The 232,320-nt window shown below is 43.4% G+C and overlaps 2 protein-coding genes across 2 annotated transcripts; one reads left to right on the top strand and one right to left on the bottom strand.

Moving 5' to 3' along the window:
- The first annotated feature begins 33,743 nt into the window (after positions 1-33,743).
- Positions 33,744-205,622, top strand: PCLO (piccolo presynaptic cytomatrix protein). Its single transcript, XM_056845841.1, has 26 exons — positions 33,744-33,946; positions 48,778-49,921; positions 58,190-59,476; positions 120,413-121,699; positions 126,081-131,085; positions 131,487-133,498; positions 144,656-146,864; positions 158,100-158,236; positions 165,833-165,914; positions 167,889-168,011; positions 171,505-171,613; positions 174,110-174,177; positions 176,715-176,926; positions 179,765-179,818; positions 182,846-182,976; positions 183,970-183,996; positions 186,577-186,670; positions 187,871-187,942; positions 188,685-188,865; positions 189,133-189,327; positions 190,507-190,689; positions 195,769-195,916; positions 198,556-198,623; positions 199,861-199,995; positions 203,172-203,317; positions 205,357-205,622. Exons 1-26 carry the CDS (start codon positions 33,744-33,746, stop codon positions 205,495-205,497), a joined length of 15,453 nt encoding a protein of 5,150 aa, XP_056701819.1. The 3' UTR covers positions 205,498-205,622.
- A 12,581-nt stretch (positions 205,623-218,203) lies between these two features.
- Positions 218,204-219,259, bottom strand: A4GALT (alpha 1,4-galactosyltransferase (P blood group)). Its single transcript, XM_056847453.1, has one exon. It carries the CDS (start codon positions 219,257-219,259, stop codon positions 218,204-218,206), a length of 1,056 nt encoding a protein of 351 aa, XP_056703431.1.
- Between the last annotated feature and the right edge of the window lie 13,061 nt (positions 219,260-232,320).

Raw genomic sequence — 232,320 nt, 5'->3', positions numbered from 1 at the left:
CTCTTAAATATGCCCTGCGGCCTGCTTTCATTTAAGGAAAGCCTGTCCGCCTTCATGTTTCCCACATTCAGTCCAGCCAGGAATAGGCTTGTGTTGTACATTTGAGTGTGTTGTGAGGATATGTCACAAATGCCGAAGCACTGGCAGTCAGAGCAGCCACATGCTGTATAGTTTCTTTTGTCTTTCACATCTTGTTTTTTTCATATGGCATGTCCTGTGTGGACTTTTCAAATTCATGTGGAAAATGAGAGCGCTCATAGCAAAAATGTTGACGGATCATAGATCCATGTTAAAAGTAAAGAGAAAGCAAAACTCATCTACTGTAACGCAGCAAAAGTTAATCATGATTACATCTTGCTGAAAGCCAACAGTAGAAAAGAGCAAGAGTCCAGTAGTACCTTAAAGACCAACAAAATTTCTGGCAGGGTGTGATCTTTCATGAGTCACAGCTCACTTCTTCAGATACAGCTAGAATCTGAGTCCACTAGCTTTAAGGAGAGAGGAGTGAATTCAGACACCCAATTGCAATAGCAGGTAAATGTCGTTAGCAGGCGTGATTGGACTAGGTGTGATATGCAGATAGGTAGTAGGCATGGAGCGATTGCTGAATTTCAATTAATAATGAAGCTCAAGACATTGCATTCTCCTGGATTGAATAGAGACCTAAGATTCCTGTATTACTACCAATGCTGATTTCTCCATGCCTACCTTTTTACTACCCCTCTGCATATCACACTTAATGCAATTATGCTTGCTCATGTAATTTACCTGCTATTAAAATTTATATACTAATACCACTGGGTGTCTGAATTCACTCCTCACTACTTAAGGATAGATGGACTCACATTCTAACTGTATCTGAAGAAGTGAGCTGTGACTCACGAAAGCTTATACCCTGCCAGAAATTTTTATTAGTCTTTAAGGTGCTACTGGACTCTTGCTCTTTTCTACTGCTAGTGACAGACTAACACGGCTACCCATCCTAAAAGCCAACTGTAGAGCAATTCCTCTTTGCCCACCAAAAGTATTTTGGAAGCTGCCATTTTTATAGAAATGATATCCAAATTAAGGGGATGGACCAGTTCTTTGCCTCATCATTCTCCCTCCATCTTATGGCACTTCTTCACACAGAGAATTCTCCTGCCACTGAACCCCTCTGTCCCATGTTAATTTGCCTTCTGTGAGGGCCACATGTGTCTGTTCATGTGCATAGAACAAACTGTTCTTCAGAAATGTAGTACAAATATATCCCATGATGTATTTCCGTAATACCACAGTAACAAACAGATTGCCATCCCTCCTTTATTACAACCATCCATGCAATGAAGTGCAGAAAACATTCTGCATATTTCTGCCTTTGACTTACTGTTACCATTCAGCCCACTATGCCTCTTATTACAAGTCGGGTGCATGCAGATGCATCCTTTTTTCTCTTAAGAGGTTGGAAAAGGGATTCAAGGAAACCATTTGTGCAGCATCTGTAATCTGGATGCCCTCTTGTGGCAAAGGAAGAGTATTTCCTTCTGCTCTGTACAGTCTTTCAAACTTCAGCAAATAAGAGGGTAGGGCTGCACAAAGTTACACAGTGTTGTTCCATGTTCATTTTTGTGAGCACTGAAAAATTACAGGATTTTTCAGCACTCATTGCAAAATTGCACTCCTGTGGTTTGAATATGTCCTCAGTGCCATATTCTTTTTCCTTCTTTGTCTTCCCTGCTCTGGGCTGCATTTGCCCTGGCTATTGTTTAATCTGACATAATCCTTTTCCCCAAGATAGTTCAAGTTCCAGTGCAAAAGAGCGCCTGTATGCAGAGGAGCATTTAAGCGTAACTTGGTTACAACTTTCGGCGTATCTTCAAGGCAGCTGTTAAGTAATAAACTACAGGTAAAGTAACAGCCTTATCTTTACCAGACAACAAATAAATTAAATGGTGATCATGAGAACAAGTTGTGTTATTGTTAATGGTCTGCAGACCCTCTGCTTATTTGGGGGAGTATGGAAGCCTCCCCCTAAAGAACCGCCTACCTACCCAGACCCCGACATGCAAACCCCCAGCCCCTGAGTCCCGATGCTTTCATTGACACGCACACAGTCAGGGTTGGAATAGACTATGGCCACAACTTTATTGATTACAGCATTAGGCATTGGCATGGCATGGGGGTGGGAACCAAACTATCAGCTGACCCACCCACCAGCTGATGTACCTACTACTACCCAGCCTGCCTGCTGGGTATAGCCTGGGATGGCAGTATGCTGGATCCACATGGACAGAAGCCTGCAGTGTGGTCCCCTGCCCTCTGGTGAAAGGCCACCCCCACAGCCCCTGAGGTGGGCATGTTACAATCCTGGCCTCCCCCAAAACCCCTTACTGGGGTCCCTAGAGTGGGAAAGGGGGGCATTCAGGCTGGCTTTTTCTCCAAACTGGATCCGGCCCTATGCCAAAACTGCCAACCACAGAGTTGTGACAAATTATAAACATAACTACAACAAACTGTGCAATTACAATTAAGTCTAGCAAATAGAGGGTGGGTGGGACAACGAGGAGCAAACTGAGCCAGGAGCTGAGCAAGCCCTATTTAAGTACTTGGCCAGTGGACCTGAGTGGAAAACTCAGGTCCGAGCTTGCCAGTTGGGGAAGGCTTCACCTGCAAATGGGCCCTAATGGGCCCGTTTGAATTTTGGAGGTGTGTTTGGGTGGCGCGCAGCAAGGCAGGGCGCATCCCGGCGACTTCCTGTTGCTGCCCGTCCGCCATTACATGCGGCACCTTGTAAGCACCGCAGGGGACTGCCGTTGCTCTGCTCGGTCCCGGCCCAGAAACCCAGAAGACCTCCCCAGGCCAGCACCAGCCTCCCCCAGTGCGGGACCGCAATCCGGGCTCAACGGTAAGTCAGAGCCTGTGGACCAGTAAGTCAGAGCACAAGTGGACAGCACGGTCAAAACTGATTTTTTTTTCATTCATCTGCCAAACCAGCCTGTGAGAGGGGCTGTCATTTGATGGGGGTGGGGGGCGCGTAGATGGATGGGAAAGGATAAGTGTGACTCTCCCAGAAGAACAGAGATTCAAACCAGAGTCTCCAGGGTCTCTTTCTAACGTTGGGTTAGATTTTTTTGCTTGGAGTGGGACTTGATACATTAGCATTAAAGAGGCCTTGTTTTGACAAGCCTGCCAAGTCTAGCACCCAACTAGTTCTGGTGTTGTTCCCTCTGGCTGGATCAACATCTGCAGAACTTTAGCACAGAGCTATTTAGCACAGAGGATGGTGAATACTGTAAGGAAGTGCCATGCTTACTCCTTCAAAAGGAAGAGACTATCATGAGACCCAGTGACTGGCAGTCTTCATGGAGCAAGGCCTGCATGGTGAGTTGGCCTGTAAGGAGTCCTAACAAGATAATATGCATTTCTGTTACTTCAGTAGAAGGGAGGTCAGTGTAGATGTCAATGTCCTGTCTAAAACCTGCTTCTCTTTGTATTGACTAATTAAATGTGACTTGAACTGTCAGATATCTCCAAGTGGTGTGTGTGGATCATTGTGGAACCTCGAGATGGCTGTGCTGTTGTGGTGATGGGTCAAATGAGTTCTTGCAGAGATCATTTCCACTGGCCTGCGCCCCAAATATTTAATGCTCCTAAAACAATACATCAAGAACTGGATTTGGTCTCAGTAACTCCCCAAGTAACACACATCATAAAGCAAAAGGCTTTATAGAAGAAATTCATGAAAAGGTATTAAAAACAAGGCACATAGTTCATTGGCAGTATGAATGCACAATGAACTGACTATCATACTTACTTAGGTCCTATGATGGCATATTTGGTTCTTAGAGCAGAGAGTTCCAGAGCATAATACAAATATCTTCTTGGCAGCAAAGATGGGTATGGAGGAAAAGGTAAAGTGTAAGGATTCTTCTCTCTAACACAGACTATATAGGAAAAAGTGGGTTGTAACCTCCTGACCTCTTCAACAAGTCACTGGACAGTATCCACGGAAAGTTCTAGTGTGAGGGTGAATTCCCCCTACATACTAAATAAGCTGAACTTTGTGAGATAATTAACAGGCCCGAGTAGATTACTTTGATGAGTAACTACCAGTAAGGGGGTTAGCTAACACCTGCAGAGAGTCAGACAACATTAAAACTTAGCTGGAACTAGCTGGAAAATTCCTTTGAGATGGCTTCTCTCTTGACATTCTTCCAACACTATCACATAAATGTTAAACAGCATAAGGGACAAGATGGAACTTGTGGGATCCCATAACATAAAATTCTTCAGGAAGATGCCAACAAACTAGGAATGGAACCACCAGAGTGCAGTGTTTCCAGTCAGCTGGTCCAGAAGGACGCCATTGTCGATGTTATCAAAAACTGCCTGGAAGGCCAGGAGACTCAATGGGATTGCACTCAACCTGTCTTCAATGTGCCCAAGGCAGTCTTTGTCCCCAAGCCAGGTCTGAAGTAGGATTGAAATGGGTCTTGGTAAGCAGTGTCATCCAAATTCTATCTGTTACATTTTTATCCCAACCTTCCACCAAGGAGTTCATGACAACCTACAACCCTGTACCAGTAGGTTAGGCTGAGCGACTAAATAGCCCATGGTCACCCAGCAATCTTCATGGCTGAGCAGAGATTTCAACCGGGCTCCTAGTTCTAGTCTGACACGCTAAGCACTACATTGTGCAGATCTTCAGCGTCCACCATCTTCTCAAGCACTTTGGCCATGGGGGCTTTTTATTAATTCATCTGTGCAATTTTTAATCAGATTTTTAAAATAGTAAAAATTGGAAAACCTTCCTTCTCCTCAGGGGGCAGAAAAGCTAGTCTATGGATGGAGAAAGTTCTATACTTTTAAGGGAGTCCACTCAAGTTAATTGAATTGAAATGTTATAGGAAACATGCCAAATGATGCTCAAGTGTCTTCAGCACCAAAATTTAACTTTGAAGTTACTTTCAATGAAAAAAGATGGGGTGAATGTTTTTTTTAAAGGGTTCTTTCTCCTTTAAAATGTAGAATTTATTCTCTATTAGCATTTTATATGTAGGCACTGCCTTTCATTATGCAAAATTCTGGATCTGAAGAAGATGCTAATTTGTTCTATGACTACAGGAAGGAAATATTCTTACAGTTAATTATAGAGGAAAGTCCCATAAATGTCACATTATTTTCTATTTTACTAAAAATAGTCCTTAGGAGACAGCTAAAATGAACAAGTTTTCTTATTTAAGGGCTATTCCATTTTTATAGGATGGATATCCATGACCTGAGCATTTGTCTCATTAAGAAAAATGCTTGCCCTGAGAGTCTTCAGTCCTGGTTATAGGGCAAGCAGCAGAGTTCAAATATGCAATAATCTTTTTCAGTTCTGGCCTGGAAAGAGGGAAGGGGATTAGGGTTAGCCTGATGTGTGAAAGAGAAGCTCCAAGCGGTGGTTGTGTGTTAGGGCTGTACGTATTGATAAACCTGATCCAAAAAACACCCCAAATAAACCCAACAAAGGCCTTTTCAGCTTCTTTTGGGTTTAATTTAACCCAAATATTAAAACTGGGAATAAAGCCAAAGCCAGATAGCTGATCACCAAATCAGCCAAATAGGCTTTTTTGGGGGGGGGGGCCTTCGGCTTTCCCCAGCCTTTCCCTGTGGGATTTTTTTTTTTTTTGATGGGCTCTAGGGGAGGCATTTTTTGGAGATAGAGTTCCCAAGTTTTCAGGGTAGCATCTAGGGGCTTTCCTTGCATGAACCCCAAAGTTTGGTTAAGATTGGGTCAAGGGGTCCAATTTTATGGGGTCCCAAAGGGGTTGCCCCCCTCCATAGAAAAGCATGGTAAGAGAATTTATTGGGTAGCAATAGCTTTTACAGCCCATTGCAAGCATTCATGTGAAACGGAATGTTCCCATGATTCTTTGGTGAGGAAGCCACCATTACAGACTATGAAAAGTAAGTACTTTTAAAATTCAGAAGTGGTTTGCCATTGCCTACCTCATGTAGCAAACATGGACTTCCTTAGTGGTACCCCATCCAAGTACTAACCAAGGCTGTTTCTGCTTAGCTTCCAAGATTTGATGAGACAGGGCTAGCCTGGGTCGTCACAACTTCAAAAAAGGCACCTGTTGCCAGTTATCTGATTTGGACTGTATGTACATAAAGGTTGGCTCAGGGTGACTTTGAGTGTTGTCTTTTTGATTCTGAATAACAATTTTGGTAACAATTATTTATATTACCTAGCACAGATGTAGATATAGAAATATATTTCCAGTTGCTTGTAATTGTTTGATTCTGTAAGTCAAAGATTCATCTTTTTGAAATGTGTCACAGAATGCATTCCAGCTTAAAAAAAAAAAAACTCCCTTGAATGCTAGTGGACTATTTTTTTTTCCAAAACCACAATCATTTTTTTTCCTCTGAAAAGAAAGAAACAGATATTTCTGCCACAAGTCTCAAGGCCCAAAAAGTTGCTTTTGAAAGATGGACTGTCAGGCAAGAGGTACTTTTCTATGTCTGTAGTGTAGCAAGATATTTGCAATTTCTGATTTTGTTTCCATTCAAACTGTTGTTAGCTTTTAGATTGCAAAAACACAAAGGGTTAAACTGTATCACCAGTGGGCAGGACAGAAGGAAGTGTGTTTCTCCATTTTCAGCTGATTGGCGTTTATAAATAGTCAGAGCTTATTTTTCTCCATTCTTCAGAAACGAAGAAATCTGCTTGTGGACTAATGAAAATATTACGACAGGCAAGTTTATAATGCATCAGAATAAGAAGCTGTTTGCTGTTGAATTGGTGCATGCAGCAGCAGTTCCATAAAGATTTCACAGCTATTCCAATCCACACATCACCTTCAGGAGGAATATCACAGGGTGTCGCCTTAGCTGATTCAAATGCCCTGTTGAAACTACAGACTCCACAGGCATGCTTCTGTTGGAAGTGAAGGACTTCGCGCTGTCTCTTAACCTCAGACTCCAGAGGGGGACAAAACTAGTGAGTCAGAGAGACATAGGGGACAAGACACTGGGGCATCCTTTCTCTACTGCTCTGACCTATCCCTTTGATATGTAGATTGCTACTCTTAGGGAAACATCTTTCCTTCCTGTTTCTTCCCCACCTCCTCACATACACTGGCACTCTTCTCCAACTTGCCACCATGAGGGAAGGACGCATGTCCTGGATCTCCCTCCGTCCTAGTTAGTTAGAATAGATAGGCAACTATACTTTATCCTATCCAGAAATGGATTTCCTACAATAAATGAAGTATATTAGTTAAATAGACAAAAGGCTCCTAACAATTTTGTTCCTGGCACACACAGAGGTTTGGATGGGCTTCTCTGGGCACAACAGCCTTTGTGCACTCTGCTAATTTAACAGGGATTTGGGCATAACAAAGCCCTCACAATCCAACATCATCCTGGAGCTGCGATACAATCAATAACTATGGTTTGTTTCAGCCATGTAAGGTGAAATCAGGGTTGCCAACTGTTGGAAGGAAAAGGGCAGGGATCGCCTATGGGTGGGGCCCATCCTGAGACCCATCCGCGAGAAGCAGAGCCAGAAGGCTCAAGGGTCAGGGCTGAGGCGTAAAAGGGTAGTGCCAACAAAGAATGCCTTGTTCCTCTACAGTGCACATCTATGCAATCTGCTGAAAAATCCCATAAAATGATACACCCACACATGAAAACAAGCCACACTGATAAGCCTAGCAATGTATGGATTCCAGTTCTGCCATAAGCACAAAGCAAGAGACGAAAGAGTGTAGCAGGTCAAATCACTGTAGCTTCTGTATCTAGTAACTGGGCTGTTTGTCAATACTCTGTGGCTATTCAGCAGAGGGGATATACTTTTTAAAAAATAGACTGTTCATAAAATGCATTGCAGAGTGCTGCCAACATCCACCAATCACAGAAGAAAATGCTGAAGATGCTCCTCTGAAAGGCAGTGATGGAAGCCACCAACCATTACGGGCTGACATGGCCGCAACCCCTGCTGTCTGCGCATTTGTTCCACCAGATGTCTGCAGAGTATTGCCAACAGCCAACAGCCAGCTTAACGAGAATGTCACACACTTTGCTCCTCACATAGGGCATTTGGGGTCTATGAGCACGGAGCTGCCATCTAGCCTGGATCTCTCTTTTTCCCAAGAATTTGCTGGCTCTTTTTCTAGCTAAGCCAGTCATTGTCACTAGCAGTGACTTCCCATGATTTGAGCACTCATGTTTGATGCTGTTGCAGTATGACCCACGTTGGTCTGTTGGAAACGTGAGAGGCATGCAGCTGAATCTTATGAAATGAAGTTTATTGACAAGGTAACTTGATTATGTATATAATAGCCCTCTGAGTGGGAGCATTTTATGATTGCTTATTTGAAGCTTGAAAATTTGCTGATGTACTTTAACTGGGATATGCAAGGTTGGTATGGTATCATTATGTGCAATGATTGATATCTTTGTTGAATTGTTGTTAGTTAGGAGTATACATTGTCTTTAATATGTAGGATTAAATCTGAGGAAAACAACATCGAAACAGGAACAGAGCCTGCAATTCATCTTATCCTAAAGAAGGATTACAGATTTAATTGGTTACTGCCCGATGGTTCTCTTTCACTGAAAGGATTGTGAATATTTTTGCATCTGATAAGTCATTGCTGAAGAGGAGGACTTTTGAATTCTGGTGGACTGTAATATATGTACATCTTTGTTCACCATACATAATATATCTTAATAAACTGCTGTACTGATGTGAATAGCTTTTGATCTATTGCCCTGCAGCCATGTACTCTGTACAATCCTGTGGGGGGTCACAGCAGCCCTGAAGTCCTGAACAAGGCCTGAGGTAACTAACCTTCACATGGACATTGAGGTCCCTCAAGGCAATCACTTGAGGGGTCTCCAACAAAAGGCTGCAGGCAATCTCAGCCAGTTCAGATAGGGTCCTTGCTGTCCTTGGAACACAACAAGGCCAATTTTATTGGGAATCTGCAGAAAGAGAATGATGCGTCCCCCCTCCTCCGCCCCTTCTCCTGTTTTGGATGGATGCTGGACTGCATACCCAGCAGGGGTTCACTGAGACAAATGCATATAATCTGAATCAACCAGACCGGTTTCATTCATGCACGCTAAATCTATCTTATCCTTCACTAAGATGTCATACAGGAGACAAATCTTTTTCCTAAGTTATCTGGTGTGCACAGCAAAAAAAGATCAAAGTGGAGTGTTAACTGAGAACCCTCAGAGTTAAATCATTTGCTTCAAATAAGACAAAAATGTTGGCATTTATAGCTGTGACTTAGCTACCACACTGTTGTGCCTCCACATTCTGCGGCATTGCCCACCTCATGTGGTACAGACAGCAATGAGGTATTCATCCTTGAAACAGCAAAATAGCAGCAACGGTATGGTGATGGGTAAGTCCTTAGCTCACAGGTTTATAAGGCTGGTGACTCTTTCTTGAAAGAGGTAGAGAAAAAACAATTAGTTGTCTTTGTTATTATCTATTGGTCTGCCCAACTATTGTTATTCTCCAATGTTCTTATCCACTCAGGTGTTGGGAGCTACTTTCTGCGACCCAGTCTCCTTTTCTCCTTGCCACACAAAAGAATATCTTCCATCTTTACTCCTTTATTACTAGCTCTGCTTCAACACCTTCAAACATTGGACATTACCCAGCAGAAGCATCTTCATTTCCTCAGAACAAGCATACAACAAAGATGTTAAAAAATCCCATATCCTACAACTCTATCCACACTTGAATACAAGGGTTGTGTGTGTGTGTACAGTACTGTCAAGTCACAGGCGATTTATGGCGACCCCTTAGGGCTTTCAAGGCAAGAGACTTGCAGAGGTGGTTTGCCAGTGCCTTCCTCTGCATAGCAACCCTAGCGTTCCTTGGTGGTCTCCTATCCAAATACTTACCAGGGCTGACCAATAACAAGATGTAGTCTGATAACAGTCTGGCAATCAGAAATGAAACAGTGGTCAACTACTAATGCACCAGTGCAGCTTCCCAAGCAAGATCAAGAAAGTTGGAATCCAGATTTGGAGAAATTTGTTGGGGAGAACTGAATAAACATCCCTGCTTCTAATCTGCATTGACTGAGAAAGCACCTTCCAGGCTCAATAGCAAACACCCTTATGAGTCAAGTGCTCACCTAAAATCTGCCTTAGGTCATCTTGCTATAGTTCCCAATATTTTACTAAGTGCAGTACAATGGCCAAGTTTGCACTAACACAGGTAGTGAAGAGCTCCAAAAGGATCTCTGCAAACTGGGTACATGGGCAACAGCATAGCAAATGAGGTTCAGCAAAAGGGCAAAAGGAGGAACTTTTGGATGCCTACTAGTAGGGAATGTGCAGGAAAGAGCTCTTGGGTTCATGTGTTGACTCAGTGTTGACTCAGTGTGATGGCACCCGTGAGTAAGACAAATTCTACACTAGGATAATTGGGAATGGGATTGAAAACAGGACAGTTAGTATCATAATGCCAGACTCACTGGGATCAGATTCCAAGTAGACCTGCTTTGGCTGTAGTGGTGCAAGGGAGGAGAAGAGAAACCGTGGCAGCTGATACCTCTTGGGGCTGGTATAGGGTTGCCAGGTCCCCCCTTTCCACCAGTGGGAGGTTTTTGGGGTGGAGCTTGAAGAGGGCAGGGTTTGGGGAGGGGAGGGACTTCAATGCCATAGAGTCCAATTGCCAAAGCAGCCATTTTCTCCAGGTGATCTGATCTCTATCGGCTGGAGATCAGTTGTAATAGCAAGAGATCTCCAGCTACTACCTGGAGGTTGGCAACTCGAGGCTGGTAGGGCAGAGGGCACGGCAGTCAATGGTAGGTGGAGTACAGCCAGCTAATCCTGGCTTTCTCCCTATCCTCCTCTCTTGCAACGATATATATATTTTTAAAAGACATTTAAGAATTGAAGTACAATTCCGTAACACTTAACTCTGTAGGTCTCAACCAAATGCAACCTTTCTCTTGTTACTCTCTTCACAGCAACATCAGGAATACCCAATGCAGGAAAGAAATCCTGCCGCAGGGAAATTCCTGGAAATTTGATATTGGCGCCTGGGGAGGGACCTCAGGAGAGGTTTTGCCTCCAAAACAGCCATTTTCTCCAGGAGAACTAACTGATGTCTGTAGTATGGAGATTATTTGTAATTCTGGGAAATCTCCAGCTCCTACCTGGAGGTTGAGAACCATAGCCCCTCCCTTTCCTGGAACCTGCTACTGAACATGCTCTATAACACTAAGGTTTATAAGACAGAGAAGGATATTATCACTGCAGGTCTCAGTTTGATCCAGAACTCAAGAAGCTTGAGAACTCATTTTCTTACTGTTAGTCTCTTGCCATGAAAACCCCAACAAGGGGTCGCCATAAGTCGGCTGCGACTTGACGGCACTCTACACACACACACACACAAACAAACACAAGGAAGTATTTTGGCCACAGAGAAGTTCAAGGCATTCTCTCACCACTGGGCTCTTAACTACATACAACCAGCCCAAACCAGAGTTACTCTTGCTTTCAGGAGTTAATTTTTTTCAGAAGCTCTGGTAACAAAATAATTGCAGGTGCAGAGTGCCAGGGGGTGTAGTGAATAAGAGTGGCAGACTCTAATCTGGTGAACTGGGTTTGTTTCCCCACACCTCCACATGAAACCTGCTGGGTGACCTTGAGCCAGTCAGAGTTTTCTCCGAACTCTCTCAGCCTCACCTACCTCACAAGGTGCCTGTTGGGAGGGGAAGGAATTGTGACTGTAAGTCATTTTGAGACTCCTTAAGGTAGAGAAAAGCAGGGTATAAAAACAAACTCTTCTTCAGATTTTAACCTCTAATGGTGCAAACCTATGCGAGATTAATTGGATGCAAGTCCTTTTATATCCAATAAGATTCATTTTCAAATAAATGAGAACAAGATCGTAGCCTGAAGTAGTTTTGATTTTATTTGATTAATAATTTCTACATCTAAAACACATCACAATTATACAACATCACAGTTATTAAAATATTTCTAAACATTAAAATTTAATTATATATTATTCCTAATTAATCTTATTAATCAAAAAGGGTCATTTACATTATCAAATGTGCATGTAATTTGATCTATATAGGAAAGACATCAAGGTCCCTTAAATATAGGATCAGGGAACATCGCTCCCGTATATGGAATCAGAAGTTAGAGGCGCCCATGGTCTTACATTTCATTACATAAAGACACATATTTACAGTTTTTTGCCATATGGCAATTACATAATGATGTCTATACTGATGTAGAGAAGGTGCTCTGCCAGCAGGAGGCACGATTTATCCATATGTTCAACTCGGTTCACCCTTTTGGATTAAACTCTTCCCTAGACCTTACCTGTTTTTTATAATTTGGAATAGATCATGAGTTATTGCTGTATCTGAAATAAAAGATATAAACATTAGCTGTATTGCACAAGAACACTAGGATTGCATAAATTATTAGGAGAGTTATATAGCAAGAGTGATAAGTTTTTCAGAATATTTACCTGATATTGAAAAAACTGAATGTAAGCACCTGGTACTTACTCTGTCATCCTTATAATAAGGTTTATGCTTGTTAGCAGTCATAGGTCTTCCCTAGCCCTTACCTGTTTTTATAATTTGGAATAGATCATGAGTTATTGCTGTATCTGAAATAAAAGATATCAAACATTAGCTGTATTGCACAAGAACACTAGGATTGTATAAATATTTAGGAGCCTTATATAGTAAGAGTGATAAGTTTTTCAGAATACTTACCTGATATTGTAAAAACTGAATGTAAGCACCTGGTACTTACTCTGTGATCCCTATAATAAGGTATATGCTTGTTAGCAGTCATAGGCGCCTAGAAGACTGACAGATTTGGATGTTTGAACCACAAAATGGTGGTCGGGTAAGATTAATAAGGAATTATAATATAAAATTAAATTTTAATGTTTAGAAATATTTTCATAACTGTGATGTTGTATAATTGTGATGTTGTGTTTTAGATGTAGAAATTATTAATCTGATGAGCAATCACCAACGAAACAAAGCTTAAACCGGTGGCTTGTCATATTGTTGATATAACTTCTGGCTGTGATTTTTACCACGGTGCTTGCTGCACACGGATGACAATACAGCCTTGAGAGAGAAAGAGATATTATTGGTCAGCCGACACCAGCTGACTACGGTGGAGCCCAATTCTTATACAACACAGAGAATCGCAGCAGGTGTTTGTGTTGCTGTAGAGACTTGTGTGACTCTGATGAACAGTAATTCGATCCTGTCTCTTTATAGTAAGCTTTTGATAAGCTTTTGTTAGTTGTAATATTATAAGGTTACTTTGTTTACAATGATGATTCTGTGAACTGGAAGTACTTGTCTATGTGAGCATAAGAAAAATAATTTATAAAAATAACAAAAGGAATTTTTGTGGCTGCGTGTTGAAATACTGTGTGATTACAGGAGATTTAGCCAGCTATTATATGCAACACGCCCTTGCTTAATAGCCTCCAGGTACTAGCTGGAAATCTTCTGCTATTACAACTGATCTTCAGCCAATAGAAATCAGTTCACCTGGGGGAAATAGCTGCTTTGGCAATTGGATTCTATGGCACTGCATTCCCTCCCCTCCCCTCGCCCTGCCCTCCTCAGGCTCCACCCCAAAAATCTCCCACCAGTGGCGAAGAGGGACCTGGCAAACCTAACCAGCAAGTACGTCCAGTTGCCTAGGCTCACACCTCCAGCAGTAAGCAAAACATTTGCAGCTCCAAAGAAAGGCACTAGAGGCAGAGAGGGGGTGGTTGTAGGGGGAACGGGGAAGTGAGAAAGAGCCTCTCTTGTAATCCAGATACCCTGTTTTATCTCTCCATTGGACTGGAAAGCATGAGAATAAAGTGAGGCTCTTTATTCTCATGCTTATTCTCATGGTACCCCTACCTACCAACCCCCCAGGCAGTCCAGTTTTCAAAAAGGCATTTTAGTGGCTCTTCAGCTACTTCTGTAGCCCAAAGCTTCCCTCTTCCCCCACCCCTTCATCTATCTCATCCTTCAAGTATAGCTTTTCCTGGACTTTCATTTTGCTCCCTTACTTGTTCCCTGCCTGACTTGCCTGAATTGTTCAGATCGTCCTCCTTCCTGAGCTTACATCCCATCCTGGTCCAACTGTGTCACCTACAGTGTGGATCACCTTTCTGCAAAAAAATTATGTGTCTTGGGTCTTTAAGATTCTCAGGATGAAGCAAAGACACTGCAGCATCTCTTGTGCAGAGACCTGGACATATATCCAGGACATTCATATCTCAGGAACCGCCTTGGGCAGGAATACAAACTCTCAGCTAGAAAGCAGACTTTAAAAATACTGGTTATTGAAGGGTTTTCCACTTTCTGAGCTACTCTGCTTTGCTGGGGTGGGATGGGAGGGCAGTCAGTGTTTCATAGAGTTGCCAACCTCCAGCCAGTTGGTGGCTGGTTGGAGATCTTCTGCTATTACAACTGATCTCCAGCTGATAAAAATCAGTTCACCTGGAGAAAATGGCCGTTTGGGCAATTAGACTCTATGGCATTAAAGTCCCTCCCCTCCTCAAACCCCGCCCTCCTCAGGCTGAGCCCCCAAAATCTACAGGTATTTCCCAACCCAGAGCTGGCAACCCTAACGTTTCAGAGGTCTGTGATTTATCCAACTAGTCTGGTAGTTTGTTTTTTGTCTTTTAACAGAATTAGAAGCTCAAAGCAATGTATATTAACTTTCTAAAATATGCTTTTTGTTCTTCCTTTTCATATTCAAAGATGTTGCAGTCCTCATCTGCATAAAGGATGTCTGTGTCAACATTTTGCAGGCATAAAAAGGTGCCTTCAGTCTGTGCCAGATGCTTCATTGAGTCATCGTTCAGGATGGGAAAATGCTGAACATCTTCATCTTCCTGATGGAAGCAACTTTTCTTACAGAGGTACTTCCATGTTAGGCTCCGCCGCTGATCAGAGAGCCTCAATATGTGGCACAGGCTGTGGGTGGCCAAGGAACTTTGCTGTCAAGGGCGGATTCCTTTCCAGTGCCTGGCTCCATCTGTATCAGGGGTGCTTATTGGCCTCAGCAGTCAGAGAGATGAACAGAAGCAGGACGGGATTATGACTCCTCTTACAGGTCATTTATGCATGGGCGTTTTACCTGAGGTCCGTTGCTCTCTGGACCCACACTTTCCCGTTGGGAATCTATGCACCAGCTGTCTCCAAGCTCAAATCAAGTCCCGCCCCTTTCAATGCTGCTTTGTAATTGGCTTACTTCACAGTGCTCACTGTGAGAGAAAATCCCCCCCCAAAAAACCAATTGCCACATAAAAAAGCATTTTAAGAACAACAACGAAACAAAAAACAACAAAAACGGGAGCAATCTGAAAGGAGGGGGGGGAGATTGATAGATTGTTTATTTACGGCCCTTGGCCAGACAAAACAAAATGGAGGGTTGGGGGAGAAATCCAAGCCTCTGTTTTAAAAAAATTCTTCTGCTCAGAAAGAACTCCAAGGAAGCAGAAAGTATTTGAATCCCCGCCCCTGGAACATGCTTTGTAATTGGCTGTGAGTGAAACCAAGCTTGCATGTCCCGCGCTTTGCCTTCTGCATGGGGATTTCATCCGGGTTTTGCTCAGGGGAGAGGGGAAACAGGAGGTTAACAGAGGAGTGGGAAGACCCGGACATTGCGAGGGCCGGGCACAAGGTCATCTCTAATGGATGGTAAACTCATGCATAATTCCAAGGAACAACTGATTCAGACTGGGGGCAAATGTGAGTGAAAGTGCCCAGGCATCCACCACAGTCTGTAACCCCTCATCTATAATGTCCTGGAATTGAAATGAAAAGGCCATATAATTGGGACCTCTGTTTTCTGACAAGGAGAAAGTGAGGCAACATCATTTCTTGGATCAAACAGTCTTGCTCAAGGGAAGAGGACTGGTTTTTCTCCTGTCCTTGTGAGTTTTAGGCCTGAATATTTAGCCATTTAACTGGTTCTGTGTGCAAAATGGAGCCTTTAAAGTATGCAGGCAATCTTGCTCTGTGCTGTTGAAATCCTCCTCACTACCAGCACTGACATCTAAAATGGATCCCCTCTATATGTCTGTTTCTGAGAATTATCAATGACATGGCTTCACCAAAGTAATAAATGGATATAACATAACCACCAGGAGCCTCCTCAGCCCATGAAATGTTAATTTCTTTTAATAGCTGAAATAGATGTTACACTAGTTGGTAAAGGGACCCAAATGACATGGCTGTGCTTACAAAGTTTTAAAATAGACATACCTAAAGTTAAACATATGGGAGGAACAATTGTACAATATTGCCAAGAAGCTAAAATCCATGAAGTTAAGGGGAGGGAATCTGACTGGAATTAAAGATAACATTGCAATCCTAAGCAGGTCCATGGAAGTCAGTAGGCTTAGAAGGGTATGATTCTTTTTTTGGATTGCACTAAATATAGCTGGGTTCCGTTAGCTTTCTGACTTTTACTTTCTCATCAAGTTTAGATCACTGAATGGTTACATTACACGAAACCCCCATTCAGTTCCTTAAAACGTTTGAAATATGTAAATACAAGCAGAAACCCATGAGAAACTCACAGGAAAATTCCCCCACAGCTCACTGCTTAGGGCTCTGGCTTCTAGCATCCCCAGCCACCTTTATGTTCCCATTTCTTTCATTGCTGCTTTGCTGTTCTACCTATCTACCCCCCACCCTTGCTACTCAGTTTAGCCCTCCACCCTCACTGCTCTCCCTACCTGTCTCCCAACCTTAGCACAACACTCACCCCCCCCACTTGGGTTGCCAGTCCCCTCTTTGCCACTGGCAGCAGGTTTTTGGGGTGGAGACTGAGGAGGGTGGGGTTTGGGGAGGGACTTCAAAGTCATAGAGTCCAATTGCCAAAGCAGCCATTTTTTCCAGGTGAACTGATCGCTATCAGCTAGAGATCAGTGGTAATAGCAGGAGATCTCCAGCTACTACCTGGAGGTTGGCAACCCTACCCCCACCCTCACTGGTCTCCCTCTCCCTACCTCCACCCTCCACCCTTGACACTTTACTCAGCACCCAGTATTCTGATGAAAGCAAAAGAGAAGGCTGATCGAGATCCCTTCCTTTTTTATCACCCCTGAACATTGCTAGCACAGGGGCCTCTGAGGCTTCCTCCCCCCAACCATGTATGACAGCCCAGTGTGGCTCCTGGCCATTCCCACCAGGCTGGTACGGGCTTCGTCTCCCCCCTCTGCAGCTCCAGGCCTCTACGGCCAGGATGCCAAGGCCCCCCTTTAGTCATCTTCTTCTTCCTCGCTGTCGCTGCCTGACAGAGGAGGAGGTAGGCTGCATTCTCTGTGTTTGTGCAGACAACAAAATTTTATTTGGGAGGGGGATTTAAACCCCCCCCCCAAAAGGTTTTCAGACTTTCAAAAATTTCTGCAAACCTAGAAGGTCTGTTTTCTCTCAGCGTGGGCCTGATCTGCGGTAGATCAGCCCTCGCTTGGCTATTAGCTATATAGATGCTGTAGTATAAAATATCGGTTATGAGGTAGAAAACTCCCACACTTTGGCATGCCTCAGTCATGACCTTTAGAGGCAAGCCGCTCTTTCTCAGCCCTCAGGTTGCTGTATGGAGGCATCACTGACTTACCTTGCAGGGCTGTTGAGAAGAACACTGAGAAAAGGTGTGTGAAGTACTTTGAATACTTTAAAACTTTACATAAAATCTCCTGTTGCTCTTATGTAGATGGATGCTTCCCGTGCAGCGATGTTATAGTGGAGAATTTAGGAACTGCTCGTAATACTCACCCTGCATGTTTTTGAGCTTGCTGTAATAAATTACTTCTCTTGGCCTCAGTTGCCTTCAGCTTTGTACTAAAAGAAAGAGACACTTTTAAAATTTATTTTGCAATTCACTTAAAGGCAACATTTGATTTTTCTTTGTCAACAAATCTACTTTGTCTAGCCAAGCTTTAAAAAGCCAGCTGGAAAAGCTTTCCTGGATTTCAGATGAAAGAATAAATCAATACTCTTGGTATAATTTAACTAAGTGACTATTTCACTTTAGGCTAAAGCTTTTTCTGTTGTTGTTAGTAGCAGTGTTAGAGTCTGCAGTGCTGCAGAAGCATTCTGAGAGAAGAACCTTTGCTGAAGGGAAGCCTCTTTAATTGTGGACATAGAACAAATGGATGGGACTAGCTGTGAGGTCAGCAGTCCCTCCTCACTTCTGCTGTGAACTTGCACATTAACTGATTCGGAGAGGCTTTGCTTCCTATGGTGTGCAGAAAATGTACTCGGCAGACTATGTTAACAGGGTGGTTTGCCATTGCCTTCCCTGTCATCTCCACTTTACCCTCAGCAAGCTGGGAACTCATTGTACTGACCTCAGAAGGTTTAAGTCAATCTTAAACCGGCTTTCTGAAAATGACTTCCATCGGGATCGAACTCAGGTTGAGAGCAAATTTTGACGGCAGTACTGCCATTTACCACTCGCCACGGGGCTCCACCATTCATCAACTTTGTGCCATTACCTTGTCACTAGTCCAAGATGCAGATCTTCCTGATTTTCACCAAGGAGCAATTGACCATGAATTCAAAGATCACATCTATGTCCACAAATTTCATTATAAAAAACACAGATCCAGTGCTTTGTGCAGAATCATGGTTCAATAAAGATGGATACTTGTGAATGGTGGATACCAGGCATCCATCCTAACAAAGCCACATGATTCTTATCCTACAAAATGTGCTATCATATAATACACCATCTATCAATTTGCACAGATTCCACTACAAAAGATGGCACTAACGCTTGGTGTATCGCCCTTCCAAAAGAACATAAATGCTTATATGGATCCTAGCAGTGACTTCAAATCCTCCAGTGACTACTCCAAAACCTCAGTTTGATCAAGGCTCATGTTTGCTTGATATTTACACAGTAAATATCATGGATTGGGATTTAATTGCAGAATTCATCAAACCACTGTCTCATTACTCCAGTGTGGTGCAGAGCCATAGAGTTCATGGAGTGTCACGATATATAGAGATATCTCAAGGCCATCATTTAATCAGCAAACGCATCTGTGCTTGTTTACATTACAGAAATCGTGCACCAATACATCGTGTCTCTGCCCTGGTACAGTCTAAGTTCAGGATAAAGATGTTCATGGGTTATCATTCTTTTCTGCTGATGTCCCCAAGTCATTATATGCATACTGATCACATTCATGCCTATAGAATATACCATAAAATATTGCATATAGAACCATGTGATACCTTTTGTGATCCTGGGAGGTTCAGTATTCTACAGCGAATTCCACATTAGTATCCTTTTGCACTGCTGAAATAGTCCTCTTCCGCAGTCATCTCAGGTCAGAAATAAATGGTGGTTGCCGCTGGTTTTTCATTTAGTTTTGTCCCTCATCTATCAATGTCCATTCCCTCAGGCAAGAGCTGACAAAATATTTACCTTTAAGAAATCTTATGCATTAAGAGTTCTCCTTGTCCCTGCCATTGTCTCTTCAGTTTCCTCCTTCCCATTGCCTTTATTAGTTATCTTCTGTTAACTCACCTGGCCATGACTTTCCTGAATTTACCTGTTCCATGAAGGGGCGTCTGTAGCTTCTATTTTTGGACACAGCAGTTGTTCTTATTTCTTTTTTAGTTTCATCATTAATTGTGATTGAAGAAAAAATGAGTGAACAGTTTCTTGGATGGAAAATGGCAACTGAAAAAAACATGAATTCAAGTTGAGAGCATTCGCGGATGACCTCCTGTTAATTTTGGAGAATCCAACACAGTCAATGAACATACTTCGGGAGACTTTGGACGATTTTGGGAAAATATCAGGCTTTAAAGTGAATCAAGAAAAAACAAAGATAATATTTAAAAATTTACCGGAAATACAGCAACAGGAATTTATATCATATACTGGTTGGGAGAAAGCCAACAAAGTTAAATACCTGGGAATCTGGATTACTGCAAAGAATAAAGATCTGATAATTAACAATTACCTCAAGTTATGGGGTAAGATTAAAACTGATATGATTATATGGTCAAATAAAAAATTGTCATTAATGGGACGTATTTCAACGATTCAAATGAATGTTCTACCAAGGATGCTCTTTTTATTCCAAAATTTGCCAATAATATCACATACTAAATACTTTGATACCTGGAGGAAAGACATTTCAAATTTCATCTGGCAAGGGAAAAAACCAAGGACTGCTTATAAATATTTAGTGGATCTAAAAACTAGAGGAGGTTTAGCACTACCTAACCTTCAACTTTACGCTGAAGCGGTAGCTTTAGTATGGATAAAAGACTGGATGGACTTGTCAAATACACGTTTGCTAGACTTGGAAGGTTATAATAACTTAAGCGGATGGCATGGCTACTTGTGGTATGATAAAATTAAATTACAAGCAACATTCCGTAATCATATAATCAGGTCCTCTTTATTCCGTATTTGGATGAGATATAAACATATTTTGGAACCAGAAACACCAATGTGGATATCGCCTCAAGAAATGTTAACATTGCGCCCACTTAGACCAGACAAATTTATCACCTATCAAGATTTAATTAAATGGGATGGAAAGAAATGCTCACTAAAAGACTTTCAACTTCTTAAGGACGATTTACAATGGCTTCAATACTATCAAATTAAATCAGTTTTTGTACAAGATGTCAAAAAAGGATTTTCTAAAGAAAAATCTTCTTTTCAAAGGATTCTATTAGATAATAATACAAAACTGATTTCTAAAATGTATAATCTCCTTTTAACATTATATTGTGAGCAGGACACGATCAAACCAACTATGATCGATTGGGCTCAAAATGTGGGACATGATATTGCCTTAAATAAATGGGAACGACTATGGTCTAAAGATCTAAAAGGAATAAAAGCACAGTCAGTGCGAGAAAACATTTATAAAATGATGTATAGATGGTATTTAACACCTAAGAAGATTGCAAAGATTTACAAAACAATGTCCCCTATCTGTTGGAAATGTAACAAAGAAATTGGTTCCTTTTATCATATGTGGTGGACCTGTGATAAAGCTAAAGACTTTTGGGACATGATCTACAATGAATTGAGACTAATATTACAAAAAAATATACCCAAAACACCAGAAATGATGTTACTGAGTATGATTCCAGACGACTTATTAACACAAAGAACCTTCTTGATTTATGCCACAACAGCTGCGAGACTGCTTTATGCAGCGAAATGGAAAGGGATCGAAACTCCCGAGAAAAAAGACTGGATTGTTAAAATGTTTGAAGTGGCAGAAATGGCAAAACTCACAGCTATTTTAAATGAAGAAAGTGAGGCTCGGTTTTTGGGGGAATGGGAGGCGTGGATGCATTATTGTGAATATGAGTTAAAATTGGGAAAAATGGAAGAATATTTTCTAATCTGATCCAGAGGATTTCTTTGTCTTTTTTATAATGAATAAGTATAATTATATTTACTAACAGATTATGGTTTTCTTTTTGTTAAATGATATTGATAGAGCATCAAGATTAGATTAACTACGACGGGATGAATTTTTTATTAAGAGGCAGATGGAGGTGAGGGGGAAGTCACAGATTTTCCATTTTCTTTTTTTATTACTATATGTTATGGAATTATAACAACTTTAAGTTAGAATTGAAATTTTATATTGTTATAGATGTTGTTTATTGCAATGGAAAATTTATAGTATAAAACCTAATAAAATTTATACAAAAAAAAAAAGAAAATGGCAACTGAAGCTTCCCCACAACAGTAGGAAACAAGGCTTGGCTAATGAAAGGCAAATTCAGGGCTTGGCTAATGAAAGGCAAATTCAGGAAAACTAGAGCCACAAGGGTGACCAAGAAATAACTGACTAAGCCAAGAAGCAGTGTGAGGCAACAAGGAGCGTGCAAAGGGTCACAGTAGCATTTTGCTAGTCCAGACAACAGTTGCTGTTAAAGCCCCCAAATGTACTCCAAAAGTTATGGTACAATACAACATGTTAGAATAGTCTATTTAAGTTATTAAAAGGAGGGTCCTCTTAAGTTATTAGACAGTATAATGAGTGAGGAATCCCACATCTTGGTTTAAAGCAGGATGACAGAAACTGTTTAGTTTCTTAATGATTTCTAATACAGATGTGGTGGAAATGGTGATGGGGCGGAGGACTCCTTGAAGAGTTACTGCACTAGGCAGCAGAAGTGGAAGGTGACACTGTCAGAGAATCGTTTGTAGACAACAGCAGTGCCACTTCAGCTAACCCTGGTTAGTACTGCGCAGAAGAAGGCAATGGTAAACCACTTCTGATTATCTCATACCTCAAAAATCCTATGATGAGACAATCCGAAACAAAAAACATATATTGCTAGAAGACAGGACCCCCAGGTCTGATAGCACACAATCAGCTACAGGGAAAGAACATTATGCAACTGGATTAAAGTAGAAAAAACATTTGACCCTGGTCAGTATTTGGAAGGGAGACTACCAAGGAAGACCAGGGTCGCGATGTGGAGGCAGGAATGGGCAAACCACCTCTGAATGTCTCTTGCCTTGGAAACCCCATGGGGTCGCCATAAATCACCTATGAGTTGATGGAGAGGCAGGAGATCAAATCAAGCCTGAACTCTTTCTGAAAGCTAAAATGACCAAACTGAAGCTATCATACTTCGGTCACATTATGAGAAGACAAGGCTCACTGAAAAAGACAGTATTCGCTTCTTTGTTGGCCAAAAAGTGGGATACAGGTTTTGGTGGTGATGGAAAGTGCCGCCAAGTCACAGCTGACTTATGGCGACCCCATAGGGTTTTCAAGAAAAGAGGCATTCAGTGATGGTTTGCCATTGTCTGCCTCCATTATTATTGTTGTTGTTGTTTCAATTTACTACCCTGCTCTCCCTGGCCAAGACCGGACTCAGAGCTCCATGTGGGTTGAGAGAGGTTTTTATGATCAGGTAAATAAATATAAAAAAAATTGATAGTCATGACATAACCTACGATTGATAACAGTAGCAGTGCTTAAATATATATATATATATATATATATATATATATATATATATATATATATATATATATATATATATATATATATATATATATATACATACATATGTGTGTGTGTGTGTATTCTTAATATGTTTCAGCAAAAGTGGAGATTTTACTATTTTTCCAATTATTTATTACGTGGGACCTGCCACATTCCTGATCCTAAGTATCCTGTTTAAAAATCACAGGTTATAAAGATGTGGCTGAAATTACAGGGGCTCTTATGGAACAAGGAATATTTTTCATAATTGTTTGAGTGCATCATATTTGTCATTCCCCCCCGCAATCTCTGTGTTTATTAGCGATCTCCAATGCTGCATATATACTCAGTCTGAAAAGCTAAAAGAGATGAAGGGATTAAAGAGACAGATATATCACAGACTAGCCTCTTTGCTAAGCACATTCATAGGAAGGGGGGCAGTTCTTGCTTCATGTGCTACAGCCAGCAACAGTCCACCCGGAAAACCACCCCTCTGTGAGGATTGAGCCCATTTTAAGGTATGCAGTTTTGTGTGATTAATCCCAAATGTTCGTGTTGACCTTTTCCTGAGAAAGTGCTCGAATCAATGTTAGGAGGGTTTTGAGTAAGGTGTCATTCATATTAATGTTTGTGAACCTGACCATCCTGGGAAAAGTGCCAGTTGGTATATTCAGTTAAATGGTCCTGAGTCAGAAATACAAGCAAAGAGTAGGTGTGTATGTCCTAAAGAATGTAATGCTTGACATTTTTTTCATCATACTCTGCAAGTGTGTGTCACACGTATTATGGAAGTCATTTAATGGTGCAAGCATAAACTTATGTAATGCACCTCCCTTTCCGCATAGATGTCCCTGAATCACATTGGTTGTAACAGGTCACATTATTAAGCTGATGTGTAAGAAGAGTGAGTAGTTTTTTTTTGGGGGGGGGGGTTAAGTATTGTTTAAATATTTCCCAGAGGAATACAGATTTGTAGTATCTTAATAGGGTAAAGTGATTTATAAAGAAGTTGATGAGGTTGCCAATTTTTTTTCTAGTTAGGCTACTTTTCCTTCAAAAACTGTGCCAAACCAGTTCTTGAAACAGTGCTTTTTCAAAGATTCATAGCTGCTTTTAAACTGGATGGGACAGGTATTTTCAGTCCTCCTGGATTAATCAATCTTTCATAAACCAACCTTCTGACCTTCTGTTGTTGCTGTTAGTTCCTCTCCTGGCCTCCATGATCATCACCGATACGCTAATAGTCCCCTCGCAATAGTTCCCTTCGGTCCTAGCACCAGGGCCATCTCTGGTAGGAGCTGGGCTCCTTCAAGCTGGTTGACTCCTCAGTTGGTTCCATCAAGGTTGCGACCTGACAGGTGACTTCCCCAGCATCGGGGCTTCCAGGCACAATCTGTCTGTGGTCCCCTGAGATAAGTGCAGGGGCAGAAGTGTCACCCCGGACAGTGTATTTGATTCCTTTTGTCCTGACCATCTAGACAAAACCAAACCATAAGCCATGTAGATTTTAGTAGATTTGGTCCTAAAGCAAGGTATTATGTAAATTGTGGGTTGCATCTAGAAATTAATTTTTGAACCTCCCTGGAGGGTAGGAGAACCCATTGTGGTCTATCTGGTTCGTGACAGTGAGGCAATTTGCCCTATGAAACACAGGTTACTATAGGAAGAAACCCATTGTGGTCTTTTGTATATGGCAGTGAGGCTTTTTGCCCTATATTTATAAGAAGAATAACTGAAGAAGCTTTGTTCATGCGAAACGACCACCAAACTAGAGGTGTCATCTTGTTGCTGTTGAAGAACTTTCTGCTATTTTTGTATTATGTTATTAGTTAGGTGATTTAACCTAGCATTTGAGATACAGGAATTATTCATTTTTTAGGATGCTGTACCTTTTCTTCATTTACCTTGGACTGTTACCAATCCACACAGTTTTCACTGGTGGTATTTTTGTGTTTGTACATAGGTACTACTTTTGTATCCATGTTCATGTTGCATTGTGTTGAAAAATTGCAGAAATCAACATCAGTAAATTGACTTTCCATTGTGAGCCCTCGTGATGTTATTATTGTTAAAGTACCTAGAAGTTGGCAAACCTAGTCACTGTGGCCCTCAGAAATACCATCCTTTGAAATACTTCTGTTCCCTGCTGCACACTAGCTGCCTCTCCCCAAGCCCCCTGCTCCCAGAGGCCCCTCTGCACTGTTCCCCCTTACTACATATCATTTCCTATAGATAAATATCCCAAACAGGTAGCAGATTTGAGAACATTTGTCATCCGGCTGGAAGGAGGAAAACAGCAACCGTATGAATAAGGTGGTGCCTCATTAATACAATTACCCATGCAGTGAGCACCAGCTATTTATATCTGTTCTGTGCAGCTTGCGGGTGGCGGGGGGGGGGGAGTTGTGCTTTTGATTGTGAAGTTAAGGCTATTGTTGATATGCAAACCCATTCCCTTTTGGCAGGCACACAGGGTGTGAAAACCTCAGCCATATCAGCCAGGCTTAGGGTTGCCAACTCCAGGTTGGGAAATTCCTGGAGATTGGGGGGGGGGGGCTGGAAAGGGCAGGATTTGGGCAGGGGAGGGACCAAAGCGAGGTAAAATGGCATACAGTCCACCTTCCAAAGAAGCCATTTTATCCAAGGGAACTCATCTTTACCATTCAGAGATCAGTTGTAATTCCAGAAGATTTCCAGGCCCCACCAGGGTGTTGGCAACCATAGCCAGGCTGTGCATTTGGCAAGAGCCCCCCCCCCAAATCCAAGGTTCCTTTCCCTACTAGGGTATATGTTTCAGCGGTGGGGGGATGCCCTGAGGAGCAGCATTTGGGAAGGCAATGAGGACACACACATTAGGAAAGCCAAAGGGGGGGGGACACTCAACGGAACACTCACAGTAAGGCAGACCTTTCCCCAGCACCCCCGAATACCTCACTGAGGAGAAGCACTCCATTGAGTGATTGGGGGGGTGTCCCAATCTCATGAACAAGCTGATCAGCAGGACCAGAAGGCACACGATGTGCACTGCAGGCTGTTCCTCTGATTGGGCACACAAGGAAAAGAGAGCAAGGTGGAGCCAGTGCAAGGGAGTGTCTATGGAGGGGCAGGGCCTCAGGGAGGGGCAGGTTAGACCTCACCTAGAGTACTGTGTTCAGTTTTGGGCACCGCAATTTAAGAAAGACGTAGACAAGCTGGAACGTGTCCAGAGGAGGGCAACAAAGATGGTGAGGGGTCTGGAGACCAAGTCCTATGAGGAAAGGTTGAACGAGCTGGGTATGTTTAGCCTGAACAGGAGAAGACTGAGAGGTGATATGATATGATAACCATCTTCAAGTACTTGAAGGGCTGACTTATAGAGGATGGTGCCGAGTTGTTTTCTGTTGCCCCAGAAGGTCAGATCAGAACCAATGGGTTGAAATTAAATCAAAAGAGTTTCCATCTAGACATTAGGAAGTATTTTCTAACAGAGCAGTTCCTCAGTGGAACAGGCTTCCTCGGGAGGTGATGAGCTCTCCTTCCTTGGAGGTTTTTAAGAAGAGGCTAGATGGTCATCTGTCAGCAATGCTGGTTCTATGACCTTAGGAAGTTCATGAGAGGGAGGGCATCTTGGCATGTGGGGGAGGTAGTTGTGAATTTCTTTCATTGTGCAGGGGGTTGGACTAGATGACCCTGGTTATCCCTTCCAACTCTATGATTCTAGGTGGTGTGTGGGGTTCAGCAGCATTTCCAGGGGTGGCATTTCTGGGGGATGCTGATATTTCTCTTTTAAGGCTTTTCCACGCTAGGTGTTTGCTCCAGCTTGGCTTCTTAACTGCATCAGTTTTTCCACTCCCTTGCACATAGAGTTGCCACCTCCAGGTTGGGAGTTTGTAGGTGGGGTTTGGGGAGGGGAGGGGACTTCAATGCCATAGAGTCCAGTAGCCAAAGCAGCCATTTTTTCCAGGTGAACTGATCTCTATCGGCTGGAGGTCAGTTGTAATAGCAGGAGCTCTCCAGCCACCACCTGGAGGCTGGCAACCCCCTTACATATAGTATCGTTTGTGGTCACTCCCCTCCCATTTGGGGAAGGTGTGGGGTTTTTGTTGTTGTTTTAGTTCAGAGCAGTAACCGGCAAAGAATACCATGTGTAAGGGAAGGGAAAAATGATGTCTTTATGAATCCAAGTTGGAACAGAAACCTGGTGCAGAAAAGGCCTGGCCATTCAAGGGTTGCCGACCTCCGGGTGGGGCTGGGAAATCTCCCAGAACTACAACTGATCACCAGATATCAGCTCCCTCGAAAATGGCTGCATTTGAAGGCAAACTGTATGCCATTATACTCCGTTGAGGTCCCTCCCTTCCCCCAAACCCCACCTTCCCCAGGGTCCACCCCCCCAAATTTCAGGAATTTCCCAACCTAGTGTTGGCAATCCTAACATTTTATGTTCTTAATCCTGTGCCTTTAGCCACGGAATGACAGATTTAAATTCAATACATGTAAGGAAATGACGCAGTGACAGGAAAATCCCCCCCATCAGCCTGGCTCTCTGCCAAGTGTTAGAAGCACAAGATCCTTGCCAAACAAACCTGGGCCACAGAGAACTCAGGGTTGCCATGGTAGTTGATTGGGATGACAACCATTTCTATTTTCCAGCAGGACTTTTGTTCCTTTACCAGCTGCATTATGACAAGCAGAGATGTGGCAAGTGAATAGGGGTGCCAACCTCCAGGTGGGGCCTGGATATCTCCTGCTATTACACATGATCTCCAGGCTACAGGGATCCATTCCCCTGGAGAAAATGGCTGCTTTGGAGGGTGGGCCCCATGGCATTGTACCCAGCTGGGGTCCCTCCCTTCCCCAAACCCTTACCTCCCCAGGTTCCACCCCCAAAATTGCCAGGTATTCCCCAACCCAGAGCTGGCAACCCTACAAGTGAAGCATTTCCTAACACTTATCTGCACACACTTTATTGGCTTGGCCTCTAAAAGACATAGGAGTTGTTCCAGGAAAACACAGACAGCAGCTTCTTTGAAGAGAGGAGGTAGGGGAAATTCTGGACCAATGAGAAAAGCAGAACTTCTCAGCTTGCTCACTAATTCTGTCTGAATCGGGCTTGCTCGTTGTGTAACTCACTAAGCCAAATGCAGCAATGTGGTGTAGTGGTCAGAGCTGTGAACTAGGACCTTGGAGACCCAGGTTCAAACTCTCCACAATCAACGTGAAGCTTGCTGGGTGACCTTGGGCCAGTCACCTCATCAACTTATCTCACAAGGTTGGTGTGAGTATGAAATGAGGAAGGAGAATCATGCATGTCACTGAGGGCTTCTTGGAGGAAGAGCGGAATATAAATGTACTATATAGATAGATCCAAAATATATTTATATAGATAGATCTATATGGATCGGTTCGTGGCAATTTGGTATTGGAGACACTTGACAAAACTCTTTTGCCAGTGGTCTGAGACTAAAAAACTGTCAAGCAGTTGGCATGGTTGGTGGGGTACTACTACCTCGGTGTATAACCCTGGTCTAATAATAAGTATGACAGTTGGAGGCTATTTAAGGCATGTGTTTGAGAAAGTGAGAAAGCTTTTTCCAGGTTGCCTTGAGATGGATTGCAGTCTGAAGCTATGTGATAAGTTCAAGAATTTAAGGGGTTCATTCTCTCCAGTATATGGTAGAATATATTTAAGACTTTGCTTTGCTTTGATACTTGCATCTAGAAGTTTTATCATTGTAGTTTTCATAAGAAGTTGACATCTGCACATGTTTTCTATCCAACTCTTTGGCTTATCAGTTCAATATTTTAGCCCTATTAGTTAAATCATAAAAATATTTAAAAGCCCGAAAGTGCAGAGTCCAAAAACACCCTCTGAAATAATAACCGCTTTTAACATTGTGTTTTATTATATAGTAGAAGATGGCAAATTCTAGATGGTGCACTATTGATAAGAAATCTACATTACATGATTCATGTCATGCATAAGGCTGTTTCTGCTTAAGTCTCTGGTTACTAAGTAATAAAATTATGGTAAACAACATGGATCAATTGTTCTTTCAGCACAAGATGGCCAGTAAAATTGTGAGCCCTGGAAAATTAATGGCAGGGTTGTCTTTGGGATTAGTGAGATGGGGTTTTTGTTGGCAGAGTAATTAACAACAAAAATGGTGCACAATCTGATTAAAGTGTAGATAAAGTTTATTAAGGAACTACTTTTTTGCTATCAAGTCACAGCTGACTCATAGCAATCCCATAGGGTTTTCAAGGCAAGAGATGTTCGGAGGTGGTTTGCCATTGCCTCCCACCGCATCACCCTGGCCTTCCTAGGAGGTCTCCCATCCAAATACTTACTAGAGTCAGGGCTGAGAGTGTGTGACTGTTCCAAGGTCACCCAGCAAGCTTCCATGGCTTGAGTGGGGATTTGAACTTGGGTTTCCCAGGTCCTAGTCCAACACCTTAACCACTACACCATGCTGGCTCTATCATTCTTAATAGTAATGAGTAGAGAGACAAAGATAGTCTCCTTACTACATAACTAGCTGAAGAAGAAGAGTGGGTTTTTATATGCCGACTTATTCTACCATTTAAGGAAGAATCAAACCAGCTTACAATCACCTTCCCTCCCCCTCCCCACAACAGACACCCTGTGAGGTAGGTGGGGCTGAGAGAGCCCTAAGAGCTGTGACTAGCCCAAGATTTCCCAGCTGGCTTCACGAGTAGGAGAGGGGAAACAAATCCAGCGTCCGCTGCTCATGCGGAGGAGCGGAGAATCAACCCGGTTCTCCAGATCAGAGTAAACCACTCCAAACCACTGCTCTTAACCACTACACCATGCTGGCTCTGAGACAGAGAAGAGAGCATGAGAGAGATTACTCCAGATTTCAGCTCTCTTCTCCATGAGCTCAAATTAAGGTGCTGGTTCTTACTTTTTAAAGCCCTTCACAAGCAGAACTTCTCACAAGCACCTATCTGAAGGACAACCCCTTTCTTTATGAACCTCAGAGCTCATTGTGTTACTGTCATTTGCTTGAAAAACAGCCACTCCAGCCCCATCCCTTTGAAAACATTCCCCATAGGAAACAACAGGCCTGGAAAAAATGCAAAAAAAGAGCATTTTACAATATAGCTTGGCCTTTTTTTATTGAAAATGCTTGAAAGTTTAAACTGTGGCTCTCAATTCACGAACTGGATACCGACTATTTATACAAAACAGCATGCAAAGATTTTAAATACATGGAGTGTTAACTGATGGGTTTCAAATTGAAAATGGAACACGCCAAGGATGTCCATTATCACTACTTTTATTAATTCTTGCACTTGAAGTGCAGGCTACTAAGATCAGACAAGACCCGAGAATTGTAAAGTATATCTTACGTAAAATCTTCTTTTCTTTCTTTTATTGGAAAAAATATTAAAATATATTTTAAAAAGGAATTCCACCACCACCCCCACCCAAAAAAAACACAGATCCCAACCTTCTGAATTTTTTTTCAAGTGCACATCTTTATTGACTGGCCCAAGGTCACCTGGCAAACTTTCATGGCAGATTGGGGATTTGAACCTGGGTCTTCCAGATCCTGGTCTGATATTCTAACCACTACACCACACTGGCTCTCAGCTTTCTCTTCTCCCCTCCCCCAGCAGCTTCTCCCTGGGAAGTCTGGCTCAGTTTCAAAAGCTGTGTGGTAGCAAGTTGTTCAGGTGAGTTTTGTGGTTTCCACTGTCAGACCTGGCCAAGTTGCACAAGGTGTGTAGAGGCTGCCATTGAGTCCAGGCAAGTCATGTGGCATTGATTTGTCCGGCAGCCACTGTTGCACCTAGGTGAATTGCACGAATTATAAAGTAGCAGTTTGCCTGATTGTTACTGCTGAGCCTGCCTTGATGAGAACTCCATCCAGGGCAAGAGGGATCAGGGGTTGTCTGGGAGATCAAAATAGCCCTGAAAAGGGCCCTTCCCCTTGCCTTTTACTGATAGGAACCAAAGTTTGAAGGGTGGCAAAATTGTTGTGGTTTCATAGCAACTCTCATAATGGATACTGAGATCTCAGAGTGTATCCATTTCTTAACAGGACTTGCACTCCTTGTATTATGGGGAGAGGTTAATCCTCCCCCCCAATTTTATTTTATTTGTATTTCATATTTTTAAGCAAACCTGGGTCTTTTTTTTGGGGGGGGGAGTTGTAGAAAGATCAGTCTTGTCTGTTAATAGCTCCACTCTCTGGATATAACTATCCAGAGATGGTTCAGTGTTGAGAATTAGATATATTGATGATGGTGAGATAGGGTTGCCAGGTGCCCTCCCCAGCCACAGGCAGGATAGGGGGGTAAGGCTGCCAGATCCAGATTGGGAAACTCTTGGAGATCTAAGCCTGGAGCCTGGGGAGGACAGGGACCTCAGTGGGGTACAACGCCATAGAGTCTACCCTCCAGAGCCTCAGTTTTCTCAAGGGGAAATGATCTCTGTAATCTGGAGATGAGGTATCCTTTTGGGGGATTCCCAGGCCCCTCCTGGAGGTTGACATCCCTGTGATGAGAAGCAATACACAGATTGTGAGGAGTTCCAAAATGATCTTTCCAAATGGCTGAGTGGGCAACAATACGGCATATGAAGTTCAGTACTCAAGAGATCTGGAGGTCATGGTGGACAGATTGCTGAAAATATCAACATAATGTACATCAGTGGTGAAAAAAACCATGCTGGATATTATTAAGAAAGGGATTGAAAATAAAACTGCCAGTATCAGTATATGGCTACATTTTGAATATTGTGTACAGTTTTGGTTGCTGTATCTCAAAAATGATACCTTAACACTGGGGAAAGTGCATAGAATGATGAAAGAGTTGGCCTACCCAGCTAAGCAGAAATTCTAAGGAGAATGGGGCTTTTCAGTTTAGATTATTGGGGAGGAGGGCGAGCATAATAGAGGTTTATAAAATTATGCATGGGTGGAGAAAGTAGATAGAAAATACTAGAACATGCAGGCAGCATTAAAGTTGATTGCAGTAGACAGAACACTCAAAGCAAAGTTCTGTTTAACTCAAAAAGTAATTAACTAGTGGAATTCACTGCCATAGGTTGTGGTGATGACGGCTAGCCTAATTGGCTTTAACAGTGGATGAGACAGACTCATGGAGGAGAGGGCCATCAGTGGCTATCATCCACAACAACTAAATGGAATCCCCATGCTCAGAGGCAGTATCCCTCCAAATACCAGTACTAGGGGCAACAGGGAGGGTATGAAATGGCATGCTGGACTAAATGTACCATTAGTCTGATCTCACACAGCTGTCACGGTGTTTTCTTGAGAAAGGACTGAGAAGAAGGAAGTAGCTAGCAGCAAAAGTATCTAATTGATATTTAACACCAAGACTCTTGAGGAGGGGGTTGTTCAGAGATGAAAAGCAGCAAATGCATTAGAAATTATATATTACGCCAATTTGTCTGCCTTCATGAGAATGCATAGAGTTAAGGGGCCAAAATGACAAGGTGATGCCATATTGTGTATGGTTGTGAGTTGTTCTCATCACCGTTAATCTCATTTAATGAGGACATGCTAGACTGCCCGTTGCAGGTCAAATGAGGTTCTGGTTTTGCTATTTCTATGGCCTTTTTAATCTCTCATTGCAATTCGATTGTTTTGAATTTCTTGTACGTTACGTTGTAAGCTGGCCTTAGGGGGCCTTTGAGGTGAGAAGCTGGATAGAAATGCGTAATGTTTACATCTCACCAACCCTATCTTCAGTATGCGTTTCAAAAGTACAAGGGGGGATGTATGTATGACCTTGGGCAAGTCACAGCTCTGTTAGAGCTCTCTCAGCCCCACCTACCTCACAAGGTGTCTGTTGTGGGGAGGGGAAGGGGGAAGGTGATTGTAAGCCGGTTTGAGTTTCCCTTAAGTGGTAGAGAAAGTTGGCATATAAAAACCAACTCTTCTTCTTCCTCTTCTTCTATCTTCTTCTGTGTGCATGTGTGTGTTGTGTGTTTATACCACTGGTTCCCAAACAGGGGCCCGTGGACCCCCAGGGGTCCGCGAGAACTAAATTAAGGTCCGCAAAACAAAGTTATAAACCCATAATAAATTAATATTTTCAATTAAAAGTTCTCTATTATAAAAAATATATATTCAAATATTATTCTAAGCTTAATGTTTAACTAACAGTTATGATTAAAGTTTATTTTCAAATTCTCTGAATTTTTATTTTGAACCTTGGGGTCCCTGCACCGAACAAAAAAGTTCTAGTGGTCCCTGGTCAAAAAAAGGTTGGGAACCACTGGTTTATACACACCTGCCACACACTCACGCACAGAGCCTGATAAGTAATAATTTGTTATGGCTGTCCTGGGCTGCCATCGACACGTTTAGCCCATAAAAGGGACCGAGGTTAGGGGGGGTGTGGGGGGGGGCTATGCCTCGTGACCCCCGAGTCTCTCCTGCAGTGTGTGATGCGGGCCCTTTAAATGCCGGCCTGCCGGGCGGGGAGGGGGAGCCGCTCCGACTGCAGGGGGAGGCGAGGCGAGGCGCGGCGCTCGCTCGCTCGCCTCCTGCACGGCGGAGCATGCGCTCTGCGGCTCAGGCGGGGGAGAGCGGAGGTGGAGCGCGCGCCGGGCCCTTTTCTGCTCCTCCGGCAGCGCGCGGGGGGGGGGAGGGGAGGCCGCCCACCTCAGCCGCCAGGAGACGCCGCCGCCGCCGCCGGTGCGAGACCCGAGGGTGGCCGAGGAGGCGGGAGCAGCGTGCCTCCCCGGGGCCGCCCGCAGGGAGCCATGGGCAACGAGGCGAGCCTGGAGGGCGAGGGGGCCGGCGGGGCGCCAGGGCCGGCCTCCGTCCCGGCCGACGTGCAGGAGGACCTGAGCCGGCTCAGCGAGGAGGAGCGGAAGCAGATCGCCGCCGTCATGTCCAGGGCGCAGCAGGGGGGCCCCGGCGCGGAGCCGCCCCCCATGCCAAGGCACGCTCTGGCGGCGGGCGGGCGGGTGGGTGGGTGGCCGGGGAGGGGGGTGTCTCGGGCTCGGCAGGCGCGCGCGGCCCGGCCGCGGAGGGTCCGGCTGGGCGAGGCGTGAGACCCAGGGACCCCCCTCTCCCCCGCCCTCCCCGGCCCAGAAGGTGCCTCCGCTGGTCCCTGGAGCAAAAATGGAAGCCCAGGAGGCTCCCGCCGGGCAGCCGCTCCTCTTCGAGGCCCCAGGCCCCGGGCGTGTCCGGCGCCTTCCCGGGCGCGTGTGAGCGGGGCTGCGGCCAAAGGCTCGCCCGGGCGACGGAGCGGGTTGGCGAGCCGGCCTGCTTGTGTAGAGCCCTGTCCAGGGTGCTGAAATGGCCCTTGAGCGGGTTGGCGAGCCGGCCTGCTTGTGTAGAGCCCTGTCCAGGGTGCTGAAATGGCCCTTGAGCGGGTTGGCGAGCCGGCCTGCTTGTGTAGAGCCCTGTCCAGGGTGCTGAAATGGCCCTTGAGCGGGTTGGCGAGCCCTGTCCAGGGTGCTGAAATGGCCCTTGAGCGGGTTGGCGAGCCGGCCTGCTTGCATAGAGCCCTGTCCAGGGTGCTGAAATGGCTCTGGAGCGCTGCAGGGGTTTCCCCGCCGTGGGTTGCAGCGCTGCCCTCGGGAAGGCAGCCTGGGGGCGAGCGAGGGTCCTTTTCGCGGTGGCCAGACGACAAGGATTCAACGGGGGCGGATCGCCGCCCCCTCCTGTCTAGGGCCCAGCCCCCGCTTCCCGCGCGGAGCCGGGCGTTTTATTCTGCCCATGCTCTCCTGACCTGCCCTAGATAAATGTCAATTACATGTATGCCGTGCAAGACTTATGTAAGCAAATTCAAGGAGGGGGGTGGGGAGGATATGACATCTTGACATGAATATAGCAGCACACAATTGCAGCCAGATTAATAGCACCCGTCCTGTCGGAATGAAAAAAAGTGGGGCTCACTTCTTTATCTATGACTGTGCAGAGATGCTGTTGCTTGTGGCACACATGATAATTGTACTCTATCCCAACATGGTATGTGGTCACATGGATTTTGGAGGAAAAGCATCAACCACCCTCCCCTTTCCCAGGGATGACCAGCAATTCTAGGATAAACTGTACTGTTTTGTGTGGCTGCTGCAGACACAGATTGAGTAATGGCCACAAGTGATGCATTCTCTCCTCCAGTTTCCTAAGCCCCTCTCTTGGGGGGGGGTAGTGTTTCAGAGATCATACATGTTAGAGGTTTGTTGCATTCATGTTGGGGGACCCCCCATTTACATGTACAAGGGTCCCCGTGTGAACTTGGCTCAGCCTGAAGCTGCTTGTGATCTGGTTCAGTCAGTGGGACCTTGAACAAGCAGCTGCTATTGGAGATTAGGGTAATAAAGCTCAACAAGTTCCTGTTTCCCTGTATGGAGCTCCCTACATACATTCTTGCTATTTATACAGTTGTCAAGCTGTTAGCGCTATTGGTTAGGCTAGGGTTTCAGAACCATTAAGATGGAAATTGCTCCACAGAAGAAGTTTTCTGCATACGTCTTGTAGCATATTAATAATTCACAATTTAAAATATAGATGGTTTTTTTAAAAGAACCCACAGAAGTCCATAACTAGCTGCTCCATCAATATAAAATAACCTCTCACTTGTTCTGTACACTGATACCTTTTTATCAGTCAGTAAGATTTTTTTAAGGAGCCGTGTCTGTTTTAATGAATTGTCTGTATACCCAAGGGGGGGAGAGGTGTCTGTTTCTTCCTCCTGCCAAAAATTTTGAAAAAGCTTTTAAATAGATTGCTAGAATACATTACAATTTCACATGTATATTACTTTAAAATGACATGAATATTTCCATCTCTCTTCCAATATTTAATTTCCCCAATTCCTGAGCAGTGGTAGTTTAATAATTCTTGTAGCTTAATAATAACCTGTTTGTTGTGTCATTCATTATATGAAATTGTATTGACTGCTCTTTAGACTTGTATTTGGCTGCCTTCTAGTGAAAAAAGTCCCTGGCAGGTGGATGTAACATCTGTGTGTTGAACTGCCCCAACAAAGCACAGAGTAACTAGTATCTGGTTTTGATTATGCATTCCTTGTGTTGGATACCAGAGACCGTTTTGGCTCTTGTTGGTTTACCATCTGGGTGCCCTGGCTGAACTGGTGAGGTGATCTTGGGCTTAATGCTGGAAACCTCTAGGATGGTGACTCTGGGAAACTTCATCATTCAGGCAGAAATTATTTCCCATGCTGCGCTTATGGCTTTCTGGTTGCTCCACAGGGTTGTGTTGGGCTCAAAACATGTGAGAAGGCATACACTGAATTTGTCATTTTTCAACAGTCACTTGGCTGGTGATCTGCTTAAGGTGATAAAGGTTGTAAAACTTGGTGCCATCCTGGAATGAAGACTCTTTACCAGGTTGCTCCTCGGTGCTCTCTTCCCCAATCCCATAGAACTTCATTACTGTGGTTTAGGTGTGGCGTAGGGAAAATAAAGTGGGCAGTTAGGGAAACATCTTGAGAGTTGTTGATGAGATTTTTAGACATCATAAATGACTGTGCAGTTGATCACAGAGGTGACTAGAGTGGTAGTGACCCTGAACTTGGTCCCGAGTGGGGCCTGAGACTTGATATGAGATGCAGATGTTGTTCCATCCTTTGGGAATAGTGACTACAATGCTATGATGTTCAGCAGTTATGTCAATGGAAAGTTACCCTCAAAGTCCAAAGCAATCACTTTTGATTTCAATATAGGGAACTTCACCAAAATGAGAGCACTAGTCAGAAGGACACTGCAAGGAAGCATGGAGTGAATCAAATCCTTCCAGTGTGTTTGGAAGATATTTAAAACCATGTTACTTAAAGCCCAGAGAGAATGCATTTCACAGGTTGGGAAAGTCCAAAGTTTACCAGCATGGTTAGCAAACTAAGTCTCATTTGTGTACTTTCAGGGGGGAGGAGTGGAAGGGTTGCCAATATGAGGTGAATAGAAAGGAGTACAGAGTCTGGAAAAACAAATGTTAGAATTAAAGAATCATGGAGTTGAAATGGACCATACAGGCCATCTAGTCCAACCCCCTGCTCAATGTAGGATCAGCCTAGAGCATCCCTGAGAAGTGTTGATCCAGCGCTGCTTGAAGACTGTCAAAGAGGAGGAGCTCACCACCTCCCTAGGCAGCTGATTTCACTGCTGAACTACTCATACTGTAAAACATTTCTTCCCAATGCCAAGCTGGTACCTTTCGTCCCTTAATTTATACCCATTATTGGGAGTCCTATCTTCTGCAAGTTGACAATAAGGCAAGCAAAAAGAAGACCAAGTCCAGATGGCATACATTAAAGAATGCAAATGTGACACTGATCTTCTAACTGATGCATGTTGTGTGTGTGTGTGTGTGTGTGTGTGTTAAGTGCCGTCAAGTCGCTTCCGACTCATGGCGACCCTATGAATGAAAGTCCTCCAAAATGTCCTATCTTTGACAGCCTTGTTCAGATCTTGCAAATTGAAGGCTGTGGCTTCCTTTATTGAGTTAATCCATCTCTTGTTGGGTCTTGTCACTAAAACTGACCTGTGTACTGCAGGACTGGAAAGTAGCAAAAGTTAGTCAGATTTTTGAAAACATGTCCAGAGTAGATCCAGGAAATTACAGACCAGTTGACCTAAAGTCTGTTCCAGGTAAATTATTAGAAACTGTTCTGTTAAAGACAGAATTATTAAATGCATTGAGGAACAAAGCATACTAAGGAGAAATCAGCATGGTTTCTGCAAAGGGAAGTCCTGCCTCATCAACCCTTTGGAGTTGCTTGAGAAAGTGAACAAGTATTTAGATAATGATGACCCAGCGGTATTGTATACTTGGACTTCCAAAAGGCTTTTGCCAATGTGACTCACCAAAGACTCACCAATGACTCAGCAGTCATGGGTAGGTATCAGAAGTTAGGAATAAATGGACAGTTCTTGCAGTGTATTTTACTTAGTTGGAATACTTATATATTGCCTTAGACTGAGAGTATGAAACAATGTATGGAATTAAGCAATAATCCCACAGGGATACTGAAAATGATGCTCTGTAACTGGTTCATAGATTGCTTGGAGCTGGTGGAGCAGCAGTGTAGTGGACAGGTTTGCAGAGAATACCCAATTCACCGCTGTATAGCAGTGGTGAAAAATGCTACAGATTATTAAAAATATAGATTGAAAATAAAACAGCCAATGTTGTAATGATTTGGTATAGGTCTGTTGGCTGGCCTCATTTATACAATTGTGTACCTTGATGGGCAGCAGATTCAGGACATGCAAAAGAAACCACTTCTTTGGTCAGTGAGTGAATACTGTTGGCAGAGTGATTAATGCGACAGAGGTGCAGAAACTGATTAAAGCGTAGATAAAGCTTTACTAAGCAACTAACATACTTGATAGTAAAAAGAAGAGACAGAGATAGGTTCCTAGCTGCATCACTAGTTGAGAGAGAGAGAGAGAGAGAGAGAGAGAGAATGAATGAATGAATGAATGAATGAATGAATGAATATCTATGAAACTTCTGAGAAGAAGCAGGATGTTGCCCTAAGAGTAGCAATCTGGAGATAGACAAGGAATGACATTAAACAGGAGAGAAGGTGCTGACCTTACTGTCTTACCTAACTGTCCTCTTTCTGCCTTCTGCAAGGTCGTCTTCCCTTATTCTTTGTACACCAGACATTGCCTAGTCCAACAATTACATTGTGGAATTCACTGCCGGTGGATATAATGATGGCCATGAGTTTTAAGGGTGAATTAATGGAGAAGAGGTCCTTTAGTTGCTACTAGCCATGGTGACTGTAGAGAACCTCCATATCCAGATGTGATAAACCTGTGAATATCAGAGCTGGCTGGCAACATCAAGGGAAGGCATCTGCCTCCACGCTCTGTTTGTTGGCCCTCCAGGGCAAGTGTTCGGCCACTGTGTGAAAGAGGACGCTGGGCTACATGGACCCTCACTGCACTGATCCAACAGGGTTCTTATGTTGGTGGAAAACACACTGTGAAGTAGACAGAACATGCCACAGAGTGCAGTTGTTGGTTTGTGGAGTGGCAGTGATGGCAGTGAAGGGCCTTCTTCTTTGCCTCCATTTACATCTGCAGCATTTCAAGCAGACCAGTTGTTGAATGTAGTCCCTTGGCTAGGAACATGTAGAAGCAAGTCCCTGTCAGAGGGTGGTTCAGCTCAGTGCTGTAATGCTTTTCCCAACAGCTGTGGCAGTCCATTCCACACTACAGGGGCAGGAAGTTAAACTTTATTTGAGGATGAAGCCCCTCTGATTCAGTCCAACCTGGATGCCACTTCTGATGCTAGAGGCATCAGCAGCATCCACTTGTTAGAGTTTTATATGTGTTGTTTCAGATTGTCTCTTCTGATCTGCGTGGGCAGGATTCTCGGGGTATTTCCTCCATCTTCAGGTAAGATCTTTGCCCTTCCTGGCTGATATCATGCCAATAAGAGCTAAAGGTTGTTACCAAAACTATTGGTGGAAGCTGTGGGCTCCCAGGTTCAGTTCACGGTGCTGGTTTTACCTTTAAACTTCTTCATGATCTTGGGCCTCCACATCCAAAGGATTGTCTTCCTACATCAACTCCTACATCAGCTGCTCGCCTTATAGCAGTTCCTTCTTTCAGTTTTCCCAGCACAATTGTCATTGCTGTGCCTGTGTACATTTCCTAGCAATTTTCATCTGTTGACTCAGAGTTATGGAATGGATTGCTGGAGATGATGTGAAAAGCACCCCAATTGCTGGCTTGCTGTAAAGGCTGCGAGACTGTTTCTCTTAGGGAGATAGTTTTGAACTGAGATGTTGCTGCTCACTGGAAGTGACCAATACGATCTGCTTTCATTGGAGAGTTTTGTGTTGAGATCTGTTCTGTGTTGTTCCAGTTTTTCATATAATTGTGGAAGTCACTTTAATTGCTGATCATTCTTGTGTCTGAATCTATTTGCCCTCACCATGCGGCCAACTTTGGGAATAGTCTCTGATGTTTAACACCCTTTCCCTTCAGTAGAAAATCATGTTGAAATCTTCCAGTCTTTTTGAATACAAAAAAATATCCTCATGTGGGAGGAGTACACTGTCTCCCCTTTGTGCATCTATCTGTCTATATGTGCACTTGCTTTAAAAGTGGGTGCTTTGGTGGTTTTCCTGGCACTGGTCGACCCACATAGGGCTGCTGCCCTTTGTTAAAGATGGGATGCTTGTTGGTCCTCTGTTCTCCCAGCGTGGTTAAGAGTGGTGGTTTGGAGTGGTGAACTCTAATCTGGAGAAGCAGGTTTGATTCCCCACTCCTCCATATGAGCACTGGATGCTAATCTGGTGAAGTGTGTTAGTTTCCCCACTCTTACACATGAAGCCAGCTGGGCGACCTTGGGCTAGTCACAGCTCTCTTAGATCTCTCTCAGCCCCACCTATCTTACTGGGTGTCTATTGTGGGGAAGGGGAGGTGATTTTAAGCTGGTTTAATTCTTCCTTAAGTGGTAGAAAAAGTCAGCATATAAAAACCAACTCCTCTTCCTCCTTCTTCTCCCCCCCCCCACCTTCAGGCTGGCAACAAAATCAAAGCCACATCAGTTGAATTCAGTTACTTTTTGCTCTGTCTCCTGCTGGAAAAAATCTCAAGCCATATTTCATCATTTAAAGCCAAGATTCTTCCACTGCAGCCATGGCCAGAATTGCACTTTCCTGTCGTCTCCAAGGCCAGGTGTAAAGAACAGAAGATAATGCTGAAGGGCCCATGAGCGGACAGTAAGGCAGGCTGTTTAAAATGTACCTCCTCCTGCAGGCCATTTAAGGTCTTTCTCTTTCACCCCAGGTGGTCAGCAAAGGGAATTGGCACTTAGATGCAGGCGCGCTTCTTGGCAGATACCTTTTCCATGTCAAAACAGCCCTGAACAGTAGCAACATAACTGAAATCTCTCTCAATTGACCTGGGGCATGTACAAACCAGAGTGCAGATTGAATTTTGATGTTAATTCAAAAAGCTTTCAAATGTCCTCACACGTAGAGGCCATAACATTATAAAGAAAGTGATAACCTCTGGAGAACAAGCAAATTAAAAATAAAATAAAGAGAGCTGCCTTGAGCTGTAATCCTAACCATACTTGCCAGGAGCAAAGATGTTGACATTTCTATGTGAACATGCTTCAAGTGGTGTTTTACCGGTTCCACAAGAGGATATCTGCCAGTGTCTCTTGTAGCTAGAACAACACAGTGTCTTATGGCATCTGGAAGATGAATAAACTTATGGTGGCATAAACTTTGCAAGCACATCTATTAAAGACTCTAGCAGTGGCCACAAGTTTATAACCATATTTGTAATATTTCACTCAGCACCTTCAGACTGGTATGCAGAATAGTTCAAGAAATGCAATTCTTCAGTCATTGGCTTTTTTAAAAAAACACAGCCTCAATAACATACTTCATACATTTGCAAGAGGCTTTTGGGATTTTCTAGTAATTCATGTGATACAGGAGTACAGGGACATTCTGATCCTTTAAGCAATCTGGAGCAACGTCCCTTCTTAAATCGTGTTTTTTATTTCTTAGTAATACCTGATTCATCAGTCACCTTATTTGTTAAACTGACTTTCCTTAAAGTTGGGGTATGTGTTAGAGGTCATCTAGTGCAACCCCCCCCCCCCGCTTCATTTTAAGAAATCCAAAGCCAGAGCATCCCTCCCAGATGGCCCTTCAACACCTAGGGTTGCCAACAGGCCTAGAGAAAAATATGCTGTCCCCTTGATAGAGGCTTAATGGGATGTGATTGATGCCTGTGCCATGAAAAGCTTCAGTTGCCCATTTCTACACTTTTCCCCCCTCCAGGCAGTTGGCAGCCCTATCAGGACCTGCTTGTGCACCTTAATTAATTTCTGCAGGGCTGCCTGAGAATGAAATGACCCACTGGGTACAAAGATTTCGTATCCCCCTCCTATGCTTGTCTTCTCAGGGGAGGTGAGTCCACGTCTTTTGGGATTAGTCAAGGGATGATTATGCTGACCTGGCCATCTGACCTGGCCATCTGCTGATCCCCATTCTGTTTGGTTCCAGTGGTACTTAAGGTGTGTCCCCCAGCTTTGATTTGAGAGGGTGGCTCTGCTCTCAGGCACCAAACCTAGTATCTGTAAGTGGAGCTCTGCAGGGGATTTATTCCATTGAACAAGCAGGGAGTGGTTTGGGTTGTGTCATCTGCAAAGCTGGCTTTCTGCTGTGTGCCTGAGAGTTTTGGAGGAGAGGGGAAAGGATGTTTAGCTTTTCCAGGGGTGCATATTGCCTATAAGCTACTGTGCCAAACCCTGAATGGAGGAAGGTGTCATTGTTCCATGGATGCCACATTACCCTGACTTCTGACTGAAGTTTAACATAGCAGCATGCACTCCCCTGGTAGTACAGTGTTTTTTGCTGTCAAAAGAAGAATGGTGCAAGCAGGGGCTTACCTGATGTCACTTCTGGCAAGAGTTAGCCAGTTTCCTTGGCTTATAAGAAATCACTGATGAGAATCTTCCACAGTATGCATGGGATGCCATGGTTTGACTAGAATAATTTAGTTGCAAAATGATACTTGGTCCTTGGAGATCTAAAGTAAGTAAAGTTAAGGTCCCCTGTGCAAGCACCGGGTCATTCCTGACCCATGGGGTGACGTCACATCTTGACGTTTACTAGGCAGACTTTGTTTACAGGGTGGTTTGCCAGTGCCTTCCCCAGTCATCTTCCCTTTACCCCCAGCAAGCTGAGTACTCATTTTACTGACCTTGGAAGGATGGAGGGTTAATTCAACCTTGAGTCGGCTACCTGAAACCGACTTCCATTGGGATCGATCTCAGGTCATGAGCAGAGCTTGGACTGCAGTACTGCAGCTTACCACTCTGCACCACGGGGTTCCTTCCTTGGAGATCTACAGATTCCTAATATCAACCTAATTTGGAGATCTTGGTGTTTATTATGAAAAATATAAGCATTATTAATAACAACAGGTACCACTGTATGGGTGTGTGCTTTCAGAATTGCTACCTGGTATTACCTGGATTTGTCTCTCTCAAGCAACTTAAATGAGTTTGGTATAGTGATACAATACACTTACTGTGATCCTGTACATGCTTACTCAGAAGTAAGTCCCATTGTGCTCAGTGGAGCTTAATCCCAGGTCACTATATATAAGATAAGGCTACTCCTTAGTAAGACTGAATGTGCATTAAACAGCCATTTGTATCCAGGTTGTTCAAAAAAATTATTCCATTTTCTTGCTCTGAGTCAACGAAATCTGTAGTAACTTGATAGAGGTAGTATTTCTGTATTTCTACCAAACTCAGCAGTTTATGTGGACTAGTGTTATGTAGGAACCAGGATATAAAACTGAGAACCAAAAGATTAGTAATTATATCTATAGCTAGTTTTACGTGCAGACATAAGTAGGAAAGTGTTTTCATAATTATGAAATGTGGGACTTGGGACTTTGTGAGACCAGCTGAGAACTCCCTGGGGCTTTTCTGTCTTGCAATATGTCCTAAAAAGTTCTTTTACTAGTGAAGAGATTGCCTGTGGAGCTGGTTTTATGAATCAGTAGGTAAGCTAACAATTTAAACCCCATTTTGCAGGGTGGGAAGAGGCAGGCTGGTCTCAGAGGCCTTTGCGCAGAGAGAAGCCTTGCCAGAAATGTACAAATTCGAGCCAATTAGTAACCCAGCCCAGTTTGCAATACCATTTTTAATTTATCAGAAATGTTTGAAGTAATTTTTTTCTAGTAAGATTGGGTGGCAACTCTATTAATAAGCCCAGTTCCTAACAGAATGCTGTTTCACCCACTAGGCAAATAAATATTGAAGTAAATACCGTAATAGTTCAAAACAAGGTTGGCACCTACGAGAAATTGGAGGAGGGGCGACCCTTTGAAAATCCCAGAAAAATCTTCCTTTCCAGGGTTTTGTGAGCTTTTGGGGGCCTGAATAGGCTGACTTCTCCCCCTCCTTCTGTTTTGTTTTGTTTTTTTAACTGACACTCAGCTCCTCGAAACGTTTGGTGATCCTGAGCCTATTTAATCCTTGGAGATAGATGACGATGGGTAGCCATGTTAGTCTGTCTGTAGCAGTGGAAAAGAGCAAGAGTCCAGTAGCACCTTAAAGACTAACAAAAGCTCATACCCTGCCAGAAATGCTGTTAGTCTTTAAGTTGCTACTGGACTCTTGCTCTTTTCTAATATTTAATGCTTGTTAGGTGTGGGGTTTGTTTTTTTGGTCTAAAACGCACGGTCACTTAGCACAGTTCCAGCCCAGTTCCATCCCCGTTCCACCCAGGATCAAATGAACCCACATTACCTGGAATGAGCAGGGACTAAACTATGTGCAAATGGATCCATGTAAACAAAAAATGCGGGTTCCTGTTGAGTAAGCCCTCCCTCCCCAGCTCCTGGTGATTGGTCCTTTCGAATTGACTAATGGAGGCTTCCCCCCCCACTTGTAATTTTAAAAGCATTTTAAGAACTAAAAAAACAAAAAAACGGAGCTACCTGAAAGAAGGGGGGGAATCCAAGCCTCGTTTTGTTTTAAAAAAGACTTTCTTTTTCTCAGAAAAAGCTCCCAAGTAGCAGCAGGCAGCAAGCATTTGAATTCCTGCATCTTCACAAACTGCCTCGTGATTGGCTGTGAGTGATGCCAATCATCTGTGTTTCCCCTATTTCTGTTTCTGTGGGTGAAAACGCATGGTCACTTTAGCCTCCTTTATTCCCTGTTTCAGCCAGGATTCAGCCAGGATCAAAAGCATGCGTTTTCGCTGAACTTGGGTTCGATCCTGGCTGAATCCTGGCTGAAACAGGGAATAAAGGAGGCTAAAGCGCCCGTGCGTTTTCGCCCTGTTTCTCCCAGAAAAGGAATGGGAAAAGGCGAGTTCATTTCGCTTCGATACAGGGCTGAAAGAAGAGTAAATAAGGTACCGTCCGTTTGCGAAGATTTGATCCTGGGTGAAACTGGGAGGGAACTGGGCTAGAACAGGGCTGGAACTGGGCTAACTGACCATGCGTTTTAGACCTTTGTTTTTGTTTTTCCTTTTTGGTTAATTTACAAGGGGATATTATTCTGCAAACAGAAGCCCGCTGAAGTGCATAGAAACCCATTACCTTATTTATTTTAGGTTTTTATCCTACCCTCCCTCCAGGGAGCTCAGGTCAGCATACATGCTGCTGTTCCCTATGATTGCCACCCTCCAGGTAGGGCCTGGAGATCTCCCAGCATTATAATTGATCTCCAGATAAGGGAGATCGATTCCCATGGAGAAAATGGCTGCTTCAGAGGATGGCCTCTATGCCATTACACCCTGCTGAGGTCCCTCCCCTCCACAAACTCCATCCTCCACAGGATCCACCCCTAAATCTCCAGGAATTTCCCAACTGGGAGTTGGCAATCCAGGTCTCCCACATCCTAGTCCATCACTTTGAACACTACCCTACCCTACTGGATCTAGTGACCTTCATTATTAGGTTTCTGTCAGATCATCATAACTGTCTTGCTGAATCATTTTGATGCCCTTCTGGGTCAGCCTTTTGATTCCAACAGAAGTATCCAGGCAGGAATGAGACAGCAATAGGGATACTCCATGTAGCTATCATGGTGGACAGCATAGACTTAAGAGTTTATCTAATCCTTCTAAAAAAAAACAGTTAAACTAATGGCAATCATCATACATTGTGATAATGAGTTCTGTAAATTAATGATGAATTGTGTGAAAAGAAGTATTTCATTTTGCCTATTTTAATCCTATTTCCAGTTAACTCTGAATTCTGATGTTACAGAGGTATTAATACAGATATTAAATGGGCCCCTCAAGCACTTCTGCTCTGTCATGGGAATGTGGAATTTTCTGGCCCATGTCCCAAGTAACTAGACATCAGTGAGTTCACCTTTGCCACCAGCAGAAGCAAGTAAAGATATATGGTTTTTAGTTACTCTGTTAGCTAGAGGACGTCATATGAATAGTTTTCTAAAACCCTTATTTTAAGTGTTAGATCCTAGCTCATTTAATAAGCAGCTGGTCAGCATTTGGGATAACAATTGCAGCTCTTGTCAGATCCCAGATTTTAACAATGGGTTTTTTTGGAGAGGCAGGATAAAACATCCTAAATAATTTTTTTTAATGATTGAAGTTTGGTTTCTTCCCCCTTTAAGAGTAAAAGACATGCAGCATATTTGCTAAGAGCTGAGTGTTACAAGGAGGAGCTGTGACTCAGTGATTTGCATGTGCAGAAGGTCTCTGGAAGCATCTCCAGTACGAGGGCCTTTAGTGACAGGTGTTGGGACCAGGGTGATGACTTATTTAGGATTGCTGCCTTAATACTTGCGAAGAACAACCGTGCACAAGAGCAAATGTATTCTGCTTGGTCTAAGATGTGGAGGCCATAGTTGCAAGGGGTTGCCATGTAAGGAAATAGGGGACTCTCCGTTGTGTGCATGGAACAAGAAAATGGAGAGGCCCCTGCTGACAAGTTACTCCCTGCAGTAGATGAAGTTCTCTATGTAGAGTTGCCAGGTTCCTCTTTGCCATTGGCGGGAGGTTTTTGGGGTGGAGCCGGAGGAGGGCAGGGTTTGGGGAGAGGAGGGACTTCAGTGCCATAGAGTCCAATTGCCAAAGTGGCCATTTTCTCCAGGTGAACAGATCTCTATTGGCTGGAGATCAGTTGTAATAGTAGGAGATCTTGGCGGCTACTACCTGGAGGCTGGCAACCCTATCTCTATCTCTCAACCCTATCAGCCCCTTCTTAGTGTATGTGGAGCATGTGTTTTGCTAAATCTAGACATACATAAATAACTTTGAAGCTCCCCACTGGCAATCCACCATCATAAGGAACACACTGCCTAAAAATATTAAAACGTGTACAAACATTTGGTGACATGCATTTGTTTAAAGCATTTATATCCTGCCTGTCTCCCAAAGGACACAAAGTTGGGTTATATATATAGTAGGTGGGTTATTTATAACAAATTTTAAACCTACTAGCCATGCCAAAATTAAAACATACTGCAAATACAGATGACGGTCTCTGTGACCAAGCTGGTTGATATAACTACATGAAGAAAGCCATTTGGAACAATATTGTATGTCCCACTCTTTACACAGGCATAGCAGTTCATTTCTAATGTAACTCTTAGTCAAAAATTATTGAACGGTTGTTTTTTTATTTTTAGAGTGGGGGATTTGCAGTAGGTTAAAAGTAATTTTTTGAAAGTAATTTGCCAATGGGAATAAGATGAGTTTATGGACTGGTAGCTGTTGCTGTAGATGATTGAGAACTTCAGCATAAGCACAGTGGAAGTACTGAGGATCATTGTGCCCTCTGGAAGAAAAAAGTACATTGCCTTTCAGCAACAGTGCAGTGGTACTCCAGTAAACAGAGGAAAATTTCCTTCTGGCTTCTTTCCAAGAAGGTCGCGGCTGTTATAACGCTGTATTTCTGCTATACCTTGAGGCAGTTTAAATGTCTTTCAATCTCTGTTTGAGTCTGTGCTAGTTCATGATGAGGATTTTTTTATTAGTGTTTGACCTGTGATGATAGATGCTTCTGTCATAGACATCCATGGCTTTGGGGGCTCTTTTATACACAGTTGAGTTTCAAATGCTCTTCTTTTTTCTTCTCTTTTTTTTGTAATTGTTTTATTTTTCTTATAAGGGTACAGAAAGAAAATTAGGGAAAGGAGGGGGAAATGATAATAGCATTTGATATCTGTGTCCTAGTGGTTTAGAACATTACATAGATGCATCCTACATCTGCCCCAAGAAGACATTACTTTATCAGTATTAGGAGCCCCGTGGCACAGAGTTTTAAGCTGCAGTACTGCAGTCAAAAGCTCTGCTCACGACCTGAGTTCAATCTCGACTGAAGTTGGTTTCAGGTAGTCGGCTCAAGGTTGACTCAGCCTTCCATCCTTCCGAGGTCGGTGAAATGAGTACCCAGCTTGCTGGGGGTAAAGGGAGGGAGGGAGGGAGCACGGAGGGAGGGAGCATGGGCAGGAGTGTGGTGGCCCCGCCTCACTGCCTCTGTGATACCACTGAGTTGTCGGCATGGTGCAAATGCATGGAGGAAGCGTCCACACATACGTTTTCTCCCCATGATCAGTGATGCTGCGGTCCGAATGTTGTTGATGATCATGGGGATGGAGCATAGACATGGATCCTTCCTCCATACGTTCATGCCGTACTAGGGTTGCCAGCTTCCTCTTCGCCATTGGTGGGAGGTTTTTTGGGTGGAGCCTGAGGAGGGCAAGGTATGGGGAGGGGAAGGGGAAGGACTTCAATGTCATAGTGTCCAATTGCCAAAGCAGCCATTTTCTCCAGATGATCTCTATCGGCTGGAGATCAGTTGTAATAGCAGGAGATCACCAGCTGGTACCTGGAGGTTGGCAACCCTATGCCATACAGATAGGGTTGCCAGGTCCGGGTTGGGAAATTCCTGGAGATTTTTGAGGCGGAGCCTGAGGAGGGCGAGGTTTGGGGAGAGAAGGGACTTCAGTGCCATAGAGTCCAATTGCCAAAGTGGCCATTTTCTCCAGGTGAACTGATCTCTATTGGCTGGAGATCAGTTGTAATAGTGAGAGATCTCCACCTACTACCCAGAGGTTAGCAACCCTACATACAGATGACTTGGTGATCATTGGGCTTGTGCCTAATCTCTAGGTGATAAAGTGGTGTCTGTACAGGGCTCAGATCTTAAGAACTGCCAGGAATGTTCCAATATTCACCCCATTCTTGATGCCTATCACAATATATCTGTATGAATGAATTTATTTTTACAGCATTAGCCAGAACAGATGTATCTGTGTGGCTAACTTATCTCTTTCTCTTGGCAGGCATCCTCCCCTTGATAGCAGCCAGCAGCCAAGACAGGCCAGCAAACCTCCGGACCCCAGACCGGCCACTCTGAGCAAAAGCAGAACTGTTGACACGCTGAAAACAGAGCAGCGGGTGCCTGGGAGGAGCCCATCGGCCACGAGCCTGCGACAGTCTCAATCGAGGACTGATTTCAAAGAGGACCCAAAGCCAAGTATGATGCCCAGCTTCCTCTCGGATGCCAACCCGTTTGGCGCCGTCACTTCAGTTGTAAACAAATTCAACCCGTTTGATTTGATATCTGACTCCGATCCAGCCCAGGAAGGAGCCTCCAAAGCCCAGAAGCCTGTTCAGAAGGAGCAGGGGAGGCCTGAGCAGCAAAAGGGACCCCCCAAGCTACCCACTCAACAGTCTCCAAAGCTAACAGGTCCAACCCAAGGAGCAGCCCCACAGAAAATTGGACTTTCCAAACAGCAGCAGCCCCCTGGAGTGTCTAAGCAAGCGCAGCCCCGAGGTCCTGGCCAACCGGCAGGCCCTCAAGCAGAGGAAACCAAACAGCCACAAGGGTCACCAAAAACTCAGCCGCAGCGGCTAGAACCCACAAAACCTGCACAGCAGCAGAGCCCTGCAAAGCCTTCCATGCAACTAGCAGGGGCTGCAAAAGCATCCCCCCAGCGACTTGACGCTGCGCAACCATCTTCCCAGGCCCCCGCTCCCACTAAGCCAGGAGCTCAGCAAGGCATGCCTCCAGGCAAACTGCTATCTCAGCAGCCCGCAGGGCCTGCCAAAGCCGCCCCTCAAGCGGCAGGACCCGGTCAGCCATCATCCCAACCTCCGGGAGGTCTCGCAAAGCTCCCTCCCCAGCTGGCCAGCCCTGCGAAACCCCCATCGGAGCAGCCAGGCAGGCCGCAGCCACAAAGTGCTCTAAAACCCTCCAGGATGCAGCCGGGGCCTGGGAAAGCCATCCAGCAGCCCCCGGCGGCTCTGTCTCAGCAGGCCTCCCCACCTGCAGGACTGGCCCCGAAGAAAATTTTATGCCCTCTCTGCAGTACCACTGAGCTGTTGTTGCACCCTCCGGACAAGGCCAATTGCAGCACTTGCACTCAGTGTCAGACGGTGGTCTGCAGCCGGTGTGGCTTCAATCCTAATCCGCACATGACGGAGGTAAGTAACCTCTCCTTATGAATCAGGGCCCCAACATTGAGAATGAAAGATTGAACGTTTACGTTTCTGTTGGGGAAGAAATGAGACTGCTTGGTGTATGTCAGATGTCCACTTAGCTGGGCTCGCTGCACTGGGCTGAGCTGCGCCTAGGCTTGCCAACCTCCAGGTAGTCACCTCAAAAAGAAGAACCTAGGTTGTTAGAATGATAGTGTTATAGCAAACACAACCTATTATAATCTTAATCAAGTTTCAGTATCAAAGTTGCATGTTCTGTGGTTACTGCCCTCCTGGACGAACCTGAAGTCCCTCCCCTCCCCAAACTCCACCCTCCTCAGGCTCCACCCCAAAACCTCCCACCTGTGGTGAAGAGGGACCTGGCAACCTTAGCTGTGCTCCCCCTGGTGTTAGACTAAGAGAGCTTCTGAGAATGTGGTGAAGGTTTCACAGCAGATGCTCCAGAGTCCCTTTGCAAAAATACGCACAGGGAAAGGGAGCCCTGAGAGTAGGCAGTCTGAGAAACAGTGGATAGAGGTGTTCTGAGTAGTGAGGCAGAGATTCCAGGCTTCCAGACCAAAGTACATTTGATTGTATTCAAACGCTGATGCTCAGGGCTAGGGGGGAAATACAGTTTTTGACTGAGGTGCCGGAAGGCAGTACAAACCTTCTAGTTTGGATAGCTGTTTCTTGGGAGAGGGGCTGTGGCTCCGTGGTAGAGCATCTGCTTTGCATGCAGAAGGTCCCATGTTCAGTTCCTGGTATCTCCAGCTAGAGGGCTCAGGCATGAGATGATGCAAAGACCCTGAGACCCTGAAAGCTGCTGCCAACATGAGTAGGCAGTAACGACTTTGACAGACCAGTGATCTGATTCTGTATTAAGCAGCTTCATGTGTATTCATGTGTTTATGAGAGCCTTTGTAGCTGAGAGCAGGTTTGGGTCTTTTGGGGGTGGGGGGGTAAGTATTACAAATCTCAACCTTTCCCAGCTTGACATGATAATTTTAAAAACTTGGGTTTTTGGCACCCTGTATGCTTTAAAAGGTAATGTATACGCAGAATCCACAGGTCCGCCAAACTGCACTGCCAGCAAATGCTGCTGAGCCTTGAGAGCCAGAATACCTTCAATCTTTATTATTAAAGTCAAAGACCAGCATATATACAAATTACAATTGTTGTAAAAAGCAAAAAAAAAAAAAACCTGCGTGAAATAAAAAACTTAAAAACCCCGATTGAATAAATAAGCAAAGTTTAACTATATAGCTGTCATAAGTGAATTATGCGAACCTCAGCTACAGTACTGTGTATGCAAAACCATTAATCCCCCTTCTTACTTATGAGTGTGTTTCTCTTTTTAAATGGCTAAAAAGCAGAATTTTGCCATTGCATGGGATAGGGCAGCCTGCCTGTCCTCAAGGCAATAGTTTGACCATGGCTAACTCCGTACACCCCAGAAAAAAAAGTTCAGATGCTTAAAATGAGAGCCCAGCCGGGACACAGGCAGTCCTGTTAGTGGGGCACCTTTTAGCAGCGGCGTTTCCAGTCCATCAGAGCAGCAGCATCAGTTCTTGATCAGAGGCAGTAAGTTGCAGCCCCCAACTTTCAGTAACTGGTTAGCAGCATCTCTTGCAATAAAGTCAGGCAAAACCAATGAAAGTTTGTGGCACCCCACGGGAAGAGTAAAGATTGCAGGTGTTGTTAAAGAAGTTCTTTTTTAAAAAAAATACAGCACCTGTCACAAGATTTTTTTTCTTGGTCTTGTGCTAGGCTTAAATCAATGTTTTGAAGTCAGTCCTCCCTTTCCTTTTTCCTCTCCACATTATTCCATCTGATCTGCACTGGTGGCAGCCGTTGTTGCAGTTCAACTGGGCAAAACAGCTTCTGTTTCCCCTGTTTTAGTATCAATGGCTTGCATGAAGAGTGCAGAGAGCCAGCATGGTATAGTAGTTAAGAGCGGTGGTTTGGAGCAGTGGACTCTGATATGGAGAACCGGGTTTGGTTCCCTACTCCTCCACATGAGCGGTAGAGGCTAATCTGGTGAACTGGATTTGTTTCCCCACTCCTACGCACGAAGCCAGCTGGGTGACCTTGAGCTAGTCACAGCTCTCTCTCTGCCCCACCTACCTCACTGGGTGTCTGTTGTGGGGAGGGGAAGGGAAGGTGATTGAAAGCCGGTTTGATTCTTCCTTAAGTGGTGGAGAAAGTCAGCATATAAAAACCAACTCTTTTTCTTCTTTCTGCTTTATCTATAACAGACTAAAATGGGTACCCTTTGAAATTATTTCAAAGAACGATTAACAGTTGCAATTTCCACCATGTTCTGAACTAAATACTATACGCTTAAGTCCATGGAGCTAGAAGTCCTGGAATAACAAACAAGAATGTGAGGTAAAACAAAACAAACTGGGTGGGAAACAAAGTATTTGCAAAATGTACCCAAAAATCTGTTCAAAGAGCCAGGTACAGAGAAGAGTCATGTTCCCTCCAATCCTCTGAGAATCCCAGATTTGGAGAAAATTATGAACTGTTAAAAATAATTGGGTTTACAAAGCAAAAACAGACCCAACCCTTAAGCATTGTCTTTGATTACAACCTCATGAGGTCTTGACTACCTTTAGCAGTAGTAGTAGTAGTAGTAGTAGTAGTAGTAGTTGTTGTTCTTGTTGTTGTTATTGTTATTGTTGTTGTTGTATGGCACACCCTGTAGTCTTTCAGCCATTAGTAATGTTCTGTAAATGAGATGAATGGCCTGACCATCTGGGCCTACCCACAAGCCACCCTGCTGTTCACATCATACACTGGGATTCTGGCTCCATTGGTAGGGAAGTGCCAGCACTGTGTCCACGTGGCACTGCACCACTATCGCCCACCTACTCAGGCTTGCTGGGTCATGACTGATGCACAGGACTTCTATTTTTATATATTTATAGAGGCTGTCAAGTGAGCAGAGGGGACATGAGCCCAAAGTGTCGGAGAGGGCCACTCTGTTGGCACATGCATGGCGTTGGCAGCTTTGTGTTTCTTGACTGAGGTGTGTCCTTAGTCTACTGAGCATGGGTGCAGGTTGCAGCATGGGGCTGGTGAGGCAGCCAGGTATGCAGGTGAACTGTGCCATGTGTAGCTCTGTCTCTCTTCATCCCTCAACGGTTTGGGATTTGTGTCACCCATAGGCAGACTTGCTAAGCAAGGCTTGCATGGTAATAAGGTTATTTCCTTGTTTGTACCCAGAATGCAGTCATCAGGCTTACTTTCTGCTTCTTCTCTCTTCTTCCTGCTAGCCATGTAGTTAAGCCACCTCTCTCTCCCCCTCCCTCCCCCTTCCTCTCTCTATCTCTCCCTCCCTCTCTCACACACACTCATTCTCTCTCTAACCAGTAATGTTAGTTCCTAAAAATAAACTACATTGTTTTCTTTAATTGGCTCAGCTTTTCTGCACACTAAATAGGCATTTTGCCGACATGTTGTTTGTGTAAATCCAGAGATAATGAAGAATCAGTCTTGGTATAGCCGGGCTGGACAGCTGTGGAAGCATTGTGGTGGGAGACGTGTACCAAGGCTGTGCCACTTCAGAGAGCAGGGAGATGCATATCACAACTACTAGTTGTTAGGGAGAATGAGATTTAGAAGTCTAAACCAGCATAGCTTCTTTATGAGCCTTTAGACTATTCTCACTTGCAGTAGGGGAAAATGTTGAACCTGATGTGTGATGCTTCTCATTGGAACTTGGAGGCAAGAACATTTTTCAAATGCCTGTCTTGAAGCAGGAATAGATTGTGTCTTGTGGACATAGGATTTTGAGCTCAGCTACCGTGAGCACCAGCAGGCCTTGGCCTTCTTGAGTTTTCCTTCCTTCCTTCAGCTTCCCCCTTCTGCGATCTCCGTTTCTCCCTCCTTCTTGGTGGGAGGGTCAAAAATGCTGACCATTTCTTTCCACCAGCCTTGCTATGGTGGCAGGGGACATGCCTCCCCTGAGGTGACAGAGAGCCAATACAGCAAGCCCAAGGCATCAGAAGAGGTTGCCTCCTGGCTGGACAAAGAACTTCTGCATTATAGTCATAGTAATAGCTTAGTATAACTATTAAAATGTTGATTTACAACTACCTAGAATCCTTATTCCCTGACCTGGATGGCCCAGGCTAGCCTGATCTCGCCAGATCTCGGACGCTAAGCAGGGTCAGCCCTGGTTAGTATTTGGATGGGAGACCACCAAGGAAGTCCAAGGTTGCTGTGCTGAGGAAGGCACTGGCAAACCACCTCTGTTAGTCTCTTGCCATGAAAACCCCAAAAGGGGTCGCCATAAGTCGGCTGCGACTTGACGGCACTTTACACACACACAGAATCCTTATTCTGCCCAGAAGAGAGCCAGATTGTAGGGGTTCAAATTTCCACTCTGCTATGGAAACTTACCAGGTGACCATGAGCTAGTCACATACTCTTAACCTAACCTACCTCACAGGGTTGTTGTGAGGATAAAATAGAGGAAAGGAGAATGATGTTAAGCCTCTTTGGGTCTCCAGTGGGGAGAAAAGTGGCATATAATGAAGTAAATAACAAATGAAATATTTGATATTAATAGGGTTGGCAGGTCCCTCTTCTCCACCGGCAGGAGGTTTTGGGGCAGAGTCTGAAGAGGGCTGGGTTTGTAGGGGGAAGGGACTTCAATGCCATAGAGTCCAATTGCCAAAGTGGCCTTTTTCTCCAGGTGAACTGGTGAACTCCATCGGCTGGAGATCAGTTGTAATAACAGGAGATCTCCAGCTAGTACCTGGAGGTTGGCAACACTAGATATTAACAATTACACCAGTTCTATTTCTGTTTTAGATTTTATCATAGCCACTGCTTTGGGAGATGCAGTGCATGCATTTCAAAAGAATCCTCTGCTGAGACCCCCTGCATGGCCTTGAAACTCCAATTTTCCGCCTTCTAATTACCTGCAATTTACTCAGTTCTGAAATTAATATTCACCAATAAAATGTACGGCCTATCTCATTTGGCTGTAACCCAACCCCACAGCTCCCACTAAGAAACCAGTCTTGCCTCTGGATAATTCTGGGCACATGGACAATAGCTAATTGTGTTCCTCACTATTCTTGCATACGTACAGAGAATAAAGCAAACAGGAAGCTCCCTTTCAAAGCTGAAGTGCAATTTGTGTTGAAATGCTATGGAATTTATCACCTTGTCTTAAATGACATTTTAAAATGTTAGCGTAGTTAAAAATTTAAATACCCTTGATTTACATTTTTTAAATCAGATTTAATTTTCGAAACAATAAATTGTTGTTGTTTTAAATAATTTCATTATGCAGTTTATGACCATAGATACTTCATAATATTCTGCTAGAACTTGCCTATTCAATAAAAAAATGTAGAAGCATAAATTCAAGAACTGCAATTGCAAACTGTGCAGATCTCGAAATGGCTTTTTATCTAATTCCATTTAATTTTAAAACATCCGGGAGGTATGAAAGAAAACAGTGACCACATAACTACCCTGTTAAGACATTATTTAATTTTGAGAGGAATACAAGGACTCATTCAAAGTATTCCATTTTTGACTTTTGGCGAGAAACACAATTTTCTCTCTGTCTCTAGACAAGCATCTTGCTCCAGAAGGGAATGCAATGCATGTACTAAAATGAACGCTGCAGTTTCAAAAGCACTTGATTACATACATATGCAAGAAGCAATCTGAATTGCATATTATTCCCTGCATAAATTTATATGTGCTGTCAAGTAGACATCTGTCAAACTTTCATGTGGAGGTTCCTAGTTCTCCTTGACTGCATAGTCTAGCTCTCCTTTTCACCTACTCTCAGGCTGGTATATTAGGATGTAGCAGACATTCCTTTACAGTCAGGCTTTCTCTGAGGTGGGAGAAGCCTATAAAAACATCATGCAGGCTTTGAGGGGGGGGTTGTAGATCAAGATGGAGAATCTGATTCTATTTGTGGATGGAAAGATTCTCCAGGTTGTAGCCCTAGGCAGTGGTTCTCCCCCTCTGTATTTATGTACATTAGGGGGTCTGCACCCACTGGCCTCACCTAGGCCCCTGCCAACTTTTACCCCCATCCTGTGTGTCCTAGATCTGTCTGTGTAATCAACATAAGAACATAAGAAAAACCATGCTGGATCAGACCAAGGCCCATCAGGTCCAGCAGTCTGTTCACACAGCGGCCAACCAGGTGCCTCCAGGAAGCCCACAAACAAGACAACTGCAGCAGCATTCTCCTGCCTGTGTTCCACAGCACCTAATATATTTAGCATGCTCCTCTGTTCCTGGAGAGAATAGGTATGCAGCATGACTAGAATCCATTTTAACTAGTACATATGAATACCCCTTTCCTCCATGAACATGTCCACTCCCCTCTTAAAGCCTTCCAAGTTGGCAGCCATCACCACATCCTGGGGCAGGGAGTTCCACTGTTTAACTATGTGTTGTGTGAAGAATCTACCCTCTTTTCTAGCAGGAACCTTGCCTCCCAGGGAGGACCATCCTTTCGCATGCACTGGCGAAATAGTAGCCATGGCAATGGTCATAAACCTGCCCTGGGGTTGTGTTTGAATACTTGTAAGCGTGTTCTTCTTTGGTGCCATTACCCCCAAACTAAATCCAGCCTCCTATAGTTACCAGTGACTTGGGGAACACTAGTAAAGGCTGCCTCTGAACATGTACAAAGGGTAGAGTCTCCCAGTTACTTCATCCCTTCTCTTGTGAGTGCATAAGTATGTGAGTGAGGGTCAGGCATGTGGGGAGGGATTAAAAACACAGTATGCTCTCTTAAACAGGAAATACTTTATTAACTGGAAGTTATCAAAATAGAGCATGAAACAAGGGAAATGACTATTGTATCTACAAGCTACAGAAAATCTAAGAAAAGTTGTTTTCCTTTTTGACACATTCTCAGTTCACAGTCCCCTAAATGAATCTGTTAGTGCATTGTATTGGATGTTCAACAAGTGAGGAGATAACCAAGAGAGTGGGAATTCATTGTAAACTCACACAAAAATAAGTAAACACTGGGCGACCAGTGAATGCCCCAATTCATCTGGGATTGCCAACATTCACTCAGTGTTGAGCATTCATTATAAGATAACTCTGTGGCATGTATTCAGTCAAACATCTTTTTTTTCCCTCTGACCATTAACAGGTCAAACACCTGTTATCACCAGGTGATAATGAAGGCTTCTGATAACTTTAAATCGTATTTCTCATAGACAAGGACACCTGTTGTGACATAAACAACACTCCACTACTTGACATTTGAATCAAAGGATCCAGTCTGATTGGATCCCAAATAAAATAAAAAGTTAATCATACATTTAAATATCTAACAATCAGATCCCATATCATACAGTACAAAGAAATCTGCCAAAATATTGTGTACAGTTCAAAATGTATAAATCATCAGTCCCCAATAAATGGAACACCAAACTAGAATAGGCACATGTGGGGGCGGGGAGTTGAGTCATCCAGGAAAACTTATAGTTGCATTGCTACCACTTGATCTATAAATTCTCCTAGAAAAAGGTAGATTTGAATCTGGTCTCCAACTGGCCATGGTCTTCTCATTTGAAGATGGCTTCTTGGACAAAGGATGGGTTACTTCCTCCCTTAACAAGTCCCCTCAGACAAAGAAGTCTTGATAATTTTTGTTAGAAGCTCCCTCACTTTCTCCTCCATTGCAAGCTTTTATTAGCTGGGAAGGAGAAGGATATTAAATGGGTTTAGGATTGAGGTGTAAAGAAAAGCATCAATGTAGGAAGAACTGGTGGCAGTATTTTTTTAATTGTATAAACTAAAGTAGTAGCGGCTTAGATTCTAAGCTAGAGCTGAGAAGTTATTCTCTTACCTGTATCAACCTTGCTGTGTTTGATGTAGACTGAATCAGATAAGTGGCTGAATCAGATAATCAAATGTAATAACACATACATACTACTACTGAAGAAGTTTTGGGACATTTGGACCACTTCAGAACAACTGTTCACACTTCCAGTTTGTTTTCAGTCTTTAAATGATTGTTAGCACAAACCATTTTTAAATTGTGGTTATCCAATAAACAGATCAGCTAATGTGAAACAGTACGACAATATTGCTTATGTTGCCCCCTACACCCAATAGTAGTAATCATCTTGTTAAAGTAGTGCACTTGTAAACGAAAGGTGGGTTTGATCAAGTTGTCCATTTCCTTTTAGGGACATGTCATGCTGGTATTTTCAGCATTCATTATTTAATACTTTCTAGCTAATTAAACTTCTGTTGTTGTTCATTCAGATTAAAGAATGGCTCTGCTTAAACTGCCAGATGCAAAGAGCGTTAGGTGGTGACTTAGCTCCGGCTCATGGCCCTGGACCACAGCCCTCCTCGCCCAAGCCCAAGACTCCCACCCCACCCTCAGCAACCAAACCACCTTTCCAGCCACAGAAGCCCAGCCTGACTAAGTCATCAGAACCCCCAAAGCCACCAACTCAATTGAAAACTCCGGCAGCTGACGTTCAACCTGTGGAATCCCCACCTAAACCCAGCCCGGTCAAACCGCCGTTGACAGAAGATAAACAGAAGCAATCAAGAATGCAAAAACCCACAGGTGGTGCTGTGCCTACACCGGTAGCTCCAGAGACCAAGCAAGATGCCCCCGGTCCCAAAGCAACATCATCCCAGCCGCAAGCCACGATTCCTCAGAGATCAGAGACTGCCAAGCCATCTCAACATACGGCCCCCGCAGATTTCAAAATCCCACCGCAAGTGTCTCAGCCGAAGCCTGACCCCAAAGCTGTATCTCAGCCTGGGCCCAGCACGGATGTTAAAGCTCAAAAGCCAGCTGAGATAGTGGAAACAAAAGGAAGTTCTAAGAAAACGCCACCACATGTGAACCCTCAGCCAGAGGCCCAGCAGCCTCCCAAAGGGCAGCAGACCCCTGCTGGTCAAAAGCCTGCTCTGTCTCAGCCGCAAGCTCCTCCCCAGCAGCCACAGATGATGCCAGAGCCATCTCGGCATTTCAGTCTTAATGTGGGAGGCGTCACCGATGCCCCGAAGCCACAATCGACAACCCCTCAAGAAACAGTGACTGGGAAGCTCTTTGGATTCGGGGCTTCCTTTTTTAGCCAGGCTTCCAATTTGATCTCCACAGGGGGGCAGCCGGGGGCTCAGTCACCAGGTGCTCCCTCTGGGCCCCCGTCAAAGCAGCCTCCTCCTCCAGCCCAGCCGGCTTCCCAGAAAGATGCCCCTCGGGCCCAACCATCTCCCAAAGTGAATCCCACGAAACGAAACATCAGGCCTTCTGTGCCAGGTAAGCCGGAGCAACCCAAAATGGAAGGTCCCCCCGCTGACAAAGAAGGCGAAGGGGAGAAGAAGGCTTTGCCTGGCAAAGACACCAGACCCCAAACTGCTAAAGCAAAGCCAAGTGGGGAGGAGACGTCACTGCCAGCAGCTGCTTGTCCGCTTTGTAAAACTGCACTCAACGTGGGCTCTAAGGATCCTTCCAATTACCAGCAATGCACGGAATGCAAGAATGTTGTCTGCAATCTCTGTGGATTTAACCCCACGCCTCACATCACGGAGGTAGGCAAAGCTTTATTAATACTTCTGGGAAGTGTCAACAATGGACACTGCCAATTTTAGGTATAAGAGGGCCGAACTAGATGTTGTGGTAGCCATGGGTCCAACCGGTGGGTACTGGCACCATTTTAAGGTTGAAGTTGACCATTTAAAAATGCTGGTAGGGCCCACAGTGCGGTGGGACCAGGTGATGCCCCCCCACGTGTCTTTTCAAGTGCTGAAACATTGTTTCCTGTGGGTATTGTTCCATTAAGAAAAGAAACAATTTAGTAAGAAAGAAGGACGGTTAATAACCTTTTATATAAAGTAAAATCATGTGCTGAAGTGAAGGTTTACATAATTTTTCTACAGTAGACTCAGGTGCGCTGTATACCGTATTTTTTGCTCCATAGGACACACCTTTCCATAAGACGCACCTAGTTTTTAGAGGAGGAAAACAAGAAAAAATCTTGTTTTCCTCCTCTAAAAACTTGTCTTATGGAGCGAATGCCAACTGGGCGCGTGCGCGTCGGGACAGCGCGAGCCGGCGTTCCCCGCCCCGAAGGCCAGATGGGAGGCGGGCGGAGCCGCACAGAGCGAGCCGGCACACGCGCCCAGCCGGCTCTGTGCGGCCCCACCCGCCTCCCAGCTGGCTGTCGGGGCGGGGAACGCCGGCTCGCGCCGTCCCGACGCGCACGCTCCCAGCCTGCATTCGCTCCATAAGACGCACGGACATTTCCCCTCACTTTTGAGGAGGAAAAAAGTGTGTCTTATGGAGCGAAAAATATGGTAGGTCTCTTATATTTAACTAGATACATGTTTGATTACGAATGTACATAATTTTTACTATTGTGGTTTATGTAATTTTTTTAGCGTGGATTATTGATTGTATTTTATATACCGTAAGCGTCGGTTTAAGACTGTATTTTACACATGTGCTGGTCTATTACTGTAACAACAATGAACTAATCCTGTGGGTACTGTAAGGTCTAGTTTGGCTCAGAATTTGCCAAATTATTGTGTTACTTTTTGTTCCCTTTGTAAGGCTTGGCTCTAATTAGCTTTTGGTTCCTTTGAAGAATTGCATCTATGAGCTTCTCAGTTTCTTATAAAGCTAGAAGTTACTGTAGCTATGTAAAGTCTTGAAGGATACAAAGACAGAGCAGGGAGAGTGAACACTGGGGGCACAGTGAACAGCAGTAATTTGTGATGTGGGCATGTCTGCTAATCTAGTATGGCAGGTATGTTTGCTCTCCTGTCACTTATTACAAGACAAGATGATGGATGTTTTTGGTGTTTATTTCTTAGTTACAGCATGACATCTTTCCATAGAGAGTGTTCTGCTCAACCAGAGGACATGTAGAAGAGCTCGATCTCTTTCTTCTTTTTAGAATTTTGTGTTTGGGGAATGTTGCCATAGCAAATAAAATGTTGCCTTGTAAAATGAATTTCTCTGTTTTTACTATGGAACATCTTCGGGTTTTTATGCATTCTCAGTTTCTTCACATCTAACTTCCTGTTTCTTCAAGGGGTGTGTGTGTTCAGTTCTGCGTGCATTTTGCTCCCTTTGATGGTCGATTCGACATCACATAGCTTTAAACGAAGAATTTCTCCCTGCAGTTAAATCAGCAGCTTTTTGCGCCTGATAAAAATTGGTGCTATATCGAATTGACCACTAGAGAGAGCAAAACAAGTCCAGCACTGGTGGGGGGGGGGGCAAAAAATGAGAAGTTAGATGCAAAGAAACTGAGAATGTGTAAAAGCCCTTCCTTGATCTGATGCAAAATGGGTGTCCATCAGGAATATTCTGTTAATGTGGAAACAATGAAAGGGAAACAATGAACATATCAAGGTTTTTTCTGCATGCACAAATAGGTGGCGGGCTACGTGCAGGAAAATGTATACGCTTCCTGCCACTGCAACTTTCTCCCCTGCTTGTAGCCAGAGGGATCCTTCCAAATAGAAACCCAGGGCAAGATTCTGAGTGGATGTAAAATCAATGAGGCTCTGTGAGGTGATGCTTATTTACCCAACAGCTGGGTGCCCAATGTTTGAAACCTTTCTTAGAGAAGTTGAAGTGGGTTTGTTTGCTTAAGCCAGAGAGCTGATAAGTACATTTATCTAAATGGAAGCTTATCTGAAGGATAATGAATTGCTGATTACTGAATAAATGATACGATGCAAATGCCTGTAGGGCCATGTGGGATGGATTAGCATGGATGTTCGCAAAAGTTCTCCCCCACCCCCCATTTACTTGTCAAGGAGGAGTTTTGTTTACCAACCCATGTAATGAACCTTCCGGTTGCTTGCCTAGTTCTGTTTTTAGCACCCAAAATAAAAAAAACATGGCAGCTGCAGGAGGAGGGAGCTGGAGTGACCATTTTGTACAGAATTCTTTGTCTCAGTGTGTGTCTTTCCGGGGACATAAATGAGGATTAGTCACGAGTCATTACAATTTAATTAATTTCACGTTGGGTTGGAAAGCTGGGGCTCCCTGCTAGGAAGATCAGGAACTAGAGTGAGCAAAGCAAACCAGTTACTGTTCCCACCCCCACCAAAAATCTTTTTTTTAAAAGCAGCAAAAGGAAAGAACATTAATTATTTTTATTTTTTGTTGTTCAAGCTGTATAGGAAATGGTGGTGGGAAACCTGGATATTTCATCCCTTAAAAATAAATATACACAATTTGAAGAAACATATATGTTCAGTGTGTGGCTTCAAGGGGTTGGTTCTCAGTGATGTAATCTGAAGATCCGAATTTGAAATCTGTTGTCTTTAATTCTACACCGCCTGACTCCTGATATGGTTTCTTTACATATGAGGTTTACTTGTGGGTGACAATGTCCAGATCCTATACATTTTGGACTAGCAGGAAAGCAAGTGTGACTTACAGACTGGTTTGAGTTGCAGCCCATTTCATTTTAATATTTAAGCATTGGCTGTGACACTTGTCACACACAGAATGACTGGCTGTTGCAGTCATTTTGGGAGCCATAATTGCCCAAGATGACTTCTGTCATCATTTGTTTTGGTTGTTTACTTACGTTAAGCCCCGGCACAGTAGGCAGCTGGGGAAATAATGCATCTAAGGATCGATTCTTGTTGCATCAAGGCATAGGAAGTCTGCCAAACTGAACTAGAATGGCAAATATAATCAGTAGACAAAATCCTCCCCACACTCCTCGTCTTGCCCCCCATGCTCACTCTTTTGAGTGGAGGGGTGAATGATGGTATGCGATGCAGCAATATCGCTTTTGGGTCAGGACCTGCAAGTGATGTCACTACATTGATTGACTTCCTAGAAAATCCTACAGCATCGCTTGATGTGGTAATATCATTTCTGGTTCCAAAACTCCTGCCTATATCAGGGACAGGTTTGGCAACTCTAGTCTTGGTATTCGGTTTGCTGATTCAAAGCCCCCACTCTGGAGTCTAGCTCCTTGACTTCCCCCTCAGAAGGTGTGCAGGGCAATCTCACTCTGGAGTTGGAAAAGGTGTAAGATCTGTTAAACATGCTTGGGATCATTCTGCATGTCCAGCGGATTTGAGGACACCTCCCCCACCAAAAAAACAGAACCTTAATTCAGGGTTACCTGCAGAGACAGCTGGAGCCACTCCCTCCTATAATCAGTGTTTGCAAGGAAGAATGCCACCTGCTGCTTGTGGTACAAGAAAGAGTGGGTGGCTGTAACATTTCTGGAAATTTTGACATTATGGATAAAAACCTGCCTGCTGGGCACCATACATTTGTGTCACTCTGATGCCCCTTTTTTTCTGGGATCATTTTAGTCCATCCTGTGGGCTGATCTAGTTCAGCATCTGGGGTACCTCTCCTATGTTCCTATATCCAGTCCATCCTCATACACAAGCAAAAAATCCCAGCTTGACACTTGACCAGCAAGGTCTGTGAACCAGTTCAAGGCAGTAGAGTGAATCAGGACAATTAAGTATTGGTCACAGACTGTGACAAATGCTAATGGCGAGCATTTATTTCTGCTATAAAAACAGTATGGTATAAACTTGCTTAAGTGAGGGGAGAGAACCATGGTGGAGGGATTCTAATTTGGAGAGCTGGGTTCGATTCCCCACCCCTCCACATGACTCCTGCTGGGTGACCTTGGGCCAGTCACAGTTCTCTCAGAACTCTTTCAGCCTATGTAGAGGCAGGCAATGGTATACCACCTCTGAATGTCTCTTCCCTTGAAACCCTACGGGGTTGCCATAAGTCAGCTATGACTTGATGGCGCGCGCACGCGCGCATACACACGCACACACACAGAGAGAAAGACATTGTCCATGGAAATTTTCAGAAGATTTTCTTTTACTAATATGGCACATAGCCAGTCATATACAGAAGAACAGAATCGTCAACAGTTGTCTAAAATCCCCAAGAAATTAAAACCAGAAATTCCAAATATAAAAGTATAAAATACATAAATACAAGTATAAAAAGTATAAAATACATAAAATCCTAAGAGGGCGCTATTATGTACATAGGTAGTAAGACGTCATCCCAGCGATTTGCTTCTAATTTTGGATGTGGCAGTACAAAATTTGGTGATGTCAATGGTAATCCTTAAATTTTCATCCAAGAGCAGCTTCCTTGCCCTCCCTGCCTCCCAAGTTGTCAGAGAGCCTGTTAGTCCATGGCCAAATAAATTTGCCACAGATTTCTTCATAGTAAGGGCAGCAGATGAGAATATGCTACATGGTTTCTACTTCCCCTGTACCTCACCAGCATAATCACTCTGAGATGGGGATTTCACTGTCCATGGAGTTAAGGAGAGAAATCATGGCTCTCTTCTCCCTCATTGGATTATCACAAACATCTTGTGAGATAGGTCAGAATGAAAGAGATGGCAACTAGCTCAAGGTCACCCAGGAAAGTTGTCTAGGAATGGTGCTGTTTGTGGTCTGAAGTTAAATATCCAATTCCTGGTTCTACAAGTTAGGTGAGGTCTTTTTTGAAACTCAGCTTCCCGCCTAGCAAAAGATCTATCATAACCAGTTCCAGAAGAGTAACTGTGTTAAGTCTCTGGCAGCAGAAACTGCAAGGGCACTTATGTGTCAATTGCCTTTGTGTCTTTCTCACACACACCCCTTGAGTATAGAAAATGGCTTTTTGCAAGGTTATGGCAAAAGGCAAGCCCAGCGCAGTGGAAACAGGAACAGCAACCAGTCAAAAGAGGAATATGGCCAACAATGGGTGTGATCTGGTGATGGACTGCTCAAGCCAAGGAGATGCAAAGCCAGGAACTAGCTTTGGCAGCAAACCCTGATACTATCTCAGCCCCATCTCTTTTGCAATGGCATGTTCACAGGACCCAATAGTATCAGCCATATCAGCACAGACTCATTCTCCAGCACATAAGCTGTCATGTGCTAGTAATGGCCTTCTGCCATTTACGTGTGCTCTAGTGAACACATGAACCTGTCTTATACTGATCAGACCCTAGGTCCATCAAAGTCAGTATTGTCTACCCAGACCGGCAGCAGCTCTCCAGGGTCTCAGGGTCTTTCACATCACCTACTGGCCTACTCTGTTTAACTGGAGATGGTAGGGATTGAACCTGGGACCTTCTGCCTGCCAAGCAGATACTCTACCACTGAGCCACAGCTGCCTCTGCATCAACATTCAGTCAGTCGTTGTTCTTTGTCTTTGGAAGACAGTGATATTTTCCTGACTGGTCTTGATTCACCTTGCATCACTTGACCAGCTTGTGTGTGATCACGAGCTAAACGTTTGCAAATCTGTGGTGTGGAGGCAGAAAGAACAGCTTCTGTGCTCAGCTGTGATCGATGCAAATGGCTCTGATTCTAAAAGAAGAATGCCTTGTGGGTAGTAAAGGCACATGGCAGGATGACGACACAATGCTCAACTGGGAATGAGCTTGTTTCTTTTTCTTTGCTTGGCTGTCAAATAGCCCCAGGGTCTTAAATGTGGAATTCATTTCATTGTTAGAAGAGCAATGCTCTCTCCCCTTCCCTGAACTCTGGGAATTTTCTGGGCAGCACTGCAGCACACAAGGGAGGCCATTGTAGGACGTTATTCCAATATTTGTTTTAATTTTCCAGTTAACAAGTATGGCATAGGTGGAGGCAAGAGGTATACCTGCAGGGCAACAGGTCTGCTACCCATATCAGATCCACAGAGAGGGAGAAAGCCCTGTTCCCCCAAGATGCTTCACTTCTGTCAACTCACAAATCTGTCTCTCTGCTCCTCCCTCTTCCAGATGATTATTTTCCCACACTGACATGTACCTGCCCACCTCCCCTCAGCTGCCATACTTTTTACTAGAGTCTTCCTCAGAGACCTCTGAATCTACATTTGCATCCCCCTCCTCTGATAGATATGGAAAGCAGCAAGATTGCCAGTCCTAATGCCTAAGCCAAGGGTCCCCAACCTTGGGGAGGGGAGGGGACTTCAATGCCATAGAGTCCAATTGCCAAAGTGGCCATTTTCTCCAGGTGAACTGATCTCTATCAGCTGGAGATCAGTTGTAATAGCAGAAGATCTCCAGCTATTACTTGGTGGTTGGCAACCCTACTAGTGTAATGTGGAATTGGTCTTTTGTAAGAAAGAAGGGGAAGAGATTTTTTTTCCCCTGGTTCCAAGAGGGAGGTGTGTCATTGGTACTAAGAGTGGCATAAATATGAGAGGAATGGAACATTGTTAGGCTTAGAATGGCAGGGAGGGGCAGTGCTGTAAAGCATGGAAGGCTTGGACAGTTGTGTTAGGTGGGTTCCACATGGCAATCATTCTCCATGTAGCTCTCACTGTGGAGGCATCTAGAGCGCCAATGGGGCATCCGCGCAACAATTTCTTCCCCGTTACTTTCCTTGCCATAGCCCTGTAGCCACCATTTCCCCCTCCCCCCAACCAGAGGGCTTTTTCAACATTTTGAAAATTGCTAGCACAAAATGCTATGACAATCTAATGTCACAATCTAACCGCTGTTCTGAATTCTGCTTCCATTTTTCCCCAAAAAGTAATTCTTTATCCCTTTTCAGTGTGAAGACGTAACATGTACACCTTTCCTCTTATATTTACGTATCAAACAGGGCCAGGTGCTTTAAAAAAACTGAAAAGATGAGAATGAAAGGAGTTGGTGGCAAAAGATCTCTATATTACAACACTATAGTGATCAAGAAGAAGAGTTGGTTTTTTATATGCTGACTTTCTCTTCCACTTTAGGAAGAATCAAACTGGCTTAAAATCACCTTCCTTCCTCTCAAAAAAAAAAAGAGTGAAGGGAAAAGAGCAGCTAGTGCTAGTCTGTGCATGTACATACTACACACACACAGTGCTGCAACAGGAAGAAGAAGAAGAGGAGGAGGAGCTGGCTTTTATATGCCGAATTTCTCTACCACTTAAGGGAGACTCAAACTGGCTTACAATCACCTTCCCTTTCCTCCCCACAACAGACACCCTGTGAGGTAGGCGGGACTGGGAGAGTGTGACTAGCCCAAGGTCACCTTGCTGGCTTCATGTGTAGGAGTGGGGAAACAAATCCGGTTCTCCAGATTAGCATCCACCACTCATGTGGAGGAGTGGGGAATCAAACCCAGTTCTCCAGATCAGAGTCCACGCACCAAACCACCGCTCTTAACCACTACACCACACTGACTCTCAAGCAATTTCCATTTTTAAAAAAAGTTCCCCCACCCCCCAAAAGCTATTGGATGATATGGAAAATAGCAGCCGTGAAGGAAGGGCTGAGACACGGATGTGAGACGACCTTCCTGTCCATACAGTGTGCAGAGATGTTCGAATGTCGTCTTTCCAATAAGATTGCATCAAACCAGGTTCAGGAAAAGTCAGAACAAAGCAGGGTTAAAATCTGGAATATGGACAAATGTATGATGACATTGTGTGGATGCTTCCCCTCCACCACCACCCCAAAAAACTGCTCCAGTTCGGGTGTCAAACCAGTGAAAAACTTCCCAAGTGGAAGAAACTCTAGTTAGTTACTTGCTACCAATTTTTGTAATCAGAAGTACTGTGTTAGCAAAAAAATAATAAAGCATAGCGTGTGAAGCTTTCTGGCCTGAGGCATGTAGAAGAAAGCCCTTGATCTTAAGAGAAGGTGGGAGTATCTAGCGGTTCTTGTTTTGGAATCCCCTTGGAATGGGAAGAATTTCAGTGCAAATTGTGTTCCCTCTCTTTTCGATCCAGACTTGGACAGCTCTCTTTTTTTCTAGGGCATGGGAATTTAGGATTGGTTCAGGGGCTGCTCAGCTCCCTTGTGGGCAAAAGGGTGTGCGAATCGTCAAAGTTCATTGCAGTTCCATGGAAATATGCCCCCATATTGTGGAAGGCTGGGGGATGCCATGAAGCTTTTGGGCCTGCTTTGGTAAGCCTTTAGTTGTATGCATTAGCTCAAGTTCCTTCAGAAAGCCAATATTCTCCCCTAGAAATTACGTGTGTGTAAAGTGCCGTCAAGTCGCCGCTGACTTATGTCGACCCCTTTTGGGGTTTTCATGGCAAGAGACTAACAGAGGTGGTTTGCCAGTGCCTTCCTCAGCACAGCAACCCTGGTATTCCTTGGTGGTCTCCCATCCAAATACTAACCAGGGCTGACCCTGCTTAGCTTCTGAGATCTGACGAGATCAGGCTAGCCTGGGCCATCCAGGTCAGGGCCTAGAAATTATACTCTGAGCAAAATGTAATTGAACTTGATCTTGTTATTTGCCAATCATTTGACGTGATATTTTTGTGATGCGTTATTATCAGACCCATCGAACTTATTAAATGGTTTTGAGAGAGATGAATGGCTTATCCTTGATATACTAAAACCTTCAGCTTTCCTTGCTGCCCTTTTAATTTTCTGCCAAAGGACAGTCATAAAGTTGCTTGTCAGCTTCTTTTTTGGGGTTTTTTTTTCCCTTGGGAACAAGAACCTGCCCATTCTATAAGAAATGTAAGATCTGAGCACCACTTGGCAGGCAGCTAAGTTAACTTGACAATAATAGCCACATCATTTCCACTTGGAAGAACAGTGCAGCAAGGCCATTCCATCTGTTCAAAGATCCCTCCACTCTACCAGTAATGCAAAACTGAGCCATACGAAGAAGTGCCTTCATTGAGTCATACCACAAAATCTTACTGCAGCAGATGGGAAGGCAAGCCAAACATTTAGTTTGGTTTATATTCTAAATGGTCTGGACTTAGTACATGAAACAAGCTTCTCACAGTGACTGGCAGTGCCCTCCTAAGACTGCTTTCCTGGGAGTAAGCTCCATAGACTTACATAGGATTCTGAATAGATCTACTTAGGATTGCTTCCTGGGTGTTTCAAAAATAAAAATCCTATGGCACTTGAAAAATTTTTATTGTCACAAGCACTTTTGTGGGTCCATGTGGGAGATATTTCTATATAAAGCTATGAAGGGGGGTGGGGAGTTGTAAACTGCAGGGTCCAAAGCTCATGAAATGCAGAAAGTACAGGGTCAGATGCAATTCAGATGTAACCAAGATAAAGCAGAAACCATTCATAGTAGCAGCAATAGGATTGCCAACCTCCAGGTACTAGCTAAAGATCTCCTGCTATTACAACTGATCTCCAGCCAACAGAGATTAGTTCCCTTGGAGAAAATGGCCGCTTTGGACTCTATGGCATTGAAGTCCCTCCCCACCTTCCTCAGGCTCCACCCCCCCCAAATATCCCGCCAGTGGCAAAGAGGGACCTGGCAACCCTAAGCAGCAATTGGTGACAACGTAGTCTCTCTAGCGTTGCTAAACCGGTTAACACCTGTAATGAGAGAGCCAGAGTAGTGTAGAGGTGGTAGTTGCAGTGGACTCTTAATCTGGAGAATTGGGTTTGATTCCCCACTCCTCCACTTGAAGCCTGCTGGGTGACCTTGGGCCAGTCACAGTTCTGTCAGCCCCACCTACCTCACAAGGTGCCTGTTGTGGGGAGAAGGAGGGGATGCAATTGTAAGCCACTTTGAGAATCCTCTCGGAGAGAGTATCAGTCTTCTTGATAAAGACTATTGCGGCAGTTCAAGCACAAGAAAAGGAACTGCAGGGATGGTTGCAAAAGGAAGCGGTAGCAAAATTGTTGCCTGGATACAATCGCAGCATCCTTCCTTCTTGTCAATGTTGGCAAATTCAGTTCAGTTCCAGAGAACTGGTATGAAATTCCAAGTGTGTTGGATCCAAGTTCCAGTTGTGCCTTATTTGCTCCAACCATGTGTGTTTGGTGTCCATTCATTATTTTTCTGACAGGTGTCTGTTCTGAGACATCCGTTATACAGTGGGGTATTCTTCACGGTGGATTTTGCTTCGGTTTCGAATCGGAGCAAATAATAAACTGATTTAAATAGCTTTTTCATGGCAGTGCAGATTCACCCCCCATCCCAATTTTTCACGGGAGAAACAGCGCACTTCTCTGCACTGCTTGCGTCTGCTGCCGCTCATGACTCACCGCTCCAAATCCGCCTAATCCCGCCCACTCTTCCCATGATCCTGTGTGTGTGTGTGTTGGGGGGGGGGCATCCCGAGAGCAGCAAATCCAAGCCAAAACTCCCGTCACCCTTCTGAAGAGGGGCAGCCAGTCTGCTCTGGGTCTCCCTCCAGCCAGTGTGATCCTATGTGTGTGTGTGTGTGGGACCATGAGAGCTGTAAATCCAAGCCAAAACTCCCGTCACCCTTCTGAAGAGAGGCAGTCAGTCTGCTCTGGGTCTCCCTCCAGCCGGTGCGATCCTATGTGTGTGTGTGTTGGGGAGGGGCATCCTGAGAGCGGCAAATCCAAGCCAAAACCCCCATCACCCTTCTGAAGAGGGGCAGCCAGTCTGCTTTGGGTCTCCCTCCTGCCGGTGCGATGCTGTTAGAGTGGCAACTCCCCCAGCCAATCACCGTTCTTGGGGGAGGAGAAAGGAGACGTCCCGGGGAGCGAAGCAAACATTTCTTCATGGGCATCTGATCAACAAAATGCTCTTTTACTGGAAAGTACGGCTCAGAAGTGGTTTGGATTGCCTCTCTTTTAAACCGGCTTATTTTGCTCAGTGGGGGAAAACACGGCTCTGCAGTGAATAACCAAAAATTGCCTCCGACGCAAAACAGCGTCGAAACAGCAGCAAATATCCATGAAGAATACCCCAGTGTGTGTGTGTGTGTGTGTTAAAAGTGTTAAAAAGGACAGAGAGTGCAAGGCTTGCTAAATATTTCATGGACTGCAAGTGATACTCTTTTGGGTTTTAAATAACTAATTGCTTCTTTTATTTTAAAACAACCTCACACTACGAGATGTTTACAAGTGTAGTAAATTACCTGTCAGTGTCAAAACACACAGAGAAAAAGTTTTATTTTACTAGTTTACTACATGTTTATCCTGTGCATCCTCCAATGACAATATAAATGGTTCTGCCCTCCTTTATTTTATCCTCCCAACAACCCTGTGAGGTAGGCTGGTCTGAAAGAGAATGACTGCCTAAGATTACCTAGTGAGTTTCATGGAGAGCAGGGATTTGAGCCCAGGTCTCCCCAGGCCTAGTCTAAAACACTTAACAGCTACGCTGCGCCAGCTGTAGTTTGTTCGGTATTACATAAATAACTGGATATGACAGGGGGGAAATTAACAAGCAGCAGAAATGCCCACTCGCCTTCCCTCTGTGTGTGTGTGTGTCAGTGACAAGTTTCTCTCCTGTTCGCTAATTTATTTAACTACTAGTATATATGGTGGCATGTATATTGGGTTTTGTATATTTTATAGAAGGGAGGACTGGAAAAATGTTATAAATATATTGGATTGGATCAAAAAAAAAGAGTGAAGGGAAAAGAGCAGCTAGTGCTAGTCTGTGCATGTACATACTACACACACACAGTGCTGCAACAGGAAGAAGAGGAGGAGGAGGAGCTGGCTTTTATATGCCGAATTTCTCTACCACTTAAGGGAGACTCAAACTGGCTTACAATCACCTTCCCTTTCCTCCCCACAACAGACACCCTGTGAGGTAGGCGGGACTGGGAGAGTGTGACTGGCCCAAGGTCACCCAGCTGGGCTTCGTTTGTAGGAGTGGGGAAACAAATCCAGTTCACCAGATTAGCATCTGCCGCTCATGTGGAGGAGTGGGGAATCAAACCCGGTTCTCCAGATCAGAGTCCACCGCACCAAACCACCACTCTTAACCACTATACCAACTGGCTCTCTAAAGCCATTCTCCTGCTTCCACATATACAGGAGCTTGTTCAAAATCTTGCACAAGCAAAAAAATAATAATTTTTGAACTGAGTTTTACTTTTTTCACACCATACTCAACTAGTACAAGATGGGGGGCAGCATGGGACCATTCTCATGCTTGAGAGCAAAGGAAATTCTGAGAAATTTAAACACATGCCTGTATTTTCTTTTTGATATGAATAGGACATGGAAGTGCTTCACTCTGACTGCGTCTAAAAGATCTCCTCCTTTAGATGGCACTTCCTGGGTATTCCCTGATTCAGGCAGCCCTCCTGACATCAACCAGAGCCTGTGCTTTCTCCATTGTAGCTCCCACCCTTAAAAATACTCTCCCAGTTTTCACAGCTGCTTTTGCTCATATGTCACAATTGCATATGCCAATTGGAAGTGTAAATTCTATATCAGAGCTTTTTGACTCAGTAGGTGTATTTCGTTATTTATTTTTTAATTATTTATTTATTTATTTATTTATTTATTAATACCCCACTTTTCTCCATGATGGAGACCCAAAGTGCCTTACAACTTTGCCCCTTATCAAATTGATGCTCACAACAAACCTGTGAAGCAGATTAGGCTGAGACAGAGAGACTGGCCCAAGGTCACCCAGCAAGTTACAAATGAAATAAATAGATGTGTTTCAACAGTATCATGTTGCAACCAGTCAGTAAACCAGATGTTGTGAAGGGTGTGTGTCAGCAACTGAGAGACTTGCTACGTTTGCCGTGCATTTCTGAGGGAAATGCCTGCACCGGGCTTAGGAGGCAACGCAGTGGCGCTGCCAACTACACCAAGAAGGTTTTGGCCCTGCCGAAACCTCCGCCCGGTGCCAAAAATCTGAGATACGCCACCTAAAAGGTGGCATATCTCAACAACAAAAAAGGGGGCGTTCCAAGCTGTAACGGTGGCCCCACCCACAGGCCGGCGCTGTGATGCCCCGGGAATGCCTCCCAGGATGCCAGGACGTTCCGGGAGTGCCCCCCAGGATGACAATGTGGTCTTTGCTGGCGTCCGGATGCCGGCAGAAGGTTCTGTCAGTGTCCTGGCCTGGTGCTGCTGCGGCAGCGGCTGGCAACCGGCGTCTGGGCCTTCATGCCAACGTTGAGGCCACAAACGCCAGCGTATGCTGCCCAGATGCCGGCGCTGCTCAGGAATGCGCGGTTAAATGGCCACTTTGTCCTTTCAGTTTAGACTAGGTAAAGTGGACTCAAGTTGATGGGACAGATTTTCAGATGCCACAGTGGTTGGGGAAATTCAGGAAAATGTATTAGGTCAGCACATGCTCACTGAGCCACAGATCTACACAGAATACTTGGGAAAGTGTGCCCCCCCCAAGGAAATGTCACCACAAATTGAGAAACGAATGTAATCCATGTTTAATTGTCTTTATAAATGTGGGCCCCCCCCATTAAGTAGATGTGGTGATGGAAAGTGCCGTCAAGTCCCATCTGATTTATGGCTACCCTGTAGGGTTTTCAAGGTAAGAGATGTTTGGAGGTGGTTTGCCATTGCCTGCATCTGCATAGCCTGAGAGAGTTCTGAGAGAACTGTGACTGGCCCAAGATCACCCAGCAGGCTTCATGTGGAAGAGTGAGGAATCGAACCTGGTTTCTCCAGATTAGAGTCCACCACTCTTTTTTTTTTATATAAATTTTATTGGGTTTTATGATAGAAATTTTCCATTGCATTAGACAACATCTATAACAATATCGAATTTCAATTCTAACCTAAAGTTGTTATAATTCCATATCATATAATAAAAAAGAGAAAAGAAAAAAGAAAAAAAAGAAATGGAAAATTTTTTGACTTCCCCATCACCTCTATCTGCCTCTTAATAAAAAGTTTTTCCCGTCATAGGTAATCTAATCTTGATAAAATATCAATACCATATATAAAAAACCATAATCTGTTAGTAAATATAATTATGCTTATTCAATATAAAAAAAAAATCAAAAATAATCCTCTGGATCAGATTAGAAAATATTCTTCCATTCTTCCCAATTTTAACTCATATTCACAATAATGCATCCACGCCCCCCATTCCCCCAAAAACCGAACGTCATTTTCTTCATTTAGAATAGCTGTGAGTTTTGCCATTTCTGCCACTTCAAACATTTTAACAATCCAGTCTTTTTTCTCTGGAGTTTCTAGCCCTTTCCATTTCGCTGCATAAAGCAGTCTCGCAGCTGTTGTGGCATATATCAAAAAGGTTCTTTGTGTTGCTAAGTCGTCTGGAATCATACTCAATAACATCATTTCTGGTGTTTTGGATATATTCTTTTGTAGTATTAATCTCAATTCGTTATAAATCATGTCCCAGAAGTCTTTGGCTTTGTCACAGGTCCACCACATGTGATAAAAGGAACCAATTTCTTTGTTACATTTCCAACAAGTAGGGGACATTGTTTTATAAATCTTTGCAATTTTCTTGGGTGTTAAATACCATCTATACATCATTTTATAGATGTTTTCTCGCACTGACTGTGCTTTTATTCCTTTTAAATCTTTAGACCATAATCTTTCCCATTTATTTAAAACAATATCATGTCCCACATTTTGAGCCCAATCGATCATAGTTGGTTTAATCGTGTCCTGCTCACAGTATATTGTTAAAAGGAGATTATACATTTTAGAAATCAGCTTTGTATTATTGTCTAGTAGAATCCTTTGAAAAGGAGATTTTTCTTTAGAGAAACCTTTTTTTGCATCTTGTACAAAAACTGATTTGATTTGGTAATATTGAAGCCATTGTAAATCATCCTTAAGCAGTTGAAAGTCTTTTAGTGAGCATTTCTTTCCTTCCCAATTAGTTAGATCTTGATAAGTAATAAATTTGTCTGGTCTAAGTGGGCGCAAAGTTAGCATTTCTTGGGGCGATATCCACATCGGTGTTTCTGGTTCCAAAATGTGTTTATATCTCATCCAAATACGAAGTAGAGAGGACCTGATTATATGATTACGGAATGTTGCTTGTAATTTAATTTTATCATACCACAAATAACCATGCCATCCACTTAAGTTATTATAACCTTCCAAGTCTAGCAAACGTACATTTGACAAATTCATCCAGTCTTTTAGCCATACTAAAGCTACCGCTTCAGCATAGAGTTGAAAGTTAGGCAGTGCTAAACCTCCTCTAGTTTTTAGATCCACCAAGTATTTATAAGCAGTCCTTGGTTTTTTTCCTTGCCAGATGAAGTTTGAAATGTCTTTCCTCCAAGTTTCAAAATATTTTGTTTGTGATATTATTGGTAAATTTTGGAATAAGAAGAGCATCCTCGGTAAGACATTCATTTGGATCGTTGAGATACGTCCCATTAATGACAATTTTTTGTTTGACCATATAATCATATCAGTTTTAATCTTACCCCATAACTTGAGGTAGTTGTTGGTTAACAGATCTTTATTCTTTGCAGTGATCCAAATTCCCAGGTATTTAACTTTGTTAGCTTTCTCCCAGCCAGTATATGATATAAATTCCTGTTGTTGTATTTCCGATAAATTTTTAAATATTATCTTTGTTTTTTCTTGATTCACTTTAAAGCCTGATACTTTTCCAAAATCATCCAAAGTCTCCTGAAGTATATTCATTGACTGTGTTGGGTTTTCCAAAATTAGCAGTAGGTCATCCGCGAATGCTCTCAGCTTAAATTCATGTTTTTTAATTCTTAGCCCGCGGATGTCCTCCATACTTCTTAGTTTCACACATAGCGGTTCCAACACCAACAAAAATAAAAGTGGAGACAAGGGACATCCCTGTCTAGTCCCTTTCGTGATTTGGCAGTTATCTGACATTGATTCATTAACCAAAATTTTAGCTTGTTGGGAGGTATAAATAGCCGATATACCTTTCTGAAAACGATCTCCAAAATTCAATTTATCCAAAATCCGTTTCAAAAAGTTCCAAGAGACCATATCAAAGGCTTTTTCTGCATCCAAAAATACAAAAGCCGCAGTTTGTTGAATATTATGGTCATAATATTCCAGTGAATCTAGTAAAATTCTTACATTGTCTTTTATTTGCCTTCCTGGTATAAAACCTGCTTGGTCCTCATGTATAAGATCCTTAATAAATTGCTTTATCCTACATGCCAAAACCGAAGCAAAAATTTTGTAATCCACATTTAAGAGCGATATAGGTCTGTAATTAGATGTTTTTTCTGGATCTCTTCCTTCTTTGGGTATCAGTGATATAAATGCGTGTGACCAAGTCTCCGGGGATGTTCCCTCGTCCAAAATTGCATTGTAAAGTGAACCAAAAAATCCAACTAAATTGTCACTAAAAGTTCTATAAAATAGTGCAGTAATTCCATCTGGTCCAGGTGTTTTATCCGTTTTCTGTCTCAGTATTGCTTCTTGTATTTCTTCCCTTGTTACTGGAGCTTCAATACATTCTCTCTGGGTCATTGACAAAGCTTTCATCTGTATTGAGTTTAGAAATTTGTCTATTTTCTGTTTTGGAGTATTTTCTTTCTGATATAACTTAGAGTAAAATGAAACAAATTCTTTCTGAATTTCTGAAGTTGAATAAACTGGTCCTTTAGCAGTTTGGATTTTTGTTATAATCTTCTTTTGAAATGAGTCCTTCAGTTGTGTTGCTAAAAATTTTCCTGGTTTATTTGCATATTCAAAATACTTTTGTTTAGCAAGTTTCAGATTTTTATTCATTTCCTCCATTATTACCAAATTTAATTGGTGTTTAGATGCAGAAATCTGTATTTGAATTTCTCTTCTCTCCTCTTCCTGTGTTACCATTACCAATTTCTGCTCCAAATTTTGTAAATTCCAAAGTATGTTGTTTGTAAATTGCAATTGAGTCTTCTTCCAGGCCGAGTGTTTCTGTATCATAAAACCTCTCAGAACAGCTTTGAATGCGTCCCAAACTGTATTTAAAGAAGTTTCCCCATTAAGGTTAATTTCAAAAAAGTCTTTCATTAAAACCTGTAATTCCTTTTGTATCTTGTTGTCTTTTAAAAGTTTATCGTTCATTCGCCATCTAAATGCTTGTTTATTGTTCCAATCAAAGGTAACAGGATTGTGATCAGAAAAAGTTCTAGGTAAAATATGAATTTTACGTAGTTGCGTGAAAATTGATTTACTGGCCCATATCATATCGATTCTGGAGTGTGAATCGTGTCTTGCTGAATAAAAGGTGTATTCTTTAGCTGTTGTATTCATTGTTCTCCAAATGTCTTGTAATTCTAATTCTGAAGCCATGGCAAAGAAAGTTTTAGGCAAGCATCCATCATTGATATCTTTTGCTTTTGATTTTTTGTCCAGAGATGGGAGAATAATTCCATTGAAGTCGCCCATCAGTAAAATTTGGTCTTGTGCGTACTGGGTTATCAGGTCATGTAATTTTTCATAGAAGGATTTTTTCCCTTCATTGGGTGCATAGATTCCAACCACTATTGTCCTTTGTCCCAATATTTTAGTTCTGATAATTACAATTCTTCCTTCATTGTCTTTATATACTAGTTCTGGACAGAGACTGGGGTGGGCATAGATTACCACTCCCTTTGTTTTAGTTTTAGCAGAAGCAATAAATGCTTGTCCAAGCATCTGTTTCTCCAAGTATTTTTTATGCTTTGAAGCTATATGGGTTTCTTGTAGGCAAATTAGGGAGTATTTATATTTCTGTAGATATTTGAAGATTCTGGCCCTTTTAGTTTTCTCATTCAGTCCATTTACATTCCAAGAAATTGCTTTTGCCATAATGTAGTATTTTTTAGCAAAATAAAAAGTCTATAGTTTAGTACCACCTTCTGCACCCTGTACTTCTTCTTCTTCCTCTTCTTCTTCCTCCTTCTCTCCAGGTAATTCTTTAAGGTCCATTTTATATTTTCTCAAAAATTTCCCCACATCTGCTTGGGATAGAATTGTCGTTTTCACTTCCTTATAGGTGAAAGCCAAACCTTGTGGCATAATCCAACGATATTTGATGCCATTAGCTTTCAGTATAGACACAAAATCTTTGTAGTTATTCCTCTGTGAAAGTAGATGCCTTGGAATATCCTTCAATAGTATAAGAGAGGAGTCTCCTGCTGACACTGGATTTTCATAATGAATCTTCATAATCTTGTCTTTAACTCTGGTGTCATAGAACACTATCATCAAATCTCTTGGCTTAGATCTTCTCATTCTAGCAGGTAGTGGTATCCTGTATATTCTATTAATGGCTTGTTTTAATTCTTGTTCATCTATCTGAAATAAGTAGGCCAAATTTGGTATTGCAGATTCTTTATTATCTCCCATCATATCTGGAAAATTGCGTATACGAAGGTTGGTCTCTTTCACTCTCATCTCCATCATTGCCATTTGATTTTTTGCCGCCATCTGATCCGCTTGTATTGTTTCAATCTGTTTTTCTTGGCTTGTTAATTTTTTCTTTGTGTCCTTGTGCTCATCCATCACTTTCTTAATTGATACATCCATCGCTTGCATATCTGTCTTCATAACAGTCATTTGAGTTTTTACTTCTTTCAAGTCTCCAGTGACCACATCCAACTTCTGATTAATAGCTTGGGATGCTTGACCAAGATTTGTCATCATAGAAGTCAACTGTGCCATCTGTGCAGACATCTGTTCAAACTGTTTATTTGTTGCCTCAGTTTGTTTAGTTAGCATATCCTGTAACTTTTTTTCCATGGTCGAGGTTTGTAAAGAGTCCCTTAATTTAGTATAGGCAGGGCTATGTAGTGAGCCAGAGCGGGGTCGAGACATTTACATTCAAAAAAAGCTGGTAAAATACATGTCCACCGACAGGGCCTTTAAGGTGCTGGTTAAAAGATGATAGTTCAAAGATCAGCCTAGTAATTTTTTCGGGTTGAAAAGAGTCGAAATTGGCTTTAAAATTGCATTTTAAAGTTTTAAAATACCAGTGAGTTTTTTCGGTCGCTCTAGATCGGATTAATCAGGAAGTAAACAGGAAGTTACTAGTGCTGCAGACCTTCTATCGCCTCTTCTCGATGGTTATTCCTTCAGGAATGATTTGAAAGTAACTCGAGTGCGACGGATATTCAGTCCCGCGGCTACTTCCTGTTGTTTTAGTTCCAATGATAGAGAGGGTGTTATAGAGAGTCTTCCGTTCCAGGCACTCCCTTACTGCAAACGTGGCAGGAATTCGCCGGAAAATCAGGAAGAGAAATCACCCTCCCCTTCCTTCGGACCTCTCATTGGTGATAATTCTTGTCAGTCTAAAAGGTATCCTTCCGACTCTTTGTTATGGTTTAGGCTGATCGATCCGATAAGGCTCCTGTCGCTAATCCCGATGACTAACTCAGATCAAACTTTTTCAGTTCGGATTATGGAGGGGTGGGGGTCCCAGAAATATTCTTATCAGCCTCCCGTCTGTTCAAATTTCTAGTAAGTAGACGAAGAGTTCTTTTGTACTCACTTGGGTGTCAAGAGGTGAGGTTCTTTTCTTTATGTAGTCCTTATGTTGGTATTAAGGCGGTGGAGGGTAGAGCTTGCTGCCAAAGTTGCGTTTTGGCGATGTCCTTCCCTAGTGCCCTCGCAGGACCGGCGTCTAGGACTCCGAGGGGCTTAAAAAAGCCCCCTCAGAGTACCTAGGAGGTCAAACCGCGTTTGCGGGCTGCAGGGAGTTCCTGCTTTCCAACCCACTTGCAAGGGTCGGATTGGGGTATCTATGTACCCCCAAAAACAACGCAAACTTGGATTTCTCCCAGGACAACCTGGGGAAATGGAGTGCTCTCTCCAACGGCACCACCGGAAGTCCTAGAGTCCACCACTCTTAACCACTATGCCACGCTGGCTCTCAGTAAGCAGCCTCATTACATTTTTTCTAGTCTCATTGGATTATTTTTGATAGGTCTTCTCCAAATAAGTGATGTGCTTCTAATCCCATTATAGTTGAGGATGAAGTCTAGCCTCTCTCATCTCCCCACCAGTCTCTGTGTCCCTTCTAGTGCCAGTTAACATATGAGCTGACCATTTCATTGTCTGGGGCCAGGAAGGCATTAGCATTTTCAAAGTTTTGATAGTTGTTATTTGTCAAGGTTTGGGAGCAACTGACTTTCCCCTTCTTGCCTATCTTCAGCTAAGGCAGAGAGAAAGATAACTTTTAAAACTCATTGTAGGCCATTAACGCATGGCTAGGATGTATAGAGGTTTGTTATTCATTTGTCCCAAACTTTTCTGTCCCACATTCAAAAAAATTGAATCCGTGGTGAAGGCGGCAGTGAGTAGAGAGCCTGCCGAGGAGGGGCAAAGAAGGGGCGCTGGGCTGAAATGCAAAGCCAGGCTCTGGGATGGGGGGCCGGCTGGCAGCTGGCTACGGGTAGGCGAGCCCTGGCTCAGAGGCAGGGGCGACCAGGGTGGCTGCAGTCGCTGCGGTTCTCCATGAAACACCGCCTCTTGCTTGGGAGAACTACTCTCGGCAGAAACGGGGCTCAGATATATCATTCCAGCTGGATGGACCTTTGGGGGGAAGATCAGAAGGCAGGTAGCCAAGGAGAGAATCAGGCACAGAGAGAGGAAGGGGAAACGGGGGCAAAGGGGCACCCCCCTGGAACAGACTGGGAGGAAAGAAGTTTCCCCCGGAAGGAGGGGAAATCGACCCACACATTGAAACGCACAGCAAGCCCTCATGATTTTAGCGAATCTTTGTTTTAAATCAGGACAAAACTGGATTTGGAAAACCAGGTAAAGTTTCGCAACGGGAGTGGGTTGGTCCCGCAGGAGGGAGATACAATGCGTTTTGACTAGCTAAATTCGTGGGAGAATCACAGAACAAAACAGCCATGCATTTTCGACCGTGGAGGATTTATGGAGCCCAGACTCCAAACAAAATGTGTTTCTTCACAGAAGGAAAGACTAGTGTTTCTTTCATGTCGACCTAGTTGGGCAGACAGATGAAGCGGCAAACAGAAGTATACTGTGGAATGAAATACTTAGGACTTCCTTCTGAAATAGTCCTTTAATTAAGGGCAGATAGAATACCTGCAGAGCTGTTAAGATGATAGTTAAGGATGTTGTGCTGGAGTTTTTAAAAAGCCAGTCCCTCCCTTGCATTATAAGAAAGAGCCAAATGCAAAGAAGGGAGAAATAAAGCATGCTAGAGAAAGTTCACCTGGTATGGTAGAGAAAATGGAAAGCCTTTGGTCTTCTGCAAAATTATTCATTTTTTTAGTTGTGTGTGTTCTTCAGAACAAAGTTTTGTCTCCAGATCCCTCATTGGGCTAATGAAGGAATTAACAAAAGTATAATCATTCTATTAGTTCTGCTTGGATGTTCAGCTATTCATGTAATGAGACGTGTGCCTTGTAATAGTACAGACACCAAGCTTGTTAGGCAGCTGGGATGCTTGAGGGGTGGGCAGGAGAAATATCTGGGCAAACCTAGCTTGCCCATTGTGGCTGTCGTATTCTGCAGCAAAAAAAAAAAAATAGAGAACTCAAATCAGTGTGTGAAATCCATCCTTCTTCCTCCACTTGGAAAGCAATTTGGCTCTAGAGCATTCAGCAAGATGCTGCAGCATGACAACAGGACCGTGACTAGTAAACTGTGGCTAAGCACACTTCCCTGGAAGTAAGCCTCACAGAATAACATGAGGCTCGCTGTTGTGTCTGTCAGGGTCCAGACTCTCATCCTTGCACCCCTTTCTTTTAGCCACTCTGTCTCTTGAGCAACTATTTTGTCTCCCTCCCTCATCCTTGTATGATACAGACACTCTTGACTTGGTGATGAAAAAATTTCTTCACTCTATCTGTGATTATCCCTTTTTTGCCTCAGTGTTCTGTTGTCCCTTCCCTTTCCTCTTCCAACCTCTCAGTCCATGATATGCTCTACCTTTCCTTCAGCCTCCATGTCTTTAGGCTCCCTGGCCTTTAGCTTCTCTGTTTCCTGTTACCACTTTTGAGTATTCAGCCTGCTGCTATTAGCAACTGTCCTGCCAGTAGGGTTGCCAGATCCCTGTCCGCCATCTGCGGGAGGTGTGCGTATGTTTGTGCTTCGTAATTTCTGCCTAGGTTTCTGTAATGCCTCTTCTTTTCTAATGCTTGGATTACCCGGGGGCCAAGGATGGCCCACCTTTCACCTCTTGTAATGGGCTGCAGTTTTTAGAAAGGTTCCCTATTCTCTATTCATATCACACACACTCCCAGCCCACTAGCCTGGAGCTTTCTGCCCTGTGTCAACACTCTGGTCAAGGAGAGCAGTCCGGCTTCCACTCCGCATGGCTGTTTCCTCCATCATTTTCTTCACGTTTGAACACATGAAGCTTCCTTATACCGAAGCAGACCCTTGGTCCATCAAAGTCAGTATTGTCTACTCAGACCTGCAGCGGCTCTCCAGGGTCTCAGGCAGAGGTCTTTCCCATCACCTACTTGCCTAGTCCCTTTTAACTGGATATGCTGGGGATTGAACCTGGGACCTTCTGCATGCCAAGTAGAGGCTCTACCATTGAGCCACAGCCCCTCCCCATGTCATTCACATCCTGAGACGCTGGGCACCACATACAAGTATGAGCTTTGAGCCATATTTTAAGGCACATAAACTGACTATTTTGACATAAAGCCACACGGAATAAAAGGCTTTTATATATATATGTTTACCTTGTACAACATTTGTGTATGTGTCAGGATCTATATTGTGAAATTGTGTATGTACGGTATGACCACTGAGGAAGGCCTGTAAAAGGCCGAAACGCGTCTGGTTAGATCTTGGTCATTTTATATACTAACATCAACCGTTAATGTGTTGATAATATTTGTAATTATGTTTGTGCTTTTTAGGAAGCCTATATTTTAGGCCCTATGTTTTTAAATACAAATGTGCACAATATATAATTAAAAAAAGATTTATTGGTTGTTTTATTAGATAGTTTAGCTCAACCCCTTTGGTTTCCCCCTCCATCCAGATCCACCATGTTATGGCCCCAAGTAGGACTTTTCTTGAACCTGCTGGCTGCCTGCTCAACCCCCCCCCCCCCCGCCACACTCACATCCCTGTTCTCCTGTCTATTGCCCTGTTCACATGTTGCAGGGAACACACATAGAAGTTGTTTGTACCTACATACATTTGTTTGTAGGAAAGAACAATGCATGTTTCCTTTACAAAGCAAACCGGGGACCAATACCTGGATAAATGTAGGGGTTTCGATCACGTGTTCAACTGTACATACAATTAACTGTAGCCTGAGAATTACTCAATGCATGTGTAAAGAACAATCAGGTGCATACTATACACAGATTGTACATGCATTCGCTTTAACTTGTGAACAGGGCTATACGCTCTCTTGGGTCAAACAGTTGCTCCTCTCAGTCACACTTCAAGGGTTTCAGCTGCTTAATAAGAGTATTCAACAGACACTGGCTGAGGAAACTTCCCAGCCTCCCTAACTGCTTTCAGATGTTCATTTCAAATATTGAGCTGTCTCATCCTGAAATACATTTCTGGAACCAGTATTTCCGGACTCTGCAAGCAACGCTACTGGAGTCAAAGATATCTGGGGGGGAAATTAACAATATTCAGTGAGCGGATGAGATGTGTATTATATGCCACCTTTATTTCAGTTGCATGGTAAAATGTCTTTAAATTTTAGCTGTCCTCGTGTGTTGCTAATGAGATATTCGAATTATTCCTGCCTTTTTATGAGTAGGTTTTTATGTGTCACAGCTGTTATCGATTAGGGCTAACTCCCATTTGTCTGCAATAAAAAGGACAGGATGCTTTGGCGTTGGTGAAATCCAAATGATAGTGACTGAATTAAAACTCCTTCTGTTTCCTCACAATAATTTCTCAGTTGTAATTACAGATAAAAACAATAGCAGCTATTTTGGTATCGCTGTGCCATCAATCTGTGAAATGATCTTTAGAACAAATGAACTCTGGTACATTTTGCATTGTGTACATTCTCTGGAATAGGCCCTCTGAAGTGACTGTGTCTAAGGTAAAATTGCCAGGCCTGGCCCAGTCTGTCAACCCATCAGTGGTTCACGGGGGGGGGGGGGGGGGCGGGTGTGCCCATTAGTGATGACACACCTCTCTAGGAATCACTGGAAACTTTATGGTAAAACCATAAAGCGTGGGGGGGTGTTTTTGTAATTCCTAGAGAGGACTGACATCACTTTCGGGTTTTCTCAGAAGTGTTGTCACACAGATAGCAATTCCCCCCATTCTCCTATCAGATGCTGTACTGCCGGCAGGCAAGACCTTCCAAAGGGCAGGTGTCCCACCCCCAGCAGGCATATGCCAACCCTAGTTTAAGGATTTTCCCTACAATGGTGAGCCTGCATTTGGACTTCTGACTGCAAGGTTTTGACACAAGGATTAGGGGAGGGGCTGTAGCTCAGTGGTAGAGCATCTGCTTGGCATACAGAAAGTCCCAGGTTCAATCCCCGGTATCTCCAGTTAAAGGGACTAGGCAGGTACGTGATGTGAAAGACTTCTGCCTGAGACCCTGGAGAGCCGCTGCCAGTCTGAGTAGACAATACTGACTTTGATGGACCGAGGGTCTGATTCAGTATAAGGCAGCTTCATGTGTGACACTGCTAAATTTTGTGCTGCTGCATCCAAAATTAGGTGCGAATTTCTGGGATGACCTGTCTTCCTACCTGTGCACATAGTGGTATCCTCTTAGGATTTTATGTATTTTATACTTTTTATACTTGTATTTATGTATTTTATACTTTTATATTTGGAATTTCTGATTTTAATATCGATGGGATTTTAGACAACTGTTCTATTCCTCTCTAAATGACTGGCTGGCTATGTGCGTATTAATAAATGACTGACTGACTCCAAGGTTGGGGGTTCTCAAAGCTGTGATCAATCATCACATCCACAACACAAAAGCATTAAGGAGAAATAACAAGTAATAAAGCACACCTCTGGCCATATAGGGGATATTTTCTCCAACTACAACCTCATGTGTTAGAATTAAGAAGCAGGGCTTCACTGCTCCTCTTAGAAGGGAAGTGACCTGGAGAAGGGGTTTGCATTTAGGTTGCCATGCAGAGGAAAGGGGCTTGGGACTGATGAAAAATGTGTGTGCCTGTGGTGGTGAGGGTGGCTTTGGAATTGATGGGGGGGGGGAAATATTGCTCCCTGGCATTTTGTCTCTAAAAGTAGAATCATAGAGTTGGAAGGGATCATACAGGCCATCTAGTCCAACCCCCTGCTTAATGCAGGATTAGCCTAGAGCAGGGGTGTCTTACTCAATTGTTATAAGGACTGGATATGACGTAAATGTCACTTGGTCAGGCTGGGCCATGCCTCGCCAGCCTGGATCGAGAGTGGGGTGGTAGTGGCTGCCTCGGCTGGATTTCTGCATGTGTTTTGGTGCCTATAGGGTTCACTTTGGATTTTCTGAGTTTTTTTCTGTTTTTTTGGGGGGAGCACTTTTACCTCAATCTTTTTTCAAACCAATATGGGGTTGCCTTTGGTCCATGTCTGTAATGTTTCTGTTGGGTTTTTTGTTCCACCTATTGACACCCACCGATGCCTTCACTCCACCTCTGCCCCAATTTCATTTTCTTTGTTTATAATTTTCAAAGCCATATCAATAGGGAGATATAATAATGGGGCCACACCTTGTTTGAGACCACTCCTCCTAGAGAGAATGGGACCACTCCTCCTAGAGAGCCAGCATGGTGTAGTAGTTAAGAGTGGTGGTTTGGAGTGGTGGACTCAGATCTGGAGAACCAGGCTTGATTCCCCACTCCTCCACATGAGCAACGGATGCTAATCTGGTGAACTGGATTTGTTTCCCCACCGCTACATATGAAGCCAGCTGGGTAACCTTGGGCTAATCACAGCGCTCTTAGAGCTCTCTCAGCCCCACCCACCTCACAGGGTGTCTGTTGTGGGGAGGGGAAGGGAAGGGGATTGTAAGACGGTTTGAGTCTCCCTTAAGTGGTAGAGAAAGTCGGCATATGAAAACCAACTCCTCCTCCTCCTCCTCCTCTTCTTCTTGCTGTTGAATGTCACCACATCCATTTTCCCACCCAAGGAAGGATATATTTTCCAAATAAGAAGTCCTAAATGCTCTCTTGCAATTGGAGGCGACTGTTTCATCTTATTTAAACATTCAACGGTTATATCAACATAAGAGGACACGGCCTTCAAAACCACCTTCCCACCCTAGCAATAGAACGTTCTTCTTTAGATCAGATAGAAAATGATTCTATTCAGTGGACATGATTTTTACTAAAAGTGCCATCCCATAACCCAATGGTTTTAAAAATGTTTTTAATATCAATATAATGCCATGAATGCATGGAACTATGGAGGGTTGAACGCAGCCAAGGGACTGTTTTATTAATTAATACTACTTAGAATTTAGTGTTGTCTAATGGCAATTCTCACACATGTGCTAGTTTGTTTTTGGAAGCTTTCTATCATTTTCTGTTTTTCTGTGGAGGAAAATGGCAATTCTTGCACATGTGCATAGCTCATTTTGCCACAGAAAATTGCCTCGTGAGAGCCCTTCAGCCAATCAGGTGTGAACTTAACTATCCAACACAAACATTTCTCATGGTGGGTGGCAATTTTGAACATTGTAGAAAAATCTTTTCCATGGCACCAAGAAGTGCCATTTCTCAGTTTTACTTTTACAACTGGAGATTCTCCGGTCTCAAAATGACTACTGGAAGAAATCAACAAAGCTTGTGAACCATTTTTTAAAAATCACACCATACGTATGGAACAACAATACCCAAGTCAATTCCGGTGCTGGGTGATAGACTGCTAAGAAAATCCATAACTGGTCAAGCATGCAGAAAAGCCTTGTGTGACCGAAGGAAAGCAGCAGCAGCTATTTTGAGAGTGGCCGTGCGCCTCCTGCAGCTGCCATTTTGTGGCTGCACCCACCACTCTCTGTCAGACTCCCAAAGGTGTCTGCAGTCTTAAAAAGCTTAGGGACCCAAGCTGTAAAATACCTCAGGTTTCTGGTGGGTTTTTAATGTGCTTGCTTTTATCGTAAACCACATTGAACAATGAGGAAAACTGGTAAAAGAAATATAATAAATAAATACTATAGAAAGACAACAGAAATATAACAAATAAAAACTGCATGATGTGATTTTCTAGCAACATGTAGCCACTCTGTTGTTCATTTGGTATCTAGGAGACCTGGTAGTGGATTGAAATAGTGTATGAAGTATTCTTTTACAATTGTGTAACCCCAATCAAAACTTCTTAAATTTTATCTTCTTGGAGTAAGAGGACATAAACCAATGAAGTCAAAATCATGGGTTCCATGGGTAAGGTGGGGGGAGAAATTAAAGTTAAGAAGTTACTTTCCTGAGGTTTAAAACTGTAATCTAGTTGACATCTTTCTGCCTCTGAAATTCATGAGGAACATTGTTCTGACAGTGCTCTCACCATCATCCACTGTTGTGTCATTTCTAAATGCGGGTGAACGGTTTAGGATCACTTTATGAAAAAGTGTGGACTCCTTCAATCTACTGTTCTGTTCAGGGTTTTATAATTTCAGAAATGTGTTGTCCATGATTATCTTTTACTGCCCCATGACTATACTGGCCAGACAAGTGACGTTAAAAGCAGATGCCCTGCTTATCTATGCCCATAGCCAGAAATGAAAGGGTAAGACTGGTGGGTAGAATTGGCTGGTCCCAACCATTGCAAATCCTGCAACTCATTAGGCAGGGTGATCTCACGGGTGGAGAGTCTAGTGATGTCAGAGGGTGGGCCATGGTGATGACTCTAAATATTAGTTTTCAGTGGTTAGCACTTCCATACACTATTACATGTTGTACTGTGCAGTATTTGGGAATGCATGCCATCACAAGCACGTGGCTTTGAAAAGATGGACTGTTTACCACCCTAAAGAATTTTTTTTTTAATAAAGAAACTTGGACTAACTACATGTTAACTGTCGTTGAGCTGTTAGTTCCACGTCATTGCCTGCCATCTCCTGGTTACATGTTGAGCCCTACATTGATAAACAAGATGAAGAGTTGGTTTTTATACTGTGCTTTTCTCTACCTTTAAGGAGTCTCAAAGACCTACAAGCGCCTTCCCTTCTCCTCCCCAAAACAGGCACCTTGTGAGGTAGGGTGGGGTTGAGAGAGTTCTGAGAGAACTTTGACTGGTCCCAGGTTCATGTGGAGAAGTGGGGAATCAAATCCAGTTCTCCATATTAGAGTCCACCTCTCTTAACCACTATGCCACATTTATTTCTTGTGATACTTTGATTATGTGGGCTGTCTGTCCTACAAGAAGGCCAAGGCCTCAGACCTCACAATGAGGGGGTATATCATAAATAAACTCACCCTCTTTGAATCTGGGATTATTAAACAACTAAAAGAGCAGGTTTGAACACCTGAACCACTCAGTACCAAATAAGAATTACTTCACTGCAGAAGGCTAAAAATGCTAAGGGACATAATATCCAGGCAGTGTAAAGCCCGCTCACTACAGAAAAACAGGATATTTGGAAGGCTCTAAATAAATCTGTGCCAAGAATAACCAGTTTTCTGAATGCCAAGACTGCAAACAACTCTGCACGTGTGTTTCATATTGTCTGTTTCATATTGTCTGTCCATCCATATCCTGCCAAATAATTGCTAAGACCACCCTACTGTGCACAAACATCCAGAAGTCCCTTCATCCCTCTCTCTTCCTATCTCTCTCGCTTTCAGTCTTATCCATTAAACCAGTGATTCTCAACCTTTTTCCGACCGTGGCCCCCTTCCGACCTTGTTTCCTTCCTGTGGCCCCCCTGTCTTAGTAGAAAGGTAGCTATTTAAATGTTTTGTTTGTAAATAGCCAAGGAACAAAGAAGCATAAACAGCCACACAAAATGCACACATGCAGTTCTTATTGGGAAACTGAAATTTACAACAACAAAAAATACCCCACAAAAAGGGAATACAACACGCTAATAAACAACAATGTTCACGTACAAGGGAGAACAAAGCCTCTACCACTGTTTTCTATTTTCTTAACTTCTCTGTTTTCTGTTTTCTTTTCTGTTTTCTTTTCTCGGTCACTTCTCTGTTTTCTTCACTTCTCACTTCCCTCTGTGGCCCCCTAGTCTTGTGCCGTGGCCCCCCATTTACGCAATTTTCACCTGTGGCTCCCTTGGAATATCCTGGGGCCCCCCGGAGGGCCATATGGCCCCAGGTTGAGAACCACTGCATTAAACCACTGATTTAAGACCACCTCACTGATTACAAGTCTAAGTCTGCACATAAATGGTTCTAGCTTTCAGTATATATTCAGCAAATACATATCTCATACAGGTGAACTCATCAAGGAGCCGACTCCGTTTTCCAGTATGATACCGCAAGATGTTCAAGGCTGTGTTCAGAGCTTCAGTGTTATCCTTTTACTTTTTAAAATTTTGGGCTTATTACATTTAGGAGTTTTGTTTATTTCCTGCTGTTTCATTTAAATTTGCTCAAGTTCTTATCTTTGCTTTCTAGTTTTCTAGTTTTATTGGCAGTGTTGGCTCTTTCTTCTCTTTTTTCTTCAGCTGCTACCTCTCCATCTCCCATGCTTAATTATGTAAGGGCGGGTGAGACGTATAAAGAGTTAGCTGACTGCTTTTTTTCCTTTTATTTTAGTTTAGTTTCTCTCTCTTTAGAGGACTTAACAGACTGTTTGAGTACATGTGAGATCATCTGATACGGCAAAATAAGAAGGCCAATCACAACCCTTAAAAAGCACTTCATCTAGTCTTTTTCTGTGATGGTTCCAATAAAGGCAGTTCTAAGAAACAGGTGTGTAATCTCTTAATCAACATTCAAATTCAGCAAGAAAAAGGAAGTGATATCATTGCAATGTAACACAATTGTTATTCTTTAAGGGGCCACAATATTCTGTTTTACTTCTTTCCACAGGCCTTCACTTTCCCTTCCAACTACCCCTGGTTTGTAGAAAATGTTCTTGCTCTGCCTGGCCTAATTGGGTGGACTTTTTGTCCTGCTCCTTGAGGTGCTGGTTCAGTGTTAGATATATGATGCTCTTATAACAGTAGTACCCTTTTCAAATGGGAGTTCTAGTAGTGTCAGTCCATGAGTCAAACACAGGAGTTTGTTTTGTGAAGGAGTAAGCTGAGTGTTGAGCCATGCTTGAATATGCTTGTAGGGGGATGTGGGAGTTTGTGTGTGTGTATCTCTTAGCTTGTGTACTTTAATTAAACTAGGTTGTCAGCTATGAATTCAAATGCTGAGTCAGACGCATAAGATTTCACTTTATTATTTTATTTGATATTTAACTCCTTGTGACATTGTATACAGAGAGAAGATATACTGTGAAGTTGGAAAGGTACCACCAAATCTAAGAAGGAACCAGCATGACAAATGAGCAAAGTCCAGGAAGCCACAAAAGACATGAAGCCTTCCTTTTAACAGTGAAATTTTTGGCCAGGTTACGTAAACAAGAATCATAGAGCTGGAAGGGCCCTTACAAGCCATTTCATCCAACCTCCTGCTCGAGGCAGGCAGTCTAAAGCTAGAGTATCCCCAACAGATAGGGTCATAGCTGGGGATGGGGAGGAGGGCAGCTGCCATCCCTATGGCATGCACAGAGGGCTGCAGAACTGTGTCTCCTACAGGAGGAGCGGGCCAGGTAGGAGAGGCAGTTCTGCCGCCCCCTCTGCATGCTACAGGGGTGGCGGCTGCCCTCCTTGCCCTCCCTAGTTATGGCCCTGCCAACAGATGGCTGCCCAACCTCTGCTCGAAGATGTCCAGCAAAGGAGTGCCCCTTCTCCTAGGTGTTTTGTTCCATTGTCCTGCTGCTATCATCATTAGGGAGTTTCTCCCCTCCTGTAAATTAAAGCAGTGAATTTACCTGCCTGTAAACCGAAGTCCATGAGGTGCTGTCTTGCTCCCTGGGGCAACAGAGAACAATTTTTTGTCCTCACCTATGTGATAAGTCTTTGGTGAGTTATCATCCCAATTCCCCACTACCACCACACCACTCTCCAAAGCTAAACATTTCCTTCAGTCTTTCCTCATTGGTCCCCAACCATCATCACTGAATTCCTTGGAGCCCATTCCAGTTTGTCTCCATCCTCTGTAAAGTGAGTCACCCAGAACTGGATGCAGTACTCCAGATGAGGTCTGGTTGGGTCAGAGAGTAACTATTACTTCTCATGACTCAATAAGCGTACTTATATTCATGAGTCTAAAATTACACTTACCTTTTTTGGGGGAGCCGCATCACACAGCCGGCTGAGGTTCTGCTGACTGCATCCCGGGAATGCCAGTCCCTACCTAAGTCTGTGCATTTTATTCTGTTTGCCTAAATGCAGAATTTCAATCACTCTTGGATTTCATTGTTCATTTCAGCCCAGATTTCCAGTCTGTCAAGATCTTTTGGATTGTATTTCTGTTTCTAAAGTCTTAGCTATCCCTCCTAGTTTTGTGCCCTCTGCAGCTTTAATAAGGATTCCTTCACTGATAAAAGTGCTAAAGGCCACTTATGCATGGCTGTTTCCTCCCGGTCACCCCACCGACTACTTGGGGCTTTGCCTTGATTATGCTTGCATTTTCTGACCGTAAGAGGTTGCCTTGCTCTCCCTGCATGTGTCCATGTGTTTTCCCCATGATTTCTGGATGCTCATTAAACACAGATCCAGAAGACGCTGGCAAAACATGAGGAAATGCACAGGGAGAGTGAAGCAACCTCTGATGAGCAAAGCAAAGTCCCGAAATAGTCAGTGGGGTGACTGCAAGGAAACAGGCATGCATAAGTGGCCAAAGGAACCAGGCCCAGGACAAAATCCTGCAACACCCCTCTCACAAGCTCCCTCCAGATTGATGAAGAAACATTTATAAGCCCTCTTTGCTTGTGTTTCTTGAACCAGCATAAACCAGCATATCGTCTAGCCTATACTTATCCAGTTTGCTAGCCAGGTTATCATGGGAAACTTCGTTAAATGCTTTGCTGAAATAAAGTTATATTATATCTGCACTGTTTGCACAACCTGCTACACTAGTAACATGGTCCAAAAAGAAAGAAAGAAAAGAAAGATAAGTCTGGCAGGATCAACCACCTTGATTCAATTTAATGTATGCTGTCATGTGCCAGAAGCACCCTTCTACTATTTGCATTGGACAAACAGGTCAGTCTCTGTGTGAGAGAATTACCGAACACAAATCTGTCATAAGAAATTGCAGCATTCAGAAACCAGGAGCCACAGTATGATGGCTCCTGGGACTATTGTTTCCTCTTTTTTTTCCTGGCCTTTCTTTTTGCACCTTGGAGGAGTTTAGAGTTGCATCTGTCAGTTTCAAGCTTCTTTGTCAGTTTCATGATGTGTTGTTTTTTTCTTTGCAAGCCTTGCTTTGTGTTTCATAAATTGTTACTCTCTCAGTGTTTGGATTTATTCTTCTCTGTCTGCATGCACATTAGTCCTCCTGTTGAGTTTGCACTGACAGACTGACACTGGGTTCTACTGGGCATTCTGTACATTGCCATTTCTTCTTCTGGGATTGCAATGCCCCCCTTCAGTTTCCAATCCAAGGGTTCTCTGGTTTGACATTACTTTTGTTGAGCTTGCACTGACAGACTGGCACTGGGTTCTGCAGGGCATTCTGTACATTGCCATTCCTTCTTCTGGGCTTGCAAAATCCCCCCACCATGAGTTTCCACTGCACAGATTCCCTAGTTTGACATAGGTTTTGTTGGGCTTGCATCGCCACAGTGACACAAAGGTTCTGCTGGGCATTTGTACATTGTCACTGGTTCTTCTGGGCTTGCAAAAGTGCCCCCTACCTTGAGTTTGCACTGCAGGTATACTTTAGTTTCATTTTGGTTCTGTTTGGCTTGGCACATTGGATTGTGATTCTTCTGGGATTACCAGGTTCTGAAATGGTTCTGTTGGGCTTGTTGTGTTGGTTCTTCCATGGGAGACATTTGACCAGTGATGCTACTTGCAGGCATGGTTTTTGCTTGGGTGCAGCTTGGAGTTTGTTTGTTTGTCGTTGTTTTTTTCATTTTATTTCCCCCATAGGAAATGATGGAGGATGGAGGGAGGCACTCTATTCAGGGGCCCATAGAATTAACCCCTTGACCCAATCTTCTTGACATTTGGGGGTGATTTAAAGGACAGGCACCAGCACAGATGCTGCAATTTTGGTGCCTGTGCCTTTACATTTTTCTGCAAACCTGGGGCATTTTTTAGGTTTGTAAAAAGATCTGTCTTGCCCATTCACCGCTCCAGTCTCTGGATTTTAAGTATCCTAAGATTTGTCTGACTTTACTATTAGAATATAGTATATAGACAAGTAGGGCCATGCAAGAAACTTGTGGAGAGGGTTCATCCCTTCGCCCCTTTGCTTCCTTCCCTCTTCCCCCTTCTCTAACAATCTTCCCCCTCATTCTCAACCTCTCCCCTTCTGTCAATCTTCATCTCTTTTGCCCCAATCTCTTCTTTGGCAATCTACCCCTCCCCTTCTCTGTCAACCTACCCCTCTCTCCCTTTGGCCCCAGCTCTTCTCCATCAATTTACCCCTCCCCTTCTCTGCCAACCTCCCCTCCTTTTTCTTCCCCTCCACTTATCTGTGAAACTTATGGGGAGGGTTTTTTTTTTTGCAAGCTTGGCCACCCACCATCCTTTTGCAAGGATCTGAAACCCCAGCCCATTTGTCCCTTCAGTTTAGAAGGGAGGTTCAAGTTAAGGGTAGAATCCCTCCCAATAAATTCTTCTCTGCATGGGGGGAGGGGGCGGGAGAGCAGGCAATGGCTGCAGGTGGTGGGTGCTGTGATAGTAAGGGGGAAACTACCCTCCCTGCCTTGCAAGCTGCTGCAGCAGGAGCTCATGGGGTAGTGGAGCCCTGCACCTGGCATGCTAAGCAAACTGTCTGCTGCTACTGTGCTAAGGCTGCCTGGTTGAGGCACTGGGCAGCCCAAGTGGGTAAGAATGCCCCATGAGGCCTCCATGTCCAAAGTGGCAGTGTGCTAGCCTGAAGACAGGCTACTTCACAAGGCTGGTCAGTGCAGGAGGCATATGCCTGCCTGGAGTTTTGCGGCAGGGCAGCTCCCGCTTCTCCCCTATCCATGCAAATTGCTGCCCCTGTGCCAGTCAGTGAGCCATGACTCCTCTACCCAGCTATCTGCTCTCTAGGCTTCCTTCAGCTTTGCCGCCTCTGTGACTGAGCCAGAGGTGCCTTCCCCCCACCGACAGGGCTCCGGTGCTGCAAAGTTCCACTGTAGGCTGGTAGCTGACAGAGAAGGCTCTTCTCACCTAGGGTTGCCAACCTCCAGGTACTAGCTAGAGATCTCCCGCTATTTCAACTGATCTCCCGCCAATAGAAATCAGTTCACCTGGAGAAAATGGCCTCTTTGGCAATTGGACTCTATAGCATTGAAGTCTCTCCCCAAACCCTGCCCTCCTTAGGCTCCGCCCCAAAAACTTCCCACCAGTGGCAAAGAGGGACCTGGTAACCCTATTCTCACCCCGCACCTCCACAGCCACTGCCTCAGTCATCCCCGCAACAAATATTCCTATCAGCTCCCTAGCCGACAGTGCTTCTACCATCCCCCCCCCCAGCTGAAGCAGTGGCTCTCCGTCCTCCAACATCTGCTGCATGCAGTGAGGAGGGTGGATGCTGCCCCCCCCCCCATAGCCTCGCTCTCGGTGACTTGCCCAGAGCTGCTCTGGGTGGCCCACCAAGGCATTCCTCCCGTTGGGATCCTCAGAATTGGAGGGGGGTTAAAAAAAAACCATGTAAGGATGTCAGTAGATTGATGGAGTAGATTGATTGATGTCAGTAGATTGATTGTTAAGAATGTCAGTAGATTGATGGAGAAGTGTCCCCCTAGTTTGCAGAAACATCTGTACTGGGTGGTCCCGATCTATGGACTTAGATAGCCACAGCTTGGGGGCACACTTGGGAGATATAGATATATATATTGTGTGTGTATATAGTGTGTGTGTGTATGTATGTATGTGTGTGTATATATGTGTATATATATATATATAGTAGAAAAGGGCAAGAGTCCAGTAGCACCTTAAAGACTAACAAAAATATTTTCTGGTAGGGTATGAGCTTTCGTGAGCCACAGCTCACTTCTTCACTGAAGTGTGTGTGTGTGTATATATAAATGTGCTCCTTCCTCAGTGTTTCAGAATTGCAGTCATAGGCCAGCAGAACAAACATACATAATGAGCAATGTATTTGTCTAATAAGCAAAATAAGTTGCCCAGAATATGGCAGCCCTTGCAGTACCAAAGCTGCTAAGGTGCTGCTGCGTGAGACAAAGTCCTCCCCACTCCTCACTAAATAAACCTTGTTGGTGACAGGTGCACCCTTATTCTGCAATATAGTAACATCCTGAGGGCAGACTGTTCAGTGTGGGGCAGAGGGGGCAGCAGGGGCAGGGTGTAGCAGGTGGCTCCAACCTGGCCCTTCCTCACATACATTCTCTCCCCAGAAGCCTGCTGTAGTTTCTGAGTATGGGCTAGGCTCTCTCTTTATCTCCTGCTAAGGCAGTGTTTTCCATACTATGCACCTTTGACCTTTGCTTGTTAGAAATATTGCTGACAGGTGCAAACAGTGTAGCTACAGACAGCAGAAATGCAAAGCACAGCTTTTGAATACTTTTACAGCATCCAGCTATTTTCAACTAAGTCATTCCTATATTTGTGTCTCTACCTCCCTTCCTTTTATATAGCTGGCTTGTGACTACATAGACTTCTTACATGTACTGCTGCTGTAGTGTAATCTGACTGCATTTATTTAAAATAGCTTACAGAAAACTTAGGCCTAGGGCAAGTAACAGCAGTAAGACCAGTGCATCATGAAAGCGTAAAAACTGTAATTTAGGTAGTCAGCAAATAACATAGTTAAATTGTGGAACTCCCTGCCCCAGGATGTGGTGATGGCTGCCAACTTGGAAGGCTTTAAGAGGGGAGTGGACATGTTCATGGAGGATAGGATTATCTATGGCTACTGGTCAAAATGAATACTAGTCATGATGCATACCTATTCTCTCCAGGATCAGAGGAGCATGCCTATTATGTAGGGTGCTGTGAAAAACAGGCAGGATGGTGCTGCTGCAGTCGTCTTGTTTGTGGGCTTCCTAGAGGCACCTGGTTGGCCACTGTGTGTGAGCAGACTGCTGGACTTGATGGACCTTGGTCAGATCCAGCATGGATTTTCTTATGTTCTTCACCAATTTAATAACTTGAAGTTCTTTTTATAGGGAAAAAGTGAAACATCTGAAGTGAAATACAAAAATGTGTGTGTTCCTTGCAGGGTGTGATTGATAGTATACAAAATTTTATTTCAGTGCATTCCCCCATAGCATTAATGAGAGTCAGGTTATCAAATCACAGTTTCTTAGCATAGAACTTGAATACTTTGTGGAGACTTTCTATTTTTAGCATTGCCAGGCTTCTTGCAGTGCTTCAACATCTCACCTGTACACAGCACTTCAAACTAATAGGGGTGTTTGTATAGGTGAAAAAATCCATTTTGAATCCATTTCTGCATAAACTGACATGAGGAACAATAGCACGGCCTTAAAAATTAAAATGTCATTGGACATGTGCTCTCAAAGTCATTACGTTTTGTGAACCATGTCATACTTGAAAGCCAAACGACTGTCGATTCGTGACAGATTTCTTGTCAGAAGCCAGAGAGAGTAAATAACTATTAGCTAAGTTCTTTGGCAAGAGAGGGAGCAAATAATGTGCAGACAATTTTCTCTCACCAGGGGACATGTAGAGCCACTTGCTTTCTTCCAAAGAAGCAGGAAGAAGAGGGCTGCAACTTAGTTTACCAGGACCTCTCCAGGGTCAGAGTTGTTCTGATCACTTCCCCCTTCTCAAGCGAGTCCCATTTGTGAGGAGAGGGAGCACTAGCCAGTCCTAGTTCAGCTCTTGCTACTCCTAGGGAATGCTTTAGAGGCTCTGAGGTTAGGATTGCCAACCTCCAGGTAATAGCTGGAGATCTCCTGCTATTACAAATGATCTCCAGCCGATAGAGATCAGTTCACCTGAAGAAAATGGCCGTTCTGGCAAATGGAGTTTATGGCACTGAAGTCCCTCCCCTTACCAAACCCCACCTTCCTCAAGCTCTGCCCCCAAAACCTTCCGCCGATGGGACCTGGCAACCCTATCTGAGGGACCTGGCAACCCTATCTGAGGGAGAGTCTCCTCTTAAGGCTCATCTACACTCAGTCCAACAAGTGACATCTACAGAGATGCTTGCCTGTGAATGCTTCTGCTCAGTTCGTGCCTGGGCCTGGAAAAGCTGGTGATGTTAAAAGGACCTCTGGGTTGGGCATAATTGTGTCCATGCATATCTGCTCAAGAGATATTTACCAATATATCTAATTCTCAATGTGGCCAAATCTGTGACTACTTAAATCTGGAGACTGGGAGCCATGAACAGACAAGACGATCTTTCTACAAAGCTGAGAAATGCCCCAGGTTTGCATAAAAATCTGATTTGAGGGTGTGGTAGCTCTGCCCAGACACCTTCCAGAGCTTGCCCCCATTGAGGAGTGGGAGTGGCTGATGCTGTGGCAAGTCACATGTGCCCATTAAGAGCTCTTGCAATCTCTGGGGGTTCTTGAAGCACTTAATGGGCCTGTACAGCTTGCCCCATGGTCTTTAAAGGTGTCTGGGAAACCAAGCAGAAAGGAACGTTCCTCCTGACAGGCAGCAAGGATGGTGAGGGAAAGTGAGGCGGCTGGGCAGAGAGTAGGGTTGCCAGGTCCCTCCTGGCAACCAGTGGGAGCTCCGCAGGGGCAGGGCTGGGGCAGCAATGAGCATCCCTGGCGCAATGACATCTTTGACGCGGAAGCGCCGGATCGCGCCAGGGATGCTCTAGCACTCTCCCCCCACAACTCTTATGATTTCAATTGAGTTTTGCGGGGGGGGGTGCTAGAGCATCCCCTGCATGATCCAGCACTTCAGTGTCAATGTGGAAGTGATGTCATCGCACGGGGAATGCTCATTGCATCCCCCTTCTGCTGGGCCTGCTTTCACCCACAGCTGAGGGGTGGCGAGCAGTCTGGTGAATTGGTGCCCACCATAACCAGGAAGCTGGGAACCCTAGCAGAGGGGGTGTGGCAGGGGCACTGATCAGGAAGGGGCAGCATGAGGTAGCAGGAGCTAGCAGGAGGGGTGGGGCCTCAGGCAGCTTCTGTATTTGAACTGCTCCTGTCGGTGTGTCTAGGGTTTGATCATCCCAGTGGCCCTTCAACCATCTGTGAAAAGTCTGTTGCTGCCATCCTGCTGAAAACAATTGGCTGCCTGATTCTGAGATGACTGGGGGGAAATCGTATTAATGAGCATATAAAGAGAGAAGTTAAAAATCCTTTCTGATGAAGAGTGATTTCAAATATATTCCTAAACTATCCCCTAGTGCATGCACGTGTGTGAAATGTGCCTGTTGCATTACCTGTTTAGATTCCGAAGCTCTAAGGAACATCATTAGCTTAATTGGCCTGCTCATTATTGTGCCGTGTTAAGATCACACGCATTTAAATTTTCTTATGCTGCATTTTTAGTCATTTTCTTAAAGTTGAATAAAATTTTATTTTTACTCTGTTAATTAGACAACCTCTGAGAGCATCTTTGAAGTCAAAACATACAACTGAAGTGGCTGCAAGGCAATATTATTTTTAAGACATTTTATTCTCTTTAGCCCTGACCTGGTTGGCCCAGGCTAGCCTGATCTCGTCAGATCTCAGAAGCTAAGCAGGGTCAGCCCTGGTTAGTATTTGGATGGGAGACCACCAAGGACTACCAGGGTTGCTGTGCAGAGGAAGGCACTGGCAAACCACCTCTGTTAGTCTCTTGCCTTGAAACCCCCCCCCCCCCAAAAAAAGGGGTCGCCATAAGTCGGCTGCGACTTGACAGCACTTTACACACACATTCTCTTTAGAGAATGCCTCTTACGGATCATGTTGTCTAAATTTGGTTTGGTATCCTACATACAAAGGGTCTGATGTGGAATTAGAAGAGCCATTAAAGTCATTATCTCAACATCACAGGACTGGAATGAACTTTGAATTTCATCCAAAGAAGCTGGTCAGAAGGACAGTATTTACTGCAGTTATAACTCTCTCTTCTGAATGTGCTTTTCCTGTAGATGCGCCACAATACTTGCTGAGAACATTTCCATTTTCAGATACATTGACAGAAAACATAGATGTTTCTCTGTATGAACTTAGAATCATAGAGTTGGAAGGGACCACCCCCTGCACAATACAGGAAATTCACAACTACCTCCCCACCCCAACACACCCCAGTGACCCCTACTCCATGACCAGAAGATTGCAAAAAAAAAAACCCTCCAGAATCCCTGGCCAATCTGGCCTGGAGGAAACTTGCTTCCTGACCCCAAAGTGGCAATCAGAACTAGCGTGGGCAATGGGCATGCAAGAAAGGGCCGCGAGAGCCAAACACTGACGCAAACCTCCTGTCGTCCCTCTCATGATCTGCCTAAGGTCACAGAATCAGCATTGCTGGCAGATGGCCATTGAGCCTCTGCTTAAAAACCTCCAAAGAAGAAAAACTCTATTTGATACACACTTGTTCTGATGCATCAGCCCCACACGAGACCTTTGTATTGCTTAATTCCAATTGGAAATAATGCTCTTTTTAGGGAGGAGGGTTAGAATGAAAGAGGGGACAATTACCTTTGTTTCACTTTTCTTGTTCCACCTTTGAAGGTCTTGTTGACTGACGAGCATATGTGCTACCCTGTGCTCCTTGGGGAACAGTAGAATAAAAATGTGATACATTGAAAGATAGTTTTTGTTTTGTTTTTTGAAAAAACAGTTTCAAACGTTGATTGGTAAAACTCAATAAAAACAAGGTTTTGAAAAAAAAATGGGTGTAGAAAACTGGGTGGGAATCAGTAAAACAGACTGCATATTATCCTTCATTTCACATCTGTGTTACCCAGATCAGTTCCTGTGTCCAGCCGGCCACATTCGAGTGTCCCCTTGCATGCGTACAGTCAGAGCACAAAACACTGGGGCAAAATTGGAATTGTCCAGTCTATTATCTACACAACTCCCAGATGCATGTGGTAAATCTTAGAGACTAGAAAAGAAGCCAGGAAGACAAATAATAATTTCATTACCCTAACATGATACAGATTAGAAACAAAGAGATCAGAAGGAAAATCAAGGAAATGAGCAATAACATAACAACACCAATGGAAAATTACCCATGGTGTTATTTATTATGCTATTTGGTTTATTATGTTGTTTTTAGTCATACAAAGTGGTATATTTATTGTGTTACTTTTAGGTTAAAATACCCAATTAATAACAAACTGTGTTCCTCTCCCTTGGCTAGTCCAGAGCAGTCCAACCCAGAGAAAGGAGACAGGTAATATATTTGCCCAGGATGGGACCAAAAGGTGTGGTGGGGAACATGGGATGGAGCTTCAATAAGAATGGAAGTATTCCTTGACCAGGTGGCTTTGGGGAGAGATTGGCTCGCTGGAGGGCAAACTGATCCTGAACAACAGAAAGAGAAGTGAAAGGTACCCAGAGGAAAAATAAAAACAATGTAGGTTAAAAAAGGAAACTGAAGCAAAATGTGAGAGAACAAATCATGCTCCATTTGTCTTAAAGATTTGAAGATCCAGGTTTGCAGTGTTGCAATAGTGGAAAATGGCTGGATGACACAATCTACAAAGTTTTTGTGGCACTATATGTCATTCTTATCAACCTGATTTTACCTGTGCTTCACTGGTGATGCCTAGCTGTTGGTCAGATTGGGAAACTTGAGGTGCTCATTGGTGGATTTAGGGCTGCACTCTGATTGGTGCAAGTGAGAGCCTCAAGACCCCATTGGTGCAGTGGTCAGGATCCAGGCTGTAAGTGGCTAACTGGCCTAACCTATCAGGGGAAGGATACCTGAGTATTTATAACACCACCTCGAGCAGGTGTTAAGTTTTCATTTAATGGTTTGATGGTACTCAGGAGATGAGCCAACTTCCATTTCTGGCAGATAATTGCTCTGAATGGAATTGTATTTGCAAGTGAGATACAAAAGAGCCTTTGGTTGTTTTATATTGCAGACCTAGGTCATTGTGGGTGAGCCAAAAGGTGTGAAGGACTCATAGGACAATCTGAGGAGCCTGTGATGATGCCTTCCTGCTACCTTTGAGGTGTCAAACGGCATTTCCTGCTGTTTTTCTGTTTTTCCACTCCGTATTTATGATCCTTGAGATGTAAAACAAAAGGATGTTTTTCTCTTCACCTATGTTATCCATTGACCAGAAGTTGTTGGAGTCTGTCTTTTTCTGCATTTCTGCCAACTCTTCAGGTCAAAAGTTCCCAAGTTGGGGTGCTGCCAGAGTCTGTTTGAAAGAAAGATTTTTTCTGTGGTGCTTTCCCCCACTGCTGGAATAAGGGTGCAGGCTGTATTATCACTGGCTTTCCTTCACTATGGTAAAAATATCCCAGTGCAGCAAGTGGTTTCCTTGTGGTTCCAAGTGTGAGAAATGGGCCTGATGAGCTTTCATGAAGTCCATGGAGGGAGCCATACACTAACTTAGCCCACTTCCCCATCCCAACTTCCATGTATTCACTAGAATTTGCCTGTGCATGCACACTCCTACTTGTGCAGTCTGTTTCTAAGTTCAATTCAAGGTACTGGTTACGATGTTTAAAACCCTTGATGATCTTGAACACACACATTTGAAGGATCTTCTCCTTCCATATGTCCCTGTGCACCAACTACAGTCATCAGGCAGCCATCTCCTGGCTGTCCAATCAATTTAGGGTGGCCCATCTGGCATCAACTGGAGCTCAGGGCTTTTCCATTATGGTTCTGGATCTGTGGAATGGGCTGTCTGGAGGGGGTCCCCTCCCTGGAAATCTTCAAGAAGGGCTGCAAGGCCGGCTTGTTTGCCACGGTTTTTGAGGGGTGTTAAACAGCAGTCATCTTTTAAGGGGAGAGATTTGGGGTTTGCTATTTTTGTTTTGTTTTCACTGAAAAATTTTTAAACTATAATTGTAGGCCACCTTGAATAGGGTTGCCAACCTCCAGGTAATAGCTGGAGATCTCCTGCTATTACAACTAATCTCCAGCTGATAGAGATCAGTTCAGAAAATGGCCGCTTTGACAATTGGACTCTGTGGCATTGAAGTCCCTTTCCTCCCTAAACCCCGCCCTCCTCAGGCTCCGCCCTGAAAACCTCCCGTCAGTGGTGAAGAGGGACCTGGTAATCCTAACCTTGAACCATGAGTAGGGTTGCCAGGTGCCTGCTGGTGGCGGGCAAACCCCCGGCAAAGTGCCCCTCTGCCCGCCAACCAGCTGAGGGTTGGCGGGCAGTCATGCACACGCAGAGCCCGTGCGCCAGCCGGGAATCTTCCCTCTCCCTCCCCGGGGTGCGCCCGCTTCAAGCACGCGCACCAGCTGGGAATCTTCCCTCGCATTCCCCAAGGCGCGTGGGGCACCTGCTTCAAGCGCTCACACCAGCCAGGAATCTTCTCTCGCCCTCCCCGGGGCGCTCGTGGCGCCCGCTTCAGGCTCGCACGCCAGCCAGGAACCTTCCCTCGCCCTCCCTAGGGCAAGCGGCAGCCCCACACGCCAGCCACCTCTGAGTGGTCTCCTCACGAGGCGGCACTTCCGGTTTACAACTGGAAGTGCCGCATCGGCACGCAGGCGCACACATGCACAACTCAAAAGAAACCTCCTGCCGAAGGTGAGTGGGGACCTGGCAACCCTAACCATGAGGGAAGGCAGGATATAAATGTTTTAATTAATTAATTAATTAAAATTAAAGTATAGGTCATGTGCATAGGAGGCTACACATAGAGGCACTGCACATGGGACATTTCAACATGTGTTGATGGTGGTTGGGACCAGCCTAGGAGGCCCTGATTTTCCCTCTCCTTGACATACACATATTCATTTCCTCAAAGAAAAAATGCCTGACCAGACCTCAAGTTGCCATCTTTCCAGTAAATATTATGGTCTGTTTTGTGTGATGGTGGTGGGTCTTTTTCCTTCCCTTTCTGTGTTAAAACAGCAAAATGTATGTCTTAATTGCAAGTGTCCTATTACAGGAACATAATGCTGTTCAACAATGTTCAAATGTGGTTCTGAAGCCGGAATTAACAGGGCTCTTCATGCTTCATTAACTGACCAATACTGGTCATATGACCGTAATAAATGAAATGAATCATTAACTGACCAAGGAAAATTCAGCTGTAATGAAGCAGAATGTGTGGATGGCCAGTGAAGGATTCTCAAGGAATACGAACAAGCTTTACTGCGATAGCCAATATTTGCATTATGCATTTGATTAAATCTGTATTCAAATCTGAGGGTGGGATCAATCTCTCAGAATGTGTATTTATGTGAAGAATTTCACATGCCTTGCTTGATTATATGTGAATATGGTAGAAGAGGGAAATGGCAAGTCAGTGTGCTGTGTGTGGGAGAGGGATCCAGTAAAGAAAAGTAAGTTGGGGGTTAGAGAGAAGGCACTTTTTGAGTGGGTAACTAGTTGACTAGGAAAAGTTGAAGGCAGCAGGAAAAGAGGAAGACCCAGCAAGAGATGGATTGACGCTATAAAGGAAGCCATAGCCCTCAGTTTGCAAGACCTGAGCAAGGCTGTTAAGGATAGGACACTTTGGAGGACATTGATTCATAGGGTCACCATGAGTCAGAAACGACTTGACGGCGCTTAACCCACACACAACTAGTTGACTGTGTGAGTTATCTAGTGTGTGTGTATGTGTAAAGTGCCTTCAAGTCACAGCCGACTTATGACGACCCCTTTTGGGGTTTTCATGGCAGGAGACTAACAGAGGTGGTTTGCCAGTGCCTTCCTCAGCACAGCAACCCTGGTATTCCTTGGTGGTCTCCCATCCAAATACTAACCAGGGCTGACCCTGCTTAGCTTCTGAGATCTGATGAGATCAGGCTAGCCTGGGCCATCCAGGTCAGGGCGAGTTATCTAGTAGACCTCTGGCTATTGGAAGGCCTATTCTCCAAACCATTTGATTAGAATTTATCACTTTGCAAACAAAAGTATTGACGGAGGGTATTCAGGACAGAAGCAAGAAAGTACTTCATTACAGAATGAACAGTTAACTTGCAGGATTCACTGTGAACAGATGTGGTAACAGCCACTGGCTTGGATGGCCTGACAAGGAGATCAGACACATTTATGGTTATTAGCCATGAAAGTTTCATGGAGGATCCATGCTCACAGGCAGGTTGCCTTTGAATACCAGAGGCTGCAGGTAAACTCCAGGGAAAGGCCTTCATGCCCTGGTTGTAGGCTGTCCAGGAGCTTCTGGCTGGCCAGTATTGTATACCAAATGCTAGGTATAGGTATACCCTTGGTCTGGATCCAGCAAGGCTCTTTTTATTATTCTGAAGTGAGAAGATTCCTCTGCTCTAAAACAGAGGGGGTTACCGCACTTTGTATTCCCAGCGATGTATTAAGAGTTTGAAAATGTTATAAAAAACATTGCTTTAAAAGGGTTTTTGGATACCACGGTTAATAAATGGTTGGAAGACGTCTTCACAGCTAAAGGGGATAAACAAAGTGCAAACAGTATTTTTTATAACGTTTTCAAACTCTTAATACATCGGTGGGAATACATAGAAAGTGTGAACAGTATTTTTTATAACATTTTCAAACTCTTAATACATTGCTGGGAATACAAATGCGGTAACCCCCAAAGAGAGGAAGGCATTGGCAAACCACCTCTGTTAGTCTCTTGCCATGAAAACCCCAAAAGGGGTCGCCGTAAGCCGGCTGCAACTTGGCGGCACTTTACACACCCACACAACCCTCAAAGAATAGAAGTCATGATCAGCAACATCCAGATTGTGGCTTGGGAGAACATGCTGATGAATGCTGACTCACTTTACTGTTTCCCAATTCTTCCTGATGCCCATTCTCAGGTGCTTGCATGATGGTGGCAATGGCCCTAGGAGCAGGTAGATGACAGGTGTTCCTGTGGTGCATCTTGTTCCTGTGGTGTTTCTTGAACCTTGTGCAAAAGTGCTTTGGCTTGGAAAAATCTCTGTCCCTACAGGCTGAAAGACATGACCCTCAGCAAATATTAGGAGGAATGCATTGCTGTAAATTATGATTTAGCCCTTGAAAAATATTTCCCCAATTTTTTTTATATATGCTGCTTTAGCACTTGCCGTCTTGGTGAAATATGCACTATCCATACAAAAATGCATAGAAATAAGCACCATCCATACAAATAAAAGATATTTAGCCTTAAAAAAAAAACAGATATGTGTTTGGGTTAAATTCTAACTGTAGGAGTATTTGGCATACTCTGTTCTTTCTCTCTGCCCTCCCTCCCTCCACCCCCATACCAAATTTTCAGCTGTTTGTTCTGTACCTTTCTGGGCCTTGTGTCTGAATTAAATGTTCTGCCTCACCAGTGAACATTCTGGCCCTAATACATTAGGAAGCTTGAGTTGATCTGAAGCAGGCATTGTATGAAGGTGCATCTGGCCTGCTATCCTGTGTCTAGGTAGGCATGCCTAATGTGAACAGGAATAGAATTTTCATCGTGAGCGGGAGTGGAATTTTCACTGAGTGCAGATGATAAATGTCTTGGGATCCTTGACTTACTCCAGTGCTGCATGTTTCCGTTAGAGAGAAAGGAAGATAGTCCAGAGGACACTGTAGCCATTCTGTAGTAGAGGCAGGCAACCATTCCAGTGCCCAGTGGAGCGGGAGGCAGGCCCCTGTGCAGACAGCTTCTGCATTGTGAAAGGGCTCCTCCACACCAGAGCAGCCCTTCCTCTTGCTAGGGAAACAAGGTTAGGGTTGAGCTCTCTGAAGTTTAACTCATAGGAAAGATTTTGCTGCTTTTTCTTCCTCTGGTTTTCTGCTTAACAGTTCTTAGGACCCCACACCAGGGAGCCAAGAGAAACCTCCAGGATTGTGACTATGCTGGGTGATTGCTGTGCATGACTGTGAAAATGCACAATCTCCAGCAATGTATAGTCATGGCCTACCTTTTTATTGCCTTGCTGTGTTAATGGCAATAAGGAGCCCTGTGGCGCAGAGTGGTAAGCTGCAGTACTGCAGTCCAAGCTCTGCTCACAACCTGAGTTCGATCGCGACAGAAATTAGTTTCAGGTAGTCGGCTCAAGGTTGACTCAGCCTTCCATCCTTCCGAGGTCGGTAAAATGAGTACCCAGCTTGCTGGGGGTAAAGGGAAGATGACTGGGGAAGGCACTGGCAAACCACCCCATAAACAAAGTCTGCCTAGGAAACGTCGGGATGTGACATCACCCCATGGGTCAGGAATGACCTGGTGCTTGCACAGGGGACCTTTACCTTTTTTTAATGTTAATATACTGTCATGCAAGTATTAGCAAAGATTTCAACTCAGTTTCCATAATTTCACAAGAAATCTCCTCCTAACAGGCTTTGTGACCTAAGGAGGTGATATAAAAAAAAATGGAAGATTTTTTGATCTAAACGTTGTCAGCTGACTTACCATTTAACTGTCTTCCTAGAGCCACTGCATTCTCTAGCTTGTGTGGTTTATTTTGGAGTACAGCAGTACTGCCGCATCAGTGTGCAGAGACGGTTTGGTTCCCCCTCTGCTTAGAAGCATCTGTCGGCATCATAACACCAGTGAATGTCATCCAGCAGTGCAGCACATGGGTTCTGCATGGCTCTGATGTTTCAGGACAGAGACTGCCTCCAGGACTGTAAGCATTGGCCTCCCTAAGCTGGCCATTATAACTTGCATTTGCTCAGCTCCTATAACTCAGTCAGATGGCCTAATCAACTTGTTAGCAAGGATAATGATTTTAAAACAGATGGGCCTCATTGTCAGCAGCAGAAGGAGATGTGTGCTAGGTATAGGACTGCCAACCTCCAGGTTGTAACTGGAGATCTTCTGGGATTACAAATGATCTCCAGGTGACAGAGATCAGTTCACCTGGAGAAAATGGCTGCTTTGGAAGCTAGACTCTTTGACATTATACCCAATTGAAGTCCTTCCCCTTCCCAAAGCTTGCCTTCCTCAGGCTCCAACATAGGGTTGCCAGGTCCCTCTTCTCAACTGGCGGGAGATTTTGGGGCGGAGCCTGAAGAGGGCGGGGTTTAGGAAGGGGAGGGACTTCAATGCCATAGAGTTCAATTGCCAAAGCGGCCGTTTTCTCCAGGTGATCTGATCTCTATCGGCTGGAGATCAGTTGAATTAGCAGGAGATCTCTAGCTACTACCCGGCAGTTGGCAACCCTACTCCAACCTCAAAATCTCCAGGTATTTCCCAACCCGGAGCTGACAAAAAGAAGAAAAGTTGGTTTTGTTTTTATACCCTGCTTTTCTCTACTCTAAGGAGTCTAAAGCGGCTTACAGTTGTCTTCCCTTCCCCCTCCTGCCCCACAACAGATACCTTGTGAGGTAGGTGGGGCCGAGAGAGTTCTGAGAGAGCTGTAACTAGCCCACGACCACCCAGCCAGCGTCATCTGAAGGAGCATGGAAATAAACATGATTCCCAGATCAGAGTCCGCCCCTCTTAACCACTACACCACGCAGTCTAGGTAGCATTCAGGGGATTTACTAAAAATTCAGGAAGCTGATGTGCGATGATAATCATCCAGAAATGCATATTTCTCTGAGACAAGAGAACAGGCCAAAATTAATCTACGTTTTGTATCAATTAGCACATTATACTGGGGTCCTGCTGCAAAGATTTAGATGGTGTTCTGCAAAATGATCTCCTGAAATCATTCCAGCCTAAAGTCTATTTCTCCCATTATCAAGTGCTGTGAGTCATTAACTAGTACCAACGATACAGATTTAACCAATTAGTTTAGGCATTTATGCCATATTTGTCACATAAACTTAACTATTCAATTTATAGTGAACAGTAAGTTTATGTTACTAATATTAAATTATAAAATAGGCATAGAGAATCTGTAAGCATAAAGGTATTCAATTTAAAAAGAGATGAATGATAATAATGTGGCCATGACAATAGACAAGCCCCTCTCTAGACAGACGAAGCTGAATCCTCTCCCCCCCCACACACACACATATATAACCAGTGCCACATAATATGCTCCCAGACTTCAAAGACATGGAAATCCCCCCGCCCAGTTCTTTATCCTTTGCTCCCAGCAGTGCAGTGATGAACAATGGGAGGAAGGTGGAGAGAAGAGCAAGAATTGCCTACACACACACCCATACACATTCATGTGCATCACAACAAACCTCAATTTAATTTAGGCTTGTCATGACTTCTGAATAGAGGTGAACAAATTCCAGAAACTTGGAAGTCATGGGGGGACTTTTCCTCCTGCTCCCCCAAGAGAAAATGAAAATTTGATTGGAAATTGAAACGTGTGTAATACTTACTTTCCTATCAAACCTAAACTTACTCATTGAATGAGTACGTTTAGAGCAGTGATACTCAGTGGCTCTCCTGAGCATTGTTCCCCAGTGTTGCACCTGTCCCCATGTTCCAAAGTGAGCAAGGCCATTGCCCTGTCTTTGGCAGGTGATTCCCACCTTGAAACAGCTGCTGCCACGGGGAATGGGTAAACTCGCTGTAAACTGTGGGCCTCATGTCAGGGGTGGAATTAAAGGGCCCACCTGCTCTAATAACGCCCTCAATCTCTGCGCTTTCATCCCAGCACCCAAGCCAAGCTGGCTGCAGAGGAGAGTTTACAACTGCCACCCAAGAAAAAAGCAAACGGGACACAATGGGGGTGGATGTTTTATTCCCCCTTTCCATGCCTAGTTTACTCTCTTCTGGGCAACTGGGCAATCTCACACTCTCACCTGAGCTGCCGTTCCTCATGCTGAGGAGAAATTTAAAAAGGCAAAGAGGGAAGTCCTCAGACTTTTTTCATGCTGAACATTTGGAGTGAGTGAAATTCTTTGTAAGACAAAGGTTTTTCTCAGTAAAAAAAATAAAATATTTTATAGGAGGGTTTTTTTCTGGTATTCCCTCAGATTTCCCAAGTTTATATTGGAGAAAAATGATATGTATTTGAAGTGTGAAAACTGCCTTAAGAATAGTTTTACCAGCCTGGGAGGGAAGGGCTGGAATTATTCTGGAATTATGATTGCTCTCTAGCCCACAAAGATCAATTCCCCTGGAGAAAATGGCTACTTTGGAGAGTGGAATCCAGGGCACTACATCCCTGGTGAGCTTCGTCCCCTCCCCAAACTCCTCCCTCCCCAGACACCATGTCCAAATTGCCAGGAATTTCCCTAAGTGGAGTTAGCAACCCTAAGCTTGTCTCTCATTCTTTAAAAAAAAAAAATCATTGGAATTTATTTCAGTGCTCCCCCCAATTTTCCAGATTTTCCACTGGAAAAACTGGGGGGAGGGGGAAGTTCTCAGAGAGAAAAAAACCCTTCCCCAAAATGTTTCCAGCTTTTTCGAGACCGTCACTTCTCTACACCTGAATGCAGCACCAGTTCAGATAGGAGGGGGACATTGGATTAGTCAAACAGTCTTTGAATACAGGACGTTCCGCTACTAGCCCCTCCCAAAGTCCTTCTCCTGGGGCTGGTCAGGAATCCCTTCTTTGGAGAAGGGTAGACCACTTCCCGTTTCTCTTTCTTTTCTTCCTTGGCCTCAAGCTCAGCTCTCTTTCTCTGGTCACGCCCATCCCCAGATGGAGTAGCCAAGTTCCAGCCCTTTTCTGCATCTCCCACCCAGCAGGGGACCCTTCCCCACCTCTGCTCCAGCTGTGGGGAAGAAGGGCGGCATACCCGTGAGCAGCCATGAACTAGGCTGAACTTCCATGCCTGGTGTTTCCTCTCATGGTTGGGTTATCAGTGCCACTTGCTTGTTGACCACCAAAGTGTACATCGCTGTGCACCCCACACATGCACAGTCAGATGCATCATTTAAAGGACCTATAGTGGAGGTCATGCAAGAATGTGTATTGATTTATCCATTAAAAATATTTTTTATCCTGCATTCCTTCTCCACAGCAAGATGCAATGAGATAACAGATATTAGTAGCAACACAATAAAAACACAGTGCAACAAAAAGCAGCCCTTCTCCTGTATCTTCCCATCAGACACTTCAAGCCACTATTCATTGTTTGTGTATGCACAAATATATCCTGATTGGGTCACTTTGGCTGCCTTTCATTTTGATTTTCAAAGTGGGCACTGCCTGCCATGAATGCTGTAACAAAACAAGCCCCTAGGTATATTTTTTATAAGATTTTTGCAGACACGGAGAGTGGGCTATAGTGAGAACATGCCTGTACAAATATATCTAGATTCCAGCAGCTTGGGAACCATAAATGAAGACCAAGTAATGCTGCTGTAACAGACAGAAAGAAGCCTAACAAATAAGTCTTGTCTCAAAATGTAAAATGTTACTTTGTTTGCTTTTAACCACGTGACTTTTACCCATTGGAGGTGGGGGACACAGTGACTGGGGAGGGGGTAAGAGTGGCGGTTGACTAGGGTTGCCACGTTGACTAGGGTTGCCTCTTCACCATCGGTGGGAGGTTTTGGGGGCAGAGCCTGAGGAGGAAGGGGTTTGGGGAGGGGAGTTCGGGTTGCCATAGATTTAGGGTTGCCAGGTCCCACTTCACCACCAATGGGAATTTTGGGGGGCGGAGCCTGAGGAGGGCAGGGTTTGGGGAGCGGAGGGGTTTGAATGCCATAGAGTCCAATTGCCAGAGCAGCCATTTTCTTCAGGGGAACTGATCTCTATCGGCTGGAGATCAGTTGTAATAGCAGGAGATCTCCAGCTACTACCTGGAGGTTTGGCCTGGAGAAAGAAAGGCTCAGTGCTGTATGGATAATGGAAAGAATCCAGACAGCACTCACGCAATATATATTAAAGTATTGATTTATAAAGGTGAAGGAAGGTGCAAAAGTGAACAATATATACAACAGGGTAACAACCAGATACACATATAGATATCAATAGCAGTCCTGCAGAAAAAAAGTTCAATATATAACTGACATTGACTTACCTGACTCCCAGGATATTTATATATTGAACTTTTTTTCTGCTGGACTGCTATTGATATCTATGTGTATCTGGTTGTTACCCTGTTGTATATATTGTTCACTTTTGCACCTTCCTTCACCTTTATAAATCAGTACTTTGATATATATTGTGTCAGTGCTGTCTGGATTCTTTCCACTACCTGGAGGTTGGCAACCCTACGGTTGACGCATGCACCATCATGGTTTCTGTTCACAATCAAACCTGCTGGGATTCACCAAACACAGATGTTCAGTGTGCAAAAAATTCCGCTCCAGTAATCACAAGTTGAGAGAAGGACACAACTGAAGTTCCCCCAGGGAGTGAACATTGCAAACAGTAAAACAATTTCAAGCAGTGTTTAAAATAGAAATGTACATAAAATATTTAACATTACATAAAACATATAAACACACAAACAGGAAGGAGGGCTAATAGGAGTTACTGAGGGACTGGCAAATAAAATGAAAGTCTTCACCCGCTGGTTCAAGCCAACAGTAGAGGGTGATGGATGTCTCCCTCTATATTCTCACCAGCTGGTAAGCATCTTGCATGGTGTAGTGGTTAAGAGTGGCAGACTCTAATCTGGAGAACTGGGTTTGATTCCCTGCTCTTCCACATGAGCAGCGAACTCTGATATGGAGAGCCAGATTACATTACCCACTCCTCCACATGAAGCCTGCTGGGTGACTTTGGGCTAGTCACAGTTCTCACAGAACTCTCTCAGCCTCACCTACCTCACAAGGAACCTGTCTTGGGGGAGGCAAGGGAAGGTGATTGTAACCTGCTTTGAGACTCCTTGTGGTAGAGAAAAGCAGGGTATGAGAACCAGTTGTTCTTCTTGCTTATCCATAAGCAGCCAGTTGCATCATGTATATAATTTTATGGAAGTGGAACTCTTATGGGCGCCTATGCAGAGCTTTATGCAAGCAATGGCCAGCCTATGCAGCATCAGAGAAGATAGAGTACCCAACATCCTCAAAGCCATAAAGCTTTCTGTGCCTGCCACTGCTTGGCCAAGATCTGTGCATACACCAGAGCTGCTGGATTGGGCTAGAGCTTTTAGCTGTTTAGGTGTCGATGAATAATACTATGTTTAGAGGAGATGGTTAAATGTTTTAGGTCATCTGTTCCCCTACTGCTTTTTCATATTCACCCAGACTTAGTTAAGATTGCATGGTGGCAGTTCATAGTGTTACCAGAATGGTTCCTTTACCCATAGGGTGGAGAAACAGGTGTAGTGTCAGACCTCAGTACCTCGTTGCGTTCCTTGCATAAGGGACTTCACTCCAGACGTCGTGGCGAGTTTAAAGTTTTATTAAGAAAGCCAGCGAGTTCAGCAAGTCATAGAAACTTAAGGCTAGGATACAGGCATGGGGAAATACTGGTACATATATAGGGTACATACAATGAGGTTGATTAAGTTTAGATACAAAGAAACAATACAGACGTTAACTGCCGGTAACGACTTAAGAAAACGCATACAAGAAATTAACATGTGCAATAGCTAGATGATCTTCCAGTCCAGAGCTCCCCGGCATTGTTCCGCGGGACCTGGTATCGTACTAGCGATTACTCGGGCGGGTCTCCATTGTGGTGCAGATGCCGGGCGGGAGACAGAGTGCAAACGGGGGGGGGGGGAATGGAGCGAACTAAAACTCCATTTAGTTTCTGTAAGGAACCATTTTGTTTTATCCAGGGACGACAGGAAGCCTTAGCTGACATGTAGACATGTAATTTCCCCTTATTTATTGTTTACTATGGCACCCAGGGAACCAAATGTCCCTTTCCCATACATCTTTTCAGTATTCCAAAACAATGTGGTAGTCCAAGCTCTTCTTATTGGTCATGAGACTGGGTTTCTTTTCTTTTTTTGCATAAAATTTTATTGGTTTTTTTAAATGTGGGGTACACAAATTGAAAAAGGGATATTGGGAAGGAGAAAAAATCATAAACATAAGCAAGGTAAAACTTTGGGAGTTTCTCGTTTGTCAGAGTCGCAGGTGTATTTGTGAGTCTTCATGCTTGAATCAGCAATCAGCAGTGCATTCTGGGGACTTCCAATGATTAGTTTCAGACTAGGGTTCACGGAAAGGTACTCCTATATAGCATGATTGTGCACGCTAACAGTCAAGGAGGCATTCTTTTCCCCCTTATGTCTGGAACACAGTCCTGTGCAATCTGGTTCTCATGGCATCTCAGCAGCTGCTTATCTTAGATGGCTTTAAGAGGGGATTAGACAAGATTCATGGAGGAAATCTCCAACAATGGCTGTTAGCCTTAATAAATAATGGGAATCTCCATGTGCAGAGCTGAATTTGATAATATAGTCTGCTAAACTGGTTAATGTCGTAAGGATCCCAAGTCTTTGTTAAGTCCTTGGGATATCTCATCAGACTTCTTGGTGACTTCTGCAGCTTCTTGTTGAGGAATTGTGACTTTTAGGTCAAAGAGTGTGTGTTCTGGGACACTAGAGTTTTCCTCTCACTGTTTTGGCACTCAGGGGCAGACATGAAAGTGCAACTTGCACACACAGCATATCAGCTGTGAAATACCTTGTTACAGTGTTTTCCATTCTCTCTTTAAAATATACAGAAGCAACACTCAGGCAAGGACCAAGCCTTTGGTTCCAATTGAGAAGAGGTGCATAATAGAAGCGTGGTCCCTTTGATGCAGCATCCATGACTTTGTTTACCCATACAAAACTTTTCTTGAGAAGCTGCCGGAAGAATACTTGTGCAGGAAATGCACATGTAATATTGTAGTTGTATTTCTAATGACTCAACTGCAATGTAATAACATAAAAATCCCTGGATAGAGAAAATTGGGGCTGGGTCATAACATGATGACTGCAGCGACAGGTAGGACCCACCTGAGACACGATTCAGATCCAGGGCTTGAAGAAAAACAAAGAAACCCTTTTGACTTCGGTACCATTTGCTCAGATGTTCACTGAAAATTTTTACCTCGCTGAGCATAGAAATTTTAACATGAAAATTTAAGCTCTCCCAAAAATTAGGCTCAGCTGTAATGTTTATATCATCCCTAATGCATTGCTTTCTAATGCACTTGGTTTACACATTCAGCTGCTAGGAGAGAAATTGACTACATCCATGTTTGTGTGGTTGCCATTCTGCCCATCAGTCAGTAGAATAGGACAAATTGTTTTTGGAGTGGTCTCAGAGTGTAACTGGATCCTTAGAGAGCATATGATCAATGTACTGTAAACCCTTTATTCTCGCCCCAAGGGTCATGGCTGTGCCTTGTTGCCTGATCACTATCCAATGCTCTCTTCTCTTTGCTCTATATTGAATTCATGTGTTTTGAAATAGCCTGTTGTGCTCTAGTTTAAAAGCAAACACAATATTTCTCTTAGAGAAATATTAGAAAAACATAATACTACTACAGTGAGGGGGGAAAGTATTTGATCCCCTGCTGAATTCGCCCGTTTGCCCTCTGACGAAGAAATGACCAGTCCATAATTTTAATGGTAGGTTTATTGTAGCTGTGAGAGACAGAATAACAACAGGAAAACCCCCAGAAACCCAGAAGACAAAAGTCTGAGATTGATGTGCATTATAAGGAGTGAAATAAGTATTTGATCCCTTTGCAAAAGATGACTTAGTACTTGGTGGCAAAACCCTTGTTGGCAATTACAGAGGTCAGACGTTTCTGGTAGGTGGCCACCAGGTTTGCACACATCTCAGGAGGTATTTTGTCCCACTCCTCTTTGCAGATCCTCTCCAAGTCAGTAAGATTTCGAGGCTGATGTGTAGCTACTCGAACCTTCAGCTCCCTCCACAGATTTTTGATGGGATTAAGGTCTGGAGACTGGCTAGGCCAGTCAAGGACCTTAATGTGCTTCTTCTTGAGCCACTCCTTTGTTGCCTTGGCCATGTGTTTTGGGTCATTGTCATGCTGGAATACCCATCCTCGACCCATTTTCAATGCCCTGGCTGAGGGAAGGAGGTGCTCACCCAAGATTTGACGATACATGGTCCCGTCCATCGTCCCTTCGATGTGGTGAAGGTGTCCTGTCCCCTTAGCAGAAAAACACCCCCAAAGCATAATATGTCCCCCTCCATGTTTGATGGTGGGGATGGTGTTCTTGGGGTCGTAGGCAACATTCCTCCTCCTCCAAACACGGCGAGCTGAGTTGATACCAAAGAGCTTGATTTTGGTCTCATCTGACCACAACACTTTCACCCAGTTCTCCTCTGGGTCATTCAGATGTGCATTGGCAAACTGCAGACAGGCCTGTACATGTGCTGTCTTGAGCAAGGGGACCTTGCAGGCTCTGCAAGATCTCAGTCCTTCACGGCGTAGTGTGTTACCAACTGTTTTCATGGTGACTATGGTCCCAGCTGCCCTGAGATCATTGACAAGTCCCCCCCCCCCCGTGTAGTTCTGGGCTGCTTCATCACCATTCTCATGATCATTGCAACTCCACAAGATGAGATCTTGCATGGAGCCCCAGACCGAGAGAGGTTGACAGTTAGGGTTAGGGTTGTCACCTTCTCACCAAGCTGCTTGGCAATAGTGTTGTAGCCCAGGCCAGCCTTGTGCAGGCCTAGAATCTTGTCCCTGACATCCTTTGGTCTTGGTCATGGTGACTAGTTTGGAATCTGATGGATTGATTGCTTCTGTCGACAGCAGAACCCTAACCCTAACCCTAATCTGGCTGGTTGATAGGGGATCAAATACTTATTTCACTCATTATAATGCACATCGATCTCTGACTTTTGTCTTCTGGGTTTCTGGGGGTTTTCCTGTTGTTATTCTGTCTCTCACAACTACAATAAACCTACCATTAAAATTATCGACTGGTCATTTCTTTGTCAGAGGGCAAACGGGCAAATTTAGCAGGGGATCAAATACTTTTTTCCCTCACTTCACCAACTGCAGCATCAAATGGTGCCTTACTGTATATGTGCATGCACATATATCTTCAGAAAGAAGAAGGGAAGAATGGCAACCTTAGCAATTCACACTAGTCGCTTTTTCTTTTTTTAATTATTCTCAAAATCTTTCTCAAAGGCGAAATAGGAACAGTTGTTTAGGAGGAAGAGGGTCTGTTCCTAATAAATAGGGACTCTTGGTTACCAGCACAGGGTGTAACAACACATCTCTAGAGAAGCAAGAAGCATTATTTTATGAGTGCTACTGAAAGAATAAGATGACCATTTCCTGGTCGAAATAAATGTGGTTTGACAAGCAAATTGAACAGAGAGCCCCAGGAAGAAGCTTGGATTCAGGGCATGAGATTGGCTGAGGACAAGGCAAGGCTAAATCCAAGACAAAAGAAAACAAAGCCAAATGCTGGTGGTGCAGTAGGAAAGTGAATATGTATTATATAGATACTAAAAAGAACCTACTCGTTTTGGGGGCAGCTTCATCAGGGATCTGAAACATGATATGGAAGGAATAGTAATAAAATCATATGAAAACAATTAAAATGCAAAATATTAAAGACACATTTAGAAGAAACATAAATGAAAGACCACAGGAGACTTAGGGTGAAAACGCACGGTCGCTTTAGCCTCCTATACTCCCTGTTTCAGCCAGGATTCAGCCAGGATCGAACGCACGTTCGGCGAAACGCATGCATTCAATCCTGGCTGAATCCTGGCTGAAACAGGGAATAAAGGAGGCTAAAGCGACCATGTGTTTTCGCCCAATGTTAAATTGAAAAATTCCATTGACTTTAAATATTATCAAATTGCAGGCACTAAAACATGTACACCCTAGCCAAGAACTTTGTCCAATAAAACACACAGTGGAGGTCATATGTCCCAGGAATAAAGTATCACATAATAATACATGGACCAGTGGATTTGAAAAAACATATATATAATAGAACTAACCTTGACATATGTTTATCTCCAGCACTTTTTCCACAGGTGCTGAACTCACAAAGAAAAGAAAGGGGAATGCAGCAGGTCTCTTATCTATGCTAACTGCAAAAGATCCAAGTCCTCATTTAACCCTTGAGGAACCAAAATTCTCAGTCTCAACTGCTATTCACATTTACATACTGTTCCTCTACTTAAAGACCGATGGATTCACATTCTAGCTGTATCTGAAGAAGTGAGCTGTGGCTCACGAAAGCTCATACCCTACCAGAAAATATTTTTGTTAGTCTATAAGGCAAATTGTTCTTCACTTATTTCAGATGGTGGCTGTCATATCTTTGGAGAGCATTTTTGTCTGTAGATTTTTTTTATATAGACCTGTGTACATCTTCCCTTTCTCCTTGCTCAACCATCATGTCCAAGATACCAATCTATTATTTACATGTAATACAGATGTACCGGTAATATGTTCATCCTGCAAATCAGTCCAATTATTGAAGTCTTAACAGCCAGTTCTGATCACCATCCCACAGCAAGACATCAGAACACCACAATTTGGCTATGTGGTTTTAAAAAGAAGTGTTAGAAGAATATATAAATTGCTCCTCAAACTGTATCAGGATTCTGGGATTATGCAAAAATGTCTCTCCCAAGGTGAAATGTACCCTATCACACCACCCTCTTCTAGAATAATGCTGATATCATGTTGTATATGTTCTCTTGGGTTATGGCTACACAGAGCTGTTAAGTTCTCTCATAACTTCCAATTCATAATACCGTCTATTCTGAATCCACTTTTTTGAGAGTAGATTTGTATCACAGGCCAGGCTGTTCAATGCCAGTTTTTAATTGTGATGTAAATTATCTGACTTTGGTTTAAGATTATGGCCTGTAGAATAGGGGCTGGATGTAAAAGCCATGATATGGGATGAAAAGGGGCGAGGTAAAGAGACCCTTGCTGAGTGTTCTTTGAAATATGCCTTTAACCTAAGAGTTCTAACAAATTAAAACATTTCTAGCCAAGAAGTATCAGCCCATTCCTGAGCTGTTAGGGACAGCGGGGAGGAGGCGCGGCCACGGTGCCTCCTAACCCATTTCCAGGCCACCAAAAGCTTGAAAAAAGCCTTTTAACGGCTTTTTGTTTTTTAAATGGGGCTTTTCGCCCCATTAAAAACAGCAAGGCTGTGCCTGCTAAAAAGCAAGCACAGCAACGCTGTTAGTTCTGGTGGCGTACAGGCAGCCCTGCCCCCAGAACGCCCCAGGAACACCCCCGGGACACCAACATGCCCCCCGGGATGCCAGCACAGGCCTTTATGCTGGTGGGCCTCTGGCAGAAGGGCCAGCCGGCGTCCCTGGGCAGTGCTGCCAAGGCAGCACTGGGAGACCGGCATCCAGGCCTTCCCACCGGCATCCAGGGCACTCTGCACAGCGTAAGTGGGACGGCCACTGGCTGTCTCACTTATGCCTGCGCAGCCCGTTTTTTGCCTTCTGTGCTTTTGGCCAAAGAGCTCAGGAATGCGCTGTATGGATCATACCTTGGGGTCAGTATAAAGGCCAGCTTTATACAGTTATACAAGTGAAGACATTCACTTGATGCTCAGTCAGAGTTCTATGAGATAAATTAAAAATCAGTCTCCATCTCAACTTGGCTTGATGATATGTCTTCTCTTGAAACTGATTTCTTTCTCTTTGTGGATAAAATGCTTCTTTTTTAAAAAAAATTATTTTCTTATACATCCATACATTTAATTATCATTGTCATTTAATTCTAAATCTTTATTTAATCTACAATATATAATACTATCTAGATCTTCTCTTACTTCCCCTCTTCCTTCTGCTGTCACTGACTTATCTCCGTGGTCCTCTTTATAATTATCTTCTAATTCAATATAGAACATTCTACAATTATTAAGAAATATTTAATTTCTTCATTCATTTGATTCTAAAAAATAACTGTTATTAACAATTGAATTAGACTAAATCATAACCTTTAACATTTTTCATACTAAGTTCATCATGACAATATAAAATCCATGCCTCCCACTCCTTCAGAAAATTGTCCTTATGATTTACTAACGCAGTCAATTTCACCATTTCTGCTAGTTCAAACATTTTATTTATCCAGTCGGTTTTGTCCAGTTTCTCAGTCATTTTCCATTTAGCTGTATAGACCATTCTTGCAGCTGTGGTGGCATAAAGTAAAAAAGTTCTTTGCGATAAAATGTTTTCTGGTATAATGCTTAACAACATCATCTCCGAAGTTTTGGGGATATTTTGTTGTAAAATTAGTCTCAGCTCATTATATATCATATCCCAGAAATTTTTTGCTTTGTCACAGAGCCACCAAATATGATGAAAAGAACCAACTTTTTCCTGACATTTCCAACAATTTGGTGACATTGTACTATACATTTTGGACAGTTTTTTTCGGTGTCAAATACCATCTGTAAATCATCTTCTAAATGTTCTCCTTTATCGAGTGGGAAAGAACCTTTTTCATATCTCTTGACCAAAGTCTTTCCCAGCAGTTCAAGGAAATATTATGACCAATTGTCTGTGCCCAAGTTATCATTGTTGGCTTAATCGGTTCTTGTAGGTTATCCGGGCTGTGTAACCGTGGTCTTGGTATTTTCTTTCCTGACGTTTCGCCGGCAGCTGTGGCAGGCATCTTCAGAGGAGTAACACTGAAGGACACTGTTGGCTTAATCCTTTTTTGTTCTGTATATAGTAACAACAAAAGCTTATACATCTTTGAAATTAGATAGTCAGTGTTATCCAACAATGTCTGTTGCAAAACTGATTTTTCTTAAGAAATCCCAGTTTCATATCTTGCTTGTATACAGATTTTATTTGATGATATTGGAACCAACTTAAATAGTCCTTGACATCTTCACAGTCTTTTAAGGCACATTTATTCCCTTCCCATTTCAAAAGGTCTTGATATGTTATAAATTGTGATGGTCTTAATGGTCGTTAAGATAAAATGCTTCTGATGGTGTGAGGTGCCTGGCATAAAGCTTACTCACTACACTGAGTAAGCTACTTGGGCGATAATTAAAGGGATTCAATTTGTCCCCTTTTTTGTGTATTGGGATGATAATGGCTAGGCCCCAATCAGTGGGGATCCCGTCTGTCTGGTCAATAGTTGTAAAAAGTGTGGCCAGCACTGATGCCACCACTGGCTATTTGTTTTTATCAGCTCCAGAGGAATCATGCCACACCCTGGAGCTTTCCCTTTGGCCAACTTTAATTGGCCAATTAGCCTCTTTACTTCTGTTATTGTGACTGGGGGCCGAGGAGGAAGCTTTTCTAAATCAACGTGAGGCAAAGCACTTGCTGCATAAAGTGCTTGAAAATAAGTCTCCCAAGAATTGGCGGGGACTGCACAAAACATCTTGGGGGCTTCTACCTGAAATGCTCCTGCAGCAATATGCCAGAAGAGAAGGGAGTCTTTAGATCAAGATGCCTGAATACATTGGAGCTAGAGTGCCCTTTGAGCAACTCTGCTTTTTTATTTAATTAGCATTTTACATCATCGTTTTTGAACTTGTAATTCGGGGGGGCATGGTTCTGGCGTTACTCAGCCTATATTGATTGAACTGGAATATTAATTGTTTCTTGGCTATCACGCACTCATGGTCAAACCAGGGTTTCGAGGTGTGTTTTACTATTGGGTTTCAGTATCCTTGAAAAGCCACCTGTACATAGATTTTGGCAGTGGGCATACGTCTTCATGCTTACTTGATTAACTGAAAAGTCAGAAAAATTATTGTTGTTGTTGTTATTTATTCAATTTTTAGGCTGCTCTATCCTGGCACGTCGGGCTCAGAGTGGGTTATACCAATTAATTGTTACTTTTTAACCAGTGGATGGTGCTAATTTACACTTTTGAGATCGTAGCAATGATATTTTGGATAATTTTTGCATTGTTTTTAGAAGAGTTATGTACATTTCACAACACAGCCAAAGAAATTGCCACTTGTAAAGTTGAAATCCTGGGTACTTTATTAATTTAATCCTATTTATTATGTTATAGGTACAAGAATGGCTGTGCTTAAATTGCCAGACACAGAGAGCATTAACAGGACAACTTGGGGATATGGGCCAGTTGAAACCTTCTATGCTTTCAAAATCATCACCCAAACCATCAGTCACTGCTCTAAGCCAGCCTATCCTTGCTGAGTCATCTTCCCAGCAAAAGACTACAGTACGACCTTCTCAGGTACTAGAAAAACCGAAAGAAGGCCAAGAAATTCAGAAGGAAAGTCCAAAACTTCAACAGAAAAAAATGGCAAAGGATATTTCTGCTGATAAAGTCCAAGAGACTGTTGAAAAGGAACATTTAACAACTCAACAAGAAAAACTGGAAAAAACAGTGCCAGCTGATAAAATCACACAGGTCATTCAAGGGGAAGACTCAAGAATTCAAAAGGTAAAATTGGCAGAGTTACCTTCTGCTGATCAAATTCCAAAGGAAGAGCTTAAACTTACCACAAGGCCATCTGCAGATAAGATCTCAGAAGCCATGCGAAAGGAAGAGCCAGATGACCTGGCAAAACTATCGGCATGTGATAAAATTCAGGAAGTCATACTGGCTAAGACACCATCACCCAAAGAAGCTCAAAAAGGAAATCAGGAGCTGAAAGTTTCCCAGACACAATCTGCTGACCAATTTCAGAAGAAGGATACAAACCTTCAACAGGTTAAACTGGCCAAAGCACCATCTGCTGATCATATTCAAAAGGAGGAGACAAAGATCCATCCTGAAAAACTGGCAAAAACTTCATCTACTGATAAGATTGTGCAACAGGAAAATGTGAAACAGCAACAAGAAAAACTGACAGAAGTACCATCTACCAGTGAACGTAAGAGACCAGATCCAGCATTGAAGCAGGCAAAACTAGACAAAATACCATCTGCTGATCAGATTTGGAAGGATGAATCAAAACTGCAGCGAGGAAAAATAGTGAAGGCGTCCTCCGCTGATCACCTTCGACTGGATGATCTGAAACCTTTGCAAGTAAAACTGGTAAAGACACCTGTGGTGGATCCAGTTTCATGCAAGTCAAGTACCGATCAAACTCAACTGGCAAGAATAGTGGAGGATGACATCAAGCTTGAACCAGTGACAGGTGGAGCCAAAGAGAAGTTAGAAGCCAAAGTGCCTGAAGAAACAAGAAAAAAAGAAGACATTAAAAAGGAAGATTCAACCATAGGGATTCTAGAGGCCTTCTCCGAAGATCAGAAATCCCAAAAAGAAATTTCAGTTCCAGCAATACCATTATCAAAGCCTGATCACATTGAAGCACTAAAAGGAAAAGCAGTAAGTTTTAATTTTCATGTTCCATCTCTTACCAATCCCTCTGAATAACCTTGCAATGGATCCTAGAAACAATGGCAGTCATCCCACCAAATTTAATTATTTTAAATTTCCATTTATCTTACTATATAGCATGTGCTTAAAATAGCTGGAACAAGTGGGACTTCAGTGATTAGCTTGGCTGCATTGTTACAAGCTTGTTTGGATGAATATTCTTGAGTCACACAAGGTTTGCTAATGCCATACAGTGACTAGTCATTACAAGTTATTTTGGTATGTTAGACTAAAGTGTACCAAACTACATTACAATGAACTGTGTTACTTATTTCATGCAGTTTTTGAGAACTGCTGTTCCCAACGAATAATGAAACATAAAGCTACGACAAAGGAACAGGAAGACTGTCAAGAAATCTTGCTAAAGAAATCTAACATATCTGGAATCACCCATTGTTTAAGATAAGATAATGTGGGCCTTTGTCCAGTGCTTAAATTATAGGGACAAAGGCAAAAGGACCTTAATGAAATCTATAAGATTCACCCGCGGCCCCAGGGTAGGGTTGCCAACCTCCAGGTACTGGTAATTAAAGAGTGTATGCTGTTATTGAGCTGTGCAAAAAGGGTTTTGATATAACAAGCACACAAGCCACAAATAATAAGAATTAGCAGTGTCTATATCAATTTAAATTATATTATGTAAGCAACATACAACATCACAAGCCATGCATCAAAAAGCATATTACAGCATATGCTTAAATAATAAAGTACATATGTCTCCACAACACAATTTAGAACCAATGTACAATAGGTGAAAGTCCCAAGATGTAAGGTGAAAGTCCCAAGATGTACAATAAATCTAAGCCAGAAAGTATCAGCAAACAGTAGCGTGTCCCAAAAGAGAAAGCGCTGTATGGGGCATGCTCACTGAGAACTTTGAAGCTAATCAAACGCCGTACTTGCGTTTAAAAAAAGCTTATAGACAAAGCGAAATACATTCTGCTTGATGGTGATAAAGTGGAAAACAAATAGTAAATACCATCCTTAGAACAGACCCTAAGGTTGAAAAATATGGAAGGCAGTAATTTGCTCAAACTAGGATCGGTAATCCCCAGCCGTATGCACGGCAGCCGTAAGCACGGTATGTGACAAGTACCGGTAATGCTTGTTTCGGTTATTTCCTTCTTTAGAACATTAATTTACATTCATAATCCATCAGACCGCAGCATTTGCAGTTCTCAGAAAGAGACTCATGTGTCATCTGACTCATATAACCCAGGTTAATGATTGGCAAAATAATGCACAGGACTATTGTAAAGGTGGAAGAGAAGGGTTGCCAACCACCAGGTACTAGCTGGAGATCTCCAGCCAATAGAGATCAGTTCACCTGCAGAAAATGGCCACTTTGGCAATTGGACTCTGTGGCATTGAAGTCTCTCCCATCCCCAAACACCGCTCTCCTCAGGCTCTGCCCCAAAACTTCCTACTGATGGCAAAGAGGGATCCGGCAACCCTACTCCAGGTTTACCAACCCTGTATTGGGAAATTACTGGAGGTTTGAGGGTGGAGCCTAAGGAGGGTGGAGCTTGGGGAGGGGAGGGACTTCAGTGAGCTATAATGCCATGGAGTCACCCTCCAAAACAGCCATTTTCTTCAGGGGATTTGACCTCTGCATTCTAGAAATCAGTTGTAATTCTGTGAGATGTCCAGGCCCACCTGGAGGCTGGAAACCCGACTTGGTCCCCCGTTACAGCCTTTCCACTGGGCTAAAACGAGTCATGTGTCCATCTCTGTCCCTCAGATGTCCTGGGCAAACTGTTGCACAAGTGACCATCCCCTTATGTGTCTTAATGGTACAGGGAATAATGAGAAGGCATTATTCTTCTGACCTTCGTGTCTGGATTAGGGTTGTGCATATTGATAAACCTGAACCAAAAATAAACCCGAAAAGGCCTCTTCGGCTTCTTTCGGGTTTAATTTAACCCAAATATTAAAATTGGGACTAAAGCTGAATCCAGATAGCCAATCGGCAAATCAGCCAAATAGGTATTTGGCTTTTTTCGGATTCAGCTTTCCCCAGGCTTTTCCCTATGGGAATTTTTTTGATGAGCTCTGGGAGAGGCATTTTTGGAGGTAGAGTTCCAAAATTTTCAGGGTAGCTTCAAGGGACTCTCCTTGCATGAACCCCGAAGTTTGGTGAAGATTGGGTCAGGGGTCCAATTTTATGAGGTCCCAAAGTGGTTGCCCCCCTCCTCCACAGAGATGGAGGAGGGGGTTGACCAAACTTTACCAAACTTTGGAGCTCATGCAAGGAGAGTCCCTTGCAGCTACACTGTGAATTTGTTGATTCTACCTTGAAAAATGCCCCCCAGGAGAATATTAAAAGTACTTACTTTTCACAGTCTGTAATGGCCGCATCTGTACACAAGAGTTGTAGGAAAACTCAGTTTCCGATGAATGGTTGCAATGGGCCTGTGCAAAGTTATTGCTACCCATAGCTTTCTGTGGGCCTATTACAAGAATTCAGGGGAAACTGAGTTTTCCCACAACTCTTGTGTACAGATGCGGCCATTACAGACTGTGAAAAGTAAGTACTTTTAAAATTATTCCAGGGGGGACATTTTTGAGGTAGAGTTTCCAAATTTTCAGGGTAGCTTCAAGGGACTCTCCTTGCATGAACCCCAATGTTTGGTAAAGTTTGGGACAGGGGATCCAATTTTATGGGGTCCCGAAGGGGTCGACACCCTCTTCCGCAGAGGTTTATAGTGCTTCTCTATGGAGGAGGGGGCAACCCCTTCAGGACTCCATAAAATTGGACCCCCTGAACCAATCTTCACCACACTTTGGGGTTCATGCAAGGAGAGTCCCTTGAAGCTACCCTGAAAATTTGGGAACTCTACCTCAAAAAATGCACCCACAGGAGCTTTGAAAAAAGTCCCCATAGACTAAAATGGGCCCAATTTTGTTTTTGTTAAACCCAGAAATAAATCCAAATACCCCTTTACTGGTATGGGTATTCAGCTTATTTTGGGTTTACTGAAAAAATCAGGCCCAATAAACCCAAACCTGAAATTAACAGATTTTTTTATTTTTAGTTTTTGCACCACCCTAGTCTGGATGACTGTTCCAGACAAGAACGATTGATCAGCAATAGTTCTTTTCCCTTCTGTGTTCATGGCTTGTGAGATGTGAAGAGATCCCACCACAGTTCTTGATTTGCCATTTGAGACTTACCCAGGGAATGACTGCCGACCCAGTGGGAATATGGAGGAAATGGTATGATGGCAGTGATAGACAGTGGATTATTCCTCCCACTAATCAAGTGAAGTTGCAGTCTGACTCCACGCTATGACAGCATTAGCATTTATCTTTTAGCTGGGATGCCCCCCCATCCTCCAACCCTTCTATTAGTTCCAGGAAGGATTTGTATGCCACGTCCCTCCTCCAAGGGACCCAAAGCAACTCACAGAAAGATACCAAAATGCAGTTTAACTACCAATTTAAACAAATCATATAATTTAAACAAACATCTTGAGTTGGCCCTAGTCTAGTGGGCTGCCTAACGCAGGCCCCAGGCTAGGGCCCCAGATCTTTTGCTTAAGGGCTTGTGCCGCTGCCCTCAACCAGGCTAAATACCAGCAAGCAGAAGATAATCTGAGCCCAGACTTTACTCAGCAGCTGCTAGCAAACTATCAAGGTCTTCCACCTTTCCTCTTTTGCCATGGATCTCTATGCATCTTTGAAAGCTAAAATACAACTATGCAGGATCCCTATTTGGAATGAGGCCAGGTAGGGAGGGCAAGGGAAGGGAGAGGGTTTTACCCTACCATCCCCTTTCAGTTTTCTAATCAAACTGCTCTGCTCCCGCTGTTATTAGCCCCTTAAACAAAAAATAGGCCCTTGGAGTTTCTTATAACTAGATATTTGATCAGGACTAAGCTGGGATTTGATTGTGGCTCTTTAGCATTTAGACTGCTATCACTGCACATTGCTGGCAGATTTCTTCATGAACTGGGTCCTACTTGTATATTTCTACTGTCTCTAGATATTCTTAATAATTTGGCAGAGATCATAAGCACCTGGATATAATTAAAAGTATTCTAGAAATACCTTGAAAATAATGTTTACTAGATTTGCAGCATAAAATCATGATTAGTAGTCTCTGGATTTTTGCATAAACCATAATTATACTGAATGGGAAAAATAATGATTCAAATGTCATTTCATATCCTTAGATAAGAAGATCAGTGCATATTCCCACTTCTAGTTTAACCTTACTCTTTTTATTATAATAATCCTTTATTGTGAACATCTGTATTATTCTTCATTAGTCTTATTCATTCTTTGAGATGAATCTGAATGAGTTGTGTTTATTTATTTTATCTATTAGGAAAAAGAAGATGACAAATCAGACACATCAAGTTCACAGCAGCAAAAAAGTCCACAAGGCCTGAGTGACACAGGATACTCATCGGATGGGATATCAAGTTCACTTGGTGAAATTCCTAGTCTTATCCCAAGTGATGAAAAGGATATGCTGAAAGAACCTTATAAACAAGAAACACTTTCACAAGAAAGTACCCCAACAAGTCCTTCTGATCTTGCTAAACTAGAAAGCACTGTCTTGTCAATTTTGGAAGCTCAAGCATGTAGCCTTGCTGAAGAAAAATCTGGAAAGACCGAAGTCTTTTCTGGTGTTTATGCTGAACAGACAAAAGACCCACACAAAACAAAGCCATTGCCTATCACTCCAGAATCCTGCAGTTCGGATGATGAAGATTTAATGGTGCCAAAAACCCAAGGGAAAAATGGAAGAACTCCTGCACAAGATGGTAAACAAAGCATATCATCTCGGAAGGAGTACAAGCAAATGGCAGGAACAATGGAAGATACATCAACAAGAAGGCAACGCTATGACTCTGTAGAAGATAGCAGCGAGAGTGAGAATTCACCAGTCCCACGAAGAAAAAGACGGACTAGTGTTGGTTCTTCCAGCAGCGATGAATATAAACCAGAAGACAGTCCAGGCTCAGGTGATGAAGAAGAATTCATTCGAAAGCAGATCTTGGAAATGAGTGCAGATGAAGATGCTTCAGGATCTGAAGATGACAAATTCATCAGGAAGCAGCTGAAGGAAATCAGTGCGAATGAAAGCCAAATAAAGGAAGAAGTGAAGAGTAAAAAAGGAACAGCGGGAAAACATAAGAGGATAACACGCAAAAGTAGTATGGACTACGAAGAGGATGCTGGCAGGCGCCATTCCTGGCATGATGATGATGATGAGACTTTTGATAAAAGTCCAGAATCAAAATATAGGGAAACAAAAAGTCAAGACAGTGAAGAAACCACTGGAGGAGGCCTTCGTCGTTTCAAAACAATAGAGCTTAACAGCACAATAGCAAATAAATATTCTGAGGAATCTGAACAAACAAAGAGGATTCTGTATTTTGATGAAGAACCAGAGTTAGAGATGGAGAGTCTTACAGATTCGCCAGAGGACAGGTCCCGGGGAGAAGGGTCTTCTAGTCTGCATGCCTCCAGTTTTACTCCAGGTACCTCTCCTACATCTGTGTCATCACTCGATGAAGACAGTGACAGTAGTCCAAGTCACAAAAAAATGGGAGGAGAAAGTAAACAGCATCGTAAAGCCAGACATCGAACACATGGTCCTCTTCTTCCAACTATTGAAGACTCTTCAGAAGAAGAGGAGCTCAGGGAGGAGGAAGAACTGCTAAAAGAGCAAGAAAAACAACGTGAACTAGAGCAGCAGCAAAGAAAGAGCTCTAGCAAAAAATCTAAGAAAGACAAGGATGAGCTCAGAGCCCAGAGAAGAAGAGAACGGCCAAAGACACCACCAAGTAATCTTTCTCCAATTGAAGATGCTTCCCCAACAGAAGAGCTGCGTCAAGCAGCAGAAATGGAGGAACTACATCGATCTTCCTGTTCTGAATACTCACCAAGTATTGAATCAGATCCTGAAGCCTTTGAAATCAGTCCTGAAAAAATAATAGAAGTGCAAAAATTTTATAAATTGCCTACATCTGTCTCTTTATATTCTCCTACTGAAGAGCAACCTCTTGAGACAGTTAAAGAAGACAGTGGTCTAAAGACTTTAAAAAGTGCTGAAGAAGTATATGAAGAAATGGTGCACACATCCCACAAAGCTCAGAAATTTGCAGATGTCATTGAAAAAGATGAAGTATTTGAAAAAGAGCCCTTGTATGGTGGTATGCTGATAGAAGACTATATTTATGAATCTTTGATGGAAGATGCCTACAGTGGGACTCCTGAAGCTAGTCTTATTGCAAGACAAGATGAGAGTGATGAAGTTAGCCAACAGAAAGACAAAGAGAAGAAAACAAAGCCTCCTGGTCAGTTAGTTGGAGGGCCTATGCAAAAATGTACAGATGTACAGAAAGAATATTATAGAATAGAGTCACTGCATTCTGTCCTACCTCAAGAAGACATTGTGTCTAGCTCTTACATCATGCCAGAAAGTCATGAAATAATCATTTTGGAGAGTGAGCCACCATCTTCAGGTGATGAAAAACAGTTGTTAGATGCAGATGCTGCTTATGAGGAGCTTATGAGGCGACAAGGAATGGAACTGAGCCCCAGCTCCAGTCCTACTCAGCTGTCTCCTGAATTAATTCTACCCTCAGATACAAAGACATCTGGTGAAGCACCAGATAGCCTGTTGTGGACATCAAGTACTCCATCAAAAAATTTAGATACAGCTTCACTGAGTTCTGTGGTGCTTCCTATTCCAGATGTCAAAATTACTCAGCACTTTACAGCTGATGAAACAGAAGATGAATACCTCACCGATTATGCCCAGGAAATTGAAGAAATTATTTCCCACGAGGCGTCCATACTGACATACTCAGAGGCCTCAGAAGGTGCTGCATCCATTTTACCTTCAGATGCATCATCCCTCACATCATCAACATCTTCAGTTTACACCACTGGTAGTTCGTCTCCTGTGGCTGGACCAGATGGCATGCCTTTTGGCTATGCAGAAACAGTAGATACTGTAAGCAAGTTATCAGACTCTGATGGGACCACTTCAGTGAACCAGGTTACCATAACTTCTATAAAAGAGTACTCTGAATCTGCTGTGATACTCCCTAAGAAGGCATTTTTAGCCAAAGATGTAACACGTGTAGATCAGGTTTCAGCTTCCTTGCCTGAAGTTGAGACCTTCACAGCAACAACTACAGATACAAAACCCAGACCTGTTATACCTGTCTCTATTGCCTTGGAAACCATCTCATCCAAAGAGGACCAAACTAGAAAAGAGGTGACCACTCCTGAGGTGGTGAGAGGGCTTTCTGAAGAGGAACAGAAAAGAGCTGCTATCAGTATAGCAAGGACAGTTGTAAAAGATTCTGTATCTGATGAAAAGTTTACATTTGCAGCTCCTACTACAGAGCCAAAACCAATCATACCCTCCTTTACTTCTACTGTGTTTACGTTGCCATCTACAGTTTCATCATTTCCCCCTGTTGCATCCAAAACATTCTCATTTGTCAGAAATTCTTCTTTAGACTCTCCTGCTCAGCCATCTCCTCTTCCACCCTCTCGACCTCCCCCTCCTCCCCCTCCACCACCACCTCCACCACCTATTCTGCCTAAGCCAGCTCTTTATCCTAAAAAGAAGCCACTGGCTAAGGTTCCACTGACAACAGCTCCCACCATATTACCACCTGCCAGCAGTGTCAAATCAGTAGAGACAAGTTCTGCCATAAAAACCAATGGGACACTTGTCACAAGGATATATACATCCACACCCCCTCCTGTCCCTCCTAAGCCAGCTTCAATTCCATCAGGACTTGTGTTCACACACAGACCTCCTGAGGTAATTAAGCCTCCTATTGCTCCCAAGCCGGCCATTTCTCAATTGCCAACAAGTGTTCACAAACCAGCAGAAGTACAACCCAAGCCGATAGGTTTGTCCTTCACTAGTGGTATGTCTTTGAACTTGGTTTCCCCTGCTGAGTACAGGCTGATGTCCCCTACCTCTCCATTGTCTCCACATTCTAACAAATCTTCACCAAGGCTGTCAAAACCCACTCAGGAAACCTATGTTGTCATCACGTTGCCCTCTGAGCCTGGAACCCCAACTGAGTCTGTTACCAGTCAGGCAATTATAAGCTGGCCTTCAGGATCACCCCCAAAGGAACAGGCGCCACTGAATGCACAACCATTATTTATTCCATCCATGGCTGCTCTGCAGATTCAGAGCACACATGATCAATTTGTTCCTGCTATTCCTATCACTGCCCGCTCCATTTTCGAAATAGTCCCTAGCTCAGCAACACAGTTAATAACAACAGAGGTTGCCAGAACTTCAGTGTCTTTGGTCAAAAGTGCTGGTTTAGGTGGTGTTTCCATAACTATACCTCCAGAGCCAGCACAGTTAGTAGATCCGTCCAGATACAGAGAAAATGGAAGATTCCATCTCTTTACTGATGTTATTGATCTTCGCACTTTGACTAAAATGGATTTTGAAAGGACGGACAGCTGTATGGACCTGTCTGCTGCTCCCGTTGATGTAAGAAGGCACACCACGGCAAGTGAAATGTCTGGACGGCCAATGAGCACAGTTCAACCAGCTATTATAAATCTCAGCACTCCATCAATAGCAGAGCCTTCTTTAGCTCCAGTTACTGAAACAATTACAATAGTAACTTGCACGGCTTCTGTAAGCTATAGTTCTAGTTCAGAAAGCCTTGTAGACCTTGGACATGCAATGACAACCCCACTGCAGCTAACATCGCAACATTTTGAGCTTGGATCTAGAGCAGCAGCTAGCCAGGTACTCTCTGCAGACAGAGATGAAGTGCCCATAAATCTGTCCCTAAGTACTCCGGTGCATGCAGTGACCTGGGCTTCTACAAAGCCGGTGACTGTCCCTCCCGTGGGTGTAACCAATGGTTGGGCCGATGTTAGCGCTGCTCGTGAGCCTATGGAGAGTGGAGTGGTTGATCTCAGCACCACAAAATCCCACAGAACAATGGTGTCAGTGGATGAAATGACTTCAGGGATTGTTACCACTGTAATAGAAGAGGATGAAAAACCCGTGGATTTGACCGCTGGGAGAAGGGCTGTTTGTTGTGATGTGATCTACAAGCTACCGTTCGGCAGGAGCTGTACAGCCCAAGCTCCTGCGACAACACTGCCTGAAGATCGTTTTGGTTACAGGGATGATCACTATCAGTATGACCGCTCAGGACCCTATGGTTACAGAGCCATTGGAGGTATGAAACCGTCTATGTCAGACACCAATTTATCAGAAGCTGGACTTTTTCTGTACAAAAGCAAGAATACCTTTGACTACCCAGTTGGGGAAAGTGATGTAGCAGTAGACTTAACTTCTGGCAGAGTAATGACAGGTCAGTATGACAAGGCATCCGACCTTTCTTTGAAATATAATAATGGTGTTACTCATCTCATTTCAGGATGAATTATTTTTGTTTTATATATTTTTTCATTTCCCATTTTTATTATACTTTATGTTGGATGATGTGGAAGCTATGCTGGAATTTACACATGTATTTTTTTGTTTCTTCTTTTTACGTCAAGTGTTTTGCTCAAGAGGTTCCTGCATGTGCCTGCATGTTCAGCAAATGCTTTCTTTCTCCCCACCACATGCCTAAAGTAGATCGTTAAAATGAAGATTTGCATGACACCCTCTCCCCATTCAATTTACTCATCTCCATGTGATGGCATTCAGAATCAACGAGAAATGCTTTGTTTTGGGAAACAGGACAATAACTCTGCCATGTAATTTCAGGTGAAATTCTGGATTACTCAAGCAAGATTACTGGTCCTTATCCAGAGACTCGACAAGTTGTTTCTGGCATGGGGATCAGTGCACCTCAGTATTCCCAAGCAAGAATAGTGCCAACTCTAGGATCCCCATATGGCATTGGGAGTGTTTTAAGATCATCCAATGGAGTTGTATATTCATCAGTTGCAACTCCAGTCCCATCACCCTATGCCATCACAACGCAACCAGGTTCCATTTTCAGTACTTCAGTTAGAGACCTACCTGCTCTCCCGACAGCTGACAAAATGCCCTCATTATCAACCTTGGAACAGAGCCAGGCACTTCCAAGTACGTATAGTTTCTTGACAACTATGTCATCAGACAAAGAAAATGAGATTACTAACATAGACATTGAGCCAGGGTTACGTCCTCACCCTATGGAAACTATCGTACATGAGCCCACCGACTTGTTACCTGTCTTTACTTCAGCTTCAGAAGCTTTCATGGATGTCATTCAGGATGAAGCTGAACTTCTCATTGCACCTCAAGAAGGCAAACAGCAACATCTTGACTTGGAGCGTGAGCTTCTAGAGCTTGAGAAACTGAAACAGCAGCGCTTTGCAGAGGAGCTAGAGTGGGAACGCCAAGAAATACAAAGGTTCAGAGAACAGGAACAATTTATGGTTCAAAAAAAGCTTGAGGAATTGCATTCTATGAAGCACCATCTCCTATATCAGCAAGAGGAAGAGCGGCAGGCTCAGTTCATGATGAGACAGGAAACATTAGCTCAGCAGCAACTACACATCGAACAAATCCATCAACTTCAACAGCAGCTTCACCAACACTTGGAAGAACAAAAAATCCACCAGATCTATCAGTATAATTATGACCCTTCGGGAACTGTGTCTCCACCATCAACCACAGATCAAGTCATTTCTGAAGACCAATATGCAGCTGCAGTAAATAGCCAGTTTTGGGCTGGTGAAGAAGCTACTGCAACCACTTCTGCTGTTCTGGGCATTGAAATTCCACAAAGCCAAGCCTGGTACACAGTTCAGTCAGATGGCGTTACCCAGTACATTCCTAGGCCTGGTATACTAAGCTCTGTTTCAGAGATGTCTCTTAAGGACATTGATGTGAGAGAGGAAAAGCAACTGAAAAAGAGGAGCTCCATGCCAAAACTGCTTGGCCCATATGAGGAACTTGATGAAACCATGGAAGAGGAGCCCAGGTGTCTTAAAAAGATAGTGGAGAGTGGCGTTCAAACTGATGATGAGGATAGTGCAGATATGAGCTACACAGACCGAAGACAGAGAACTAAAAAGGGTGTTGATACAAGTGTCCAGACGGATGATGAGGACCAAGATGAATGGGATCTAACCAGCAGATCAAGAAGAAAAACTCATGGAGGGAAATATGAAGTTACTACTGAGGTGGACAAGGCTAAACCATTCTCCAAATTCTCCAGCGTTGCAGTACAGACAGTAGCAGAGATTTCTGTACAAACAGAACCTGTAGGGATGATAAGGACCCCATCGATAAGGGCCCAGCTGGATGCTAAGGTAGAAATAATAAAACACATTTCCGCTCCAGAAAAGACGTATAAAGGCAGAAGTTTGGGATGTCAGACAGAACCAGATTCAGACTCCCAAAGCCCCCAATACCTCACAGCCACCTCCCCTCAAAAAGACAAAAAACGGCCAACACCCTTAGAAATAGGTTATTCAACCCATCTTCGGCCAGAACCCACGCTCCAGGTAGCACCTTCCCCTCCCAAATCCCCCAAAGTTCTCTATTCTCCCATTTCCCCTGTTTCTCCAGCTGCTGCTATGGAGTCAGCATTTGTACCCTATGAAAAACCCATAAGTGAAGACATTAGTCCTCAGAAGATTGTGCATGCTGATGTCACCAAGATTCCTCAGCTGAGCCCAAAGTCTTCCAAGGTGATGCAGCGTTCCTTGTCTGACCCCAAACCTCTGAGCCCAACAGCTGAAGATCCCTCCAGAGGTCATTTTCAGTACTCTGATGGTTTCTTGGTAAGAGCTCATCTTTTTTATAATGCAAGATTGTCCTCGGTGACATTCTACCATTTTAATTAGCCCCACTTTACTAAACAGATCCATATACATGAGCTGTTCAGTGGCCCATTCTGGAAACGAAGCACTGATATGCTAGAAGCCTGATAGGGGAATTCATTTTCTTTATATTTATTTATTTTATTTTATAGTTAATTAGATCAGGTTTATAGACTTGGGGATACAGAGATAATGCATCAAGCTGCTTCCTCGAAGCAAGGCGGCATTGCCCTAAAACAGAAATTAATTGTGAAAAAATGTAAGAAAAGATTTAGTAGTTTCTTCACAGATTTAAATATATATATATATTTCCCACAAGGAAGCATGGGTGTTCGTTATGGTGTAGTATCTTTCCTCATTTTTTGCTCACTTAGTGTGTGAGACATAAAGAGAGAGAGATATGAAATTGCAGTTTGACACAGTTCCTAAATATATGTAAAGCAACATGTCTAATACTACTACATCCAGGAATGAGCAATGAATGTAAGTAAGTACAGGCTCATGCATGATGGAACAAAAATCCTAACTTTAAATATATTTGTGGGTTGTAAACTGGCTGAGACCGAGATTGAAAGAGATCTTGGGGTTATAGTTAATAGTTCAATGAAAATGTTGATTCCGTATGCAGGAGCAGTAAAAAAAAGGGGAAAACCTCCATGCTGGGGATTATTACAAAAAGGACTGAAAATAAAATGACTGCTATTATGATACCATGGTATAGATCTATCGTACAGCTTCATTTTGGATACTGTGTGCAGTTTTGGTTGCTGAATCTCAAAAAAAATATTGCAGAGCTGGAAAATGTGTAGAAGAGCAATCGTTTGCAACTGGATTTTCCTGTTACATGCCTAAAAATCCACTGGACGAAGTTTGAAGCTTTCCTCCAGCATAACTGTGCTAGTTTATATCAATGTCCTCTTTGGGGTTTTGTGACCTGCCACTCATTTTGTTTCTGAACTGTGCATTCTTACACTGTGGTCCCTGTATGGGGGAGGGTGGATTATTGGGCCAATATACCTTAGGTACATTCTTACATATATGTGGTGACAGGTAAGACATTTGCAGCAGTCAGAATTTGAGGTAGGAGAACCCTCACCCTTGCTTGCCTGAGTGGAGTGCATTATATCTCCAGTGACAGAGTCTAGGCCCCAGTTGGTGTTTGCATCCTGAAGTGCAGTACTTGTAAGTCTTCCAAACAGAGCAGTATTAGCAATTTGCTATAACAGGGTTTGTCCCCTTCCTTGGGAGGTTATGCCAAGTGCCCTTTCCCTAGAATTCCTATCACCAAGATCACTACATTGGTGGATCTCCAGATATGCCAGCATATCTTTGTGCTCCGCTGGCACGGGGCTTAGTTATTATTCTGTTTTGTTTACAGACTGCCTTAGGGTGGCACCCTAAATTAATTAAAATGTTAGTAAGGGTAACTTAGGCCCAGCTAGTTATAGCCCCTCTTTTCAAGGAATTCAGCAGTAAGATTGTCTTATTCACATTTTTTAAAGGATTTGAAATCATCTTCCCATGCAGAACTAACAATGTAAGCCTCTAAATCACTAGAATTTGCCCTAAACATGTTAATTAACATATGGAATGATACTAAATCTCTCTTTTGGATTGCCTGTTGTAGATATCATCATAGGCAAAGAACACCCCTTGAAGATATCATCAAAGGCATCCATGCCCACCTTGAACATGGCCAAGCCTGAAAGCCTCTTACTAAATTGAACACTGCCACATCCCAAAGGCACTGTGCTTAAGCTCTGCATATGCTGAGAGACAAAACCAACATTTTGTGATAGTACATTTTGTGATATTAGAAGAAGAAGAAGAAAAGTTGGTTTTTTATGCCAACTTTCTCTACCACTTAAGGGAGACTCAAACTGGCTTACAAGCACCTTCCCTTCCCCTCCCAACAACAGACACCCTGTGAGGTAGGTGGGGCTGAGAGAGCTCTAACATAGCTGAAACTTGCCCAAGATCACCCAGCTGGCTTGGTGTGTAGGAGTGGGGAAACAAATCCAGTTCACCAGATTAGCCTCTGCCGCTCATGTGAAGGAGAGGGGAATGAAACCCGGTTCTCCAGATCAGAGTCCACCGCTCCAAACCACCACTCTTAAACATTACACCACGCTGGCTATTATTGGTCTGCTTTAAAAGGTTGTACGTCCCATCCCCCCCTTCTGTCATTGTATTCAACCAGGTTAAATGGCTTCTGACATCGCAGCTCAAAGTCACTTTGTTTCCTCAGTTCCTGGTAGTTGTATGATGTGTACCCCTCAGCTGGCGATTATGACAGGGAGCATTTAGATAACTGAAAGTGAAGTGCCACTGAGCAGCAAAACCTGACAAGAGGCTGCTTCTATTGCTATGTATAGCAGCCAATTGCAGAATTGGTCTGATGCTAATTAGTTGGCTAGGGCGGGTTCAACTCTCCTCCCCCACCACGTCATTTAGCTAGCAGCCCACCATCCAAAGTAGGGTTGCCAACCTCCAGGTACTAACACAAAGAATCACCTGCGCTGTACAGTATATAGCTAAGAAAGAACCAGCACGCAGCTCTATATGCAAAAGAATCAAACAGTGTATTACAATATAGTGAAGACAATAGTGGAGTGCAAACAGAAAACTTAAATACAAACTATACACTAAATATATACACAATATAAGTAACTCTCTAAATGAGTCAAAAAAAGACTTCTAGAAGTTACAACATGTAAGAGTCTTAAATAATGTCCAATAAGACTAAAATGCACCTTGGCGCTTATTTTCAAAAGGGGGGGGGGGAATCCCGGTATCCTGGAAGAATAGAAGTATTGGATGATGGGAAACGTCTTCCAGAATTTCTAAACGTTTTTCGCATATTTTCGCTTCTTCAGCCTGTTGACAAATGAATATAAGCTTCTATTTACACAATGTTGTTCAACAATGCAAACTTTAAAAACATATTTCAATAGCACAAAACGTCATGGCATGCATGCAGATATGTAATTGACAATAGTGGCAAAATAATACCTGTATTAATGGAATTCATAGGCGCCACGCATTAGGCTGCATCTTTTCTTTCCAAAGTTCTCTCAGTAACTATTACTATGTGGTTCAGTACAAATATTTTTCAATTAGTTAGCTCACAGGAGTTCAGTTTTTTTGAAACTACGAGCTGGTCATTTGTAGGTCATTTTCATTGTGTTCCTTTTTAAATGTTGTGGGTGGTAAGATGAAAAATGCAGTCCAGAATCCCTAGCCATGGGATTTAGTGATACGGCAGGCTGATAGGCGGCGCTATAGTAATCTTGGATGGTAGGTACGAGGCAATTTTCAAGGGGGGAAGCATTCCAAAGTGAAGGGCCACCACTGAAAAAGCCCTGTCTCCAGAGAGACAGAGCTTGTGATCGTAACTTTGGGGCTGGACAGTGGCCTCAAGTCATTTCACCACAGTTTTGCTAAAATAAATAAATAAATAAATAAAAAACAGTACATTTGCTGTAAATAAACCAGCCCTCTTTAGGCTGAAAAGATGTTTTTGAATGCCATGGAAAACTTCACCACTAAATGTTGCCCAATGCCCCATAGTTAGGGCTTCTCCCTGGCAAGGGTTCCATTTCCATGGAGAAAAGTCTTCTTTGAGGAGCAGCTTTGTGCAGGACGAAGGAGACAGAGACACTTGAGCAACAGTAAAGGGATCCAAGCTGCACATTCCCAGAAGACACCCCTGCCATCTCCTCAACAGCTCATGGGAAAAGCACCCATGTGAGGAATAGGAGTATGTGGTTTGAATCTCAGCCAGGAGGAAGTTGGGGAATAAGGCCAGGCTAACCTTTTGGCCGCTACAAGTTGACAAGCATCAAAACAGAAAGAGAAGGTAGGGCTAGGACTAGCGCTTCGCATGCCATAGGCCATTCCTCTAAATACACATCCAACTTGTCCCCCCAGCAACAAAGAAGAAGAGTTGGTTTTTATATGCCAATTTTCTCTACCTTTTAAGGAGAATCAAACCAGCTTAAATCACCTTTCCTTCCCACCCCCCATAACAGACACCTTGTGATGTAGGTGGGGATGAGAGAGTTTTGAGAGAACTGTGACTAGTCCAAGGTCACCCAGTAGGCTTCATGTGGAGGAGTGGGGAAACAAAACCGGCTCACCAGTTTAGAGTCTGCCACTTTTAACCACTACACCATGCTGGCTCTCCATATCACGCAAAGACACATTGTGGAGCATTTTGAACCCTACATTAGCCCAGGGGTCAAAACTAGACATTTATTCTAAGGCAGGAAAGACTGCTAAGAAAGGAAATGGATTGGGATGCCTGAGGTCTGTGGCTCAGGCCCTGTATGAGGCCCCCAACAAAACAGCCTTCAAAACCTTCAAAGACATAGCTAAGAAATGTGACTCAGTCAGAATTTTAAGTTGCACAGTAACCATGTGGCATTGAGGGGGCCGCTTGTTTTTCCCCATTGTGTTTAGTGGTACTGTTCAAATAGGGCTGCCAACCTCCAGTACTAGCTGGAGATCTCCTGCTATTACAACTGATCTCCAGCCAATAAGAGATCAGATCTCTTGGAGAAAATGGCTGTTTTGGCCATTGGGCTGCATGGCATTGAAGTCCCTCCCCATACCCCACCCTCCTCAGGCTCTGCCCCAATAACCTCCTGCCGGCGGCGAAGAGAGACCTGGCAACCCTATATTGAAACTTGTAGCAGTTTCTTGCCAGCATACCATTGTGCCACACATGGCTCCAAGTGCTCCTTCCCGACACAGCCTCAGTGTTGTGTGGCTTTATGCTGGCACAAGGTTGGCAGGGTGCAATGCAGTCTTCTCTCCCTATTACACCAGCCCTAGCTGGTTCCCTGGCTTTCTTAAGCTGTGGGACACGCCTTTAAACCTGCAATTGAAGACCATGGGGCCTAAGTAGGGTTGCCAACCTCCAGGTACTAGCTGGAGATCTCCTGCTATTACAGTGAGCTCCAGCTGATAGAGATCAGTTCAGAAAATGGCTGCTTTGGCAATTGGACTCAATGGCATTGAAGACCCTCCACAAACCCCGCCCTCCTCAGGCTCCACCCCAAAAATCTCCTGCCAGTGGTGAACAGGGACCTGGCAGCCCTAGGCCTAACAAATGCTGGACATTTCAAGCAGACTGCATCCATTTTAAAGCCAAAAGCATAAAATCAAAGTTAATGGTGCAACTATGACAAAACTTACAGAAACACAGTGATGATCAGAGAACCACGTGCTGCCTGCATAACAGGTAGGGATCTGACATCAGCTTCCTTTCATGTTTTCCAAAATACCAACAGTGAGGTACATTTCCAAACCTTTCTGAGGATGATAATGTGATAAGGCAGCCCTTGCTGGGGCCCATTTTGGCACCTCGGAAATGAGGAAGTTGCTCAGCCAATTTGGGTCTTTCTGCCTGAGGGCCCCCAACAAGGCTCCTCTTCTTCCACTCCCCCTGCTTTTCTCTCAGTCTCTCGCTGCCATCATCAAACCAATTCTAAAAGTTTTGCCTCAACCCGAGGGTTTGAACTTGAGCTCCTCTCTTAGATCGCTTAAGGACCTTAACACTGCTTTTCAGTCTCTCCTTTTCCACTCTTGGTAAATATGGGCTGAATGGGGCTTAGCATGGTTCACAGAGATCAGATTGATAATGTTTAAAATGAAAAGGAGTCTAATAAGTAAGCTTATCATGGCACTTCCCCGTTGTTCTTTGTTGGTAGAAGAGTGTGGTAATTTCTACTTCCCACATGGTCATCGGGATATCAGTGAACACCACATGACACATTTTAAAGAGGCTGCTGCATGTTCATCTGAATTCAGCTATGTTGTTATTAATGTATACCATAGGGTTGCCAACTGCCAGGTAGTTGGAACAAAAAGGCACGTTTACTATAAAAGTCAAGCTGGGGGAAAGTATAGTAAAGGCTCTGTAAATGACACACGAACTCTTATTCTATAAGCCAGTGAATTTAGTGACAACGGTGAAATATTACATACATACAAAACTATTAAAGGAAACTTATAAAAATAACTGAGTACAATCTGATGCAATACAAAAATATATTTTATAGGCTTATCACGTTCAATAACTTATCAGTCTCTTAGAATTTTATACTGTTCATAAGCTTGTTATTCCTTCAGGAACAGGGAGAAGGATGACGGACGATAGGTGGAGAGGAACGCCGTCCGGATGCTTTGCGTTTTCACTACCCCGTGGGCAGCTTCATCAGCTCTCCTTTCAATTGGAGTCTAAGCTCCTTTAAGGTGGAACAAAATGACAATAAATTCCTAAACTTATTGCTCTTTAAACTAGACAGTCTATAGTACTCAATATAGCATACAACATAATGTTGGATACAGTGACAATTACATACCTTCAATAAGTTACCAAATATATACAATATACAATCTCTCAATCTTTGCTGTACGTATAACATTATCTGGGTATCCCCGTTCAGCTAGATCAGAATGCAGGTTTCTAGCCGCTTGCTCATAGTCCCGATTTAAGGTGGAATTTCTCTTCAGCCGAATGAACTGGCTGAAGGGGAGATTGTTCTTAAGGTGGACCGGATGGCAAGACACATATCTTAAGCCTGCGTTCTTTGACATTGATTTCTTATAAGGTCTAAAGGCCAGCGTTCTATCGGTTCTGACAAATAATCTCCCCTTCAGCAAGTTCATTCGGCTGAAGAGAAATTCCACCTTAAATTATTGAAGGTTTAAAGTGTCTAGTTTAAAGAGCAATAAGTTTAGGAATTTATTGTCATTTTGTTCCACCTTAAAGGAGCTTAGACTCCAATTGAAAGGAGAGCTGATGAAGCTGCCCACGGGGTAGTGAAAACGCAAAGCATCCGGATGGCGTTCCTCTCCACCTATCGTCCGTCATCCTTCTTCCTGTTCCTGAAGGAATAACAAGCTTATGAACAGTATAAAATTCTAAGAGACTGATAAGTTATTGAACGTGATAAGCCTATAAAATATATTTTTGTATTGCATCACATTGTACTCATAGTTATTTTTATAAGTTTCCTTTAATAGTTTTGTATGTATGTAATATTTCACCGTTGTCACTAAATTCACTGGCTTATAGAATAAGAGTTCGTGTGTCATTTACAGAGCCTTTACTATACTTTCCCCCAACTGCCAGGTAGTAGCAGGATATCTCCTGCTAATACAATTGATCTCCAGCCGATAGAGATCAGATCACCTGGAGAAAAATGGCCGCTTTGGCAATAGAACTCTATGGCATTGAAGTCCCTCCCCTCCCCAAATCCCGCCCTCCTCAGGCTCCGCCCCCAAAATCTCCTGCCGGTGGCGAAGAGGGACCTGGCAACCCTAGTATAACATCATTCAATGCTTGAAAAGAACAGTAAAGGCGTCATTAAATGGGGGCAGAAGGGTCTGTTGTTCACAGTATATAACACTGATAGAAAATATGCTCTCAATGACAGGTGGTAATCATTTAATGATGAAAATGTGTTTGGACACATAAAAGGGTTAGGAACAAATCTTAATTGTCTTTGTGAACATTTAGTCATCCCTTCACAGGTTCCTTCTGAAAGGTACAATATCTGCAGTGACAAAATAGCTCAATCATGACTAATTGAGTATTTTGGTACATTGTGTAGAGGATCTGATACAATGAATGAAAGTAAAAATATTCCCATGCTGAATTCCATGTGGAAAAAAGAGTGAGCTGTCCAAACATTCTCAAAAAGGTGAATTCTTTAGAAATAAGTTGTGGGCTCCTTTGTTGCAAAATTGTTAAAGCTATGCTTCGGGACAATACTGCGGTGGGCCCTGTACACGACACAGGAGGACATCAGTCCCATGTCCATCTTTTCATCCTGCCCAGGCCAGAGTTGTTTGTGAAACTGGAAGAATCTGGCAAGGCACTGCACTGGCAGCGATGCCTTTCTGCTCCTCCAGCAGCTGAAGCCCTATGTCATGGTCTCTGTCATGTGGGGCAAGACTAGCCAATTACACGCCATTCAGGTCAGTTGGATCTAGTCCCTCTAGAACATCAGCATTCCTGGCTAGCATAACCTTTGTCTAGTCTGTATTCATCTTCAGCTTGTTCTGCCCATCTGAGCATGGTCTCAAAGCACCAGTTCAGATCCAAGGTGGATGCATCTGGAGGCTTGGATCATGAAATATAGTGCTGGGTGTCATCTGTATATTGATGACACCTAACCCCAAAGCTCCAGATGATTTTGTTCAGTGGCCTCATAAATATGTTAAAAAGCACTCTGCAGGACAAATCCCACCCAGTTGATGGCCATTGCAAGCCAAGTATCGGCTTGCATTTCAGAAGGGAGACCTAGCTGAGGGTTCTATCACATATCTCTCTGACTAAGTGGGCCATGACCCACGAAAGTTCATATTAAAATAAATATTGTTATTCTTTTAGGTGCCACTGGATTTTTGTTTTATTTTGCTATGACAGACTAAAACAGCTGCCTTTTTGCAATAACGTGGTCATCTGCTTCACCGTTCACCAAGCTCTTTTCTGTGAATGTTAATGCTAGAAGGGAAGCAGATGTGGGCAAAGCAGTAGCTAGTTCAACTGGGTGTTCCATGCCTTCCATCCAGACTAAGACATTAGTAGCCACCTGATGTGGGACTACGCAAAAGACATGGAGAATGAAACAGGGCTGTGTTTCCCTGGCACTGCTGTCCTTAAAGGGATCCCCTGTGCAGTCCCACATCCCTCCTTCCAGCCCCTCTGTGAGCTCTGTGCAATGTTTAGGTGGGGATTCCTGCAGCAGCCAAGGAGAACAGAGAGAAAGTGTATTCTTCCCCATTCTGATCACATGGTAAAAGAGGGCTAGGAGAGCACCTACATGCACTTGGAAATGTTCTAGTATTCCCTGCAGCTAGCCTACCCTTGTCCAGCTGTTGGTGTGTGACTGCATAGCAGATCATTGGCGGTAAGTGCAACTTTGTTCTCTGTAACAAACGATGCTGCGTTTGTCTTTGTGAGCTAGTTAGATTAAGTGATGGAAATGGTGGGGGGAAAGTGGCCGTATTTCCTTTTTGAGTTGTGAAAGCTATTCAGTAACTATCAGAATTTGGGGGAGGGGGGTTACTAAGTTGTTACCATAGATCTTATTTGATTTCACATAAGTAAAAATCAGTGTGCATAGAGGAATGTTTCTAGTATGGAAAGTGATAGCGGGGAAGCTGGGTAGGGTGGAGAAAGTGTACCTCATAGCATGCACCCATAGGTCCTAATATTAACCCAATTCCAGAGCACTTGAAACTGATAGGGGCTGTACTGATGGATAAAGCCTTTTATCCAGGAATCTGTCTCCAAATTGGACCATTTGAGGGTTATTTTAGCAGGGGTGGATTTTAATACTACATTGGCAGATGCCAAATTTCTTTCCCAGACAATTAAGATTAAAAAAATATTAATTTCTTTATGGGCTAATTAGATAGTTCCTTTTTCCCTTTCCTTTTTTGATCTCAGTGTGACATTGTTCAGGGCCAAATTGGCCATGTGAACAATATCAGGAAAGTAAAGATAGGGGCGGTATTCCCTTTGCAGTTAGAGTCCTTGGTTGTATATGTATGATCAATGGCTACCTGAGAAAATGCTTTTCCTCCAATCCTCCGGTGCTGATCCCCTCCCCACCATGATCCTGTTAGCTTCACAATGCTCAGACCCTTACAGCAGTGGTTCCCAAAGTGGAGGGTACCCTCCCCTGGGGGGTTACTTAGGGCACACTAAGAGGCAAGGGGTCACTGGAAGTGGGCCCCTTCACCGTGTCGTTCACTTATTTACGATTGGCCAGGCTACGGCACCATGCTGGTAAATGGCACTCCAAGTTTCTGCCTCTGCATAGTGCTGAAATATGGTGGAAAATAACATAATTTTAAATAAATACTCCATCGGAGCTCTAGTCAGACCAGTATAAGCGTTTTGAGAAACTGTCATCACTGTGCGTGTTTTTGTCTCTCTGTTTTGTCTCTCTGTTTTCAAGTTTTGGTTGGTAGTGGATTTGCAGAAGCAGTCTGGAAAGTACCAAAAATGACTGCCTTTCAGAAGGAAGGCTTGTAGGCCTCTTCTTGTTCTTTGGACTCTTCTATAAGGGGAGATTTTTAAATTGAATCTGAACTAGCTTTTTATGGGAGACTATCAGGTTAGTGTTGCTTTCTTTGGAAGGTTTGTTATTTTTATAGTGTAAATTTATATTGTTTTCACTGTGTTATGGTCTGTTTTGTAAGCTGCCTTGGACTAAAGAGAGAAAGTCAAGAAATAAATATTTAAATAAACAGTGTTAACGGTCTGTCTGAATGTCTTAGTCAAAGCCTGCATGCTTTGTAATACACCAAACCAAATATAATCCAGCAACTGTTTATGGAGGCCCACTGAAGCCTCAAGAAACACAAGAGGAACAAAGTTCAGTATAGCTCACCATCCTGCTTCCAGCTGTGGCCAGCTAGATACACCTCCGGGAAACCCACAAGCAGAGCATGAAGGCTTCACTGCTGTGCCCCTCTAGTCTTGGCAAGGGCCTACCACCTCTGCACCTGGCATTCTAGTTATCTTCCATAGCTAGGAGCCATTAATCAGCTGCACTCCATGAATGTGTCTGACCCCATTTTAAAAGCCATCCCAGCCAATGGCTGCCACCACGTCTTTTGGCACATAATTCCATAAGCGTACTTGTGGAAAGAAATATTTTTGTTGGTCACCCTCTGCTGCCCATCAGTATTATTGGTTGACCCTGATTTCTGGTGTCTCGTCACTTGCTTCAAATAAGGATGTTACTAATCTCCAGCATGTCCTACTTAGTTGCCTTTTTAAAAAAATGAATAACGCCCAAAACATTTTAGGCTTTGTAATACACCAAAGCTCACTGAGAATGTATTGTAACCCACTGATAATTTTGGATCACCCTTATAAAACTTGTTTTTCCATTCAGCAATCATCTTTTTTGAGATGAGGAATCAAAACTTGTACACGCTTTTGTTTTCTTTCTGTCTACCTGAGACCACAGCCTGAAAGATTGTCAAAGATGTGGCAGGCAGTATTTCATGGCTGGTGGGCTGAGTTCAGCTTGGTTATCCTGCCCATTTTGCCTGAATAATTATTCGATACTGTTTCTTGTATTGCAGACCAAAGGCTCTTCAAGTGCGGCATCATCAGGAATTCAGAAGAAGGTCAAAAGGACTCTGCCCAACCCACCTCCAGAAGACGTTGCTGTAGGAACACAGTCTGCCTTCACCACTGTGGGGTCAGTTTCACGCCGGAGGATCTGTAGAAGCAATACTATGGCCAGAGCTAAAATCCTCCAGGATATAGACAGAGAACTGGATCTGGTAGAACGAGAGTCAGCCAAGCTTCGTAAGAAGCAAGCAGAGCTAGATGAGGAAGAGAAGGAAATAGATGCAAAGCTTCGGTATTTAGAAATGGGCATCAACCGACGAAAGGAAGCACTGCTTAAAGAAAGGGAAAAGAGAGAGCGTGCCTATCTTCAAGGAGTAGCAGAGGAACGGGATTATATGTCAGATAGTGAAGTTAGCAGCACCAGGCCTGCCAGGATAGAAGCTCAGCATGGCTTGGAAAGGCCTCGGACTGCCCCCCAAGCAGAATTTGATCAATTTATGCCTGCACAGACTCAACCAGAAACTCAGTTTGCTACTCCTACAAGCCCTTATACACAGTATCAGTACTCTTCACCTGCCCTTCCTACTCAAGCATCAACTCAGTACACACAGCAAACACATTACCAACAGCAGCAGCCTTTATATCAACCACAGGTTTCTCCTTATCAGACCCAGTCAGCATTCCAGACAGTGGCGACTATGTCCTTTACACCTCAGGCTCAGCCACCGCCAATCCAACAGCCTTCCTATCAACTCTCATCACAACTGGTGGTGATCCCCCCAAAAGCAAGGCAAACTTCATTGTACCTGGAACCCAAGATAACAACAAACTACGATGTAATTCGTAATCAGCCTCTTATGATAGCACCTTCGTCCTCGGATAATACGTACGCAGTGTCCCACTTGGGTAGTAAATACAGTACCTTGGACTTAAGAATGGGACTGGATGAGAGGAGCAGCATGGCCAGCAGTCCTATCTCCAGCATATCTGGCGATTCATTCTATGCAGATATAGACCACCATACACCACGCAATTATGTGCTGCTTGATGATATTGGGGATCTCGCTAAAGGAACATCGTCTCTGAGCTCTGCTTATGGCCTTCATGAGAAGGATCTAACCAAAACTGATCGGCTCCTTCGGACAACGGAGGCCCGGAGGGTGCAAGAAGTCTCCGATTTCCTTCCGTCACTGCAGCCTTCTTCTCGGTTGCATAGTTACATGAAAACTGATGAAGACCCAATGGAAGATCCTTATGAACTGAAGCTTCTAAAGCATCAGATTAAGCAGGAGTTCCGCCGGGGTGCAGAAAGCCTGGATCATGTGACGGGCCTTTCACAGTATTACCATGGAGATACTAGCTACAGACATTTCCCCAAGTCTGAGAAATACAGCATAAGCAGGCTCACCTTAGAGAAACAAGCTGCCAAACAGCTTCCAGCAGCTCTCCTTTACCAGAAGCAGTCAAAGCATAAGAAGGCATTGATGGATCCCAAACTGTCTAAATTTTCCCCCATACAGGAAAGCAGGGACCTTGAGCTGGATTATTCAACCTACCTTACTTCTTCCAGCACTTCTTCACTTGGAGGCATCACCTCCAGAGCAAGGCTCCTCCAGGACGATATCACGTTTGGTCTTCGGAAAAATATCACAGACCAGCAGAAGTACATGGGACCAACGCTTGTACATTCCCTTGGTACAAGCCTTGGAGCTGCACTGAGCACATCCATGCGATCCACTTTTCAAGATGATGCCGACAAACCCTATGGCAGCGGCAGCAGATCCAGGCCTTCCTCCCGGCCGTCATCAGTGTATGGGATTGACTTATCACTGAAAAGAGATTCTTCTAGCTCTTCTTTAAGGCTGAAACCCCAAGAGGCCGAGCATCTAGATGTTTCTTTCAGCCACGCAGCCCCCTCTGGAAGAACGAAACCAACCAGTCTACCTATAAGTCAGAGCAGGGGACGAATCCCAATAGTCGCCCAGAATTCAGAAGAAGAAAGTCCTTTAAGCCCTGTGGGTCAGCCAATGGGAATGGCAAGAGCAGCAGCTGGGCCACTACCACCAATATCTGCAGACACTAGGGACCAGTTTGGATCAAGCCATTCGTTGCCTGAGGTCCAGCAGCACATGAGGGAAGAATCACGAGCTCGGGGTTATGACCGGGATATTGCCTTCATCATGGATGACTTCCAGCATGCCATGTCAGACAGTGAAGGTAAACTAGACCTCAGACTGCTTTATCACATTTACAATACAAATCCTCATTTCTATGCATGTGTCTAATTTCATCATCTTTTGGGGACTACTACTTTTTTCCTTTCTGCATTTTGTGTAGTTGTGTGTTGTATATGCATATAAATATATATTTGGTTGGCCAGTTGATTGATTTAACAGTGTGCTCAGATTTTGGATGGATATACAGATCGATTTGCATGTTCAAGTCATACTTTTTTTGGTTTCCTTTTGGTTTGTGTTTGCACTTTTTAAATGTTTCTTGCTGTCTACCTTTCTTTATAAGCATTTTGGCTGGGCTTTTGAAAAGCACTGGGCAATTGGCCTAACTTCTTCTATGCAAGTGAGTGGAATTAGCTTCCAGTGAAATCAACTAAGGCTGAAAACACCATCCAAAATAAATATAGTTGTTTTATCTGTCCTTATATGAGACCATGTGCTGTACAGCAAACCTGTTGGTAATTTTCAGCCACCTAAAATGTCCCAAGTATCACAGAGTTCTGTCTGCAAACAAATTCCTTTCTAAAAGTAAATTCTCTTATATATTTCAGTGATTTATTGTTGTTTTATGCCCTGATAGAACTATGAGTAGAAACAATAGTGTGATTATGAATATTGTACTTCCAAGAAATTTATTATCACATGCTTACAACCACACCTTCTTAAACTGTGCGCGTGGACTTTTGTACATTAGAAATTGTGACAATATAAAAATGTTTTATTATTTAGATGGCTGGGATAATCAATATCTTCAGTATACTTGTGCAGAGTTACAGACCATCCTTTTGGTGGATTATCCATATGTGTAAATTACCTATATGAATGATAGTACAAAGGTTTCGCTATAATTATGGTTGTAAATTTACCCTGTTTGTGAAGAACATTACACATTTGGCACACATCCATCTGCTCTTCACATTTCTGAGAAGTAAAGACAGGCAGGGCCAAAATCACCTTTCTGAAAAATTCCAGGTAAATATTAAAGTAAATGTTCATTTCACTAAACATACAAATAAATGTTCATTTGTGAAGCCCAGAAGTGTATCTCACAAAGGAAACTGTTTGAGATATTCATTTTAAATGATGCAATCGAGAAATACTGCTTTTTAAAAAAAGCAAAGGAGAATATTATGCTGATGTTAACAATTAAAGTGCAAGTTGTGTATCAGTTTTGTCTGACTCAAGTAACGCTTTTAATATAATTTAAGACTATTTCTGAAATCATTCCAGAAAGACATTTTGAAAGAAAATTAATATCATGTTTCCTACTTGCTTTTTTCTTTGTATGTGCTCTACTAAGTGCTCATTCATATTGTTCAATAAAATAAACTGCATGTGCTCATGTTTGCCGGTAGCAGTGATTGCTGTACAAGAAGGATTTGCATGAGTTTGGAGTATAAAAATGGATTCTCCTTCCACATTCTTATCCAATTTGAAGACATTATTTTGAAAAAAAAAGGCTGCTTATAAAAATCATTCTTAAGGTAAAAGCATAGGGTCATTTTCCTTCCTGACATTTTCCCTTTCTTCCATTACACAAAAAAACAGATGTTTTTCAGATTTGTATTTAACTCGGCTGTGCTGTTTTTTCCAGAGGGTAGCTTTGGTGATCTGTTGCAGCAAATAAAATGAAAGTCTTATGGCACCGTAACGACTTAACAAGATTTTGTTCCAGAATAAACTGTCAGTAACTAGAGTCCACTTAGCCAGATGCACTTAGTGGAGTCTCACCGGACATATATATCAGATTATAAAGAAGGAAAGTTGCAAATAGCAGGGTCAAATGACCTTTTTAATGTTAAAATTGTGACCTTTATTCTTTTACTTAAGGACTGACTTTTTTGTCCTGCCTCGAGAGAAGAAAGGCTGACACACACCCACAGTCTTAGAGTTGAAAGGAACCTTAAAGGACATCTAGTGCAACCTCCTGGAAATCAGAAGGGAGAGCATTCCCAACCGATGGCTGTCCAGCCTCTGCTTGAAGAGCTGCCGTGAGGGAGAGCCTACCCCCAACACTCAAATAATTATATCCACAAATTTAATTCTACTGTTAGGAAGTTCCTCCTAATGTTCATTCAAAATCTGCATTCCTGTAACTTTAGTCCATTCAATCTAGTCCTGCCCTCTAGTCCTTGACCACTTCCCTATGACAGCATGGTGTTCAGAGCTGGATATATAACTCCAGAGGAAATGTGACCAGTGCACATAAACCCATGAACACATGAAGATGACTTATACTGAATCAGATCCTTGGTCCATCAAAGTCAGTATTGTCTACTCAGACCGGCAGCGGCTCTCCAGGGACTCAGGTCTTTCACATCACCTACCTGCCTAGTCTCTTTAACTGGAGATACTGGGGATTGAACCTGGGACCTTCTGCATGCCAAGCAGTTGCTCTACCACTGAGCCACAGTGGACTATTATTATTACAATAGAACTATAATTTGTGGTCCTTAGGGCAGGAGCGGCACCATAGCGGACATGGGAGAGGTAATGAATACAATAACCCAAAGAAATGGGTTAACAAAGGCCACCGTTTTATTGATTACAGCAGATGGAGCATTGGCAAAGCATAGGGCGTGGATCCAGGCATCGGGCAACCACCCTGTTGGCTGATGAACTAATCCAGGTATCGGGCGACCACCTCGTCGGCCGATGAAGGATCCCCCAACCCAAGTGTTGGGAGCAAACTGGAGTGGCGAACCAGTGGTTCCATTTGGGCACAGAACTCTAAGTGGTACTGTCACCACCTGGGAGTGGAGCCACATGACAGCCCCCGAGTTGGGCATCCACAGTAGGACTCGATCCCAAGACCCCTCATGGGAGTCCCCAAACAAGGCAGGCAGGCATGCTGTGACAAAAAAAGAATAGCAAACGAAACACTGAACCTAGGGTGGGAAAGGGTTTGCAGTGCTCACATGTGAGGCAAGGCCGTATGGCCAGGAGAAGGCGCTTTAAGTAGGGAAGGGGACGACGACGTAGGTGTACCTGCATCATGTTCCCACCCCCGCCCCCCAAAAGTAGCCCACCCTCCTCACAGCAGCAGTAGACTGCCTGCGAAGGAGCAGGCAGATCCCCAGATGGCATGTGAGCAGGGTGGAAGCAGCTGGGGATAACACATCCGGCTGCTTGGCTCCGTTTTGCACTGAGTTGTGCTCTGCAGCCACAAAAATAGCCTTTGGTGAGTCTGAGGGCTATATTTTTTTCTTGATCTTTTATGTGATGCCGCTATTAATGCTCAGGGCGGTTCACATCACAATCCACGTTACAAATACAATAAAATACAATAAGAGCAATAAATAATGCCAAAATGATTCCAATCAGTTTAAAGCCCCCAAACAATCATGATATCTAAATCATAATCATAATTCACAATTCAAAACTCAAAAGATAAAAAGATCAGAAGGCACCAATTGCAGAGTTTTGCGCTCCTGTAGCAGTCGAAGCCCCCATACCAGTATTGAAAACAAGGTTTTGTTTGTGTTGCAGCTGTATCACTCTGTCAACTTGTGTTTCACTTGTGATCAACCTTGATCCTTTTCACAAGTGCTACTGTACTGTAAATGATGGCACATAAGCAGCTGGTTGAGCTGAAGATGGTAAGGTTGACGTTATTAGGTCCTGTAAAAACACTGCTTGAATTGATGTGAGTACAATTAACATTTGGGTTTGTTTCAGGGTCTGGACCCTGGGTTTGCATGTTTCTTAGGTCCCTCCCCCCCTCCCCCATCATTAAGAAGCTATTTGGGTTGGGGGTATATTTCAGCAAGGAAAGGAGTGCACTGCCAGGCCTGTGAGAGAACAGCATCATTGTCAAGGAATGGCTGTAGGTCACTTGTGATGCATTTGGACTGGTTTGTGCTGGGAACTCTAGGGGGAAAGCTGTGGAGTTCTGTTGTTAACTCAGGGGCCTGTTTTGTAGTTAGGTGGTGGCTGGAGATCTCTCGCTATTACAACTGATCTCCAGGCAACAAAGCTCAGTTCACCTGTAGAAAATCACTGCTTTGGAAGGGGGGCTCTATGGCATTATACCCCATTGAAGTTCCTCCCCTCCCCAAACCCCGTCTTCATCAGGCTGCACCCTCAAAATCTCCAGGTATTTCCCAACCTAGAGAAGACAACCCTAGTACCAGTCTAGCCTTTGTCATTCTTTGTCTTCACTTTGTTTGGCTGGTATTTTGGTATTGTTTCCCAAGAATGTCTGGTATTAATCTTTCTGTGTGAGTCTCAAATTGGAGCATACATGGGCTTCATCCGTTGTTAACCATCTTAGCAAAACCAGGGAAATTACGCCATCACCAGTTACTGATATTAGGATACGATGTGGTACATAATTACGTTCTACCCTGTCTTTCCTGCATTTTGAGGACTTTTCACCCTAAAGATTACAACGCCCTATAGATTATATAAGATTTTTCTTTGTAACCTTATGTGTCTGTATCTATCTAGTGAAGAGCCATTCTGCATCTGTCAGAGAGGGAGTAGAGTCCACAAAAGCTCATGCTTGAATAAAAATGAGTTAGCCTCTAAGACCCCTATTCATTTGTGCTTTTTATTATTACTGTCAAAACCTTTTTTATGAGTCCTTAGATGAAGAGATGCCTAAATATTTGACATTACCTAATTCCATGGAAAGATTAGCTCAGAGGGTGTACTTGTTTGTTGCACTATTTGATCTGTGTCTTCTAATTTACAATATACCTGTGTGAGTCCCACCCCTTCGTCCTCTCTACTCAATGAGTCCATAGTCAGTGCCTCTTGGGTAGCCTCAGCTTCCTTGGCCTCAGAAAGGGTGCCAGAGGACGAAGTCATGGCTCCTTCTTCCCCAGCTTGAGTGTTCCCGTGCTTGGAAAAATGCCTCAGACCACATCCTCCTTGGCCTCGGCTTTGCCTACCCTTTTATAAGTGTAGCTCCGCCCCTTTCCCTTTCCCAGGTCTCCCTGACTCCAACCCCCGAAGACATAAAGCTGGGCTTGTCCCAGAAGCTCCACCTCTCCCCTGGCTGGGCATGCCCTGTTCTGGCCCCTGGCATCCCCAGCTGCACTCCAGCCGGGGAAGTCCTCCATTGCTGATCAGCAGTGCCTGGGGCATTAACTGTTCAGTGGGTGTGGCAGCCCCGCCCCTGCTTCAGGACACTGCCAGCCCTCTCTTGGCTGTCTCCATAGTGCCAGGGGGCATCAGCTGTTTGTCAGGTCTGATACACTGATACTTAGGTATAGTCTTTCACAGCGCTTTCTATTATCATGCTAGATTTTTTGATGTCATTGGGATAGATAACAATATTGTCAGCAAAAAGATTAACTTTATACTGATACAAACTATTCCTTACACCAGAAATGCTCTGTGAATCGCTTTTTACACAAGCTATTCAAGAGCAACATTAAAGAGTAAAGCAGAAGGGGGACAACCTTGTTTCACACCCCTGCATATACTGATTGGAGAAGAAAGTGTCCCTTTAATACACAATTTAGCTACAGATTTTTGCTCACTCTTTGTAGAAGCTTTCAAATCCAAATACTTAAACACACTGAAGAAGATAAGGGTGTTCAACCGTATTAAAAGCTTTTTCTGCATCCACGAAGAGAAACACTGCACTGAGCTTATTATGATGTACATATTCTGTTAAATTTAGAACTTTTCTTATATTTGTTGGATACAGATCTTCCATGTTAGATGTGGGGCAACATTGCTACTAACTACCCTCTTAAGTCTACATGCTGATAAAGAAATTAAAATCTTATAGTCATAATTAAATAGGCAAATAGGGTGATATAATCTTACATCAGCTAGATCTTTCCCCTGTTTTGGTATTAATATTTTTTATTCAATCCATGTTGACTGAAGAGATCTATTGAGAAAAATAGTATTTATAGCCTCTAATAAATGTTGAACTAAGACTCTAGTAAAAACTTCATAATATTCCAGCGAGACCAGGTGCTTTGATTTACTTTGGGCTTTTTATCACTGCTAATAATTTCTCAGCCATTAACGGGACGTCCAAAATAGCATTATCCTGCTCAATTTTTTGGGGTAGCTTAGCCCTCTCCAAAAAAAACGATTTGTGCACTGCTGTCAAGGTTTCTGTGACGCATATAGCTCTTCATAAAAGGTAACAAATTCCTTGATTTTTTGGTCAGTATGAGTTATCCTCTGGCTATGCATTTCTTGAATTACTACTGTAGTGTTTGTAACTTGTTTCTTATTTAATTTACGAGCTTGCAATTTACCTGCTCTATTCCCATGCTCGAAATATTGCTGCTTAATGTATTGCTTGTTTTATGGATTCTATACAGATATGCTTTTCTACTTTCCACTTTGAGGTGTTTGCTATCTTCAACACTAGTGAGTATATGTGCTTCTTGCTGTATAACATGTAAACCAGCAGTATAAAGAATGTTTAAAGTTTTATTTAAAAAGCAGTTGTGAGTAGCTGGCAACCATTCTCTGCCATGTCCATGATGAAGTAGGGTAAAATGGAAAACAGAAAGCTGAAAGTAGTTTCTAATGACCGATGGAGTTAGACAATTTCTCCCATATCTCCAGAGAAACTGTTCAAGGCAGCTTACTAAGTAAAGCATAAAAACAGCATAAAATCATTAAAATTCAGTCACAGAGTGAAACATGGAACAACTTAAAATGTGTTTCCTAAAGCTGTTCTCAGGCTAGAAGCAGATTATGAAATTGATGTGAAAACATCAGCCCCTTAATTAAAAGACTGGGTTAAAAAAAGAAAAGAAATGTTTGAGCCTGGCTCCTGAAAGTGAGTAGGGTAGGAGTAGAGTGAGCCTCAAGAAGAAGGGCATTCCATGCTGAAAAAGCCTTGCCTCTGGTTGCCCCTTGCCTCGCCTCTGAAGACAGGGGCACACAGAGCCAGACATGGGAGAAGGGTCTTAGCTGGTGGGCTGGTATGGTTGCCAGTCTCTGGTGGACCTGGAGATCTGCCAGAATAACAACTATTCCCCAGAATACTGCAATTATTTCCCCTGAAGAAAATGGCTGTTTTGGAGGGTGACTGTATGGCATTATAGCTCACTGAGGTCCTTCCTCTTCCCAAACCCCACCCTCTCCAGGCTCCACCCCAAAATCTTCAGGAATTTCCCAACTTGGAGTTAGCAGCACTATTGGCACATGATTAGGGTTGCCAGGTGCCCGGTGGTGGCGGGCAAACCCCCGCCAACCCATCCCCCTGCCCGCCGCCCAGCTGAGGGTTGTCAAGCAAACGTGCACACGCGCCTACACACCGTGGCACGTCACTTCCTGTTTACACCCGGAAACACCTCATCGCGAGGGGCCTTATACCACTCAAACTGTGAGTTTGAGTGGTAAAGGGCCTCTTGCGATGCGGCACTTCCGGGTGCAAACCGGAAGTGATGCACATGCGCAATCCCCTCAGCTCTGCCCCAAAAGCCTCCTACCAGAGGAGAGGAGGGACCTGGCAAACCTACACATGATGCCTCAATCCTTACGAGCGCTGTCAGTGCTGCTGGATCTGCATTCTGCGCCATGTCAGTGCCTCCCTGGAGACTGGTGAAAACTATGGGGGCAAACAACAGCACCACTCACTGCAGTGGAGAAGCAAATGAATGTTGGGTTTTGCCAGGTCAATTCTATGGCAGTTTGATGACTACAACTCTCAGTTGATGTAATTTTGTTAAGTAGGGACAGATTTACATAATAACAACTATATTTAATGATATAATAGTGACTAATCATCATCATCATCATTTTGAAGGAATAAAAAAGTAAACAATGTGTTACTGTATTTAACATGGTTTGAGCTCCTAAGTAAATAAGGTCTTGAAGCAGATTAAAAGGGGGTGTTTGTCTATTAATACAGGGGGGGGAATATCCAAGATACGGATTGGTTTACGCTTAAGTCTTTGCATGAAGAACCAGTTTATATTGTTTCAGCCAAACCACTTCCCGCAATGTGTGGAAGTTCCAGGGACGGCCATGTTAGCAGTCAGTTTTCTTGTGGGGAGACCATACTGAAGGTCATATCTGTTTGTTTTAAACACACGCAACAACAGCCAGAAAGTTCCAGGAATCGGCCTAGCAGACCATGCTAGTCAGCTCCTACCAAAGCAAAGAGCGTGCCCCCCCTCCTCCTTTCCCAGCTGGCTGCCGAAACTCACCATTTACTTCATTCGCTAGCTACATTCAAACAGGTAAAGCGTTCCATGCCTTACCCCACCCAAGCAGAAGAAGTAAGGTTTTAACAAACCGCGAAGCAAGCATCTACTGCTGTTTTGCTATACAAAGCCTAGACCTGGTCATCCTTTCTCTTTCTTCCCATAAGACTGGGATAGAGATTATCATCCCTCTCAATTATCTGTCTCAATTATAGGGCACCAGAGGAGCACGCACTCGTGACCCTGCTAGCTGCACATTTGAAGTAACTTATGAATCAACTGTCAGCCAGTCTTATTTTTCACACCACAACTTTTCAGACCAACCCAATGAATGCATACAAAATGGAAGCAGTCTCTCGGGTAGAGTTGCCAGCTCCGGGTTGGGAAGTACCTGGAGATTTTGGGGGTGGAGCCTGATGAGGGCAGGGTTTGGGGAGGGGAGGGACGTCAATGCCATGGAGCCCAATTGCCAAAGCGGCCATTTTCTCCAGGTGAACTAATCTCTGTTGGCTGGAGATCAGTTGTAATAGCAGGAGATCTTCAGCTAGTACCTGGAGGTTGGCAACCCTACTCTCTGGTCAAGGGTGTTCCTCCCATGCGAGATTGCAGCATCAGGCTGTAGCAGATCAACCTGTGGAAAGGGCATGTGAGTGAAGGGCTGGCTCCAGCCCCCAGCCCCTTCTCTCTCCTTCTGTAGCTCCTCCTCTCTGACCCCACCCTCACTAAGCCCACATTTGCTGCTGCTTCTGAGCAGTCAGACTATCTCATTTGCCCTGCAGCATGTTGGGATGTGGGATCTTCTATGAAGGCTGTGGGATATGTTTGTTAGAAGAAAAGCATTAAGTGCTGAAGCTCTCTCGTTAAAATAATAATAATAATTTGAATAGCTGCTTCATCATATGCATCGCTGCTATAAGTCCATCCAGCTACAGCTGCCTGATTAGAATTCTCCTCTCATAGATGTCACATGTACATGGTAGTCCTGATGGATTTGGGACTAGTCTCTAGCATCTTCAGCACAGCAGGAACAATTCAGTTACCATTTTTATTGTCTCTCATTTCTGCCGTTTTTGTTGGGGTTGTATCAGTGTCAGTACACAGGGAACTGCTTGCTGCTTGAACCAGCTCACACAACCCTTGGCGAGTATTAAAATCAGCCCCTCTTTGCAGATGGCTGCTTCCCATAAAGGGAGAATGATACATGGGCATGTGACATTCCTGTTTCTTACAGTGGTAAAGCTGAAGAGGTCAGTGTCTGCAGCGGAGACTTTTTGGAAGCACCACGTTAGCTAAGTTCCTCGAAGGGAAACCAGGACATATGTGATATAAATGAAATGTTAATTAAAACCCCAGGGGCTGTTTTCAACCAAACCAGCTTTGGAAAGAGGTAATTTGGGGGGTGCCTCCCTGTCCACCATCTTTCTGCCAGAATCCCACCCACCCCTCTCCAACTGGCCGGTTTTCTTCCTGCAGGGTTCCATAGAAATGTTTACTTCACTAGTGTGTCAAAATCTCTGCAACATTGTCATGGTAAAGCTCAAGAACTTTGGTCAAAGGAGCTAGTAAATAAATGGAAATGGAAAAATCTCTGCAAGAGATGTCCGCACCATCTCTGCAAGCACCACCTGTCACTCTTTCTGCACTGCAAAATCCCTCTTCCAAAGATGTGTTAGCCTATAAGAGGGGTCTCCAACCTTTTTGAGCCTGCAGGCACTTTTGGAATTCTGACACAGCGTGGTGGGTGCAGCCACAAAACGGCTGTCATAAAATGGCTTCTGCAGGAGGTGCCCCCATCTTACCTTCAGCCACACGGGGAAGATCCTTGTGCTTTGGTGGCAACTGTTGCCACAGCAATATATTTAAAAAAAAAAACCTGCACAACCAATCCAAAACCTTGCTGGGCAAAAGCCCCACCTGGCCTTGCCCACTTTATAAAAGCACTTGGCTGGCGCCGGAAAAGTTGACGGTGGGTGCCGCGGCACCTGTGGGCACCATGGAGGGGACTCCTGGCCTATAAAATGACAGTGTTGCAGTTTTATTTCCTGCCTTTGTATTTGACCTGAGAGGGTAAGCCATGTGCAGGAGAAGGGCTCTTTTGTGTATTAAATTTTGAGATGACTGAGTAAGTCTACAGTGAAAGATAGAAGAATGACCTGATTTAGAGGGCTTTGGGGACTTCATAGAAATAGTTCAATGGTGGATCTCAAGGGCCGTGCCAGTTTCCCTCCTCCCAGAAGGAGTTTGTGTGCCCATAAGAGCTTCAGTCCAAAGAGAAGCCTGTCTTCAGCCACTGTGCCACAATCACTTGGCGTCCTCTCCTAACACTGACTTCACTGTAATTGTGCACACTCATGTACTCTGTAGTAATGGCAGGTGGGTTGGCCGTTGCAGGAGAGCAGGTGGACTGGACCTTTGGAGCATCTCCCAAATATGGAACTCTGAAGGACAGAGGAATCTCGTCTGAGTGAAAATATGGGAAGCCTGTGGCACGGTTTAGAGCACTTTGATTTATTGATTGTAAATTTCTACTTTATCCTGCAGGCTCAAGACAGACATTGATGGTTAAATAATTAAGATACATATAGTAACAGACTTCATCCACCAATTTCCAGTGTAAACAAACCTTATATCACTTGTGGGGAAAAGGCCAGGCTTGAACTGTGGTGACCCTAACCATGAAGAGGGCTTCAGAACTCAAGAGCAACCACCAACAATGTTTCTGTATGCTTTCTGCATGAATGGTATGGTGATAAATACGTTCCATGCAGACATTTGCAACTGTGATAGAACTGAGGGCAGGAATTGGTGGAATTCTGAGCCGCTTATTTAATCACCCAAACGCGGCTATGGAAGTAGTTTTAACAATCTGAGGTCTCTTCTGTGTATCCACAGTCAACAAGGCTGCATCTTCTCTCTATCACTTCCTACTAACCTGAGCTTTTCTGTTTCTACTCTTGCCTGTTATTTTGCATTCAATGCATGGCCACTTATTACCTGCTATATATGCATGTTGACTGCACATCCTGGAATATTGCTCTTCTCACATCTCTGGTTCAGAACCCATGACATGTCCTTGGTTTTCAAAGCCTACCACCTTCGCCGGGAAGAAACGGATTGGTTTGACAAACCTCGGGAGCCTCATTTGGAGAATGGACATGGCTTTGATAGAAGGCTGCCAGACAAGCTAGCCCACTCGAGACCACCGAGCCAGCATCAAGATCAAGTAAGAAGGCCGTATTTAATTAACCAATGGTTTTCCTTAATGCCAGCTAGTCAGTTTGCCAGAGTGAAGGCCATCATATATCTAATTCTGAATTTGGCCGTGGAGGGGTTTGCGGTGGGGGGGAGGAATCTGTCTTTTAAAAAAAGAGGAAGGGATGAAATGAAGAAAAATTTAAATGTCAGGTTCTCACTGAATTATGTCATGAGATCTTGGTAGTAGAAAAGAGCAAGAGTCCAGTAGCACCTTAAAGACTAACAAAAATTTCTGGCAGGGTATGAGATCTTGGTGAAAGGCATAGCTGAAGTGGAATAGGGGAAAGAGCATGGAGCAAAACATGGGAGTTGGAGGGTGGGAAGGAAGTAGAAAGTCACAGGGGCTGCCAGGAGAGGGAGGGAAGGATTGAAGAATAGGAGGGAAAGTGACAGATGCGGGTAGCAAGAGAGGTAGGGTAGCAAGAGAGCAGGGAAAAGGGCCGTGAGGCAGAAGAAAGGAGGAAAAGAAGAGAGAGGAGAAGTACCAGTGTGCTGGGGGCTAAGAAGTATTCACCCTCAATGTGTGCCTATTACCAGTGCTCCTTTTTATGTGATAGAAAATACCTCAATGACTCCAACACTCTGTTGCTAAAAAGTAACCATCTAAACTACTGATAACTGGTTAACTTTTTTATGGTACTCAGGATCCAGCCCCCAAATTCTGCACCATCCTCCCACTGCCATGTCTCATGACCTCTAGCCAAAGCCACCTGATTGCACAAGCACCTCTAGTCACCACTCCACTCAGTCCTATACGAAATGTTTGTGAGGCTCAATTTTCCCTGGGAAAGTTGACACTATGGATGGAAGAACAACTGCTGCCTCTTCCTCTTGCGCATGTTTTTCCCTGTTCGCTGCCCTTGTTACCTTGAACTGTGGCGGACTGAGCAGGCAAAGGCAACCCTTTTTCATTGTCATGGTGTAGTGGTTAAGAGCGGTGGAGAGCATGGTGGTGTACCGGTGTAAGCTCTAGCCCTGCGGCAAAACCATAAACAGATTCCAGCAGTCCACGAAAGCAGTTTTATTTGGTAGAATCGACAGGTTTCAGAAGCCATATTCAAAAGGACACTAGTAAGGGGCAAAGGCAAGGTGCAGAGCATATATGGAAAAGCAACAGGGGATAACTGGTAACCTAGACAAGCTCCCTCCCAGAGGCAGGAAGGAGCACTTGGCAATTCCCACAGTATGGGAATTTATGAAGACTAAACACGGGGCACAGATTGGCCTTGAACAGAACAGCACAACAGCACCTGGGAGCAGCACAACCGCACTACCACATACCATCCCCCTGGCTTGCTCCTGACAACTGGTTAAGAGCAGTGGTTTGGAGCGGTGGACTCTAATCTGCAGAACCGGTTTGATTCCCCACTCCTCCACATGAGCGGCGGATGCTAATCTGATGAACCAGGTTGGTTTCCCCACTCCTACACGTGAAGCCACCTGGGTGACCTTGGGCTAGTCACACACTCTCAGCCTCACCTACCTCACAGGGTGTCTGTTGTGGGGAGGGGAAGGGAAGGTGATTGTAAGCCAGTTTGATTCTTCCTTAAGTGGTTGAGAAAGTCGGCATATAAAAACCAACTCCTCTTCAAGGGAGCTGGGCTCAGGCTCCCTGGCATTGGAATGTGTGTTGGGTACCCGAGGTTGGGTGAAAGGAAAATTTATGTAGGTCTATGTAAAAGTATTGCAAGTATAATTTATTAGAAGCGCTATACAAAATTTAAAATTCTTTAAAAGAATTAAAATAGCACAATGGCAAATCTTGAGGTTGATATCTGTAACCACAAACCAAAAGTGTTTCGGCCTCTAGGGCCTTCATCAGTGGTTAGTTAAAACCTTTTCTTAAGTCTGCACGCATATACAGAAATACAATGATGTAAACAAATGCAAATACAAACAGTTTAAAACCCAACCAGGCAAGTGAATATGTTGTAAAGTTTATTCTTGTTGGAATACTGGTTAGTATAAGTCTCTCGTATATTTTGTGTGCAGGTATCAACCTGGTGAAGCAGTAGGTTTTTAGGTTGGGTTCCATTCCCCTCTTTTTTCTTCCACCATTGGAATGTATGTGCCATTGAAAGCGATGCAGTACAAAGGAATGTGCACCACACCCTACCTCTGAATGAAGGTGCTTATTCCTCCAGAGTGCATTGCTTTCAATGGGATGCATATCCAAGGAGCATCAGCCCAGTGGCTTCACAGTGGGAAAGTATTTCTTTTGCCCTGGAGCCCACCCACTTGCACCCTTTCATAAAAAGGTGCAAAAACCTGCCCCAAAGAGGTGCAAATATAGGAGGAGCTGAAAATATTGGTGAAACATACAGTAACCAGCTGACAATAGTTTTAAGCAAACGGGTATAGAAGCAATGTGATTTTTATGTAGAAAATGTGCATGCCATCTGTCCAGATCTCCTCGAGGCAGCTCACAACAATAAAACAAAATAAAGCAGACAATCTAGTAAAAACATATTAATAAAAAGTCAATAACATAAAGCAAATCAATAAAAAATGCCAATAAAAGCCTCTGATTAGAAGTGGGCCTTGGATATATCCACACAGGATGCTACAGGAATCCAGAAGTGCCTAAGAGCATAAGAACAATGCTGGATCAAGCCAGTGGTCCATTTAGTCCAGCATCCTGTCTCACACTGTGACCGACCAGTTTCTCTGGGGGTCCAGCAACAGTGCATAGAGGTCGAGGCCTGCTCCTGATGTTGCCTCCTTGAACTGGCATTCAGAGTTTTACAACCTCTGAATGTTTACTGCCTTCTTGGATCACATGGTGCAATAGATGAAGCCACCCCTCACTTAACTCTGCAGCTTTTCAGGTTTCAAAATCTACAGGCAGGTTAGAAAGCCAGCTAATTTGCATACTATAGTCACTAGCATGTGGACCAATTCCAGTAGCCGATTCCCATGTGTTACATAACAGTGTCATGAATATATTTTGTGCGTAAGCTACATCTTGCATGACTATAAGGCCCAGCATTCATTATATTAAAGGTGTGTGCGTGTTTGGGGGGGGGTCTCATTCACACATTAGGGTTGTACATCAACCCATGTCTGGAACATGTGGCATACAATTTGTTTCGGGGCAGTGGCTTTTATACAACACCGTGTCCTATGCCTACAGCTAAAGAGCAGTGATGTGGGATGAATCACATTTGCAAGTAAATTACATTATAGGAATGCAGCCAAAACCCTTCAAACTGGGGGAGAGGGAATTAACCAGCTGATGCAGGGTCAGCTAGAAATTATCTCCCTTGAAAGGGATTGTGGTGATTCCAATTTTCATCACGAAATCAATTCAAGAATATGTATTTTAGATATATATTTTTTGAAAGAATAAAGTCTGATGCTCAGTGACTTTTGGCCATTGCAGCTAATGAGGACAGAATGTTTATAGCACAAAGCCTCACTGAACAAATCCTTAGTAACATTGACATGGGCATAGCTGAGATCACAAATTTATCCATACTCTCGTATGCATATTTACTCATCTACAGTTTGTCTTCCCCGCCATGCACCCATCGATGCCCAGTTTGCTAGCATCAATCAGATGCCCAAGGGCTTCATTGGATAACTCTGACCCAAATCCTCTCCTTACTTTAATTCTGACAGATGCAGACAGATGGTGCTTCAAGCGACATCAAAGTATAGGCCAAAAAAATGTGACATTTCTTTGAAGTTCAGGATTGAAATTCCTGACAAGTCTTGCAGTGTTATACATAGGGCCTCATTGGGGGAAAGGAGATTTAACTCTGTCCCCTCCCTGGCACCCCTACCACCACTATTAGCTTCAAGAGGTTTTAAAAAATGGTAGGAGCATAGACTACGGCCGATTATGCATGCTCACTTTACCCTTCTTTATTCCCCATTTCAGCCAGGATCAAAGCAACCTGTGTTGAGGAAAACTGTATGCATTGGCTTGAATGATCAGGGAATATGTGGGCAAATCAGAGGTTTATGATGAGAGATTGAGCTGGCAAAGGACACCTGAATGCAGACTGCTTATCACATCTCTTCAAGCCACATAATCCACCACCCATGATAAACTGGGGTGGGGGGTGTCCTGGGCTGGTGCTCCCAGCCCCAACAGGAAGAGGAAGCAGCATCAAGTCTCACTGCAGGAGTCATTGGAGCCTGGCTGTGCAAGCCCAACCTGACCCTGGGGGAGCATCTCTCTGCCTCACTGCAATTCCTGGAGGAACCTAGCATGATGCAGGAAGTGGCAGCGAGTGGGGGTGGGCCTATAGCAACAGCCTTCAGAAAGTCACAGCCGGAAGAAGTTGCGGTGCAAACAGTGCCACAGCAAACAGGGGACTTGCATAGTGCCTTGCTCAGGGAACCAAAGAACAAAGAGGAATCTGAGGTACAACCAACCTAGCCCTTAACAGGTCATTGTGGGGGAGTCCCCTTGGAAAGGAAGGACTATTTGTTATAGTTTCCTTAAGCCCAAGGGAGCAGGAGGCTTGGGCCCCTAAGGCAGCACAGAGGGAGGGGCAGGTGAGCTTCAGCCCCAAGCTAACAAGCCTTTGGGACGGGCCCACCACACTCTCAGGAGCAAACCCAGGGCCAAAGGGATTGGGGGAGACACCAGAGGCATACAAGGAGAGGTAACTGGCAAGAGGGAGAGAAGGACCCAGGTCCAGTGAGAACCCCTTCCTCATTCTTTTCTGAGCCCCCTCCTAGGGCAACCTTACTGAAAGGAAATGCTGGAAGGCACGACTGCTCCAGACTCCAGCCAGACTGTGGCACAGTCAGACATCTTCTGATAGGTTTCTCCTTCCTTCATCTGAGTACTTCTTAAAAACTTTTTTCACATGACTGTTTCTCCACCTCTCCACCCAACCCAACCACCCAACCTTCACTTCCCAACCTGCTCAATGCCCTGTTTTTGCTCCCATGCCTCAACCATCTGGCCATTTTCTCCATCCACCGCTAAAACCATACATGTCGTTCCTTAGGAGAGGTGACTGCCCATGTGTAGTGGCTGCTACCAATAAGAGGTGGCTTTGAGGTTTGGGCAGGGTGTGTATGCAGAATGTGGGGATGAGCATAGCTACAGAAATATTGAAATGACACCCACTCCAGTTTGATTTGGGAAATCCCAATAGTGAAAAAACAAAAGATGGCATAATCAGGTGGGGTAGAGCAGCCACTATAAACTTGTACTGCTGATGCAAGTAACTGTGTGTCCAGCTTATCTGTCCAGAGATTTCTGCAACTGAGGGAAAAGGCCAACAGAGTAGATACCTTGCAAGGCCAAGCGGTGGCAAAATAATGCCGCCTGATCATGCTAGGCTTACCTCATGTGTTTGAGCCAGTGTGGTGTAGTGATTTGGAGCAGTGGACTCTAATCTGGAGAACCGAGTTTGATTGACCGTTCCTCCACATGAGCGGCGGACTCTAATCTGGTGAACCGGGTTGGTTTCCCACTCCTACACCTGAAGCCAGCTGGGTGACCTTGGGCTAGTCACAGCTCTCTTAGAGCTCTCTCAGCCTCACCTACCCCTCAGGGTGTCTGTTGTGGGGAGGGGAAGGTGATTGTAAGCCAGTTTGATTCTTCCTTTAGTGGTAGAGAAAGTCGGCATATAAAAACTAGCTCTTCTTCTTCAAACCTCAAGGCAGGGGACCACCACTGCTCTCTTTTTTATGAATAGTTTTATTTGCATTTAGCCATAAATATTTACCATACACCAGTAGAAACCGCAAAAAAATGTACAACATAAACTTATACTTACATGCCTAAATATAGGTCTATAACCTAATAGAGTAAGCATGCAGAGTGCAGCTGCAGGGTGCAGCTGCAGAGCTTTGCCTGCTGAATTTCCACTTGGCGTGCAGCTGTTTGTGGAAGAAGAACCCTGTGGGTTAAAAAGTTGGTTTCTGACTTCCTCCATAGGAGCCTTCACCTTGGGAAGGCAGGTTTAGTAATGCAGAAGTACACAAGGTATGGCCCAGCGGACCCTTGCAACACACCAATGCATATGTTGTGGCTGGCAGCTTTGTGGGTGTTTCTGGAGTCTGTGCCACCAGATGGCTGCAGTTCTGAGCAGGGCCAGTTCAGCAGGGTCATGGCAGCTGGGATAGGGTTGCCAGCCTCCAGGTGCTAGCTGGAGATCTCCCGCTATTACAACCGATCTCCAGCCAATCGAGATCAGTTCACCTGGACAAACAGGCTGCTTTGGCAATTGGACTCTATGGCATTGAAGTCCCTCCCCTCCCCAAACCATGCTCTCCTCAGGCTGCTCCCCAAAAACCTCCCACCGGTGGTGTAGAGGGACCTGGCAACCCTAAGCTGGGTGCCTGTGAAGCACACAAACAGGGATGGCTGGCAAGCTGCCAAGAGGGACAGGTGGCCTGGGTGTATGGTCAAGGCACCTCTTCAGGTGCCCCTCATGGGAGCTCCAGTTCTCAGGAGAGTGCCAGTGGACAATGAACTGCTTGCTGCAGTTTGTTTGAAGAGGCTTGGGAGTGGCCTACAAGGGCTTGCTCTGCCTCTTGCTATGAGGCAACTGGCAGGAGGATTCTCACAAATACTTTTTCCTCCTGCAAACTTGTGCAGCTGACAAAGGGGCTCTTGTACAAACAAATCCCACCTTCAAGGTGCCAAAGGATTCTGGGAAGTTATTTTATCAGTCTGTTTATGGCTGAAGCCATGTTGTGATTGAGGGTTTGTGAAAAACCACAGACTGGCAAATTATATATAGATGTAGACATAGACATAGACAGATAGACAGATACTGTTAGCAAAACCAGATTAACAGGCATTGCAGCCTAGAACCTGAATTTCTACATGAAGTCAAGTTGACAGGAGTGGGAGCAAGGAAATAAACTAAATTTAAGGGATGTGCAGCCCATGTGCATAGAGAAGAAGTGGGATATACCCATTGGCCATTTCCCCAACCCTATCCACATTTGGGGTAAAGCTTGGAGGTATCTATGTTCCTAAGACTATTTTATGAATATCATTGTAGGCTGTAAAATAGTTTTTTATGCCCATAGCTTGTTTTATTATTGATAATTCTTATGGTTGTTGTTTTTTTGTTAGTTTGTTTTTACTTAATGAGCTGCATCAAGTAGATTTTTGGAGAGACGGCATATACGTTTTCGGAATAGAAATAAATATATGGCTACAAAACTTCACGCACCTATTCTGAAAACATGCAAACACATATAGCATCACATGCACTTTTTTGCTGCATGTGTATGAGGAAGGGGCTGCCCCTCATACGCATGCACACTCCTGCCCCTCACTGTGTGTTGACTGTATGCTATTGTCACCTGAGCACAATCCTTGAGTGTCCCTAGACCCACTCACACAACCAGGTTGTTACGGACATTACTGGTATTAAAGCAGCTATAGCACAAGAGCTCTCACATTCCTGCGGGCCCTGTCTGAAGCAGTCTTCACCATGATGTTATGGGGGTGGGGGTTGATGAGAGAAAGCTTCCAAACATAACATGCTTCACAACTATTGTTTTACTCAAAAGTCATGATTAAAACAGACAATTGTTTATCTTTAACTGGCATTCATATTTTATATCTTATATCTTCTAGCTAAATGGGAAGCCAATGCAATATATCTTTCCCCACGCAAGACTGAAACTTCTGAGGGACCCGAAGGATCGCTCGGTTTCAGGTAGAGCCAACAGCAGCTGCTCCTGGCTTTATTAGATGGTTTCTTATGTGGCGTGCCAAGACCTTGCGAGAGGGAAGTCAGTGTGATGTTATTCAGTGAATAACTATGTGAGGGTGATGTTATTCAGTTAGGTCAGGACATTTTGACTTGCTTCTGTTTGCATCCTGCTTTTTGGTTCGTCGAAAGATGCTGGTGATGCAGAATGGAGATTTCTCCTACCAGAAGAATGTGCTCCACAGCCAAGGACTGCCTCTGCCACAGAAAAAGGTGCAACAGGGGCAAGGCTTAGGATCAAAGCCTTTATTAGGAGCCCCAACACTTGGTTAAAACTAAGAACGGGGCAACATTAGGGTTGCCAGGTCCCTCTTCACCACCTGCGGGAGGTTTTTTGAGGTGGAGCCGAGGAAGGTGGGGTTTGGGGAGTGGAGGGACTTCAGTGCCATAGTGTTCAATTGCCAAAGCAGCCATTTTCCCCAAGGGAACTAGGGCTGCCAGGTCCCCTCTCTCCTCTGTCATAGTCATAGGTTGCGGTTGGGATTGCGCGTGCGCACCGATGCACGTGCCCGTCACTTCTGCTTTACAACCAGAAGTGCCGCCTTACAAGGGGCCTTTTCCTCTTAGTTTGAGTGGTAAAGCAGCCCTTTACCTCTCAAACTAAGAGGAAAAGGCCCTTGCGAGGCGGCACTTCCGGTTGTAAACCGGCAGTGTCGTGCGTGCAGCGTGGGCGCTCACGTGCATGTTTGCCCGCCGACCCTCAGGTGGTCGGCGGGCAGAGGGGCGAATTGCCGGGGGTTTGCCCGCCACCACCGGGCACCTGGCAACCGTAAGGGGAACTGATCTCTATCGGCTGGAGATCAGTTGTAATAGCAGGAGATCTCCAGCTACTACCTGGAGGTTGACAACCCTAATGAAGAGGGTTGTTGAAGAAACACTATCTACAATGTCATTGCTTGTCATGTATGTCGAGATGCTATGCCTCTTGCACTCCTCCTTTTCCATGGATTAATCCCTGCATTCTGAAGCCATTTCCATACTTATACAGTACTCTGAAAATAGGCCAAGTCTCAAGGGACAATTAGCTGCCTTGTAAATTAATCAGCTGTCCTAGTCTGTTGCTGAAGTAAGAAGCACCATATGCAAATAATTGAAAGTAGGTCCTCATCAGGTATATCAAAGCTACATTTCCCAGGATTGCCGGTGGCCCCCACACATGTCAGTGGTCAGGAGAAGAATTAAATGGCTCCCTGCAAATAGCCCCCATCCCACCCCCTTTAGCACTTCCCATTAGGGCATTCTCTAGCCAGGTAAAATCAGTGCCTTCAAGTTTTCCTAACTCTGTCCCTGGATTGTGACCTGAGGGATGGTTTCTCTTGGGGGTGAGGACTGAGGGGTTGTCAGAAACTTCCACAAAGTGAACCAGTGGGCCATTTGAAGGAGAGAGGGGTGATACCATGTCAGTTCTCTAGGCAGCAATTCCAGATGTGCAGGAGCAGCAGGAGAGTGGGTAGACGCATTGAATATTCAAGTCTCTTTTGTGCAACATAGCCAAAAACAGCTGAAGACATCTGTGTGGTTGTGTAGACTGGTAAAAATGTCATGCCAGGTGTTACGTCTGTAGATGTTTCATAACGTTGAGAGCCAGTGTGGTGCAGTGGTTAGAGTGTCAGACCAGCGTGGTGTAGTGGTTAAGAGCGGTGTTTTGGAGCGGTGGACTCTGATCTGGAGAACCAGGTTCGATTCCCCACTCCTTCGCATGAGCTGTGGAGGCTAATCTAGTGAACTGGATTTGTTTCCCCGCTCCTACACATGAAGCCAGCTGGGTGACCTGGGGCTAGTCACAGCTCTCTCAGCCCCACCTACCTCACAGGGTGTCTGTTGTGAGGAGGGGAAGAGAAGGGAAGTACTAGAAAAGTACTTATAAATGCTGTAGATGGATAAATCTTGGTTTTTCTTTTCCTCCTTTTCTGAATGCAGGCAATGGACTGGGGATCCGAGTTGTAGGTGGGAAAGAGATTCCTGGAGCCAATGAAATTGGTGCTTACATCGCTAAGATCCTGCCTGGTGGAAGTGCTGAACAGACAGGGAAAGTTATGGAAGGTAAGGTGACAAATAATACCAAAAAATACAGCGTCCACAAAAATCTCTGTGCATAGTTTGGGTTCAAAAATTTAGCCATACTTTCCCACAGACTGCACTTTGTCAAGAATTCAAATACTTTTCTAGGTTCCTGTGTTATGTTTTAGGGAGTGAAAGTATTGAAATAGCTGTCCCTTTCATGACTATTTGTAATGTATCTTGGGAATCATGAATGTCTGTGGCACGAAATGCCATGGCACGAAATGCCATGGTCCATGTAGTCAGTTAATCTGGGAGGCGTGATATTCTTTTTGAGTGGTCATAGCATGAGATTGTATTTGGTGGTCTGCAGAAGAGATGGAACTTCATGGCAACAGGTATACTTGTTCCGCTGCTCACATGCTCTACACTCATGCAGCAACTAATTACAGTTATTTCCAGCAAAGTCTTGTGATTTCTTGGAAGCATTCTCATATTTGACTTATGGTGAGTTTATGTCGTGGAGTTGGAAGTGGGTGGGACAGGACAGTGTTGCAGTGCACCCTTGAAAGAAGGTACCTTGAATATAATTTTAATATTTGGAGAAATGAATGCAGCCTCATTTTATAAGTATAATGAAAAATCAAAATGTAAAACCCAGTTTTCTGAACTTTGGTTTGTGTGTGTGTGTGTGTTTTGTTTTTACTTCAGTAAAAGTACTTTGCCAATTGATTATTTCTTTGGATGTGTGAATAAAATATTTCTGCTTTTGAAAGTAGACTACTAGAAGTTCTTGTTAAATAATTGTGGGTCCACAAATATGGTGGGCAGAGGCATGACAATTTTACTTTCAGCAAGAAAAAAACCCTCTCCATTAAGACAGAGAGCACCAGGTTGCATCTTGTACTGGAATTTTTATTTATTTTATATTTTTGCAAGAAAAGAAACCTGTAAATAAAGTAGTAAATAAATAAATGCAGGACATTTTTCCCCTACTGTGAACCTCAGATGACTAGCAATAATATCTAAAAACAGTCAATTGAAAACTAAAAGTTATATAATGTATACATTAAAAGGCCTAACTTTAAACCAAAGAATCAGTCGCCAAAGCTAAGTATAATCATTAGCCATACTCCTTGTACAATCTTCTAAAAATTAAGAGTAGGCACCGTCCTAACAACCTTGAGCTTCCTAGGACAAGGATGGGGATAAATAAATGCATGAGGCCCTGCAAACTACTTCCAGTAAAGCTTAAGACAGAGCAGGGGCCACAAGAAGAGACAGTTTGAAATGGATATTAATTATGAATAGGAGAGAAAGTTAAGGTCTCTACAGCCAATATGCTGGCCAATGGCTGTAAATAAAAGTATCTATCTATCTATCTATCCCTCAAGATTCCTTTTCTGTATCAACTCAAGCTGAGGATTCCTTGAGCCTCAATACAATAATGTTATCTGTTGGGACAGGGAGGATATGTTTTTTCAAATGTTTCAAACTGGTATCAATCAACTTCTATTTCGAGACAATATCAGCTCTGAGTAAAAATCAAAGTTAGTTTAAAATAATAAAATAAAATAATAAAAGTTGATGATTCTGGGAAGGATGATTTGAAGAAGAGGAGGAAAGATCTTCTATGGGGAAAGGTTTTCAATTAGCCGTTTACGAATCCCACTAGACCGGAGGCAAAATTTGGCTACTTGAGTGGTTATCTCCCGAGAGGAGTCTGCTAAGAGAAGGGAAATTTTAGCTTCTTCTGATCTCCCAGGAAAGGATGACAATATGGGGAGAATGTACTGTGATCTCATGTCGCTATAGAAGGGACATTGCAGCAGAACATGTTCTATTGTTAAACTGGTATTTTAATGGCTGGTTTAACAGTTGATACATTCAGGTTTTAATAGCTCTTCATAACAACTCCTGGAACTTCTTAACTGACATGCATAATACTTGTCATTCATGGAAGCTCTGTGTGCTGCAGAGGAGTTGAGGGCATGTTCTTGGATACAGTGTCTGCTCACATAGAGCATTATTGGGTCTGACCATTATCCTAGATGACCTTGTAATGCATGCCCTTGGATCCTGTGGCTACATTTTGCAGACTAATATTATGCAGCACAAAATACTAATATTGTGCAGCACACAAGTTTGTATTCTTTCAGCCTTCCTCAAGCAATTTTTGTGTTGTCATTTTTTGTATTGTGAATTTATTTGTTTATTTTATGTAATCATATTCTCTTCTCTTTTTTTGTTTCCTCATTTATCATGCGCACAGCCTCTTAAAATATATATATGGCCAGTTAAGCAATTCTGTTTTATCTGTGTAAGTAGAAGCAGATCAAGGATTTGTGGCTTTCTTGCTGTGAAAATGCAGTGATGTTTGATTTTGCATAATGATCTTTATTAGCTGTTTAAAACACCATCCTCTGGAAAGCTAAACAAACAAATAAATAAAGGTCTCCTGCATAACTGCAGGCACATGACTGGGAGATACACACACATAGCATGATAGATTTTGAGCCTAAGTAAGGGCACTTTCACACATGCCGAATAATGCACTTTCAATCCACTTTCAATGCACTTTGCAGCTGGATTTTACTGTGGGAAGTGGCAAAATCCATTTCCAAACAATTGCTAAAGTGGATTGAAAGTGCATTCTTCAGCATGTGTGAAAGCAGTCTTAGACTAAGTTGCCCGTAAAGACTCTTGGTTGGGCTTTTTTTTATATGTCAACTTTCTCTAACAATCAAACCGGCTTACAATTAACTTCCCTTCCCCTCCCCACAACAGACACCCTGTGAGGTAGGTGGGGCTAGAAAGCACCCATATACAGCAATGCAGGCCTGACTGTTCCACAGCTGATCCTCAGGGCCCTCAGCCTTAGGGCAGAAGGTCTACAAACTCCTCTTTGCAGCACCCATGCTGCAAATTGGCTGCCTGTAGGGATTTTGCAATCCTGCTCGTACCTTCAGCAGAAACAGGAGGTAAGGGCTTTTCCTGGACTGCATCACTTCTGGCTGTGGAGCTTGGGTGGGATATTGGTTTCAGTGCTCCCCTGAATACAGAAGGAGCCATACCTGAAGCATATCACAAGTAGCCCAAGAGCTACCACACAGGATTCTGCTGTGTGAGCTCAGTTGGAGCCTTCATCTGCCCCCCGTCCCTGTATTCCCAGGCTCTTCTCTTCCTAGCTTTGGGCTAAAGACCTCTTTCATCAAGACATGATTCTCATTGCTGGTATTTCTCCATTCCCACGTGATTCTTGTGCCCCTTCACTTTGGCTCAGTTTTTTTGGTAAGTGGAAATGCATCACAGGTTACCTGCTAGACCATGTATAGAGTTAAGTTGGCACACTTGTGCGGTTTAGAAATCATGTGAGTGTGCAGTGAAAAATGTTTGAAGCAATCAAAGACACATTGAAACTGGATTATTACAAATCTCTCTTCAATTCTTCAACTTTAACATATGTCAATGACCTTAGACAAAAGTCAGCATGTTGCATAACTCTGTTTCACCATGTTATGGTCTCCCTCTCTAGGAATGCAGGTGCTGGAATGGAATGGCATTCCCTTGACTGGCAAAACATACGAAGAAGTTCAGAGTATCATCAGTCAACAGAGTGGGGAAGCAGAAATATGTGTAAGACTGTGAGTTTTTCCCCATCTTTCTGTTTCCATTATTTTTTTGGCTTGTCATGGCTTTTTTATTCACAACTGTCACAGAGGAACTTTTGGTAATTTGAAGCATCTTTGTAGTTATCAAAACTGTGCAAGTTTTAGAGGAGGATTTCTTTGTTCTTTATAATAGACAAATATGAAAGGTAAAGTTATCTTCAAACACAATCCACATTCTACTGAAGATTATTGCAAAGCACCTGTGAGGTGTAATGGGTCTGGGTTGTGACCTCTACTTTGTTCCTGATGACTTCCTTTTGGGGAATCCAATTGTCTTTGTGGCTAAAATACAAAATCCAAATGGAGATGGTTCCGCACTAACCATTTAATCTGCGGTTGTTGTGATTTGTTCCCTCTTTTATGAACCGTCCAGATGGCGCTGCAGTCAACCTGTTGCATTCCACTTTTTATGTCATTTTCTAGTCTTTTTTTTTCTGGACTTGACTGTCGTGATATTTTTTCCATTTAAATGGAATCGGAGCATCAACCATCCGTTTGTTGAATTACTGCAAATCTCTCCCCCCCTTAAAACCCTGGCAACATGTACATTTAAATTCTTGGGGGAAAGATCTTCAAGGAAAGTCATACCCCAATACTGGACCACAAATTTCCCATAGAACTTCAATTTCTTACTGCTTGCTTCTCTGGTATAGTAAGGAAGTTTTTTAAGGCGGGAGAGATATTGGCCTCATAAACTGTTCAGAGGCGGGATTTAGGATTGTGTTGTGGGTGGCTTCATATGTATAAAATCTTGCTTTAGTGGGTTTTTTAGCATATATCACCTTATATAAATATTAAAGAGCATAAAATTACCACTAGATTGTTAATGGAAAGAAGTATGGTGCGCTCACCTGCGTGGCAAACTAAACATTTCTGGGTGATGATGGCCTTTCTGGGGGCCTTTGTGCTCAGATTTATGATACGTTTGCTATTTTACGGCCTGGAAATAAGCCCAACAGATTTTGCGAAGAACAGACATGTGGCACCAGACAATTGAATCCATGAGCAACCAGATGGCTGAAGCACCAGATACCTCCAATGTGGAAGAAACTAGCCAAGATGTCCTGATCCAAAGCAACTTTGATATACAAAATATAGGCTCAGAAAAAAGAGCGTAAAATTACCTTTAATTTGAGCTATGAATAGTTGCTGTGCAAACTGTTCCTAACCAAGTTATAGGCAATTTACTGAGCAACAGTTGGCTATTTTGATTCCCACATCAACCATGCAGCACTTGTGGGCCTGAGAAAATGTGGTAGTGGTAGGTAGATCTTCAAGAAATACCACACCACATTATTGCATCACAAATTTCCCGTAGAAAACCACTTGATCCTCCAGTTGTCACCTCTGCTGTTTAAAGCAGCCCCTGATTTTCTGTGCTGCTTAATTAATTGCCTCCTGTCTACTCATGGAGCCCAGGTGTACCTGAATGAATTTCCTTCCTGGGGATGGGTGTAGATAGGGGAGATTTTAGTTCCTGCATTTCCCTTGGCCGCAACTTGCTCATTTTATTATTGTTCATAATATTTTGTAATTTTGTTCATAATATTTTGCAATTTTGTAATTCCAAAGAGTTTCTTTTTAAAAAATGATCACCTTTGTTGCAAGAAAAAAGGTATACTTTAAGCTTCTCCATTCCTGCCCCTCCCAAAGGATCCATTGTTGGGCACAACAGATTTACAGGAAATAATTAACTAACTCCAAGAAGCAGAAATGTCTGGCACGTTAGTATAAACAGAAAGTGGGGGAGGGGGGATCTGTTGAGCCTGGCTTACTTTCAAATAAACGTAATAGTAGAAACTTGCCCTTGGGGCTGGGTATTACCAGGTTTTATAGATGGAATTTATTAAGTTCCATATGGGAGCGCAGCCCTGGTGTCCTTGAGCAATTTTCAGCAAGCAGTTATAACTCAGGTTAATGATTGGCAAAATAATGCACAGGACTATTGTAAAGGTGGAAGAGAAGGGTTGTCAACCTCCAGGTACTAGCTGGAGATCTCCTGCTATTGCAGCTGATCTCCAGCCAATAGAGGTCAATTCACCTGGAGAAAATGGCCGCTTTGGCAATTGGACTCTATGGTATTGAAGTCCCTCCCCAAACCCCACCTCCTCAGGCTGCATCCCAAAAACCTCCTGCTGGTGGCGAAGAGGGACCTGGCAACCCTAGTTGTAAAGCAGTTTGTGGGTTGAAGTATTTTTAAAAGATCAACAATGCATGGAAATGGTAATTCTAAACGTGGTGAGAAATGTATTTAACCTGCATTGAGCCACTTCAAGAATTCACCTTAAGAGTGCCAATTTTTCAGCTGTTCGCTTTTGCAGTTCTCCCGCTGTATAATTTCAGCCTCAAAGGGTTATGCTTGGGAGCTGCGTTCTGCCATATCTCATGTCTCATTTATCTATTCTAATGATACAATGAGGATGTACAAGAAGAGCTCCTTTTGTCTCAGGTTTTCATTGCTTCCTTTAGGGATCTCAATATGCTGTCAGATGCTGAGAATCCCCAACATCTGGAATTGCTTGACCCAGGAAAAACTGGTAAGTGAAATTACATGAGCCCCAAACCCTACTAGTGCTCACATTGTAATTCCTTTAGAAAATGACTTGGCTGCATTTACTGGACATAGGTAGAGGAAGTTTCCCTGTACACCTCTTTGTAGGCAGAGGGCACTTGAAGATTGGCTGAATTATTCAGTTGTCCTTTTCCTGGAAGAATCCAAAGTAAAGTGGATGAGAATTTTGACTGAAATTTTGCTAATGCTGATGAAGGAACAGTGTGGCAAGTAGTTATTTGCAATATGGCAGACATGTATCAAAATGGAAGAAGTTCACATGTGTTCTTGTTCCTATTTCTTGGCTTATTCTTTGCTCTGAGCATCCTCCATCCCCTCAGGACTTAGATCAAAACCCCTCCTGATCAGATGTGCAAGTCTCTAAGCAAAGATGTTCTTCTCAGTCCTCTTGAGGTGCTCCCCATCTCGTGTTAGCAGTTTCTTTTTCTGATAGCATAGATCGATTCAAGAAATGAAACCCTTCCTGATGATACCATCCACATAGCCTGTCACTCTCCTCCAGTATCCTGTTTTCCCTTCAGTCATGGTGACTTTCTATAGCAAGGAGCAATAAAAGCACCACTTGTGCCCCCGGGTTCTTCACTATCCTACCCAGTCCCTCACAGACCTTTGGAGAAGAATTCAAGATTTCTTCTGACCGTGTCATTCATTACCAAATCAGTAAGAGTGGATAGTGGTCAATGGGTCTGATGAGTCCCAGCCCGCTCTCTGTCACATGTCAGATATGTGCTCCAGATAGACAATGGCCCCTAGACAATTTATCCAGTCTGCATGCCGCTTCCCCCATTCCTCTTAGAAGAGAGTCTCCTAACACCACTAATAGGGTTGCCTCCTCCATGTGGTGGCTGGAGATCTCCACTGTTACAACTGATCTCAAGGTGACAGAGATCAGTTCACTAGGAGAAAATGGCCACTTAAGAAGGTGGACTCTATGGATTGAAGTCCCTCCCCTCTCCAAGCCCTGCCCCTTCAGGCGCCACCCCCAAAATCTCCAGGTATTTCCCAACCTGGAGCTGGCAACCCTAACCACTAAGGGTCCTTTCATCTAAAGGGGCCTGTGTGTCTGTAATGTTCTGTGGCCCTTGGGGTAGTATTTTCTCTTCAGATGGCCCTCCATGGGATGATCCTAGTATCAGCTGCATAGTTAGAATGACAGAGAAAGTCTTCTGATTCTCCTCCTCTTGCATGTCATGTTCTTCCACACACCAGCCTTTTCTTCTTTGGAAACCTCCCATATCTGCTCTTCTTCCAGAAGTGTATCTTGCCTCAAATCTTTTCATTCTCCTTAATTAAGCAGAATATGTAGCCGGACTTGCTCCATCAGCACTTTTGCAAATGGGTATGGACCAAGCTAGACTAACTATAAATGAAAGAGTCAAAGATACTGAGTGTCAAACGGATCTCTTGAGATCCCCTGCATTTATAGCACCTCAACATTCCAGGTAGATTCTAGCACCAGCTGCATATTTATACTCCCTGGAAAGGAACACACATAGGAGGGCCTATACACTGGCCAGATGTGTAGCCCTACCATCTGCCATATTAGAAGGGAGATTTAAGAAGATCCCCAGGGTGGAGAGACTTTGCCCATGTAACACAGGGGAGCTGAAAACCACTGAACATGTATTTTTAGATGTCCCCTCTACAAGTCAGCCCGCTTCAATATTATTGACCCTTTGATTAGGGAAATGGGCTCTGGTGATGAGGGTGAATGGGCCAAAAGGTTTTTGCTGGGAGACAGCTCACCAGTCACCACCCAGGTTGCAAAATATTGTGCTGTAGCAATGAAGCTACGTCGCCTCAATGTTCCCTAATCTGTGGAAGTGTAAAATTGGGTGAGTCCTAATTTTGTTGGCCTTGGTTGTAAACGTCTACTCTGTATGGTCAGTTTCTGTTTTATCTGGCATGTTAGCCGCAAATAAAATTTATTTATTTATTTATGTTGCAGAATATGTAGACAGACATGGCTTGAGCCCTTTCACCTTCTGAGTGAGCAGAAATATGAATTTACAATTTCTGCAGGTGTCATTCATGTTATCATCAGGCAGGGACACAAACACAGCACATAACCTTGAGGACACTGCAACAACTCCATAAGAGTCAGGATTGCAAGATGCCCTATGAAACTCCCTTGCAAAAGTCCCCTGTTAGCTCACCCTATTCTCTTGTTCCTAGGAAGCGGTCTTCAATACATTTTGTTACTGTGCCTGGCCAAGCAAACTCTAAGCTAGTGAACAATTAATGGAGATAACAGAGCAGAACTGCCAAACTCGGTCAAGTATTTATGTTTTGTGTAAAGAAATTTAAAAATTTAATTTAAGAAAGTGCCTGTCTACTGTCGGTCATTAGTATGTCTCTTACGAAATCAGGAAGAGCCATGAAATATATGGAGTCAAGTTCCTTGTATTGTGAAATTAATAGTAATTGTTATTTTTGACATGAGAATTGCAGAACTTTAAAAAAATGGCAGAACTCAACACAAAAATCCCCTTCTACCTGCAGTGGAAAAAACAAAGTCCCCAGGAGTTGATCCTAAGCAATTGGCTGCAGAGCTGCAAAAGGTCTCCCTACAGCAGGCCCCTTTGGTGGTCTCCTCAGCAATGGACAAGGGCTCCTGTGCTCATTCTGGCACTACCTCGGCCACTTCCAGTTCTGTTCCCAGCCCCGGCCAGCCTGGTTCTCCTTCAATCAGCAAGAAACGGCACAGTGGCAAGGTACAGGATTTTCTTTTTCAGTTATGCATGAGGAATGTGGATATGCACATATTGATGTAAACACTGTGCATGACTGCACAATTCCATTCGTGGGCTGGGAATACTTTCTTATAGGTCATTGTTAAGCTTCTCACTGTGGAATAGTGTTGTGCATAGCAATATACCCGAACCAAAAATAACCCCGAAATTAGCCGTTAGCAATATTTGGGTTTCGGGTTGACCGAATGCCAAAACCTGGGAATCTGCCCAAAGCCGAATAGGCAATTCCTGAAAAATTAGCTATTTGCCTTTGCTCAGATGCACAGCTCTGTGCTTTCTCCCAGTTTTCTATCTTTGACTGGTTTTTTTAGGGCCCCATAGTTGGGGCCCTTTTGAGGTAGGGATCATGTAATAGGAGCCAGCTTGGTCACACCAAACTAGTCTGGGTCATTTAAAAAGATGGGGCTCACCCAATTTTGTCTGGAAGGATATACCCTCCAACTAAATAATGGCCACTTCTGCAGCTGCTTATTGGACTTTTGAAGAGACTCCTTACCCGCGCAGATGAGCAATCTCCTACACAAGAGCTACCTTGGTCATGACTTCAGCTGGCTCTGATATCACCACCCCCTGCCCCCTGAAAACATGCTCTCAAACTGAAGGTCGCCCCGAGTAGAGGCTTCGTTTCCCCGCACCGTGACCATCTATTGAAATCAGATTTTTGATGTATTGTCGAAGGCTTTCACGGTCAAAGTTCATTGGTTCTTGTAGGTTATCCGGGCTGTGTAACTGTGGTCTTGGTATTTTCATTCCTGACGTTTCGCCAGCAGCTGTGGCAGGCATCTTCAGAGGAGTAACACTGAAGGACAGAGTCTCTCAGTGTCAAGTGTGTAGGAAGAATAATATATAGTCAGAAAGGGGTTGGGTTTGAGCTGAATCATTGTCCTGCAAAAAGTATCAAAGGTAATGTGCTAATCATTGTCCTGTAAGTATCAAGATAATGTGCTAATGAGGGTGTGGTATGTTAATATGGAACCATTATATCCTGAAGTGATCTGTTAATGTGTGAAATCCAAAGCTAATCTGCATGGCTATTGTTGACTGTAGTCTTTGTTAGTCTGGAGGTTTTCTGTCTTCTGTCTTCCTGTCCTGAAAACCTCCAGACTAACAAAGACTACAGTCAACAATGGCCATGCAGATTAGCTTTGGATTTCACACATTAACAAATCACTTCAGGATACAATGGTTCCATGTTAACATACCATTCTGTCTTCTGTCTTCCTGTCCTGAAAACCAAGACCACGGTTACACAGCCCGGATAACCTACAAGAACCAAGATTTTTGATGACTCTATAATAAAGGATTGTTTCGCAGGATGCATTTACCACCAAAAGAAATGTTTTCCATGCCTTATTTTTCTTGCATTTAAGCCGTATTCCTCAGTTTGGAAGTTAATTTGCATGGACATCATACTATGCGCCCCAGATACGAAGGGAGCCCCCAGACTTTGAGGCGCCAGCCTGCCATCGACTCTTTCTGCCAGTCCTCGGCAATGCTGAACTTCTGAACCTGAAAACTAATGGACAGCTCGGCTCGCAAATGCCTGGAGGATGGGGGTGACCCCTTTGCGGGCCCATAAAATTGGACCCCCTGTCCCAGCATTCACCAAACTTCAGTGTCCCTCTAAGGAGAGTTCCTTGCAGTTCTGCTGCAAATGTGGTCACTCTACCTTCAAAAATGCTCCCACAGGAGCTTCAAAAAAATCCCCATAGACTATAATGGACCTGAATTTTTTGGGTAAACCTGGAAATAAAGCCGAAATACCCCTTTAGCGGTGTGAGTATTCGGCTTCTTCTGGATTTACTGGAAAAAAATCAGGCCCAATAACCCCAAACCCGAAAGTTACCAAAAAAAAAATTTTTTTTTTGCGCAATCCTACTGTGGAAGTCTGAGGTCGGATGGAAGTGGTTTTGACATGCTCCATTATAAATAAGGTGGCCTTTCATAGCTTCAATGAAAATGTGGCAGCTTTGGGTCTTGTTGGGTTCTCTTCCTTTAACACAAATTACTGATTATATTTATACAGCAATTACTGACTATATTTCAAGTAAATAAGAATTATCTTCAGATGGATTCAAAGGATTGCTTGTGGAACATGTAAAGCCTGCTGACCTCAACTGCAGTTTTAACCCATACTCATTTTCATTTTAATGTGTGGGTTTAAAGAGCCATCAAGTTGAAGATATTCAGCCAGCGCACATGATCCAGATATTACTGGGGGGGGGGGTCGAGTGAGTGGGACTGTCCCAGTAAGGGACATACCCCTCCCTTGCTTACACATGTGGTATGTTGTCCTTCACCTCAAGTTGGGTGGGTGGAGGGGCCTCTTAGGTGTCTGTCTAAAAGTGGGGTAACTGTGAGGGTTGCCAGTTCTAGCAAAAGGCGCTGTATTAAGAGTACAATCCCACAACCCTTACAGCTCTTTCTATCACTTCCAAATTCAGGGATATGCAGAACACTGTTAAACCAAACAATGCCATAGTATTCAATAGCTGAGGTTAAAACAATCAAGCAATGTTGGTAAGTTGACAAGGCTTGAATTTTGAGATAAAGTGTCACATTACAAATCTGAAAATTGTGTTTCTTGTTTGCTTTTTGCAAATGTTCATTTCAGCTTTAAATGGCTGCATTATCAACACCAAGGGTCAGTAGCCTTTCCTTCTTTTTGTGTTGGAATGACAGCAAGCCTGGCAGCCAAAGTCAATGGTCAGTAATGGCAATGGTCAGTAGTGGCAATTTCAGTTACAAAAAATGAAGGAAACATATTGATACTGATTATGCTTTTTTCATATACTTTAGCAGCCCGCTGAAGCCACGAAGTCCAGTTCCCATCTAGTTACTGGAGAAATTCAGGTAGCAGTCTGGTATTAACATTTGTTTTTTATATCAATGTATGTGCCAAGCAGACATCTGTGTCTATTGTTTGTTTCTAGGCCAGTTTTGGCTGTGCGGGAATCCAATGAGGAGTCCCATACTGATTTATCTCACAGAATTGTTGCCAGGATAATATGGAGAAGGGTGAGCCAGGTGCTCTGTAGAACGGAATAATAGCCAGACCATGGTGTTGGCATTGTGCACAGTGCAAATCAGCGCCAAACATAGTTTTTAAGCTTTGTTGTGTAAAAAGCAAGAACTGTTGTCCACTAGCATGAAAGAGGATGAATTATTTTCAATCAATGTTACTAAGGTAATCCAAAAGAGCAAAGGTATGTAAATTGCTGTGTAGATTTTCCAGACTGGGCCTCCTCCTTTCCTCTGCCTGATCGCAAACTAAAAGCCAGATGGGGAACCAATAGGAAGGAAAAAAATGGCTCCAATTAGCCTTCTGCAGTTCCAGTGATATAGCTGCATTCTTCTTATTTCATCATAGTGGATAATGCCATTGCTACAGGGGGTTAGCATGGGAGATAAAAGAGTTTGATGGCAAGGACCCAGAGAATTGCTTCTGTGCACCCAAAGGAGGCTTTGAGATTGTGTTTCTCAGGGAACTCCAGTCCCACCACCACCAATACATGTCCAACCACTTTTGAGACTGAAGGCACTTTTCCAAACAATCTGTGATATGATATTGGACAGGTGGATGCTGGGGAGAGGGGATAAGGAAAAACATGTTGTGCAAAGGGAAAGTTCAGTCATCTCACTGGGCACTGCCAAGCCCTTGGTCATAGTGAAAGTAGCTCTTTGGATTGTGGCCACTGTCTGGGATTACTGCAATGCTGCTAAAGCCAGGTAAGAAAGTGTAGATCAGATATTGGCTTACCAATCACCCTCAACCTAGTAATTAATTTCTTGCCCCAGGAGTCCAGAGGCACCTTAAAGACAAACAAAATTCATTCCGGCAGAAGGTTTTGGTGAGTCAGCGCTGACTTCCTCAGATGCCCATCCTCCCTCTTATCAGATCCAGAAGTCATCTCTCTGACTCACCAAAACCTTCTGCTGGAATGGGGTCAGTCTGTAAGTTGCCACTGGGCTCCTGGTTGATTTTGTGACCACAGACTAACGTGGGAACCTTCCTTGATCCAGTCTCTCTTCTCACTTTTAGTAACTGAAGTCAGGGAAAGATAGCAATAGAAGTTTGCACCCTGCCATGATGTCTCTGAGCAGCAAGCAGAGGGCACCATTGACCGGTTGCTTAGTTAATTTTTTAAAAACCTTCTGTTTTCAACTTTTATAATAAATATACATGTGGTCAATTATCATAAACATAATGATGAATAGTTTTTACAATATTAAACTCATTAAACATTACACAAGTACTCATAATTATAAAGTAGTAATGATTTGCTGCTGTTGTTGTTATTAAACCAACAAGGTTTAATTGTTGTGTTAATATTTTTAAGGACAGCATTGTTATGAAGGAAACTATCTTTAAACCACCCTTTTAAAATATGTAGGCTTTATTTATAATGGCTCAGGAAGAATGTGTTTGCAATAGCATTTGAGTCTTTTGACTAACAAAGTCTATTAAGACTGATACTATGTCTGCCTTAAAAGGACAGATTCTTCAACAGCCCTTAGGGGTTGTTTGGGGGGGTTAGGTGTTGTCTACAAAGGGACAGGCTTGTGTAGTTTCCCCATTGCTGCTGCAGCTGCTACTACAGCACGACGATAATGGTACTGCCACACGGCAGGTTTCCAGGTAGGTTTTGTTGTTGTTGTTAATGAGCGATTAAATGATATATTTTAAACCAGGGATACCCAACCTTTTTGATGCCTGCAGGCACCTTGGATTTCTGACACAACACAGTGGCCTCAGCCACAAAATGGCTGCCACAGCATTACCTTTATTCACAAATAATGAAGATACTTGTGCTGTGGTGGCAGCTGCTGCCAAAAGAAATTGTTGTTGTTTTTTAAATCTGCACAGCCAATCAAATTTCCAGTGTCCCATCAGAAGCATTGCTAAGCAAAAGCCCCACCTGGCCCCACCCATTTTCTAAAAATACTTGGCAGGCACCAGGAAAGGTGCCAGTGGGTGCCATGGCGCCCACAGGCACCATGTTGGGGACTGCTGTTTTAAACCAACATATGCATCAGGAACACTTATTTATTTATTTATTAAAGGTAAAGGTAGTCTCCTGTGCAAGCACCGGGTCATTACTGACCCACGGGGTGAAGTCACATCCCAACGTTTGCTAGGCAAACTATGGGCGAAAACGCATGGTTGCTTTAGCCTCCTTTATTCCCTGTTTCAGCCAGGATTCAGCCAGGATCGAACGCGCGTTCGGCGAAACGCATGCGTTCGATCCTGGCTGAATCCTGGCTGAAACAGGGAATACAGGAGGCTAAAGCGACCATGCGTTTTCGTCCTTTGTTTACAGGGTAGTTTGCCATTGCCTATCCCAGTTGTCTACCCCCAGCAAGCCGGGTACTCATTTTACCACCCTCAGAAGGATGGAAGGCTGAGTCAACCTTGACTACCTGAAACCAACTTCCATCAGGATTGTACTCAGGTTGTGAGCACAGCTTTTGACTGCCTTTCTTCCATGGAGCAGAAGGCTGCATAAGAGGAGGGGGTGTCCCAGAAAGTCTCCTATCCATACAGTGACGAGAGCTAAGCGTTCTTTTCTTCAGCTCACTTGCAACATTATTTGCTTTCTGGCCATACAGTGGGACGATTTTTAAGGAAAAATATTTAAACAGCACATTCTGAGACTGGGTAGCTTTAAAATGTTTCAAATAAGTAAATAAAACCAAACACCCATTCTCCTTCTGCTTCGGTAATGATAATCCACTTGAAACTTCTTCTCCGGTGCATTTATGAAGACTGTGGAATTATGCTACTGATATTCAGAGTCAGGAAATAATATTTGGTTTTATTAGCAGCATTATTTGGATAAAATGGGAAAGAGTAGCTAACCTTAATTCATGTTTCCTTAGCTTCAAATCAACTATGACAAGCACCTTGGTAATCTGATCATTCATGTGCTTCAAGCAAGAAACCTTACTCCCCGGGACAACAATGGCTATTCTGACCCATTTGTCAAGGTCTATCTTCTGCCTGGAAGAGGGTAAGTGGAGGGTGAATTTCAGGCTTGAACCACTCTTGCTCACCTTGGGAGCCATGGCTTGGACATGTTCCAAGTTCAAGAAACACTTTCCTTATGGCCTCATCTGCCAAGGACCCCAACTCATCTGCTTCTGGAGTCCCTGCACATTTGCTAGGGAGCCTGTTTCTGCATCCTAGTTACCAGTCTCTCACTGAAAGTAGTTGGATATGATTATAATTTGGTAAAACAAAGATGCAACACGCAGAATCCTTTTTACTTTTTCAATATTTTCTCATAGTTACTTCTCTCTTAGGCCATGATGTGTCTGCTATGGGCAAATATTAAAAGCAGGATAGGAGAGGTAACCATCTCTATCCCCATTGCTTCCATTTCGGCCCAGATTTTGCAGTCCCAGCTCTTCTTCATGGCATTGATTCCACCTGGGAATCAAACAGAAATCTTGACACAGTGTCCATTTGTTGGCATCTGGAACAAGATTGTCTGCTGCAGGTAGTTTTGATCTTCTTGCTGAACTAGGTGCATTTAGCCAGCAACTTTAGAATGAAATTGTGTGTTACATTTATTCAGAAATATGAGTAGACTCCTTGTAAATAAGTTTAATAATCTATAGATGTAAGTGAAGTTGGAGAGGGCAATGTGGTAAACCACAAGTTTTAATTCAACTGGAATGTTGGCAAGTGACTAAAAACTGGTAAAATAATATCTTGCTTCATTATTTTTTACCACTGGTAAGCATAGCTGAGCTGAAGAAACAGTCAAAGGTGCTACTGTATGCCCTGAGTTGACTTAATGATTGCTAATCAGTTTTAAAGGTTTCTGCATATCCGATTGCCTAGGCCTCTTAATCTTTCTACTTTTCATAATTCTGATATGAAAACTCACCATGCTTGCATCAACTGTTTTCCTCTCTCTCTCTCTTTTTTATCTGCTTTCTCTTCTGCTGTCTCCTGTCTTTCCCCATCAATATGCAATGCCTTCTCTGGGCTCTTGCAGTCAAGTAATGGTTGTCCAGAATGCAAGGTAGAGTGGATATCCTTTCATTTGCTTTCCGATGTCTCAGGGTGTGAAATGGCTAATATCCCGTGCATGAGTTGCACTGACTGATGAAACAACTAACAAACACTTCCCTCAATGATGGATTTGTTGTTCATTGCCTCTGAAAAATTCCATTGTCACTGAAAAATTCCAACCTGGTGAAGAGCTGTCATGCCTATTTCTTAGGGGCCAGTCTTTCAAAGGGGGTGAAAAAATGAACTCGATTGGTTATTTGTTCTTTCAGGGACTCCAGACAGTGGTCTTTTTTGGATACACGGAGCATCAATGCACTGGGAACTTCTTCCATATTTATTTTATTGAGATTTTTAATTGAAAAAGTGGTAGATAAAGGATCATTTAAGAGTGCACTAGTCCTAAGGCTAGTAGGGTTTCCTTTGATGTTATTTTATTTGGCCTGAGGAAGGAATTCCTCATTTTCTTCAAAATTCTTTTGAAGAAAATTCCAGTGACAATTCAGAAACATGTGGAACTTCCCTTAAGAAATGTTGCTAATTTTACAAAGGTTCATTTGGCTTCCCTAGAAATTTCTCAGATTTTTTTCAGGAGGAAGAACTCACAAAATTGCTTTGGGCTTTGATTTGGGTGGGAAATGGGGCAGTAACTTGGGCAGTGCAATCCTGAGGCCAGGGAGGGCCGCCGTGGCCAGCCGCAAAACAACTACAGTGCCACTAGTCCTATCCTTATGGAGATAGTTCCATGATGGCCAGCATGAAAATAAAGGGTTTAGGAGGCTCATACTCAGCTCAACTGTGGCAGCATCCCTGGCAACTGTGCTGCAGAGTGGAGGCGAGGCCCTGAAGGACAGGGCAGGTGCAGCCAAGCAGAGAACAAGAGGCACAGGGGCTGAGCCAAGAAGCAGGCCCAGCCCAGGGTAGGAAAGGGGCAAGGACCAGGGAGGCAAGCTGCCTGTCAGTGGAACACCCCCTGCCCCCTTAAAGGGACCAAGCTTCTGGGTGACAGGTGTAGCATGGGCTCTATCTAGGGTTGCCAATCTCCAGGTAGTGGCTGGAGATCTCCTGCTATTATAACTGATCTCCAGCCGATAGAGATCAGTTGACCTGGAGAAAATGGCCACTATGGCATTGAAGTCCCTCCCCTCCCCAAACTCCGCCCTCCTCAGGCTCTGTCCCGCCATTGGGGAAGAAGGACCTGGCAACCTTTGCTCCAGCCTCCTCCCCCACAAGCCAAGTCTGTGCCCACACGGAGCAAAGGGCTTGGAAACCTCAAAGGGGAAGGGGGATGTTATGATCAGTGTGTGCAGTTCCCAACATCAACAAACCTCAGGGTCCTCAACACTAAGTTTGAGATCACCTCCATCAACTCAGCTGAGGAGACCAATGGGCAATAGGGTGGGTGCTACACCAGCAGAATCCCTCTTCTGTCTCGAGTCCCCAGCATCAACTGCATAAACTGAAAGTTGGGGTGCTGGCTAACATCTGGTGAGTACAAGAAGGACCTGATAGACCACAGCTATAACACTGCCCCACCCTTCAAGCCTTCCTCCAAGTTGTGGCTATTCCACAAGAGGAAGAGCCATTTAAGTTGGAAAAACACTCTTCAGGCTGGAGGAAGGCTTCGAACTGTGTTGTGTAGATTGGTTGGATATAAGCCATTAAAATGTTCTTTTGTGAACTTGCATTAGAGCCAGGGTCGTAACTGGGGCGGGGGCAGGAGGGCAGCCACCACCCCTTTGGCATGCAGAGAGGGTGGCAGAACTGCCTCTCCTATAGGGGGAGTGGGTGCCTCTGTACCAGGAAGTTCTGCCAACCCCTCTGCATGCTACAGTGGCAGCGGCTGCCCTCCTGCCCCCCTCCCCCAGTTACGGCCCTGATTAGAGCCACTGATGTTGGAATATGATGCGTGGACTAATGTCAACAGCTTGTAGAGGCAAAGGAATCCATACTGTGAATTGTGTTTTGTCATGTTCTCAGGGTCCAGGAAACAATATTTTAAAAATCAGGTAATTCAGCAAAAGCCTGAATTACCCTATAGAAAAAGCAGCTTTTGCTGAGCTTCCAGGTTTGTTTTTGCCATAGGCAGCAGGAAAGGATCAATCTTAAATTAATGTTTCTATCATTAGCAGGATATTTCTTCTACCAATGCTTCCTTCTAATGATTTCAAGGGATAATTTTCTGATGATTAAAGACTAGCAAATAAAAAGACAATGGATTAAATCCCCTTCTGATTAATGGGTGGAAGGAAGCTTTCTAAGAAAACCAATCAATTCCCATTTATTCCTATAATGAGAGCTGCCTCTGAAAAGCACAAGGAGTAATTTTTTTTAAATATAGCAAAGGTATTCATGGTGTTTTGTCAATCACAGGCTGAGGTTGAAAAGTCCCTTAGTAGGCAGAGTTACATTTTCAACAAAGGAACTGGGAGAGTTGCAGGCAAATCATTATCAGAAACACCAGAATGATTCTGTTACCATTATATTGAGCTGCCCTGAATTCTTAGTTTTATTTGATTGTTGTCATTGTTTCAGTATGAAAGCTGAGTAAAAAAAATCACTTAATATCTTTCCTGCTTTGTCCCAATTGCAGTGTTGAGAACAAGAGGAGAACTAAATATATACAGAAAACCTTGAATCCTGAATGGAACCAGACAGTCATTTATAAAAACATCTCCACAGAGCAGGTCTGTAACTATTCTGTTCCTTTCCAGATGTAGCCAAAGTGTTGCTCCCAGCTCATGATAATGCATTTCTAGTAACAATGCTTCACACTACTAAGACTCTGCCTATTATATATGCGTAGGATACACACAAGGCCAGAGGCAGAGTTCCAACAGCAACCGCTTTATTCAGCTAACAGGGAAGAGAGAACAAACTTAACTGCAAAACACCCCAACTTATATAAAGTTCCCAGCCACCCGGAGCCACCCCCACAGTGCGTGGTTGGACGGCCAAAGTCCACCATCCAATAGGAGAAACAGACGACAGAGCCTTCAAGCTCTCCCACTAGTAGTCCACAGCAATTAGACCAGTTGGAGTTTCTGAGTTGATTTTGAAGGGAGACCAATGTAGAGTGCATCACAGTAGTCTAGTCCGATGTAATCTCGGCCCGTATTTTCATTGCAGAGAACAGAAACTTAGCTACAGATACAGTAGTTCTTTGGTCAACCCCTGCTAGTAAGATTTTGAGAGTCATTTGCTCTGAGAACAGGTTTTTTAAATGCAATCCTAAGAACACTTCTCTGGGAGTAAGCCCCCTTAGGAGTATGGCATTTTCACACAGGAGCAAAACAGAAAGATTAATACAAGTGATATACCAGATGGCACCCCATCAGCCTTATGTGTTTGGCAAACAATGAAAAACCAGTGGCCCCAGCACCAGCTTAAATATAGAGTACCTTGTGCTGAACTGGCAAGCTAACCATGATAAACTTTACTTCTGAGAAATCCTCTTCATAACTGTGAAGCCTGATGTTAAGACAGGTGATTGATCTATTGTGCCTGAATCTGGGAGGAGTACTGTTTGAAATGGCCACATAAGTGACTCGGCCATGCCCCAGTGGGCTTTTGAAGTCCCAGCTACTCACTAAGTGCTATGGGAAGATGACCAGCTGCTATCAACTTTTTAATAGTCAGAGTGTGGACTCTGGGAGCACAGCCAGGCTTGGCACAAGAACTGCACCGAGTTCCGCAAGACGAGTTCATCCATCATGAGAAGAAATTTCAGCTTTGCCCAAAACCGGTTTTCCAAGGCCAAGGTTGACATGTGGACGGTAATTGCCTGGCTGTCCTAGTGAAAAGTGTTGGGGGCAGGTGAAAGGCATATTTTATGGGTTGGACTTGCCCGCTTCAAGCTAATTTTTTTTTTTTTATTTCAATTGTAGCTGAAGAAGAAAACCTTAGAAGTTACAGTCTGGGACTATGATAGATTCTCCTCCAATGACTTGCTTGGTGAGGTGAGCGATTCGTTTTGCTAGCTTCGCTGCTTTATCTCACCACACAGGGTAGTTAACTCAGAGTACGTTCCCACAATATATTTTTCACCAAGCCATTCTGTTATTCTCGAGAGATAATATGCTTATGTGGGGAAAAGGTAATGAGCTTTAAGAACCCTTCCATAAACTGGGTGAATTTGTACCAGAGATCTTTGCCACCTTCCATTTCCCTGAATCCCTTGAAACGCTGCACCTGGTGGATCCTCAGAAACGCCATGAGGGGCTGCAGCAAATGCTCTTGTACACATGAAACAAGTTCTGCGAATGGAGCAACGGCTTGCACAAGAGCACGGCTTGCCCATTTCACCCATTTCTGCTGCAGCCCCCCCTCCTTCCTCGCAGACAGATTATTCATCTCATTATTGCCTGCCTACTATGTCCCCTCCTCCTGTGTCTCCCTAAAGCTGAGATGTCCTTGGGCCTGGTTTCTGATTCTCTGTAAAGAGGTGCGTGCTTCAACAGCATAATAATACCAGTATCTCCAGGGCACCATATGGAAAAATTAGAAGGCAAAAATATTTAAGAAACATTTCTTAGTATCCTATCTGTTCTGAAATGTTCTCTGCCTTCATATTACATGCCAGATGTATTTTTGTAGTCTACTTGTCATTCTGCTTTGTTTTGACTGAAGAAAACCTTGAGCTATACGCACATCAGTCATAAGGGTTCGTTCTGGAATCTTGCTTTCTGTGCCCCTGTGCAGGTATTAATTGAGCTGTCTAGCACCTCTCAACTGGATAACACTCCTCGGTGGTATCCGCTGAAGGAGCAAAGCGAAAGCATTGACCATGGGAAATCTCATTCTGGACAGAGCAGCCAGCAGTCACCAAAACCATCCGTCATCAAGAGCAGAAGTCATGGGATTTTCCCTGATCCATCCAAAGGTAAGAGATTTTTCTCTCTGTGTGTATGCATATGGAAGCTTCCTGCTACCTCCCTCTGTTAGTCCACGCTGAGGCTCAGCAGCTAGTGTCTGTTACAGTTAAAGGCCCTCACCATAACAACAGGCTCTGAGCAAAGAGTTTTATCTGAGGAGATCTTTAGTCACCGGAGCTTTCAGGATCAGCTAAAGCTACAGTTGTTTTGTGTCTGTGAAGCAGAGATACTGATTTTCCTGCTGGATAACCACAATGTTTTCCCTTGGCCACCAGACATGCAGGTGCCCACCATTGAGAAGTCCCACAGCAGTCCTGGAAGCTCTAAATCGTCCTCTGAAGGACACCTACGCTCTCACGGACCATCCCGCAGCCAAAGCAAAACCAGCGTCACTCAAACTCACCTTGAAGATGCTGGGGCAGCCATCGCCGCTGCTGAAGCAGCTGTCCAACAGCTCCGCCTTCAACCAAGTAAAAGACGCAAATAAAATTCCTCAGCATGGCAGCTTAATATTCATCTGTTGCTTCCCCTCCCCCTCCCAGCCTGTCCTTTCCTTGCAGGGCTTTTCTTTCTGTTCTCAGCACACTGAGTCAACATACCCCTCTTTGTCCGTATGTCAATATATATAAATATATTCCTCCTCTTTAGCTCTACTCTTTTATTTACGTAGTCTGCTGCAAAACTGGCTGTTTCTCTGCATTTCTGTCCATTCCGTAGTCCACAGTGCACAGTGTGGGAAAATTCTGTTGTGTGTCATTGATTTAGTGTGACTAAACACCTCAACCAATAATTCAAACTTCAGCAAGTTTGCTTCTAGCACCTCACCCCGCATCTTACTGAGTAAAGCGGGATGTTTGCATCAGTGAGCAAACACGAACCTGAAAACCTTTAAGAAACCCATAAAACAATTTCAGCCTTTACCGAACATGGCTCAGTTTGCTTGCTCTGGCAAGCAATGGCCATTCTGGTTTTTTTTTTTTTTTTGACATGATTGTTAAAGACAACATCCTTGAGGTATTTGTAAGCCAGCAAGAAATTCTACTATATCAACCGTTTACATTCCATGACAGAATTCTAATCCCAAAGTCAAAAGCTAGTCAAGATGGTACAAGATGGATGCGAGGGCGATCTGGCAGCAAGAAATTATTAATAAACATCTCATTAGCTCTGCTGGGTCAACATTATGCAAGGGGTGGGTTTGATTTTTTGGTGCAGTTATTATTGAAAAGCAGTGAGGTTTCACAAGTTGCAGTGCCTTCTCAGCTCCCCAGACTGCAAGTCGTCCCTCCTGGAATTGCTGGTTGAGGGTTAAGTTGTGGGGAAATGAGTATAATCCATCTGTGGCATTCTTGTGTTGTCCTTACGATGATCTGACGTGGCGTAAAGTCATAACTCAGAAAAAAAGGAAGCGAAACATTCTCCGTCTTCTTCATCTTTCGTGTCGATGTTCAAAAGAAACAGCCAGTTGAATTGCCCCCCCCTTTTAATGCTGTGCATGTGATGTCTCTTTGGTGTTCAGACACTTACATATTTAAATATGGAAAAAGAAAATCCCCCGTTCCCCCACTTCTGTTTGCATGACTGACATTTAAGCTGGTTCCATCTGAGGATACATACTCTGGGTTTCCATTTCACCCACACTGCCACAGCAGCACATAAAAGCGGTCAATCTAATAATGCAAGGAAGCAGCACAGGCACAGCATTGCAGGCGTCCTCCCCATTCAAAGAACTCAGTCTGACAATCTGCCTCCACCAGCCAGTGACAGCAAAGACCAAAACCAGCTAGCCCTCAGGAAAGTGATGTCCGATGGACCTGCCAAGCCCGAAGGAGGTGAGCACAAAGCCAGGCCTAAGAAGTCAACTTTTCAAATGCCACCTTTCTTTTCTTTTTTCCTTAAAATATTTATAGATTGCCTTTCTTTAGACAAACCCATACCACACCTCTTGCTAATTCAGCAGAGATTGAAATTCAACCCTCTTTCTACAGTGTTCGGTTTGAGAAAAAAGTAAAATGTTTCCCAATCTTACTACTCCGGTACAAGCCCCCATTTTGAAAGGCTGTCTGAATTATAGAGCGTTCAGATTCCAGGAACCTTTGTCCAAAAGTGGATTGTCTCTGCTGACATTGCTTACTAAATAACATGTAGTGAACATGATTTGTTTGAGTGTGGTGAAACATTTTTACAACCTTAAAGTCTATAGGTTGTGACTAGGGATGTGCATTCCTGAATTCCTGAGCCAAAAATATACACGAAAATTGCTGTTTTGATTCGTTACCGTGATTTTCTAGAATGATTACACAAACCTGGGATTTTTAAGCATTATGGAAAACACTCGCAAAAAATTTGTGTCACTTTTCATGATCAGGTGCTTACCAGCAGCCACAGCAGGTGTCTTGTGTGGGGTTTTTTGGTTGTTGCTTTTTTAATTCTCCAAAGTTCCCAGACTGTGGCCCAGGGAAAGTAGCTCCCAGCCAGCTAAAGCAAGGCACACAACCCAGCAGAGATGCTGTTCTGGCTTGCTTTATGTTCTACCCTCTCTCCTTTGTGTGGGTAGGACCCTTTTCCCCTTTGCAGGTAGGATAGCTGGGGGCACCTTGTCCAGGAGCCGTTAGAGTTGGGCCACTTGGTCCAATTTTCTTGAAACTTTGCCTGTCTTTGTAAGATAAAATCATCACTGATAAATGAATACTTTGAACTCCTTGGTTGTCATAATGTTCAGGTTCTTTAATCTGCTGTTTCAAAATAGCTGAGCCATTAAGGTAATGAAGAATAAGTTTTGCCATTTCACACCAATAAAAAATTGGTCACTCCTGGTTTGTGTGACAGGCTTTTAATTACCTTGATATTAATGAACGAATCCCCCTATAAAGCCATTTATGGTTGTGGCTATCGCTGCCTCCACCGGCAGGAAATTTCACAATTTAATTACTCCTTAAGTAAAGAAGTATTTTATTTTTTCAGTCCTGAATGCATTGCCCATCAATTTCATTGGATGCCCACAAGTATTACGGGAGAAGGAGAAAAAGTTCCCTTTGTCCACTTTCGACCTCCCATACATAATTATACAAACCTCTGTCTTAACGTTGCTTACTTATTTTTTCTTTAAAGTTAAGTCCCAAACACCTTAATTTCTCCTCAGAGGGAAGACTACCCAACCACTTGGTCATCTTCATTTAACAGCACTGAGTGCAATAATAATCCTTTGTGGGATCCCCCTGCTCACTTCTCTCCATTGCGAAAACTATCCGTTTCTTTCTACTCTCTGCTTGCTGTCATTTAACCAATCCACCAGAGGATCCATCCTTATCCTATGACTGCTGAGCTTCCTCGTGAGTTTTTGATGAGCGACCTTTTCAAAAGCTTTTGGGCAGTCCAATGATATAATAGCCACCAGGTTACCTTTATTCACATGCTTGGTCTCAAAGAACTCTAAAAGCTTGATGAGGCAGGACTTCTTTGCAGAAGCTTTGCTCCTCTATGTGCTCAATAGTGCACTTAATAATTCTATCTTCTTCACTAACAATTTCTACTGATTTACCCAGAAATAGATGTCAGATTACCTCACTTCTCAGATATCAGCAGCAAGGTTGGTGTTTGTTACCTCTAAGCCAGCTTGTCCCAAAACATATTCCAGTGCAGCGGGGAAATGGAAAGATACATAGCAAATGAACTTACAGGAACTGAGGAAATAAATGTAAGCACATAAGGAGAGAAGGGACTGCATGCGCATAAAGTCCGTTTAGAGTAGCCAAATTGTGGTTTGACTGTGATGTCTGAATTGGGCGGGGAGAAATGTTAGGATCGACTTTAACAGATTTTCTAAGGCAGGGAAAGGCATTCCCATTTGTCATGGTGTTGCACTTGAGTGTGCGTTGATGCCCCTGCAATTGTTATTGATGGACTCCAAACATACAAAATTCACTGTTTAAAATATCTTGTAAGTACAAAATTAAGACACAGGTTTAGAGGAAAACACCATAATGAAATTATTTCATTTTTTTCCTTAACAACTCTTATGATATAGGTTCTTGTGAGACGCAGGGATGCCATTCACTAAGCTTCATGTCTAGGTGGGGATTTGAACCCAGGTCTTCCATGCTCAAGACTCCCACCAGTATACCACACTTTTGCTCAGTGTGTTGCAAAGATTCCCATGATGTCCAGTGGGCCTAAGAACTGTTCCATGTTGCATTTCTTTGCTTTTTTGAGGGGTATTTCTAGTTTCCTGTTGTTACCATTGTCATTTATACCCTGTCTTTCTCCCTGTTGGGGACCCAAAGCATCTTTCATCATTGTCCTCTCCTCTGTTTTATTCACACAATAACCCTGTGAGATAGGTTTGTTTATTTATTTATTTATATCTTGCCCTCATCCCTGGCCAAGCCAGGCTCAAGGCGGCTCACAACACCCCCACATGCAATACAATAAAACCACGTACAATAAAATTTTATAATTGCCGAAAACCAGATTCCATCTTCCACAGCAGAGTGGGTCTCCCAGATCCTCGACTCTAACCACTATAGCATGCTGACTCGCTTTCTGATGTATTTTTATACTTTTACTCTGCATTTAGCAAAGATCTTTTTATCACTGGATTGGTACTTTTACTCTGCATTTAGCAGAGAGTTTTTTACCACTACGTTGGTTTTAGAGGGGAAATGGTTGGGCAGAAAAAATAAATATCTACTCAATCTCTTGCACTGCAGAACATTTGAACAGCTAGCTCCACTCTGTCATCCTCTGCCACTATTTTGGATGAATCCTTCACATTGCAAATACATTTGCTGCCCAAATAAACTTTATTTATGGTAGGCATTTCTGCACGTAATTTCCTTTCCTTTATCCCTTAGAAGCTACTTGATCCATTGATCTTGAGCAGCATATATCTAATGTTTGAGGGATATAAGGACTGAAATAAATCTTGCCACTGACAATGTAGCCTTGGGATCCCTGTAACTTAGTAAAAAATATTTTCCAGAAAAACAAAATGGGCTTTTCAGCTGCCAAAAAAAAGAAAAAAAAGAATCAGTTTTCAAGGAACCAACAGTGAATCCCTGCCACTGCTCAGTCTACAGATATCAATGATCTTTAGCTGTCTCTTTTCCTTTTTGAGCGTTGCTGCATTTCAGTACTTTTGCTGTCACTACTCTCCCACCTTCCTAAGTTGACATACAGTTACATGAAATTGTTCAGATCCTTTGTCCGAAAACTTCCGTTATCAAATGAAACCAGAACCTTTGAAACGTCTGAGGAAGAATCGTGAGCTTTGCCATGGAGCACCACAGCCCTTCTCTCTGCAACATCACAATAACTGGAGAACATTTTTAAATGTTCCTTTTGAATTCCTTCCTTTAATTAACCTGGATTTTAAAGGTAGTAATGGGGAAAGATGCCCCTCGTAGATAATTTTTGCAAGTGACTCCACACTTTTGCTCTTTTGTGTGTGTGTGTGTGTGTGTGTGTACACGCGCGCTTAAATTTTCTGTTATTGTCCTGGATAATTGTGTTCAAAATGTAAACTAATACAGAGCTTCATTGGCAGGTTTTATTTTGTGCGGTGTTGAATTTTCAGCATATTTCTCAACTTGGCTTGTGGGAAAGGGTAATAAATTTGGAGACATTAAAACAATAAAACAGTAAATGTATGCTCCCATATTTTCTTTGGCGATGACACAGTTTTTAACATGAATTCAGAATACAGAATAAAAGGTTTGAAATTCTGCCAAAAGAGTTTTCCGAAAGACAGGGTTTTTGACTGTTAACACTCTTTGTAAGCTTGTTTGAATTTTTAAGGAGCAGTTGAGAAATATAGTCAAACAGTTATGTGGCATTTGTTTCTTTATTTATACTTATATTTATAGCCCACCCTCCCCCTGCATAGCAGGGCTCAGAGCGGGTAACTATTTACAATACACTAAATGAATACATGGATTAAAACTAAATTAAAACAGGACAATAGATGGTGCTAAAAAAGCAACGGTGTACATATTGCATAATGGGGAGGGGGCCCCACAAAGTCTAGGCTAGCTGAAAGATTTGCTGTATACTGTCACTGCCCTCAACTATATGCCTGGCTGAACAGCCTTTCCAGGCCTGACAAAACTGAACTAGGTTGTTCAAAGCTCAGGCCTCCCTAGACAGGGCTTTCTCAGCCCTGGCCCAAGTCGAGGACAGCCGGATAGCCAATGTTTCCTGTACAATTTCTGTGGCACTGTATGACAAACTGTTCAGTCTTCAATGGCATAAAGGCCAATTGCCAACATGGCCATTTTCTCCAGGGGAACTGATCTCTATCAGCTGGAGATCAGTTGTAATAGCAGAAGATCTCTAGCTGGTCCCTGGAGGTTGAGAAAACCACCAGCACGAAGGCTCAATCAAATCTTAATTGCATATATCATCTCAAAGTTTACTGCACATTTGTTCTTCAAAAAAATAACCCATACTTTATATACAATACAAATAAACCTAAATTCCTAACTGGATTGGTCACTGCTGGGTGGTTTTCTCAGTCTGTACTATAGCAGCATAGGTTTTCGTTTCCTCTAGTTACCTAGTACCTGGAGGTTGGCAACTCTACCAGTGTAGTGATTAGTGAGGTTGGATTGTACAGTTATTACTTATTAGCAAATGAGAGCTTTCTACCAGTTGGAAATCAGAATTTTAAAAATGATGCCGCCATGATTAGCCTTGGTGCAAACTGTCAAATAGGTTGACCAGGAAAGAATAATGACCTAATGGAAATTAGGAGCAACAAGTAGAAGGGTTTGGGTTTGTTTTGGGCTTGTGTTTTGTTTGTTTGCTTGTTTGTTTCTGGCCTCTTACCTCTTGAATAGCCAGGTGCTATTAATGTTGTTTTCACTGAGGCCGTGCCTGCTTGTCTGATAACCTGCCATTCCTACTTCATACAGCAAAGCCCACCAACCACCGACCAGGAGAAAGCTCCGTCTCCGCAGGCTCATCAGCCAGTAGCTTTGGCAGCGGATACAGTGTGGACAGCGAAGGAAGCAGCAGCACCAGCACTACCGGGGACAGCAATCCATTTCCCATTCCAAGAATGTAAGGCTTTGTCCAAACTGCTTTTACTACGCGTGGAGAAGCCATTAACTGGACTTATGTTTAGGGTTGCCAGCTCTGGGTTGGGGAATACCTGGAGATTTTGTGGGTAGAGCCTGAGGAGGCTGGGGTTTGGAGAGGGGAGGGACTTCAATGCCCTAGAGTCCAATTGCCGAAGCGGCCATTTTCTCCAGGGGAACTGATCTCTGTCACCTGGAGATCAGTTGTAATAGCAGGAGATCTCCAGCCACCACCTGGAGGTTGGGAACCTACTTATGTTCCTAGTCCTCAGCAAACTGTTTGATGTCCTTTCCCCCTTGAGACATTCATGCAGCCCACGTTTACTCAGAAGTAAGTCGATGGGGCTTACCTCCGGCAAATTTGCTTTAAACTTGTAGACCGATCTTCAAACATTAAGCAGTCATAAAACTCAGCCAAGAAGTCCTAGAAGGCTGAAGCGGGAAGCAGAACAAACATTACGCCCAACCTCAGCCTAGAACTCCTTCAGACTTCAGCGAAATAATTCAGCCACATGAAACTGTGCAGAGAAATTATCCTCAGAATATTCCCAGAGCATTTTGAAACTATTTTTTGGAGGAATTTTAAAAACAGACCCTCCTAAGCTGTCTTCCTGTTGAAACAGAGCATAGAAAGGAGAAGATGCCAAGAAATCCCTCTTCTTGTTTGTGTGCTGTGGTGGAATGAATTGCTGGAAAAAGTTGTCAATAATATTAACTATAGTGATGAAATTTATGCATATGCCGGTAGGTGACAAATATAGAACATCATATTAATATAAATTTACTAGCTTTCTAATAAATATTAAATTATTGGGGACCATAATGCATCATTTTGCCCCTAGAATGCAAGGGACAGAAGTGGACTAAGCCACACCCACTACAAGAAGTATTAGATCAATGCGAGACCATGGCAATGTCAATCTCCTGCCACTATTCTGGCCAACCTTATTGGGCAAAGTATTTCTCTTCTAGACGAGATGCCTTGTTGATGTGTAAGTGAAGACTTGTCTGCTTTAGTTCTTCCATTTTGCTATCAAGTGTTCCATCGGACATCACAAGCATTCTTACGATCCGTACAAGCCAACCTTGGCCTCAGGAGATTGTCTTCCAGATAGGGTTTCCAGGTCCCCCCTCTCCTCCAACAGGAGATTTTGGGGCCAGAATTACACGCGCGTGGCCACGAGCTATTCGATCCCATCATTTCCAGTTTACTTCCGGAAGCGCCACAGCGCAATGGGACGATTTACCACTCAAACCCCCATTTGAGTGGTAAATCATCCTGTCGCGCTCTGACGTTTCTGGAAGTAAACCAGAAGTGACAGGATTGCATTGTGTTGCTCGCAGTCATGTGCACACGATCCTTGCTTTGAAACAGCCGATGGATTGGCATGCTATTGCTTGCCATTCCAAGCCACCTGGCAACCCTACTTCCAGAGGAACTCCAATCCATTCACTGTTTCTTCGTATGATATAGGGTGTTCAGGGCAGCACTAACATATGGCAGCAGAAGATAACAAGAAGCCATCCATCTTAATGTTGTTTTTTTAAAAAAAAGTTTTCTCTTGTACGTCTTCTAGAAGAATCAGTTTGGCCTATAAGGTTTTGTATGATAGCCAGCGTGGTGTAGTGGGTAAGAGCAGTGGACTCTAAACTAGAGAACCAGGTTTGATTCCCCACTCCTCCACATGAGCGACAGACTCTAATCTGGTGAACCGGGTTGGTTTCCCACTCCTACACATGAAGCCTGCTGGGTGACCTTGGGCTAGTCACAGTTCTCTTAGAGCTCTCTCCACCCCACCTACCTCACAAGGTATCTGTTGTGGGGAGAGGAAGGGAAGGAGATGGTAAGTCTGTTTGATTCTCCTTAAAAGGTAGAGAAAATTGGCATAAAAAAACCAACTCTTCTTCTATGATTAAAAATTGCTAAATTGTTTAGCCTGTAGATTAGAAGAAATTACTCCCTGAAGTAAAAAGAGTTTTCAGTCACAAGTATGATTACGTAACTTAAGTATGTAATTAGTTATATTATTCCCTAATAATATAATAAGTTTTGGAAAGCGTTGGAGGATGAACATTTCAAAATACTTATCCCTTGAGCTAATGAAGATAACAGAATCAATGAGGTACTTCTACAGCAGATCAAGGAAGTTGATACCCACAGGAAATAACGGTGGAGTTTTTTTAGCTTGTCATAGAATGAGGGTAGGTGAGCCTCATTCTCTTCCATCTCTCCTGAGACAGAAAGGGTGCCACGGATCTCCCATGGTCACCGCTCAACCCTGACATTCCGCTCTTTAGGGAGCATGTTTAGTTTTTGGTGGGGGTGGAGATTAATTTACTAAGTCATTTGTTCCTGCATATGCGCACACACACACCCAACTATATGGAGACCCCACACACAACACCATAGCTGTGAATGGCCTGGTTTTGCTGCATCCGTCATCCACACAGAGGCCAGACAGTGATGATGCTGAAATTTGGTGCCGCTGCAGTCCAAGGTTACTTCCATGGTTGTGAAGGTCAAGGAATGAACTTCTCTCAAAGCACCCCAGAAAATCTTTGTTTTTTGACCGATCTCTGTGTCACAGCATTATCAGTCGAGGGCTTTGTATTTTTCAACAGAGGAAAGATGAACCAGAATGCACAAGAAGCACTGAAGCCATCAGGAGTAGGATTAACAGAGTCTGAAGGTAAATGAACATGTTAATGTCAGATGAACTTTACAGACATCTTTTGTTACAAACACCTTTTCTCCATTCTGCATTTTATTATTCCCCATAGAACTATATGGCAGCAACACACTTATACAAGCAAAAGCAAAGGCCTGTACTGAGGGACGAGAGGGCTAGATGTGTTCCTTGCCTTTGCTGATCCTAATGGCCGGTGTGATAAGCAGTGAGGTCCGGCAAATCATGCTTACTTATCAGCACAGTTCCCTGGGTCTCACATGACTTCCTCCAGTGTGGTGTAGTGGTTAAGAGTGGCGGACTCTAATCTGGAGAAACGTTTTGATTCCCCACTCCTCCATATGAGCAGCAGACTCTAATCTGGTGAACCAGGTTTGTTTCCCCACCCCTCCTCGTGAAGCTTGCTGGGTCACCTTGGGCCAGTCACAGTTCTCTTAGAGCTCTCTCAGCCCCACCTCCCTCGCAAGGTGTCTGTTGTGGCTAGGGGAAGGGAAGGTGATTGTGAGACGCTTTAAGACTCCTTTAGGTAGAGGAAAGCGGGGTATAAAAACAACTCTTCTTCTTCCGTGTATTGGAGGAGCACATGGATCTGAGATGCACAGTTGCGTCCCACTGCATGTAGGTTTGTGTGTCTGTAAAGTGCCTTCAAGTCACAGCCGACTTATGGTGACCCCTTTTGGGGTTTTCATGGCAAGAGACTAACAGAGCTCATCCCAATATGTGGCTGTCACTTGGCTGCATGTGTTCTTTAGCTGAAAGTAATGTCATGAATTCCTTCCATAGGAAGAACTCTGTTGTGAGCAGAGTATGTCATTTATGGAGAACATTCAGCATCTTAGATCCTTTTCCAGCTTTAGCTGTACAAACCTTCTCTTATCTGGAACTGTGAGCCTCGAAAACGCTGTTCTGTTTTTCACATTGCTCCAAGACACTGAAGCGAAAAATAGCCAGCTTGAAGTCTTTCAGAGTACAGCCGGCAGTGCCTATTTTTAGTCTTCCAAGTGCAGAGCGCCTGAGATTGCAAAAACCTCTGAAAGGCTATCTGTTGGTGCCCCACAAATCAAGCATCACAGTAACTGATTTGTAATGACTACTACTGATCATTGTCAGTGTTAACTCTTTGTTCTCATGGTTAATTCTTCATATTTGTTATAACCACACCGTCAAGCATATTCAGTTCATCCCAATTTTTCTCCTCTCGTTGCTGATGAACCAATGCATATCCTTTCTTCATTTGCAGGTAAAACCCAGATGGTGGGTGAAATAAAGATTGCTCTAAAGAAGGAAATGAAGACAGATGGTGAACAGCTAATAGTGGAGATCCTTCAGTGTAGAAACATCACATACAAGTTTAAATCACCAGATCACTTACCAGGTACCAGTTGCACATGGGCATTTTAATATGGAAATAATATTCCAGTTAATAATTCATATGTACTCATCATCGATTACTGCATTCTTGTAATCTCTGCAGAGTCAGGAGTTTGGGGGCAAATTCTCTTGCTAGTGGGAAATATCCTTGCTAAAGGCAATGGTCAAGGAAAGAATGAATGTTTTTTAAGGCCAAAATGAATGCTACCCCACAACTGCCTGTAATATTACCCCATATCCTTGCAGTGTGCCCTCAGGAAGTGGTGACCTTGCAATTTAAAAAGCCCTGCAAGACGGGAGGGGGTGCTTAACCCTTCCCCCACCAGCCACTCATAAGGTGGCTTCCATGAAGAGTTGAAAAATACAGTAAACGCAATATACAAAGATATACAAACTCACATTGACACTAAAAGCCCAGAAGCTTAAAAAAAATACTACAAGATACAACTTTCAACCAACCGACAGCATGAAAAGCAATAGAGAACACAAAAAAACATCCTACCACCACAAGGGAGGAAGAAGTGGAAACAAAGAAAACCAGGGTCAGCTAGTAAACGGCCTGAGGAGAAAAAAAGAAAGGCACAACCCCCTCCCAGCTGTTCCCCCCCCCCATTTCAAGGATTGCAGGAACCATTTTTACCTCATAAATACGAATCTGGAAGTGTTGGGGGGAACATTGGGGGGGACAAGTTTCCTGTTGCAAATCTTCTCCTCCCCAGGACGCTTTGCATGGAAGAGCCCCTCAGGCGAACATCACACCCATCTCAATATATCGCAGTGTGTCCCTCAGATACGTCAAGATTTGTTTGTTCCAAATATCTGTCTCCATACTCTCTCACAGACATACAAAGTCAAAAAAAGTCCTTTTTAAAAATAAAACAGCATAAAAGAGGAGGAAGAGCAGATAGCTCCTAGCTGGAACATCACCCCCTCACCCCTACAGAATATAGGATGAAATGCCTCTATAAAAATTGAGACAAACATAGAATCATAGAGTTGGAAGGGACCTCCAGGGTCACCTCCAGTCCAACCCCCTGCACAATGCAGGAAATTCACAACTACCTCCCCCCACACCCCCAATGGCCCCTACTCCATGCCCAGAAGATGGCCAAGATGCCCTCCCTCTCATCATCTGCCTAAGGTCACAGAATCAGCATTGCTGACAGATGGCCATCTAACCTCTGCTTAAAAACCTCCAGGGAAGGAGAGCTCACCACCTCCCGAGGAAGCCTATTCCACTGAGGAACTGCTCTAACTGTTAGACAGTTCTTCCTAATGTCTAGATGGAAACTTTTTTGATTTAATTTCAACCTGTTGGTTCTGGTCCGACCTTCTGGAGCCACAGAAAACAACTCGGCACCATCCTCTATATGACAGCCCTTCAAGTATTTGAAGATGGTTATTATATCACCTCTCAGTCTTCTCCTTTTGTCTAAAGTGTTTCAACCAGAAAATGAATTTTATTCTTTAGTCCTCAGGCACTGCAGGCAGACAGCAAGTCAAGAACCCAAAAAAGAATGTGTGGCAATATCTGGTTTTTGGATCAATTATTTAAAAATCCAAATAATAACTCAGAGCGTCCTTGGTGCTATTGGCTCTGATTGCTACCACAGACTAGGTTGCACCATTGATCTGGGTTCCAAAAGTGCCAACCTTCAGTCCCTAGAAGTTGTACTCCATCTAGAAGTCGGTCAGAACCACCTGCTAAGAAAGCCAGTTTTTACCCTTTAAAAAAAAATTATTGTTTTTTCATACATTCCATACTATCAATTAACATTGCCTTTCAATCTTATCTAATTCTCAATTAAATCTAACATATATATAACAATCATCTTCCCCTACTTTGACCTCCCCCTTCCTTCTTCTGTCTCTAACTTATCTTCGTAATCCTCTTAGCAATTATTTTCTAATTCTTTATAAAAAAAAATATAAAACCTTCTACAGTTATTAAAGGAAAGAAAGAAAAAACAAGAAAATTGACTTAACTGATAACAAGTTGAATTAGTCTAAGTTATAACCTTTAACATTTTGCACATTAAGTTCATTTTTACAATAAACAATCCACGCCTCCCACTCCTTAACAAATTCATCATTATCTTTTTGATTTACCAACTCAGTCAATTTTGCCATTTCTGCTAGTTCAAACATTTTATGAATCCAATTAGTTTTGTCCGGTATTTCAGTCATTTTCCATTTAGTTTTTACCCTTTTTTTTTTTTTTTTTTTGAGCAGATCTTTTCAAACTTGGATACAATACAGCCTAAACAGAATAAATAAATAGAATAAATCTATACCAATGGTTCTGACATTTGAAAAATAGATTAAATAGAACATTTGATAAAACAAACTAGTCTTAATCAACAAGATTCAAGCTTTCATGGACTGGAGCCCTTTTTATCAGATGTACATAGCAGCTCCTCAGAAGGCAGACATTTATATATGAAGTAATAAAGAGGGGGAGGGAAACCCAGCTAGGTCAAGTGGCCATGATGTCCTCCTCTTCTTTCCCCTTATCTTAATGATGCCGGAGAAACTGTAGTAAACATTGCTCTTTCTTCTGCACTTGGTGTTCATGTTTCAAGAGTCATAATTTTTTAGTACTAATAAGACATCATATCCATAAATTTTTGTGTTCTTCCATACTTTTATAATCTGTGACAATTTTATTGATAATGTCTGACAGTTAACAGCTATGTTAACAACCAGGCTACAGGTGGCACAAAACTAGGAGAAAATGCACTGATGATTACATGGTAATATAAGAAATGGGAAATCTTGACAATCATGACAATAGAGAATAGTTTTCTGAGGAATGTCCGAGAATACTTTTCCATGGAATGTAAGTTCTCAATGGAAGTACCTGAAATTTTATTTCTGGAAAATATACACTTTGCTTAATATTGGCAAACGATATACATTGTTTGTACCTCACATTTAAAACTGAGAGATTTTCCCGCTGTCCCAATTATTTTTAGCTTTAAAAGGTAAAGGTAAAGGTCCCCTGTGCAAGCACCAGGTCATTGCTGACCCATGGGGTGACGTCACATCCCGACGTTTCCTAGGCAGACTTTGTTTATGGGGTGGTTTGCCAGTGCCTTACCAATGTGCAATTTTTGGCTTACCAGTGCTCAATTGATTAACAGGCTTCTGAGTGATAGGTTGAACTGTTTATTTGAACAGATCTATATGTGAAGCTGTATGTTGTCAACCTTGCTACTCAAAAGAGAGTGATGAAGAAGAAAACAAGAGTATGCAGGCATGACAGAGAACCTTCGTTCAATGAAACTTTTAGATTCAGTTTGAATCCTAGCGGACATTCTCTCCAGGTAATCCTGTGTTTTAATATAAATTATCATTATGCTTACTGTTTTTGTCTGTTGCTATTTGAGACTCTTCCACTGATTTGCTTAATCACAAACCAGATAGAGGTCTTTTATGCATGGGCACTTACTTTCTCTGCTTGTCCAACTCAGTTTTTCATGGGGGTTATGCATGAGTTTTCTGTCCCTTGTGCCCAGCCCACATAATGTCTGGGTCTTCCTGAGCCTGTTGTAACATGATTCTTTGATCTCCCCTGAGATCAGCTCAGGTCAAATCATCCCCAATTCCATGCATAAGCCAAACCACGAGAGAGGGGAGCTGGGGGGGTGGGGTGACGTTTTTCTCACAGTAAGCACTACAGCCAATTACAAAGCAGTGTTTTCAAGGGACGGGGACTCAGACACTTCCAGATTTCTGCTGGTGATTCAGCAGTACTCTGGAAAACCCAAGACTTTCTCCAGGGCAAACAGTAATCCTCTGGTGTTGAGTAAAGAAGTACTTCCTTTTTTCCCACCCTGAATCTTGCCTACAATTTCTAGCATTATGAGAGAGGAAGAAAAAATTATTTCTACTTTCCCTGCCCCGCACATAATTTTATAAACTTCTAGCATGTCCCCCTTAGTATTCTTTTTTTTTCTAAACAGAAAAATTCCAGATTTTGACCTTTCTTTATAGAAATGGTATTCCAACCCTTTAATCCTGTTGGTTTCCCAGCTCCATTTCTCTAGTTTTGCTAAGGTCATTGAAACCAGTAAGAGTTGAGGAGTCCCCACTTCTATTAACATAGTTCAGGAATGCCAAGCCCTCATTCAGCCCTTGTGTCAGACATTTTGAGTAATTCTGATTCAGTAGTTGATCAAATGACCAAGGGGCTGGAACATCTTTCCTACAATGCAGTCACTTTCAGTTGAAGCAAGGGCCATCTGCGCTTGCTTAGGGGAGATCTCTCAAAACTAGGATTGATCTCCCAATGACAGCCCTGGAGAAAAATGGCTGCCTTGGAGCCATAATGTCTATGGCATTATATCCTGCTGAAGCTCCTCCCCAACCCCCCAACCCCGGTTCTGCTCCCAAATCTCCTGGAGTTTTTACAACCTGAAGTTGGCAAATCTAGCCTTGCTTAGTGGCCCTCTGACCACTCATTTCATGCTCAGCACAAACCCAAATAAAGAGTAGGAGGGATGCTTATGAGCTTGCTATGGAATGCATTCTATGGTAGGAAGGAAGGCGAGTTACCAAAAAAGGACTGATCAATATTTCTGAAAATAGACCAGAAGGAAGCAAGGTGGGGGGAAAAGTGGAGGGGATTTCTGTAGCACATAATGGACTGAGTTCTGTTTGGGCAGAATGTTATTTTTATTTATTTATTTTAAAATGTCTCTATCCTATATTTCTCCCACCAATCAAGACCCAAGGCAGTTTACCAAAACAAGTCACATCCCGTATGATATGACAGTACAAACCTTGTGCAATAGACTGGAAAGATCTCTGTCCTTTCCCCAGGCAGGCTTTACTGACAGAAGAACTGGGGAGGGGATGACTCTCTTCCTCTGCCCTGGCTGGAAACACTCCACTCCCTCAGTGGCAGACGTATGGACCAGAAAGAAAAGACGCCGTTCACCTTTGCACTCCCTTAAAATGGGGTGGGGAGAGACTGAGGATATGTTGCACATGCTTACATGCATTGATTGCATCAAAGCAAATAAAAATTATTAGGTAAAGCTTGCATTTGACATGGATGAAGTTATTAATTTGTGAAATAAAGGCACTCTGGACACCCTTTATCATGTTTCTGAAAAAGAAAGGGGCGAGGAATAGGATATTAGCAGTCCAGAACTTCTCAACTAGCAACTTGTAGTGTGAGGAAGATTGTTGCCAAAAGATAGTTTGGCTCTAAGACAGTAACTGACCCCCAAGTCACCAAGAAACCTGCGTGGCTTCCCCCTTCTGAAACCAGTACTCTAACTGCTAAGTCACACAGGCTGTTTTTGGAGTCCTGATCTCTGTAACCCATCTATTCTTTTCTTTTTTCTTCCGTTTCTAGATTCTCCTTGTTTCCAATGGAGGGAAGTTTATGAAGAAGACTTTAATTGGCGAGGCATATATCTGGCTTGACAAAGTGGACCTCAGGAAAAGAATAGTAAACTGGCACAAACTTTTGGTCAGCTCAACACAGGCGCACTGAGCAAACACGTCTGCTTGGGGGCAGCTAGGCTTTTGAGGTGTCTGTCCACGTGATTCCAAGACTCTAGTTTGATGTTGTGTTTGGCGAGGTTTTCAGAATACTGAGGAGGAAGAGCAGGTTTCCATGAGGGCTAATTAATTGTTCTGCTGTAGTTAAAAGAAATTGTAAAACAACACAGCAAAGAAAAAAATCTACCACCCTGGGCCCAGAAGTCAAAATGGCTGTGCTTGAAAAGAGCTCTGTGGTGCTGGAATCTCTGTGGCTATGAAGATAACGCATTTGAAGGCAGATGTCAGTGCGGGCTGCAGCTGGAGGCAGAATCTCTGCATGGAAGACAGATCAATCTGGGTCTTGGCGTGACCAGAGGGGAGCTCATTTTATGCAAAAGCACCTAAGCCTTTCCTATTCCCAACACTTGGGAAGACTCATCCATGTTCTTTTTCACTTCAGACAATCTGGTGACTGGCTGTAGCGAGATGACGCTCCAGAAGGCAAAGATACTTTATTTGAAATGGTTCGATAATTCTATTTCATATCATTGGTTATATGCAACGGAGAGCAAGTTCGAAATGATAATATCTGTATTAGAACTGTGAAATGACCACCTTGAAACGTGAAGTATCAAAAGCACAGAAGTCGTAATTTCGGAAGGGGTAAACTAATTTGAGGGATGACTTGGCACCATCTCAGGAAAAGAGATTGATGATAGTTTAGCCTACCTTTCTGAGGTGGCCATTTACAATAAGGGCTTTTCTAAGTGCTGGAATGAATAGTGTTGCTTCGACTAATCTGTCTTGCCTGTGTGAACTTGATGGGGTTGATATTTCAAAATGTTGATTATGAAGTAGTCCAAGTGCTAAGTCAGCTATGCTGATGTCACCCCATATTCTGGAATTCTCAGCACCTATCTAGTAATGTAGTGTGCCTGCTGGTTGATGTGCTGAAGTGCTACAGACTGCATTTCATGCACATGTAACTATAAAAGAGCAGATATTTTGTTCACAAATGGGAAGATTAAGGTCTTGCAGGAACGACTTCTGCAGCGTAAGGCCAAATCTTGTTTTTAAGATGATGAGCCTTGCAGCATCCATTATCATGGGCTAGTAGCATTTATAGAGGCTTGAAAAATGGGGCTAAGGTGGTGTTTTTTAAAAGAGATTAAGTAAAAACAAAAAATCCCTACAACAAATATTGTTAATGTCCTTTACTGTATTGATTGGCTTTTTAGTTTTATCTCAAGAATTGGACATCTCAGGCAGAGTTAAAAAAAACTTGTGCAAGCAAGTGCCCAAGAAGACCATACAATTTTGTTTTAAATAGAAGGTGTTCACCTGCATAACTTCATTCAGAGAAGATCCAAAATAAAATCAGATGCAACATGAAATCAGCTACATGAGAAGTTTTAATGTAAAACTTTTAGCAGGAGGAAAATATCTCAGTTCTAGAAAATATATTCCTCAAAATGTCACTGAAATCCACTGTTTCCAACAAACCAACTAAAGACCAAATGAATTGACCTTTGAATACTGTGTATATTATTTTTATCGCATCTGGTTGGAAGAGGCACTCAGAGTTCATTCACCCATTCCTTAGCAATGATTTCAATTTCAATCCTTCCCCCCCTCCAAAGAGGTGCTGTGTCATATGGAAATTATCTTCTGCATCACAACCACACATTATTGAAAACTAAAGTAAAGAAGAGATGTGTCATTGGATCTGTACTTTCCACAAACATCCAGGTTCAATTAGTAAACAACTTAAATATGGTGTTCAAATGGATAGTTTTGTTCTTGCTGTCATTACAGCTGTCATTAGGTTGCCAACTTCCAGGTACTAGTAGCTGGAGATCGCCTGCTATTTCAGCTGATCTCCAGCCAATAGAGATCAGTTCACCTAGAGAAAATGGCCGCTTTGACAATTGGACTCTATGACAATTGGACTCTAAGTCCCTCTCCTCCCCAAACCCCGCCCTCCTCAGGCTGTGCCCCAAAAACCTCCCGCTGATGGCAAAGAGGGACCTGGCAACCCTAGATGTCATGGAGGATTTCCAATAGCAGCAAAAACTTGTGGAAGGAAGCCAGTGACCATCCCTTAATCAGACTGCAACACATAGATCTGTGGGTAGGGTAAAGCATTCAAGCACAAGCAATGACAGCTTCATATCAAGATTAGAACATAAGAAAGGCCATACTGGATCAAGACCAAGGCCCATCAAGTCCAACAGTTTGTTCGCACAGTAGCCAACCAGGTGCCTCCAGGAAGCCCACAAACAAGACGACTGCAGCATTATCCTGCCTGTGTTCCACAGCACCTAGATTGCCAAGGTTTTATGCAGGCTTTTATGGCAACTGCCTTCCTCAGCAACTGCCTTCCTCAGCCAATGGCTAGAGGCCTTGGCTCCAAGGCTGACTTAAAGCAGCCAGTAGGGGCAGAGCCTAAACTCTGGGGGCCATGTTCATTGTATGTGGGAATCAAAGCCTGAGGTAGTAGCTGTTAGGGAAAGTGGTTCCTATGGGCACTGGCTTGATCCACCCCACTAAAACAAATACGTGTGTGGTCCACATGCTTGGCATCATTGCTGAGACTAGATGATGCCTCCGAGTCTCTTTTTGACTAAATGTCTGGGTTGTGCTGGAATCATTCTATGCAACGATGAATCACATTTAAATGCAGTGTTCTTGATGACAAAATCCTTCTGGCATTTTTTTTTTAAATGAAATAAACTCACATAGAGACTTTGGGTATTTTAAAAATGTATAGCTATTTCAGCATTTTTTTAGTTTTTCTCTTATTTTTTAAATAATCTGATTTTGTGGGGCTTTTATATGGCAGAAGTGCTTAGACGGCACGTGACTCTTTACTCGGAAAGACTGAATGGAATCCAGGTTGTGGCTTTCTTTTAAAATGAAGCTTGTGGCTTGCACAAGTGTGTTATTTACCTACAAGCCTGCTGAGCTGGAGAGAAAAGTTGTATCGTACGGAATGCCTTGTTCCATTGGAAACATGCTTGAAATCTGAGCTAAAGCACAGTCCTTGTGTGTGTTGACAAAAGAAAGGGGTTGTTTCTCAAATGGGGGGGTGATTTCTCTTCTGCATTCCACTGAGCAGTAGCCAGATCTTGCGTTATTTTTCTTGATCCAAAGTGCAAGTTTCTGTGAAGAATGTTGTTGAGCTGGTTTGTTATTTCTTTAAAGGGATCGTATCCAGTGACTGGCCACTTTTTTGTAATGTTATCTCACTCTTGCTTAATATGTATACCAGAAGGGAGGATACCTTATTCTGAGCACATGAGAGATTTCTATATAGATTTTAAATCAGAAACCTCATTGTCAATAGTGTTACTTTTTCTGGATACTTAACTGTGAAACAGTTTGACTGTGCGGGATGGGGTGAGATGGGGGTGAGAGCTGTAGCTGGTAACCAGCCGATACTGCTTCGTTCTCTAAGGATGAAGAAAATGTAAACACCTCCTACATCGTATGCAAGCGAGCTCAATAGAAAATTGTTTAATTAGATTTCGTTTCTTGGATATATCATACAGATGTTAAGTATATTTTATCTTTTTATTTGATTAATACAGTATGCGATTCAGGCAATTTATCTTCATTGCTACTGTCGAATGTTCCACAATTCACTGAGTGTCCATATATGTACATACATAAATGTATATGAGAGAGAAATAATAAATATGAGTAACCAAATCTTTGAAGTGTAAAGAAGCAGAAAGGAAATGTATGTATACACTGACATTCTATTTTAATTTCTGGCCAATTTTCAGTGCAGTTCTTGAGATATGTTGCTCTTAGATGAAAACAATAAAAACTGGATACTTTCTCTTTAAATTATATGATTTCCCCCATGTTCTTTTGTTTTGACAAATAATGAACACACCCATGGGTTTTAAAATTATATGCTATATATAGATATAGATATAGATATATATAACATGAAATAAGGTGTGAAAGGAAGCTGTTTTCTTAATTTGTTATCTTGTAAATATACATTTTGTATTGAAAAACAAAAAGTTTGAATTCCAAACCCCATCATGTTCCAAGCATGTCTGTTGACATTATCTTGTATAGTTGGTTGGTGTGGCCAGGTGTTCAGCAGTCCCTGAATGGCATGTGTGCCATCATGCGTGCAGACAATGTACCTGATGTGGGCTGGGAGGTCTACCATAAACAATAAAACTAAAAAGCAACCACCACTATTAGTCCTTGGAGAGATGTAATATTTCCACAATGAATGTTGCATGCACTGGTCTGATAATTTTTCTTTTCCACTTGAATGAATTATAATGATTCTTTGATTTCTGATTCTCCAAGAAAAAATGATGTTCATGGTTTAGCCTAAAAGTTGCAAAACAGGAAACAACAAAAAAAAGCAAACAAGTTGTACAATGAGAAAAATGCTCAATTTTCACACTGTGTATAAAATCCACGTCATGGTTTCGTGATTGTATACCTGTACAATCCTGTATGCAGGATGTAATTTGAGAATTTATGCAAATTGTGTTGTATAAAGGCTGTTAATCCCAGTCCAATTAATAAATATTTAAAATAACGTGTTATGGTTTTCTTTCCTGCCACCCAATTGCACCTGTCGACTCAGCGGGGGGTTGAATGCACAATGTCATCCCCCTGTAAAACTGCTGATTCTAGCCTCGCTCAACACAGATGACTGTCCTTGCTCCACTTGTAGAGCCAACTCCATCACAATGCCACTTGCAGCAGCATCTACTCTTCTATATCCAGATCACCTGCTCAATCTCTTGATTGGGTGAATGAGTAAGGATGACAGTTAGGAGAAGCAGCAGCGTCTTTCTTATATCGCTTCTCTGCTGGGTTGATATGGCTCCTGCTGTTACTCAACTGCATCCTCAGAAGGGTCAGCAAGGCACTCGTTTCACCCGCTGAAAATGATGCCTGAAAATGATGCCTGTCTGTTTAGACAGGGAAGAGTAAGGAAGTGCTGCCCTTCAGAAGTGTGAGCCAAGGAAGGGTAGCTATGGTCTCAATTCTCCTTCCCTTCATTCAGTATAGAGGTGAGCTTTACAGGAAAATATCGCTGCTGTCCTTCAAAAGGGCTCTGCATGAGGTGAGGTGGCATGGAGTGGCTGGGCCATGGGAGAACAGTGGGCACTCCCAGGCACTGGCTCTGTGGGTCTAGCTCTGCAAACATGCTGTGGAATCTACTAATTTGTTGTTAACCCCAATGTTGACTTAACCATGCAGTCCTTGGCTTGACTATCCCCCTCCCCCAATAAAAATGTCATGTTGAAACTGGTATGTTGGTCTTCCAAGGTTATTTGTGAAGACACCTAGGATATTTTTATCTGTGTTTGTTGGATGATATTTGATCATCCTGGATGATGGATGTGATATATTTGCCTAGTTATTTCATTTCTCAGAGAGTGCTGCTAGAGGGCCTGCTGGGCCACCCTTGAGGAGGGGGTAGCGTGTACAATTTCTACAGCACAGACTCTGAAGTGATTATGGCACAGGATTTTGTTTTAGTAATCAAGTCAATATTGGGGACTCACTCTGTAATTTTGTTTACAATGTATATGTCACCCACGATTCTATGTGAATTGAAGCGAAGCTGGTTCTTGTTTGGTGAAACATTCAATAAAATTAAAAATAATTTTCCAAATAGCTCATTCATATTAGTAGGTGATTTTAATGCGAGAATAGGACCTGATGATAACCATCCAATTTTCACAGCTCTTGGTGTTTCTATCGATCATCGAAGTACATAGTAATAAATGCCAGTGGTCTAAGGCTGGCCACTTTTGTTATTCAAAGAAATTTAGTAATCTCAATTATACTTTTTGGGGGGGTGCCATTGACATTGCTTCCTTTGATCTTAGTTCTTTAATTACTTTCGTAGGAGTCTTTTTAGATAGTGGTCGTTTCCCTATTGTTTTATATGTGAATATGGCATATGTTCGACTTGTTACAAGGCAAGTTTGTATTATCTCAAAAACAATACTTTCTATGTCAGATTCGCTGGAATAAAAATGCTGTTTGCTTCATCCAAGAGGTTTCAAAACAAAACAAATCACAGCACTCTCAATATTTAAACATGCACAGTTTATAGAAAATGAATCATACTATAGAACATGACTAACTAACCTATATGATAGCATGCAAAGATATGACTAAACACACAAAAGGTACTGAACAGCAACTATGTACAATATATACAAAAGACAACGTGGCCAAATTAGCCAAAATGGTCAAGATGGTCAAAATGGTCCCACAATGTACATAAGAACATAAGAAAGGCCCTGCTGGATCAGACCAAGGCCCATCAAGTCCAGCAGTCTGTTCACACAGTGGCCAACCAGGTGCCTCTAGGACAGGGGTCCTCAAACTACGGCCCGAGGGCCTGATCCGACCCCCGGAGGGCTTTTGTCCGGCCCGGGGACCGAGAAAGCCAGTCCCCCCTTGCCCCCCTCCCCAGAGCTTTTCTGGGCTTCCTGGGCGCATGCGCCCAACCAGAAGCCTCCCTCCCGCCCCAGTAGCCCCCTTCCCTGCTCCCTCTCTAGCCCAAAACCCCTTTCCTGGGCACACGAGGCGTCTTGCTGCCTCGCGCACCGCTTAGTCGCCCCCTTCCCCCTCTCCCTCCCACCCTCCCTGGCCCAAAACCTGCTTTCCTGGGCGCACTGTCTTGCTGCCTCGCGCACTGCCCGGTCGCCCCCTTCCCCCTCTCTCCCCCACCCTCCCCGGCCCAAAACCCCCTTTCCTGGGTACACGATACATCTTGCTGCCTCCCGCGCCGCCCGCTCGCCCCCTTCCCTTTCTCACCCTTCCCGGCCCAAAACCCCCTTTCCTGGGCCCTGTCGCCACCTTCTCTTCCGCAGCACGCCCCACCAGGAGACTTCTCTTATTGCCTAGCTTTGTGGCCTGGCTGGGCCTGGCCTCCTCGAGCTCCATGCAGCTGCGCCTGGTCCTTCGGGCCCTCTACGATGCAGCCCAACGTGGCCCTGGCGTTTCTGTTTTGGCCGCAGTCGGCAGCGTTCTCACAGCTCAGGGCTCTCTCTCCTCCCGGGGGTATCCTTGTGGCCTGGAGGTAATTGTAGGGGCCCCTTGGGGGGGGCATATCTCCAGGGAGAAGAAGAAAAAGACTTGTGGCCATTTATTCACAGGAGGTTTTGCCTTGGATTTGCCGCTCTCCAGATGCACATTTTCCCCATCCGAATTCTCAGAACTCAAAAGTAAGCTCCCCCCACACCTCCGGGCAGAGTTTGGAGAATTCGGATGGGGAAAATGTGCATCTGGAGAGCGGCAAATCCAAGGCAAACCCTTCCATGAATAAATGGCCTTGGTTTTTACATGCCAACTTTCTCTACCACTAAAGGGAGACTCAAATTGCCTTACAATCCCCTTCCCATACCCTCCCACAACAGACGCCCTGTGAGGCAGGTGGGGCTGAGAGAGCGCTAACAGAGCTGTAACTTGCCCAAGGTCAGCCAGCTGGCTTCGTGTGTAGGGGTGGGGAAACCAACCAGGTTCACCAGATTAGCCTCCGCTTCTCACGTGGAGGAGTGGGGAATCAAACCTGGTTCTCTAGATCAGAGTCCCTGCTCCAAACTGCCACTCTTAACCACTACAGGGGAAAGGTCCGGGCTCGGGAGGAGGATGCTTTTCTGGAGAGCCCCCTCGCGCAGCAGCCTCCTCCCCCGCACACGTGGGGAATTTGTTCATATTTTTTTCAAACTATAGTCCGGCCCCCAACAGTGTTTGAGGGACAGTGAACTGGCCCCGTTTAAAAAGTTTGAGGACCCCTGCTCTAGGAAGTCACTAACAAGACGACTGCAGCAGCACCATCCTGCCTGTGTTCCACAGCACCCAAAATACGCATGCTCCTCTGATACTAGAGAGAATAGGTATGCAGCATGACTAGTATCCATTCCAACTAACAGCCATGAATACCCCTCTCCTCCATGAATATGTCCACTCCCCTCTTAAAGCCCTCCAAGCTGGCAGCCATCACCACATCCTGGGGCAGGGAGTTCCACAATTTAACTATGCATTGTGTGAAAAAATACTTCCTTTTATCTGTTTTGAATCTCTCACCCTCCAGCTTTAGCAGATGACCCCATGTTCTATTATTATGGGAGAGGGAGAAAAACCTCCCCCTGTCCACTCTCTCCAAACCATGCATAATTTTATGGACCTCTATCATGTCTCCCCTCAGCCGCCTTCTTTCCAAGCTAAACAGCCCTAAGCGTCTTAACCACTCCCCATAGGACAGTTGCTCTAGTCCCCTAATCATTGTGGTTGCTCTTTTCTGCACCTTCTCAAGCTCTGTAATATCCTTTTTTAGGTGTGGTGACCAGAACTGTACACAGTATTCCAAGTGTGGTCTCACCAAAGATTTGTACAAGGGCAGTATGATATCAGCAGTTTTATTCTCAATTCCTCGTCAAATTATGGCCAGCATGGAATTTGCCTTTTTTACAGCAGCAGCACACTGGGTTGACATCTTCATTGAGCTATTCACTACCACCCCAAGATCCCTTTCTTGGTCTGTTGCTGCCAGCACAGATCCCATCAGTGTATATGTGAAGTTGGGATTTTTTGTCCCAATTTGCATCACTTTACACTTACTCACACTGAATCTCATTTGCCATTTTAATTCCCATTCTTCCAGTATGCAGCGATCCTTCTGGAGCTCTTCACAGTCCGATTTTGTTTTAACCACCCTAAATAATTTGGTGTCATCTGCAAACTTGGCTACTTCACTGTTTAACCCCAACTCTAGGTCATTGATGAACAGGTTGAAAAGCACCGATCCCAACACAGATCCCTGAGGCACCCCACTGCTCACAGCCCGCCATTGTGAGAACTGACCATTGATTCCTACTCTCTGCTTCCTATTTTTCAGCCAACTCTCAATCCATAAGAGGACTTGTCCTCTTATCCCGTGACTATGAAGTTTGCTTAGCAGTCTTTGATGGGGGACTTTGTCAAAAGCTTTTTGGAAATCCAAATACACAATATCCACAGGCTCATTCCTGTCCACATGCTTATTGAGGCTTTCAAAAAACTCTAATAGGTTAGTGAGACAGGACCTACCCTTACAGAAGCCATGTTGGGTTTTGCCCAGCAGACCTTGCCCTTCTATATGCTTGACAATTCTATCTTTAATAATGCTTTCCACTAATTTACCCAGAACAGAAGTTAAGCTAACTGGCCTGTAATTTCCTGGGTCCCCCCTGAAACCTTTTTTTATAAATGGGTGTTACATTGGCCATTCTCCAGTCCTCTGGTACAGAGGCTGATTGAAGGGACATATTACATATCTTTGTTAGAAGTTCAGCAATTTCCCATTTGAGTTCTTGAAGAACTCTAGGATGAATACCGTCTGGTCCCTGTGACGTTAGTTTGCAGTTTGTCTAGACGTTCTAGGGCTTCCTGCCTTGTTACCACTATTTGCCTCAGTTTCTCATTTTCCCCTCTCCAAAATCTGTTCAGGAGAAGGAATCTGCCCTGTATTTTCAACAGTGAAGACAGATGAGAAGAATTCATTTAGTTTTTCAGCAATTGCTTTATCGTCCCTTAGAGTTCCTTTACTCCCATTGTCATCCAATGGTCCAACCACCTCCCCAGCTGGTTTCCTACTCCTAATATACTTAAAGAATTTCTTATTGTTTGTTTTGATGTGTTTAGCAATATGCCGCTCAAAATCTTTTTTTGCATCTCTAACTATCTGCTTGCATTTCCTTTGTGCAAGTTTGTGTTTGCTTCTGTTCGCCTCGTTTGGGCAAACCTTCCAGTCTCTGAAGGAAGACTTTTTTTCTCTAATTGCTTCCTTCACCTTACCCGTTAGCCATGGTGGTGACCTCTTGGACTTATTACTACCTTTCCTGACCTGTGGTATACAAGCTAGCTGAGCCTCTAGTAATGTGAACTTGAGTAACCCCCAAGCCTTTTCAAGAGATTTAACCCTCCTAACGGTTCCTTTCAACTTCCTTTTTACCAGTTTTCTCATTTTAGAGAAGTTCCCTCTTTTAAAGTCAAAGGTAATTGTGTGAGATTTCCCAGTCACTTTCCCACGTGCATATAAATTAAATTTGATGCCATTGTGATCACTATTGCCAACTGGCTCAACTACATCCACATCCCGCACTAAATCACCGGCAGCACCACAGAGTATTAAATCCAGGATCACCTCCCCTCTGGTTGGGTCTATGACCAACTGTTGGAGGGCACAGTCATTTAGGATGTCTAAAATTTTTATCTCTTTGGCTTGACTGGAGCATACATTTATCCAATCAATATGAGGGAAGTTGAAGTCTCCCATTATTACTACTTCATTACCTTTACATGCTTCCCTAATTTCATTCTCTATCTCAAGATCACCCTGAGCCATTTGGTCAGGCGGCCGATAGAACGTCCCCAGTACTAAATATCCTTTGGGGCCTGGAATCGTCACCCATAAGGATTCTGTGGACGAGTCTGCCCTTTTTATGGTCTCTAGCTTATTAGACACTATGCCTTCCTTGATATACATAGCAACACCCCCTCCAATACGCCCTTCCCTGTCATTTCTATACAGTTTATAACCAGGGATGACTGTATCTCACTGGTTCTCTCCCCTCCACCAGGTTTCTGTAATGCTCACTATATCTATGTTATCTCTTAAAACCATGCACTCTAATTCCCCCATTTTTGCTTGGAGGCTTCTAGCATTAGCATAGAAACACCTCCACACTGTTTCTCTCTTTCGACTTGCCTGGCATGTGCCTTTGGGCTTCTTTAAGTGGCCACCCATCTTTTTTTTCCCATTCCCTCCCATGTCCAAGTAATTCCCATGTGGGCAATCTGAAGCAATTTTCCCTTTGTCTGTGTGCACTGAGTTTGCCCGAACCGGATGCTTCTCAGCTCCTGTCGGCTTTCCCCCCAGGTTCAGTTTAAAAGCTGCTCTGCCACCTTTTTTATATTATGCGCCAGCAGTCTGGTTCCATCCTGGTTCAAGTGGAGCCCATCCCTTTTGTATAGGCCCGGCTTGTCCCAAAATGTTGCCCAGTTCTTTACAAATCTAAAGCCCTCTTCCCTGCACCACCGTCTCATCCACGCATTGAGACTCACCAACTGTGCCTGCCTAGCTGGTCCTGCACGTGGAACAGGTAGCATTTCTGAGAAAGCTACCTTGGAGGTCCTGGCTTTTAGTCTCCTGCTTACCAACCTAAATTTGGATTCCAAGACCTCCGGACTACATTTCCCCACGTCGTTGGTGCCAACATGCACCACAACCACTGGCTCCTCCCCAGCACTACCTACCAGACTACCTATATGACGGGTAATGTCCGCAACCTTCGCACCAGGCAGGCAAGTCACCATGCGGTCCATGCAGCCACCAGAAACCCAGCTATCTACATTCCTAAGAACTGAATCCCCCACTACACGAAACCCCCTCCCCTCTGAAGCATATCCTTGGTACGAGAGGATATCTGTTCATCCACCAAGGAAGAGGTCCCTTCTAAGGTACCACATCCCCCTGCCTCAGTGAGATGGCCTCCTTCCCCAAGGGCTCCATCTTCTGTGACTGGCAGGTTGCCGTCACCTTGGGACTGGGATGTAACTATTTCATCCCCAGAGTCCTTAGTCACCTCTCTCTCTCTCTGCCTGCCTCAGCTCCTCCAGTTGAGCTACCTTGGCCTTGAGGAAGTGAACTCGCTTCCTGAGAGCCAGGAGCTCCCTGCACGGAGCACAACTTCTGTCCAGCAGGCAGATAATCATACATGTGACACTCCATGCAGCACACTGGATAGCCCCCCGACCCCTGCTGGCTTTCTACCTTCATAACTGTTATTCATTTATTTAATTAATTATTATATTATTCTTTGGTGTTGTGACCCTGCCCTTTAATCTCTTGCACTCTCCCTGTACCAAATAAGAACTGAGTGCCGAAGTTCCTTGCCCTGCAGCTATCTGCTGCTAATTCACATAGATATTCAAGTTGCTCAGTACTCCAACCGAATGGAGAGAGTTACTCTGCCAAGTTAAAAAGATTTTATATTCACCTACAGATCCCCAGTCACGATCCACAGGCTAAGAGCTACAGGGCAAGAGCAGGAGCCTTGGAATTTAAATGCACACAACCCCCACCTCTCAGACACAAGCTCCAATCACAACAACCCCCACTTAACAAGGGAACAATCAAGCTTTCAGGCAGCAATCAACCTTAATCACCCCCCCTGGCACAACAATCACAACCCTCTCCCAGCAAACCTCAATTAAATCCTCAGTTTAGTTAGGCTTCCCAGCGTTTTAAAAAAGGCAAAGTTTAAACTCACCCCTGCCTTTAGTCCCCAGCTCAGCTGAATCAAAATGTACTGATAGTGATCATAGGTACACACAGATGCACATTTTCTGCGGCTTGCAGAACTAGAGGTGAGTAAAAGAGAAAGGAGCTGAACCGGAGCAATTGCTCTTTCTCTCTCACACAACTACTCCGCTTTCCATTATTTTGGTTATAAGCCTCTAAAAAGATTTTCCATGCCAAATGCTTCTGCTGGAATAAACTTGGTTCGTCTTAAAGATGTCACTTGATTTCTCTTGATTTTGCTCTTTAACAAAAATTCAGTTGGCCAATACTGCTTCATGTAAGTTTTGTCTTCTGTTAAGTACACATACAACCTGAAGAGACTAAATAGTTGTGCTCACTCACTGTCTGTAGCTTGTCTGCAAAGACTTTATTGATACCTCTTCATTAACCCATAGGTTGATGGACAGTACTGGAAATGCAGTTGAGCTAGTAATGCTTTAGAGGTGATATCAAGTTGTGTCGCTTGACTATTCTTATTCCAGACATGGGCTGCATAGGTATTTTTAAAGAGATGTGAAAGCTCTGACGCTTTGATTGCTTCAAAATATTTTCTCCAGTCCTGCCAGCGAATGGGATAAAAGGCTTCTTGTGGCAGAACCGTGACACCTCTACACCCTTTGCTGCTCGGGAGGCTCCTAATGGAACACCACTTCTTAAACACACGGGTGAAGAGCACTGGGCCCTGGTGGCCCCAGATCCATCTGTTGTAATTTGCCACGAAGTCTTGCATACAGAGCTCTATGAACCTGTGTCTTGGTACAAAAGAGAGGAAAGCCCCATTCAGTACATATTTGGACTGAGTACCAAGCACATTGGTGAGGTTCTTTAAACTCTTTAGGACAATGAAATCTGTGTCTAAGTAGATTCCTCCAAATTTCCACATGATGGCTAATCGGCAGGCATCAGAAAGAATAGGCAAGAAATAAGGTTCCCACCTCTGTTGAGCAATTGGATACCACTTAGCCAGGGGAGTGTCCACGAAAAGGTCCTTCATGTCCAAAGGCTTGATTTCAATGTTGGTGAAACACCTGAATAAGGAAATGCCCACATGTTTTGGTATAGTAGAATTTTGCTTTGCCAGGCCCTTCATAAGTACAGTGATTTTGGCTTCTGGGTGAACTCTGGCTGCTGATTCAACAGAGCACATAAACAGAAAGTTGGGCTTGGTTCGTTCTGATGTCTCCACGAAGTATACATTCTTAGGCAAAAGAGAAGGCCAGCCAGATGGAGGAGAGAGAGAAGGCACAGAGAGAGGACACTTAAACGCTCTAGGCAAACTGTAGAGCTTAGTCTCGTCTTTGGCACCCCTGGTGATTCGCCAATAAAACATGATGGCAATGGACATGAACTTACAGGTAACAACAAACACAACCCAGAGTTTGTGTTCGGCCAAAACCTTGGTTAATTTCAACACTTTGCACATGGCCTGCTTTCTGTAAATATAGCCAGGATGAGCTGCAAAAAAAGAAATATGATGAGTTAACGCAATGATCAGGATAAAACACATTGACAACAGAAATCTTCTGAATTTCAAATATGGATATACATTGGGGATTCTTTGGATATAAAAGTTATAGCAGAAATGTATTTCAGTATCTGATAGTATTTCACAAAAGCTGAAATACTGGTATCCTGTGGCACCTTAAGGACTAACAACATATAGCTTCCATAGGCTAGAACACTACACTTCTCCAGTTGCAGAGTGGATCCTTACTATGTAGGGTATGGTAAAAGGCCACAGTGCAGAGCAATAGTGAATTAGGTAAATTACCTGAGAGAGACCATTAACTAGATATACCTGTAATATATACTAGATATACCTGTAAATTCCTGTAATGTGTGGAGAATATCACTGATGGCTAAGATAGTTAATTTTAAGTTAGAAATTGCAAGCCCTAAAATGCATTTGGCAGAAGAGTATAGTTGCCAAAAGAGAAACATGATGCTGCCGTCTGAAATACTTTCATATGCATTAAGACTTTCTTACAAGCAAGGCAGAATAGGATGTTGTGCACCTTGCTCTACCTTCACATTGGACTACAGCCAAGTCAGATGCAGTGCATGTTTCTCAGTAGAGTGTGCATTTGGTAAAGATGACCTAGTAGAAAAACTGGAAAATATTGGTATTTTTTTGGCTTTTTTTCTAGTGGAAAAAAATGGCTTTTTACACTGTAGCCAGTAATCCTAATCCCGAAAGAGATGAAAAAATCTGGCTTTTTTCTGGGATCATTTTGAGATATCCGGTAAAAAGCACTAGAAATCTCCTCTAAAAGGAAAACAACTGTTCAGCACTTTAAAGTTTAAATCACTTCTTTATTATAGTATATGGGGAATCTTTCTTGGGCTCTGGGGGGCTGTTTTTTAAGGTAGGGGCACCAAATTTGCAGCATAGCTGCTGGTGGCTCTCCTTAGAAGAACCCCCCAAGTTTGGTAAAGATTAGGTTGGGGGTCCAATTTAATTAGCGCCCATATGCCCCCCCCCCAAAAAAATAACCATACCAATATGGGAATTTGGTTTTTTTTGGGAATTCCAAAAAAATTCAGATCTAATATACCTGAATCCAGACAATACTGTTTTTTTTGTTTTTTGTTTTTGTGCACACCCCTAGGTGCATTTTATCTCCCTATCTGTTCAAGAATGTATTTCATCTCTCTATCTGTTCAATTTGTATGCAAAACTATCATAAGGAAAACTGGATTAGATTTAGATGAAGGTGGAGTGAAAACTGGAGGAAGGAACATTAAGAATCTGAGATATGCGGATGACACCACATTACTAGAAGAAAATAATGAAGACCTGAAATGACTACTGATGAAGGTTTAAACAGAAAGTGCTGAAGCACGATTGTGTCTGACCATCAAGAAGACGAAAGTAATTACTTCAGGGGAATTACACAACTTTAAGGTAGACAATGAAATTGTTCAAGATATTTTGTTGTTTAGCTCCATCAATCACAAGGCAGACTGCAACCAAGAAATCAGAAGGAGATCAAGACTGGGAAAGCCAGCCATAAAGGAGCTAGAAAAGATTCTCCTAGACCATCTGCTCCTCTTCTGTAAAAAATGGAAGGTAGAGAGAACTCACCGGATTTTACCCATTCTAGTCAAATATGATCTTCCCTTAGAACCTTGGATTATGCCATTCCTCTTATCTGATCTCGATGCTGATACCGAGAAAATTTATCAGATTGTGAAATATCTAACGCATGTAATGGCTGTAAAATTGTCACAACAAAATTGTTCTATTCTGTGTTAAGCTTAAATGGGATCAGGCTGTTTTTGTAAAACTGTTTCCCTTGTACAATGTAAATACTTAAGACTCTGTCAATGGGTGATAAAGGTTGATGATGAGAAAAGATTCTTAGGTATAAGGATGTGCCACAGGTGACTAAGATCAAGTTAATTCATGCCATAGTATTCCCCATTATTGTATATGGCTGTGAAAGTTGGGCAATTAAAACAGCTGACAGGAAGAAAGTTGATTCTACACTGAAATCCAAACAAGACAAGAGTTTCACAGATACTTTGGACCACCAAAAAGACAAATCAGTAGGTTCTAGATCAACTCAAACCTGAAGTCTCCAAAAACCTAAAATAACTAAACTAAGGCTATTGTACTTTGTTCACATTATGGGAAGACAAGAGTCACTAGAACAGACAGTAATGCTAGGAAAAGTTGAAGGCATCAGGAATAGAGGAAAACCCAACATAAGATGGATTGACTCATTAAAGGAAGCCACTGTCCGCAGTTTGTAAGACCTGAGCAAGGCTGTTAGCGATAGGACATTTTGGAGAACATTAATTTATAGGGTCGCCATAAGTCGAAAGTGACTCGGCGGTACTTCATACTCACACACATAAGGCTTGTTAAAGAATGAGGCTCCTTGCTCAGATCTGAAAAAAGTAATGAGATGATTATTTACATGTTTATGCTCCACATTTTCATCTAGGTGGGGAATTCCATCTAGCCCCAAGGTGGTTTACAAATGTAGTTGCATGAACTGATGATTCAAAATGGACCTTGCCAATCAAGAGCAAGGACATAATTGTTCAGCAGGCTGTTCAGCTGCATGTGCTTCCTTAAATAATTAGGCGGCTTTCTTGCCACTGCCCACACCCTGCTTCCACAAGGTGCAAAGAATATTTGAGATTTTTTTAGTTGAGATTTACTACTTAGTTGTCTCCCTACTGATTGACATAATATTGAGATTTCTCAAAAAATGCCACTTTGGTGTTGCAAAATGCAAAATACAGACTATCCAATATTGGCCAGTTAAAGGCTTCTATCAGCAGAAAGGGAAATATTTGCAAACTGATGCTACCTAGACCGTGAAAGCTACTTCCTTTTCTCAAATTTAGACTTGGCAAAATCAGCAAAAACAAAACAAAATCAGGAACAGATTTAATACTTTTACCGTTTTTTATTATATTCTCCTTTTTCTGCTTAGCCTGATCCCTGCCAGGTGTAGTGGACTTGTGTAGAGTATTTGTGGGAGGGAAGGAAGGAAAGAAGGAGCTTTGTGTTAAAATTTGTTTTTCTTTTTCTTTTTGTGCTGTTCTCATGACTTTAGAAACATTATTCATTTTCTCAGTTTCTAAATGGTTTATTAAATTAAGGGTTTGTGCTTGAGGAGCTTCAAAGTTATTTCTGGTTTAAACTGTTTTTACATTGGCTGGTTTCTGCTTTACAGTTGTTCTTCTAGAATTGATTCTGTTTTGTGTTTTTAGGGGGCTGGGTTTTGTGGAGTTTGGAGGTATTCATGTCAAGTGTCTTTTTTTTAAGTCAGCAGATTCTGAAGAAGGCTTGTTGGTTCTGTTTGTATTTGGAAGCTTTTGGCAAGAGGGTGGTTTCTATGAGGTTATTAGCATCTCTGAATTTTTGTTATCCTAAAGGGGTCACCATAAGTCAGCTGCTACTTGACAGCACTTTACACACATACTAGTAAAATATGAGCATGGTAGGATGGCTGAGGGCGCCTTGTTCAGGGGCCTATAGTGTTGGACCCTGGGTTGCCAACTCCAGGTTGGAAAATTTCTGGACATTTGGGGGTAGAACCTACAGGGTTTGGGGAGGGGAGGCATCTCTGCAGGGTAAAATGCCAGAGAATCCACCTTCCAAAGCAGCCACTTTCTCTAGGGGAACTGATCTCTGTTGTCTGGGGAAAAAAGGCAACGCCCTAAAAAGTAAAGGAACAAGCTGTTTTTGAAAGGAAGAAAAACCTCCCAGCACAAGATTTACTACTCATGGGGAGTCACATCACAGTTTATTGTGGAATTCAGTTACAGTTTGAGCATAAATCATCGTCATTTCGCCTTTAAAGAATGGAACTTTAACCTCAGAGGACCTTGAATTAAGCACACCTTAGTGCTCGTTCCTTTATTTTTTAGGGCATTGTCTTTTTTTTTCCCTCTTTGGAGGATGTGCGGCTGCACTGATTGTCAACTGTACTATGCTATATTTACATGCTGTATGTGATTGAATAATTTATGCATAAAAGCCAATATGTATGCTTGACTGTGGAATCTTATATAATAATTGTTAGTGGTCGCGTTGCTGTACATTTTTCCCTTTGGGGATAGTTTCATACAACTCACATAGAGGTTGGCAACCCTAGTTGGACCCCTTAGTCCAATTTGCTTGAAATCTGAGGGATCTTTAGTGTACAGGAGAGTTTTGTCTTAGAACCAACTGGGGTTTATTGGTAAGTTAATGAGAAAATTTTTCTGAGAGCCAAGTTGTACAGAAATCTAAATTTAATAATACCAATGCATAGGGTTGTCAACCTCCAGGTGGTGGCTGGAGATCTCCTGCTATTACAACTGATCTCCAGCCAATAGAGATCAGTTCACCTGGAGAAAATGACCAGTTTGGCAACTGGACCCTATGGCACTGAAGTCCCACCCCTCCCCAAACCCCACCCTCCTCAGGCTCCGCCCCAAAATCTGCAGGTATTTCCCAACCCAGAGCTGGCAACCCCACCAATGCAAGACTAATTTTTTTCACAATATACCATCAAACAGGGGTGGTTTACTCATTACAGTTATCTAACTAAGAGTTATGTTCCTTTTGACTTAAATACAATAGGTCTCATTGCCTCTAGAAAGAACAGCGTGGAACAGGAGAACTGAATTTTTCCTTTTTGCTGGCAACCAACCTCACAGTACTTACTCTGCTTTTGTAAATATATACTATATTTACTATATAGACTATATAGGAGTGAAAATTGGAGGGAGGAATAAAGGGACTGGCTAAAAGAGTCCAGTTTTGTTTTTTGGAAATAGACAAGGGACTGGTTAAAAGGCTTGATTTTGGGAATAATGGTAGAATTTACTATATTAATACATTATAAAGACAATTTACAATGAATAGGTGTAGGGAGACATGGAGGGTTTATGGAGGAATTGTTTTATAAAGGAGATGATAATTTTTACTTAATTTTGATCTAATCCATTTATTATTAGTGAGATTTATTAACTTTCCTTTTTTCTGAGTTAATATTAACCACTTTTTAATGATTATATTCAATGTTATATCTTTAAAACTATATGAGATTTAGTTCAATGAGTGTAATTAGAAATATTAGGATTAGAATTGTAGATACCAAAGAGTATACAGGTTTATTAATGGATGGAGGAAGATGTAGGGCAAGTCCTGTTATATTTTTACTTTTCCCCCCTCTTTATCTTTATATGTTAACTTGTTTCGGAAAAATAATAAAAATTATTTTTTTAAAAAAAGAGTCACTGGAAAAGACAGTCATGCTAGGAAAAGTTGAGGGCAGCAGGAAAAGAGGAAGACCCAACAAGAGATGGATTGACTCTATAAAGGAAGCCATGGCCTTCAATTTGCAAGATCTGAGCAAGGCTGTCAAAGATAGGACATTTTGGAGGACTTTCATTCATAGGGTCACCGTGAGTTGGAAGCGACTTGACGGCACTTAACACACACACACACACATGTAATTTCTGCATCATTTAACAACTTATGTCAGCTATTTGCAGATTTCTGATTTCTCCAATCCTATTCCAATATGAAAAAACTGTAATGGTAGCTCAGAGCAATAATGACATTCAATTTAAGTGATTGATTCTAGGGGTATACTTTGAAAAAATCAGTATCATTTGCTTTTTTCAAACATAAATACCACTATTTGGGGTCCCGCAATTTTATTTTATTTCTGGTCTTTTCTGGATTCCAGAATGATTTAATTATTTCCCAGGGCTGGAGCAGCTGAGGAGTGACACCAAACTTGTAGGGATCCTAGTGCTGCCTGACCACTAAAGATCCCTCGAGTTTCAAGCGACTTCCATTTCAATTCTACAGACCCCTGAACAAGGTGGCCCCAGATATCCAACTACTCTTTCATTCAAAAAGCTACTAATGATAAACTCAAAGAAGTGGTCAAATTAGTTCAAATACAAGGAATGTGTGATTGGGGCAGCATCCCAACGGCAAGGCAGGATCTTCCCATCCAGATAGCTTTCTAATAGCATTGGATGTTCTTTCTAAAAATGGCTTACCAGAACAAGAAAGGGCAAGGAATGAGGCAAGACGAGAAAGAAGAGGACCCCTTTGGGGTGCTTAAGAAGAACCCACTGCACTTTACAAGTCAGGGTGGTGAAACCCATCTGTACGCCTGCAGCTCAGGATTACAAAAGCTGCCAGATAACACAACCCCCCCATAAACACACCCAGCCCACCAATAGCCACCCAAAGATTTCATGTTCAGCCTCGCCCTTCCAAATAATACATTGCTATGATCTCCCAGTTGCCTGGGTCCGAGAATTTTGGGTCCTACACTCCCCTCGCAGTTTGCCCCAAGATTAGTCAGAAATCAGAGAACGTGGGGCCGAGATTCTCCACCCATACCTAGCTGTTGGTTTGCAACCTTGTAGTTTGCATTTCGTATCTCCAGTTAATCTTTCCCCATTGCATTCATCGTACACTTTCATAACCAACATACATTAATACCGCTGATGATGCTTGAAAGGATAAACACTGTCGAATCTAGACCACACACTGCCTTGCCACAGGAACTTCCTTGCAAGTTCTTCTCTCCCGTGCTGGTGCCAATCACCTGGCTGTACGTTGTGCCCAAACTCACGACAACATTTTCACTGGATCAAACTGGAGTGCAGTTTTCCGGCTCCAAGCCGCTAGCCACTCACAAGCAAAGCATGGAGGCTGTGGCTTGTTACCAGCTCACACATCTGCTGTCTCTGTACAAGGAAGTTCTCTTTCCCTGTTGTTTACCACATATGCTTTTGTTGAAGCCGCCCAGTAATCGGTGGCTTGAATCCAGCGATTTAAATGGCCATAGCACAATTCTTCTTGTGGATCCAAGAATTTGTAGCCCTACACTTCCCCCACAGTGGCAGAACTGCTTTCCCCCTGTTATAATGCCGAGACATGGCTATCACAAGCAGATGTCTTAGGAGGCTCTGTGAAGGTTGTGTTTTCACGCTTCCACATTTCTGCTACTTAATGCAGTATGAAATAAAAAGTCTCAACTCCTTGCCAAGTTTCTAAATAAGGTTTCGGTACCTTGCAGAGGGAAGTTCTTGCAGATGCTGGTTTGCCTCACCTCAAGATGACTCTTATTCCAATGGTGCTGCTGTCACTGCTCAGTGCGCTTCTCACCCCACTTCGGTTCTCTCTGGATGTTCTGATTACCAGAATCAAATCATACAAACTCACAGCGGAGCACAACTTTCTAATCCTACACAGCAGATGGTAATCAACGAGGCATGCTGGCTCCTCCCCAATCTTCTGTGCCATTCTCAATGAACTGACAGTTAAACTGCAATTAGTTGATTGTGGTTTGTGAGTTAGGTTTATTCCCCCCAGACACACACACACACAATGCCTATTAAACCTACCAGGTAAATGTAATATGATAACCAAGTCAGCAATCCAAACGGGATTGCTTTATTTCTTTCCTTCCTCAAACTAGTTCCATATGAATTAAGATCAGAATAGATACTCAAAAATTACAGGAAGATAAAATTACAAACTGTTCTTTGGCAAATAAATGGCAGTTCCCAGGAGACTTACCTGGAGCAGCAGTTGAAAGGATATGAACACTCTCTGTCCCTTTTCACATGGTATCTCAGGCTCCTGAGTAGTCATAGCAGATAAACAGGTTAATTGGATCAATTTACAGTAATGGCTGTGCCCTTAAGGGATCTGCCCAGCATCTTAAAGGGAGCACTTGCCAAAAGAAAGTCTGCTTAACACACATATATGCAACATGGGCTTTAAAGGACATTTTGTTACTCAAACTGGACCCAGAGAAGGGGAAATTAGCTTTAAAAGGGTTCCAGAAAGGAACAACACGAGACCTTGTAGCCTCTGTCTACCAGGGTGGATCTCAGTAGGTGTACTCAAAAAAAAAAAATTATGAAGGGCTGAGATACAAATAACTTTATTGTATACAAAATAAAATAAAAATGAGATACAAATAACTTTATTGTATACAAAATAAAATAAAAATGTAAAGAACCTGCACTAAGCACCTGAGAACTGATTCCCTAAGCAATCACAAATGTACATGTGTGCACACCAACAGGAGGGTGTACTTTATAAAAGGGAGAAGGGAGGAACTTGGTAAGTTTTAGGGGAGATACAACCTTAAATTTAGGGGAGATACAACCTCCAAGCTTCAGGCTTGGAGAGGACTGGGGGTAGATGCAGAGGAGATGCAAGCAGCAGAGCGAGGAGCCATCAAAACAAGAAGGGAAACACCTGCAGAGTGCAGCAGGGGTTTTCCCGAAGGAAACCACACAGGGCCGAATTTAGGTTTGATGAGGCCCTAAGCTATTGAAGGTAATGTCTCTTGGCTCAAGGTTCTCTAAAGCTTCATCTTCATCTTCACCTATATGCCTCCTTCTAGATCTTCTTCTGCTTTTCTTGTAATCAGGCAATTTGTCCTTTGCCTGTTCTTCAAAATGATCAAAAAGATCTCTGGAACCTTTAACAAAATAAGAAAGTGAAGCATATAATTTACTACATACATCTAGGCTAATTTTGGGGTCTTGCAGTGATTGACTAGCCTTGTGAAATTCATCCAGCAAATAACTCCACAAATATAATATTACCATAAATTCAAGTTCCTCCATTTTAAACAAAATGTTTCTGGCTTGATTTCTTGTTTCACCCTTCTCTGTGGTATCAATATGCAGCTGATGCAATGCAGAAATTATTCCATCATAACTGTCAAGTATTGCACTTGTAGCCCTGACCTGGATGGCCCAGGCTAGCCTGATCTCGTGGGATCTCAGAAGCTAAGCAGGGTCAGCCCTGGTTAGTATTTGGATGGGAGACCACCAAGGAAGTCGAGGGTTGCTGTGCAGAGGAAGGCACTGGCAAACCACCTCTGTTAATCTCTTGCCATGAAAACCCCCCCAAAAAAGGGGTCGCCATAAGTCAGCTGTGACTTGACTGCACTTTACACATTGCACTTGTGGCCCTTGAATGAGCTTCCCATCTAGTCGTTGACAAAGGCTTTGGAACTTTTGAATCATCTTTGAAGAATGACAACAGCACTGCCCATCTATGTGTAGATGATGAAAAGAAATCATAAATTTCTTGAACAATTCCAAAAAAGTTTACTGCATCTAAGCAACAGTTAACTGCTGCTCTACCAACAAAATTCAAGGAATGACCTGCACATGGAATATACATAGCATACTTATTAATCTTCAATATTATTTCTTGCATACCTTGTATTTGCCAGACATATTGGCAGCATATGACTGACCTCGACACTAAAATCTAGTTTGCATTCATTTGTAAGGTAGTCATGCACTATCTTAGCCATACTTTCCCCTGTGTGGCTACCCATCTCTAGGAAGGTTAGAAAACGTTCAATAGGGAGCCCATCCTCTGGTGAGATATACCTTACAATAACAGTGAGCTGATCAACATGGGACAGGTCTGGAGTATAATCTACAGATAAACTGAAGTACCCTGCAGTTTTTAAATCATCCAGAATTGATTCTCTTACTTTAAATGCTATTTGGATAAATTCATCATATATTTTTTTAGAAAGATAGGATGTGACACCTGATCCTCTATTTCCAAATTCTTTTATATGGTTTGCTAGAAAAGGATCAAATTTTGCAATAAGTTCAAGTAACCCAAGGTTATTGCCATTGTGGGGAAAACCAAATATTTCCTCATCTCCTCTGAAAGGTAAACCACTTTCTGCCAGAGTTATTATAACTGCCACAACTAGTTCAAGAACATGTTTACAGTACTGCCGTTCATTATGTATCTGTTCTGCTAGTTGACAGTCAATTGTTGAGCCACGTTTTCTTCTTGTAAGATATGCTACTGAAGCTGTTCTATGTTCAGAGTTTTAATGTTTTTGAACTAAATAGATGTTGTGCCAATCAGAAAATCCATCTGATGATAATGGTGTGGAAGAATTTGAAAAGAGTTTGCACACAAAACAGTATACACGACCAATTTCTGGTGAATATACTAACCATTCTCTGCAGTATTTTTCACCATTAGCCCGTTTGGGATAGCACAAGCTCTTTGAACAATATCTGTCTTGGTTTGCAAAAGACCTCTTTGACTTTTCAAATTAACCATCTGAGTGCTGACACTCTGACAGACCTTTTTCTACCCCGTATACAATGCCATCTTTGCTTAAATCACCCCATAGCCCAACATCATTCTGTTTGTATTTTGATGTTGAATCTTCTGTGCTTGTACTACTCTCTGGTTGGTCAATCTGAATATTTCTTGCTTCAGTCATTGAAGCAGATTCTATAGAACTAGATGTACCAGGTTCTGTATCAAGAATGGGACAAATATCACATGACTGACTCGCTGTGGTATAGGCTTTGGGTTCATCAGGCCCCTTATCTGTCTTTGTAAAGAAGCTATCTAATTTTGGCAATTTACTAAGCTCTTCTTCAGCTTTCTGCTTCTCCTTCGTCTTTTGAGCTCTACTTTTGTAACTTCTGGTTGATTTTTTAGAAACTGTAAGAAAAATATTTAATATAATTCTAATATTTATATATAGTATTATAGTAGCAAGTGGGGGTAATAGGGAACTGTACTAGTAAATAATTATATAGGCCTACTACTACATAATAAAGATGAATATTTTTCTAATTTTATGATGGGATCAAAATAAATAAATTATGTATTACATGAAATCAATCAGTAGTCATAAGACTCATACCCTTAGTCTATGCTGCCTGATCATCAGTCTACAAGCACTCTTTAATATTAGTTAACAGGTACAACAGCTTGACCTACATTCAACTGTGCTGCACTGCGGTCTGCAGCTGCATGCTACATGTTGCCATGCAACCAGTTCATGCAAAATGTAGGCACCCTATATATAGAAATGAGCAAACCAGTGATATTTGAGGGAGCAGGCTAGCAGGCGGGGCCCATTACTTACATCATAGGCACCTACACAAAACACTGTTGCTGTATGTAGGTTTTGATTTTTATCTTATATTTTGGAAATGTACATCGGGGGGGGGTTTCCTTTAAATTTTTTGGGGGGGCCCAAGAGAGTGGGGCCCTAAGCTATAGCTTGTTTAGCTTATACATAAATCCGGCACTGAAACCACATCTCTCACACAATTCGTCAATCTACTTGATTTATTATTTGCTAGTTTTGTTTAGGATAAGCCTCCCCAAAATCCCTCCATACTACTTTTAAACCTTTAAATCAGGTCTCTGCCATTCTTTTCCTGCTGAATCAGTTGGAAGGAGCCATACAGGCCATCTAGTCCAACCCTCACTGCTCACAGCCACCTCTTTGGGTAAAAGATGCTGGTATACCACTTCCTATGCAAACATGCAAGCTATCTCCCCATGCCAGTCTGCACACACATTCACGTTTGTGAGGGTGGTTACAGCATGTTGGATGGACAGCAATATTTGGACAACATTCAGAATTATGTAGAACTTCTAGTATGGTTGGGGGTGGATTGATTGTCCATCCCAGTTAGGAGGGTTTTTAAAAATTTCATTGGATAAGACCAAGATGGGGGAGTTCATTGTTGTGTTGTCTAAGCAGGTGCAGGCCAGCTGTGGAGACAGGATTTGCTAGCTTCTACTTGCCGTGTCTACTTGCATTATCTGCTGCTTGGACAAGTGCACGAATTCAGTTTACAGCATCTTTGCCAAAGGTATCTTATACTCAGGGATTAGATCTAGAAAAGTAATGCCTTCTCCCATAGGAATAACTGGTAACCTGCCTTAATGGCCTGATAATTTGAGATCCTGAGTTCCAGTGCGGCTGAAGAGTAACCTTTTCTCCCTAAGATGTCCAAATTTCCGCCCTCTTTATCAACAGCATATTTTTCAGCATGTTGTGCCTGCTGTCCCTTGGCCTGTATCTCCTCTGTGATTAGGGATGGAGGAGGGGGATGGGTAGATAAGAAAAATGCAGTCTCCTGCTGGGTTTTGTGGAACCCTTCAATTCTCCTAGCCGTAGCTGGTGTGGAGGATGGTTTTTGCCACGCCTCATAGATTGAGTCTAAGAATACTTGCAACACTGGGAAAGCGATAACTCCAGGTGAGTCCATGTAGTCTCCCCAGTATCTTATCTCTGGGCTGATCTGTAACCTCCTATAAAACCACTTATGCCCCAATAGTGTTTGGTTCTTGCGCAACTGATCTATAACCATTTGAACCATTCGCTCCTTGTGATTTGTCACTTTTGCCATTTAAGACTGCATTTTTAGTGGCCATCACATCGGCCCGGAGGAGAGCTGCGGGTGCTGCTCTTGGACCTCCCTTTTCTTAAGTTCCACCAGAGCACAAGATTCCACTACCACCGTCTCCTCCAAGATTGCTCTGCGTGACATCTGCAGAGCAGCAACTTGGTCGTCACCTTCCACGTTTGTGAGGCACTACTCCATCGATGTGGATTCCAGGAGGGAAACGGATGTTAGGAGAGCAGTATTACAATCACTCTTTCGATGACCAGGCTGCACCCACCTCCTTGGTAAGTGAGCTTGTTACCCTCCCATGTGGAACTGCACAGGAGACACGGCGATGAAAACAAGGTTGCACTCACCTGTAACTGTTGTTCAGTGAGTGTCATCTGTGTAGGCACACATCCCTCCCTCCTTTCCACTCTGTGGGCTGCAGCATATTTTTTTCCTCAGGCTGTCTCCTCCACAGCGGTGAGGGAGAGAACTGAGGGAGGAGCGTGCTCCCTCTCTCTGCCATGTGACAGTTTAAGGCGGGACAAGACCCATCAACGGCTCCAGAAGGGAAGGGGAGAGTGCTCCATTGCATCCTCGAATTTTTCAGAAGCTAGCAAATCCTGTCTCTGCAGCTGGCCTGCACCTGTGCAGTGTGATGTGTGCTTGCAGATGACACTCGATGAATAACAGTTACAGGTAAGTGCAATCTTGTTTTATGCCATAGAAAGAGTGTCTAAAGAGTGCCTCGCCCAAGACAGACACACTTTGCAATCTTTCAATCCTCTATGCTCTACGCTG

Source organism: Euleptes europaea, chromosome 3, assembly GCF_029931775.1.
Source record: "Euleptes europaea isolate rEulEur1 chromosome 3, rEulEur1.hap1, whole genome shotgun sequence".
Taxonomy (NCBI): Eukaryota; Metazoa; Chordata; class Lepidosauria; order Squamata; family Sphaerodactylidae; genus Euleptes; species Euleptes europaea.
The sequence above is the reverse complement of the archived record's forward strand: the minus strand, read 5'-3'. Positions and strand labels throughout refer to the sequence as shown.

What these genes read in the sequence shown, in the direction of transcription:
- PCLO (XM_056845841.1), top strand. Translation starts at nt 33,744, where the DNA reads ATGGGCAACGAGGCGAGCCTGGAGGGCGAGGGGGCCGGCGGGGCGCCA. An exon ending in CACGCTCTGGCGGCGGGCGG is followed by an intron (nt 33,947 to 48,777) that starts GCGGGTGGGTGG and finishes TTCTCTTGGCAG; the next exon opens with GCATCCTCCCCTTGATAGCA. An exon ending in AAGCACTAAAAGGAAAAGCA is followed by an intron (nt 121,700 to 126,080) that starts GTAAGTTTTAAT and finishes TTTATCTATTAG; the next exon opens with GAAAAAGAAGATGACAAATC.
- A4GALT (XM_056847453.1), bottom strand. Translation starts at nt 219,259, where the DNA reads ATGTGCAAAGTGTTGAAATTAACCAAGGTTTTGGCCGAACACAAACTC.